This window comes from Anarhichas minor, unplaced genomic scaffold (assembly GCF_050575085.1).
Source record: "Anarhichas minor isolate MPS153535 unplaced genomic scaffold, ASM5057508v1 ptg000003l, whole genome shotgun sequence".
In the NCBI taxonomy this organism is placed as follows: domain Eukaryota; kingdom Metazoa; phylum Chordata; class Actinopteri; order Perciformes; family Anarhichadidae; genus Anarhichas; species Anarhichas minor.
The window spans coordinates 11,210,634-11,435,984 of NW_027466449.1; the positions used below are offsets into that span (position 1 = coordinate 11,210,634).

The following is a 225,351-nucleotide window of genomic DNA, read 5'->3' on the forward strand; positions in this document are numbered from 1 at the left end:
ATCTAGGTGTGCGTGAAAGCGTAATACTCCACACTAATGGGAAAAGTCTCTCATTGACTCCGAGGCGGTCCCAGCCAGACTGAAACAGTAGTGAACCAACAACAAAGTGTCCTAATTAGCCCACTTCAGCATGTTAGTCTGCCCCAGCTGCTCCTATTTATGTTAGTGATGAAATGCTGAATGGCCTTCCCACCCCCCCCCCCCCCCCCCTGTTACATTTTCTCAAGGGAAGCAAATTGTCGATTTTATCATTTTTCTCTTTCCTGTTATTGCCGTTTTTGCTGGAGTATGATTATATGTTTTGCCTCTGCTGATGCAGTTTATAGGGAACAGCAGCAGCAGGGCTGTTTTGTTTGGCTAAAAGGGGGACTGCCAAGTACCCTACCCCGTGTTTTGCCCCCATCTCCCCCAACTAAGAAATGACAGAATGTGGTGATCAGAGGAAATACTCAGGCTGCCCGCTGCCGTGTTTATGCTGACTCTTCATCCCATCCTCTGCCGCGGCATACTTATCATCGAGAGGCTTCGGTTACATCTCTCAATTGGATGGAGAGGGGGCTGGCTTGCTTACCCAAGCCTCATTTTACTGCTTCACTAAACCCGTGGCCCAGTATGATCGCTTTTAAAGCAGTCAAGCCACAGCGTCTCTGCCTCAGCTTCATCATCTACGTGTGCGGTCTGAGGAAAAAGTTAATGTGAGGTAAAAGCTGCCACTGAGGAATTCCGATCGCCTGGGTTTGGCATTGGTCATATACTGACCAAGCATGGGAATGCTCTTTTCAGTTATTATTGCTCTGTCTGTTCATGTTCTTTATTGCTCTCTCTTGATATTGCGCTTCCCCTCCCTCTGCTCTTTATTGCTCTTCTCTCTTTTTGGCTGTCGGGTCTCTCTTTTGCACTGTGGGATCTGGTCCCAGCTTGCCTCACTTCCTTAACAATAAAGTAGATGCTAATTTAAATCATCTTACTACCAGAGATTAGTCTTTGATCAAACTTAATGCTCAGAAAACAACTGCTGCATTCAGCTTTACAGGGAGAGAGAGAGAGAGAGAGAGAGAGAGAGAGGCTGTGCTTGTAAATGTGATCTGGTGACTAAGGCACTACTCCACTTGACTGCTGTTACACTTAAGCCGTTTATACATGCATTTCTCTTGCCCAACATTTTACATGATGTGCAGTCAAAGCATTGTAAGAATTTACACACTAGAGCTGGATTCAAACTATTGCTGCTATGAATGTCAATGCCCCCCTCTAGACCTACTTATGCGCATGCAAGTGTGTGTGATTACATCAATGACATGCTTTCCAGAGAGCCTCTCCGCTGGGCGCCTATATCAAGATGCAGTACGAGAAGAATACTGACGGACAGTTGTATGAGGCTCCGTGGCCACATATACTGTAATGGATGCTCTCCAGTGTCTGTCTGAAGAATATGGATGGCCGGACTATCTCTGTCTTAGATCTACAGCAGAGCAGGGGACAGATTCAGGAGCCCCTGGCCTGTGAAAATGAGTGTGAAGCACTTATTCCCGGGTTCACCGATGTAGTGGACGAGCTGCAGTAGCTCTTCATACAGCTCTGACAGACTCGGAGACAGCCGGGAATCTTGTACACTATAAGCATCCTACACGTGTGCTTCTCCGCGATTGCCTGCGTCGAACTCTCTGTCATATCAGGCTGCTTGACTTTTCTTGGTTCACAAAGAAGGAAGCTTAAGGGAGCTGGGTGCAGAAAATAAATAAAATAAAAAGAGCACCGGGCAAATAATGTTCTGCGGCGTTAAAGGTTTTTCTGTATTGCCACGGCTGTTTAAGGCCACTAAATATAATCCCAAGAAGTCTTTAAGGCCATTTCTCTTTTCCCTCCTCTCCCTGTGACTTTGAACATAATGAGCGTCGGACCTCTTTCCCTTCAGCTGCTTTGCTGTTCTCTGTGCTTCACCACAGCGGTGGACGATAACGCTCATATAAAAACGCTGCTTCTGCCTCTTGCCGAGTACACGGTACAATACTCAACCTTCACAGCAGTGGTGAATAAAACCATTGCATTGCTATTACTCCATCAATGCGCTATTTTTAATGATCTTCTCGGTCACCACAACATTCCTTCCTTCTACCTCCCACTTCCCCACTGCTCACCTATCCTACTATAAGCAGGTGGGGAGCACGTTTGTAGTGAATGTGCTTTTTCTTGCACGTCTGTACGCCAGAGCACATGCTATATGTCACTGCTGTGAACCGTAACTCTTGTATCGTGATACGTGCCGGCAGTCTTCCTAAAACTTCCCACGAATGTGTTGATTAAAAAAAAGCGCTTGCTGTGGTGAAATGCCTACTCAACTTTCAGAACACTGGCTCACAGGAAACCGGCCAGTGCTGATTTTCCGTCATATCCCAGCCTGCACTGCATCCTACGCGGGGTTCACACGGAACAGGCCGGAAGGTATGCATGTACGCTTCAGCATTGATCCAGCAAGTCACTCAGTCAGTCAGCCAGCCAGCTTGCTCTCTTGCTCTCTGTCCCATCCTATCCTGGCGTGTCCTGGCATGGCCTGGCAGCAGCTGCCGCACTCTCGAGTGAGCACTGAGCTAATGCTTACTGCAGAGCTCGCTATACTGTTTTATTATTCATATTCATTGCAAGACCTAGTTGGACTTGCATACAAATGTAGTGTAAGCTTTTCTCTGCGCTGTGGTCTGTGGCCACAGTTTTGTAACTTTGCTTCCATATTTGCTAGACTTTAAACCATTTCCAGATTTAAAAAAATAATAAATTCAGATATCATTTCAAAGCAGGAAGTTGTTGAGGTTAAACACATGTTCACCCTATATTGCCCTAAAGCTCATGAATTACTCTGTTGGAGAACATGTAACCAATTATCTTCTTGTCAATTATTTCAAATATTTATTTAAATGTCAGGATTGCTATTAATCATTAAGTTGTAGACTGCTTACAATTGTATTAAACTGTGGCACATATTGGGCTCTATTCAACCTTTTTGCTGCCTGTTTAAAATAATCATGAAGTCTGCTGTACAGAGAGAGATGAGTACCATTGTTCTGTTCTGTAGTCTTCACAGAAAACAGTGCATTCTGCTTGCAAGGCATGTATCCGTCTGTGTGAGTAAGCACCCAATTTCCTCACCACATGCTGTTATTGCCTCTCATCCAGAGCAGATTGGGCTAAATAGACTAGACTAGAGTAGCCGCAGACTTTATTTGTGGTGTTTTATCACCTCTGATTAAATTAGAGGGCCATCTACCAGGCTGAGGTAGAGAGGGAAACAGACTGAAAGAGCAGGAGAGAGGCTGAGCCCTTCGCCGCTCTGTGACAATGCCTCTGTTATGTGTGCCTGAGCAGAAAGAGCTTGACAATAGGCATTACTGGTCCACATACAGTGGTGTGTATTTGCGGGGCGGCCATTACTATGCTCAGGGTCACGGCAGGTCTTGGAACACAATGAGAGAAGTTTTCCTTCTTCCTGTAAAAGTTAACAATAATAACACAACACCACCATTAACATTAACTGGAATTCCCTGTGTTACTTTGCAGAAATGTCAATATTATTTACCAGATGACATGACATGTTTTTAGCGCTAATGTTCAGGCCAAGTCTTGTTACCATCGCTACCGCGAACTGACTTCACGAGCACTCAGCTCTTTCCTCACTTTTCCACATGAAGCCTTATCTGTGTTATTATTTCACAGAGGTAGTCCGGCTTTGGTTAAACCCTAATGTTTGGCCTTTTTTGACCCTTAATCGAGTTTGGCGAAAAAGACAGAGCAACAGGAGGTGTGATGTTTATACTCTCGCGCTTCGTCTGGAGGGAAGAATAGCGGGTCGTCGGGGTCAGGCGGTTTAACTCCCTCACAAGTGCTTCCACTGCAATAAGTCATGAGAGTGAGATAAGCGTGTGTCTGGCGCTACTGCTGGCCCTGAGCAGACTGGGCTTGTGAGTGGACTACGACTTGCGCCGGAGCTCGGACTGGAAGACCCGGTGACAGACATATTTCCAAACCTCCTATGTGACAGCGGGAAACGAGCGTTTATTTATACAGTCTTGCTGTGTTTGTCAAAATGTCCGTGAAGGAGCGTGGCTAGCTGTAAACATCATTAACCCAGCGGAGAGAGTCCCAGAGGAAACTCTCAGCTGTCCTGGATGAACGCGAGGAATAAAATCAACATGTACGCTGACACAGACAGAGACGGCGACTTGTGTAGACACACACACACACACACACACACACTAACACCCCAAAAAGAAAACCATCAAACAAACGCATGACAGCTGAGATGAACAAACAACCATCTCCTGCTTTATCATTTGACTGAAAACTGGGCTTTAACTCTCATAAGGTTCATGGAGGAACAGAGGGTGTTTTATGAGTCTTTGTCTTGTGTGTATAGTTTTTTTTCTTTCTGTGTCAATGCCGTGCACGCTGCCAGCTGGGGATTAGAGATCACACATACTCTACTGTCATGCTAATTGCATCGACAGATAATTGATTTTAGTATGGAAACAGCTGCCCCAGCAACCGTTCATGGTCACATGTCTGTATTACATCATAATTGCCATTTTAACTGCTCATTGTTGGATCACAGCCCTGGTCCATGGCTATTGTATGTCATCATACACACCATATACCTCACCTGTCGGGCATATGCCTTTTAAGCCATGTAGCAATTCACAGTGATCTCTGGTACAATGTTTTGGAGCCGAGTAGATGAGTGTGTTTCCTGCTGCGCTTCCAGTGCCAACCCAGAGTAGCCTCATCCTCTCAGCCGGCGTGTGATTACAGAGCTAGACCAGGCTATATCATACAGTCCAAACAGTGGCAGGATAAATTGAAGGGATTACTTTGACTGACAGGATTCCCATCATCCTCCCTGCCTCCTTCAGAAACGCTTACATAACCGTTGAGGATTGTGTCTCGTGTCTGTTGTGTGAAATAACAGGTCTCATTGTCTAATGAGTAAATATAGTGTACATTTAGTTACCAATACCGATATTGGAAATACCTCCTCTACAGCCTAAAATGCTGGTATTGGCGAGTAAGTGAGTCTATGAGCAATACGATATCATGCTATCATAAGATTTATAGCAATCATATCACAGCCATACAGTAATGGTAGTATACAGCTGTTAAAAAAAAAAAAAAAACCGAGTTCGGGAAAAAAAATAGCTGTGTAGATTTTTGTTCACCTCCTTTTCTCAAAATGTCTCTGCTTCTTCTCACTCCTCTTGCTCTCTGACCAGTCCCACCCCCTCCCCTCTCGACTGTGCCAGCCGGGCTGTGTAAATTTGCTCCAGATAATAGTGCACGTACAGTGCCAGCTTCTGGAGTTGTGGCTGCCACTGCGGCCGTAACGGCTTGTTACCCAGCTGGAGCTGGCTCCATGGCTCCCTCTCCTTCTCTCCTTCCCCTTTTCTTTCTTTCTGCTCTCCCTGTTTTTCTTTCATTTTTCCATCTCTCTCTCTCGCACACTCAAACTGGGGGCCACTGTTTTGTCCTTTTTCGCTCACTGTCACAGGTCATCATTCACAGTTTCTGTCTCAATTCCTCTCTTGCAGTATTGTATTGCTCGCCTTCCCCTTCTTTCTCTCTTCTCTCAATCCCTCCAGAGGTAGTCAGCTATGCTCCAGCCCGACTCTGATCCCAATGAGACGAATGATGAAGCAGGAGGGTGAGGATGTATAAGGCTAAAATGGAAGCCAATTTTTTCACACAACCTTCTTCCGTAGTCTGCCTGAACCAGCAATGTTTCACACACACACACACACACTCCATGGAACGAGCCTTAATCTTACGCAATTCAGCTAACTGGCAGCGCGGTTTGTTGGTTCTTTAACTGCTGATTTGGCATGATTATTGGAAAGAAGGCTGGGTCCATCGGTGTCTCATTCTGATTGGACAACTGCACACCAAAGTTCAGAGTCCACGCTTTGTTTAGCACAGTGCAGATGCAGGCAGATAACACCTCTGCAGGGAGAGACTGTTGATAAAGAAAGCAAATACATCAACACAAACGAGAGCACATAGACTGCGCGCAATGTGCTAAAGCTGGTGCACGCACAAACACATACACAGGTCATGCTGTGGTCTGCCCTTGTTTGGGTTAATGTCATCTGTATCTTCCTGACTTGGCTGCCCCTCACCAAAGCTGGTCTTAAACTGTTCACATAAGTGAGTTATGTAATCCGAATGCAGCAAAGCCAGACGAACTGAGCTTCTCATTTATTTCATTCCAGTCTACTGCACACAGGATGCACAATTGCCTGCTCATTCAGACCAATGCCCCTATGGCTGTCCTTTGCACCTGCTACCTGGTTTCACCAGCCAAGTCCATTTGTCTGCTTCAACAACTCATAAATGCCGTGGTTACGCTCTTCACTTTTGTCATTCGATCGTGCCGGGAGGACGCATCCAAGACGCTCCAAGAATCGGATCTTGTTCGCATTGGGATTCGATCAGCCGGACCACGTGCCGCGGTGGCCTGGCTCTCATTGAGTTCAGATCTTAGTGAGGTGTGGACGGCACGTGGCCACAACATAATTGTGAATAATTTATAGTAAATGAAATTAGCAGAGCTTTGTTAGCTGCTTTTCTTTGATAAAACAATCTCTTAATACTGTAGGGAGGACACGTAAGAAATAACGGATTTATAGGAAATAAAATGTTTTTCCACCGTTTTACAGCCACAGCTTTTTTTTTACCATGAAATATATCCGTAAATAACAGTGTAGTGCTGTCTGATAAAAAGAGATCACAGCCTCTTAGGCCTCTCTGATCAAATAACATAGAATATTATACAATTTCCTTTGGATTACAGGAGATCGGATTGTGCAGGTCCCATGTGCCTGTCTTTAATAATTCATATGGACATGATTCATTTTCAAATTCAGCAACCACAAAACACCACAGGTACTTCACCTTTTAATGTTGTACAATTCCATCCTTCCGCGTCCCACTTTCATTAAACCACTACATTGACTCTCAAAGTGACAGGATTGTACAGCGTCGACAACACGCTTCAGGGATAGTTAAGGCCCTCCGATTTGATCAAATGTGTGTGGTGTCAATCAAAGAGCCCGATTCAGTATGTTAGCTGAGTGAAGCTATCTGATCCTGTGGCCTCCGCTGACATCCCGCTCTATTTATTTTCTTTCGCCCGCCGAGAATTCACTCTCTTCTCGCTGAGGCTCTTTACAATTTAGATTTATGGAAATACGTCGTAATAGAAAGCTGCTTTCACAGGATGACAGACAGCGATGATGAGGCGTGCAGCGCGTAGCTACTGGTAGTGGCACTGAGATCACGCCTCAGGATTCAACCTCCAATTTAATAAGAGAAGTACACGGAGGCTGTTTGTTGTGTCAGCGGAAACAAGGATTGGAGGGGGGGATAATTTATGAATGTCTATGTGTGCCCGTGTCTATATGTGCACATGCCTTTGATTGTGGGTGTGGATACGTGCATGTCTGAGCTTGTAAAAGAGCGTGAGAGTGAATGTGTGTGTGTGTGTGTGTGTGTGTGTGTGTGTGTTTTGGAGGAGGCTGTGGGAGGGGAAACAAAAATCATTAGAATAACAATGACTTTGTAATCTCTCTCAGTGGATTTCATAGGTTTTGATAGCAGTGTGTGTGTTTGTTCAAACAGAGTTTGAAGTGTGTGAAGCGAGGGTGGGGGGTGCTCAGCAGAGACGGGGTTAAAGGGAAAGATTATATGCACGCGCCCTTGTTTGCATTCAGGGATAAGCAGCTATGCAGAGACTCGATTATTCTCGTGTCATGATGGACTTTTTAATTTTTTTGTGGAACATTTCACAATTTTTTTATTTGGGGTGTGTTTAAATGCACTTTCATATGAGTTAACTCTGAGAGGTTGATGCGTAATGAAGTACTGTGACTGCTTTCAATGGGTGCAATTCAGTGAAAGACAACCGAAGGCCTCGCTGCTGGCCTCTGAACTCAGAAGTCATGAGCAAGTGCACTGATATGGGTCACTAACAAAGATGGTGCTACTAACAATGGATGAAAAGTGTTCTGTTGCAGTGCCTTTAGAGCTGATGCTTAATTGTGTACAAGTGCATGTTATTAACCATGTTAATTAACCATGCACTACTGGATTACAGCTCGTTTAGCAATAGCTCTAGCACACATCATGCATTAAGATGGACAAAAACAAAACAGTTTAAAATGATTATGAGTAAGAATTAGCTACAGCAGTGAGTGCACTACTCTGATTCCATGTCTCTGTGACTATTTCCTCCTTTTAATGTTGTTTGATTTAAAATTCTGTCCCGGAAAGGAAATATTAGGCATAATAAACCACCTCCAACAGGACAGCACAGGGAACCAGACAGTGAAATGATGGCAGTTACTGGAGGGATTTTGGTTTCTTATGGGTGTTACCCCCTACTTTGCTACTGTGCCATTTCCTTGTGGTGGCTGGAAGGATGGATGGATGCAGAATAGATGTGTTGAGTTTTCTTGGAGGCTGTCGGATAGAGCTGGCACTGGAGCAGAGAAATCCTTTTCCTATTGAGACAAAAGAATGTATAAATATAACTCCAGCTCAACAACTCAAGATGCCAGCGAGTCCTCTCATTATCTCTGCTCTTGATAGCAGCAAAGCGAGAAGACTAATGGACTAACCTCTGCAGTTAATCGCTTTTTTATAGGCTCCTATATAAGAAGATTTCCCTTTAGGGGAGATTAAACTTTTTATTTTTACTGTGCAAATGGCCACGGCAAAATGTTTTAAAACCTTTTCTTGACTAGCTGGTTTGTTGATTTGTGTTCCAAGCTGTCTCTTTAATTTGTAGTGTATCACTTTTACTTAAGCATTAGGATTTCACGCTTTACATTAATGATTCAGGGAATAACACATTAATCCAAGGCATGAAATTACAATCTCCTATTTCAGTTTCCTATCCAACAACAATGGATTTCGCACCGTGAACGGATTTTGGTTTATGTTCTTTATCTTTCGCAATACAATTGCTGTAAATATGAATTTAGGAGATCAAGCAAATTTGGCTGCGTTGTTAAGAAGCTTAGGATATAGGGACAAAAAAAGGAGAAGACCTGCTGCCTATTCCAGGGTGACAAAGGTTTAGAGCTGCTCCTGCTCCGGAGGCCACATCCTGAAGCCTGTTCTTCTCTGATTCAGTTTGCTGGCTGCTGCACTGCCCTCGGGCTGTTGTCTTCACAATCCTCAGTGATGGTTTGCATAGCTTATCATTTCACATTCATTTCATTCCTGGCCTCGCCTATTCCGTCCGCTGCTTCTCTGCATCTCTTCGTGAGATAAGCAGACACAATGCAGCTCCCTTTAACCGCAGTTGGCACGGCCGCTGTATCTTGCCCAGTGGCTGGGGGAAATCGCCAGCATCCTGGCACAGGGACCCACACAACCAGAAACAGTGGGACCAGTTTGTTTAACAAGCGCTCAGAAGCAGCTGAGGGTGCGAAAGCAGTGTTTTGTGAGCCTGACTATTCATTACGAATGGGAAGTTTTGCGGGGGGGGGGGGAACCTGGCTTTTCTCCGAGCCATGATCACAGCTTGCGTGTGTGCCAGAATGCAAGAGCTTTTGGTCTCTCTTGACTCGAGGCTCTTCTTGAGCAAGTGTTGAACAATAATTAAATACATCGTTGTTTTTTCCGGAGCTGATGATAGAAGTAGCTCAGAAGTGAACCATCTTTTTTTCCCCTCTCATCTCTGGCGAGAGTTGCACATGCGCAGTACCGATCAGGTGCCAGAAAGTAACTGCAGGTAAAAATAAAAGCTTATGAGCTCAAGCACAAGTGGAATTTAAATTACCTAAGAAACAGGAGTTAAGTTGGGTGGCGGCAGAGGAGGTGGGCGAAACTCCAGATAAATTTACTTAAATAAAGATTAAACATGACACCTCTAACTCTGAACCCTGGTGTTAGAATGGAAATCTACTAACCATGACCTTGATATTTTAGTTTATTTTTGCCATTTTATACACTTTATCTATCTATATATATATATATATATATATATATATATATATAAAAGCGGTTGACGTCATGTCAGACCATCTTCCTTCCTGCGTCAGAACCAGCAATTGTTTGTGTTGTCAGAGATAGACAACTGTTCATTTTGTGTTCGAATATTGCTGATATTGCAATTAGTCAGTTGCTGTTAGATCCTTAGCACCATTGGCAAAGATGTTTCTCACATAACAGGAGCTAAATTTACAAAGCTGATGAGAGAAATTTGCAATTAAAAGCCAAAAATGCTGCCTTCGTTCTACCTTACCGGTAATTATATTCTCTGCTAACTTAGTCATGCCCTCTTCTTTTTTCTAGGTCAGCAGGTAACTAAGTTTTCAATGAATCATTCCTGGTTGCATTTATATGTTAATTTTCTTCTATAAGGGTGATTCTGACTTCTCATAAACAACAGAAAGACATGGCTTTGAACTACAGAGCGCTAGTGGTGATCTGGTGTTGTTCTTATTCTTTTCAAGTTTACTCCTCAGCTGCACAGTACAGAGAAGTCTCTGTCAAGTGCAACAAAGAGGTGGTCATGCAATCAACTTAAACAAAGGCTCTTCATTCCCTCTGTTACTGACAGCAATATGAATGGATAACCTTTTGTTGAGTCTTTTATTTACACCATTCAGTCACTTTCTTCCTCCGCAGCTGTTGCCACAACATGAGGGAGCGATGCATACATTTCTTCCAACAACTGTGGAAGAGGAGAGAAATAAAAAAGACAAGGAAGAAAAGATGGATGGGAGTAAATGTTTTATACACACATGCGATTAAGGGGCGGGGGTGTAGCGAGAACTCTAAAGGGCAAAAGGCTGCGGGGCTTGAGGAAAAAGCTGGCTCAGCAGGAGGCTGATTATACCACCAAAGGGATCCACTTTGCACATCCAGCATGTACAAACCTAAACAAAGGAGCATGGCAGCGTGCAGGCAGCTGAAAGTGAAGGTGGGGGTCTGACCCTTGCTGTTTTTTCAGAAGCAATGGCACTTTTATGACCATGCTAATAAAGTGCTTCTGGGACAGAGCACCTCCCACACCTCCGTCTGCTCACACGCTGAGAACAGCTTGACTGGGCCTTAGGACCTGTGTTTATGGACACATGGATCAATACACTCCCTAAGGGTCTATATTTAAGTCTGAGCTGAGTAGCGGGGGGGGGGGGGGGGACCCCAAGATGGCCATTACCAAATCTGGAACGAGGTTTATGAAAGGACAGACACGGTTCAGAGGGAGTCCCAAATCGGCTCTGCAAATCAAACCTGCCTCTAACACAGTCGCTGTAGTGGCCTGTAGTGGCCTGGGTGCGTAGGATCTCTATGTAATGCTCCTTATATAATGCTTCGGTTGCTTGTTAATTCAAGGCGCAGTCGCTGATTATTCCAGCCACATCCTTCACCGTTGATTCCCTGCGCCCTCACTGCTGGAAATGCAAATTTGGAGCGTGACAAACGATGTAGGGCCATCTCTGACACGTTCGAGCCCCCTGGCGCCCCCGTGTCGCTCCCCAGCTTACCTCCTCCAGCTCCGCAGTAATTACCCTTGTTGAATTGCTACGCCTAATCATACTTGATTTTGGGATGCACTGCCATTGTCTCCACTTGTTAGCCCCTCACAGTGCTCGGTTCTGATAGAGTACACTGATAATACTATGAGAACGAGGCACACACACATACACATCCTGTATATTATACTGTTGGCTGGTGTTTTTATGAGGGAACTGTGTAATACGGTGATTCATTTAAAGATGATTGCAGTGCCGCCAGTGATTAATCCCTCTACAATCTGATCATGGCAGCAGAAGATGAATAGCATCAAATGATAAAAAAACAACAACAACAACAGCAACGTTTTGAAGAATAATAATGAATAGGTTCAGATTCTGTAAAAGCCTTATAAAGAGCAGAGAGCAAGGGGAGGGATGTGTGGAAGTGGCTCCCAATTTGTTCTCACTTTGTTCCAGTAATAAGATCCAGGCCTTCCTTTCCAATGGACGAGATAATTAACTCCCGGGGACAGACAGCACAGAGCTCGGTCTCGTAGTTTATGGCAGAGAGATCTCTGCAGCACAGGCTGAGCATGGTTGCATAAATTGCACACTTTGCCTGATGTATGTTTTCACAGATGGATATGGAAAGGGAACAAATGCTGGGGGCGTTGGTTGATCGGTTGTAGTCAGCGTAAGAAACGTGAGGGAGGGGGTAGAAATTAATTGAAGACGAAACGAGCACAGGAGTTTCCGCTGTGTGCTTATGTTTGTGTTATTGTTTGAAAGTGTTATTGTTGTCATTTTTATCAAAACTTAATTCATGTTTTCTGGTATGGTCACAAATATTACTGTCATAATGTTTTTGGAGCTTAGAATCATTGTAACAACATGCAAAATGATTATTATTTCCAATTTACTTTAAGTCTGCTGAGTCATTGCCAAGTGTCCAAGGCTTTGTGTGAGTCTGATGCAGTTTTGTTCTTAGAAACCGCTTGCTCAGTGTGTGTCAGCGTGAGAGGTAGTATGAGTCAGGTCAGGCTCATTTCCGTTGGTGTAACCAGCCTCTCTTTCCTGCATTGTCCTGCCCCGTTCAGCAACTCCTTTGGAATGTGCACCATGGATGGTTTCCGCTCATTGTGTCTTTAAACCTCCACTTCTCTTCTCCGCAGCTCATCGCCTCACTGACGAAGAACTTTGACCTTTTCAAACAGTGAAAGCTCTTTTATTATTAATAAGAGGCTTTTCCATTTCGTCAGACGTGTTTCCTTTTGTAGGATGTGTAAGGCATAATGTCATATCTAAAATCGTTTTATTTCTTGTTTTCTTTTCCAGAAACATGTGAAGACCCTTGCAGAGATTTGACCTGCAAGTTAGCCTTCAACAACAGAAAGGCGAAGGTCCCTTCCATTCTTCGCCTCGTTCGTTCTCTCTGCTTCCTTTGCCGTTTCCTTGCAGGCCCATCAAACATGGCGGGCCGGCGGGCTACACGCAGGACTTTATCGCCTGACCCTAAAGTAGGAGCTATGGCTACTCTGCTAGGCTTTTGGCTCTTAGCGGTCCCTGCCTTGTGCAGTGGGCAGACATTCACTAGTTTCCACCCCGAACGCCGGGACTGGGCGTTCAACCACCTGACGGTTCACCAGACCACGGGGGCATTGTATATCGGAGCAGTCAACCGTGTGTACAAGCTCTCAGGCAACCTGACCCTCCTCGTTTCCCATGATACAGGCCCAGAGGATGACAACAAGGCCTGCTACCCCCCTCTGATTGTCCAGCCCTGTTCTGAGCCCCTTGTCTCGACCAACAATGTCAACAAGCTTCTCCTCATTGATTATTCCCAAAATCGGTTGCTGGCCTGTGGCAGCCTCTACCAGGGTGTCTGCAAACTCCTCAGATTGGATGACCTCTTTATCTTAGTGGAGCCCTCCCACAAGAAGGAGCACTACCTCTCCAGTGTCAACCAGACTGGGACTATGTACGGGGTCATTGTGCCTTCACAGGGCCAGGATGGCACACTATTTATTGGCACAGCAGTAGACGGAAAACAGGACTACTTTCCCACCATCTCCAGTCGAAAGCTGCCCCGTGATCCAGAGTCTTCTGCGATGCTAGACTATGAATTGCACACTGACTTTGTGTCCTCCCTCATCAAGATACCATCAGACACACTGGCACTGGTCTCCCACTTTGACATCTATTATGTTTACGGCTTTGCCAGTGGCAGCTTTGTTTACTTCCTGACTGTGCAGCCCGAGACGCCAGAGAACAGCATGTCATCAAGCGGATCCACCAATGACCTCTTCTACACTTCTCGCATTGTCCGCCTCTGCAAAGACGATCGCAAGTTTCACTCCTATGTCTCTCTGCCTATTGGCTGTGTGAAGAACGGCGTTGAGTACCGGCTGCTGCAGGCCGCCTACCTCGGCAAGCCAGGCCGCATTCTCGCTGTCTCGCTCAACATCAGCGCCCAAGATGACGTGCTCTTCACCATCTTCTCCAAGGGCCAGAAGCAGTTCCATCGCCCACCGGATGACTCGGCGCTCTGCGTCTTCACCATCCGAGACATCAACGCACGTATCAAGGAGCGCCTGCAGTCCTGCTACCAGGGAGAAGGAAACCTGGAGCTCAACTGGCTGCTTGGGAAGGATGTGCAGTGCACCAAAGCGGTGAGTTACATGTTCATACATGCACACATATACAGATGTACTCTACACACAGAATGCACCTCTTACATATTCACAATATGGAAATGATAATGACTGAAATATGCGTCTTCCATGTGGTGACAATAGGGACATTTCTATTATAGTACACATTATCAACGCTCCAAGGCTGCTCTTAGAGGGAAATGTAAATTCTTATTTACATAGGTCATTTTCAGTTCATTCATTTTTGGCAGGGTGGCTTAAAGAGACATGCGCTAAAATAGAGCGTTTCAAACAGAGGGCGAATACATATTATATATATTCAGACAGACAAAAAAAAACCTGTATTTTCTGAACATTAAAGCATATACATGTTCTAGTAGAGACCGAAACTACAAGCATGAACCTGAAAATGAAGGTCAAGCTTTAAGGTGAAGCAGAATCTGATAAGCAGTAGAGGATAATACATGCAATTGTCCAACAACATCTGCATCTTGTTTCCTTCCTTAAAATAAGATGGTGAACATTTAGGGAATGCCCGACACTTCTCAATGAGTCTAGAGAGCACAGCGTTCAAAGTTTTGAGGGCGTATGCTGTTGTGAAAATAAACACAGCAATCATGAGGAAATGCTATTGACTGCCTTGCACAGCATACCCTCTGTTATCAAATGATTCTCACACTACATGTAATTATGCCAAATTGTTTTGCAGCTCCGATATCAGAGAACATGCACTTTCAAGTATATTTCAATGAGAGATATTCATGAACGAGGGCCGATTTAGTTTTCTTGACAACCATCAAAGTGATAATCTCCTCGAGCACAATACAAATAAACACACTTCCACCCGGGGGGTGGGGGGGGGGGGATCACACACCAGCCTATTTCTTCGGAAACCCCCAATTATCTTGTACTACATGTATCTGCTGCATGTTGTCAAGCAGAATTACGTTTCTTGATTTTCCTTCATTCCCAGGAGGATACAGTCCTCTGTGCTTTCATTCTGTAATTGCTATTAGGAATTTAAGATGATTCAGACTTAATGACGACTGTAGCTCAGTGTAAGTAAGTAAGTGTAACTAGTCCGTTACTGTGTGTGGATGTGTTTGGGGAGGGGGGCTTTAGCGTAGGTCTTAATGTATTTTTAAGGTTTAATGATGTCCCTAACCTCACTATGATGAGAGCCACTGATCAGCTTCCTTTGATGCTTATCCCCCCAGGTCACTCAATTGACCACTCTTATTAAAATCAGTACATTCCCTATTAGCACAATGTCAGAGGTGATTGTAAAGAGGAGGGGGACATTATCTCGAACAGGAGCTGTTGAGTTTTATTAGCTCGACTGAGAAGGCCGTAGAAGAGGTGGGAAGACGGCGAGTAGGAGGAAGAAGGAGAGATGGTGTATAGTGATGACAATGCTGAGGTTGGGAGGCTTTCTATCTGTGGGAGCTCAAATTTGAACCTTTTTTCAGTTTCCCAGAAGAGTCCCTGATCATCTTAGTGTGCTCTAAAGGGTGCCAGCCGTTACCTTGAAAACAGAGAAATAGATCAGGAGTGTTGGTGATTTGACTAGTACATTGATGTTATAGTGACGGCACACGTAGTGGGACCGAAAAGTGCGCAGCTCGACGGGAAGAGAGCCGGCGCAGCTCCGGAGACAGGTGGCTGGCTAATTGGCTCGATAGCTTTTCCTTCTCCAGCATGGTGGGGAGTGAGACAGTTAGTCCCATTGCTGCTGCTGGCCACCAGCCCGCTGTTCAGCTCATTGTGTAGCATTGTAACCAGTGTAGCAATAAAGCGTCACAGAATTAGCAAGCTAAATCCACCATACTTTAATGCTACACTGGTTACCGAAACGAGCCGAACAAAGTCACTCATCTGGCCGATAGAAATGTGCTTCCCTACACTGTAACAAGAGTGTGCGGATTAAGCTGTAAGCATTAACTCCACTGCTAGTTTGAGTCGTTACTGCAAAACCTCACCTCAGTGAGGCCGTATGTCGGTTTAGTTTATATTGTAGCTAGCCTGGTCATAATGGCAACTGCTCACATTAAAATGGCCGCCATGCTTACCATCCTGCGACATTCATTTGAATGGAATTGTCTCTATACTTCTGTTCTTTTCCTATGCCTGCAAGGCTGCACCTCCCACTCCATTATTTAGGCACGCACTGCCAATAGCTTTCTGCACTCCTTTCACACTATACACCACAAGCTTTGCGAGAGGAAGATCTGAAAGGCAGTCTTTAAGACCATGTCCTCTTGCTCAATGAGCAGCCAATAAATCCATAGTATAATATGGATAATGTAGATAGATGTCAATTGATGAGGAACTCTTGAAGCCTATGCAAATTATATTTAACAACCGGATATGTCAGCCATGCAAACATGTTTAGTCTGCTTTCTGTTAAAAGCCCCCAACTCACTGTGGCTGCTTTAAAGTGCATGTTTCACATCTTGTATTTCTTAAATAATCATGTTCCCGATGCTCACTGTGCGGTATTTTTAGAGCGCCTGTGTCTCGGGCGCATCAAACTATGAGGTGAATCAAGGTTAGACCAACTCGAGAGATTTTATTTATTGTTTTTGTTAGTTTGTTCTATACCTCGCTTGGTTTCTGACACACATGCCGTCCCGGTGCCTTTCCTCTGGTCCATTGCTTACAGCAGGTATAGCCAGTGAGCTGAAAGCAGAGAACCTTAATTACATCCCCAGCTCTCATTCCCGTCTTGCGGACATTTCACTGTGTGCACGCTTACATGCAGGCCGAGGCTGGGGCTGGGAATGGAACTGAGGCTGAGCCAGGGGATTCAGACATAGCAGCCAATCAAAGATTTATCACTCAGCCGTCCAGCCTTCTGCCATCTGGAGGCTCACACCATCTCTGTAGTCACTCCCAAGGAGGACAGCTATGATAGGATTCTTTCAGTATCAAGCTGTGTGTGTGTGTGTGTGTGTGTGTGTGTGTGTGTGTGTGTGTGTGTCTCTTTGACTAACACTATCATCCTGTCCTGCTTTTGCTCATGCCCCACCAACGTATTAACCTCTCATGAGAGCAAAGGGGAGGGAACCTCTGAGAGCAGATATCCCGTCACATGTAATTCATCCTTCATTCAGATTCCACCAAATGAAACGCCTTGTGTCATTGTTTACAAGATTATGCAGTCAAATGTTGAAGCAGACCAAACTGTTTTCTCAGCATAGATTAAATATTATACTGTATTGCGAGTTGTTCGATAAGGATTAATCACACAGGGCTACAGTCTATTTTGGTCTCACCACAGCTCTGCTAAAGATAACCAACGTAATCTGTATGAAACAGTCTGAGACGTGGCAAATCTACATTTCTTCACTGCTTGTGAGATTTGTGATAAGGCAGAGGGAAACAGAAAAAGAATCAGCAGGAAGGTGTACAAGAAAACTCAACCACGTGCAATCCATGGGGATCAGGCTTGGCAGCCAAGTCTGCTAAGCGTACATCATCTAAACAATCTAGATATAATCAGAACCAAATGGTCTTGTTCCCAAAAGACCATATGTGGAATAGCTGCATGCATTTGAGGCGGCAGCTATTGATAAGCCGAAGTCTGGAACTCACAGCTGTTTCACAAGATAGATGCTTGCTTTCCCATCTGATTCTTTCTGTGTCCATGTCTAATCGGTATATGTTTAAAACAAGCTTTAAACAATTATATACAGCACATTTTACTTTAGAACTATAACAGAAAAAAAATTAGGTAAGCTTAGATTTTTTCTCCAATTTGAATACTGCAGTGGTGTACCCCCTAGCACTCTGTGCTATTTTGAGCAAAGGAAATACAAGGAAATGCCATACAGTTTGGGGGGGCGTGACAACAGACCGGAGGCGATTGTTCCCTGTCAGCATTATTGCCTTTGCTCCACTCATGAAAATCTGCGTAGTAGGTTTTACAGCCATGGTGTGTAGTGAGAGGCTGAGCTGCCTCCCATAGTGGGAAATGTCACTCAACATAGTCTGCTTATACCACTGTGACAGGGACGAAGACGAGATGGAGACATACAGTAGTGGCAGATAGAGAATTAATGAGTTGGGGTTGAAGGGAGGGATATATATATATATATATATATATATATATATATATATATATATATATACACAGTATATGTATATATTCTAAGGGAGAATGAGATGGAATTTGTGTGCAAGCTACTATAGGATGTATACATGGGAGGCGTGCTGGGCCTGAACCCGCCTGGCCATCTCCCTTTACTCCACATGGCACTTTGAGGGCACTGCCACTCAGACTTTCTCAGCTGACCTGATTCAACACCAGAACGACCGCTGTCTTGCTCCTCGTTCACCACCTCCTCATATCTTCAGGGTGGAGTCAAGTCGTTGCTCTACACAATTCGTGTAAGATATACAGTACAGTCACGCCCAGAACTTAATGAGACTTCATGGCAGTGATTCTCTTCTAATGAATGGGTAAATACAGTTTATTGCAGCCGCTTAGATGCCTATCTCATGGTTGCACAGTCATCACGTAGTGTGTTTGCCGGTGCGCATAGTTATCATGCAGCATGTGTTTTCCTGCAGAGGTGTGATGATAGGCCAGGGTAATGAGCCACGGTGAGAGCAAGGTGGAGTTCAGTCAGGCGGAGCTGAGGCATGTCTGCCAAGTGGAACAGAAAGGCAAGCGTTTGTCTGGCTGGGAGACTTAGCTGCACACCTCCACCTCGCTCTGACCTCCCTCCCGCTTTCTCTCATGCTCACCCCTCTCACCTTCCTCATTTCCGTCTCAGACACTCTCTGACACTGCTACTATTTTCACAACTTAGACCATCACTCTCTCTCTCTCTGTCTCACTCTGTCACCTTCATCTTTCCTCCTTACCGAGCTGTCTTCTTTTATAATGCTCTGCATCTCAGCCTATCCCCTCTCCTAATGTCTTCTTCTCCGAGTCTGCCTTTCCTCTGAGGTATTTTTGTCGCTCCCCCTCATACAGTACATTTCATGTCAAGGGTTTCTATGTGACACATTTGTCTCCTAGTCATGATCTCTTTTTTCTTCTAATGCTTCATATCTTCCAGTTTATCTCTTGTCCTTCATTCATATTTCTGTAACTTTTTTTTGTCTTATCTCTGTCTGCAGCCGGTGCCCATTGACGACTCTTTCTGTGGTCTGGACATCAACCAGCCGCTTGGTGGTTCTCAGCTGGTGACCGGTCACACTCTCTACACCGAGACTCGGGACCGAATGACTTCTGTCACCTCCTATGTCTACAATGGTTACTGTGTAGCCTTCGTGGGCACCAAGAGTGGACGCCTAAAGAAGGTAAGCACCAGCTCCTTTCCTTCTCTCACCCAGCAGTTAAAGGCCTGTTGTTCGGCACCTTTCATCACTGTGATACATAAAGACTCCGGCTGTCCAGTGGTCCATGGGGTACAGACACTGTGAAGTGGTCCTATTTCCGTGCAGATGGATCATGGTCAAAGGGAAACATATCTACTTAATGTTTAATGCTTGCTGTCAAAGTGTTGGAAAAGGAATAATGGCGATGGCTAGCTCACTGTAGTGGTCAGTTCCTTGTTAAGTGAGCTCCAGTGTCCCAGTGTTGAATAACCTGTACTGACCCATTTAATTTTAATAAGCACCTTTCTGCCTGCGGCTCACTGAGAGGCAAAAGAGAGTGCAGGTCCATGCATTAAACCTCCTAGTTTTGGTTAGAGAATACATATACACCACAGAGGGTAAAGGGCTGCTCGCCAGTTAATGATAGATTTCACGCACCAGTCACAGGAAACAAGGTATTAGAGGAGATTGCCCACTGACAGGATTGAATGGCGAGGGAAATGAGTGCTATGCTCTCGGTTTAGGATGATATGAAGAGTGAGATTTTTAATCCAAAATATCTAAATTTTGCTGATTCATTTGGAACAGCTGTTGCCGTTGCTCGGCACTGATGCTTCGACTGTTTGTCGAATGTTAAAATGTTGATGACGTGTTTTAGAATCCATTACGTGTTTTTGTGTGGCTGCATTGTGTCACCATTGTTGTTTGTCTTGCATACTGCTGGTGCTTTGTAGACTACGCCTATCATGATAATCGTATTATCGACAAATTATAAAACATGGACATGACCTATTCATAATTAAATCAATACACCAACCAGGCAGTGGTGGAGAGAAGATTCATTTCATGTAATCCCTTGCTTGAGCTTTTAAATAATTTAGCACCTTTTTTGACTTGGTTAAATTAAATGAGACAGAAAAGAGTGTTTTCCCCACTGTGTAGCCATTGCTTGCATATTGTTCTATCGCCCCCCTTCCTTCCATACTCTAGCTGTCACTTCCTTCCATACTATTATCTGCCCCCTGTTTGAGAATCCATGCAAACTAGCCTTGTGTACTCCTCAAAGGGGCATGACTGTAACCACACAAACATGGGGGGAGCAATTTATTTCAATATGACAACGGCACCTAGCATTCCAGTGGCCAGAGCAGAAAAACCTTGTGGAGACTGGATCCACAAGACAACACAATAAGGTATACCACGTGTACTAGCAGAACTTCCTAGTAGTACTCTGCTGCAAAAGATGCCATGGACACTAGCTCTCAACATGTTGTATTTTGAAGGAAACACAAAACGTAGGCGGCTGGTGACAATTCAAATATAATGGAATGCAATGAAGGCTCTCAGGCATTCCGCTTAGACCTTTTGGTCTGAGCCCCCGATGGGTTGCATCGGAAAACAATATTTTTTTATTTATTATTTATCAATCCAGCATTATCGTATTACATTTTTATTATAATATTTAGAATTCTGAGAATTTGACTAGTTGAGTATTCTGTGAAACCCCTAACAAGCTCATGATTTAACAAGCTCTGACTGTCCACCGAATGGGCATGAAAAAGAGAGTGACCACAATTAGCCTGCCCACAGTGTAAGTTTCCTCTGTCGCGTGGAAAAAGAAAATATTACTTTTTTAATAGGGAATGAATAATAATTAACGCTGCATGATAGCAGTGCAAGAAAGTGGACTGCTCTGCCCACTGTCATTGTTAGGTGCGTGGATCTGTTTCAGCGTGTCTGAAATATGCATGTGTTTACATTAAGAGTGTTATCCATTCACTCCCTCAGGTGCCACAGGGAGGCCAGAGGGATAGGGTGACCCGATGAGGTGACCCCTGGCTGCAGCTCCTCTGCAGAAGGCTGATAAGCTCCTACAGAGTTGCGTTAGATGTGTAGACTGGGTAGGAGGCTGCAGGCTTCCTTCAGATCTGAGCATGACACAGCTATAGGGTGACAAGATTGGATGCTTTGCTGGTGATACAGTTCTATACCGTTACCTCTTTCATGCAACCGAGACAGACAGACAGACAGACAGATCGGGAGAGGGAGGGTGTGTGAGGATGCATGGTTAGGGGGTGTGAGTGTGTGCCATGATGAGGAAAAAATAGGAAAAAGAGTAGCAGGAAGAGGCAGAGATAGGAGAAGGAGGAAGGTACTGGGGGAGGGAGGAAGAGACTGTTGAAATGTGAATTTAGTGCCGCCAAAGAAACCAGGGCTGCAACGCTGCCTGTAATTGGATTGGCTCCCTTCCCAAAGAATTCCCCCCCCCCCCCCTCTCCTGCCCTCCAACTCCCACTTCCCCATTCAATCCCGCTCCTCCCCCCCACCCTCTCCTTCTCCCTGCAGACCGGCTCCTGTGTATGCTGCTGTTTCCTGAGCTTAGCTGGAGCATGGCAAAGCAGGAGGGATAGTGTTGGCGGATATACCGCTGCCTGTGGACGGCTTTTGCAGGGGATTGATTTAGGAAGAGGGGTTAAGAGGATGGAGGTGCATATATATTGGAAACAATAACACCTCAGTTGTGAGCCTCATCCAGTATATTAGCACTCACATTCTGTGATCATGTGTACAGGGTGTGAAGTGCTTACATTTCACTGCGTGATGTAGATTCAAACAAACAAATCTTTATTTTCTGAAGGTTGGAGTACTTTCATTCCCGACCAAGAGTGAAACCGAGTACTATCATACAACAGTAAAGCTCTGTCGTCTGAGTGTCATCAGGATTTCAAAAACTGGTTGTGAACTTCTGGGTGGCACCCTGGAGGCGATGATTGATTGTGGAGGGCAGTAGATGTTCACCTCAGCAGAAAGCTGCTAGGGGGAAATCAATATTCCAGGCCTTTGTGCACGTTTTCTTGCAAAAGAGAAACCAGTTCCAATCAGGACCAAAACTAGACCTTTAATCCACTGTAAGCTAACACCAGAAGCTGTTCCTGCAACGCATTCTCAATCCCAACTCGTCAAAGGCCGCTACTTGGTCAGTGATCCTCAGCCTATGATACCGACGCATCGAGGTACTCTTTAGCGTTTGTATGAGACGCACCGGACTCACAACTAACACTAATATAAACCTATCTGCATCATTATTAGACACTTAGAGCAAAATAAGTAGTAAAAATGAGAAAGTCTGTATAGGTCGGGCAGGAATGGAGGTTGGTTGTTCAATCGAACTGTGGAGAACTGTGTACAGAACACAGGACTTTCACAGAGGACACCACTGTTCATGTCCTGTGTGAAAACAAGTCAATGTTGACTTATTTCACCACAGTTTCCTTATATAGCTCATGTGCTTAAGTAAAGCCAGTTACATAATAAACTGACTTATTTCATGGAACAAAAATACTTATTTTCCTAAGCTTAACCTAGTACTTTTATTGCCTAAACCAAACCAAGTAGTTGTTGCCTAAGTAAGCCTAAAACCTAGAACACGTACGTTTATTTTTAAATAAACGTATGAGGATAGTGTATATTTCCTGTGAACACAAAAGTCTATTTTGAAAAGACAATATACATGTAAAGAGCAAAAACTGACCATCTCTGATAAGTCCATTGACGCTAGAGGGACACCTAGAGCCTCATAGTTTGAACCAATGGGCCACTGACCAAACGTTGGTATTTGAGTGAGAATGCATTGGTTCTAGTTTGTAGTCCTGTCCATGAGTTAATGTCCTATTTAAATTCTAGATCTAGGTTTACATTGACGCTCACCAGGCTCCATCATCTCCATTATAACTCCTATGTACCCAAAGACCAAAAGACTGCTACAGGGCTCTGCAAGTCAGATTATAGAGATAGGCGATCTGCTCTGCATTTTCTTCTGAATACACATTACCCAATACTTGCATCATCTAAATTGGAATTGGCCGTGTGTGGTTCACTCTGTGCTGAAGCACAGATCTATCCCACTTGGGGACTGCGATTGGTGGGAAGCAACAACGGCATTAAGGAGGAGAGGAGCTGCGGGGAGCACTGCCTTTGATATAGATGGAGATGGAGGGCACGGCTGCACATGTAAAATTGGATATTGAAAGACATCCCAGCATCAGATGAATGGGGGAGGTTAAAGCAAGCTCGTCTGAGGCACATTCAGGATTCCCCTGTTAATCCGACGCAATTTGCAGACAGTGAAATTGAACGTCCTCCATCCCAGTTCTCTCAGACAGAGCAGCAGGAGTTAAAAGCTGTTGAACCTGAGACAGCAGGGCTATATTCCCAGATGGCCTCCTCTCCTGCGTTCTACATTTAGTTATATTCATTAAAGGTTCTCTATTCAATATTCAGAGCATTCATTTCACAACTATTTGTTAAAGAAATAGAGGAGAGACCTGAGCAGAGAATGACGCACGTGTTGTTATCTGCTTCTCTGTGTTTTGTTTACATAGCCTTTAGTGCATGTGAGCGTGCCCCGCTGGCTAGCTCATGACAGCTTCTCTGCACTGCACTCATACGGTGTTTACAGCTGATATCATCGTCACGGAAGCGTATCGCTCACCCTCCAATTCTTCCCCATGCTAATGCTCTGAGCTCTGTCAGCGCTGTTTTCAGCAACGTTTTTTGTACTGTTAGCGCTGTTAGCTGTGAGCCGCCGGCTCAGCCGTCACCATGTTCAGAGACTGTTGAGAGGCAATAGATGTGCTCTGAATTTAGCTTTTTAAAATTATAATATTTGAACACAACATGAAAATATATGCATTTTAAAAAGTAACCATTCTGTCAGCAGTTTTAGGGTAGCATTTCCTCAGGACATGCCTTGTTGTCTTTATTCAAACACCCCAACGTATCGTTGTGGAAGTGATTGTTGAATTGAATTCAGCAGTTGATTAGTGCTTGTATCAGCAGTAAACCATGCATGAAAAAAATGTCTTCCGGTTCTGTGTCCTTCAACCATGATGTGCTGCTTTCGGCCTAATTAATTATTCTCATCATGCCCTGATGGGTAATCAGGAATTGGTTTGGATGATGCCTCTGGCAGCTGAAGGGGGCAACTTGAAAGGGTGGTTCAGGTGTTTAGGTGGACAAGTCCTGTTGAACTGGTTAACGTAGCAGACGGTGCATGTCTGACTCACCTGGCTCCCACACTGGCCCGAATAGCAGGAAGGATGTGTGCGTTGTGCAGACAGTGTGTGTCGCTGAGGGTAACAGCTGATCATAGGGCATAAAGTGTCGGGAACTTGAAAGGCTCGTAAATGCAGGCAGCTGCTCCTACAGGGCCCTAGTGGACAAGTGGTAACCTCCCCCCCCCCCCCCCAACTCCTCTCTCACCATGTTGTGCTGTGTTCACCCCCAATCAGCCTTAGAGAGTTCGTCCTTGGATTCGTGGCCCTCAGAGGAAATGTGATCAGAGAGTTTTGCCAGTCTGTTGCTTGTCGACCCAGAGGCTGCTCACCTGCTTCACTTGTCCGGGCCCTGCTTTGGTCGGGCCTGGCATAGCCTGGCCTAGATTTTTATTTGGAAGCGAGGGATCAGCTCAGCAGATTTTTGTCACTCTGCTCTCCAAGCCTTGGGCTCCCTATTTGCTGTAGCCTACCTGGATTGTCAACCTGGTAAATGGAGGAGGGAATTGGGATAGAGGAGAAGCGGGAAGAGAAAAGAAGAGGTGCACAGGTGGGAAAAGCACAGAGATGGAGAGACAAAATGATTGACATATGTGTAGACAGACCAGAAAGAGAAAGGCTCTAACTAGCATTAAGGATGACGTAGCAACAACTGATTTGGAAGCCTATTATGATGTACAAAGTATGATATGAACACAAACCCTGTTCATTTCACTTTAATAACTACTTTCAGTTGTTGTTTCCAGTTGGTCATTAGTGCTTTCACGTGGGATTGCAAATAGGCAAGCACAAAGAATGAATCATTTTAATAGCTTTATTAAACATATCTTTTGTCACTGCATGGCTTGCATTAACCTCGAGCCAACATGAAAAGAAATACAATTACAAATGAAAAGCGTCATCAAAATTGCCACAAGGTAGAATATGTTTCCAATCATCATACTCACAAATTGTTATTTCTTACTGAATGCCTACTATAATAGACATTGCATTACCTTGTTTCAGATTGAACGGGGAGGTTCAATTAATCCCACACAGAGCACATAATTGCATCCCTTTGTTAAACCTTTGTTTTGTTTGAAATTCAATGAAAACCACCTTTCTTAATACACCTGTTTATGAAGCATGCAACTAACATTTCGAACTGAGCAAAATGACAAATTGACAAGTTGCATGGAGACATAAGGAGCATTTTAGCTGGAATGACAGCTGCTAATATGTAACTATTAACAGCCACCTTCAGAACTCTCCCTGCTAGATTGCCTGCAACCGTTTTAATGATGTTGAACTAAACAGTGAACAATACAGCCCCATTTCGCCCACTGGCAACAGCTGGGAGCCAAGCATAGCCTGCAGTTGTTTTGCTACTAAAATAACATTTATCCTCCCAACACAACTTGCAGCACTTTCTCAAAGAGGCTGAATCATATGTCCTACAGTAAAATCAGCACTATTTAGGACCTCAGGGTGTCTTCTGGATGCCAGCTCACAGAGAGACTGTCAACCATCCTTCTAGCCTCTACAGCAAAACAGGATGACCAATAAATATCGTCTTACATGAAGGCCTTCTTTGTGCTTTGTGGGGAATGCCCTCTGACACGAATGGTGTCTGAATCAAGCAGCAACCTCTTTAAGTGTCAAAAACCGCAGATCCTCATATGGCCACATGAGGCTGGCTCCAATCCCTATAGACTCCCATGTTCAAATGTCCAACTTTACAGCAGCCTGGTATTAGCAAAGATTTTTGTCTCTATTGCTAATTTTCAGAACTTTGCTGAACATCAATGAGGAAGTTCAGTAGAGATTGATAAGTCTTCCTATTTATCCGTTAAAGCAATTTTTACAATAAATGTTACGATTAATTTACATCAATGCAATTCACATGTGTCTGTGGCATTCTAAAGGCCTGTACACACACGGGGGCGTGACCGGGCTGAAATACTAGCCTGAGAATATTTTGCATTAACACTATTCATACCTGCAGCGATGCAAATTTGGCAGCTTCTGGCAGTGTGTCTGAGATAAACGGATATATAGCCTAGGCAACCGTAAGCTATTCTATTGAGTTTCCTTTAAGCAAAATGCTCTGAGTAGATTGAGTTCCCTCTGGTAAACAGTAACGCAGTATACTGTATATGTCTAATGCTTTTATCGTGAAAGGTAAGAATGAAAGGAGTCGATCTGGTATACGCTGCCTTTGTCAAGGTTGAAAGGAGTAATAAAGTTTGCTGTCTTAGTTCAGAATAAAGAGCCTCTGTGTTGTGTATGCTTTGAATGCTTTGGAGAACGTGATTGGTTGATGCCTTTTATTTGCGGTGCAAAAGCTCAGAAAAATCTATAATATATTGCCGATAAATTGATGTGCGCAATTAATCGCAAGACAAAAACATCCCCAGTGTGAAGAGGCCTTAAGACTGGAAGAATGACTGTTTTGTGCTTATTTGAGTCAGTATGTTCGCGTGTGTTTGTGGTTGCCATAGGTGTTTAATTGCCATAACCATCTATAGTCTAGCTAATGACTAGCCTGTTCATTGAGTTGGTAGGATGTCTGTGTGACCTTTCAGAACCTGGCCTCCACTTGACCCCCTCCTGCTCAGTTCTTAACCCTGTGCCAGATAAAGAGGCGGCCGGCGGCCACCCCGGGCTGCAGCGGCAGCAGCAGGCTGTGTCTTTAGAGTACAAGCTCTCTGTCTTCAAGCCCTGGTCCAGGCTTCTCTAAACACTTCACCGTTAAAAGGCTAAGGGAAGACTGAGAGCCCCTGCCGCTCTATTCATCCAAGCCTTATATCTGCATCACCTTCTTAGTCTCTCTCTCCCTGTCTCATTCCCTCTTTCTTGTCATAGCAGTGAGTTAAATGTAGCCTGGTCAGTCAACTGGCTGTCCCCTCTCATTTTCTTTCTCTTTTCTTATTCCCTTCGTATTCCTCTCTTCCTTCCTGTCCCTTTCTCTGTTTCAGTCCCTCACTCTTTCTCTCAGTCTTTTTCTCCTTCTCTCTCTCGTGCTCAGACTATTACAATGACACAGCCTAGCCTGCAGTGATCTCATTAATCACATTCAAACAGCTCTCTGTTGCTTTCTCGCCTTCTATCTGTGTCCCTCTCCGTTCTCTGTCTCTAATTGCTTGCTCTTTTCTCTGCCAGTGTCTCCAAGGAAGCTTTTTTCAATATCCAACAACAGGAGACCTATACTCGCGCAGTACATACATTTTACTACCGATTGATTTTATTCACGTCGGCTTAATTTAGCCACTTTACTTCAGCCGGTATGCAGCATCATGCATCCATGCCAGCATAGTCAAATCCCCAAAGAAACAAAGACAGAATCACATATGTGCATAAATATGTTGAGCGCTACTTATTCATTAATGCATTACCCCGATCCCAGTTTTATTTTCCTGAGCAGAGAAGAGAACTTGATTTTATTTATTCGATTTTTTAATTGGCATTCACTTCCCTTTTTTTAGGCAACAATTTACCCTGAGTGCTTCCCATAATTGGACTTAACTTCATGAGTGAGATTAATCAACCCACTATTGTTGGAGCCACTTTTTAACTCGAGACCATGTGTAGAATGAGCATTGCTGTAATCAAGTTTTTCAACATATTCTCTTGTTGATCGGGCTATGAATTTAGTTAATGGCAGCATTATTTACCTAGCCCATGAACATTTTCTCATGTTTAGAAGTACTTGGGGGCCTAAAAGGGAAAATAAGATGTCGATCTTGGCTCTGCTGTCACTCTCGCATACAGAGCCTGGGAGTCATACTAATAAGCCTGTGGCGGTGGATTGTGTGTTGTTTTTTTTACCAATGCTGGGAGCAGCAGCGTCATTAGGATAGAGAAGCCACATCAAACGCCGCCGACTACCCAGATCCATGTCTTGCTGGTTAGGCAGAAAGATTAAACAAGTGAAAATAAGGCTGGATATTCCCAAATGTTTCTCTTAGTCTCCATACTTATGAATATGGTATTTCTAGCCCACGCATCCGGGCAATCGAATATTTTATGTGCAATTGAAACACAAGGAAAATGTGTCCAAGACATTATGCAAGGGCTCCGTGTTGGGAGGCAGGGCCTCTCAGCCTATCAAAATTCCTGTTTAGTCTGCAGCCAATGTTGGCACTACAGGGAGAACATTTGAAATTCATAGAAATTCTTATCAGTTGTTGCGTTCGCTGTTATTGATCTGTTACTGTGGAAGCAGCATGGTATCGGTGTCGGCCGTGTTATTTTTTTTCTTGCCCGAGGTGTACGTCTGAGAGCTCCAATGACTTCCAAAAAGTTCTACCAATCAAAGAGAAAAGGTCTCTCTCTGTCAAATGAACTTTAAATACTCACTGCTTGACTTTTGTCCTCTGAGTTGCCAGCTGGCACGGATTATGAGTTTTTTTTTTCTTCTTCAATTTCCCCGTTGACCTTGCTGAAGCACACGGAGAGAAAAGGGGACAGACAGAGAAAGAGTAAACATCTTTAGGACAGAAAAAAACAAACAGAAATAGATTAGCAAGCAACGTTTGTCAAAGTGGATGGCTGGCTCAGTGCCAAGCTTTATTGATTTGCTTTACAAAGCACTTGAATAGGCCAGAGAACTCTGATTAGCCAATTCATTACTGCTGGCTCTTAGAGTGGTCCAAAATTAGATAAAAGGGGGGGGATAGGAAGGACAAGCTATTACTTTGTAAACTTGCACGGAACCTCTAACAGTGGTTCACAACAGAGGGAATCTTTTTGAAGTTCTTGATGAATTTTTCCTACTTTACATGCGTTGTAATGATCAACCTCATTAGAGGCAGTTACGAATAGAAGAAAAGAGGAAAAGACAGCGTTGTTTATGTTTTTGATAGCGTGCATAATGGTTCTAGATTACTCAAGCTACTAAAACAGCCTTCCTCTCATCTGCTCTGCAAATGTGTTTCCATTTCAAGTGTCTCTTCAAGTTGTACTGCGCCAATAGATCTCAGAAATGGGAATTGTTTTTGTCTTTGATGATATACTAAACTGTTGTCTGTGCGAAGGCAAACTGAGTGTGACAGCGACTAATGTTTCTGTCTGATAGTGAGACAGCTTTACTGCTCCTCGGTCTCCTACTTCATACAAGACAGCAGCAGTTATCAGGGCCCCGAGAGTTAAGCTCGTCTGGGTGACAGCATTGTTTAATGCATTTCTGTGATCGCACGGTGTTTACATGAAGCTTTTATGGGCTCAACACAAATCACTTCTTTGATATGTGCTTTTTGACATCGAACAGTCATCTGGTTTATCTTGTACTACGCATGTTATGACAATAAGAATTAGAAATTGCAGTATCACACGCCATGTTCCTTCTTAGTGCGACGTTAAATAACACATCCCAACCTGGATGTTGAAATCTCTGACAGAGAGTGAGGGATCAGAGCAAGCAGGCCTTTATCATTTTCACAGATTTTCCTCTCGTTCCACTTTCTTTCTGCATTTGTTCCGCGCAACACTCCATCTCCTCATTTCCCTCTCACTCTCTTCATCTCTCGCGCTCTTACCGCAGGGCTGTCAAGTAACTCCAGCTAGCCATCAGCCTAATGAACAGTGATACAGTGCTAATAGCATGTGATAATATTTCAAGCCACTGGTAATCTCCAGGCTCACTCAGCCATTACCTGCTCTTCACTTTTGCACCTTTTAATACACACACACACATGGGGCATCTCTTTCTCTTGACAGCTTCATGTCAGGTCTTGGCCTCATGCTGTCATGAAACAGAGCTGTCAGTCTAGACTCCCTCTTAATAGTCCAGCCGTCCAGGTTACAGTCTTAATGGGATTGGACAGTTCCTTCTGCAGAGCTTGTAACACAGTATACAGTGTGTTGTGTTTACTGGCGACGACATCCACTCAAACCTCATGGTCACTTTTTCCTTTAAATGGTATTTTAACGGTATATCTGACCACTAGACTGTATATAAATTGTATATGTGGCCACCATGACATCAGCTATTGGTTCGTGGACTACCGTTTTGAAGCCTTGGGTTTGGCATTTCGGCCACCGCCATCTTGGCGTTTTTTTTGGAACAAGAAGCTGCCATTTTTAAATGAGAGGGTGGAGCAGCGGAACAGCGAGGCCTGGCAGGACCTGATACCGTTAGCACGGGGCATCCGTTATTCCCACTAACTGTGTTATTAATTGGGATGCTAAATTTGGCTAGTGAAAAAAGGCTTGTATGTAATATACTTAAATTAACAGCGTTTTTTAGTAAAACCGAAGGCTTAACAATGCCATCACCGTAGCAGCGACTTGTCAATCACAGCCCAAAAGCATACCCTGCTTTATCGTCTACTTTACTCTAAACGGGACCATCATTTACTACCATGTAACACTGCAAACTGATAGATAGAGGAAGACGGAGTATTAGAGGCCACAGACACCAGATATGTGTTAAATGGAGATAGAGAAAAGGGAACGAAATATAGTCCATGTGATGTATCAGAATATGTGGGTGGATAGGTTGCCTGACAGACTCTGTGTAATAGGAAATAGTGCAAGTTGCACTAACTAAGGGAGAAGGGTAAAATAGCAAGGACATGTGTGCGATTGTGAAAAGCACCTGCACCACCAGAAAGCCAATGCCAGGCCACGGAGGGGCATCAGCGAGGTCATGGTATCAAAGAGCAGAGCCGGAGCCAGAGGCCTCTTTGAGCCACAGGTCAGCTCAGCCACCGCTGTTATTCATTAAACCCTAATAGTTAGCGGTTGGGAAAACATTATCTGGGCCTCCGGTAACTTGACTAAAGGTAAGGGGTCAGGGCCAAAGCCAGCAGGGAGACATCCCCATGCTCAGTGACATGGGCACGCTGTGTCAGATTGGATTAGCAGTCAACACAGAGGTGATGATTTGATGGAATCACAACACAGCGGCGAACCATCATCAACATTCCTCCTGTTTACTCCGCTTACAGGGGCAGTTAAACATTTCTGTGGGGAATACCGTGTTACCGTCAGTCATAGTTAAGTGTTTTGGTGTATTTGGCAGCCACAGTTTGGTGCCGCTTGAAGCAGCTGTTGGCTCTGTAGGGGTGTACGCGTAGAGGAGGTGTGTCTTGTCTGCGTGGACGTTTGGCCTATATTAGCTGACTGTGATAATGAATTAGCAGAAAAACAGCCAAACCAGTTTCAGGTTAGTCCCGTGTCGGTTCAACTTGGGGATTAGAGGGCAAAGATCTTATCTACATCATTTGCATGTTGCTTCCCCGAGGTATTGTGCCTTTAGTGTGTAATGAATCTCTTTAACTTTGACATGTGTGCACACCAAAATATGCATCTGGAGGTTTGTGTACTGTGGGTTTTATCGCATGTACACATGGGCAGAACATTCTCTGGTGCGGTGCACATACAAATTGCACTCACTTATTTGTGTGGCGGGGGGGGAGGGGTTGCGAAAAAAAACCTTGATCATACATTCAAAAGACACTGCGTGTTTCACTCAATTTCAAGAGTGTTTCATCACGCATGTATGCACACACATTCACATATACACACACCGGGGAGGAGGGGGCTTTTGCCTTCCAACTGATTAGGAAACGAGCAAGACGTGTCATGAGTTTTCACCCTAATAAGCCCAGATACTTGCGGTCGGGTGCACATTTGGGTGCAGGTATGCCGTGTTTAGGCTGTGAGCTGGAGTGGCGGGAAGGTGTGGGGGATCAGATGACTGTGTAGGCTCCCCAGGATCCCTGGCTGAAAGGGGATAGGACGGTGTTTGGGTTACACCATGCTGAGGTTCCTGTCCTCTTTAAATGAGACACACTTGAACAAAGTGCAGCTGATCAGATTAGCGTGGCTGATCGGGTTTCTCAGCAGGTTGTTGGCTCCCACTGTCTGAACATCTTGACTAGAAAACGCTGTTAGTGCTATACACACTGCAGATCAAAGAGAGGAGAATGAAGGGATGTACCAACATAGTTATTGTTGTTTGGTCGGAAAATATATGATGATGGAAAATAGATTTTTACTGAATTCGTCTGTGATCAGCACAGCCGTCGCTGTTAACGGGGTAAACATTCCTCCTTTTGTTCATTGAGTCTTGCTTTTCTGCATCTAGAGTCTTTCTCAAGGGCAAAGTTATTCTTTCTGGCAGCAGAGAAAAATCCTACAACAAAGTGGACCTATGGGACTCAGTCTGAAACAATGGTAGCGGGATGAATTGTACCAATCCAGTTGTGCTGTGTTCTATTGTTACGTTTGCTATTGTGTGACGAGGAGGAAATTGTTTCTGTTCTCGTGGCCCTGATGAATCCACCCTTCAAAAACCAGGGATCATCGAAACCACATCAGTGGAGGAGAAAAACAAGAACATCATCAGAAAACAGTGTCTTTGTTTGATCCGCCATCTCTACCCTCTTTCTTCCTTCCTCTCACACTCTGTTGCTGAATACAACTGTCCTCTATCTTGTATCCCCTCTTCTGGCATATCCACTTTTCAGCATCTTTGTCTTGTGCTATTTTTCTCAAATACCCATTCCCTGCTCCTGCCTCTGCCCACTCTCTCTCTCTCTCTCTCTCTCTCTCTCTTTCTCTCTCTCTCTCTCTCTCTCTCTCTTTCTCTTTCTCTCTCTCTCTATTTCTCTCCCCCTCTCTTTTTCATTCTCCATGGCTTCTCACCCGTGATCCATCCAGGCCAAGCCACAATCCCTTATAAGGCCAGTAGAAGCCCCCATCTGGCCTCTTATTTCCATATCAGATCTGCAGTAACAGACAGGGTTTATACAGGATCAAGCGTGGAATGTGTGCCTGCCTGCCTGTCTCCATCGGCTGTGCCACAAACCTCTCTGCTCCTGGGCACAAACCTGGTCACATCTCCTCCTCTCTCCCTCCTCCTGCTCGTCTTCCAGCTTTGTCTCCTCTCACCTCTATTTCCTCACATATCTCCCCAACACATCTTCTCATCTCTCTCCTTTATCCTTCCTCTTCCCCGTTTATTTCTTGCCTCCTTGCTCCTTCTTCTCTGCCGGCATTCTCTATTTCTAACCACCTCAACGCTAAACACACAATCACATTTGCACATCTCTCGACTTTTTGGCAGCGCCTTACTAGAGCACACATTTAGGTTTGGGGACAGAGATGCGGCATGCTCAGATGGTTGCTTGCTCTAAGTTCATAGCTTAAACAACGATGCAGTCACAGACAGCTAAACAAAAGACTAAGCCACATCTGAGAGCAATACATAAAGAGGAATGCAGTAAAGCCTTACAGTACAACTCCACAACAAACGCCGTTGAAACAGGCTCAAAGGACAACTGCGGTTTGGGCTTACATTATTTTAAAAGCCCTCTTTCCTCCATCATTATTACATCTCTTTGTCTTCCTGTGTCTTCCATTATATTCCTTATGCACTCTCTGAGCCTGTTTCTCATTACATGTTGATGTTTCCACAGGCTTTTTCCCTCCCTGCCGAGCTTTAATATGTAAAGTGTCGACTTCCCTGTGTGTGCGTGTGTGTGTGTGGTTTGGTTTGTTGTCGTAGAGAATCTGTTTCTGATTAGGCCGGCTCTAGCTAAGCTTTCCCTTTACTGCCACATTTGGGCCTTGCTTGGCATTGGAGCCTTTTAGAGTGAATCTCATCCAAACCTTAATTGTTTTAAAAAGCGGGCAGACCTGGCTTTTCTTTCTGGCTCGCTTTGTTGTGTCGTTCTATCCTTTCCCTCTCTCTGTTCTCTCCCAGTCTCTCTCCCACATCTACTTCCATTCCACCACATTCTCCTTTGTTCCTCCTTTCTCTCCCAGGGTCTGACACAAATGGAGGGATGAGAGGGTATCTCATATAGCCTATAATGCTTATCTCCTCTGGGGCCTGCATAGCTCATTAACCTACGTTACTCTCCACATGCCTCCATTAAAGAGAGACACCTGGCTCCCGAGGGCCCAACGGGGAAATGACAAGTCCAGTCTCCTTTCCCTTCATCAGCATCCTACACGCAGACAGGAAAAGGGCTCATTACTCCGAGAGACTGCTTATAGCCTTTGTAGCGGCTCTTGAGGTCCTTATTGTGGCTACGGCGTTTATTGATGCTGATGTGTTGATTTCCCCGTCATGTCAGCTGTGCTGTAATGTGACATGTATATGCTACACATTGAAATAATGACGTCCACATTATGTACAAGTGGTTTCCCATGAATAACAAGTAGCCCTGCTTCTTGCTCTAAAGGAAATCAGAGGAGCAGAGTATCGGGTGTAAACAACAGAAAGGAAACGGACTGTAAGCTGCTGGTACAGTGGCAAGTCTCAGATTAGCCGAAGTCCCTTTCAGAGCCAGGGCAGCCTCTGCTGCATTCGGGGGTTAGGCATTGAAATGTATACTGAGAGTAATTGCCAGTGAAAAGCCTAAATCTTGTTTGGGGCGATGCATCCCAAATCTGCGTTCTGGTCCCTTGGCCGGCTCTGGTTAATCTGCTTGGTGGGTGCTTATAGCTTTTCTAATGTGCCTCCCGTCCACTGTGCAACACAGAGGAATGCAGAGATCAGCAGCATGTCCCTGTACTGTGCCACCTGGCCACAAAACAAATAAATGCTATCAACTGCTTTTTTATCATATTTGGAGATGAAAAGATATGCAGATGGCCGGACTATCTTTCTTTAATTTAACTTCCTGCTCTCCTTTTTCCCTGTTTTCTCTCTTCCCTTCCGTCCTTCCTAGTCTCTGCTCTCTCATTTGTCTCCCTGTGCGTGTAGATCTACCATCCGAGCATTTCGGACACTAAAGTTGAACTGCATCACTTTAATGTCAGACTCCATGTTTTCCACAACACTGACCTCTTTGTCTTCTGCTGCCTGCAGTTTCTCTATCCGCTGCTCTCCGCTTTTCTTTATTCTCAAGTGCTCCCTCTCACCCAGTGTGTGTGTGTGTGTGTGTGTGTGTGTGTGTGTGTGTGTGTGTGTGTGTGGCAGACAACTGGATGTTAGGGAGTTGCAGCGATCTGGAACAGTCTGTAGATTTCACATTTTGCTCTCAACCTCCTCTTCTCAGTGTATTTCTCCTCTATTGCGTCTAGCTGCTGGTGCTCTTTCTTCAGTCCGTCTCCAGTGCAAGAAATATTAACATATCATTGCCGTAAGGATCTTCAGACTTCACAATTAATGGGTTTTTAATGGTTCCCCGGGCCTCACCATTATGTTGCCGGGGTCTTTGGCTGATCCAGTGGGGACCATATGGGCAGCAGCCCGACTCCATACGCTGGACCCAGAGGTGTATTGAAAGCAGTGGGGAAGCAGAGCCAGAATGTATTTAAATCCAAAGGAGCTCAAGGCTCTATTTGAAACCAAAGAAAGTTTATTTGTTTGAGGCCCTCAGAGATTGGCGCGAGTGCAGGAGGGCTCTTCTTCTTTTACAAGAGCTGGATTAATTGTCCACTTTGGTTGAAGGTGTGAAAGTGTGCAAAAATGTGTGTATGTGGATTTGTGCATGGACATCGCTTTTTCTGCGACTTAGAGTTCTGGCCAACATGCGCATAAAACAAGCAACTAGTGGTAGCAGAGTGAAATTGACATTACACTTTACACACAGTCAGTGTTGGTATATTTAAAGGGACTGTGTGTGGATTTATCGGCATGTAGCGTTCTGGTTGCAGATTGCAACCAACTTAATACCCATCCGCTCACTCCTTCCTAAAGAAAACACAGAGATTCTGACTTTCAGATGATTATACACTAATGAAATAATTGTTATATTATATACCATATCTGCAAACAGATCCCCCGAAATGCGACGCACTGTACCTTTAGTATTTGTTGGTACATTCACAAACATTGTTTTTCAGCTGAACTTGGAAAGGAAGGTGTCTGTGTTGTATGTGCATGTGCTGCCGTCTGTTTGTATAAATGTGCCTCTGAGTAAATTCAGAACTAGATAGAGTTAACTCACTCACACTGTCCTTTGTATCCCTGGAGTTAGACCATGGTCGTCTTTGCCTACAGGCAGATAACTAGTCAAATTCAAACGACTTTCCATGCAAAGCTTCTGAATGTGTGTATGTCTGTATTTAAAGGACACTGACTTCATTTTTAAATAAAGCGAATTAATGAAATAATTAAGTTTGCATGATTCAGCAAATCCAAACATAAATTTGCTCCGCCATCCGTTGCCCACTCACGACAACATTTTCAATGCCTTCCGACTTTGTCCTTGTTCACTCTTCAGTAAACTCACAGTGATCCAATTTGGAAATGCAATCCTTCTCGACGGACTTGAGAATGAATTACTAAAGGTCGAAGGAACTGGCCAAGCAGCTAACAAGCCAGCAGAACACCTGAGTGGAAAGCAGCCAGAAAAGCTCTTTACTCATTACGTTTCCTGTCAATGGAAAGAAGATTAAAAACGAGTAAAGACTGTGTCTCCTCAGCTCACGCACTTCTTCCTCAACGTGATCCACTTAGACTTTTAATGTAATGCATGTTGTATAGAGGGGCTGTGGTGTTACAGGATGTGTACAGTTACCTCTTTCTCTTTCTGTGTGTATGCATGAATGCTGGACTGTACAGTACAGCGACTGCTGACGCAAGCTATGTGCGTCCATGTCCAGGTAATGGCCTGTAGCTGTACCGCTGCCTGGGGCCTGCCAGAGGAGGAATGACATTTACTGCCACCTTAACTAGCTCATTAGCCTGCTTCTCAGTCTTTCTCTCTCTTCACTCCACAGAGGGTAATTAGAATAGCGCTGTCTTACTTTTCCAGTTGTCATTCTACTCGTGCCTATCAAGGCTATCAAGTTGGAACACTCGCATTGTTTTGTGAAATGGATCCCTTTTCTCTTGCTCTCTGCGCCGTTTTAACACGAGTGTTCAGCCAGTCTGTCTTTGAAGCAGCGAGTGATAAGAGCGTCGAATTTTTCAATGACTGCTATTCATTGTACCCTTGGTGAGATATCACAGATACGTACTCGCCTACAGTGAGCTCATCTTTTAATCAGGGCTGATCCAGGAGACTGATTGGCCCTATTGTTACAGTGTAACGGCGGTTTAAGTCTGCCTTTCGTTCCTTCTAAAAAGACAAACATGCATTTGTGTTGACACACACACACACACACACACACACACAGGGCAGAGACACACACCTGTGTGCACTGCTCCACAAACTAACGTCTTCATTATGCCACGTCTTCGGTTGATTGGACGGTTGTTGTGTGATGTTGATGCGGGACAGACTCAACACAATCCTTCCTCTTCTCTCTAGCTGCCTGACATTTCTCTGTTCTTCATTAGGGACGGAGGGATCGAAGTGAGTGAGGCACAAACGTAATGGCAGCGAAATGACATGCAAATAGCAAAGATGCAATTAAAATATCAACTCACAAGCCGGGCCTCCCATACTGTGGCAGCTGCATCCAGCTCTCTCTGTCTGCTGCTGTTGACTGACATAAGCACCCGCAATATGAGATGTGTTTGTTTAGTAGGCGTGTGAGCGCAGTGGCTATACAGTGTCACACACTCACACACACACACACACACATACACATGCCTCAGGCCCAGACACATCCCAAGGTCTTTGTTCTGGCCATGTTTTCTAATTGATAAGGCCTGTAAGAACTTACATTACAGACTACTTGAATTGACCAGCAATTATGAAGTATTATGATACTTCACCTTATAAGTTATAATAAATATATATATATAATGTGATTATTTTTATGAAGCATTATGAATATGTATGCATGTTTATAGCTGTACAGTGCTATAAGCAGTTTATAATGCATTATTAGTATTTTTATAATGCATTACAGACACGGGCGTTATAGAAAGTGTTAACATTTCATTGCATGGCCATGTACAGTCAAGTTTGTCTTCCTCCCTTCCCGTTCATGGAAGCTTGCGTCAGCTTGGTGCAGTCAGTTATCTAGTGGCTCCAGTGTAAAAACAGCCCAGGGCCTGTTCTTACTGTCTGATCCCCCCTTGTCTTCCTTTCACTAATTGACTCCTGCGTGTAAGTGCTTGTGTGTGCGTGTGTGTGTGTGAGCTGATTCACCTCAACCACCATATCCTGTGTTTACAATGTTAATGTAGCGGGTTAGACGGTAGGCTGTCTGTGACTCATAACTCATGAGCTATCGTACCGTTCATTTGGAGACATGACCTCGGGCAAAGCGAAGAGGCCTCAGCGTGTCTGCACTCTTAACAGGTATCAGACAGCATTACAGGGTCCCACAACAAGTGGATTAGACAGTACTCAAGTGTGCTCTGGTTCAGACTTTGTTGAGGTTCACTGGGAACTCTCTGGATGTCTGTGCCTTTAAAGCCTCATGTGCTGTCGGTTTTGTTTAAGACGCGTTTCAGTCCATACTGTTCTTTTGACCCTGCTGCGTGGTACAGCACAGTCGGAGAAATTAATCATTGTTGGCCATCCTGTTCTCAATATTTACTCTAAGAAAGTAATGAAGCGACACTAAAACCCTGCTAAGGGACCAGTCGAATGAAGATGTTTCGGCTTCCCTTTTACTTCTGGCACAAGATTATGTTGAAATAGAGTGGGTTTTGGTGCCAAATGAGGTGCCCATTTGGCCAGCACCTCATACTCTACTCCATTCTCTACAAAACCCACAACAGAGGAAGTGTCCTCACCAACCAAATATGCCAGCTGTGACCAATCGCAGAGCTTCCCCCTTCTACTCTACATTCACAGCTACTTAATTCTGCTTTAACTGGTCTGGATCTCTGGATCAGTGCTGACCAGAATGGTCCTTTTTATGAGCTTTCAAGTCAAAACAAAAAACAAAGTGACTGCACCGCTGTGTCTTTTATCTCGCACAGTCTTAGCTCATGTCCTTCACATCATGAAATCAACTGCTTATTTCAGACAGCTTAACTAAGCTGTGCTCCTTTTCCCCCCCAACTGCTTTGTTAGCTCTGTGTCTGCTTGTATTTTCAGCCGACAGTCTGCTTGCTTAATGACAGCCTTGCTTTGGCTTTCACTTGTGTAAGTGATTGCTAGCTATAGCGTGCATGCCTGTGTTTGCAATTTTTTGTGGCGTTATGTGACAAAGAGGTCTGTTTTGGCTCTGTCAGGCTTGTTTTGGGGCTCACATGGAGGTTTGGGGCCCTTGTCGAACCGTACCAGGCTGTCTTAAGGCAGCTCAGCATGGGACTATCCAAGTGTAGTTAACATGTATGAGGGTGGATTAACATGAAGGCCCCACTCCTCAGGCACACTCTGTCACAGATCTGTCAGGCCTCTCGGAGACCCCTCACAGCACAGCTCTCATCTGTCAACAGGCAGAGCCCTACTGACACACATGGGAATGCACATACACACACACACACACACACACACACACACACACCTACATGCAGATGTATGGCTGTGGATGCAAACATACTGCACATGCACACATGCAGTGACACACAGAAAGTATATAAAGACACGTACACCAGTTGTGGCCTCAGAGACTGCATCTCCGTATTTGTTTCATCACATGAATTTTGAAATATGTTGGTGATTTAAAATGATGTCTGCCTTTCCTTAGACGACCAGCTAAGAGTAAACCGCAGCCTGTCAGAGGCAAATACCAAAGTTCTTGTTTAATTCATGAAAGACAGCTGTCCGGGGTTGTAGAATGATGCTAACAAATCACTTGTGACACTTAATGAAATCATTTAGTATGCTTTATGCACATGTCGGTTCAACAAACTAAACAGACAGACATTGTTCCTCTTTTGTAGTGGTAGTCTCCACCCCGCTCTACCCCTTAAATATACTACGTCACCATAAGGTCTTATCGCCAAATACGCTTCAGATTCCACTTTATTGTGCATCATGTAATGATTTATTGTCTCCTGATTGAAATACTGAATAGTAATACATTTTCCAGTTACACTGTATGTCTTGGCACACACACACACACACACACACACCGTGCATGAATCATATAAATTAGCTGCCTCTGAAAGATCACAGACGTAACACAGATGGTAAAGTCCCATGCTTTAATTAACTTTAATTAGTACATTCTTATACCTTAGTTACTGTTTGTTGTTGGCTGTATTGCATCTCTAGGTCTTATGAAGGCATCCGAGCCAATTTGGTCTGATCTAAGCCACTTACTGTATTGTTTGTGCCGTCATTGTTGAGGTGCCCAGACACTGGTTGACCAAGCAACCAAATGGATAGTGAGACAATACAGCGCATCACATGCAGCAGCAACTCTGCTCGTCTCAAAGCACGTATAAGCCAAGATAAGCTCTTAATGAAGTAATCATCATGCCGAAAGTGACAGAAAGAGAGACTAAACTCACACACATGCCCACATCGTACATTTAGGCACTGATGCAGTCAGCTGCAAAAACACATTTTGTGACCTTGTGATATAATCATTATAAATAAGTGGTATCTTCTTTCCACAGTGAGTTCATCATTTTAGGTGAAGTATAGGACTATAAGAGGGAGGGGTCATGGATGTGTGGAACATGACCGTCATTAAAAATAATGTTATGGATTCCAGAGGTCAATTGGCGCCACGCTGCATTAAAGGACAGGTGATTGATTCAACCAAAACATGATCGATAGGTGACCCCTATGGAGACGCGCTTCTCTATACCCCAGCGTGTGTGTGTTTGTGTGTGTGTGTGTGTGATTTATTTTGTGTTTCTATGTGGTGGGTTGCAGGCCAAGCTAGCGGTCATAGCCGCTCAGTCATCCGGGGAACCATAGGAGGCAGCTGCAGATCTGTCTCCTGCTCAGAAGGGGGACGGACCGGGGTGAGGTGGATCGACAGGAGGGAGGGTGGCTAGGTTAGAGAGGAGGGAGGGAGGGATATAGACAGGATCTCTGGCTGCCTGGCTTCTGGCTGCAGGCGGCATGTCAGCTGGGCCTTTTCCCCAGACCCCCCACCGCACTTCCCCCATTTCGCCATCCCGGCCCCTCTCTCCAATCAGTGATGGACGGATGGTTTAGGGAAGGAGGAGGCACACGGCCAGTTAGTTCCGCCCCACAGCGGCCTGCTTTATTGGGCCTTCATTGGGGATTATTGTTATTGAATTATGGAGGGCCTCCCTTCAGACGATCTCTGGCAGGAAGTAGGGACGGCAGGCCTTCACGCAACTGCTGATGTGTGACGCTCTTTTCTCACCCTCCTCACCCTCTACCCCCCCATCTGCTCCAGACTCCTAGCATCAGCCAGCATCAGTAAGCATGCATGCCATTCAGATCCCTTACATGAGCACACATACAGACACAAGTGCAGACATGTGCAGGTACACACACTCAGGCACACACATTCAGATGGCAAAGGAATGCACCATTTATAGTCATTTGCCTTTTGGCTGGCATTAGCCAAGCATTAAGAGAAGCGAAGAATAAATAAATGGAAAGTGTGAGGCAGACAGATGAGGTGTGTGAAGGGGGTCATATGGGGAGAGCTCTGAGGGGGGGTTTCCTGTCTTTCTATATCGCTGCCTGTCTGTTCACCCCAGTTCATCTCAGTTATTGCCCTCAGGACTCTGCATTCCTCACACCCATCCATAAACCCCCCTAACGCTGGCTGGCCTCAACACCCCCTAGCCCCGAACCCTGACACACGTGTTCAGTAGAGGGGCACAGACCAAGAGACACCCACGAGACTGAAAACCATTTATGCATGTATGAACATTTACACGCACACACACACACACACACACACACACTCGTCATCTGCTCTGCACAGGCTCCATGCCTTTGTAAGGAATTGAGATTATGACTCCCTATTGTGCTGCACCCAGAGGATTACAGTAGGTGATCCTGGCTTTGCTGATGTCTGGAACCTACGTATATACTGTAGATTAGACTCTGTAATTTATAGAGAATCACAGGATTGGTTGATGTCATGAAACTATTATGGCTAGACACCAAACTGATTTCTTTGCAGTGATGTTTAGCCGATTATAGTGAGGTAATCTGGTTAAAGACACACTGTTAGCTAAATCTGAGGGATTAACTTCATATCCACCAGGAAATAGTTCATGATACGATGGCCGCCCCATTAATGTTTCCTCTTGACCCTCCTGCACACTCCATTTCCTTCTCACATGAGATAGCTTATGGAGGGATTTAGTGACCTTTGACCTCAAGCGACTCCCCCCCAACCCTAGTAGCTTTACACCTACATGAAAGAACATATGACATCTGCGGCTCTGCATCAACGCCCATGACCAATAGGATTGGTGTCCCAAACTCTTAGAAACCTCTTGGAAACAAATGGGTTCTTCCTGAAGTGCTGAGGTTCTAAGAACCATTTGCTTCTGAGGAACTGTTTTTGAAGAAAGGGTTTTTCAAAGGTTCTTTGTTAGACAAAGGGCTTCATTAAGAACCGTTTTCATCCGAAGAACCTTTTTTGGAAGAAATATTTCTTCAAGGATTGTTAAAAGCGCGTGGGTGTTAAACAATCTTTCCAACCCAAACACCCCCAAAAAACTGTGATTGTGAACCATGATTGTTGTGGGTTGGCTGCACCACATTAGCCCCGGCCCTTTAGGTTTCTATATAAAAACCTTGAAATATGAAAGTGTTCTCAGTAGAACCTCCTCGGTGGGTTCAAGAGAGTTAAAATATTGGAATATAAAATATTCTTGGTAGACTCCTCTGGATGGGTTCTTGCTAGCACCCTTGGAAGGGTTCTGGATAGAACCTCCAGGAAGGATTCTGGGTGGAACCTATCACATATGTGTCACGGGAGTTCACGGATAGGACCCAAACGCAAGACCACAGGAGACAGAGTATGGTGAAACAGACTTTATTTAGCCAGAGTAGAGAGGACAGAAAGGTGTGTGAAGGTGTGGAGCCCGTGGTCCGACACCAGAGAGCAGATCGACGGTGTGAGTCCCGTGGCTCGACACCGGAGGGCTGGCAGCTTGACGGCGTGATGTCCCGTGGCTCGCCACCGGAGGGGAGGCAGATCGACGGTGTGAGTCCCGTGGCTCGACACTGGAGAGCTGGCAGCTTGACGGCGTGTGTAGTCCGCTAACACAACGGAGGGCAGAGCGGCGGTGAGTAGTCCGTTAACACAGAGGGCACGGGGGATTCCCGGACCGACGGACACCGGAGGCATGCGCTCGAGGGAGTAGATGCAACAGGGTAGAAGCGGGTGAAAGACGGTACGACCTGACAACCCCAGACTGCAGGACCAGAGTTTATATATTGCCAGGGGAATCGTTAGTGGGACCTGAGTCTGGTGTGTCAGGCTGCAGGAGGGAATTGGCTGGAGTGGCTGCAGCTGTGTGGCAATGGGAGGTGTCTGGTCTGACAGGGATTCTGACAATATGGTTCTAGGTATAATCCTTTACATTGGGTTCTAGTGGAACCTTTGTAATAAGGTACTACCAGCAACCAAAAATAGATCTCATATGATGACAAGCCCAACAACCTATATGGTTTTGGTTCTAAGAGTGAACAAAGCTTTAACCTTTTTTTCTGTTCATCATGTAAAATAACCAAACTAAAATGACTGGTGCTTCTGTTTGCATGTTGAACTCTCAACCTAACATAGTTTATGTACACGGTGCCAAAACGTTCTGCTGTTCAGACAGCACAGATCCCAGATTGTTTTTCTTACCACTCTCAGGTACAGCCGTAAATTCTGTACCCAGTCGAAACTGATCCTAACACGTTTTTCTTCTGGCCTGTATATTTTACCACAACGGTGTGTGATGAGTACACTGTTCCTCTTTCCATCTGCAGTTTTCTGTCTCTCTCTACACTCGCACTCCACGCTATAGGTGAGATAGTGAATCATGTGCATAACTGTTGTCCTCGTGGCTCATTTTAAATGCACTTTGACCTCTCCTTTTCAACAATCCCTTCAGGGAGGGTTTGTGTCTGTGTGTGTCTCAAGGGGGTATCCGCTGTCTGCCCTCTCTAAGACGGAGAAAATACCTCCCCTGGTCTGCCAAAAAACCAACCAAACAGCCCATTTCTCCTCCTCCCTCCTCTTGGTTTTCCTCGTCATCACTCCCCACATATGGACACAGTTATTTTGCCTCTTGTCGTAGGGGAACAAAGAGAGTGTAAGCAGCGGTCAGGGGGGGAGAAGGCATTATATCACCGTGCCATGAATCCTTCCCACAAGGCCTCCACTTTTCCCATACCCCTCCCCTGTCCTGTGAAGATGGAAAAACCAGCCTCTAGGTTTGTGTTGACCCAAACATTAATGTGGTTTTTACAGTAAGAAGAACAAGGAGGGGAGACGGGGAGAAAAAGGGAGAAGAAAAGAGATGTGTTTTTCCAGAAAGAGACCAAAAGCCCAGTTGTGGGATAACAGGAAGCCAGAGAGAGTTATGGGGGGATTTGAACCCGAGGTACCAAAACATGGAGCCGTCTGGCCGGAGTCTGTGGTCAGCTCATGAAAAAGAGAAAATGTAGAAAGCAAGTATTCTCTAATGTGGGTCTTACAGATTTTGTTTATTTAGCTGTTTAAAGCCCAAAAAGGACACTGCACCTAATCTGCATGGTTAGTTCATATTTGAATGCTACATTCAAATCAAGGGACCAATTACATTCAACATTGAAATTTTTGAATTTCAAAGCATTCATGTGTGAAAGTAGATGAACATTTCCTCTAAGGAGAATGACATCATCCTAAATCTAGCGGAGTCGTAATAGAGTAAGCGAAAATGACAGTATGTAACAGGCCTCCTTTTTGGATTTCACGCTAGTCTTGTATGCTTTCTGGCACCAGATCTTTAGAGTAACAAAACCCCCTCCATGGCTGCTAATGCTAGACATTACCTCACAAAAGTGGATTAATGCAGAGGAAACGGCAAAATCCCGCAGGTAATACGGGCATGAATCAGTCAGGCCAGACAGCAGGAAAGATCATGCTTGCTCCCTTTCTCAGTTCCAGACACAACAGCGATAGCCCCTCAGTGGTGTAGCTGCACTGTACATGTGGAGGAGAGGCAGAGCTGTCACAGCCCTTTATACTTTCACTCAATGTAGCTCAAGGCTAGAGCGTAGAGTGTGTGTGGAAGTAGGAAAAGAATAATGGGTGGGGGGTTGTTGGATTAATTCCTTGCGGTTATGTGCCTTGCCGGATAACGAATAGACACCCATTTATACACACATGGGTGTACAGCCTAAGCACGTGCAGACAAACTCACAATCCACGTTAAAGTATTGCACATATACATGCTAATACACCCCAAGCTGCAGTAACTGATAAGTTAGGGGGCACCTTGCTGCTTTCTGTCTAATTTTCAAATCCTTCGAATATGCACCAATCAAGCACAGCATCAGATTGCGTTTGCTCCTTCAGGGTGTTATTGTACATCCCCGATTTCTTCACTGCACACACTACGCACACTAACACACACAAACTGGCTAGCTGCTGACCGGCACTAATGCCCTAATGGCGCTGTCCTACATACTTGGTACGCTAGTGTCTGTTGGCAACCTCACTCACCCACCCTGAGCTGGAGGCAGTTGGGGAGGAGAGGGGAACAAGATGGGAGGAGAGGGCTGTCTTCAGGCTGCCACCTCAACTCATTTCCCCGTGCTCTGCTCCAACTGTATTTCGCCACCGGAGCAGCTTTAAGGCTAGGCCATCCTGTTTGGAGAAATACGATTTCATTGTTTTACTTTGATCCTGAAAGTCTTCAAATAGGAAGGAAGGAAACAGAGTCTTTGTATTTAAGTTGTTCACACCAGTTGTCAAGCAAAGTTTTGTTGTGCTGCATGTCCATTGTTAAAATTAGAAACAAGTACAGTTGCACTAGAGTGCCTGTTGTCCCTTTATGTTGCTTATTTCTTCCGTTCATCAGACTTTGCATTCGCTGTGTTCTCTGTGAGCAGCAGATTATAGGATAATGGCTCATAGAATTTCCCTGCATCACCCAAGAGTGTCTCCAGTATGTCGCTTTAAAAGGATAGGTTTTGATTTTTTTTCAAGTGTATTTTAATGCAACACTCACATCCCATTTACGTCGAATCTAAGTTGGGCTTTTTTTTTTTCTGCTCATGAATTCAATTCTTAACTTTTTTTTTTCATATTCACTATAGGTAAAGATACACCTCACAAACATGACAATATGATGACGTGGCAATATTACCTCAAAAATACAGCTCACAAAAATAAAGAAATATTTAGACAAAAGGACATTTTTTTTAAATAAATCACAATGGGTTGATTGATACATTTAGAGAATAAAAATACATATGACAGGTGGGGTGTTTTTAGTGTTGTCTATAGTCTCACTCTTCACTAGAGCACTATTTCATAGTAATGGTTTGTGGCGATTATTTTTTCCAAAAGAAATTGGCATCTCAATGCATTTATTAGGAAGCCTGGATTCAGATTAGTTCTTGATTGAATATAAATATATTAACCAACAGAATAATTGTATTATTTGGGGAGAATTAATATCTCAATTTGTATGTGAATGAATGGATTGCTTTTCATTTAGAAATGTGCTGCATAGGCTTTAAAATGAATTATATTTTTATTAGCACTGCTTCAAAAAGTGCTGGTGTGCCTAAACTTGATGTTTCCCCTGCTGTTTACCCATTTCCCAAATGTGACTTGCAGACAAATTGGAGGGCATGTATCCATTTCTGCACTTCCTCGGTCCCTACCTGATTACCACACGGCACTGTGTGTCTGCCAGCGTAAGTGTCATAGACAGAGATGGTCTCACAGAGCAGGCTGGTCATCAATGTATGCACCATGAGCAGGCCAAGTGCCACTGTCTGGGCTCCTATTTATGCACCCATCCACTAAACCCTCCACTGCTCCCCGCCCCCTTTGCATACGGACGAGGGAAGCAAAAGCTTTGCAGTGTGATGGAGGTGTGTATTGACCCAGCGAGGCGATGAGGATGGAATACTAATAGGGTTAATAGAATTAATGGTGCTGTCACCATTGGTTGGGGAGGAGTGCTGGGCTTCTTGCTGGCGGTTTGCAAGCTGATTGCTTTCTGCTTGCTGTAGCTATACTCTGGCTCTAATTTGAACTGTATCATTTTGACTTGTGTTCTTATCTTCTGTCTCTCAACACCTGTGTCTGTCTAGTTCTTGTCTTTCTCTCGCCCGCACTTTAAATCTTTCTATTCCTCTCTCGTTGTCCTTTCAAATAGATTAAAATAGCAATATACAACAATTAGTGCGTTAATATAGACGCAAACAACTATTATCTATGTAAAGATGTTGTGGAGAAATGTGTACCTGAGCAGAGAATGAAGATGCTCTACCTCTGTGTGTGTTGTTATCCAAGCCGACCGTGCGTACTTTAGGTCATGTCCATGCATGTGAGAGTGCCCCACTGGCTAGCTCATGACCGCCGCTGTGCACCGTCCTCGACCAACAGCATCGTCTGTGAAGCGTGGCACCCATCCTCTGGTGCTCCCTCAGGTAAACACTGCAAGCTCTGTCAGCACGTTTGCACTGTTAGCGCTGTTAGCGCCATTACCTACAAGCTGCCGGCTCAGACGGCGCCATGTTGAGAGCAGTTGAGAGGCAATCGAAATGCTCCCAATCTTGCATTATGTACCATAAAAGCTGCTGTAATAATGCACCTTCTTTTGCAAATGCCCTTTTTTCATTTAGCTATTGATTTTTATAAAGTGGTTGTGATCTATAAGTCTTCATATCCCTTGTGCCCTTGCAAGGGCCTGATTTGTGAACGTGTGTGTGTGTGCAAATGTGCTGTGTGTCTGTATGTGTGTGTTTATGATTCGGCGCTGGTCCTGAGGCAGGCGGAGTGTGTGTAATAATGGAAGGTTGACATTTAAAGCAGTGTATTTAGTGCCACTGAATTAGCATACTCTAACTGGCTGGTCTATTCCTTCTGGAGAAAAGCGGGCATTAAATCCTGACGCAAGATTGGTCGGCAATTTTAGAGCTTTAGTGAAGATTCATAGACTGCAAAATGTGCCGGCATCGCACACAAAGGCACGTACACACACACACACACACACACACACACACACACACACACACACACAATTCTCTCTACCTTCTTTGTCTCCATCCTTCTTTTTCAACTTACTCTGACCCGGGTGTATGCCGCTCGTCTATTCTGCATACACAGCATTTTCCTCTCCTGCCTCTTCAGAGCATGTGTATGAGTTATGAGGGGATGAGAGGATGGGTGAATGTGTGTGTGTGTGTGTGTGTGTGTGTGTGTCTGAGTGTGTGTGGGTGTGTTTGTGGGATAAAGGAAGATACTCTGTCACCAACACATGTCTCCACTGATGAGTATCTCTGATCCCCCGGTCGACATGAAGACGCAGGCAAGTTGCTGTTTTGCATGTATAATGTGCGAATAGGGAAACACAGCTGCAGTGTACAAAGTCAATAGAGGCCCTTGTGTGTGATTTTGTGTTTGTTTTGCTCGTAGTAAAAGTCAGAAATGTGCATAAAATTGTTGCAGGTTGCAGTATTAAGGAGGCTATTTCATCACCTTGTAGTTTTTTACTGATGTTACACATCTTTAACAGGTAGGGAACATCTGAGAAAGTATGTCATTTCAAAAGTTACAAGTGTAATTAGTATAATTAAAGATGTGGAATATGCAAGCATGATGCCACTACGTATTTATTTTTAATCGTTAATTTCACATGTTATATTTGTATTTGTGTACGGCTCCTAGTTGATCGGTTTCCCCCGGAAGTGTAGCTTGCAAGAACCTCTCATGGCTTGTTGATTCCAGGGAAGTGAAGAAGCCTTTGGTTGTAACTTTAGTATATTCAGCTTCCGGCAGCGAAAGTGAACTGCAATGCAATCAATGAGCTGTGGCCCGTAAAGGCGTGCTGCGGACGACATGTTTAATATTGAATGTGTCTTGTGTGTTCGAAATTGCACCAACTTCAACACTGCACATCCTTGGGAGTGGGAACCCTACAAATACACCCACCAAGTGTGAAGATCAGATGAACTTTTCTCAACATATGCGAAGAAGGAAACACACACAGTCAGAAATAGAGATTCCGAGATTTATAGTTCGATGATTCTGCTACTGCGCCACCTATTGGCCAAATGGCACCAAATTTGTCATGGTCACTCAGACATCAGATCGACACATGTCTACCAAATGTGGTTGCAATGACATTCAGGAGATACACTTGTATCTATAATAAAAGCCCTGCCAACAGCATAAGAGGCCCAGCTGTTGCAAAACTGTATGCAACATCACAAATTCAAAATAAAACTTTTCCCGGCTTGGTCCAGTGATGTTCTGTACCAAATTCGGTGATGATTGCTCAAAATGTGTAGGAGTAGCAGTGAACAAAACGATTTGGACACAATTCAAAATGGTAGAAGATGGATCTAGTGCAGCTGGGCACAGCTTATGTGGCTAGAGACTTATTGTTCAAAAGTTACAGTCTGTTTGAGGTAGTGCTGCTAGCTACTTCTTTGGAAAAGAGTTGGCAACACCGGGCTGGGTTTTCTCAGTGGGATGATTTTTTTGAATCTTTCTCAATATTACCAACCCTACTAGTTTAGCCTAAATCAGGTTTAACTAGAATCATGACCCAACATATCCTGTTTGTATCCTGAGAGAGAGTGTTTTGTGCTGGAATGCTGTTGTTTCCTGGCAAGCTGATGTTACCGCATGTTCTCACTGGGGGGGGGGGGGGGTCCTTTGAAGGACAAAGACAAAAAATGATCAGCACACTCTCGTTCTGAGCTAAAGAACAATAGGAATGACATAACAGGGTATTTTTATATCCACACACACACACGCGCACATACAGTTTATTCACACAGACACAAACTTTCAGTTGATTCCCTGCTGATCTCGTGCCCAAAGAGAGGGGTTACCATGGCAACCCTTGTCCAGCGCAGGGGTTTTGGCCTGCTTTTCTTGTGAACATGTTGAATGGGGTCAGACAATTCACCCCCACCCCCAACTCATCAGTTGTTGCATCACTGTCTTCTGCAAAGGACTGATTGGATAACCCCTGTCCCTCATAGTTCCCCCCCCCCACACACTCTTACTATGTGTCTGGTGACCAACAGAGGTTAAAGGTCCACAGTTTGGTGTCCATCTTAGCCTTGTCTCTTTGTGGCAGCCTACAAGAGGAGCTCTAACTATCCAATAGCTGCTGGGGACTTTGTAGGTTAGAGGTAAGAGGAGGTGAAAGGTTTTCTGTCTCCATGGTGCTATATGTGGTATGATGTTGATGTTATGGTGTTGGTCGAATACCATTTAAAGAAGAAATGTTGCCTCCTCACGTAACCACTTCGGCATCTCTGCACTGGCTTCTTACATCAGCATCACTCTGTTAAACTAATTTGACGTGTTCATTGATAAATGATAATTTCAGTGATCATTATTCTGATTGATTGATAAACTCCTGGGCAGACGTAGGTTTTTATATGTGGAAAAACATCGACCAAAGTGCTTTACAAAGACAATAAATAAGTTTGCAACAAATGTAAGCTTTTACGGTAACTGAATTTTATTGAAGATTTAAAGCAATTTAGATAAAAATCAAGGAAAAATAACTCACAGTAAGCTGTGCACAATACAAAACAAGCTGCAATGATTTACTGACTAATCAAGGGTGGCGCTAAAAGCAAACAAAAATATGGATCTTGCACGTCACACTTCAATATAATCTTGTATAATCTTTCTCTTGACTTCTACGTATCCATCTTTCTATTGTTATATATGCTTGCAACTCAATTCCCCTTCATTCTACCTTAACATTTCTCCACTTCTCTTTGAGTCCTTTGCTTCTCCTCACGCTCATGTCTCATTACATGCCACATGCGTATCAGTAATATGTCTAAAACATGTCAAAGAGGGCCCACTTTTATGTGTAGCCTCATAGCGATATAATACATTCCTCATCAACCCCAGCATGAAACATGTATAGGGAGGTTATTCAAACTCGCACACATCACAGGTGTAAAAGGTGGGTTGATTGAAGTGCTTTTATTCTCATTTGCTGCGCGGATCCCGCTGGCGGTAATTTCCTAGTATCTCACTTCTACCTGCCAATCTTGTCCCACATTTAAATCTCACAAATCCAGTGGGAGAAATTGAAACAATTTCAGCTAATTCGCCCCTCACCCTCACCTTTTCTTAGCTACTTTTTTTTGATTTGCATATCTTTGTGATCTACTTTGAAGTATGCCGAGGGAGAAAACAGGAGGTGGGATATTTTGTTTCTGGTTCAGACTGTTTGACATCGCTATAATAGCTTTTGTCTAACCATCAGTGCATCAGCCCTGTGTGCTGCTTGTAATAGTTGTGTTATTGCTTTTTTCCTTGCTTATTTACTCACATAAAATAAGTACAGCTTCTCCTTTGAAAGATCATTTTGAAGAGAATGTTCCTTTATTAGAAGTCAGGCTTTTGTTACGTGATGTTTTTTGCAATATGATTGCCTCATAGTAATACCCACATACCACTGCTACAAAGTAACAAAGTTAGCTGCTAAAACATTTCGTGGATGAAGCCGCCCGTGTCCATCTCCAGAAAAAAGTCCACCTACTAAACGACATGCAACTCTACTTAAAGAGGAGGTTCCACAATCTTGCCAGAATATGCATGCAAGCAGGAACACAGCAAACATATACTATCTACTGCCTCTACATCACCATGGTTCAGAAAATCTGACGCAGGTTTTGACACAAGAGTGTGAAACCCTCTCTCCAGAGCTATTGGCAACCAGAACTCCGGGACCAGAGGAAGTGGAGCAACAACCTCGACACGTTAATAAGCAACTCACCTCCGACCCACAAATAAAGGCAAGCCTGGTGCGAGCAGTTATCAAAGCTACCTTACTGATGCTGGACAGTTGTTCCGTCAGTCCACAATAAATACCAACAAACAAATTATGTAAATAAATAGCCAAATAATGAAATCAACGTGACGCTAGGCTGAGGAATATGCTAGCTGTTAGTTCACGTTCCATAGCAACCGCCTCGGTATGTGCAGGCAGGCAGCCCAGGAGACACTGTTTTATTACTTTTCAATAAAAAAACTATTTAAATATGAATGTGTCTCAAACTTTCTTATTGCCGTACTTGATGACCGTTTTAAAATTATAATGACCCCATCAAATCAAATTATTATTTAGTATAACCGTGAGAGCACGTGTGTAAGTGGGCTTCTTAATGCACGTGTTTTGACTTGATATCATGTATTGTGAAGGTGTCTGTACATTAACACTGAGCCAGGGCTAAGTCGTCGTCATCACGGTTGAAGTGTGAGTGCTGCTGTTTCTCTGTTGGGAGTAGCCACAGTGCTGAGTCCTTCTCCTCACCTCCCCTTTATACTGCCACTTTTCATTCCTCCAAACATCCTTTTCTTTTCATTCTCTATGTGTTTAATCCACCTCATCTCTCTCGCCGGTAGCTCCCTCTGCGCTATCCGTCTCTTTCTTCTGTTGCGTCAGCTAATAAAGGAAAAGTTATTGTGGTGTCAGCTATTTAGTTTGAGTATGCAAACCATTATTCTCTCAATGTTTTGAGTGCCAGTCGAGTAGAAAGAGTTGCTTTCTCCGTTCTGGCGAACCTCATTTTTTTGAGGGCTAAGCAGAAAATCCCTCCGCTTTTGCTCTCTCTGAACCTTCTTGGCCTGCATCCATCACCGGCGCGCTGGCCCCTGTTCAGTGTTTAAATGCGGAGCTAAATATAGGCCTTGCATTGTGCCGCTGTGCTTAATATGTGTGTTTGGGTTGATTAGAGTTGAGGCCTGATCTCATCCTACTACAGACCCCAAATGCATGTGGTGGTTTCTGGTTTCTATTTGGACACGGGGTACGGGGCGGGGGGGAATATAATCATGTTTAGGGTTGTGAGTTATGTGACCGAGAGAAATAGCAACAATACAGAGCTAAAATGGAATTGAACGGTTGTTGGATGGAGCTATTATAGAGACGGCTGTTGTAAGATTGGTTGTTAAGACTCGCTGGGATTCTGTTTAGTAGGATGTTTGCATTCGATATTCACAATCAGTGATGATAAAAAAAAAAAGAATTGACAATTTGAATGCTCATCATGTGTGATTTGTTGGTCACTTGCATTTCTGTCCAGTCAAATGAGGAAAGATGTTGTACAGGAGAGGGTTAACTGCTTTGCACATAGAGCGCAGAGGCAAATCAATAGGCTTTATGGTGCCTGGCCAAAAATATGAAGTAATTGCCCTTGTATTGACTGAGGGCTCAGGCCATTTTAGAAGGTATTATGCCGCCGTATGATCAGGTTAAGGAGAGAATTACACTTGCGTGAAGAGTGGAGTCTTTGTCTTGATCCCTGTGTCTGTTTCTTTCATTTGCCCCTCTCCTGCCTCCCTATCCCTCTGTAGTTTCTCCTTTTTCTCCATTACATTTCCTCCAATCTCTGCATCTGTCCATTTTGTTTCCCTCTCCCTTCTTCGCTCTGTCTCCGTCTTTCCTCGCGGCCCTCTCCTCCATCACCACAGAGAGGCCTCTCTGACCTCAGTCTGTCCGATGGGAAGTGACACGTGAAGCATATTGGCAAGCAGGCTAACATAAGCCTTATGGGAGCTTATATTGTACAACAAGAACAGGAACAAAAGAGACGGCGTGCTTGGGCTGTTGAGAGCCATCACGAATGCGCACAGCACATTTCTGCATGGCGCTCGCTACTGACACCAGAATTCTTCAGCCTGACACTGGTGATGGATTAGATGCGTTATCGAGGCGGAGAGCGGCTCCATGTTTTTTCCCGGTGCGCGGGGAAAGAAGGAGAGAGAGAGGGAGACACACACACACACACACACACAGGCAGCTGAATAGACATCCCACCTGAAGTAAAGAAATACAGTAGCACTCTGCGAAATTTCATGCTGAGTTTCCAGGACAGACACACGAATAGATAAAGATAGTGAGCCTGGTCGGTACACCGTGTTCTGCCAACTGTCAAATACAACCAGTTGATTTATATTTATGTTCGTGTGTGTGTGTATGTGTGTGTAAAAGAGAATGCCCATTTATGTTCCGTCATGAGCTGGGCACTTTTGTGTATTGTAGAGCTGCATGATATATCGTTTCAGCATCTACATTGCGATGTGCGCATGCGCAATAGTCGCATCACATCTCCTGTGAGCAAATAAACTCAAACATCAGGCTACTAGTTGTTTGCTGCTTGATAACCAAAGGAAAGCAGTTCTCATTTTCTCATTTTCCACGACTAGTCCAGTGTTTCCCATTAGTTACCTACAGGTAAGCCCGCCACAGTTTTATAATGAACCATATCTGTACTTACACTTCTCAACGGGTGGGGTCCGCGTCCTCCCCGGAGGATACAACTTGGTGGGTCAGAGACGGCAGGTTGTTGTGGGAGGATCCTCTCATGTGCTGGCTGTGCTTGCAGTGTCACCACCATTCATATCAATACAACCAATATGTTTAGGATTTTTCTAATATCATGCAGCCCTATAGTGTATAGTCAGGCATTCATGTGCCTCTATTCTCTTGTTAAACACAGGAAATAAGAAGGAATTTGTGTGCCTGGCTGGTGTCTGACTTCTGGTGTGTTGGTGATGTATTCCCCCCCCCCCCCTCCCCCTCCCCAGGGTGACTCATACTTCCAGTCCACTCACCCTGATGCAGCTCCAACTCATGCCCCAAAGGGACTGACTTCATCGTAGGCTGGCCATTATACATCCATCTCCAAAGGGGACTGATAATGAATCTGTCAGTGCACCTCATACCCTAGTGCCACCCATCTTTTATGGCGCCATGTAACATGCAGTAACCACACTCGCATACTATATGTGCAGATATACTGTGACACAGTGGTGGATGTTCACTTTGGAGCAAATGACAAATTTCAATAAGTATGTACAGCAAAATGTCTGTTTTTCCTCCTCAAAGTTGTGCTTGCAATGCAAAACGGATGTGGTGAGAGTGCCCTGCTGTCACAAAAGCTTTTCAAATCACAGATGCCTCCTGACAAGCTTCACTGGCTCTTAAAATACTGTCAGCAATCTGTCACCTGTCATCTGGCCCAAGGTACTGACCGATCTCAACATCCAATTCAAGACCATTTACTGAGGCTAAGATTGGTCCTATCAGACATATTGGATTTGATTGGATACGGTGTTATCATTCTCATTGTCAGATCCCTCTGGCTTGTGTCTTTTTCAATCAGCGTGACCCCACTTCACTACAAAGCTCCCATTTCCTCAGTGGAGTTGCCTCGGTGGTGAAGGGTTGTTGTATTTAGACAGAGTGACAAAGTGTGATGGTGGTGGTGTACTTTTGCAGAATCTAATCCAGTGTGTGGGATCAACCAGAAACTTCAACATCTAAAACTGTTGAACTGGATTAGCGTAGATGCAGGAGATAGCTGCCGAGTAGCCAAATGGGAGTTCAACTTTCACCCTCCACTCTCTCCCTCTTTCTTTCTTTGGGTACAATGTGTTACTGAGCTTTAGCCATGAAAGCATAATCTTCTTTAAATCAACCCCCAGTATACTATTTTGGTACGTGGTGTAGGTGGAGGACCTACAATTTGACTTAATCCTATCCTGGTACAAGGTGTTGGAGTGTGTTGCACACTGTGGCTTGGTGAAGGTACCCATGCGTGGGTTACAGTCTGCTCTGCCAGCTGAAAGTGTAGTAAAATAATATACACCCTCAGATGTGTCTGTGTGTGTGTGTGTGTGTGTGTGTGTGTGTGTCCTGTTTCAGAAACACTAACCTCCCTAAGGCTAAGGTAAGAAAATAGCATGTTTTGCCAAACTGAAAAGAAAGCAGCTCTCAGGTAATTGTCAGCAGCTGTGGCCATTAAGGGAGAAACATTCTTCAAAAATCGAGTGGCTAATGCTAAATAAACGCTTGGAGACAAGCTGTAAAACAGAGACCAAATCAGTATATCAGTTAATCACCCCCCACAGTTTTGCTTCTACAGTTGAATTCAAAGACTTATTTTTATATCTCAGTTGCTTCTCATACAGTAGGATTATACAGTTTGGAAAGGGATCATTTTGGTATTTTTCATATGTAGCATAACAGTGTCAATAGGGAGTTTGAGCTTTTTCCCTTTCCCTCTGTCTCTGAGCAGCAGCATCCACAATGCACTGCAAATACACATTTGATGCACTTTTACCGTGGATTTATTCAGCACTTTTCACTAAGCAAATTGCTTCACACAGACTCACACGGTCGGGAATCCTGTGTCTGGCACAGTGTTCAAAACCAGTGAGACCAAGGGAGAAAGGGAGAGCGAGAGAAAGAGGGAGAAGGGCAATTTGAATTGGAGTTTGGTCAATCTTCAAACGTTTTTGCAGGGTGCTTACATGGTCTGATCAAAAGCACCCCACTGGCACAGGCCCTCGTAGCCACAAGGGGAGGCCTCTGATGCCGCTGCCATGGCTTCCCTGCTGGCCAAAGCTTCCACCCGCTAATGCCTGACTAGGTGCTGCAACATTAAGTTTGTACATAGTAATACAAAAGTTCCTTTTTTCAAACCTGTTTTTTTTTTTGCAGGATGTGGCATCTTTGGAAAGCTGCCCCCTGTCTTGAGTTGGAAAATATTGGTATTTTATACATAATTTACTGTCACGAATATAACAGAAAGGTCTTAGAAATTTAGATTTCAACACCAAAATATTCAGTTTTCAGTTAGTTTCAATCTGCAACCACTACTAGATTCCACCAAATCCTATACACTGTTCCTACAATACTTGTCTGAGTTTTGAGTTATTATAACTGTAACAAAATATAATGCTATACACAAAAACAAACCCATTATAGCTTGTGCTTGCAATGCTACAGAATAAAGGTGGAACTTTGGCTAAACCAAAAGAAAAAGAGAAATGTGAAAGGTGATTTATTCCTTACATTTGTACTACAGCTAAGACAATGAAGTCCACAGTTATGTGAAAGTGGTTTGGATTTTGAAAAACTAAATATGGCAACTCTGCGTATGCTCCAGGATTTAAAGGAAGTCCTCCTACTCAGTGATGCCTAGGGACATTTATTTCTGTCCTCAGCTCTCCAGGCCTCTTTCATAATGGCTCTGTGCGTGTCTGTCTGGTTTTGTTTTTGTAAAGGATATCATAACCCACTTGTGAATATTGTGGATATCTCACATTCAGGACGGTACATTTTTTTTCTTTTCACAAATATTAACTACACAGGCCACGGTGCCCCTGGGGTACATGTAGAATGTTTTTCAACACTCTCATTCATCTTCACCTTTTCCCCCCTTTCCTCACTTTACTCAGTTGCAGCTCCCCGCCACTGGTGATAGAGACAGACCAGCTAATGGCTGTTGTGTTGAAATGGGGGACCGAGGATGGGTCTCTGGGGCACCCAGGATTTCTTTCAGTGGATGGATTCTCCTAAAATAGAGGCGCAGTGATATTGTCAGAAGGCCTTGAGGGTATGAATCCAACCTGTTAGCAGCCTCCTCACCCAGCCTGATAAATAATGCAGGGTGAAATGGGACAGACAGGGCACAGGTTTAAGTACCTGAGAGAGCGGACTAAAGACTGAAGTAAAGTGACGCTGAGGAAATGGATGTGTTGGGCCTGAGAGCTCAGGTGGTAGATTCTGTAGGCGAGTGGAATGGTAGCGTGGGAGTGAGTGAGGGAGCGTGGTAAAGAGATGGAGACAGAATTATTTTGGATTTTCCATTTACTTGCCCAAGGTTTTAATTTTCCTCTCTCTTTTTTTTTTGTGGTTGTCTCATTCGCCCACCCAGAGGTGAGCCTGCCCCTCAAGGTCCCTCATATCCAACCCACACACACATTTCTTCACTTCCTTACAATGCTGTGGGTGTGTGTTTGCATCTGCATATGTGTGTGTGAATGTAACAGAGTTTGCTAGATGTGTTGCTCCCATAGAAAAAAACAGCTTCTTAACGTAAAAAAGCAACTGGATGTGTGTTTGTGTGTACGCGATGGGAGAGTGTGAGGGCTTCTGGAGTGCTTGAGTATCGGTTCTGTTGATTCCATTTTCTCTGGTGGAACTACAAGCAGTTCAAGAAAATAAAAAAAAGATCCTGATAAAATGCATTTGCGGTTAAGTGATAACGACTAAGTTGAAATTCCACGAAGACCCACCCTACACTGCCTCTAATTGGCTCGTACTCATTGCCTTCTTTGCAAGACTTTCTTAAGGTTATTACTATTGAAGATGATGTGTGATGGGTGGTTGGTAGGGTTAAATAATTCAACTCAGATGAGGGTTGCAGCCTTCTTATAACGTGCTCTCATATATAACTACAATGTCCTGATTATGGCAGAAAAATGTTTTTTAAAAATGTTGCTATGCATGTTGCCTACATGGATGGAATGAAATCACAGATCCGTTGGAGATTAACAATTTGATGAGGCATCATTATTCAACTTAATGTTAACCTTAATGTTGATATGGCACGCTGATTAACAAGAACATTTTAAAATGGCACTTCATATATCAAAAAGGTTGCCGACCCCTGCTCTAGAAACAGCTGTGTGTGCGTGTGTGTGTGTGTGTGTGTGTGTGTGAGAGTGTGTGTGTTTCTGGCCAAATGTGAATTTAGAGGTCCCTGGACCGTTGTGAGAGACTGTGTGATAGCAATCTGATTCAGATGAACTGCAGGCGTGCAGGGGGAAGGTCTGGTTATCTTGTGATCCCTAGTGGCGGCCTGCTTGGACACATATCATAGCATTACACACTGCTCCTACGGGTGCACACATATAAATGCACGACACCCACACAGAAACAACAGTGAACAGAGCAGCGCAGGTCTGGCCGTGTGCCGTCGACATGCTTTATGGATGAACATATTTGCTGAGGTCTCCCTTCACACTGCAGTGTCAGTAACCAGATGAAGACTTGCAAGGCCCCCACATCCTGCCTTTCTCCTCCTACATATGGTTTTCCCATATGTCTTCTTTTCCATGTTTGGTTTAGCCTGCCAAGGTCAGACGCAGGTCAGCCGTGGAAGGCTCAACCACTTTTGAGCTCTGCCCCTCAAATGTGCCGCCTGCTGTCGTGTACTGAGATAACCCTCAAGCTTTGAAGGCAAAGCTCCAGGGGCTTTGTGTGAACTTACATCACGTTTCTCCTACTTTACCATGGAGCAGTTTGACACACATACATGCACAAAGGCCTGTGCATGTGTATGTGTGTGCGTGCACATTTGCTCACGTACCCTCCCGCCCTCCCAGTTGATCTTCTTTTGACAGACATATGACCTTGACTTTCCCCTCTGTGATGTTTTATAGAGTGTCTAGCTGCTATTTGGTGCTGTCAGTATCTGAATAGATAGATGAATGTTTGGGTGGAGGGTAGCAGGCGGGGATGGACAGATGATAAAGCCATCAGCTTTCTCGAGTGGAGGCGGCCCTAGTGACATGTGACATCACAGAGACATATCTCACGCCCATCATCACGAAACCCACGCTGCCCCTCAAGATTTACTGGCCTGGTTATATATTTGTCCAACAAGCATCTGGTGAATAAAGAAGAAACAGGGCCCGTTTAGGTCAGGAGGGTCATGCTCCTCCAAAAAGCCATTAGAAAGCTTTTCCACTGTTTTTGAAGTTAGGTGGTCTTCGCCTCTTCAAGGCTTTACTGAGGGAATACATCACTCATCGGGAGAAAGGGGAAAGGAAAACAGAGCTCAGGTTTCACAAAGGTCTAAAAATATTAGCTCATAATTCCTAACAGTTGTTGTAACCCCATCCTATATGGAATCTCAAGGGGCTGACATTTACCTCATACCATGAAATACAAAGTTAAAAAGAAAGTATTTGAATGTCAGTTAATTATATCTCTGCCATTTTTAATTATTCACTCTTTCACTATCCAAACAGCCCTCATGGAGTATTTCCACCTACTCCAATCTCCAACTCGCTAAATGATAATAATAGATTGTTTTGCAAATATTATTTGACCCAACGTCTGACATCCATTTCAATCATTCTTCTTCTGTTTTCCCGCTCCTGCTGTCATGCTGGTATAAATAGCAATCATGGACCTGTTTCCGTTCTGTTTTTCTCAGATTCGTGTCGACGGGCCGCCTCACGGTGGTGTCCAGTATGAGACGATATCGGTCATCAAGGACGGCAGCCTTGTCCTGCGAGATATGGCTTTCTCCCTCGACCGCAACTACCTCTACGTCATGTCTGAGAGACAGGTAGGTGTTGGAAAAGACGCATGCATGCAAACCTCTGTTCGCTAAGTGCCCTCTTGCAGGAGAATGGAGGGTTTATGTGTGTCTCTCTGTGTGTATATGTGTGTATATATAGATATGTTTAAATGTCAGGAAAAGTGTGTGAATGTGTGTGTGCTTCAGCAGGGCCCTAAGATGGCCCACCTCTCAGCATCATGAACATCACCACCCTCTGTTAGCTATAAATAACCTGGGTGGCACAGCGGGGGACATTATGACAGCGTTTGATAATGAAGGGGAACAATGAGGGCAGGGAGAAAGAAAGAAACAAAAAGACAAGGTAGAGAGAGAGAGAGAGAGAGAGAGATGAAGGGCACTTGCCGGCTGGCTCGCTGAGGCAGAGTATGAAAGGAAGAGTGATGAGGGAAAGCGGGACAGCTGGAGTAGTGTATGACTTAGAGTAAAGAGAGACACTAAGCAAAAAAAAGAGACAGAGTGCAAGGTCATCCTATCACACTTCTAATGAAGTGACACAGCATTGCGGGGCGGGTGGGAAGCAGCCGATAGCCATCAATGCAGCTGACATACTAAGTAGGCAAAAGGCGAGGGCAGGCGAGGATGGAGGGGGACACAAGGACAGAGTAGGGGCGAGGAAGGGAAGAAAAAAGGTGAACAGAGGAGGAGAAGTGATGGGAGGAGAGGAGAGGAGGAGCAGCTGCAGGGGAGCGTGGCAGCGCAGCAGCCCAAGAGACAGACGACGTGCGAGGCTGTCAGTGTGAGGTGATAGATTGCAGTCCTCTCTCCTTATCTCTGCTTTTAACACACTCAACAACTAGCTGGCTCGAGTTTACAGGTTAGGATCCGCGGTGGTCGGATGTGGTGTGAAGGAGTTATTTAGGCAATGGTGTCGATTGCTAAGAGAGGAGCAAACAGGTTCATGATAATCAACAGTTTTTTCCCCCTTAGTATCTGTGACTAACACATAGCTGTGCTGTGTGTGATTTTTATATATTTTTTTCAAACAATTTGCAAGATTTAGTCAGAAACTTTCCTGCTGTGAGAATAAAAATATAACAATGTCAAATGCAATCACATCACCAGTAATAGCTCCATACTTCAACAGGCTATCAGGCTCCGGCTGAGATCATTAGTAGGACGGATATCTGAACAAGTGGTGGTCCAAATTATTTAAAATATTAAATCTCTTGTTTCTTAACATTTATACAGTCGTCAAATCCGCTACGTCCACGCACAAACACAATACATGCGCAAGTATCTTACAGCGAGATGATGACTCTGCAGCCAGGCGTGACAGATTCCACAAATAAAGACGAGTTTGTATCGAGTCTAAAGTCGGTTTCCCATATTTACTAAATCCTTTATTCCCACTTATTCCGCAGATGAAACAAGCTTTTGATGTTGAGCTCATAACTGCTAGTCATCTGACTGAGAAGCGATGTTGGCAAATATTATTAGTATTCAGCACATAGACTCCTCTGTCTTGCTCTCCGGGGGTTGGGGAGGATCGAAGCGGACAGACACACACACACACACACACACACACACACACACACACACACACACACTGAAATGCTCTCAACTACTTTGGGGATGTTGCCTTGCATGTTCAAGGATACAACTCGATAGTCATTCGGATTGGGATTTTGTGTGGCCACACTTTTTTTCAGAAATTGGGCAAATTCAACAGAACTATATATTTTTTGATATATACGTATATATATATTTGTCTAGATGTAACCGCACATAATGCATAATATTATGTGTATTCAGTCTGACATAACCTCTTTCTACTCTGGGGTGAATTAAGAATATATAGTATTGGAACCAGATTGTATTTTTCAAGAAAGCAAAATCTACTTTAAAAGAAAACACACACAGAAGCCACCTTCAAACCAACCCCTTTGCACTAGCTGTCAGTGACCTTTATCTCATGGTTAGCCTAAATGTCCCCTCGAGCTACACTTGAAGTCAGACGCACATGACATCACGAGATCCGTCTCGTCTGAGCTCCGCTTGTTCCCATGTGCCTGGTTGATGCCGTCTGAGGCCGAGCGCATGGTGATGGGAGACGGTAAGAACAAAGGGAGGGATGATATCAAACAGAAAGCGGGGCAGATTTGGCTCCGGTTGCATTTCCGACTCTGAATAACAAAGAGGCCCTCTGTGTTTGGCACAGTGGGAAAGAGAGGATACAGAGAGACCAAGAGAGAGACAGACATTGAATAAGAGTGAGGGGGAGAGAGAGAGAGAGAGAGAGAGAGAGGGAGAAATTGGGAGAGCGAGAGTAATATTTGCTCAGCGAGGCCATGCTCCACAATCTGGGCTCGCGCTCTCTCCAGTCCTCACACCTGTCTGTGTGTGTTGTGGCGAAGCTGGGAGTCGTGGGATGTGCGAGGCCTTTTGTAAACACAAACATGCAGACAGGCACCCACAGGGACACACACACACAAAGCACATGCTCCCTCTGATTTCATTTGCATATGGCCCGACACAATGCACTGGCTCTTGCAATCACATGTACACGCGCACAAAAAAGAAAACTATAATTACAGACACATGCGAGCACCAGTCTCCCATTCAGTATTCAAATGGAATCTCCGTTAGGCTTTCGGAGGCTTTTCATCTCGCCTTATTCTCTCACCCGCAATATATATATATATATATATATATATATATATATATGTTACACCTACTGCATATATATAGATATTCTTTCACGCTCTTACACATTCCCTGCTTACTCTTTCAGTGCTCTCTCTCTCGCTCATTCTCATTTGTTTCTTTCTCACACGCCCACACCAGACAGCGATCATTCACTCCTCCCTAACATATTTAATAGCTCCCTGTTTCACATTCGGTCCATGGTTGCTGCCATGTTACACTGTGCTTTTGTTTTGTAGATATAATGACAATAGCATCAACCATATTAATGATGTGGTGAGATTGACCCAATGTGAGGCAGCGCAGTGGAACTGATGAAAAGACCTGGCTCACTGACTTTCTCTTCTACCGGAGCAGTATGAATGTTTGTGTGTGTGTGTGTGTTTGTGTGTGTGTGTGTGTGCGCGCCTTCCTGTAGGTCGCTGTATTATTACTCACAGTCCTGAAATGCGTTCAGTCCTCAGTCCTGAAAAACATGCTCGTCACCTTCATAGGACTCACACTTAGGGCTCTGTGTCTTCCAGCTCTCCTTGTGCATCCTGTGATTCTGCACATCCATTGTATGGATTTCTGCCAGACCACATGTTTGAGTCATGTTGCCTGTGTCTGTGTGTGACTGCTTCTATATTTAGACCAATAACCCAGCGATTTTGGTGCTTTGCTGGCAAGCGACGCCGGCGGCAAACGCAGTGATGGAGAGAAAAAGGTCGTAGCTGTTTTGGGAGATTCAGCTGAGCTGCCTCCTCGACTTTTTCCCCCGCTCCTCTTCTACTGTCTTTTCCTCTTTTGTCTGCGTCAAATGAAATGCCTCCTGAAATGTCTTACATTCTTGAAACCACCTCTCTGCAGTTAATATTGCATCAAAAGCTGTGGATTTCAAAATGAATACCACACCTTCCACTGCTGTACCAAAGCATGCATGGCTACGTGCTACATATGTTTTACGTGGTAAAGCACAGGGGGCTTTAACCTTTATCTGTAAGCCCTACTTTACATACAACCAGAGACACCGTGCCTACAGCAATACTCCAAAGCCATAACAATTCCAGTAGAGGCTCTAATCAAACAGGTAGAAAGAGTATCCATGTGTGAATGGCAGCTGGAGCAGAGCTAAACCACTGGTGCTTTTGCCAGCTCATGCAAATTCAGTGAGTGTTTGGCCTGCCTTCGTCCCCACCAACTGGAGAGCCCGTGTCTTTCTCTTTGTCTCTCATTCATTAACCACCACTCCTTTTTTTTCCCTCTCTTTCTCATGTTTCTTTTAAGATGTGTATCCCTGAGAATGCAAAGGCCTCACCTGTTTCTTTTACCTCCGTGATCAGTCCCGTATTTGTGTGTGTCTGTGTGTGCTGTACTGCATTTTGGGAGCCCTTGTACAGATATACAGTACAAGCATGCCGGACACTGTGGCCCGCATGAGGCCTTTAGCAGCATTTACTCTCTTTGTTGTCGGTTTATCGACACAATGCAGCGCACTGGGGTAAATGACGACAACTACCCCAGTTCTGAAGGAGGTCTTTTGGGGACTGGATTATCAACATTTTTTATGAGGCCTTTTCATCCCCTTTGTGGGTGTATTGTGCTGTTATGGCCGCTGGCACCCAGCAGTAGGGAGAGCACTCATCACACACGGTTGAGAATCAGTGACTGCATTATGTCGGTTGCTTTGGTCAGCAGCCAGTACGCAGAGCCCAGGCTATAATGTATTATTCATGGTAAACAATCAAGATTTAACATCTGAAAGGGTTTTGAAGTGATACCTGTGGCGTGGCCTTAGTGCTGCCTGAAAAGGTTTTTGAAAACACCTTAATAAAGAAAAGGAAAAAAACACACAAAAAAACACACACACACAAATGTGATGGTTACGTTTTCATCATGTCTTAATTCAAACTAAAGAAAAGAGGCAGGTGTTGACTTTGTAATTGAGCTGAATGGTTTCCGTAGTGTTTTATGGCTGTGGCACACAAGAGTAGATAATAGACCTTAAACACACTGGATAGTGTTCCCTGTGAAATAGCGGCCGTCTAATTGCCAGCTCTTTATAAGGATAAGTGTGAAATTCTTGCTAGCATGACCAACTGAGGGATACTGAGCTGGCTTGTAAAACAGACTCGTCTTTCATGGACAGACACACAGTCCTCCCCCTATAGAGGCGTTCAGCCATGTGCTGCTGTCACTCTCCAATACACCCTTGGCTCTTTAGCAAACATTAAACCCCCTCAGCTTCCAATCCTCGTACGCCATCCTTCCTCCCTTACCCAGCTCCATGTATGGAACGGCAACATTACAGCTCACAGATTATCAGAGAAGAAAAGAAGTCTTCTTTTTTTCAAGCCTGGCAATTTCTTCCAGGTGCTCAGCTGTGAAATTTGAAATCCATGCATGGATTCTTTCTTACTTTTTAACCATTTTTTTTTGTATGAGGCCTCTCTTCCACCTGTTCTTCCTCCAAGAACCCCCTACCTCCTTTCCCCGAGAGTTTGTGTGGTTCTACTCCCTCCTTATCCCCCAGAACCTTTGTTTGGATGCTGTGGTTAGATTAGGAGGAAATGGGTTCAGTGGTTATCAAGACGGGAGGAAATGGGATTCATTCACACCTCATCCAGGCTTGGATTAGCTGACATTCTACTGGCTCATCATTATGCAGGACTTTGGTGTGTATGACATGCTGATTTTATGTGTTAATGGCCATGGAACGCATGATGGCTTGCAGCCAGGCCTTCCGCTGTGCACTGTAGGTGCCGCAGCTTGTGCAGACTTTTAAAAAAGCGACTAGCAGCAGTGTTGGTGTAGAGCCTTTTGTTTCCCGGGTTTACTGTTTACACTGTCCGCAACAAGCAGATTGGACTGGCTCATCTCCAGACCACTCATTCAGAGACCGAAGAATGTGTGCATGTTGTGTGTTTTTCCTAAAAGCCCAATTCTTATTTTAACCAGAGCTTAGTAGAAGACGCTTACTTTCTTATCTCAAAGAAGAGGAACAATAATATGTTGGGGAGGGAAGCATCCTGGCAAAGGTTCAGGTCGAAATAATGGACACAACAGTAGGGCAAACAAAGTCAAAATGGCACGGGGACAAAAGATTAGCGCTTTGTGTCTACTTCTTCTGAGCCCCTCCTTCCTTTGCACTGCTCAGTTAGTTTGCAGTCAGGGCTGAGTAGCGCAGGGGTTTCCGGCGACGACCACAACCTCAACAAGTGTTGCCTTGCTGTCCCTTGACCCTGTGTCGGCCTCGGGGCAGGCTGTTTAGCTTGCAGCTGCCAGAGAGTGAACAAGACGAGGGGTTTGACCGTTGACCTTTACCTCTGCGTTTCCTACCAATCTGTCCTTCAGTGACAAAGAGTCCCAATAACTCGACAACCCACCATTACAGGGCAGAAGACAATCAAGAGGCAGCTTTCAAGATGTAGGAGCATTGTGCAGAATTCAGTTTGCACTCTCTTCTCAATCCTTCCCACAATCCCATTGAGGTCCAAAAACTGGAATGCGACATTACTTTCTCTCTTACCCCTGAATGTGAAATGCTTTTCTGCATTTCACAGGGTTTAAGAGATGTCTTTAATCTTGTAAGTTCCCTGAATTTTCCCAAATTCCCCTGTTGAATCGGTGGTTGGGTTTTAAACCACATATATTGGAGTTAAGAAAGATATATTGTACCCTACACAGGCCTTTATTCAGGCCTTCAATTGAGGTCAAATGAGGTGTTATATGGTACAACATACATGGTTACCTGGCATATATGACACTGCCATATATGCCAGGTAACCATAAAGTCTACACCAGTGTTTATATGAGAGGAGTGACTTGAACAAAGGTTCTCCGTCATGCATGAGGAAACTGTGATGTGCCGACATATGGACCACACATCTGCATCCCATTCCTCCCTCATCAAGGCTGATCAAGAGAGAGGAACCGTGGCCACAGCTTACTAGCATCTGTTTTTCGACAGACCTCAACAACAGACAAACATCGCCAGGACAGCCCGCTATCAGTCAGACAGCAGACACTGGCCTTGATAGATTGGCTGTCATGTTTTATCTGGGATGTAAGCACGACGGCTGGGTCAGTTTGGCAACAGTATGGGGTGAGGGCCAGCAAATCAATCGCATGGCCGCTTCCTTACCCAGGTGTTCAGCAGTTGGAGGGGGGGGGGGGGGGGGGGGGGGTGGAGGAGCTGCAGCTAGGAACCTTGGGCTTAGATTCTTCGCTGCTTCCCTGACAGCTTCACTTGATATTGACACTTGGACAAATTAGGATAAATTCTCCTGTCAATACACACATCCAATGTTATTGATGATGCCGTTTAGCTTTTCATTCTGAAGAAACCACTTTCATCGCTGACCCACTTGTCAAGCTCCCTTTATCTTGAGCTTATGTGCGTGTGTGCACATATTTGTATAGTTAGAGTTTGCGTCTTGTGCAGTTTAAAGTGAATATACTAGTCCGACCGCACATTGCTATTACTTTGTGGTAGCTTACTTTGAGTATATGTTTTTAGTGCTGTTAGTTTTGTTCTCTCACTCCCAGAGCGTCAAGTTGTGTTCATTCTATATTTCATGTCATTCTATATTTTTGGAAATTTAAGGATTGTATTCTCCCTCTGTGTCCATTCTCCCTCTACAATCATTTTAATGTCTGCCTATAAGTGGTTTGTTTTTCAGTCATGTGAATTTGTATCATGTGACTTTGCAGCTGTTGAATGAAAGATTCCCTTCTCAAATGATATGGTCTCTTTATGGGAGTTGAATTACGTGCATCTTGCATGTGCCTCATTTCCTGCCTCAACCAGACGTGTTGGAAGGTTTATGTGGATGCATGTTGACATACACGCTCCATGTGTTTGGTTTATTGTTTGGACATTTTATCTGTTAATGTGCGGTCTCTCAGCATTTTGAGGTCAGGGGTTGTGGGAAGTTCAAGGGTTCACTGACTCTGTTCACTAAACCTAAAAGGTCAGTTAGAGAAGCCCCTTCATTAAATCATGTTTTAATGGCTTCCATCTGCAGGACCACTGTTAGTAAGCTTTTTCTTTCTCATGATGACCAATATATGAGTATCCTTACCCCTTTCGGCTACGTTCTAGCCATGTTTTACATGTCTGAATGTTGAGCCCTCTTTTCTTCCTCTGTGCTTGCCCACCTAACAAAGGCACCTCATTTGCATGAGTCTCTGAGCAGGCATTGTTAATTGACTTAAGCCAGGATTAGTGTTAATCAGGTTTTGTACCCTGGAACCATTGGCCAATCCTAACCTCATTATTTGATAGCAACACACGTCCTGTCAGCCCCCATCAAGCTGTTAATTAATAGAAGCCTGGGCACCCAGGTCCCAGCGTGAACGCCCTCTTACCTCCCATTTCCCTATCCGTCCATCCATCCATCCCCCCTCTCCCCCTCTCCCACCTTCACACCTAAGTCCCCTGCTATATCAGCAAAGGTCAACACAAGCTAACGCACTGTACAAGCTGTGAATTTGTGTAGCCGCGTGGAGCTCGACATCAACAAATAGACTCCATAGTGTCAAGTCGAGTATGAATGGATTTGAAGACCCACATGAGGGTTTGTTTGTGTCTGGATTTGCCTCCATGTGTGTGTCTGCAAACCCCTCAATACCACCTTAAAACTCCCGGCTGTCTCCTCTCACCCCAACCCTCCCCTCCATCTCTCCCACAGGAGTCTCTCACTGGCCCCCTGACATAATATGAGATAATGAGGAAAAGGATACATGATCCTTAGACTCTCTGACACCTCTGCTTCTGTATGTCTGCAGTCTCCCAGAGTTTGCCATTATCCAGCTGACCCACAAACGTAGCCCCTGGAAAAAAAGATCTCATTTTTACATGCAGTCTGCACTTTTGCTACATGGTGGAACCATGCAGAATTCATGCGAGATTCTGCACAGAATAAATAAAACTAATTGCACATTTTTAGAAATGAGCTGACATAGACAGATAGACAGACGGACAGATGTGGTCACTGTTAGGCAGACAATCATCCCTCTAAGCACCTTGAGAAGCAAACCTGTCCGCAAATTTGTCCGCTTCATATTGCGTTGCTGTGTTTAAATACTGAATTCAAAGCAACTTCCCTATTACTTTTCTTTCCTTGCTTCATATTATGGGAATAAAATCAACATTGAGAAGGATTAGTGATGATGATTGATTAGTTGTTCCGTCTTATCTTCTATTGCTCCGAAATAAAGCAAAAGTATTTTCTTATCCCATTAATCAAAGGTTAATCAAGTAAAATACTTGATTACTAAAATAATCCAAAGCTGCAGCCCTAGTTCACATCTGTGTGTCGTACATGTGTTTGCGTCCTCACTTTGCCACTTTGTGAATGTGAGCCAAAGTAGCAGTCCAGGAGCCATCCTGCCAGAATAATCAGCTCTGTAATTAAGAGCTGTGAGTATGTCAACTGCTGTCATATACCCCCTTCTCTCTTTCTGTCTCTTTCACTCTCACTGTCTGTCTGCCTCTATAATGACACTGCATTTGTCTCTTTCCTCCCTGTGCCTATGCAGAATGCTCATGACATTTATTGTGAAACTAATGGCGGTGCTTCAGTCCTCCTAATTGTAGGCTTTAATTGCAATAATTATTTACAAGCCTAATTAGAGCCTAGAGAGTGTCAGGGAGAAACACGAGTGCTGGTTGAAGGAATCACGATGGGTTTGTCAGGAGCCGGGAGAACGGTACGAAGTGAATGGAGTGGCAATGTTTGGTCTATAATTGGGGGAGGCCACGTCTTCAAGACTCCCTGCCTCTGTCACTCCTGCTTTCGCTGTCTCTTTTAGCTTCTGTCGGTCGCCTTCCTCCTTAGCGCTGAGATGGGGCTGCAATCACCGAGTGAAGTGCGGTGTAGTCGGTTTTGAAGCTGAGCCCAGACACCAGCCGAAAGCAGCAGGCTCGGTCCCCGGCACTGTGGTAAAGGTGTTTATGTATGAGGTCTCAGGCTGACTCTGTAGACTGATCTTTCCTGTTTGAGAGGGGCTGACAGCTCACTTCACTTCACCACCAGCTGCCTTCTAAACGGGTGAATATGTGTTTGTGTATGTGCACACGCGTACATCTTACGTGCATTTGTCCCCGGGTACATTTGTTGCTGTGTGTGTCATAACCTGGGCCTTGGTTCATTTGCTGCGGTTTGGCAGACCCTCAGGAGGTCTTTTCTGCCTGTATGTTTGTGTGTTTTGTCGTGTGATGCGGTCATGCTGCCAAGCCTGCAATATGCTCTTTGTCTGTCCCTAGTCTTAGCAAACAGGCCACAGCAGGAGAGCTGCTGGTTTTGATGGGCTTCACATGGCTGCTCAACCTCTTTGTCTTCTTCTTCTTCTTCTTTCTCTCTCTCTCTCTCTGTTTGCTGGGGTTTGTGCAACACATTCCCTGATTTTCATCACTTCTTTCCCCCCCCCTTTCGTTTCTCTTCTATCCCCTTTCTTCTCTCATGTCAGAGCAACGTCCGATGGGAGGACTCAATCCCACAATGCCATTCTCCTCTCCCCTGCGGCTCACTTTGACAAAGCTGTCAGCCTGAGCCCTAGTGATGGATGTAGTATTGTACAGTGCGTGTGTCTGTGTGTTAGTTACTGCATATTTGAATGTGTTATTTGATGTCGAGTCTGGTATCTTATTTTTGAATCTTGCTGGGCAGAAGAATGATCTTGTTGATGTTTTACATCACAGTTTGTACATTGCAGACATTATATGGGCCCGCGTCTGTGTTTTTGGTAAGAAGTAAAGGATTTGGTAAAGAGTACTGTACATGACACATATTACAGAAAGTCCTTGCTGCCACTTTAAGATGGTGGGCAAAGCTGTACTCACACTCACAGGCAAACATTTAACTATGTCTGCTTGTACAGATTCAGACACACATTCAGCTAAAGGAAGAAGATGAATGTGCAAGGATGCAATATATGAGGAAAAATATTAGAAAGAGCACAGGCTAGATAAGGCCAGTGATTTAAACAGTGCATCTGCCGACAGCCTGTTGAAATATTACCCTTCTTGCCAACTTGTAAATCGGATATTTGGAGCCAGAAGGATCACATGGCAGTAATAGATAGGGCCACAGAGTGACGGATGGGGCTGTGCGAGGGATTTTGGATGGAGAAAACTATAGACAACAGATTTGTGGTGGACAAATACCGTTACCTACACTCTGAATGGAGGCAGCATCCAGAGCTGTTTAAAGTTCACATGTGGAACGGAAAAAAAAAAAAACCCACTGTGTGTCTCAGAGGCAAAACGCTTATTTATTTCACACCAAAAAGCAAGTGGGGAGCGGTTAATTTGGCTGCACAGAAGCAGCTGTCGGAGAGTCATGGGATGAGAGGGAGAAAGAGACAGAGGGTGGAGGGAGAGGAGAGACGACGAAGAGAGTGAGACACAAAGGCAGTTTGGGCTCATTATGTTGATTTTTTTTTTTCCTCTTCTGCCAAACAAAAACACCCAGACACTCTTACACACACCACCGGAGATCAGTCACTGCTTTCTCTCTCCTTCTCACCCCGCAGAGTTTCTTTAAAGGCAAATCTAATAATTTTCTCTCCACTGCAGGAGCGTGTTTCTTCATAACCTCTGTCTCTATATATTACTTATGGAATCAAATTGGATTAAATCATATAGGCTGTATTATAGGATCTGAGGAGGTCCTTCAGCCTCAGTACTTGTAGACTCTCATTAACGTATCACGACTGAAGTCCAGGTGAGGAGTATTTCACGCAAGATACAAACCTGCACACGGCACAGATGTGCATATATGCATGCATGCATTCTTGCAAGCATGCTCTCTCACACACACACACACACACGTATTGTACAAATACACAACCAGTTTGGGATTAGATGAAGTGTCCCTCACCACCTGAGCCTAGTTATCAATGCCCATCCCCCCTATCTGCCTCTCTTTCATTCATCCAGGCAAAAACACACACCAACACACACGCTTATGCAAAAGAAACAGTCCTTAGAGCAGCAGGGTGTAACCAAACCCTTCATTTGTATGTACATCATGTACACTGGCAGAGACGCTGAGACAAAGAGAACAAACATCCTCACATGCATGCACACACACACACACACACACACACACTGTTGCATGCACACACAAAAAAAACGTCCATGCTCCCGACATGCACTGTGGAGTCCCTCTGTGGATCAGAATTCATTTCTTTCTGCCTTCCCCTCTAAATCAATACCCCCGTTGGTCAACAGACATCCATAAGTGTGCCAGGGAGGCTTCCTAGCCTTCACACCCTCCCCAAACACACACACACACACACACACACACACACGCTCACGCTCATGCCTGTTGATGTGTGATGGCCTCTGCTGCTTCCTTATTAACTCCTCACATGCTGACTGAAGCGTACACCTCATTACTGGCTGCATTGACAGTCTGGGATCCCGCTGAGAGACACACAGACATGTTGGACTATAAGACAGACAGGCTAGAGATACATAGAGAGACAAAGAGGTACAGTGAAGTGACAGACAACAATAATGTCACGTAGACAGGTGGGTAGAGAAATGGGTTCAGACAGGTAGATTGACAGCCAAGAAAATCAGTCAAAAAAGGCGAAATTGAATGCACACAGAAAAGCAAAGACACAAGTAAACATAATAATGAGTGAGACAGGTATATAGACAGACATTGTGACTTTGACTACTATAGGTATGGACTGGCCTTGAGATATGGAGTGACAGCTACGGCAGGCGTTAAGTGTAAGAGTAACTAAAAGTAACAGCTTGTTAATGTAGTCTCTAAGTATCACTCATAGAAACAAACTCACTTATGTGAAGTTCGCTACATATGCATTTATTTCCCTCAACTGAAGGTTAAGCACACTTGAACTCCATTCTGTCACTAGATTTTCCAACTCACTGCTTATGTTAATGAGTCATATTAGGCCTTGAAGTGGCTACCTTTCTGAGACCCTATACTAAAGCTGTGTATAGAGTGATGCAGGGATAATGTGTTGTTTTTTTGGCCAACCCCAGAAATTAGCTTCGGACTGGTTCCCTTGCTGGGCTTTTCCATTGGATTTTGGATTATTGCAGTAAATAAACTCTGTGGCAAACACAGGCTTATGATACTTGCACGTTTTGTTCAGCCAGATAATCTTCACAAATGAACACCGCTTCTATGATTTTTGAAGCTTCAAACACCTACACAACGGAATGAAAGTACGGAATTACAGTTTTAAGAAGAGCAGCATCAGTTGAGTTGACTTAAGATATTAAAAAAAAAAAGGTTCAATCTATTTCAAGCATAATAAACCAGACTGTGTCATCACGGTATTTTAGTGTGTCAATTTTGTATAGCTGTCTTCGCATACTGTATGAGTGCACACACTCACACGTACACATCTACAAACACTTTCACAGCTCCCTGTTTCCATCTCTTAAATGTCAGTGTGGGCCTTTAAACCGGTTGCCAGTGAGCAAGCAGGGTAGAAGGGGGCTGAGAGCTCAAAGTGGTCAGGCAGCATGGATGTAATTCCCTCCCTTTAGCCTCCTGACTGTATTACTGAGCAAAGAGGCCACCTCGACCGGAAACCTGCAAAGGGGAGCAAACACACGGGAGCACAGAAGATTGGGTTCGGGGGGGGGGGGGGGGGGGGAGATGAGAAAAAGCCAGAGAAAGATCCATAGACTTTCGCATCCCATCACCAGTATCCATCTTAACATCTTTTACAACAGGGTGGAAAGGAAAAGAGTTAAGTCTGTGGAGGTATAATTAGCTTTGCTTGACTTTATGCTATTATGTGAAGCTGTTAAATTATGCATAAGCAAATTAATGTCTTTTTACTGTGCAAGTGTTTTTCTACAGTGAGGTTAATAGTTGTCACATGCATATTAATGTTGGTTATTAGGAGTGAGAAATGACAAAGAAAAAGACACATCGCTGAAATTCAGATGTCTCACCACCCTAGCTGTTTTATGAACGTTGTTTTTGATGTAACTATGCTCCAGTTGGGAGCATTTTAAAGCTGTTGGTTTCAAGGTCTTCAGTGGTTTGCTATATATATATATATATATATATATATATATATATATATATATATATATATATATATATATATATATATATGAAGCACATACACACACAATCAAATCACACACAAACACCCCCACTTTTCAGGCTAACCTCCTCCTCTGCTCTCCTTTGCCCAAAAAGAGGATTGAAACCATACATAATTGATACACTCCTAGCTGTATCGACTGGTTGGACTTTTCCTCCTCCTCACTGGTCGATTCCCTCACTCCATTATTTCTATGCTCTCGCTCCCTCCACTGCCTCACATCCCCCTGTGACTCCTCCCTCTAGTCTGTAATAGCTAAACCACACACACACACACAAACAGAGATTAGAAGTCAGACAGCCCCATCTCCCTCCTCCATCTTCCTTATTGCCCGTTGTGCCACTCTGTCTTTAATCCATACAGTTGGCCATCAGTCCAGGGGACACATGCTGAAATCCAATGCCATGTTTGTGCAAGTGTGTCCAAATGAGAGAAGGGACTTTTATGTGTTTCTGCACAGCTGTACTGTTTAGGGGGGGAATGGGCACTTAAAGCTGAGAGAAGGTCAATAGTTTGTTTAAAAATCTTTTGGCGGTCCTTAAATCTACATTGATATTTATTTAAAACAAACACGATTTTTTAAAATTCTGATGCCCTTACTGCTGTGCTATTTAAACTAAACAGAGTAGCACTGGTTGGCCAACTAGTGTGATGGTGTGTGCAACATAAAACGTGTTATATCCTACAGCTGATCAATAAATGAATGTGTAAAAAGATGAATATTTCAGTCTTCATAGACAGATATGCGGGATGGATGTAATAGTGGAGGTGTGGGGCAAAACAAACACATTCAATTTAGCTACTCTTTGTTACAAAGTAGTAATTCAGCTGGACATTTACTGACAGACCAGTGCCGTATATGTTCTGGCAAGATAGTGCCGTGCCAGTAGAAGAGCTTGGATTTTAGCCAGAGCAACAAAAAAACAACCAGGACTGAGCAGACAAACACATGAGCGACACCTACAGAAATCGCTAATGTCTTAGCCACACGAATTCCACCACAGACACCGCGACAATGACTGCTCATCACAAGCAATGTCATGATGAAAACATTGAACCGTATTATCAGTTATGCAGTTAGCGTTGACACACGATGTCCAGTTCAGCTTCAGAGTTCAAACTGCGGTCAGAAGGCACACGCCTGACCTGTTCTTCGCCTTCTCTTCCTGCTTGGCAGTTTGTCTCCTACCAGTCTGTTACTTCTGATGAGCTGCCAGGGACCAGGTCTGTCCGGGTCTGACGGGGTACAGGGGGGGGGTGACGCCCTAATAAGAGGCAGAGGGGGCCGTGTTGTCGTGCTACCGATGCTCATTGGCACGGGGATTTGGAAACGGCAGTTCTGCTTGATTAAACTGTGATAGCTGGATATCCACCATAGTCTAACAATTCAGAGATAGTTAGTGTACCCCCCCCCCCTTCTTTCATTCTGACTCTAAACCCAGCCGGTGTGGTGCTGTTGCTGTTTTCAATTGACCCAAATCTACGAGCTCAGGCCAAATCCAATAAAGAAAATGAATGTGTGCGTGTGTGTGTGCCTCTGTGTCTTCTCTTTGTGTGGGTGAATAGACAGAGAACTAAGGAAAAGATGGGCTGAGAGAGCTGGCTGTGACAATAAAGGTTAAAAGCTCCCATTTTCACACCAAATCATTTGTGGAGTATGCGAGATGGCTGTTTGTAGATGAGGCGAGCTGTATCATTTCATTTTGCCTCTGCTTTTTCTCCCTCTAAGGTTTAGCCTCTTTAAAATCAATGAATAATATTTACTCTGAACGCAATCTCCTGTGCTTTAAAATCAGTTATTCTGAAAAAGCACCCCAGTAAAAGAGGTTATGACCTTCAAAGAACACCCAATGGTAGTGTATATCCCATTGAATTATCCTAACTCCCATTTATCCAGAACCTATCCCGCATTCGTGCTGTAGACAGTTCTGTAATAAAAGTTATACAGTGGAGGAAAATCAATATTGTGTATTTCTACACAAAACTTGTCAGGGAGGCCTCTGACATCTGTAACAAGAACAACAACAAAGACAAGTATTCTAAAAGCAATATGCCTTAAAGCCGGAACAGAGCTGTAGATTTCAACAGCACGTCTCCCGGGAATGAAGGTCGTAGTTTTTTAGTTTTTTGTATGATGAGGAGGATGTTTATGTGCAGCCATTATGTGCACATGTGGTTGTAATGAATTACTTTTACACATTTGCTCTTGGAAATGTGGATTTTAAGCTGTCATCAAAGCTCCCAGCTGTTGTGGTTTCTTTGCGCAGTCCACTCAAGGCCTCCGAGGGATCAGCACCCGAGCACCCACAACAACCACACGCATGCCCCCGCTCGGTCCTTAATCAAGCTAGGTATAATTGGTGCGAGTCTCCCGGCCCGGTTATCCTTGGACCAGCCATAACACTTCAACAGAACCCCTCACCTCTCTGCTCAGGGCCAGCCAGGCTTAGGATGAATATTGATGAGTGAGTTGAACCACTCACTGACCTCTAAGTCTAAGACAGCAACAAAAAAAAAAGAAAAGTAATTTGTTCTCATTTTCTTTCCTTTAAAACAGGTTGAACAAAGTCAGAGGGGTATGATAGTGATAGTGATGATATGAGTTTTTGTTTCTGCTACTCCTTGTGGGCGGATGTCAACAGGCTGGATGAGATGGCTCTGCCACATAACTACAGAGCGGATTTGTTTGGATCTCGGAGAGTATATAGTGGGAGGATGTTGTGCATTGAGGAATAGACGACCAGAAAGACGAGGAGAGAGCGAGAACGAGACGAGGGCGAGATGTTGGCTGCTCCTTAGGAAGAGCCTCAGTGGGTTTACTAGAGCAGATTAACGAGTGGCCGTCCTTGTGGAGCTAGTCTGGACACAGGAAACGCTGGCGGCCGGGTCACTGTGGGACTAACGGACTCGGGGACGTGTAGATTCCATTGCTTTTCATTCATTCAGCAGCAAGTATTTGCTCTGCTTTTGTCCCTTTGTCATTAAGCCCGCTCAAACAGGCACATACACCCCTCCCATGCCCCCCCCCCCCCCCCCCCCCCCGCCCGCCCCTCTCTCTGCTGGAATGGGTATTGTGTTCATGATCGATGTGCCTCATTCCAGTGACGTGGTAGCCTGGCTAACTCTCATTAAAAATGGATAGGGTGTAGGGGAGCCGCCAGTGTGTGTGTGTGTGTCTATACATGTTTAAAAAGAGGTGTAGGTGGCAGGAAGTCCCAGAGGTGCCAGCTGTTTACCGTGCACTGCTGACGGTTTCGAAGGTTGGAGGGAGAGGTGGTGGTGGTGGATGTGGGGGTGTTCCTGAGGTCAGAGCCAGACCTGTTGCCAAGGCAACCACTTGCAAAATAGCTTCCTCTGAATTAGTGGTGACGGTGGGATTTTTCTCTCTCTCTCGCTCAGCATGGCGAGGCACATCTGGCACCGCAGAGACCATGGGTCTCATCAGAACACAAAACAATGGGCCGCTTCCACTCTGCTCTGTCCTCCTTTTATCCCTTTTTTTCACTCAGTCTTTCTTTTTCTCTCCCCCCCCCGGTCTTCTTTTGCTATCCTGCCCCCTGTGCCCCCATCCGTCACAGAGATGCAGTAAGCATGGCTGGGTCTCAGGAGCAGGACTGAGGAGCTGAAATGGAGCCTCCAAGGTGGCCAAAAATAGCATTGGAAATTATTTGCAGTTAAAATCTTATCATCTGGTATATTTATCTTCTTAATATGCCTCGAAGGCAGTAGCATGTTTATTATGCAATACCCACCCATGGCTCTCTGTGTCAACACTATCACCTCCCTGAATGTTGTTGAAAGTTGTTCTTGAACCACAACTGGAACAAGAATAAGCTAAAAGTTACACAATTACATTTCTCATGTTGGTAGTCTCAAATGGCTTTCAAGAGGTTGGATTTAAAAGCCTTCTTAATGTCCCAGTGAAACGGAGGTTAGAGTGTCTTTAGCTTCTGTACTGTGACATATTCCCCAGTGAAACTGAATATTTGAGCGGTGTACAGTCACAAGAGAGATTTAATACAAATCCTTCACATTTGATTGGACCGCTTAAAAGTGCTTAGAGCGCGATACGGAGCTACAGAACCGTTTGCTCCACACACATACCTTCCTCACCTGTTGTTCGATTATGAGGAGGATGAAGGAGAGATGAAAGGGCCACCGTTTTTAACCGGCTCTGTGTCACTGGGCAGTACATGCAGATGAACGGCTGTACTACCCGCGTTGCAGTAGTTGAAAACCAGTCGTTTTCTCCCTCTCACAGCCACGTTGTTTTTGGAAATGAAAGCAACATTTTTGCCCACTTTTCCCTCAACACACATCTCTTATTACTCCATGTTGCTCTGTTAGCTACCGAGATCCAACAGGGAAGTGCAATTTTACATAACCGAGTCGCACAAAGTGTCACCTGATTTGATGATTTTTTTTAATAATGCCTCTGAGTGCAAGATGAATCATCAAAGATTTGAAACCGTTTCACAGAGAGAAAAAAAAAAAAAGGGATTTGATTGACTGATATATTTTTTTTCATATTTGGCATTTAACAAGAGATGAATGAACAATTAACACAGGGGTGGTGGATTAAAACTGGGAAAGTGTATTTTCCATTTCACCAGGACTTTAATTACGCAAAAATCATGTTCGGTTAAATATTAAGCATAAAAACCCTGCGTTAGGACAGCGCTTTAATACTAGAGCCCAAATCCCTAAAGGTTTCAGTAACAGAGAAGAGACCCGCTGGTTTAGAGGAGGCTTGGCAATAATAATGGAAGCTGAAGCCTATTCAGCGTTGGCCTTTGAAAGAGAGGAAGCTGTTGTTTTAACCCGCGGCTGTCAGTCAGTCACCCAGGTTGCTCCAGTATGCGACTCCACTGTAGCCTCTCTGGTTGACTAACCCCCCCGCTGAGGCCATCTTAAGCAGGAATTTTATTAGCATTGATTTACCAGAGCACAGTACTTCTCACCGGCAATGCTTTCTAACTCAGGTCAGCTGCGGATGGATGTGTGCAGACGGCAGAGAAAGTGGGAGGCAATATCAGATTGTGCGCTGCGCTTCTTTGTCTACCTTGAAAACACAGGAACAACAATCTGCACATCCGTTATGGCGCTGCGCATGTGTGCCTACAAACACACACACACACACACACACAGTGGGAGAAGGGGCTTCATTGTGCAGCCCTGCTGTGTTGAGTGACTGTAGCGTGTGCTGGGCAACAGCTGCTGTGATCCCCCCCCCCCACCCCCAACCCTCACCTCCACTACTGGCCCATGCTGGTCTAAACATCAATGCACTCTCTCTTACACACACACACACACACACAGTATATAAAGCACAGCAATGTACACACTCTATGTCATATTCTGTCCTTTTTCAGTCCTCATGTGTTTGTTTTCCTGTTTACCTCGCTCTCCTCCTGTATTACCCCCGTACCTTTTTGTGTGTTACAGTCTGTGTCAGCTGACAGCGGGCTGTGTCTGTCTGTCTGTCTTTAGACACCGCTCCATAAGGGACACCCCCAGCTCCCCCCACTACTCCCTGACTTTCCCCCCTGCTGACAGCTGTCTCCACACTGTAACCCTTTCATGGCTGCATCCGTGAAAGTTATACTACAAAGTTTCGTCAGCCTATGACACGTTTTGGGAAGGATCTGAAATTTGTTTTTGGGTTAAGAGGGCTTCACTTTGAGATATACACACAGGATGTTTCCCCGACCGCGTTCCTGGTGGGCTTGTTTGTCATCAGTTGCAGCTTCTGCTGCTGATGTGACCCCTTCTGCAGCTCATTACAGCATGCCACCTGTTTGTCCTGAAGCTAGGCAAGACACACACACACACACACACACACACACACAAATAGAGTTTGTTGAGGTGGCAGGGGGTTAATCTAACAGGAGTGTCCATGGCGTAGCTGCCACACAGAGCAGGGACTGTTGAAGTCCCACCGTGTCAATGGCTTTCTTTGTCCCCTGGGCGCGTCTTTCTGTTGCCGCAGGGTTTAGGACCAGCAGGCAGACAGGTGGAGGGTTATTGAGCTTTTGAGGAGCAAAGACAAAACAAAGAAAAAATAATATAGGCTGGAGCACATGTAGAGTGCTGCAGAGTTGACGGATTTCTGTAGACCAACCCTGAAGTTAGCGTGGCGCTGGTTCCCTCAACGAAAAGCCAATGTGATTTTTACATTGGATTTAGGATTATTGCAGTAAAATAAGATCTGAGGCAAACCAACGTTTACTATACTTTCACGTTTTGTTCAACAAGATGTTCTTCACAAATGAACACCGCTTTTTTTTTATGATTTTTGAAGCGTAATTGCAATTGCTAGGGGCAAAAAGCTAACGTTAGGATATAAATAAACTACACTACGGTCGCGTGACTTCACATCACCACCATGAAGATAAAGGCGGACGAGTCAGCGTGACGATGCTTAGTAGTCGAATTTAGCCTTTTTTTAAGGCACGTAAAAGCTTCAAAACTCAAGAAAGGGACATTTACTGACATATTTTAAGCTTGTGCTAACTGCAGACCTCATTTCAGGCATCGAACCAAAAATCCATTCAAAAAACCCATTGACATTGAGACGAGGGAACCAAAAGTGCAAAAATACGAACTCGTATCGGGGTTTTGGGACTCAATCCTGCAGCACTCCGTTGCTCAGAGTTTTCACAGCAAACCTTGACAGGCCATGCAATAATAGGTGCATGTTACAAATTTTGCTGTCAGCTGTTTCTTTTAATTTGATACGTCGTAATAAAGAAAAGCCTTTGATGGACACCCAGCTGTTATCTATTCCTATAGCTGACAGTAATTATTATCACCCAGTTGTGGGCGATTTGCATGGGCTTCAAGAAACACTTAAAATGTGTTATTTGCACCCTTCATTCACTCCCCCACATTTTGCACAGGAGCATTGAGGTTCAAGCTGAAAAGGGCACACACTGCCAGAGTGTGCTGTCATTATCCAACAAGGCGATTGCCAGGAATTTGAAAGACAGACAGGACTGAAAATGTATCTGTATCAGACTCTTACTCTTCTCTTGCATCTGGTCAATATGCTGTGCAGTGTTAGTGTTTGTGTGGCAGTGTGTACTGTGTGTGTTCACTCCTGCTGACACAGTGAGATGCCCGGACACTTAAAAAGACACACACACACACACACACTGACCTCCAGATCGCACAGACCTCTACTCAGACAGACTGAGTGCCATGTGGCTGAGCAGAACCTTGTCTGGCAGAGAGACCGACACACAGCTAGATTCACATACACACACACACACACACACACACACACACACACACACTCATTATATATAACTGACAGACGGATGAGAGCATGTTATGTAGCAGCTGAAAACGGGCCCAGCCTGTGGATCACACAACAACTCAGCTGACACGCATCTCAGTAGTTGGCCAGCTGAGATGTGTGATTTGATTCTGAGTGCTTCTCTACTCGGTTGTCTCCACATAATATAAATGATCAACCCTGCATTTGTGTAAATTTATTTTGTCAATCGCATAAGCACATAAACGCATGGATGTTTGTTCTTCATTCAAATGATTGTAGTCCAACAGCCCTGTGGGGATTAGCGTGGATTCGTGGGTGTGGAGTGTTTGCTTTGTGCTGAAAGTGCTTATTCAAATACTTTGCTGTTGACACTTTCAACATGTTTAGCTTTGAATTATCTGCTCCATCAATTTATAAAAAAAAAAAAAGAAGAACAACTTGCAGTACAACGTGAGTAATTACTTTTCAGTTTTAAAACTATTCTGCAATCTATTTGTTTAATGAAGTGGATCTTTACACAAACTTGGGGGAAAAAAGTTACACCTATAGTGTTTATAATACGTTGTTTGTTTATACTTTTCTAAAAAGTATTAACCTTACACTAGCTGGTTAAAAAAAACGCCCTGTCATTCTGATTTCAAATGTATGTAATCAAGTCAGACTTGAGAAAAGCGTCTGTCACTACTTGTGCTACTGTCCACGTGTAAGTGTTTTTGCACAGGCTCTACCCATGTGGACAGATGCCTCTGTGAAGACAAGAGCCTATTGATGGCAGAGCAACAGCTTTCTCTGGCCAACTGATCCCACCTGCTCACTACTGTTTCTCTGGCTTATGATAAAGGCAACAGTTGCCTGTGCAGTTGACGTCTCACACATTGACACACAGGGGCACCCAAACATTTAGGGCACATCATCGCCATACATAATCAGTCAACATAAAACATCATATATGACTTATCATAAGATGGAAATATCGCATTCAAATGCTGCCAGTGAATGCAGATGTTTGTTTGTTCAATCATCTGTTGGTGTGTGCTTGAATAGGTATTCCTTTAGTGCACACACACACACACACACACACACACACATACCCAGAGGCTTCTTTGTGTGCGTCTTGTGATGTGTGTTGCGCTGCCTGCACTCTGACCTTTCATGTGCTTTCAGGTTATCCAGGTTCCCATCGAGTCATGTGAGCAGTACGGGACCTGTGGAGAGTGTTTGAGCTCCGGGGACCCACACTGCGGCTGGTGTGTCCTGCATAATATGTGAGTATCCCTCAATCGTCATTCGGTCAGTTTGAAGACACTTTACACACACATTTTTGTTCGACATTCTCCAAAATGGCCTACAAATTTCCTCACACAAAGGCAGATAGGTTTATATTTTCCTAATGTGTATCTATATCAAATCAAGTGTTAGGAAAGAAGACTGTCTGGGAATGGTTGTGTAGTAATGACTTGATATTAGCAGGAAATGACAGCACTCAGTTGGTGTATGATTTACGAGAATTTGAAAAGACACAAGAAATTACCAAAAAGGAATATCATGTAGGCATTTTGCTGTGCCTGAACGCATGTTTACTGGTGAAGCCTATATTTGTTGAGCCTGTTCCAGAGCAAGATAGGGGATATTTACTGTACATCCCGCTGTTGCCTTAAGAATAAGCATAGAAGCCATGAGTGACACCTGCTGGAACTGAAGCGTTACTGCAACAAGTCAAACTTCTAGAAAGCCAGACTTAGGAAAAAAGATGTATATTTATTGTCGTTTGGATTGTTCATTGTGATACACATCTGTAAATTGAGCTGACTGTAGTTAGACGATGTGATGGAGAGAGTATATTGGGGACACGAGATGAATGCAAGTCATTACTAAAGAAGCCAGAAGACATTCTGCTCTTTCTCAATCTCTCCCCCTTTGTTTCATAAGCACACACACACACACTCTCATCAGTCCGAGCTTCTTCTTAGCTGATGTGTGTTGAATTCCCCACTTACAGTCCCTCCTGAATGCAGCCCCTCTCTCTAAAGGTATAGCTGAATATTTGTGTGTGTCAGAGCCCCGCCGCAATCATCATTATCGTGATGGCGGCCCCTGCAAAGTGCACTTAAAGTAATTTACATCACTCCAAAGCTGGGACAGGACAAATAATTGCCTAGTGACAAGGTAATTCCGCGTGTGCCTGCAGAGGTACGGGAGGGGCTGGCTAAAGCTTTATATTCTTTGCAGTCTGCGTGCCTTCACACAGGGATCATTTACCACAACATTAGCCGTTGTGCTTCGCTGTTAATCACATGCTTTTTTTGTAGGTGTGGTGGGGAAATGGAGTCATCTTAGTTAGTAGGGATTCAAATCCACAGCGCGTCAGGGGTGGTGGTGCTAAAAGGTGATTCGTTTTTTTTAGCTGTTATGGTGAAAGCAGCTGTGAGGACGGAACAGCTGTTTAGTCTGCAAAATGCCGTACTGGAGTATGTCGTGTGTGTGGGCTCGTGTGTGAACGTCTGTGCGTGCACGTGGGTACGATTTTTTTGAGAACATGCACAAACGCATGTGTGGACTGCTGTACTGTACCGTGGGGGAGAAAAGGTCAGCACCACAATTCACATCAGATCAGCCATCTGTTCTTTCAACACAGTGGACCTTCGTGCCACCTGTCTCTGGTCCTAATACCCCTTTCTCTGGCCTGACCCTGCAATGAGTGTGGCGGGACCCGTGTCAGCTCTGGCGGAGTTGCTGCAAAGAGGAAAAGAAGTTAACGGGAGAATAGTTGCCGATAAAACCATTTCAGGGTACACATGGATCAGAAAAGACTATGCCATTCATTAAAAATAAAAAAAACGTCTCATCGTGCCATCTTGCATGAGAAGCCGCAATGAAATGTTCATGATGTCTCAGAGTTGTAGGTGCTCAATTAATTATGTAATCTTATCAATCCTCTCTGACTGCTTGCAAGATAGTTGATAGAAACAGGCACTTATTTATCTGACAGTTCAGGGTTTTAAACATGACTAATGGCGGAGTAAAGGTAGGGGTTTGCTTCATGGGATTAGTTAGCATGAAGACTGCACACATTTCATTATTGTTAGCAGTGGTTGATAGATTTGAACGCAAACCTAGTGAGTTTGTGTCCAGTGAGAAATTGGGAAGGTCTGTGTTTGACCAAATATTAATTATGCACATGCTCTCAAACCTTCAGGTAAAGTCTCCAATTCATTTTTTAAATGTTCATTCAATGTCTATTTTCCTTTATTGTAAAGCACTGTGTGAAAGGTGCTATACAAACAAATGTTATTATCATTAGTAGTAGTCCTAAGTATCTGTCGAATGCAGCTGGAGAAAAGCAGCTGCACCCTTCTGGTGAAGAGCTCCCCTCTTCCCACTCGCCCGGAATTCAATTTCTTGCCAGCCGTGGTGCCATCCACAGCTGTGATGCTACCGCTTCCTTCTGCCCCCTTCTCCCTGAAACCATTGTTGACTTTTTTTTAAATTGTCTTTCCCCCTCTCCCATGTTTGTGTGCACCTCCTTCAGCTAGCATCTAAGGTATGCCACTCATCTCCTCTCAGCTCAGCACAGCTCACTACTGCGTCGTCTCCCTCTTCCCTCTGGAATAAGCTCTTCCACACTCCAGGGAGGGTTGGCTTGCCACACACAAACACCCCTCGCTTTGATCACCCCCCCCCCCCCCCCCCCGCCCCTCCTTCTACAGCTGCCATCCGCGATATCCATCCTTCTTCTCCTCTAAACATTGTGTCCCCTCCATCTTTTCTTTATGTCTGTGCGTGTACGCTCATTGAAGTGCAGCATTCTAAGGTGGCTAATTAGGAACATAGGAGGACATTAGGTTGGTTTGCGATGATGATGAGGAGGAGAGAATGCCAAGGAGGCGGTGAGCTGGTCAGGAGTGGCGTCTCTGTCTTCCCTGTCTTCCTCCTCGCTTTCTTCTTCCTCTGATTCAGTGTGGTGTGAGCCTCTAAAGTGCTTTAATTACCAGCAGCTGCTAGGCATCCACTGAATGCACGAAGAATGAGAGGGGGGAAAAAAGAGAGGGGATAAGAATGAGAGAAGGGGAGAGTGTTTGATGCTGCACACTCATCGGCCCACAAGACCGAGCAGCATTTTGATTGCAGCTGAAAGGGGAGCTCATCATCTCCAGGGCTCTTCAGTCAAAGTCCCCGTGAATGGGTAGTTCAGCCTCCGTCTGACCACAATCCAAAAACATGGGGCTGTGGCGATGCTTTCTCTCCGTTGCTCCCTCCCTCCCTCCGCCTGCTCCTCATCACTGTTAGATTAGCTGTCTAATCATGCCCAAAAGAGGCTTTTCCATCTCAAAATGTCCCACGTCACTCTGTTGTACCTCCATCCTATCGGCTCGCTCCCACATTCCAGGAGGAGACGGGAGGTTTTTGTTGAGATTTGTCAGGATTAGTCTGGACTTGTGTCCAGGGGCTTATATAGTGATCTAGTGCCAAGGTCAGCAGTTGACCAGTATAGCATGTTTCAGTACTATTATTTGTATTATAAGAATTTACTCAAGTAGTAAACTGTAGAACGATACAGTATGTGGAAATCAGCGCGAGTTTGTTGTGTGGATGACAGCTTAGGGCTATTGGTGTAGTAGGCCCCAGCAGAGAGTGAGTCAGCATTTGAGGGCTGCTCTGAGCAGAGTAACATATCACCACTACACTGTGATACTGTATTGCACTGTACTGTCAATCTGCATGTGGCTGAACTGCTCTGATTTGTTTCAACCCACACAGCAGCACCCTGAATGGCACAGCTGTCCGCTTGTCAGAAATCGGTGTTACGAGCTTAAATGCTGCCAAGCGATTTGTTTGGCAGCCTGGTTTGGAGCCCATTATACGGGTGCACTTTGTCAACTGCAAGACTCTGGGTTTGAGGAATAGCTGTTTATGTTGTGTTTGTGTCAACTTAAAACTATACACCGCAGCCCTATTTTTCTAAGTACAACATTCCCCCATGAGCAAGCACTGGCAAAAAAACTCCCCTTTAATGGGTAGTACTATACTATACTATACTATACTATATTATACGAATAATAGTAGCCGTGGATATAATAGAATGATAATAGCAGTAATAGTAGCAGTAATAATAGAATTTGACTGATAATGATCGGTGTAAACATGATCCATTTATACCTGCGAGACGAAAAAGCACAAAGACTCTGGGGAAGGAGCCAGGTTAGTAACATGCATTAATGGGACATGAATGCATAAAGAGGGAGAGATGAGCTCAATGTATCATAGGAAGTCCCCCAGCAGTCTATGCCTATAGCCGAGTAACTAGGGGCTGGTCCAAGGCAAGCCTGAGCCAGCCCTTACTATCAGGGTTATCAACAAGCAATGCCTTAAGCCTACTCTTAAATCTGCCTCCCAGACTAAAACTGTGATGGTTCCACCAGGAGAGGAGCCTAATGCGGCATGTTCATCATTATGCTACGAATGATGTCAAACACCGACCATAAAACTCCTCTAATTTACCAATGGCAACAGCAATTAGGGCCGCAATGCAAATGGCTGCTTCAGCCCATTGTGGATGTCAGACTGTGTGTCTAATGGCAGACTCATCAGCTACAGACACCGTTAGCAGTCGGAGGGGAGCTGCATCCATCTTCCCAAATGTGCCTAATGAGATATCGATCACGGACGTGCAGGTCGATCAATATTTCCATAGATTCCTAGCACATAGAGCTAGTACACGTTGGCTCCATGGTTTTTGAAATACTGTATTTTTGTATGTTTTTGTATGTGTATAAGTGGGCAGACTACATATAATAAATTTAATGATCCTAAAAACCCCAGTGTGTTTGTACCTTGCTCGCTCACTCGTTTTCTTTTTGAGATGCTTCCATCCCCGCACTGCTCTTTCTCTCTGCTCAGCCCACGCAAGTAAAGCTATAGCTGCTGCAGAGCAGTGAGCAATAGTCTCTTCATAAATCTTTATCCTCCCTCTCTTTGTCCTTTCCTTTACCCTCACCCAGTACCTTTAACAGAGACTGACTTGATTTGCATAAACCTATATGTGTGTACACATGTGCCTCTGAGCGTGTTTGACTCAGTTTACACCACAATAGCTTCCCAGATCTATGAGCAGACGAAGTGAATGGGCTGTGGCCATACTATGCTCTGTGTCCTCTGGGCGCTGTCCCGCAGTGACATTATCAGTCGCCACAGGAGACAGACCATGAGTTGCATCTGTTGGTTTGACCCCTGACATGAACTGTACACGACTTTGGGTTTCAAACTGTGCCCTCATGTATAAACCCAAGCCCACACAGCAACATGAGCTGGTGGAGTTTACCATCTCTGTGGTGGTTTGAAATAGAAAACCCTGCTTTTTTTTTTTTATCATCCCTCCTTCACTTCCCTCCGTACCTCCTGTGGTATGCGTTGAAATGGATGTTCTCACACTTTAGGGATGCAACAGTTAGAAACAAATGCCCTGAATCACTCAGAATGAGGATAACACACTAAAGGAAGTGTGTGTGTGTGTGTGTGTGTGTGTGTGTGTGTGTGTGTGTGTGTGTGTGTGTGTGTGTGTGTGTGTGTGTGTGTGTGTGTGTGTGTGTGTGTGTGTGTGTGTGTGTGTGTGTGTGTGTGTGTGTGTGTGTGTGTGTGTGTGTGTGTGTGTGTGTGTGTCATAATACATCACTGCTCACCTAATCATTCCTCTTTTCCTGTTTGAGAGCCAAAGCCCCGGTGCAGTCAAGCTTCATACATGTTCATGTTAACATGTGTTTCTGTTGAAATGTGCGGACCAGGGTTCCATTTAACGAAATCAAATCACGCCAGTGATTCTCTAACATAATGGGTTGCCACTTAAGCCTATTAAAGCTTTGTTAAGCACCATCAAATATTCAATATATACATAGTTATTCCTCACTGTACCTACATCATGCCATACTACTTCTCTTCACACCCCACTCTGCCTCCAAACCATCTGTTCTATGCTGTCATTTTGTGGTGTTTGTGGTCCGGCCCTATCAAGAGAAGGAAGGTGATTTTAAAATGGCTCCCCCTCTGTTCTCTCTTTTTTTTTTAACACGGTACTCACAACGAGAGCTGCAATCAGACAGTCCTTCACACTTCCATTGAAGTCCTTAGATGTGGTAAGGGAAGGGGAGGAGGGAGAGAAGAACATGCGTGTGTGCATAAATGTATGAAGGATTTAGTGTGAGGGACTGCATTGTTTTATGGTTGTGTACGTTTATGTGGGTGCATGTTTGAGTGTATACATTATTTGTCTGTGGCTATGTGTCTGTTTGTTGTCATGTTTATGTGAATGGGTGTGTGTATTCATAAGTCTGGCTGTCCGTCAAAGCTTGGCACAGCAGAGACGACAGTGTAATTGCCTGTCCAGGGCAACAGAATAAGAAGCAGGCGCTGGTGGAACAGACCCTGAGGTTTGGCCTCTGCTAACCTCACCCTTCCACTCTGTAAAGTGTTATTTTCCTCCCACAAAACACCACAAATTACTCTGCACATTAGATACAGCTTAGTGACTTGGATCACAGTGCAAACGTGTGTAGCGGCTTCATTTGCACCAGGGCAGCCCACAGAAAACGCACAGGAGACAACAATATGCTGTCCTTTGTTTGTTTTTTATTTGTATTTATCTCACTTGCCTTACATGTCTGCATGAAATGTGACTGCCACTTACAGCTCATACCCTGCAGTGGGGTTGTAGATTCCAGAGAGGAGTAATAATAGAAGTGCAAGCACTTACTTCAGCACCATGGACAGGGCTCAACACTCAGGCTGCTTCCAGCAAAAAGCTCCTTATTACAGGAGAGCGGCGTGCATTTGTACTGCCAATCTGCATGTACGTGGAATTGTATTGTACGTATGCAAGTGTTAATGTTTGTCTGTGTGTTTCTTTCTCTTTTGAAAGAAATTCGATGTGCGTACCACCTTTTCACACCTTATTTTGTCCGTGAGAGCCCCCCCCTCAGGAATGTAAGTGATGGAACACAAAGCATCGGCGAAGCTACTGAGTGACAGGCCAGGGCCAGACAGGAGGATAAGGGGGGGGGGGGGGGGGGGGGGTGTACAGGAGAGAGGGGGTCAGGAGGGGGAATATGAGGAAGGCAGGATTCTAGTCAACACTCAGTGGCATGCACTTCAGCTAATGAGAGAGGCAAGGGGTCAGTTTCTAACTACACAGAGATAATGGCCATCTCCTGAAACCATGGCAACAGCAGCCATCCTGCACCCCCCCCCCCCCCCCCCCCCCCACTCCCCCATCACCCCCGCTGCCACGTCCCCCTCGCCGCGCTCTCATCTTACTTTACCCCACCAAAATGATTTTTTTTCTTTTTAAATCACAGTGAGGAAAATCAATGCAGGGCTTTTTGTCAGTTAATGACCACCCAGGTTTTTGCATCTGTACCCATGCGGCTTGGAGACATGCATAAAACATTGTGCCGCGGTCCACACCTGAAAGCAAATTAAGTATCATTTGCTGCTGCCATTGTGAATGTAAAAAAAAGCGCCAAATTGCCGACACCTTGCCTAAGAAAGGTGTACTAATTTCAACTTGTGAGAAAGTGAGGCAAAAAAGGGAGACACATGGAGAGAGAGTGTGACAGAGATGTGGCAAAAGCATGAAGTCAAATGTGTAAAATGAAGAGGCAAGGTCATTTATATCTGGAGTAACAATGAAAATGTCACATTTAAAATGTAGAAATAGCGTTTCAAAAGTGGTGAAGGGGACACCCAGGTAATAATTCGGAAAATGTAAAAAGAAATCTTGCCAGAGTGGCCCTCCTTTGCCAGTGAGAGATTCACACTACTACACTAATTCTACACTTTCCTGCTCTCTAAAATCCCTAGGGAGGTGTGTGTGTGTGTGTGTGTGTGTGTGTGTGTGTGTGTGTGTGTGTGTGTGTGTGTGTGTGTGTGTGTGTGTGTGTGTGTGTGTGTGTGTGTGTGTGTGTGTGTGTGTGTGTGTGTGTGTGTGTGTGTGTGTGTGTGTGTGTATGCTTGTGCCTGTTCATGCGAGTCTGCTGGATATGGCTTGAACTTCTGACAACATAATTACAGACAGAAGCTGTGGATGAAGATGTAGCTTAGAGTCAGTATGTGTAAGAGTATGTGGTTAAGAAGCATGATATGGGCTCTGATACACACACACACACACACAAATACGGAGTCAGCAGCCAGGGGAGAATGGACAGGGTTTGTAGTGGTACATCAGCACCACGGACAGCGACTGACCCAGACAGCCAGTTAACCAGCCTGGGTTGGATGAGGAGAGAGAGCCTTTGGTGTAATGGGATGGAAGGAACACACCGTTTTAATAAGAGGGAGGAGGTGGCTGAGTTTTTTTAACGAGGGATGTGGCGGTTTGTGGGGGTGTCGCGTGGTACTTGGTATACTATCTGGCCACTAAGATCTCTTATGAGTGAGCACCGTGTAATTTGCACCAGTTGCATCACCAAAGTTGTCCAGCGATTGAAGAATATAATTCGGCTGTGTAGTGCTTAGTGCTGTGGCTTCGTAGTTTATGTTAGTATGGTGTATTAAATTACCCACTGGAGGCAGAGGCTCCACTGCTGGTGCCACCACTTGTTTGTGTGGTTTGTTGGGAAGCTTCCTGGAGGCCATGAACGCCTACTATTTTATAAAACGTTTAGAGCTACATGTCCTAGAAGCCAGCTGCTATTTTTTACTAGGAGTGTCATGAAATACACATTTTTACAACAGTGAGCTTTTTTTCCAGTAAAATCGTTTCCTATTATGGCTTCAATATGCCGTGTGTTTTGCAAAACAAGAAAACAAAAAAAAAACCTGTCTCATAAAGAACAGCATAACTCAGCCAGAATCAAGAGCATGTCAAATTGACGGCCTTTTATCATCAACACAAAACAAACACATCTACATGAGTGAAACAGACGGCATGAAAAAAAGAAGAGAAAAGATGCCCGGAGCATCTGGTGTAGTTCTCCAGTGATCAGTGCAGGTGTCTTGAGACTGAGGTGGTGGATCAAAATGCACTTCTACAATGTGTCCATCTAATGTCCAGGAGAAGTAGGGGTGATTAATCATGCTTTACAGCATTAGTTCTTCCTCAAAGCACTGCTAGTATTTAAAAAAATAATTCTTTTTACAACATAGCTTGATGCTTGTTTTTCTAAACAATGTTTACTGCTAGCGTTTTTGATAGTTTGAATCCCCATCTTTCCATCCCATTCCCTGTCACAAAACTGGCAATTTGTCTTTTTCAGACCCCAACTTAAACTGTCACATAGTATTTTCATTGCTGCACTTATTGTAACATGAGTATTTATTTCTATCACAATTGTTTTTTTTTTACCCCTTTCTTTACTTTTCATTGTGAGTGTTTTCTTTCCTATTATAACTTTGCCAGCACGCTATTTCCTGTAATATATTCATTGATCGGGTTACTAATGTTTTGGTTTTTTGTAACAATATAATCTAATTGATTTTTTTGTGAACTGTACTAGTTCTGGTAGCCTCTCTTTTTCTTTTTTATTCATGTTCCTGCTGAAAAACAAATATCAGTAAAACCATACTTTCTTGTTCCTCCCTCTCCTTTCTGTTCAGCTGCTCTCAGAGGACCCGGTGTGAGCGTGCAGATGAGCCTTACCGTTTCGCCGCCTCTCTCAACCAGTGTGTGAAGGCCACTGTGTACCCAGACAGCATTGCGGTGTCAGAGCCCAGCGTACCTGTAAGTTCACACAAGCACATTCCTACATCCAGTACGCACACAAAATGCCAAACACCTGCAATCTTAACCTCTACTTGCTCGCATTACAATGATAAATAAGCTACCATTTACATATTCCCCACCCACGTACAGAGGCAGAACATTTTAAATGATCCCACATAGCAGTTTGCCTAGTTTTGATTGCAGTTGATGCATAAACATTAGATGAGAAGGTTCATAAGAGCTTGATGTGGGCGTTTCAGTGTGCATATGCTCACTTGGTACAAAGCAATATGTGTGCCAAGACATGTTTGTGTGGGTGGGTGTGTAGGTGTTAAAGTTGTCCGAGTGCAGCTGAGTACAGTGCAGTATGTCCACATGGACCGAGCGAAAGCAGGCAGATAGAGCATCAGTGAAAAAGGCTCTGCCTGTCCAAGTTCTGCTGAACTTTGCTGAACATATGTGGACACATGTTAGGTCTTGAAATACCCGCGCTGGGTCAGTTAATCCGGAACACAAAAGATTCATCTCCTCAGGTTTGGATTTATCTGAATAACGGTGGTGCTCAGCAGCATTTGGTTTTTACCATATTACACCAGGTGAAACTGCTCACAACAAGGTCTCAGATGTAATATTTGTACAATTTGGTCAAACAAAACAAGTGCAACTAAGCTCTATGATAGCAGACATAACTACAGCGGACTTCTCCAGACCTCTTTAAATTGCACATAATATCCTGGTTTGAGAGTCTGCACGGGCACATTTTCCTTGTATTTTGCTTAAGATGGCGGTTGGTAAGAGTTACTAGAGGCCAACATAAAGGGTTATACCGAGTGGCGAAGTGGTCATTTGTTGAGGTGGGTGTACTACTAGCTAGATGAGTTGGTTACGAGAATGAAGTGAGTATGCTCTCCTATGTATTCCAAAACGATTTGGCTAATAGGTGGGTACACAGTAAGCCCACAGTATACCCGGTAAACCTCAAATAACCTTCACTTCACCACATTTTATACCGAAGAATCATCTGTGAAAGGTTCCACCCAGAATCCCCTATGAGACGCTCTACAGATAACCCTTCTATGGTGTAATGGTTTCACCCAGAAACCTCTCCGGGATTCAATCCAGAATCTTTTCACCCTCAAAAGGTCCTAACAAGAACCCACTCTCTATTGAGATCTCTTTTATAGCCCAAGGGTTTCATCTAGAACCCACCTAGGGTACCTCATGACGCTCTTAAAGGGCCAGGGCTGGTGTGGTGCAGCGCAACACACAACAATCATGGTTCACAATCACAGTTTTTGGGGGTATGACGGCTGGGAAGATATTTGAACACCCATGCTTTCAACAATCCTTGAAGAACTCTTTCTTCCAAAAAGGGTTCTTAAAGGAATACTATTTCAAAACCCTTTCTTTGAAAAACAGAAGCAAATGGTTCTGGTTAGATCCTCAGTCCTTTAGAAAGAAGCCTTTTGGAAACCTTACCTTTCAGAGTGCAGCCCTCCGTATACTTGGCCCCGGTTGTCCACTTTACAACAGCAGTTTATCCGAAAACATGTTGTTCCCATGTCACGCTGTACCAGCAACAGGGTCATCTCACCAAACCCTCCACAAAAACCCCTCACAAATTCTCACAGTTCACAAATTCCACAGCAGCAGACATCTCCATGACAACACAGCCTCTTCATGTGGGCAATACAAGAGATAGAAACACAGCGAAAAACAATCAAATTACCTTTATTAAAACTCTGCCACCAATTAGGCTGGTTGTTGCTGCCAAGCCGCAAAAACACCCACCACCATCATCATAAGGGAGGACGGGAGATCAAAAAGAGCAAAGGCTTAACACTCTGAGACAAGCTCACTTTCTGTTGCAGCCTTGCTGCCTCTGTGTGTGTATGTGTGTGTGTGTGTGTGTGTGCATGAAAACAATTTGAGTGTTGATCTGTATATGTGTGTCTTGACAAAATGATGAGAGCTAATTAATGTGAGAGGTTCCTCGGGGAATTCGACATTGAACAAAAGACATTGATTGCTGTAATCAAGGATCTCTCTAACACACCTCAGAGCGAAGTAACACAAACACGGTGAAAGTACAACAGGGTGGAAGACAAGAGGTCCTCAGCAGAAAGAAAAAAATAAATAAATCATCCATCCTCTCAACGGGTACCAGAGTAAGCTAGCTAACGAGGGAGGCAGTGTAGTCAGACAGTCAGCATCTCTTGAAAGACCTACAGTTAAGCTGCTCAGCTGCCTTCCCTGTCCCAGTAGCCCCGCGGTGTTTAGTGAGCGGCAGATAAAACAAAGAGAAACTTCAAACGGCATGGCCCAAAAATAACAGCTAATGGAACAAGGCTGTGAAATGCCATGATGATAATTATCCAGGCTGCCTCTCTTGGCTAGAGAGCAAGATCACACACCCTGTGCGCAAGAATACATTTATTTATAGGCAGAGCAGCTGAATGCTCCAGCCCCGGTGTCACCGCTCTCCAGAGGATGACTTCAAACACTTCTATGTGCATCTGCATGCGTGTGGTATTGCACATGTTCTGCCCATTCTGTGCAAGTTTGCATAGGTTTGCATGTCTTTCATGTATCTCTGTGTCCGTATGAACTGGAGAAAAAAGAAACAGAAATAAAAGTTGCCGAGTGACCATTGTTTCCCACTTTCCTTTATGCAGTTCAGTATTGACCATTGACTGAACCACAATGTCTGCCTCTACCTCTGGAATTATATCCTCTACATTCAAATGATCTAAATACAGCCTTATTTTCTTTATTATGGTGTTGATAACATTTTGAAGACACTGTAGCATTTCTTGGCAAAGTCGATCGACAGTATTGCCAGCAGCGTTGGCAATACTTTTCATTCTATTTGGAGCTTATTACACTTCTGCATTCAAACCATCATGCCCGGTTTGGTTCATATTCAAACAATTGTGCGTAACAAACGTTGTCACATCATGTTAACATGGTTGTCATTTGCCCCACCCCTTGTGCAGCTGCTGGTGAAGGTGAGCCACGTTCCAGACCTTTCTGCGGGCATCACTTGCTCCTTCGGCAACCTGACGGAGGTGGAGGGGCAGGTCAATGGCAACCAGATACTGTGTGTGTCTCCTACTGCCAAGGACGTCCCCGTCATTCCCCCCGACCAAGGTAGATACAACAAACAGACACGCACATACGACTATCCAGTGAACGTAAACTGATGAGTGGTTTGCTCACACTTTCTATGATGCCCGTGTCTAAAATACATTATAAACATACGTATAATGCGTTATAATCTGCTTACAGCACTGCATAATTATAGTTATAAAATCGAATAGATATTCAAAATGCCTGATAACAATAATCATAACACGATATAAAGCATTTCATAATGACTTCCAAGTCTTAATTATTTAGTGTGTATTATAATTCTGATGACAGAACAACTGTTGAACAATAATTCTGATGGATACATACAGTACATTGTAATCACTGTTATAATGCATTATAATGTTTATATATATATATATGTATAATTGTTTGCTATAATTGTTTGCTTAAAGTAAAGTGAAAAAAATACTATAATCAAATTGTTATGCATTGTAAAAAAATATTATAATGTATGATTCTTGCAAAAATGAAATGTCAGTGAGTGACCAGCAAACACAGGTATTATTATACCTTGTCTTATAAGTCATTATATAATGCTTCATATTGTGTTATGTTTATTTTGGCATTATGGATATTTATGAGTGCTTACAACTATAATTATACAGTGCTATAAGCAGATTGTAACTATTATAAATGTTTATAATGCATCTTAGACATGGGTCTCATAGAAATTGTTTCCAAAATATTTTACAATGTAGTCCACACAAACTCTGGTCCGATCATGGCGATTTAGATGTGAACCTTAACACGTCTAAACGCAGCCTAGGACTCCCATACGTCCCTCTCTTTCTACTACTTATGCTGCACTGAGCTAACCGTTCAACTGCCCGCACTCTGAAACATCTTTATTGATTCAGCCCCCGTAATTTAAGCAGGCACCGTCTACATAACAAGCTCCCACAGATCCAGAATCAGTCTCCTGGCTGTGATGTGTGCTACACACAAGGCCAGGCCACATTAGAGCTGACGGGGGGTCAGACTGAGATCCCCTGGCCTGTGGCTGAGCTGCAGCTCACCACATTACTGCCCTCAGACTGGGATAATTGGCAATGGTCTAACAAGCAGGTCCAATCAGCCTGGGGACGGTTTAGTTGAGGGGACAATGAGGACGTTGATGTGGTGGATTAGTATCTTACCATAGCCAAGGCATAGGGAGCTGATCTGCTGTTTGCTTTGAAGAAGAGTGGGACTTGATATAGACACACAGAACAAAACATATACTAAATAATAATTGTAATTCGTTATAGTAAGGAATTATATTTTAGCAGGTAAAAATGTCCAATCAGCCATTTTTAGCTCATTTCACAAAATCTAGAAACTTAAATTATTCATAGTTGAGTAGAACATATCTAAACATTGCCGAGACAACGTTTAGGTCCAGGAATAAATAAATGCTAATCACTTCTAATATACTATTCATAAAAATCTCGTGACCTTTCAAGCATTTCTCCAGCATATTTTCATAAATATACCATCGTGGCTCTGGGGTCCATTTATTTGCAAACATATATATCATTATAATACTAACACCTGCTATTTGACAATAATAACCTGTTGTTTGCCAGCCAAGATGGCTGCAGGGTGACAAAACCAAACACCCTGAATAATATATTATGTGCATATTATGTGCAGCGTGCAGTGGAAATCACTGTGTGTTTTGGGGGTGTGGTAATCCTCCTCCCTGTGAGTAAATGACAGCCCTGTTTGCCCAGAGCTCCCACGGGGACTGGTGCATCAGGTACTAATATGAATGTTCTCCCCTAGGTAAATGTCAGCCAATCCCCCTGGTAAGCCCTTCCTCCATCCATCTAGCTTTCCATCCATCCTACCGTTCCTCTCTTTGACCAACTTCCACTGTTCCTCCCTCCTCTTTTGTCGCCTCTCCTAGCGGTTTATACCAAATTTTTTTTCACTCCACATCCATTCCCCTGAGGCCACTTCCTCCTGACCTCCCCACTATCCCCCTCCATCTCCTGTCCCCAAGCACGCATTTCTATCTGTTGCACATCAACATCGATCCTGCAGTGGCAATGACCTGAGGAGAGGGGAGAAGAAAGGAGAGGAAAGGAGAGGAAAAGAGAGGAGAAATTGAGATAAGATATTGAAGTTGGAGAAGAAGGAAAAATAAAGGAGAAATTAACACAAGAGCAAAGGAGTGAAAGGAGAGGTTAGAATACAACTGAGGATAGTAGACTGAGCTTGACATGAAAGAAAATAGCTGGCACTTTTCTTCACAAAGGAAAAAAAATGAAATCCTAGAGGAGGTTTTGTGTGGACAGGAACTCTGTACCACTTTGTTTGCCTGATCCTGTGAGACGAATGCGAAATGGTAGAAGTCAGCCATGAGCCTAGCCTGCACGCTACACAGACTTGTGTGAAACAGAGCCTGATTCCCAACAGGTGCTGTGGAGAGAATGGGGCACGGAGGGTCGTTCAAGCCTCCTACTCACTGAATGTCATCTGAAATACACGCACACACACACACACACACACATATATATGGAGTCTGTATTATTGTGGGGAGAGATAAGAGGCTGCTTTTACAGAGAACAGAAGCATGGCCATAACTCAACAACAAAATTTGATCAGATGAAAAGGCTCTGTATGTAACTGAAATTTGCTCTTATTTGGCTTGCATATATGCAATACCAGCGATACCACACAAGAAGTCCTACCTTTCTAGATATCTTGTATACTTACCTTGTAACTGATTAGCATACGATTCAATGATGTCTGCTCTTCACATCCTAAGCAAAAAATAATCCACCCATCCATTATCCTCTGCTTATCTGGGGCCGGTCGCGGGGGCAGTGGGCTTAGCGACATATTCCAGCCATCCCTCTCCCCAGTAACGTGTTCCAGCCCTTCCTGCGGTACCCCGAGGCGTTCCCAGGCCAGACCAGATATATAATCTCCCCAGTCGTCTACTCCGGGGTCTCTTACCTCTTGGATGTGCCCGGAAAACCAGTCCAGGAGGCATCCTGATCAGATGCCCGAACCACCTCAGCTGGCCCCTTTCGACTCGAAAGGGCAGCGGCTGTACTTCGAGCTCACTCCAGATGCCTGAGCTCCTCACCTCAAAGGCTAAACCCAGACACCTTACAAAGGAAGCTCATTTTGCCGCTTGTATCGGCAATCTCATTCTTTCACCACCCAAAGCTCATGACCACAGAGGGTTTGAACGTAGATGGACTGGTAAATCGAGAGCTTTGCCTTCAGGCTCACCTCCCTCTTCAACAACGGTCCGGTACAACACCTGAATCACTGATGACGCCACACCGAACTGCCTGTCCATCGTTTGCAAAAAAATAATGCAGAGATAAATAATGCATGAGTATACAATACAAGTTCATCTTTTGTCTCCTCTCTTTCAGATTGGTCAGGCGTTGAGCTGAGGCTCAACTCTAAGGAGACTGGTCAGATGCTTATCAGCACAGAGGTCAAGTTTTACAACTGCAGCGTCCACCAACTGTGAGTATCTCTTTCAGAGCCCATTCATTCTCTTTTACAAAAACAAAACCCCAGACCTGCTGCCCAAAGCCACTGGATCAATGCTCTGGGAATTAGTTACAATTTGTCCTCAACCTTAGCCGGCCCCGGTCCCCCTAAAAATATCCCCTGTAAAGACTAATGTAATCTGATAGCTGACTGCTCCCTGAGCACAGTCACGGGAAGTTTATTTGCTGTTGCACTAATGAAGCCTTCTTCTCAGACACGCCACGGTACAAAACACAAAGCTTTCTGCCTAACAGGCCTTCAGGAGGGATTTCACGCCCCGTTTTCATGCTATGTCCGTCCCCGATTCAGTGATGTTGAATCCAGGTCCCTGTATTGGAGATCTCAGGGACGGCAGTGCCTTTGCAATTGCTCGCTTCATTCCCGTGTACAGCAGATTCTGTTTGTGCTAGATCCAAAGTCCTTGCTGACTTGGGAGTATCAGTGAATGGAGAGCAAGAGAGTCAGGATATCACTGCAGTGACGCTAGCAGGAGTAGCATGTCATATTACCCTTTTATTATCCACCTCGACATTAAAGCAAAATGTTGTAGCCACTGTCTCCTTTGTTGTTGTGCATCTCTCGCTCTCACACCGCCCTACAACTTCATATGGTTGTCTGCTTACTGAGAACCCTGTCTGAGTAGCACAGAAAGCAATTACCAGCTCTCACATCAGCTCAGTTAATGGCCGATGACAAACACACACACACACACACACACACACGCACGCGCGCGCACTCAAACACACAAAGAAAGATACATACACTTGAAAAAGCCATACGCTCTCCCTTGCACGCTCACGATGTAAACTCTGGCTCTCTCTTTCTCTCCCTCTTACACACATGCTGTACACTCTATCTGCCAGAAGGTGAATCAGCCCTATTCTTCTGAATTAGTGTGCTTGCCAGAGATCCCTCCCATGCTTTTGCATCGATGAATATTTAACAATAAGCAAGTATGCATAACTCAACCGTATTTCAGAGAAAGAAAGGGAGAGGGAGAGCCAAGTGTGATTACAATACGCTCTCCGAACAACTGTGAATACATGGCGTAGTAAATTCAAAATCAATTGAAAGTCTTTGCCATGGCAACATGGAGAGAGAATCAAGTATGGTAGCCTCAGGCTTGCCCATGCTTGTATTTGCTCATCTCTCCATCCATTCATCCATCTAGTAACCAGTACACAGGGTTGCTAACTGTCCCGTATTAGCCGGGCCGTCCCCTATATGGGGCTAAATTGGTTTGTCCCATACAGACCCTTCCCCTTGTCTTGTATATTGACCGCTACTCTACTCTGATCACCAGACAGCACTTTTACAGATCCTATCTGATACTACAGCAGTAGACGTTCATGTGCTGATCACTGAATAAGAGATCCAGATATAACATATTTTGCACAGAATAAGTATTACAAAAATACATATTATAGATAAATATATCAGTATTGCACAGAGGCAGTTATTGTACGGTATAAATAGTGTACTTTTACTGCAGAGTTCAGTGTGGCGATGGGTAGAATCTGTTCGTTGGTCTTAAGGATCTGATTACTTCTTCCACCGCCGCTTGCAGTACAGTATGTACCCCATAGTGACACATACACACACACGCTTACATATGGTAAATGCAAAAATGCTCACAAGCACACACCTAACAGCTGGTAATAACAGCGACACTCCAACAATGCAGGGCTAATGGTAATTGCAGGATCACGCTGCGCCAATGTCTTATTTGCCCTCATTACTCAACGTTCCTGCACTCTCTCGTCTCTCTTTCTCCATGTGATTCAGGCCATGAGGGCTAATATGCAGCCCAACATCCATACATGATACGCAGTATTAATATATGGCTTTATAAAATATGTGCAGGGGAGAACTTTGGCCAGCAGCTACAGTATTAAGGTGCCGTGCCAACCACAAGGGCACAACAACAGCAGGTGCCCACTTGGGATCTGAACAAATTTCCTCCGTGGTACTTACCTCCTTAACTGCACGTTTTTTTTCCTGACTCTCTTCTTCTGTGTGTGTGTGTGTGTGTGTCCATGCAGGTGTCTGTCTTGTGTGAACAGTGCCTTCCGCTGCCACTGGTGCAAGTACCGCAACTTGTGTACCCATGACCCCTCCAGCTGTTCTTTCCAGGAGGGACGAGTCAACGCCTCTGAGGTTGGTGGAACACAAATGTGCACAAGCGCCCACACATGCATATAAGCAAGCTTTCTAGCACAACTTTCTCTCTCACTCTCTCTCTCTCTTCCTCTTCCCTCTCTCCTGCACCTTCCCCCATCCTGGTCTGTGTCAGCCTTAGGGCATATCTTCAGAAAAAAAGCCATCTAAGCTCTTCTATTTCCGAATTGGCATTTCTCATTCAGAGCTCTTGTTCTTTGTAGTGGCAATTAACACTCTATTATCTCTGGAGTTATTGAGCTTAGCGTGTCTTAACAATGACACAGGATCACTCTGACCCAGTCAGTCATGTGCGGTAGATACAAAGTGCTTGAAGTATGCCTGTGTGTATGGTGTCCGTGCGTCTCTGGCTATGCACATAGACAGTACTTGAGTATTTGCTGGGGGCTGTTATACGTGTTTTTTTTCTTTTACTTCTTTAAACTCATTTACCTGCACTAAAGGAGAAAAAGTGTGTTAATTGCTTCTTTTGGTGGTAAATTACAGGACATACAGCCAGTGGGCATCACTCCTGCAGTCTTTCATCTCTTTATGAATAAAGGCCGGCCTCCCTCTCTACGTCTATATGCATTAAGCACCAATAGCATAAAGCAAAAGTGTTGTTATGGGATCAATACATGATTTCATATCTATGATCTAAGAGGACTCAAGATGTATGAATGTGAATAGCTAAAGGCCACAGAGACCAAAGGTTCAGTGTGTGATGCTGCTGTGATAGTTTTCAAATGTTGCTTTCAACATCATACCGCAAACAGAGTTGACCTCGGAATCGCTGCCTTGCACTGTAAACCACTGAGTACTAATTTAATCATTCTCTTCACCAATTTAGCCGTTTCAAAACTCCACTCTTGATAATGGGTTGTTCATCAGCTCAGAGCTCTCCAAGGTCACAGGAGTCACTTTTAAACTCTAACTTCGTACTCACCTTAAAACACCAAAAAAAGGAAAACATGTTCTTCTTCTGTTTTGTTTGTGCAACTGATTACTGAACACTCACAGTTCATATTGCTGTTTTGAGTCATGGATCGGATCAGCAGGAACAAAAGGGGGCAAATATACCTCTTAGAGATAGAGCAGATAGCTATTTCCGATCGTCGGTGAGCATATCAGATACAGATACAGATCGTTTTTTGTGTTATTTTTTTTTTTGTTATAGATGCAAGGCTCCACCATCTCGAAAAATAATTTCCTACCTTTGCCTGATGCTCATTTTTACTGAAGGAACTTGATCACATCACTATGGAACTCAATGGAACTTTCGTACGTTAGCTCCAGTACTGCAAAACTTTATTTCATACTATGATGGTTAAACTACGTAATTAATCCGCGGATCAACAACGGTCCGTTACACCACTAGTCGGCGCTCACGTGTGCTCCCTTCTCTGTGCTTGTTCCACCTCCAGGACTGTCCCCAACTGGTGCGCTCTGGGGAGATTCTCATCCCAGTGGGGGAGGTGAAGCCTATCACCCTGAGGGCAAGGAACCTGCCCCAGCCCCAGTCCGGTCAGCGAGGCTACGAGTGCGTCCTCCACATCCAGGGGGTCAGCCACCGAGTCACCGCCCTCCGCTTCAACAGCTCCAGCGTGCAGTGCCAGAACAGCTCGGTAGGTTTGGTGACGCTTGCCCAGATTGTGGCAGATCGGTCATAAGTGGCGATGCATGGTTTTCTATTTGTGTACACATTGCACATTCAGTAAAGAGAGGAATATACTGCACATGTTGATTACATAGGTTATTTCGCTCACTGTTTAAAAACATGTGCCGTAAGCTACCACATCGCGTGTGTGTCTGTATTTGTGTACATGTGCCTGTCATTTCAGAGCAGACACACTAGACGCAGCCGTGGTAGTAATTACACTGGAGAGGACTGCAGCAGGGCTCTGCCCTCCAGTCAAGCACGCACAGACTCCTGCAATATATTCCCAGAGGAACTACGGACATACACATTAGGAACCACAGACAGACACATTTTCTCCCCCCCCCTCTGTCTCTCTCTCTACACACTCTACACACCCATGCACAATGAAAGTCAGGCTAGAATTAAGGGCACAGGAGGCAGTTAAGGACAGCGTCTCCAAACGCCAGGAGGGAAGCTCAAGCCTCTGCTCAGCTGTCCAGTTCCTTGTGGCTTCTCACTTTGTCAGCTCTCTGATGATGAAACTTCGGGGTAACATCTACAAGGGCTCATGGGAATTCAAATTCCTCCTCTATTTTTTTTTTTGTCTCTGTTCCACCTTCACCTCATATCTCTGTCTTTTTCTCCCCTCCATGCTTTGGGCCTCTAGTATCTGTACGAGGGAATGAAAATCAGTGAGCTGCCTGTGGATTTCTCGGTGGTGTGGAACGGCAACTTCATCATCGATAACCCGGAGAGTATCCAAGGTAAGAACAAAAGACGCTGCTGTCAACATGTGCAAAATTTATGTAAATATTTATATGGTAAGCACATGGTGTATATTAAGATATGAGTTATTGGAGATAAAAGAAAGAAGGCATAACCTGTGGGGATATTTCACTCATAGCAGACCGACTATATGCTTCCTTCAAATATAGAAAGTCTCTCATAAGACTTGTATAGGTTTCTCAGTTGTTGTGTGTTCACTGTTCATCCATTCTGCCTCCGATATCCCACAGTGCACCTGTACAAGTGTGCAGCCCAGCGAGACAGCTGCGGCACGTGCCTGAAGGCGGAGAGGAAGTTCCAGTGCGGCTGGTGCAGTGGGGAGGGAAGGTGTACTCTGCGGCACCACTGCCCTCCCATCAATCCTTACACCACCCGCTGGCTCAACCTGTCCAGTAAGAATGTCAAGTGCACCAACCCACGCATCGCTGAGGTCAGTACCCATAATCCTCTGTCTGTCCTTCCTGGCTGCCCACACACATTCAGCTCCAATCGATGTGCAATAATCAGCTGCCACTTTCTCCTTCTTAGAGGAGCACGAGGCTGAAGGCCTTTACACACTGTGTGTACGTGTTATTAATTAGAACGTCAAAACCTTTATTTTTAATTGTTGTTTTTGTCAGGAATACTTTGTCACAGAACGCGAATTATGCGGCTAAAAAGCGACATACTGTTTTTTTCTGAGGCATCAACCAATAACGTTTTGCGTAACAGGTTAAGTTGCGCCTGTACCTTCGAAGCAACAACACAGAGGCTCCGTAGTCTGAACCAAGACAGCACATTTTCTCACTCCTTCCAACCTTGACAAAGGCAGCACAGACCAGATCCACTCCCACTGTTCTTACCTTTCACAATTAAAGCCCTCGAGATATAATATTAGCAGGCAAGCATTTCTCATTTTCGTGTCATTTATTCGTCACGCCCCTGGTCTGTTAAGGCCTTGATACTTTAGGACTATATTTAAAATGAGAAAGCTTGTAACAGCTTGATAAGACACAGCGGCGATGCTATTCCATAGCTAGACTTGCTCAGTATCTTTTTGAGCACATCACTAACGTGCAGTAAACTCAGATTGCGCTTGATCCTAGTTTGCTTTGAGACAGTTTGAAACAGATTGTGTTCTGAAGAGACGGCAGGACTCTCAACAATGAACTGTCTGAATTGCATTGAGAGGTATTCAATGAGAAGCAGCTATGCCACTCTGCTCTGTTTTCCTGTAGACCCAGGATGAATGAGAATAAGCCTTGAAGAAGCTCCCCAGGGTGCTGGGCCCGCCTAATGCTTGCAGATTTGTCGTTGTTCGGTGTCTTTGTGACTCGTCTTTTCTATCTCTTTCTCTAATTGAGAGCATCTGTTGTTTGTTGTCCACCGTGTTTATGAGTATGATGTGTGCAGGGCTGTGCGATTATGGCCAAAAATGACAATCAGAATAGCTTTTTTATCAATGTTGAGATCACGATTAGTTATCACGATTATTCGTTGATTTTAGGGCCAAAATATTTTCATTGCACTTTTAAACAGAGCACTCCTTTCGCTTGTTTGTCGTGCTGCGTTCAAATCTTTGCATCAAAATAAGACTGAAAATAAGGTTCTTCTTCACATGAATTCAGTGCATTTTAGTTTTGCCCATCTGGTAATACGGTATATTACTTCTCTACGCTGGACTGCAGCAACGACGCGACAGCTCCCCAAAAGTGAAGCCATCTCGATCGCCCTCTAGTGGCTTGCTGTTAGTTTAGGAAGCGCTTGAGTTGATATGCAGCAGAGTTTCTATAAGCGGAGCACGCATTTGAAAGGTCAATATCACAGTCGATCATGTTCATTTAATTGTAGGAAGACAAAATTGTGATTGCGATTAATACTTGATTGATATGCAACCCTAGTATGTGTTGTGCTCTCAGGTGTACATTCATGTGGGAGTTCTTCTCACCTTCAGGGTTTATCCAAGGGCAAGGGCCCTGACATACACACATTCAGACACACACACACACAGGGCCAGATATATTCCGTTTTATAGGCCTGTCTCCTTGACATCTGCCTTCTCTTTGTGCAGTATGCACAGATGCCTGCTCATAGATTTTATCGTCTTTTGTCTTCTCACAAGGTTATTTCAGACCTTTGAAAGTAACTTTTAGCACCAAAGTCAAAAAAGGAACCAGATGATACAACCACATGCACAATCAAACGAAAAAAAACTCTTTATAGCTAGATAACAGTTATAGGTCTCTTTAATATCTTGCTAGTCACAAAGACAACAGGGAGATGTATGATTCTCCTTTTCTTCCTCCGTGCACTCTCTGAGCGTTCTCAGACATTGCAACCGACCAAGCCAATGGTTGGATGTCCTCCACCTCAGCAACCCCATGGTCATGACCTGGAAGTGCTTATTTGTTTCCCCATAAGTAGGCCTTTGCTTCCTCAGGCCACGTTCTCATCCCGCCTGGTGGGTTTGCTGTCACAGAGGGAGTCAAACCAGGACGACATACTATTTAATTAGGCTTGGTAACGCACCAGTGCATTGTGGTTAACCTCACCAGACCCCTCTACCTCCACATTGATTCATTTGGCCTCTCATTCCTCCAGCGCACACTCCCATCTAACTCCAGCCAATTAAAAAAGTGAAGTTAACGACTTGGTTAATTGATTTGCTATACTGTATGCAGATTAAGACAGAAAAAGAAGAAAGACATTTTTAAACTCTGCCTCCCCATCTGTTTCTTTCTTCTTCCCTCCCCTGTATGTGTGTGTATCACTATCTCTCACTCATTACACTATGCTCTCATTTAACTCCATTGTTCTTTCAGTTTGTCATTGTATGGCACATACTCATTGCCATCCAGAGCGATATACATCATTCCCCTCAGTGTTTTTATTAGTGTTATGATCACAATATATGATTACCACTTGCCCACTTTACAAGCATTAAGGGGGGAAAATAGTAGATTTACTGATATACAGCTAAAGCTTTACATTTTAACAATGCGAGGAGAGTATGTGACGGTGTTTTTTTCTTTATTTGAGGACACGGAAATGCCCAATTTAAATAACTCGCAGAGTTTGTAAAATGATCATCTATGAGGCAGGTGCATCACATATTGCGGCACAAAGCAGAAGTATGAAATGAGCAATACAAAGAAAAGTACACTTAAACATTAAGCAGCTTTAGGTGCAGTATACCTTTGATTATTGGATCCATTTCTTGTCCAATGATGCATCGATCATTACTCCTGACCTGTTTCAGCTGACAAGACATCACCGCAAGGTATTTCAAATGTATACAGAGAACATCAAGTTCATGTGTCAGTTTGTCAGAATCACAGTAAGGGCTTATGGACTCGCTCATGGTCAACAGTCAGGCAGAAATCCATCATATATCGAAGGCAACAATGCACCATTTCTCCACCTCCAGCAGCTGCAAGGCGTTCTGTTTGGAGCCAGAGATTTCAGCTTGTGCGGGGAAACAAAATCTTACTGTCGAAGCTCTTTCCAACTACACGCAGTGTGTAAGACGAAGATCGATGCAACAAGTTTAATGTTGCAGGGGAGCTGTCGAAAGGCATACAGAGAAAAGAGGGTATTCAACAAAAGAAGTTATTTACACAGAAATATAGCAAAACAACTCCTGACTCATGAGTCAGGAGTTGGCTCCTGACTCATGAGTCAGGAGTCGGCAGTGTTGCCGAGATTAATCTTTCCTTTAAGTCCTGGGCATGGGTAATGTTAAAACTGTGAGAGCAAGGAGAGTAGGGTTTGATTGGGGCTAAGTGAGGCAACAGAGAGAACAAAGGACAGAGCAGGGGAACTGAACCAAGAAACGCTGGGAAGAACCAAGGGAAGTGTTGGGAGATGGAGCCCCCTGTGGGCTATCTAAACTTGTGTCTGTTTACAACTGTGGGTGCCAAAACCAACTCTGCATTAATTTAGACGATTCACATGAGCACGTACTTCAGACACACACAAATAAACCTCCTGTTCTCTGGCTGTGAAGTCGGCATTCATTTGTGATCTGCGCCCTACCCCCCTTCGTCTCTCAGTGATTACACTTTCTTTAAGAAGCAGACATCTCCCTGGTGAGCGGAATTTATTAATAAATTTGGTTTTGATTGTATGCACCAAAGCCCCCATCATGAGCTGATGTGTATACATACTAGCGCATTAGTATATGTGCCTACCACAAGATAGGCCTTTTGAATAATTAATGTTTCTATTAAGTGCCATGGTGCCTCCCACCATGGGCCATTAATATTGAAGAGATGTAAGCCCCTGCTAACAGCAGAGGGAACGACATCAAATGAAGCTGGGAGTTGGATGGGCATATGAAAGGCATCTTCTCAATAGGCTTTGGCCGTGGCTTCTGTATGAGTTTACAGTATAGTAAAGAGGCTTCCCTGCCTCCCAGTGACAGTGAATATAAACATTTAGCTGTTGCCTTGGGATAGAACAAAGGTAGGATTCCCACACGGTGTATGCAAGCCTGTTGTTGATATTTTGCACACCACAGGGATGGTGGGCCCGTCAGTCAGTATCATCGTAGAACTGAACTCTCCTCTCTGCTGTAACCCTGAGAGAGCAGCAGTACTGTATGTGTGCTACCCCTCATTAAACCAGCCAATAGAAGGAAGAACATGTTGCACAGTAAAGTAAGTCTTTAGTCAGACAACATGTGCAGTAAAATGCCAACACATGTCTACGTCTTGCAAGAAGATAAAGTGGTTTGTTTAAACGCGGCGCAAGTGTTCACACGGAGGAAAGCTCAGTCATCCACAAACAGACCCGTTACCCCATCATTCTGTCTGTTTTCTCCTCTATACACACTAAAAAACTCCTGTTCATCACGCCCCGTATCTCTTGGCTGACTACAAGACATTTAAGACCCCATAAAGTATTTAGGATGTAGTTTGTTAGGGAACAAGTGATCAGTGGGGTTTTTATCAAGCCTATTAAATGCTACTCACAATTAAATGTGACATGCTCGAATTAGTCTGAGAGTCCAAAAGACAAAGAGATTAGCTGCAAGCTCCTAAATTGTATCCAGTGCTATTTCATTTCAGAAGCAAAATATCCAGCTGTGGAATCTACAACTCAGAGCTTCAACGATCCTGTTGTAAATAATGTGTATACTAAACAGGGTTCCCGCAGATCCTTAAAGTCTTAAAAAGCATTGAATTCATTGGTATAAAAATTCTGCCCTAAATGGTATTGAAATGTCTCAAATCAATCGTTCAAAAGTCTTAAAAATGCTTAGAATTTTTTTTGACATTGCAATTTTGCAATCTTAAAATGTAACCTCGCCAGATCAGGATAGAGCGACTAACAACACGGCCAGAATGCTCAGAGTAGACTCACTGTCTGCTAGGTAGCGTCGACATGGGGAAGTGCAAATTCAATGAAAATTGGTTATTCAACCAAGATTTCATGACATGCCTGAAACCTGTACAGGGCAATGTACTGTGTATGAGGCACAGTGTATTTTGAGCAGAGAGTGTCTCAAACTCGGCACGATGGGAGTCAAGGCAGTGGAATCCAGCACGCAGAGCGAGAAACATGAAACTGCCAAGCCAACCCGCCATCGTGTAAATTTTTTCCCAGTTCTGTTCCGCCGTTCCCATCTCCGATACCAGCGCCATCACAAGCAGATACAGATCTCTGGACAACAATCGGGTGTATCTCTAAAATTGTCCCTAACACAGTAATTGATGTCGCTTTCTTTCTTCGATTTTGGTTATTGTAGAGTGGCATTAAAAGAATCTAAAAAACTCTTAAATCTAACTTGTAAACTGTAAGAAAGGTTGCTAATACAGAATGTTGCAGTAAGAATGCTGAAATAGTATATTTTCACAGTAGGTGGGGTGATGAAACATTATTAGCTGTGAATTGTCTCGGAGAGTGCCATTCAGCTCGGTCAGCTGCTGCAGTTACAGGGACATGCTAGGCTTGCATAGCCCGAAGGCAGCAGTATTGCTCTCTGCTGTATGTATTGAGTTTAGCCTTGGCTGCATCAGCACAACTTTCCCCACCATTACTTCAGCTGAATAAGTCAACACCGCACTGGCAGATACCCCCAGGCGGTTCACGTTGACGGCCATTTCGCTGCGTCTCCATAGGTTTTCTTTTGCTCAAACTAGCAGATTATCTTCGCAAAGGAGCCACGTTATATTGCCTCTCTTCTCAATTTAGGTCATCTCATCCCTCTTAAGTCTTTCTGTGGTTGGTGCCAAATCCTGCAGAATGGTTAAAGGAAGTAGTGGTGGTGAAGTGGCCAATACTTTGATCCCCTGAGCTGCAGAAAAAAGATCATGCTACAGAAAGCACAAGAGTGGGAGCGGGGAGTGCGATGTGCAGGCTGCCTGGCTGTTTGTTGGGAATTATCCTCTATTGACAGTGTGACAATGCCAGGCGGGCAGCAGCACTGCTCTTAAAAGGATTACACAGAGAGCGTGGCATGGCAGCACTGGGTGGGAATGGGGGAGCAGGAAGGGTGTGCGATGCATGTCCAATGAGGCTTCATCTTCCGCTTCCCTCTGAAAGTCTGTATGTTAAGACAAACAAGCACGCCGGTGCTTAGAGGACGAGGATGTGTCACCCAGCCCAGGGGGAGACGAGGTGATGAAAGACAGAAAGCAAAAGAGTGAAAAGAAGCCGCTGTTGCAGTGAAACATAGAGACAAACTCTACCCTTCTCAAGATTATCATCACATGACTGGAGTGAGTTCCCTCTGGTCTGCAAAGGTCATCAGAATCTGGTTTACAGGCAATCAAATCACAGTCCCCTGTAACAAGGAGGTTGCTTTATAGATTTAGTGCCTGTCTTTTGCGTAAGAAATACAGACACAGAGACAAAGAGCAGCACGTCTCTCCCAGCCTGGAGACATCAGTGGCGTGAGTCTTTGAAGTGGTTCTTTTTCTACGATCCGCTGATGAATCAAGGCTCTATCTGCCAATGGGGAGCTCAGTCAAATGGGTTTCATGCATGGATTAAAGCCTTCCTGTGCTTGGTCCACCGTGGGAAGAGCTCCATTTCAGCCTCAAAAGTAGGAGGAGGAGGTCTCCCAAGCTTTTAGCATGCCCATCTGTGATACAGCACTGCCGCCCTGTCACCATACCTGCCTCACCTGTCATCCATCATGGCTGATAGGACTGAACAGAGTGGCATCCACGTTCCCTCTGTTGCTCATCCCATTTTCTCTGCCCCATTCTTTCTTTCTGTCCCTTTCTGTTTTCTTCACTCTCTACTTTTCCACTCCCCTCTTTCTCTCTCTCTCCTATCTCCCCTCTTCTCTCTCTCTTGTTCTCTCTCAGGCCCTTGCATTGCTTATGTAACCATCACTAAGTCTACTCGAATAGCTGCTGCCATCGTCTGACATGGATATATTTAGCCATTATGTTTTTCCCCCCCTCTATACCCTGCATGCCCAAGCAGTGCTAAAAGATTCATGTATTCAGACCCCTCAGGCAGTGCAGTGACACACTTACTTTACATCCAGAGCAATTAATGTCCACTGAATCTAGATTACAATGCCAGCGTCCCACAGGGAAGCCGCAATGCCCTGGTGGGTGTCGGGGGTTGGGAGGGGAGGGTGTACAGCACCACTCCAAGGGTCGGCCTCACGTGGCACTTTGCGGCTCAGTAAGCGGGCACAGCTCTGACTGACTGTTGTTTTTCTTCCCCTTCTGCTTGCATGGGCAGTAATAGCGTATTGATTGTTTACACAGCAGCTCCACACAGCAAAGGGACCGTCGCCTCCTCCCTGCTGCCCTCCTCTTTCTTAGCCCCCTCTCTCTCTCTCTCTCCTTTACTTCCCTGTCCACCGAACCTTATTGTCTACTCTCTTGTTCTTTCTTTATCTCCTTCCTCCTTTTTCCTCCTCCTCCGCTTCTCCTCTCTTGTTTAAAGGGCTGGATGATGGCCAGGTCGGAGCCTCAATGGGGCCTCTGCAGCACAGAAGGCAGTGTGGCACCCTGTGCCAAGGTCATGCTGGGTAGCCATATTGTATTTTATGAAAAGGTGATCTGCACTAAGCATTAATATGGCACCATGTTAGATTTATCATCTAAGGCAACAGCAGTAGTTTATGAGCACGGACCGATCCAGAATGTTAAATTAAATGTTAAAGTTGTGATTTAAAATGTATTGGACTTACTATCGTATAGTCTAAAGGAAGGAGTTGTTGCAGAAGTTTTAAAAGTTGTGTGTGTGTGTATGGATGCCATATTTAGACCAGTGCCATTAGCTAGTGTTGTGATTAGAGCATGCTCCTGGCACAATGACTCATGGCATGTTGTTCTGTGGATGCAGGCGTGGGGAGTGCTCTTAATTGCTTTTACAGCCACCTGGACCGTATGAGCGTATTCACCCTTGAGCATCCATGGAAACCTGTTCCCATTTATAATGTCAAGACAGTTCCATGACTGAAAAGAAAACACCATTTCATTTCACTTTTCAGTCACCAAAAGCGTTTACAAAATTTCTCCCCGACTCATTTTTTTACTGTGTGTTCTGTAGGTGACCCCAGTGGCTGGACCGCCAGAGGGAGGCACACGGGTGACCATCCATGGCACGAACCTTGGTCTGGCCTTCTCGGACATGGTGGGCAACGTGGAGGTGGCTGGGGTGAGGTGCACCCCTGTAGAGAATGGCTACATCATCGCTGAACAGTAAGCACGAGTATTATTATTTAAAAAAATATTGTTATTAGTTATATGCTGATTGTAAATCGGATGTGTAGAAATACCTTTGCTTGCCATTTCTCCTGATAGGCAATACAGAGCTATGAGATAATAAACAGTCATTTTTACTCACGTTAAACTGTAGTTTTAATATAGTGTACGGGGTGTAGCAGCTAACAAACTCCGATCGATGCTGCTCTACCCAACATCTCTGCCTTAATGAAGCGTGGAGCAGGTCCAGACAATCTGCCCCTGACATTGCTGTTCTCCCCCTGCAGCACACTAGCTCGGTTCTCTCTCTGTAGCTCATCTAGTCAGCAAGCAATCCCACAACAGCTGTGTGTGTTTACCTCCCTAATTGTCCCACGCTGTGCATGCATCACGCTAGAGCCTGTCCCGCTCACCCTGAACTAATGAAACGTTGCCCATGCTTCACAACTTGCCCATCTCCCAGAGATTGAGAAACCCAGTGCCTTATGGTTGTTCAACCTCCCCAGGAGATGCAGACCTCGCAAGGGAAAGGCAAGGATATCACCCACATACTGCTAACTAAGATGCTTTACCCTAAATCTATACATTTTGGGATTTGGTTTCATTAGTGAGGGAAATGCAGTGCTTAATAAAAAAATAAGAGAACATGGCCACTGTGAACTTTTATTCTCATAGAAATATTGTGGTGTGTTTTTTCACGGATGATAAATGCTCAGATGACAAATGCTCAAAAATAATCACACTATTAAATTTCCGTTAGTGTGAAATTCTCCATTGACTTTGAGTCAGTGAGAGAATTGAGTAAAGTTTTTAGCTGCACACTGAGGCACAACTGAAACGCATACTCGTACGCACTCATGTAAACTCACACACACGCTATCACAGTCACGGCTCTCAGAGGAGACTTTAAGCCTGGTTCTTTCTTTGGCCTACTTCTGCCCTCAGAAAGAGAACAGCGCAGCGCTGCACCAATGCTGTAACACACGTACTGTCAGCCTTATAGTGCTGTTACAATACATATGTCACACGCATACCAATCTCTATAAACAGATTCTGCATTCTTATGCAGAATGTGAAGGCAACAGGACAAGATGTAGGTATCTGAAGCGTTCCGGTTACCGTTTGTGTAGTGTGTGGTATTATCCAATCACGTTTGAGCAGGCTTTGGTTAAATGCAGGTGAACAGTCCACCTGGAGAGCAAAACCGGTGGAGCCGAAATGGAACCCACCGAGGATTTTCTGACAATGATTTCGCTTTTTATTGGTTTAAAATTAGCTTGTAAACTGGCTACTTTTGAAACAATCCGGTGGTACACGTCATCTCTCAACTCCAACTCCGGGGTTCCAAGATTTCACACATACATGCACAATTGCTATTGATTAACTATTTATTTTTGATAATTACATTTTCCCCTTTTGGTGGTATTTGAAAGATGTTAGAATGAATAGTGTGGATGACACACAGTATGTCTTTGTGGTTCCTAGCTCTTCAATGGGCAGTTGTAATTAAAACTCACTATGTGCCACTTGGCTGTAGGGGACAATTTGTCAGCAGTGCACTGATCTGACACCACTTTAATCCAATTAGGGACAAGCCAGGGAATTCATTTATATGGTATATTAAAAAAAAAAAAATGTACTGTGCAAAATTAAAAAACTAACCTCTGACCCCTTTAGTCTAACTTCGAAGGAGGTGGAGGCCTCATGATGATGTTTCAAGCTGCACTTTTATTCAGAGCATTTTTGGGTCATATTGGCTGTATAGGTTCAATATGTGCTAGGGATGCACCGATCCCACTTTTTCAGTCCTGATACAAATACCTGGACATCGGGTACCGGCTGATACTGAGTGCTGCTATTTATAAGAATAATGGTTTCAGATACCAATTTGGCACATTGTCACTGATACTCGATCCAGCTATTTCAGTCGGTATCGGACCGATATCAGATATCGATACCGATATCGGTGCATCTCTATTATGTGCATGTCCTTATCTGACTGTTGCTGTTACTGTCGTTTGTTTTGAGTCTTTATTCAGTCACCAGGATGGACTGGACTGGATCGGACAAAAAAAAGTGTCCCTTATGGTACCACTTCAGAAAAGTGTGTGAAATCCACTCTGGCTTTGAAGAAAAAGTCTCAACTTTTGTGTTATTCAGCAGCCAGAAAGTAATTTATTTTCCTGAGCACTGATACTACTCGGCAGCATTTTTTTTTTATGGTGGCCAAATTGTGTCCTCATTAGAATTTGGTTTAAATTGGTGTAAAGTAACCCTCGGGTTTTACGGACAGAGCAGGTCTCTTGATGGACACAGAGAGGACACAATTGAATTTTCCATTTTGAAAACCTATTCCCATAAATATGCCACTTCACAAAGGACCAGTATAGTTGGCCTTGAGGTGGGGAAAGCAAGTGAGTGTCTGTATCTCTGAGGCCATGTTAGAAAAAAATATCAGTTCTGTCAGTGAGTAAATCCTCCTTTAGCCACTGTCTTCCACATATTTCATCCAACAAAGCTCTCAGTCATTTGGGTAACACTTTATAATAACCGTCACTATTCAATGGTCAATTTATAGTTAATTAAATTTAAGTTGATTGTTTTTTACTGTTAACAAACTATAAAAATGATTATTAATAATAATTAGTATTACAAACTATATTATGAATTACTTTATATTGTATTATAGCTGAAAAAACACTAACAATAATATTCTGATTACATGAGTAAACTATTAACAGTTTATTGTTGCACACACTATAACATTTTATAAAACTCCATTAAGTATTTGTTAATTATTACCAAAATATTTGCAAACCTTTAAGAAATCATTTGTAAAGCATCTATAAATATGACGTAGATAGATGGACCAGAAAGCAATTATAAACCATTGACATAGTATTACCTCTCTATCTAAATAATGTTCATAGATGTTGTTTTCTTTGTGTTTTTTACAAATAATTTCGTCATCATTAAAAATACTTAATATAACATCTCATAATGTGTGCAACAAGAAACTGTTACATAAATGATAGCGGTGTTGATAATTAGTTAACATTTTTAATCACGGATGATGGTTATTATAAAGCGTCACCATCGCGGGTTGTAATTCAGATGATCAGTGCTGCAGAAACAATATTCCTACTCCGATTCTGCCCCTGCCATGTGCCTCGTCACCACGTATCCCATCTCTCTCCATCCTGTGATTGTGTCTTGTACTTTACTACTGCCTGGCACCACTGATCTATAGACGTCCTCGTTTTATTATATCATTTGATCTAGTCACCTGCAGCGCTTTGGTCTCACCTGATCACATGGCACAATAAAGCTGTATTGATCCCGCTGCGTGATTTACGTTAGATGTACCGCGCTGGCACAGCACCAGAGCAGTCGGGGGGGGGGGGGGGGGGGGGGGGGGGCGCCTTGTTGTTGGTGGTGGGAAATTTACTTCACCCAGGTTGGGTGTGCTGTAGTGCCAAGGGAGGAGGAGCACCGGTCTCATTTAAAGACTGTCATCGAGGGGGTCCTGGTCGATGCCTGGATGTGTCCCGTAATGAAATGAGTGAGACAACAAAAGAAGATTGCGTTGCGAGTGGAAGATGAATCGATATCAAGCAGAGAAGTGTTTTGATTACTTTCTCGCAACTTCTCTCAAGCGTTTAAACCTACAGGCAAGTTCTGCGCTTTAAGTTATTTTTTAAGAAAGATTGAGTTCTCTCCAGTCCAGCTGACATTTTACAAATAGCTAGTGTTTTCTTTTCTTCTTTCATCTTTATTATGTGCAGTGATTTTGATGAATTATTTTGTGTCTTTTTATAGGATTGTATGTGAGATGGATGCCGCTCCTGCAGAGAGTCGCCCTGGTCCAGTTCAGCTGTGCGTTGGAGAGTGCAGACCAGAGCTCATGGCTCGCTCCTCGCAACTTTACTCCTTTGTGGTATGACTGCAATAACTCTGTAAAACATAAGTAAAATGTGCTCTACTCAGTGTGAGACAAACTAAGTGTTACAAAACATGCAGTTAGTTCAATTACCTTGAAAAGTAATTGTTTATGCGCCACAGGCCAATAACGATGTGTGAGTTGTCATGCTTACCGGCAGCGTAATTAAGCTGCTCTTATGCTTGCTTCTTATTTGGGAAATAACATTCTTCCATAAACAGCACAACGTTTCCAGTAATGATCTCTGCAGCTCTCTGGTGGTGGATGCTCTTTGCTTTTATTGAGATAGGATCATGAAGCAAAATTAATATTGCATCGTATACAAAACGGTTTTGCAAATCAATATATTCTTTACAACTCACTTGCTGCATAAAGTTCAGCATTGCTTAATGGATGGGGGAAAAAAAGAATAACAATAATCTTGCGGCGCTTTAGGTAAGTTCCTTAGGCAATAGCTCGTAGATGAAGTGTGATTGAATGGTTGTGCGTGGTCATAAGAGAGAGAAAGACAATCAACTTGCTGAAATGGAAAGCAACGCTCCCCTCAGCAGCTAAACATTATCTACTCCCCATTCTCACAAGTTCGCGCACACATTTCCCCGTCTCTGTCATTTGCTCTGTCATTTTCTGCGCAGCCTGCAGCTAACAGATAATCTTCGTTTTGCCATTTGCGCTCACTCACACCTTCACAATTAGCACTCCCTGAACAATTAACAGCAGCCAGTAATTACCCCTGTTGCTTTCAGGTTACCTGCTTTTGCGTGCATCCTTGGAAGTCACACTTAGCTGACAGTTTTGATTGATGCTCTCGGCTCTGCAGTAAATGCTATAAAACAAATGTTCTCACCAATGTTACAGCTGCTACTCTGGGAAGCAGTGGAACTATCAAGAGAATAGTTTGCGGAGTCTAGAATTGGCACCACTTGCAATTCCGTTGTATTGCAGGCCACCTAAAAGTAAAAACGACACCATCACAGAAGCGTTCTTCAATTTTCCCCGACAAGACACACTCCCTATGTGACTGTCTTTTCCAGCCTGCAACACTTATGCGTGTGTGCTTGTGTACATGTGTGTTTTGCGATATGACGGGCTCTCTGCTTGGATATTTCTCCATCTGTCTGTGTGACGGCGGGCTAGCTGCCTGCAGCTGTAAACACTGGTTATCTTCAGACTGTTTTTAAAAAGCTTCACTCAAACACACACAGGAGGAGGATCTCTCAGGGACTCTAAGAGCTCCCGGTTTGATCCTCTTTTCTCCCACCAGCGCTGCACTCTACTGCCATCGGCCTGGCAATATGAATAACTGTAATTTGCTTGGGATCTGTGATAATACGTGAAGGTATCAAGAGGTACCGCAGGAATGCTGCCCTTTTTGCCACTAGAAAATATCCCGTCTTTTAGTCTGCTTTGTTCTTTCATTCTGCTCCTTCCCTCTTCCTTTAATGTGCTCTCTTACCCTGCATCTCTCTGTTTTGTAGATTCCCACAGTCACAGGTCTGTCCCCTAGCAGAGGTCCAGAGTCCGGGGGCACGAAAGTAACCATAATGGGAGAAAACCTTGGCGCCGGCAGCAGTGTCAACGTTCAGTTTGGAAACCAGACATGCGAGTTCTTTGGGTGAGACTTTCCTCTTGTGTTCGTGCTTTTAGAGGCCCATAAAGGTTCATTTGCTTTAACAGCCAGCCTGCGTGATCGTGCTTTTGCTTAAAACGGACTATTCATGGCTATTTTTATCGCACTTTAAGGTGAGGGGGAAATGAATTCACTGAAGGGCAAATGAAAGACACACATTTGGAATTTCACAGTTTACAGTACCATCATTACAGTGTAATATGGATATAAGGAAGTGAAACAGATCCACTCACTGTGAATGTTGAATTGTCCCTTACATTAAGTTAAAAAATGAAAATCAACAGCGACATTTCATGGTTTGTTCGTCTTTGTTTTCTGTTTTCCTACAGCACCTACAGTATTTATGCCTCATACAACAAAAAATATTTACAGCTATTATCACAATTCTTTTGACTCAGTGTCTCTTTCACTTTTTTGAGCTGCTACATACATCACTGTCAGACAACGTTAGATATATGGCATGCTGTGAGCAAATGAAAAAAGGACGAAGAAAAACAAGAGCTCTTGTTGCCTAGATGACGGTGTGTACTACCGTTAAAGAAGCTGCTATATTTCACGGCTTTCTGGTATTTCTTCCCCCTTGATATTACTCAGAAATCCCCGAGGGGAAAGCCTCTCTCGCTCTCTCGCACTCTCCCTCTCTCAGAAACTTATGTAAATCTTAATAAGGTTTTGATGACCTACTGCATTAAACTCTGTAATAATAGCTTTCAGAAAACCTGGAGCTCCTATGGATCTTTCTTATTTTCTATCCAACCCCCTCCTTCACATTCTATATTTCTATCAATTTGTTCATCTGGTCACACTCCCCTGTTTTTCTTTATTCTCTTGTCTCTCACGCTCACAGTTTTCTTCCATCTCACTCCACCCGTGCCTCCTTCCCTCTCTTAGTTGCTCTCACACGTCCTCCTTCTACTTTCCTCTGCTGTAGGCATCTATTTTAAGCCCCGCCACAGTAGTCTGACTGTAATGTTGTAAGGTTGAGGAGTCAAGCCAGCTTTAATGAGATATGGGGCTAATTACTGGTTTGTGTTTCTCCACTGTATTCTTGGCATGGGAAGGGAGAGGAGGTTGGGGGGTCGTTCTAGTACAAGCTCTCTGCTAATGAATTAGGAGAAATTCAGGGGGGGGACCTTGGAGAGGGAGGGGAAAGCATTCTTATATAATAAATTAATAAATTGTGCTGAATAAAGTGTTTTCTTTAGTTCTACTTTTCAAAACATGTAGATACTTTCTGCACTCATGTATAGCTTTTCATACACAGATGTCCATTTCTCTATATACATTTTGAAATAATTCCTATTGTGCTTCACTTGTAGACGGACCATGACGGAGATAGTGTGCTACTCCGCCCCTTCCCTGTCTGGGGTCGGCCAAGTGCAGATCAGCGTGAGCGTGGACCGCGCCCAAATCAGGGAGAGCCTCACCTTCGAGTACATAGAGGACCCAACCGTCCAGCGCATCGAACCAGACTGGAGCATTGCAAGGTAAAGTCACGACACTTGTCTCGTAGGATTGCATCATAAAGACTTCACAGAATGTACTTGTGGGATGCCATTTTATATCCACATCCTTGCCAACCAACCCTGCGCTTCTGTCACCCAGACTAAGGATTTCCTCCCACCACCAGTCCAGGCCAGTGGCAATAAGCAGACTCGAGTCAATATTGCACTTTCAATTACTGTTTGGTTCTCTTCCAATTAGTGTGGATCTGATAGAACTGCCACAGCTCACAGATTGGGGAGGATAGTTACTGTTGAGGCTGAGATTCTCCTATCGAATTCAATGTTGATCCATGTGTTGAAGGACTTTGGCAGATAGACACATACACTACTAATTAAAAGGAAGAGAGGGATAAAGATGAAATAGCGGCTTAGTAGAACAATGTGCTATCAGAGGTGTGAGTCTACAGCAGATGGCTTGGGCTTAGAGACAGAGTGTAGGCAACGCTGCAGCAGAAGTGTGATGGCACAGAGGGAGAAGAGAGGGGAAATGAAGGAAGGATCATCATATTGGTCATCTCTCTTTGCTTTGTAGATGGATGGATAGATAGATAGACAGATGGATAGACAGACAGACAGATGGAGAGATACTTTATTTCGACAAAGAGAGAGCAGAGGTCAGTGTGTGAGTATAGCATATGTAATTTATAAGCCTATAGATAGCACAAGGTCCATCTATGGTAACTCACTATACACAGTTTTAAAGTGAACCCATAACAGCCTAATAACACAGACCCATCTGACATTTATTATTGCAACAGCTCTTGTCTGGTACCATCTTTATTCTGCACGCCACATTGACAGGCGCAACAACACAAACAACAAACATCACCAACAACTCAAACAGCTGCAGGGAGAGATGCACACCCAGCAGTTTCCCCTCCTGCTTTGTTTGCGTGCTTTGTTCGTGCTGCTGTGTTGTGAAGCGCAGGACTACCACTGCATCCTTATATGCTTGAGCTGCCTTGGTATTTCAAACACAAATGTGCACCAGTTGATTGTAGCCGGCGAAGTCAGATAAAAAGCATCTCTAATCATCCGCCATTCCAAAGGCTATTATCTCCTTAAAGAAACTGAGGATGAAAGGCGGTTTGATGCGCTCATTTTTGACTGATGGCGAATATTCAGACGAAAGATATACGTCTGGGTTAGTAAGTTTAGTCTAGAATGGCCTTTGAATTACTTTGTTTCTTTATGTTTTTATTTTTTTCTTACTTTATTTTTCTTTTCGTTTCGCTGACTCCCTTTCAGTCTTTCTGTCTTTCTGTCCTCTTGGATTTTTGAGACAGAGAAATGAGACGTCTTTTGACAAAGATGTTTATTTAAACCCTCGGAGTAAATTGGGTCCTCTTGTGTTTTTCCTCAGCGGCCACACCCCCCTGATGGTGTCGGGGACCAATTTGGACGTGGTTCAGGAGCCCAGGATCCGTGTCAAATACGCCGGCAGAGAGTCTGTCAATGTAAGAACCACTACACTGTCTTAACCATAGAGCAAGTACAGAAAGTACTCCTTGAATACACCTACTACATGCTGGAAAATGTGTGCTAACAAGGTCCTGCTTGACTCACCCAAATACTGCTATACAAGCAAGCTAAGTGATGTTTAGCTAGGATTAAAAAAAAGTACTATCTCTGCTAACAGCCCCTCCAGCTTTCTACGCTTCCCTAACTTTCACTTAAACCCAGTTGTCTCAAGCACTCCAACGATCATCTGAATAATGCAGCTGACAGTGAGAGTGGTCTGTATGCAGTATTTAATTAAGAGTTTATCCAAATTGTCTTCAGGCTAAATCACAGCTCCACAGCTCCAGCTCCCCACCTGTCCTGTTGTGCTTTAGTGTCACACTAGTCATCCTGAACAACGTTTGTACTTGTTTAAAGGGAGGCACTACAAGCAAAAACATATTTTCTTATGCTCTGATAAATTTTGAGATTTGGGGCTAATTTGCGACATACCTGTTTCAGACTAGTGGAGAGAGAAAACAAAATACACATTTCGCTGTTTATTTTACTACACTTTTTACTGTTTGCATCTGTAGAACTCTCCTTAATGCACCAAACATTAGCATTAGATAATGCCTTGTTTGCACATTTAAACATAACATTTCTGGAAACTTGTAATACAGAAAATAGTTGTTTTGGTTTTACCCTATTTGCCTGTAGTGTCTTGCAAAATGTATGGAATTTTACCAAAAATCTCTTGAAAGGCAATTTTCTCAAAATTAGTTTTTTTTTTCAAACCTGTGACTTTAATATATTTCTTGAATTATATGCAAATTAGGACATGCATAAGATACTGCCTAATTTGCATATTTAAACATAATATTTCAGAAAACTTCTCATACAAAAATGAATTGCCTTAATATAATTAATCAGCTGGGGAAGTTTCATTGCGATATCTATTAGTTGTAATTTTCACCCTATTCATCTCCCCGTTCAGGAAAAATAAGAGTCAAGGACAGCAGAGTTTGAGGAAAAGGGGTGTGGGTGGGTCATTGTTGGAAGTGTGGATGATCGGGGCCAAGGAGACTCCTAATGGGTTTCAATGGGAGATTAACTGCTTTCAGAAGTCTTTGGTCAGCATAAAGAGCTCTTGTATAATCAAAGTCTTGGCTGTGGGAAATCGTTACAAATTGCATTTGAGCCCTTGTCCTGGGGCTCCTTGCTTAATTAAGAGGATGGGATTTTCTTTCCGTGGTCTGGGGAAAGGTGGCGAGGGCAGACGAATGGACTTAAGTTGAGTATAAAGGATAAAGAGTGAGAGGAGGGCAGAAGGGGAGGATAGGTAAAAGAAAAGAGCTCAATACTCAGTACTGTTCTCCATATCAACACACTGTACTAACACGGCACAAACACTGTAATACAGTAGTTCCCAACCTTTTTTGGTGAGTTTTCAGCAGCTTAACTGAAGATGTATTTTGTATAAATTCTTTTTTTGAATAATTGGTAACACTTTAGCCCCCCTCTTAGCAATTTATAAATGTTAAATAGTTGTTTATTACACACTCCAATGTAGTTGTAAACCTTTATTAATGTCCTTATAAAAGGTGGTAATTGTGAATTTCAGAGCATTTCTATTGCCTCTCAACAGCTATCATAATGGCGACAGTGGTGACAGAGCTAGCAGTGTTTACCTGGGGAGGAACAGGAGGGGAGGCGCTACCCTTCTGTGACGACGCTGTCGGTTGGGGCAGCAGCGTTATTAGCTGAAGCTGCCGTTTGAGCGCAGTGCAAAGCGTTGGCTATAAGCTAGCCAGTGGAGCAGGCTCACATGCACTAACTTGCACACGTGGCCGGCCCGGCTATGTCAAAAAAGCACAGAGAAGGTCTGATAACAAGAAAGACTTCATTCTCTGCTCAGGTAGACATCACTCCACTATATCTTTACACAGCAAATAGTTGTTTGCTGCTATATTAATGCTCTGAATAACGAATGGAGAACTTTTAATGTACAGCATTTGTCAATAATTCAACTTCTCTAATAAGCACATATTTTATATAAATACAACTGGGTTATGTCATATTGTAATTCAGTATCAGCAGAATTTAGATTTTCTTATTTTCTCTATTTTGCAAAGATCCGTCAGAAAACTTGACAAAATATACACTGCACACAGACATTCATTCACAATCTACACTCACGCGTTTACTGTAGTGTAAATAATTGGGAAACATGCAAGTTGGCACATACTTAAACCAGTCTCACACATTACACTCTTGTATATAGCCTCCTAAATCCCATGCCTCATTTATAGAATGTCAGGAGAGTTTAGTACACATGCATGCATAACCAAAAACCTCCTCAATGCCACGTCTCGTTTGTAGAATCCCACACAGATTTGTCCCAACGTGCCTCTTCCCTCTCTGCAATTCCAACCTCCCATCCCTGACAACAGTATTCTAAAATTGGCCTTAAGTGTCTGACTTGCTCAGTGAATGTTGCTTTACTAAAAATGTAAACTGTGCCTTGGGCTTTTTCTGCTACAATATTACCTCTTATAAGGACACAGTTTCCCCAAAACACCTTTTGTGAGTTACAAAACAGTAGTGATTACAAGTAAGAGATAGATCTGGGCTGTATTATGTTTAGAAAAGAGAAGACTTGATGAGAGGGAGAGACTCCCAGAGACCTGGTCGAAATGGGATTTGACTCACGTGTGCGCTGTGCTGTCTGGTTTGTCAGTTTCTGAGGCTTTGAAAGAGAGTTCTTCATCTCTGCCCTGGCTCGTTTCTTCCAACTCCCCCACCTAGGAGCTTGCAAAAGAAGCCTGTGTCAATGTCTTCATTGACCCCACAGCCACAGAGAATGAATTTCTATGAAATGCTAAGGTTACAATTACCCCCACCCTCCCCGTCTACCCGTTTCCCCTTTTGTCACTGGAGGAAGGCAAACAGCAGAGCAGCCTATAGCAATAAGAGCTTCTGTCTGTCAGCCAGCCTTCAAATGATCGCCTGTCTCCCACTAAATTGCCTCTCTTCTCTCCCTCCCTTGTGTCACCTGCACAGATTTACAAAGAGACCGGGAGAGGGGGGGGGGGGGGGAGACAATTCTCTTTGTGAAATGCTCTGTATCTGTCACAGGTTTCACAATTGAAACATTTATCATAATCTTGATTAAAGCTAAAAGGGTTATTTTCCAGCTCCAGAACATTTCCCTGTCCCAGAAAGATTCCATCTACCCGCATTCGCCACACTTAAGGACTGAGTGTCTGCTCTGCTGCTGATCAGAGAAAGTGTTCAGCATGGGTGTGCCAGGCTCCTATCACGTCTCGGCCAATCAGGCTGATCGTCTGACTGATACACTGAGCACTGGAGGCGCCGATTATACTGCAGGCAACGATAATCGACACTTAGAACATATATATACGACATTCATAGCATTGATATAGCAGCAAACAACCATTTGCTATGTAAAGATATAGTGGAGTGATGTCTTCCTGTGCAGAGAATGAAGTCACTCCCCCTCTGTGTGTGTTGTTATTCGAGCTTCTCCCCGTTCTTTGTCGGCCCGGCCATGCCTGCATGTTAGTGCGCGTGAGCGTGCCTCACTGGCATCATGGCAGCATAACACCGTTATAAACACTAAACGCTGTTAGCTCTGTCGGCATGTTTGCCGTAGTTTTTGCTGTTAGGTGTGTTAGCACTGGTAGCTACGAGCCAACGGCTTAATTAAGCACCGCCATGTTGAGAGGCAATTTAATTTGTGTAGTGCAGCTTCTTGACTTGACTTTTAATGAAGAGCCACTTGTTGATGCACAACGCAGTGCTTACGGAGGACATTAGTCACAACTTTATCACAAGACATCCAGCAGATGATTTCTTTCACTTTCATCCTGAGAGGAAAATGTAAGCTACTGATTCTCTCTTTGCACGAGCTTAAATACCACACGGGTTCTTTATGGACAGATCGGAGCCGGAGTTAGAATTAATGCCAGTATAATCAGTTGGTTGGAATAGCATGGCAGACAGGAAGATAGACAGTGTAGGAGTAACAAAGTACAGGATGGAACAGCCAGTGACTAGCTATCGAACGTTAGCCTCCAGATGACCTTTGACTGTGTGACCCCCCTCACATTTCTCCTACGCACATCTACACAGCCAGTCCATCTTATTCCTTCCTCCTCTCTCCCTCTGTCTCTCTCACTGCTACCCTGGCCAGAGACCTTTGAATGGTTGAGTGGGCTGTAGCAGCACAGTAGATCATGGTAATGTATTCAGCCAGAGGGGTTGGAGTGTTACTGCCTTAAAACACCCGGGCTCCATCCACCACTCGAGAAAGAAGACAGATGAGGCCAAGATTCCAATTATTTTCTCTATCTGTTGACCTCAATTCACTTTATCAATGCTGAACAATGTGTAGCTTCTTTCTGCACATGGCCTAAAGGACTGGATGTACAATTGTATACTTGTATTTTTTTTTTATTGAGATAGAAAGCGCAAATACATGTTGTTTGGAGTCGGAGCAGTGACATGACTTTATATTGTAGCGTTCTGCTATGAAGTAAATCCAATTGTAAAAATGAATCGAGTATATAGAAATCCAGTAATCCTTCTAAATCCTTTGTAGAGTATACAGAATGCACTAAACATTAGTATAAAAAACTACTTAAAATCCATCTATTGAAAGGCAGAAGTCATGCTTAGGTGCTGTGATGTTCTGAAATACAGTCATTTATTGCCCCACCCACCTCATTTTCTTCATCAAATCCCACAATGGCCCATATACCCATCGCTATTTACTTGCTCATCCATTGGATTTACAAACGTCACACTCACTGCCACACTGCCTGAAAAAACACCCCACTATGAAAGCAGCAGTCTTCAACCCTGACAGGATTTATTTAAGTAAAATGGAGAGAGAAAGTGAGGACAGTGTAGGAAAAAAAAAAACCACAGTATCCATCTCTGGCAGAGCAGATGGTAGTCAAAGCTGTAGTTGACTTGCAAATGCCTCGCTGTTCCAACGTGACAGTCACGAGGATGCTGCCGGAGCATCTGGGCCTGTCTATATAACATGTCACCATGCAAACAGTAAGAATATATCAAACTTTACGTGAACCCCTTTGTCCGTTAAACCTTTTAATTCCTACAAACTGATACTGAACACACTTTATGAGAGGGTAAAAAAAAAATTCACACGATCTTTCCCAATGCCGTATATAAAAAAAACATCATTCATCCATGAATGAAAGGTTAGATTATTGAAAACAATACGGATGATTATTAGTTGCAGCCTAAAGTCATACACATGTGATGTATGTGCACACAGTGTACCCAAGTTCAACAGGGTGTCCGCGGCCCCTAGGGGGTCCGCAGAGGTACTGCAGGGGGTCCGTGAACTTTTTGGTTAATTAGACAATTTAAAAATAAAAATAAAAATTTTAATTTTATTTTTCTCTAAACATGAATCTGTCCATTATTTTAATAGTTCAGTTTTGTATGAAAGATAACAGGTATGTTTATGCATGGCAGTGGCACTAATAGGCCATCACTCATTTTTCGTTTCCACATTTATGTTTAAAATGAAAATATCAGTTTGAATAGCTTGTGTGCATGATTATCATGCAATTAACAGACAATGTTGATGTTGGCATTGGTATCAGCTGACGAGGTATGTTTCTAAATGGCAGTGGCACGGCCTCCCTACTCACTGTACCTTGCACATGTTTAAAATAAAAACATGAATATATGAACCTGTGTATTATTTGAATAGCTTAGTATTGAATGCACAATAAAGAGGTATACACGGTACTAGGCCCATTTAATATAAAACACAATTTTATACAATATATATAGTCGGGGGTCCCTGCTCCATCTCTCTATCAGTTTGGGGGTCCTTGGCCTGAAAAACGTTGAAGACACCTGCTAAAGTCTATATCCAAGAGCAAAGTAAGTAAGGAGACCAGTCCCTCCTTTCACACCAACACTCCCACTCCCTCAACTGGCCTTGCGCCGTGCTGGCAAAATACAATCAGGTGTAGCCCACACAGCATCCGTTTGCATTGATCTCCCTGGATTGCTCCGTAGCAGCAGACAACAGGTAGGAGGCGTGGTACTCTCTAGTATTCACCAGCTTTGATGATATTTACCTCTAATTAAGTTTCTTCCCCAGAGAGAGAGAGAGGAGAGAGAGAGAGAGCTGGGAGGGAGTGAAAGAAGATAAAAAAAACCTCTCTGAACAGAGTGTTGTGCAGCAATCAATCCTCTCTCCCCTTCCCTCTAGAGCTGAGCTGGGGAGGATGGATGGAAGACAGGTCTCTCATCTGGGAAAACTGGAGAGAAGTAATAAAAGAGCCATACCTCAACCTCTACCCGAGGAGACAAAGGAGCAATGCCTCCATCCTTTGCGCTTGTTGTCCTCCAGTGTTTTTCAGTGAAGCAGTAACAGCAGTTTATTTCCGATTTTACGGAGACTTCCTCTCCAGTAAAGATGGATTTAATTTAACAGACAATACATCTTTTTGGGGATTTTATATGCCAATTATTAGGTTGCTGAGCTCCCTGCAGGGTTCGTGCTGGTACCAATGTGTTTCAGTTAAGATCAGGTTAAAACAAACAGAAGGCTTTACAACGGATCAGCTCAAATCTTGGTGTTTTTTTTATTTCGTAGCCAGAGAAAAAGAAAATCAAACATCTTTGGCTGCACCAAACTGTCTAAATTTACCGTGGATGACTGATTCTCATTTCTTGTTTCATTTCAGGGTGTTCAGGCTATCTTAGCATGTGTTTGAGTGCTACATATGCCCAGTACCATCTCAAAAAGTGAATTTTTTCCCTCTCTTTATTCATTCTCCCTAGGTGTGTAAAGTATTGAACACCACCAGTATGAGCTGCTTCGCTCCCTCCCTGATGGCAGAGTACATTCCTGGTTTGGACACAGTAAAGCACGCAGACGAGTTTGGGTTCATCTTCAACAACGTCCAGGCGCTACTGGTCTACAACAACACCAACCTCCTCTACTACCCAAACCCTTACTTTGAGCCTCTCAGCACCAATGGAGTCCTGGAGCAAAAACCAGGCTCACCCATCATTCTCAAGGTACAGGAACCCCTGATTAGTATTTAAATCTACAGATCATTTACTGGCTCAACCCACGCGGCAACCTCTGGTGGTGAAAAGGGAAGCCAATGCCTTAAACGTGCATGCTTTCTACTGGCTATCAAGGTCAACTATGACCCTACTTCTCACTGAATTTATTTATTACCTCAGTAAACATTGTAAACATGATTTTATGGTCTCAATCGCTAGTTTCAAGTCTTCTTCAATACAGAATGACGTTAATTTCGTAGATTATGTCCACAATGACAGTGTTTCTGGGCAAAACACCGACACCTCTTCTTGCTCAATCTTTGTTACTTTCTCTGAATGTCGGCTAAATATATGCAATTTATGTGATTGTTTTTCTTTTCATGAAGGTTGTAAGAAGCCTTGTACCTGACTCTGAATTGATTGAGGAATATACTTTATTTTTTTCATGATTGCCAGCTGTCCCCACTTGCCGCCATTGTGAAATATATCACCTTGTTTGATCTCAGTATGGAGTCAAATTTGGCCGCAGCTGTGCCCAAACCAAGGGATGTTATTTACAGTGTTTTAAAGGGATATATTGGCTTTGTGGGTTTTTTAAATTGTCTTCATTCCCAACATGTGTTTGTGTGTTCCTCTCCCAATTTCACACCCCTCTGGCCATCTCCGTGTGCCCACAGGGCAGAAACCTGGTCCCCCCAGCATCAGGAGGGGTGAAGCTTAACTACACTGTGCTGATCGGAGAGACTCCCTGCTCTGTCACTGTGTCTGAGAGCCAGCTGCTCTGTGAGCCGCCCAACCTCACCGGCCAGTACAAAGTCATGGTCAGTATGGAAAATGGGCTGTGTGTTTGTTAGTGTCTGTTTCATAACTTCCTCTTCCACTCTATTTCCGTCAATCCCCGAATTTGCGGTTTCTTCCCCATAATAGCTGGCCTCTAAACTTCATTATTCGTGCTCTCATCATTGTTCATTCAACTGAAGAAAAGAGGTCAAAGGGAGACCAGCATGAGTGTGCTCTAGCTGTCAAAAGGTTCTGCCAGAATCCATGGCAATTCTTTTTAGTTGTCTATTCGCTTATTGAGTGCAAGCCCCAGACTATTTCCCTCTCAACGTCAGCATGTAGGTGGCCACATGTGTTTGCACTCGCTATCAATTTCAGCTGCCAATATTTACTTATGTTTTTGCAGGATTTCTGAGACTTGGCTCATGCATTGCTGTGTATCAGTTATGTAGATTTTAAGACCAGTGATCAGATCATTTTTAACACGATGCGTCTTCCTCTGTGGTTTTGTTTAAAGGATCTTCTAAACTACACTCGCCATGTGCATGTCCATTATGTATTTGTGTTTCTCTTCGCAGGTTCAGGTAGGTGGTCTCCACGTCTCTCCTGGTTCAGTCCACATCATGTCTGACAGCCTGCTGACCCTTCCGGCCATTGTCAGCATTGCCGCCGGCGGAGGCCTCCTCCTCATCATCGTCATCCTCGTCCTCATCGCCTACAAGCGAAAGTCGCGCGAAAATGACCTCACCCTGAAGCGCTTGCAGATGCAAATGGACAACCTGGAGTCACGAGTTGCCCTAGAGTGCAAAGAAGGTAATTATTTAGAATAGTATAAGAGTCAGCCGTCAGACCAAGTGCAGCACTGTGTAACGACCTACTGTTAGGCTGTAGATTGAAGAGGGCGATTATGGCTCTGCTTTGCTCCATTTGCAGCCAGTAATTTTAGAGGCTGCTCCATCACTCGTTTAGCTGAATGGGGCTGATGAATGCATTTTACTTGTGCAGACTGTAATCACATAACTGGCATAATTTGTGCCTATAGTACAGAAAGTAAATTACCGGTGGTCTGTGTGTTAAATAATGCAGTGGAAATTTCTCCAAATCTGGGTCAGTGAATCATCCTGGTTATATATCACAACACTTATTTTAAGTGAGTTAACCCTGCAGGCGACCCGTCTCGTCTTGTTGTGAGTCCTTCCAGCTCTTACTTCTTTCTAGTTGTCATGCTGGATACAGATTCGCACACAAACTGACACATGAATGGAGTGTTTCTCATTAGAGTTACCCCAACCACCACCCAGCGAGAGCCACATCAGGCTTAACCGGAGGGGGTAATTCTACATTTATCTTTGTATGCAATGTGTGTGTCTTTATACCTGTGTGTTGTTGTGTATGTGTTTGTATGCGCGTGTTTTGGTCCCCTAAAGTATGAACAATGAATGTCGTTAAGCGACAATGACATTGCGACGGTTTTGAACACGCAGGTGCTTTGATACACCTTGGCTCAGGGTAAAGAGAGGGCACAGTTGTCCATCTGACCTTTGACTTTTCAAGTCACTGCACTGGGTGGAACCCGGATAACTTCAGGTTGACCCCGAGCCATCACTCCAAGTAGCAGTTCACAAAGAGCGCTCTATATGTTGCAGCGTTCAGTTTTATATGAATGCTTTCAAATAAACACTGACTCGCATTGAGTTCGGACCTCAGTGAGGTGTGCACAGCATGTGTGCACAATCCTTGCAATGTGACAATCTACTGTTTTAAAGCCAATCCTTTGACCAGGTCAAAGTGTGGCCACGCATATGCGACAGCTGAGTTTTGATCTGACGCATCCGATCACAAAAAGTCGCATTGAAAAGACGAGTGCATCCACGGCCTGAGATGACAAAGCTGAGGTGTGTGAATTGTTCTGTTTGAGAGTGTTTAGGGGATTTCATCAGCCAGACATTATATATCCCCTCCAGCCACCCCTGACCAGCTCTCCCAATGTTATTATGCAGTGAAAAAAAGAAACATCCTATTGCAGCAAACTTCAAGGATGGTCCAGACTGATAGACAGACAGGCAAACAGGGGGAATCAGTCACACACTGGCAGCCTTGGGAAAGGAAAGATTAATGGTTTAACCATTAGCAGTGACCAGGAGTGTAATGCCCCTGCAGGGTGGATTTAGATGGGTACCTGGGTTCCTCCTTATGAGTATACCCACTCCATGTGTGCCTGTAAGCACATGTGTTGGTGTGTAAACCCAGGAGCCGCAGGGGGCCAGGGGCCAGGAGGTAAGGGCTAAGACTGGTTGGAGATGGCGGCGTAGGGGACTGCTGCTGCTCCTGTGATAGGCTGCAGACAGGGAGCCTCCCCAAGGGCGGCGAAGCAGAGCAACAGAGCCGTGGGCCTGAACAGGAGTCAGTCAGGATGGAGCCAATTAACTAGTGCTCACCTGCAGCCTCACACTGAGATGACACACACTCTTTGGGGCCTTAGCTACAGCCAATTTACTGGCTGGTAGATAAAATCGAGTGAGAAAGGGAAGCGTGTGTTTGAGAGAGAGAGTGAGAGTGAGGTCTGTGCTTTTTAAGGGAGAGATGTGAAATATTGAGTTTCTCTGACATGAAGACTATCTTGGGCTTTAACTGTCAGCTTCGTGATAACGGCAGTAAACACTTTGAATATGAGAAGGATTCACATATTTCTTCCCTGGGGATTAAAGAACGGTTTTATTCTCGTGCTGGATGCCTCAAGTATTTCCTCCAACTCGTCTCTCTTTCTTGTCTCCCTTCTCTCCCAGCCTTTGCAGAGCTGCAGACAGACATCAATGAGCTGACCAGTGACCTGGACAGAGCTGGTATCCCCCATCTGGACTACAGGACATACGCCATGAGGGTCCTCTTCCCCGGCATAGAGGATCATCCTGTCCTCAGAGAACTGGAGGTAACGGGAGAAAGACGGAGGGCAAGAAAGAGAGATATTAGAAAGAAGATGACTGAGACAACTAGGCAGCAAATGCATGAAGAAAGGGCAAGAGAAAGTCAAACTGAGGTGAAAAGAGAGATATGGAGAGAGGAGTAGATTGTGCCTGCCCTCACCGCTCTCTCTGCAGGGTAAGCTCCATAAGCGGGAACAGTGCTTGAGGGGAAAAGGATACCAGTGTGCCACTTATCCTTTCAACCCTCTAGTCTCACAAACGTACACACATATAGCCAACTATGCTGGGCAGCACACACATATATATACATCTTACATGCAAGCTCCCTCATGGAAAACAGGGTCCCAGCACATGGCTATTTCATCCACCAGTGGCTGCAATGTGAGGGGTAATGAACTGAATAATTCCCTATCCTCAAGCAGGACTGTGGGGTTCTCCATTGGGAGGAAAAACTGGCTGGTTAACACTTTTTCGCTCCTCTTCATGGGGCCAGAGGGGTGCTGGGAAATGAGTTCATTTTATGTGGAACACAGTCCAGAGGATAAAAAGATTCATTCTGATAGAGGTTTACCATTTGATTTGTTGATTGTGTGTGAGATGCAGCATGGTATTGGTTTACCGGGAAGACGTTGCATGGTTAGGTAGAGGGATGGTGGTTCAGATCCGACTAGCCCTGTGGGGTACAGGTCATAGTGTCACTTCTTACTACAGTGAGGTTCAGTGAGCAGCATAGGCTTGTGACAAGTTTCTTTTTATTTATTTCGATTCTCAAACCTTTTGAAAAGCAGTAACGTTCACTCAAACAAAGAAAGTGAGTTTTGTCACTTCGGGTTGGTGTTACTCAGGCAAGTTATTTGACATTTGACTTGAAAGTGAAATGGCAGCGAACTCGGTGTACAATGCGGGTCAATAATTGATTAAGATCTTCTCAGTTACTCACCATGAGTGGGAACTTCTGTCTGCCTCGAGTGAAACATGAGTGAGAGTTTTGGTGCCTTTGAAAAAGAATCTTTATTTTCTGTGAGACAAGGTCAAGATGAAAGTTGAAGAGCAACAATCCTTTTCAAAACACATTCAGCTCATTGCTGTTCAAGTTATTACTGGACATTTATTAATCAAATGAATGCTGGAATCTTATTAGCACGAACGAGCATTATTCTCCCTCCCTCTTCTGTCCAGGTGTCGGGGAACGGCCAGCTGAATGTGGAGAAGGCCCTGAAGCTGTTCGGACAGCTCATCAACAACAAGGTGTTCCTGCTCACCTTCATCCGAACACTAGAAATGCAGCGCTCGTTCTCCATGAGGGACCGGGGCAACGTGGCCTCACTTATCATGACGGCCCTGCAGGGGCGACTGGAGTACGCCACCGACGTCCTTAAACACCTGCTGTCGGACCTCATCGACCGCAACCTGGAGAGCAAGAACCACCCCAAACTGCTGCTGCGCAGGTAACGCAGCACACGATAATGTCCTGTCGCGTAGGGATCACACAACGCACGGTTTCGGAGTGCATGTTGGTGAGTGACTGATTAGATTGGCGGAGTCCCGCCAATATCGAATTGATGATATTTGATGAGCGAAAATAAGCTGATACAGGTTGTTTCTGTTGTTTTGTTGTTCTAGCGGTTGGTATAGAAGGCTCTAGGCCTTTTTTTTTTCCACAGCTTTCCCTAAAAAAGTGTCCCACCACCCCAAGGGCAGTGTAAACCATCAACAATTCAAAATGTTATCAATCAAAAAGCTTTTTACTGCAGTTGACAAAGAAAACTTTGTTTTTTAGTAACGAGTTTGATTGACATTAATGTTCCTATTTTGACTGTTGATGATTAAAAAGTAGAAAGAGAAGAGAATTAACATAAATGAATTCAAACAAACAACATTATCATATTCCGAGGAATCCCATAATCCTCAATAACACCGTATGCTCTTCCAGTTGTTTGATTTGATTAACTCCAGCCAGGAAGAATGAGAACATATTGTATCGCTGAATATCGGTAAATATGTGATCGTGTTCTCAGAGGATAGTTTTGCAGTCCTAATTCCAGAAACATGTAAAGAAGTGCAAGGCTGTAGGAGGATGTTGATGCATACAGACAGATGGATGGGGATTCATTTGGAGCTGTATGTTCTTCCCTCTTTTTCTTGTGGGTGGATGCATTCTGATTTTCCCCTGTGTTACTCTGTCGACGCTTCACAGAATAAGGCTCGTAATGAGTGCTAACAGTACATCTACAGTATACTGAGATAAACGGCAAGCACTCTTCGCATCATGAGAAACATCTCGATTCTCTGCATAATTCCGTATTCTCTCCCGCGCTCTGTCCCTCCCCTGCTCTCTCTCAATGCCAATGTCAGTCTCCCTTATCCTCCAGGCTCGGGGTCCTTATAAAACATTCAGAAACGGCTCGACTTTCTTCTTTTATTTTCCTCTCCGTGTCTCCAGTGTACATTGTTTTCCGGGGGATTTAGGGTGATGTGCTAAAACTTTAAACACCTGCCAAGTCCTTGTCCAAGTGTCCTCAGCTGCTTTGGTGGCTCTGTAGGCATAGAACGGGTTAAAGGACTGACAATAGTCGGCTCTAAAGGTACAGAATGTTTTAGGCACAGTTCTGTGAATAGTCTCTCTGAAAGCTTGACTGCTCTGGACATGATTTTGATTATGTTTGCATGACTAATAAGCGGAGACAAAGAGAGCAGGCAGCCGCTGTACTTTCAAACAACACCTTCGTTCTCATGTTAATGTTCCCTTAGTGTCTCTATTTGAAAAACCCCCCATTAGTAGTCAGAGTAAATAATCGCTCGGCAGGAAAGACCACGCACAGAAGCAAACAGAGAATGAGGTTGAAAAGACAGAGAAGTGGACTAAAGCGAGGCAGCATCAAATGGACCTGGATTAAGCTGTGCTTTTCACATGACAGCAGGGCCCCACATCACTTTTAAGTTGTCACTCTCCTCTCTCATTAGGAACACAGTGGTACGTAATCCTCGCCTCCTGCCGTTGCAGCCTGGAGGCTAAACGTCCCGTCGTTTTCACATTTCACTCCCCATTTTTTCTGAAGAATTTAAGGGATTATCGATTTGACATGGCTCTTTGCTGTTGTTGTCTTCCTCATTGGCTTTTTTAGAGAAAAGCCGACAGTCAAGCCAGCGTGCTGATTGTACACACATGTTCACACACACACACACACACGGGTGTCTGCGATCGCAGTCAAATTAAGCAGGTGTCGAAGCAGTAATTGTGTTTGCACAGGTCATGGAGAGAGGCTGTTGGCCTCTGATTTGTTGCAATTTTGCGTTTATCTTTTCCGTCAGCCCTTTTCCTCTTTCAGTTGTTCCCGTTATGGGTCGCCACAGCGGATCTTCTATTTCTCTGAAGTCGGTAATCCGGTTTGGAAATCAGATTTTTATGCCGGATGCCCTTCCAGACCTGTTAGTTAAAGTAGGGGTCACTCTGAATGTTTAAATTAATTATTAGTAAGCTTACAGTCCCTGCTGGGCCGAGTTCACATTGCTATAGCAGAGTGCCAACATACAGGAAGAACCTTGAGGTCACCCAACCCTCTTCCTGTTCTCATTTATATTACAGTGGGTTGAGTCGTGTCAAAGAAGCTTTTTTTTGCTGCTCAGCTGTCAGTGAATGCTTGTCTCTAGAGGGGACATGTCTACAAGCTAGCATGTCAGACCTTTTAAGAGAAAACCATAATATCACAAGTATTACAGACGAAGATGCAAAAATAGTTCCATCTGTCATGGTGTGTTAGCATGTTACATGATCCCTCAGTGACCTGCAATAGTATATAGTTTAATGTGTAGTTTGGATGCAAAAGGTTGTTTATTGAAATATTGAAAAGATAAAACTTGCAATATTCTATATGTCTGTGGCCCCAAACACATTTGTTCTTTCTAAAGATGTAAATATTTAAAAACAGCTCATGAACAAATAATTTCATTAAAAAAAATAGACTAAATAACTTCCTAAAACAGCAGGGCGCTGTACTTTTTAGCAACCGTTACTCAAACGAGAGCAAATTTATTCTTTTAGCCGCAGATTTGATTTTCTTGTGACTATTTACAGCAGCAGGGAGGTGAGTGTGGGTGTTGACTCTAAATAAACTCTGCCCATGTTAGTGTCGGTTATTTGTGTGATTTGGGGTCAACTATAGATTTCTATTGAACAAGCAACTGAATATTAGGTTTTGGCTACACGGGCAATACATGTTAGTAAGATTAATTAATTGTTGTTTTTGGCTTTTTTCTGGTACTTTATGGGAATAGATGTCTAGAATATTACCAGACTTTTTCCTGAAAGACACAATCGCTTCTTTATCTTTTGTGTACATTTAGGTTGCAATGGGATTCAAACATGCTGTCATTCTCAAATTAATTGACAGGTATTTTGATACAAGGGCTGACCGCATTCTGGTAACAGTGTATCTTGAAAGCTCTGCAGTACGTATAGGGTTTTGAGTATACGTGCTGTATAATGTATATATGTGTAGAAGAGAATGTAGGTCCCGTATGTGCACACGGTGCGGAGAGAAGCTATGGCAGAGCAGCAGCGTGGTGCAATGTGGGTTCTCCAGCGAAGCAAGGCGCCCCTTAATTATTTAGCTCCGTTCAGTGCGGTGAGAAGATGGAGTAGGATGCCATCACTGGCCACAGCACAAAGGGAAAGCCGAGGACAAGAGGGAAGACGAGAGGAAAACATGAGGGGAAGAGTTGAGAATGTAGAAGAGCTAGAGAAGAGGAGTATTAGAACCGATGACAGAATTACAGTTCAACAACTAATGAACATATAATTCAGCAAATTAAATGGGGGTTCTGAATGCTTTCCACAGAGTGTTTTTCCAAGTTTCTTGGCCAGCACGTTGAAGATGCTGCATGTAAACTTGTCCTCTGATTAGCATTAACACTGCGCCTCTGCCTGCCTCTCACCATCTCTGTATGCCTCCAACATGCCCCTTATCTTCTTCCGGGGCTTCTCCCGGGGCAGGTTATCTCCTGACGATATTGTTTTAATATATTAGTGTTTACAGTTGGAAGATGTACTGATTGTACTAACTACACTTTATTGGGAACGGCGATATATTGCAGGGCTAAAGGTAGATTGAATAAAGTGGCTGGTAAAAATAACATCCCTCTTCTTCACTTATCTTAAGTGTCTGTCAAGATCAGATACATTTTCTGACAGTAGATTTGACTTAGTAGCACCTAATGTGCTTACAGTATGTCATAAATATATATATATATATATATATATATATATATATATATATATATATATTGTATATGCGTTTCACAGGCTTTATGAAAGAAGTTGAATGGGCTGAAGTGTTCCTCCCTCTCCATCCCCCAGTAGCAGACAGAGTGCAGGGGCAGAGGGGTTGTTTAGTCGAACATTTTAGTCCAGTCTGACTCATTGATCATTTATCTGACTGAGATTTGTGCAAGTTAGTATCTTTGGCGGAAATATTAGCAGCCTCCACGGGGCGCAGCTGCGCCGCTCTCCCTCTGCAACGTGGCCGCCAGAGCTGAATGAAACGGACCGGGTCTGTCCCCCTTTTTGAGAAATCAACAAATCGCCAACCGTATATAATAGAACGAAAATTAATGCGTGTGAAAAGCCTCTTGGCATATTTAGCAGGATGGAAGTATTTAACCGCATGATAGTTACTGAGACTACAACAAATGCAGCAGGCCTTGGCTGATGTCATTGGCTGAGTATAACGGTCGGCTTGATGTTTAGTAATGCCAGAGAGGAGTCTGTAATATGTTATGTTGAAGTTGGTCTGTGCCACATACTCATTTTCCTATTATGCTCATCCTTAAGTGCCAGATCCCATTTCACCATCCATCCTTCCAGCCCAGTGAAAACAAATTCTGGCATGTACAGTATCTTGCCTTTTTGCAGCGGAGATATAATATCCCCAGTCAGTTAAGTTCGTTTGAAGGGTGCACTCTTGCTCTTCTGAGGCGTGTTTCTCTTCTCTTTGGTATTTAACAGTTTGCGATGCCTCTTCCTCTTTCTTTGTCTTGATAGGGATACGTTTTTAGCTCGCAGACACTCACGTTCTCCTAAAAGCTTTTTGAAAGCAACATCTAAGCTTTGACAATGTGTTTGATTTTCTCAATCTCCGGAGTGCTAAGTGGAACTGATGCTGCGCCTCATGGTGTTGGATTGTATTCCGCTACATTGGTGAAATATGTTCTTGCGCTCGTTTTCTCTCGGTGCCCTATACCTCTCCATTGCTCATTCCAACCTTCCTCGTGTCTGTTGTCATTTCACAGTCTCTCTTTCATCCCGTCCATTGTTACTGAAACTGTTCTGGTGCATGATGACCCCCACCAGACCAGAACATTCTTTAATAGCAAGCCACTTCTCTTTCAAGCTCTATTCTCTATTCTCTCCATCTTCTTCCTCCATCTTCCAACATTCAAGTTTTGCCAAAGCCACTCTCTTTACCCAGTTTCCTTCTCTTCTTTGTAATGTTCTTTTAATGGAATCACAGAACATTGCCTCTATCACCTTGAGACTTTTCAATCTTGTATTATTTTTCTCCTCAGCATTTTTGTAATGAGATTTCCGCCCATGCAGAGCAATAGAGTACAGAGTTATTAAGAGTGGGAGTATTGTGTTTGGCATTAGTTTCATTGAAAGACATTCCACATCCTGCTAATAAAGCCCCCCCTCCCTCCTCCACCCGAGCTGCCATTAGGAGACCAGAAATGGGAGGGGGGATGTGAGGCCCCTCTTAAACACTATGTGAGATAATGAAATCCTGATGTTCATTAATGAAACTCAATTAATAGATAGAAGGAAGTGGAGGCAGATGAGGAGGAGGACAAGAAGGAAAGGAGGAGGAGGAGAACAAAGTGCCTCTCCCCCGTCCGACATTGAAAAGGAGAGATATTAAGGGGGAGTCAGCACAGCCCCCACAAAAAAAAGCCTTTATTTGACTTCCTTCTTCGGGACTTGCTTAGCTTATTAAAATGCTTAATAGGTTCCATTAACTTCTAACACACTCAAGTCTCATACAAGCTGGGAGGGGCGCATGGTGAGCATGGGGAAGAGAGGTGAATTCTCGTAAAAGAAGGAGGGCAATTACAGAGGGATTTGGGGTATTGTCCAAAAAAAGAAAAAGAAAAAGATCCACAGTATAGTTAGGTTTATTCAGCGTGAAAACACATCCTCAGGCACTTGTAGTGGCCCCTTGTGTTTTCGAATGACTGAATTTTTTTTGTTGCGCTGCATTGACAAGGTTCAGTTTGTGAATTCTGTATGTGTAAATCTTTATCTATCCATGTATACTCCCACCTGTGTGTTTGTATATGTCAGAATGACAAAGAGGGGAAAAGCACAGACCTTGTGTTTGTGACACCAAAGAGGATGCCGACCCGTCACACACACACACACACACTCACACACGCACAAGAGCATGCGCTTCTTCTGCAACTCCTCAGCAATGTTTACTCTCTCATCCTGAAGCTGAAACTGAGGGAACTAATATCTACATCTTTCTCCCCCCCCCCCCCCCCTCCCCGCTGGCACATCGCATTTCAAATAGGCTGTCACCCAGCTCTCCATCCTCTCGACGAGCTGCCAGTAGACCGTCCGCTCGTCACATTCTCAGAGGAATAGCCTCCTGGCATGGGAGACAATATCACAACTCTTGCCGCACGTCATTCAAAACAAAATGTAACCTCTGCTCCACTGTCCTGCTACTGTAGGAGACTTCTGTATTTTAAAGAGAGAGAGAGAGAGAGAGAGAGAGAGAGAGAGAGAGAGAGAGAGAGAGAGAGAGAGAGAGAGAGAGAGAGAGAGAGAGAGAGAGAGAGAGAGAGAGAGAGAGAGAGAGAGAGAGAGAGAGAGAGAGAGAGAGAGGAAGTCTCACTCTGTCTCAATTTAATGAGACAGGAAGAATGCCTGACACTTTCTCTTGTCTCAGTGACTCATATCTTAGCTGTTGTAACCTCCCCTGACTCAGACAATCCTTCAGGGACTGTTTCGGTTTGAGATTCTTGCTTGTAGCCCTTGAACACGACTTCACGCAATTATCTCCATAATAGTCATAATTTCTCTTTCGGTCCATTCAGAGCCTGAATAGGTATAATCATCCCTGGCACTATTTTTTCTCTGAGGAGATGAAAGCCTTCCAGCCTGCCTTAATACCTGGCTGCTTCGATTCCTGCTAATCCCCAGTTCAGCACATTGCGCTGTAAGGCCCTTCATCATATACACCAGAGTAATCACATTGATTTCCTGTTACATTAAGGTCATTTTTTATTTATTTTTTTCATACATTGCCATTTGAATTGGTAACACATGTACAACTGGAGGGATATTTGCAGCCAGGTGACAATCAAATGCTGTCACACTCAGTCATTTATGTGGCACTTTAACATGGCATCTTAACTTGTGATTAGTGTGTGTAGACATTGGCGTGGGAAGTGGGGTGCTAAGCCTGTTTTTTCTGTCGGCTTATATTTGACCTGCATGGGATATATATATATATATATATATATATACCACACGCATATATATATATATATGGGAACCTCCCCTGGGTGAATGTGCATCGGTAGATCCTCTCTCGTCCCCTGTATGAAATGTATCCTCACTGTCCAGCATTATAAATAATAGTAACCTGCTTATGGTCATCCATACACCACCACACTCCCTCTTTCTCCCCTTGCAGTTCTCGTGCATTAGCTCCTTGTTGTTGACTTTGTTGGAGCTAGCCGCTAGTATTGACAGTGATGATGGTGTGTGGACCAAAAGCGGGCTGGTAAAATTAATTTCCAATCCAAAGCAGTTTGGTTATTGGTGTCAAACGAGGAACGCAGAAGAGCAGGCAGAAGCGTTTTTAAAAGATGAGCTTGTTGTTGCTATTCACCTCAGGTGCTTGTACACACGAGTTGTACAGAAGTAACCCTTTCATCTGTGCTTCATGCTAGTTAACCATTCCCACCTGGCTGTTTGGTGTTCTGCCTTATTTTATTTTTTTTATTTTTAAATTCAACCTCTGTTTCTCTAGTGTTACATGATGGTGCTAATGAGGCAGAGGAGGGTGGGGGGTAATTGTCTGGCATTCAGATAAAAAAGATATGAGCAGGAATCAAAAACGAGGTACACAACACACACACACACACACACACACACAGTCCTCTCATGTGCTCTGCGGTAGAAACAGTCGAGAGGTCATTGCACACTTGTGTGTTTTCATGCCCAATCAAGCCCGGCAGCAAGCTGTAGCTCCGTGTGTGATTGACTGGGAAGGGAATGCGAGGTAGGGGAGGTGGAAGAGAGGGACATGAGAGGGGAAGAGAGGAGATCGTTTTGGCTGTGATCAGGCGTTACCTGGCTGTGACAGCACTCGTCTCTCTCAACAGCTGAGGCTTGTCGCAGCTGCTGATGTCCCGCTGTGTTCAACCACACGTGAATACACACGCACACTCACACACACACACACACACACATCTCACGCTCACATCCAGACATACTCAATCACACACTCTTTTTAACATGTCCAAGCACACACAGATGCCCTCTCTCTGCTCGCCTCTGTTCTGCTCACTCACTGTGACCACAGAGTTGCACAAACACAACCAAACGCCAGGATGCACCCACCCAGGATGCCAAGCTAACCTCCCTGAAGTCTTGCACATAACCTCATGAATTATGCAACTCAAGTATTATCTAAAGGTTTTGGAATATCAAGAGAAAGAATGGAGTTCAATTTTGCTTTTCTCCTTTCAAAAAAAAAAATATATATATATATATTTGTGATTTCAGAACGGAGTCGGTTGCAGAGAAGATGCTTACAAACTGGTTCGCCTTCCTCCTCCACAAATTCCTCAAGGTCGGTACACCAAGCAGCAACACATGTAGTGTGTGTTTGTATGTGATGACACGTACAAATATAAAGCTATTCTGGGTATCTTATTCATTTTCTAAATTAAAAGTGTGATTGCGCGTGATCAGATATTTACGTGTTTTCGTGTTAGGTGTTTTCTAAGTTTTTTTGTGTGTTTATGCTGTGATGTTCTCTCATGTGTGAATCTGTGGGTTGTGTCTGTCGGTGTGTGTGTGTGTGTTCACAGGAGTGTGCTGGGGAGCCTCTGTTCATGCTGTACTGCGCCATCAAGCAGCAGATGGAAAAGGGGCCCATCGACGCCATCACTGGAGAGGCCCGCTACTCCCTTAGTGAAGACAAGCTCATCCGCCAGCAGATCGAGTACAAAACCTTGGTACGTCACACTACGCGAGGCTCACAGATATGCACAAACACACAGGCAGAGCCATACGACTACCACTACTACTGTACAGTACAGGCAGCTCTCGACTGTGTGAAATACACTCACGTACACAAAAGCACAAACTTTCTTGCTCTAATAACATACAGTTCTTCTTCTTTACTTTTTCACCACAAATCATTTTCAAGATAGCATAGCTGTTTCTGCTGTGTTAAAATGAACTAATGATCCCACAGGCTCAAGTGTTGGGCCAACATCAGGGTAGCTGGCTGTGGAGATTGGAACACACCAAACAGCCTCCTCTACACACACATGCACACACACACAAATAAAACTCACGCAGCCAGCATGTGACATGACAATGCTCTGATTGCTCTGACTGGGAATTTAGCTCATTACGTGCTAATACCCTGGCAGAGCTGGAAATTGGTATCCCGCCGAAGGTGTGAAATTAGGTTTTGAGATGCCAGTGAGGGCGGAAATGATTTCTCAAAGCTCCTGCCATGCTCCAAGGAGGCTCTAATGAGGGCGAAGCCTCAAGCTGGACCCAAGTCCGGCCGGAGCAGGACACCTCTTCCTGTGCTCACTCATTTCCTTCTGTGATTGTTCTGTCTTATTCTCGCTCCCCTTCTCCCCATTTGTACAATCCAGACCCTGAACTGTGTGAACCCAGACAATGAGAACAGTCCAGAGATTCCGGTTAAGACGCTCAACTGTGACACCATCACCCAAGTGAAGGAGAAGATACTGGACGCGGTTTACAAGAACATGCCCTATTCTCAGCGTCCACGTGCCGTCGACATGGACCTCGGTATGAAACACGCACACTTGCAACCACCTGCACACACACACACACACACACACACACACAACAATTCAGATGCTCACAGATGCAGTTGGCAGGTTTAAATTCCTTCACACCCACAGATTAATGTATCAGTGGGAGAAAACCTAGCCATGTGTACAGATTATCAGTGCATTAGTGTGATAAAAGCTGTGTTCCAGCAGCCCAGCCAGCCAGCCTCAGTTAGCTGCTGCCAGGTCTTCTATCAAGCTGACTGACAGTGTGCGCTGCAGCCCTCCGTCTGGCTGCTTCTGATGCCTGGTAGTGCCAATAAGACACAGTAGATCGAGATAGAGAAGTGTGCATGTCTGTATGTTTGTGTGCTGTTGCGTCTGTGACGTGGCTGTCCGACCAGGTAAGAGCTGACAGACGGGCTCGCCAGCCTCACGCCGGGCTCCACCACCTACGCAGTCTGCCACTTCCATCCTCGCCTGTCCGTACCTTGCCTCTCATTTCCCTGTCCCTCTCATTTTCTCTCACTTCACATGGGTGGAGAGAACAAAAGGACCCCTCCCGCTTTCTGGCAAATCAGCACGCCGGCCATCACTCCACAATATTGCTCTCCATCCATCCACTGTCCTCTCTCTTGTTCTCCTCTATCCATTTCTTACCCTTTCACTGATGCCCTGAAAATGATTTGCTCTGTACATATTTATTTACTGAATTAATCTATTATTAAAATAATAAATTGTACACCAGCAATTTTGTGAAAAAAAATTAATTTCAATTTAAGTGTAAACCTTTTTATGCAGCAACCAATTGGTCAAAACTTAAACAGGAATTTAAATTATATAATGTATATAGTATGTAAACATAGAATTGAATAGATCGGCCCCATTGTCACAGATATCCGATCCAGCTGTTTGAGCCAGTCTCGGTCTCATATCGGTATTGGTGCCTCCCTAGTAAGACAGTTTCGAGAGGATGTTGTGCCAGGCAGAGATATCATGTGGTCACCTGGCAGAGGCGCAAAGTAATACAACCCAGTCAACAGTGGAGAAAATCAATGATCACTCCCAGCATGAGAGCCACAATGGCTGTCCACTTCCACGTCAACACCCTAATTATCATTTCAATCAGGAGAGACGTCATTAGAATGAACAATAATTTATTACACATGCATAAGAAATGAATAGTGCAAAGTCTTTGGCGATTGGGCTCCATCCTGAAGTAGTATAATAGAGGAGTAGTGATGCTGAGGTCAGATAAGGCATAATCTGGAGTCCAGGTGATGAAGGGAGTTGCTGCAATCCGATGATGAATGAGGAGCATGACTGTGATGCCGGGTTGGAGACGGGTTGCATCTGATTGTGTTGCAATGACAACTGACAGCAGCAGAGAGTAGAACACTTTTTTAAAGTTTGACAGCAACGATGTGATTGGCTTCAGGAAACTGTGCAGAATCTGGTTAGTTTTCTGAAGGCGAATGCCCAAAATCAGCTGATCGAGTATAATCACAGGGAGAGAGAGACGGAGATATTATGAATAAAAAGGGAGTGTAAAGAGAGTCTTCCTGTCTGAACTTCCGCGAAGCTTCATATCATTAACCCGCAACGAGGCGTCAGCCACTGCCCTCCACCAGTGCTGCTTATAGCCTCCACCTGTTTCCCCCCTGCTTCCAATTTTCTCCTTTTCAAAGGAGCTGATTTTTTCATTGACAGCATTTTCATCCTCTCTTCTCTGCTCCACTCTTCTCTTCTTTCTGACCCTGACGGGCCGACTGTGGCGTATGCTAATAGCGCGCCGTTTCCACGACACAAGTACCAATTAAGGCGTGCAGGCTGCCTGCATATACATCTTGAAATTGTTTTTGTGTAATGTTTAATTAAGATGCGTGTCAATCCAAGTCTATGAGAGGAAAGCGCTTGCCGGGAGCCGTACAAGAACGCCGGCTGCGGGTATCGACTCATCTGGGTAATGTGTGAAGAGAGCTCTCTTTGGGACTCATGTAGTCTGACGTTCCACCGACTGAAAGGTGAATGAGGTTTGAAAGAGAAGTGTTTAAAGAGTTTGTTTTGTGTGATGTGAGAACGTAGGTTTATTTTAGCACACTTCACAATTGCCTTGCAAGGTAACCGGTCCTGAAGGCGTTGAATGGAGCCCACACACCACAGTATTACCCGCATGTTCATTCAAAGCAGATGTGCGTCTTGAACACATGGTGTTTTCAAGTTGTACATGTTTAAAACGTGACACCAAACCTCTCCACAGGAAAACCAAGACAAACAACATTCTTTGTGGCAAAGTTTGCAAAGGCAGCTGTGTATAATTAAGAATGTGTCTGTGTCCTCAGAGTGGCGCCAGGGGCGAATGGCTCGTGTGGTGTTGCAGGACGAAGACATCACCACCAAGATAGAAAATGACTGGAAGAGGCTCAACACTCTGATGCACTATCAGGTAAATATACACAAAGGCTTTAGTATGATATTTACCTTAATCAACTCTCAAACTTCACTTTTCTTTTTTCAAGAAAAAGCTTATTTCAGTTCAATTTCTGCTGTTGCTTTTATTATGGAAATTATACCACATACCTTGCCAAACTTTGATGTTTTCCCGCTCTTGACTTTTAGGCTGCCAATTTTCAGCTCCTCATTTGCATGCCCTTGCCTGGTGTAATCCCAGTGACAGAATAGAGGACAATTACTGTACAGGTGGCAGGAGAGATGAACTCTCAGCATCTCAGCTGACACTTCTCCCTCCTCCCTGGAGAGAGGAAGCTGCTCCAGTCAGGAGGACAGCATCTCTCTCTCTCTCTCTCTCTCTCTCTCTCTCTCTCTCTCTGCCCCATTGACTCCTACGCTGGCAACAATTAGACCTGTTGTGACTGCCTGCTTCTGTCTCTTCACATGTAGAACCTCGATTCACACCGTGCAATTGTAGGGCCCATGGGCTTACCTGCTTCCCTCTGTTTAACGGAGAGGAAAGTGAAAGGCTAAAGAGGAGGAAAACTGAGAACAAGTTCAGTTCTGCATTTTTCAGGGAAATTTATGGCTGTTAAGGTTCTAAATGAAAAAAAGGGAGAGCAGCAGGGAGTTAGAGGAAGCCAGTGTGAGATAATAAAGAAAATAATAAAAAGGAATAAAAAAGGAACGGGCAAGGCAGAATGAGAAGGCAGCCTTCTCAGCAGGTCATGAATCTTTCGCAGCACATGCTCAGCCAGCTCTCATTAGTCAACCAAGGGGGACCATCTGCTTAAAGACTGCATGAGGCTCGGTTCTGGGCTACCTGGTCAAGAGCAGAGGCCGGGGCTGAGATGCAGCTGTGGCTGGGAGTGCTGGGGTTGGATACTTGGGTCGTGGGGCCAAGGGATGCAGCTCCATATAGGAGGTATGGTGAGGCTCAAGCCCTCATGCTGGGGGTCATTCTGAACTACTGCCCCAGCAGAGTATGCAGAATAATTTAACAGATGTAGGAGTCATTAGAAGAAGGGACACGTCATAGTGTCCTTCACCAAGGACTTGGCACCATGCGGCTTCTCTCCTCTTTGTCTTTCCTCCCTTGTCGCTCTCCTTTCTGTCCTCAACTTCGTTGTCTCCACTTTCTCAGATTTAGTTTGTTTACATTTTTTCTTACCCACTTAACATTTTTTCCTTGCCGCCCACTGACGTGCAATTCTTTTTGCCTTCATTTCCTACTCTCTCCCTCTCTTGGTCTGAGCACCTCTTCTCTGGTCTCAGCAGTGCTTTAGTGCTTGATGAAGCCGTGCAGTATGTTCCACCTCCACACCATAATGGGCTTCTCTGTTGTTGCTGTTGTTTTTTTTGCAACCCTTTGCGTCGCAGTTTGTCTGCCATCGTTAGCCAAGGGAGATGCTACGGGGAACACGGTAACGTGCGTCTCGCTGCTTCACTTATTCGTTCGCTCAATAGCAGATCTAAAGATTCCTATTGATCACGCATCTGAGGTTCCCTGCGCAGAACATAAGGCCCGACACTGTGCAACTTCAGAGGAGATGCCGGCGGGGCACCGTGGGAAAGAGAAAAGAAGGGAGGGAGCACTGAGGAATAGGACAGTTGGTGGTGGGAGAGATGAGAGTCGGATGGGACAACAGAGACACTAGGGCATCGTTACTGTTTTGATGAGCTGGCAATGGCCAGCAATGTGTGAGCTGGTGTGCTTGCGTCACACACAAGCATTGGCAGTGGCGACAGCACATCTGGCTGCCTATCACAACAAGAGAGCACAGCTCATTAAGCCCCAGAGTGAGGGAAAAGCTTCAAGGAATGGGAAGAGGTAAAGAGGTAAAGAGGACGTATTGAAAGGGCCTCTGAAATATGCAGAGTGAGACCGAGCATCACCTTGCTAATTCTCCCATAGAAGAGACACAGGGACCAGACAGAGGCATTACAATTCATAGGAATCACAGCCTCCCAAGAAACCCCATCGGGTATTTACCCTGCCACATGGGAAATAATGGTTTACATAACCTGAATATGGAAATGCGCACCTTCCTAGCTCCCTGTTACACCAACATTAAAAATATGAATGCACACATTTAAAATGAGTTCAGAGTCTTTATTCAATCTTTATTCAACTGCTTGGCGTTCACAGTCAGGGAACTCAATTCTCATCCTCCCACTCTCTCTGTTTCTGTATTTTTTACAGTCTTTGTGCATAGATCAAGATAGGGGAAGATAGCAGCACACTCAGATATGTGTTAGGTTCAAGGAACCTCTAGACTGTGGGGAAACCTCATGTAATCCATCCGCTTACCCAAAGAGAACCGGTTTCAATTATAAACAAAGCATTTAATACATCTCATGCTTTACAGTTACACCAAATATGACCTGCTCACCCCAAATAACGTTACCACCCACCCAGTGGTACAGGAGCAAGAGGCCGGAATTTCTTTATCCCCCGCCTTACATAGTTCAAAAAACCTCCCATAATGTCCGTAGTTCCTATTGGCTAAATCCAGTTGGCTCCTCCTCCTCGCAGGACCCTCGCACGGGTATGACCTGTAATTGCCTGTCTAGAAATCTATCTGTCCCTTACTCCCAACATACTATTCTTTACAGTTTAAAACATTCAATGACTGTCTTTTATGGCTTAACACTTCTATGGTAAACATTCTATATAAAGATAAAGATTTGCAACTTTTGGCAAAAACCTTCACAAGTTTCACAAGCATAGAGCTAAAGGTGCTACAAATTCTACTAAGATACACTTCTAACTACAAATCACTTGTAACTACAAATTCTAAAACACTTCTACAATTATGAATCTTCTAATTATGTATTCCAAGACACTTCTAATTATGATTTCTTATTTATGAATCATTAAACACTTCTATTATAATTTCCTAAAACATAGTTCTAAACCCAAATTTCCTACATATGCACACAGTGCCTGTGCACACACATGCAGCACATACCCGCATTGCACATGCTTATACACAGACAAACACGGGAGTTGAGATGAAAGATTTTTGAGATTGGAGAGTTTTTTGGCTGATTGCTGATTTGGATCTTTTTGTTGTTCAATCTTCCACCCCCGTCAAAGGAAAGTGTTTCATCACACCTTCTTTCTTCTCCACCTCCCCCGTCTCTGTCATCTTGAGACACGTTAGTGCAAACCTTGCTCTTGCCGGACAGCATCCGGGCAGTAAGCAGGGGTGCCACAGCCACATAAGTCACTTTGGAGAGAGGGCAGCATTAACAATCCCCATGAACAGGACGTTATAATGAAGTGAAGTTGACAGACTGTTTAGGTTATTTATGATGATTCAAATTGCAAGCAGGCCTGCATCATATTCAAAGGCAGTGCGAGAGTAATTACATTGATAATGTTTGACAAAGTGCTGATTTATGGCGGGTAGATTGTGGCTTTACCAGCATATTAATATTAGTTTGCCACATCCATTTGCAGGGACACTTGGGCAGTGTGTGTTTTGTCTGGAATATTGTTCCTAATGTGCAAATAAGTGACAGGGCAGACTGCTCCCTCTTTCACTTAGGCTGAGACTGCGTCAAAAAAAAAGTCAGTTTGGAAACTTCCATCCCCTGCTGCCTGGTGACCTCTGTCTGTCCTCTTCTCTGCGGTGAAGGAACAGGGAGAGCAGACACTGATGACCACACCAGAAGAGCCTGCCAGCTAGATCCTGTTACCAACCTTGCAGACATCACTTGGGGCATTTTTGGGCTATTTTCAAACAGCCCCAGACACAACGGATACTACTACATCGCTATCTGTTCATGAATCCAATGCTCTGTCTGTCTTTGCCCACTGGTCCCCAATGTAAATCTGAATACAGATCTCTGCCAGGTGGTAATACAGTGCTGCAAGGATGACGTATTCCTGAGGCGCTAGGCTATAAACAAACTACACCACGACCGCACGGTTTCACGTAACCACCACGAAGCCAAAGGCGGACCAGTGGTCTCATTTAGCCACCTGTTAGCAACCGCCTTTTTAAAGACGCATAAAAGCTTCAAATTTCTTGAGAGGGGTATTTCATATGGTACAAAATGTTAAATTTCTTAAGCTTGGGTTAACCACAGAACTTATTTCAGGCATCTAACCAAAAACCCATTAAAAAAAACATTGACTTTGAGACGAGGGAATTGGAAGTGCAAAAAATATTCACTAGTTTCCGTGTTTTGGGTCTTATTCCTGCGGGACTCGATGTGAAGGTTTTTAGCAGGATGATTATTGAGTAAATATTTGAGGAATAGTGTTTCCCCAATGAAAAGGAAGAGACATATTTGATTAATCCTGCGCCGCTGCAGCTGCACCCTTAATCATATCTCCAATAGCAACAACCGTAGTATTTTGTAAAAACTTTAATGACACATTTTATTGATCAAAACCCGACTTGAATTCCATTAAATTGCCAGCAGATTGGCATTTAACTTTTAGAGAGATTCACCAATGCAAGAGTTAAATTCCGTCATTACTGACGAGATGGGCACATATGTGCAGGTTGTGTGTTTCCAAGCTACTGGGCAGAGTGGACAGGTGTGATGGGCAGAGTGGACAGGTGTGATAAGCATCATGATCTCGGGGCACGAGTACAGCTGAGATGGGACACGGAGGGGGAACAGGCTGGGACCAGGGCTGTGGTTTGTGTGGAGAGGGCTGAGAAAAGAAAGATAGGGGCTGACCACACTCTGCTGTCTGGTTCGGCTCTGCACCGTCTAATGGAAGGTCTTATCACAGGCAGGGCCCACAGTCCTTATCACACCTGCCCACTATCAGCCCCACACTGGATTATCCCTGAAGGGCGAATCTGCACGCCTTCAATCATTTACTCTATCACAAGGACCCATCTCTGCTGTATATCCTCTCTGTCAGCCTTGAAAAAATAAAAAGCAGAGAGAAAGAGATGGAGGGAGGCATAAAGGGAAGGGTGGCAGAGAAGCTATTTCATGCTCCCCAGAGAAAATGTATCACATGAATAGCAGGTGAAACGTCACGGAAGTCTACACTGTTGGTGTATCAGAGTTGGTCCGTGCATCATCAGTCTAGAGGAGCCTATAGTATGGAGATGCCTTAGAAATTAGGTTTAGGAAAGCAGAGACAGATGAGAAGGAGGTGAGGTGAGAGATAGAAGGGTCAAAGATGGTGGTCGTGGATAGGGGGAGGGGGTTAGGAAGACAGAGTTGCATCTTTTAAGAGGATTCCTTCAGATTCCATTTCCAGTTTCAAGTGTCTCTCCTGCGAGGACAGTAGAGGCCAGATGGCAACTCCAACTAATAGTGCAGGCAAGAGTGGGGGAAGAAAAGGGTGAGGACCAGACTGAGGGAGGATGAGAGGCGGTTGGGTTTAGAGAGCAAACAGAGGGACTCTGTAAATGCTCATCCCGACATCCACTAGCTTATTCTCCAACAAGGGATGGGAAGGAGCCAATTTCCTCTTAAGCAAATGAAAAGAATACATTTCTGTTCTTATGTAGATTATTTGAGGTATTTTTCCTGGCATTTGCCTTTTGTTTATATCTTCACTGGAGATTCGTCAGTTTTCTTTCTTCGGTAGGTCTGAAGCAGAAATCCTTCCTTGGGGTGGGCTGTAAATGCCAGCCAACAAGCTGTTTGTTGTTTTGGCTTTCAGAAAAAAAACACAAGTTGTGTTTGCTATGTTTTCATTTTTTGTAAAACAGGGTTGTGCTGGCGTACAAACAGTGGTTTATTTAATTAGATATCTTTTGCATCGTGGCTTTGAGTGTGCGACTATCTTTCCTTCACATTTGAATCTCCACCGTGGTCAGCACTGGTGTGAGTTCCCCCTCTTTCTCATAGTACAAACAGTGGTATGGTTTTAAAAATGTATTATAGTTAAACTGCCATCTCGTGAATAATTAAATACACTGTTAGACTGATGAAGGATCTCTGTTAAGAAGTGTCTTAAAAACTGTTCTTTTTATTGTCGTTTTTCTCAGTTTTTCTCAGCTTATCTAAAGTGACATCACACAGGGCCAAGAGCCCTTTGTAAATACAAACCACAGGGGGGGGATGAACCCCAGTGTCTGTCTATTGTTCATGACACCCAATCTTTTACACAGATGCTTCACATCGTCTTTCTCTTTGACTCTGACTCCGTGCTGCTCTAATGCTATTATTATACCTGCGCACCCCATTTTCTTTAAGGGTGAGAAGTGTACACGAGATGTGACATTCAGCATTTCAGTCTTTGTCTCTCTCTTTCTGACAGTCTCTCTTTCCCTTTTCCGCCTGCTCTCACTCTCCCTTTCACTCCCTCTTAGCGTCTTATCCCTGTTCCAAAGCTTACATCATGTCTCTGATGTTTGTGAAGGGGATGACAATGACAGTCATGTTGAGTACAGCCATCATGCAGCCACAGCACTCTGCTCTGCTGAAAGAAAGCCACGGGGCTGTGGTAGAGAACAGCAGGGAACACAGATATGACAGGAAGGGATGGGTTGCGCAGGGGTTTTGGGATGTGTTTTGTTTACGGGATTATTGACTAAGGGCCTTACATTCCTTCATGTAATCTACCCCTTTACTATGACATTTTTCATAGAAAACTCTTCAGAATTAACACCCATACTCCGTTCTAATTTAAAATGTTAAAAATGAGCATTATGATACCAGCAGATTCATGTTATATGTGTCTCTTCTCACAGGTGTCAGACCGCTGCATTGTGGCTTTGGTGCCCAAACAGACCTCATCATACAACATCCCTTCCTCAGCCAGCATATCCCGCAGCTCCATCAGCAGATATGGTGAGTCAGTAGACCAGATTGCTCTTTTCGTACCCTTGTTGTGACATTGACGACATTAATTGCAAAATGCTAAATGTAATCAACAGTTAATTCCATGCAAATGTAATCTTGTTGTTCTCGTTGCCTCAACTTTTTTATAGTAGTTGTTTCAGATATGAACAAAGCCAAATCCACTTTCCCCGAAGCCATGGTCAGCTCTGTTTGGAGCAGCTTTTCTTTTTGCTGCAGAGGGGCTTGTTTGTTTTTTTGCAGCCTTTTTCTCTCTCCAACTGTGTGTGCTGCAGTTTCCTTTGCAGTTCGGGGCCAGTCTCTGTTGGATGGTCCAGTAATGAAGAGACTAGAGAGAGAAAGAGTAGAAGCGGAGGAGAGAGGGAGCGATAAAGCTGTTGTTTGATTTTAAAGCCGTGATATTATTATAATGTAGATGCATTCTATGCAGGACACAGTGGGCTACTACAGTAGCTGCCTGCACACTTGCACCCGCTTGTAGTTTTGTGCTGATGAGTGCAAAATGTGGTCCCATGCCAGACACTCACAGCAGCACGAGGCAACGTGTGATTGCTAATTATTCTGTGTGAATGATACTTCACAGAAACATGAAAAAAGAAAAGTGAGCATGGCCAATTATCAGGATTGGAGATAGAAAATGAACACTGCCTTTAAACTGCCTAACACAGAAACAGAGCTAATCCTTCCAAGCAATTACAAGTCTTATTTAGGATTGTATACCTGTGGATACTTTGTGTATCCTTCAGTGTATGTGTTTTTAAAATAATATGGAATGACAATTATCTATGATGACCTTAGGTCCAACATTACAGTGCGTTACTCTCTTTTAAACAGATGATAGAGGACCAAAGTGTAAACAAGTATACCTACACCATTGTAACAAAAGGGAGGAACCCTTATCTGCATCATGTTGTTATTTTAATATCATATCTTTATTGGCCCGCTGCTTCTGGAGTTCTGCACCTACATCATTACTCTCAAATATCTCAGGCCGTGGTTAACACGAGCCATCTTTTCATCCCATCATGCCAGGATGCATAATTTCCCACACGGGAGTTCCCCACCTCTGGAGCAGGAGCTTTTGCTGACTAAATTAGAGGTGTTTATGTGTTTATCACCAAATTAGCAAAGCTTTTTTTAGCAGCTATTCTTCAATAAAACACTACTGATACAGCAAGAAAGGAAGATTAAGCTGTAGAAGTAATGGGGGGGCTTTTATTGTGAAGACTTTATAGGAAATTAAGTGTATTTATCACCAAATAAGCGGAGCTTTGTCAGCGGCTATTCTCGAATAAAATCAAGTCTACTCTTACTGAAGGGAGGAAGAGTAAGCAGCAATAATGAAGGGGGACTTTTGTTGTGAAGACTTTATAGGAAATGTAATGGGTTTATCTGATCACTATCCGGTCGGGCAGGTCGTATGGAGGTGTAAGTGTGGACACACAAATGCAGACACAGCTGAGTTCCAATCTGACGCATCCGGTCACAAAAGTCGTATTGAAAAGACAAGTGTAGCCGCGTCCTTATCCACAAGGGATATTCTAATCCGTCATGAAATTGCAATGAGCTGCTGCGGCTGGTGGCTGCTGAGAGGCTGTGCTCTCTTGCATTCTTTTCTTAATTTTGACTTTGTGTGTGCGAGTGCTCCATCACCGGAGTTGGACGTGCATGGCATAGGAAGCAGAGGCTCTGCTGGCGCCTGCCCGTCCCTCATCAATCATGGGTTGGCACAGCAGGCACAGCTGCACCTCGACACCTGCTGATGGATTCATACCAATTTCAGGTTCAACACTTAGCATCTTGACTCAATTTTAAAGCCCCCGTCCCACCGACCCCTCCTCGAGCCTTAAAATCTGCCAGAACACATTCCCCTACTGTCCAGGAGCTGAGGGCTGCAGCAGAAGTGAGCTGCTCGTCCCAGCTTAGTGTTAGGAGAGTTGGGAGAGAAGGCTGAGGGTGCCGGAAGGATGGAGGGGATGAGGAAAAACCAGAGCGGTAAAAACCAGTGACTGGATTAAGATGAGATTTGGGACCTCAATCCACCCTGCACACAAGCACATATATTCAGCCCTCCTAACTCAGGCCCTGGTCCCTAGTGGCCACTGCAGAGGCGCAGGTTAGTGTTATATGAAAGGTGTAAGTGGCTGTATCGGCAGCAAAAAGCTTTGTTGTTCAGCTTGGCCTTTGAAGCCGGGTCAGATTCTCATTGAGATCCTCAGATCCTGAATCTCTAGAGAGCCCGCTGTCGGGAGTAGATGCCGGCTAATTAGGGGAACTGAAACCAGCATCATTCAGACGGAGTGAATAGCTAGGAGGCAGGAACAGAGGAGCAGAGACGAGGACGATGTACTGTATGGATGAAGGAGAGTGGCTTCGCTGCTTAACGAATTAGAGATCTTTTGATGCATTGATTAGAGTGTGATAGGGACATTTTTCGACATGCCGTTGGTACAATGTGGCAGCGAAGAGCCAATTATGAGTGCCTTTAAGAAGAGCCAGACACAACCTTGTCTCAGTCAGTGAGGCAGGGATTATATAAAGAGGGAAATGAAGAGAAAAATGAGTTTACAACTTCCCCTCTCATTTATTACTTGCTGTTGAAATTATCCACCACAGCAATTTCCTTTACAGCACAGCTTAAGTCCTTTTCACACCAGGGGTGTTTTTGTCATGCAAATAATCTGCACGTCAGCAAATTTGACAAAGTACTAGATTCACTCTGTCCGTTCCTACCTTTCACAATAAAAGCCTTAGACATACAGTATACAGAACACTGGTTACCAGAGGGAACTCTAATTCACTCAGAGCATTTGGCTTGAATTAAATTCAATAAAATAGCTTACAGTAGCTTAAGTTATACAAGAATTTACCTCAGACCGACTGCCAGACTCTGCTCTGGGTCAATAGGATCCTGGTAGTTTGTCCTCTGCCTGTGCAAATCTATTAAAACTTTTTGTTGAAAAGGTGTTGCAACTGTTGCATATTTGCATCGCTGCCAGTATGTATAGTTTTGATGCAAAAAAATTCGCAGCCATGTATTCCACATTTTTGTGTTGTTTATTCATCCCGCCCCCGGTGTGTAAAGGCCTTTAGAGCAGAGGTGGAACATGGAAGATTCAGCTTTGTAATGCGTTACAAAGGAGTGATGGAAATGAGAGAGAGGCTGTGTCATTTAGGATTACTGACAATTCTGTATCTGTTTTTTTTTGTCCCTGGACAGACTCTTCATTCCGCTACACGGGCAGTCCCGACAGCCTCCGCTCACGTGCCCCCATGATAACCCCTGATCTAGAAAGTGGTGTGAAGGTGTGGCACTTGGTGAAGAACCACGAACACGGAGACCAGAAGGAAGGAGACCGCGGTAGCAAGATGGTCTCTGAGATTTATCTGACCAGGCTGCTAGCTACCAAGGTAAGATATTCTCCCATACATCAGCGTGAGCACACGTTCAGTTATCTTTTCATGACATTACTGCATTCTGGCTGCTTTAGTGTTGTCTCCCGTTGCCCACAAATTGCTCATCTCTGTGTACTCTCCTTTTCCCAGGGTACTTTACAAAAATTTGTCGACGATCTGTTTGAGACGTTGTTCAGCACAGTTCACCGAGGGAGCACTCTTCCCCTCGCCATCAAATACATGTTTGACTTCCTGGATGAGCAGGCGGACAAACATGACATTCATGACACAGATGTACGTCACACGTGGAAAAGCAACTGGTAAGGGCCTTTTTTCATCAAAAGTAATTTCACATGCAGGAGATCCTCACGCCATGGCATACGGTGAAGCAATCCGTTGTCTTGTGAGATCACTCTTCTCTTACTTATTCTTTTTGTCTCCATCTTTCCAGCCTTCCATTGCGTTTCTGGGTGAACGTGATCAAGAACCCGCAGTTCGTGTTTGACATCCATAAGAGCAGCATCACGGACGCCTGCCTGTCTGTAGTAGCTCAGACTTTTATGGATTCTTGCTCCACTTCGGAGCACCGCCTGGGCAAAGACTCTCCATCCAATAAGCTACTCTACGCTAAAGATATCCCCAATTACAAGAGCTGGGTAGAGAGGTACGAGCGTTATACGCCCATCTGTCACATCTTTTTTTGTATCCTCTTACAATAAAATCTGGGATACTTGGGGCAATTGATTCATAATTCTCTTTCTTCATGCCTACACTTCTGAATCAGATTATGTAAAAGCCTTTTGTCAGCGTCTATTACCAGAGATTCATTGTTCGTAAAAGTGATATTATGGCAAGAAAATGTGACTATATAAAGAATTTATGAGTGAGTGCCTGCGAGTGATGCCAAGTGTTGCCCCTTGTCTCAGGTACTACGCTGACATCAACCGGCTGCCAGCCATCAGTGACCAGGACATGAATGCCTATTTGGCAGAACAGGCCAGACTCCACTCCACAGAGTTTAACATGATCAGCGCTCTCAATGAGATCTACTCTTACATCAGCAAGTACAGTGAGGAGGTAAGTGATGCTTACATAAACGCATGGACACGCACATGCACGCCTAACATAAGCACAATTCTTTTTTTTTTTATGCATTCTGGAAGAATCACTACGGTTCGTGCTATTTACGATGGGGATGCATCGATCCAACTTTTTCCGTCCCGATAGCGTTACCTGGACTTCGGGTGCCGGCCGACACAGAGTACCGAGCCAATACAAGGGTTTAATTAATAAGTTGTACACCTCACTGTGTGGAAGTGACTGGGATCATTCCTTTATGTGTAAGGCCACATCATGCATGACTCATTAACTAGAATTACAATTCAAAATGCAGCCAAAAAACTGGTCAAAAACAAATAGAAATGAATATTCTGGTATATAATGTATCTATCTATAATGTATCTAATCAGCTATGTGAGTCAGTATCGTCCCAGTATCGGTATTGGTGCCTCCCTAATTTATTAGGTCCAGTTTTGTACAAAATATCCTGAGCACGATTGGCATAGGAGTGTTTAAAATAACTATTTTACAGCACCAAAGAAAGAGAGGATGGGAAATATGTTTTCCTAATTAAATTTGATATGACATTTAGCTCTGTATTCTATTGAAACGTCATCCGTATCAGCACCATCTCCATCCTCCATCTGCTCTGCGTTAAGCTTCTGCTGCGCTGTTCTGTAATCTCTGTTTCTCTATTTTCTCCCTCCCGCTCTCGCCTTTTTCATAAATAGTATAAATTCCTACAAGTATATTATAATAAATGTATACAAAAGAATGTTTTTGCATAATTATTTCTGCGCAGCATCATTTCTTTTCTGAGCTTGGTGATCTCAGATAAATCCCTCCTCTCTGAACTACATACTGAGCACCTTCACTTGAAGATTTCACCTGGAGGGCTGTCCCAGGTCTGATTGCGTAATGAGCTGCTGCCTTAGAAAATCAGCTGCTAATTACAGGCAGATTGCCAGCGCAAATTGAACAAAAGACGTGCAGCAAATTTGCCCCCACACTTAAAATATACGTTTATCTTGCCCTTGGTGTTCCCAGACTATTCATAACTGGCAAAGGTTAGTGAGGTCAGCTCAGAGTCTTCAGTAGACTTCCCCAAAGCCTAGAGGTCTAGAGAGACCTGCGCTTAACAAGGCAGTGTGTCTGATCTGCAGAGCAGACAGTAAATGTCTACAAGCTCTCAGCATGCTGCTCCGTCCTTTCGTCTGTGCTGAGTTAGAGTGGACTATCTGTTATATATGGCTCTCATGAGCGGAATCGTAGGCAACACACACACACACACACACACACAGGCACTGTCAGATCACAGGAAGCATAAAAAAGGAGGGAGGACGATGGGGAAGGAGGAGAAAGAGATTGCATTTATGGAGACATTCTGCTTCTAATGTCAGCTCCTCCTCTGGGAAGCATTAGCCCGACCTTTATGTTGGACCACAGTATCTCTCTCTCTCTCTCGCTCTTATTTTCTCTGTCCCTCCTTCCTGTACTTCCTTTTCTCTTTACCTATTATCCAGTCAGCTTCCCCTTTGCTCTCCATGAATCTCATCCACCCACTTTTGCTGCCTCTGCAGTTGTAGCTGTCTGATGCCCACATGCGTCGAGACATATGCACACTCACACTCATTTTGCACACATGCGCTCTACACACATGTACCCCATCAATCCTGCAGTATCTGCCGTCTCCCCGAGTGCAGTGTGTAAAAACCTCAGCTAGCATTAACGGTTCTTCATTCTAACTCAGCCCTTCACAAAGGGCTGACCAGGCCAGAGCTGCATGGATTTTGGGAGATGGCAGTGGAAGCTGCACCTGCATACAGTGCTACAGATTAATAATAGATTGCTATCGGCGCCCAATGAGGAGGAGGAACCACTCTGCCTGTAGCTGCCAAGCCTTTAAGAGCACTTAAGCAGATGAGCGGAAGACGGTAGGCGTTCTGACGGATACTGTGTTCTGCAATACGGCAGCCAGCAAGCAAAGGTTTGACATGCTATGCAAAAAAAACGGAAAAAATCATGTCGGCAACAACAATGTTGCTGAAATTTTTTCCAGACAACAAGCAGTCAGTCAACTTTTACTGCAAGGGGGTGGAGCTACCGACCCACCAAAAACAAACCTCTGAAAACTGAAAGTGTGGTTCTCATTGACTGAAGGACACCTAAATGACATTGAGCTCACTTGACACTACATGCTTTGTAAAATCTTTCAAAGCACATAAATAGACACAGCACTGTTTTCTTTAGGTTGGCAAAATGCTCGTCCAAACCAGATATTTTATCAGTAAGAATGATATATCATTATGATATATGCCCGTGCCTTTGCTGAGCACCTGAGTGACCCTAAGTATAAATAAATGAGTAAAGGCAAAAAGAAATTCGGTGATTAATTAAAGTGTGTTCAACATGAATAGATGGTGCATTGTGGGCGACAGTTTTTCTCCCACATTCATTTATTATTTATCTCTTTACCTCAGAATATTTGAAATGACTTTGCATAAGAGGGGTCAATTAATTATATTTGTTTAAATCATGAATTATTGAGTGAAACACTGCAAAACAGTCTAATGTAGTTTAATGTGAAATGGATCTACAGTTGCAAACTAGAAACCTTATATTGAAAGAAAAGCTCCGGCCCTTGGACACAGACATCCATATCAAACGTGATGACGACATGGCCCATATTGTAGTATTTTTTGCTGTTTTATATTCATATTAAAGGCCTTTGCCATGTGTGTTGCTGCCACTCTGACATGGATTCATCCTGACAAGGCAGACACTAGATGAGAGAACGAAGAGGTGGAGAGCCTGTCTGAATTCCTTTTGAACCCGACTTGACAAATGCCAAATTTACAAGAAATGGGCTCAGAAGATAAAACGGGAAAGGCTAATACACAAATATTCTCCATGTCGTCAAAGTCAAAGTTAGTGATGTAATTCCTTTCTTCTCTTTCATGTGACTTGCCTATGCAAACCTAAAAGACCAAGCGCTACTCTGTGGGGAAACACACAGTTTTCTAATAAACGTTATCAGCTCTCATAACCAACAATCTATTTTTATGTGTCCGCTCTGCGACAGCAGTGGCTGGAGGCATTATGTTTTCAGGCGATCCATCTCTCTGTCAGTGTCGCCGGCGAGGACGCATTATCTTTTGGGGTTGTCTGTCCATCCCATTCTCGTGATATCTCAGGAACACCTTGAGCAAAGTTCTTCAAATTTGGCACAAACGTCCACTTGGACTCAGGTTTTTGGCCATGATTCAATAACTCATATGCTAATGTCACACAACTGTCTAATGGGATAAAATCATGAAGTGATGACATTTTGGACAAATGTGGATGTAAACTGCAACTTGACTGGTTGGTCGAGGCAAACAACAGCCAGACGGTAATTCTAGTTTGTTGACCGTAGTCTTTTCTTCTCTTCAGATCACAGCAGCCCTGGAGCAGGATGAACAGGCGAGGAAGCAGAAGTTGGCCTACAAGGTGGAGCAGCTCATCTCTGCCATGTCGCTCGAGAGCTGAGAGTGACCGCCACTCAAAGAGAGAGAGAGAGAGAGGACGAGAGAGACAGGACCACAGTCTCCACAGAGCCTCCCAAAACGGTCCCGAATTACTTACCTCTCATCGTGGGAGCTACAACCACGAACCAGACCTGGGACCTCTCTGCATCCAAAGCCGGACCGACATACAGCTGCTTTAGTTTGTAATTCTCTCACCTCCTTGCTCCTTCAATGATGGCACCAGCTAAGGGCCCACAGACTAAGATAGAGGCCCTGCAGCTGGAGCTAATAATGGCATCTGCAGAGAAGGCAACAACATGGCTTGTATTTATTTTTTTTATTTTTTTTTGTCTCCGTTTCTCTCAGTTTGACAGGAAATTGTATGTTTTGTGTGTGTGTGTGTGTGTGTGCGTGTGTATGTGTGCGTGCATGAGCGTGTGTTTGTGTCGTGCTGAGGAAGACTCCTGCAAGACGGTGAGAGCAAATGGAGGAACAAATTTATTCCCCACCCAGACAGAAAGTCACATTTGAGTGTGAAACGGAGACAAAAAAAAAAAGGCGAGAAGCAGAGGAGCAGATCTCATGTTGGACAGCTGAGTTTGCATTCAGATTTTCTCAGATTTTATTTTTGTACTTGTACATTTGAATATTATCAGTTGCAGTTGAAAAGAATCCACCCAGGATCCCATACGTGTTGTTGTATAAAGACATTAAGAGTGCAACACTCCATCAGCGTAGTGCGGTAGTGAAACGGGCCGTGGCCCATGTCTTCTCTCACTCCTTCCCTTCTTGGACTGATGCTTCACGTGACTCGGACAAAACCCTCTGCTTTTTATCCAATCAGAAGTGTACAGGAAAACATGAAACTTGTGCTCATCATCGGGAGAGTCAACGGAACTCCGCTCGTGGTGGTCACAGTTCAGCCGGCATGCTTGCACCTAAACTGAGGGTGACGGAGATGACCTTAAATCAGCATCAATCTGGTGTCCAAGGCTTTTTTTTTCAGCAGTTAGGTCATCTGTGTATGTACCGGCTGATACTGGCCAATCAGTGTATGTGAATGTACAAATGTTTTTAGTTTGTTTGTTTGTATGTCTATTTGAGTTTTGCAAACAGAAAGGGGCTCGGTGGAAGCGAGCTCCATAGATATTTGCAGTAGCTCATCAAGTGAACAACTCCATTTGTCCGTCCTGGCCCCAGCCCATCCAGCTGCTTCCCAAACTTTATTTACCCCAAATCACTTTTCTGCTAGAGGAGAGTGTGTATCGTCTGCATTGTGGCCGTCGCTGCTGTGACTCCGCTGCTCATACGCCACAGTGTGTGCAGCTTGCAGTTAGTAGGAACCAGACAAGAGCAATTGGTCTCTGTAGGCTGAAACTCTCATTTATATAACCACAGTGTGTATCTCTTTGGGAACTTGATCAACTTTATGTGTACTTGTCATGCATGCTATCACACATCAGAAGTGTTCTAAGGGTCCATCTTTGATTTTATCAAGTGCCAATGAGTCCTGCCAGCTCTAGTTGGCCCGTTGAGGTGTTAGCTGATGGGAGTTTTTTTTACCCGACCACCACCCGTGTCCTCACACAGACAATAAGACGTCTAGCTCCGTGGGTTTAGTTTGAACAAGTGCCAAAAGATCCTGTTGTTTCAAATTGTTCACTAACGTGTCAAAAATCGGTTCATGCTTTACAGAGGGAGCAAAGCTCTCGAAGCTCTCACGTTGGAGTGTAGAGCCGGTCAAAGCTGAGGCTCTTATAACTGGAATGGTGAGTTTTGTGAAAGGTACGGAACATAAGCAGCAGAAAAGGGATCTGGGAATGAGGAAAAAAAACATGAAAGACATAAAAAACGAGTATGTTTCGTGTTGTGTGGGTGCGTCTCCTGACTTAAACCAAAACGTCTCAAGTTAAAAGGTTGATGTAACCTTTCAACCTTCTAGCTGGATGACAACAAACTGTAGATTGCATCCTCTGGATACGTCATTTAATTTTGTTTCTGGGATATATGTTTGCTTGTTGTTTACATCAAGTACTTGAAAATAGGTAGTATTATAGGTTTGCACAGTATACTGCAATTGTGTGTGTTGAGAGCATGATAAACACCAGTAGTGGGTGAAAGGTGCTTCTTTTCTCTGTGGCCTTAGATACCCACCTGCTTAGTGTTCCTGATCTTATTAGTCCTCGACTCGAGCACAGTCCTTTCAGTGCTTTGGGAGCCACATGGTTTTTCAGTGATACCCAGCACTGGCACTCTGCTGAGAACTGTCTTAGCGAGATAAAGTAAAAGTAAAGGTGAAGAGGCTACAGCCTGGCTCAGGCAGACACTGCCTCGCTCAGCACTCGGCTCGCCTGAGCCGTTTGAAGAGAAGTGTTGAGAAATGAGGAGAGAGGGAGAGGTCGAAAGAGAGAGAGAGAGAGAGAGAGAGAGAACCCCTTTAGCTCTAGTTTCCTGCTCCGGCTTTGAAGCTGCTCTTTGATCTGAGTCAGTTGTGTGCACAGTGTGATCAGAAGATGGAAAGAAGAAAAAAACATCAAACTAACATGCAAGGAGAAATGTTGGATGAGGTGATGATTGACATGTTATTCCTGTGTTCGGCCAGTGGGGGCAGAGTAGTATTTTGGTCCGTAATCTGAAAAAGCACCTTCTCGCTCCCTAACTTCCTAATACACATCAATAGGTACACAGTGGCGCAAATATACAGTACATACACAAAACATAAAGCTTCTTCCTATTGATTAAGGTGTCTTCCCAATTTCAGCATATAGAATTGTATCCTCCTCATACCTCACATTGCTTGTATGGAGTAATGCTTTTTATCATTTTAACAGGACCTAAATGCCTTTTCCTTTTTGCAAGGGATGAAACAATGTATGTTCATTAGAGTATTTCCAACCCTTACACGAGCTCCCCTGTATTCAGAATTGTGACTAACGTAATCAGAGGCACACAAATTGGTTGAAAGTGGCTTTGATTTTTCTCTCAGAGATCATTCATATCAGGATGTTTCCTTTTGTCTTGTGTGAGATTTGTGCATGCATTTTAATTCATGCTTTAGTTCTGCTCGGTATTCCATATCGATCCACGCCATCGTTAGTCGAACTGCAATTCTTCCCGAAAGCCCATCTGTGCACATCTTGCATCACAGCTGAATGCACCTTTTTTTTTCTTTTGTGAAAGAGATTTTTTTGTCACCAGATATAGCTTGTCTCCATGCTGTACACTCATTTCTGAGTTTTAAATTCAGTTTGACTTGAGAAGAGAAAAATTTGTTTACTCTTTCTGCAGCGCAGAATCCCAATTGACTGCCAGTTGTGTGAGATATAGATAGATTGTCTTAAACACAACCTCTTTTCAGCTCAAGCTAATTGCTAATTGAAGATGCTTTGTGCACTTTTTTTTTTTTTTTTGCTCTCGGTGTCATGTGTTGCCGAAGAGATGGTGTTGTGGTTTTTAGACTGGCACGTGTCATTCCTTATACAAAACAAAGCATTTAATCAGCATTTTGTTTGCTTCTTGGCATTAGACAGAGTAATTGAAATCCTGACCAATGTATTACTCTCAAGTCGAAATATCACAAAATATAAAATGAGTATCCTTCCATTTTAAACACATTGTAAACAAACCCTTTGTAGACACTGGAGTTCTGTAAAATAGTAATTACTGGCGATGACGATGACGATGATAATAATAATGGCTGTCTGTTCTTCTTGTTTTATAAAAGTGTTGTGAAAATTGTAAGAAACTTAAAGTATTTAAAAAAGGTTGTTCTCTTGTTTTTTTATTTGCTTTGATTTTGTTATGATAATATATTATTGTGTACCTATTGTAAATATGAAGCACACCTATTTTGCAAGCCAAGGATTCACTTTGTACTGTTGTTATATATAAATAAACTTTGCTGGTTAAAAATTGCATAGAGCCGAAATCTGTATTCGTGTCTTTTTGTGGAGCAACCACCCAAATTGGATAAATAGAGACGACAGAATCATAACCAGTTCCCACAATGCTTTGGGGAATGTAAACAGGAAGTGTAATGTTTACAAAGATTCAGCATGAAACACGTGCTACAACTTCAGCACCGCATTTTTGGACGACACTTTGTAATCGTGTGCCGAATTAACTAAGTATTTACATTGCGCCCATGGATTTATGCCTACAGACAAACATTACTGGATTAGTTTGATACTGAAGAAAGGTTCAAATGTGATCATTCTCGAGCAAGATGGAGAGTTTTTGTTTACGTCTGTGTGTGTTGACATTTGGCTGAGTGATGACTCAGAGGAGATCATGCATGGCCTGGTCTCAAATAGCCTGCTGTTACTCATGATCGTATTGATCAGCAGGGCCAAACCACAATAACTAAATTCCCGTTGTTTTTTTGGAACACACCCGTCCCTTTCATCTCTCGCAGTATATTATTTGCCTCACGCCTCTCCCTCCCCGGGCCTCACAGTTTGAAATCCTCTCTCCGAAGGTGATGCCAATTTCGGCCTCTGTCAGACACATCCCCAGACCCCCCGCAGCGTTCAGGCGCCAGGAGACACAGGCCATCTCTCTTCCCCATCGCCTGGCTTCATCCTGCATTTCCCACTCACTTCCTTCCTGGCCAACGGCTAACAGAATAGCCCGTGGCTATAACACGCTGAAATGCGGCCGTTTTGTCCGTAGTGCAAGTCTGTTAGCGCACACTGGCGCTCGGCTTCTTTGCGCCTCCACAGGGGCTGCAATCACATTAGGTTGCTCGTGGAAGTGTTGGGGCCAGCGTGTTTAGCTGGAATGAAATGGCGCTGCGAGGTCATTGATTCCTCAAGAGGATGATTGTGGATGACCACTGAGGCACAGGCTCAAATGTTTGTCATCTTTTCCTGGTGCATTTGTATTTTTTCAGAGAGGAAAGAAAACAGAAAACAATGTGAGTGGGCAGACTATGGAGAAGGAGGTACAGGTGCCCATGAAGTCCTTCACTGCGTCTACCACCTTATTCTGTAATAATAATCACGTTGTGATTTCTGGCTGTTTTCAGCATCCACACTGTGAGAAAATACATTCTGGCAACCATGCAACCACTTTGCACCACAAGAATAATGGTGTCATACCTGTGTCAAAAGATTGAACTGATCGTATAGACAGAGAGACGAGTGGTCCTTCATACATGACATTAATACAAACAAACAAAAAAAGTGTAGTTAGACTCAGTTTACAGAAGAATGGAGTCGTGGTAAACAATGCTTCTCCGCTTCCTGTTGCAGCCTGTTATCAAGCAATATGTATTCTTTATCTTGAGTCTCTTGGCCACCCCTGCTCCTATATTTCCTCTGGGGAAGGTCTAATCCCCGCTGCTCCTAATCCTGTACTGCTGAGACCAATTCAAATCCACGCGGGATTTAACGCCCTGTAATGCCTTTACAAGTAGTTGCATAAAGCTGACATCCCATTCGTTCTGGGTAGGATTCTCAGCCTGGATTACGAGGCAAATTCTAAAATAATTACGGTAATGTGAGTTTGCAAGACGATGCCGGCGATGATTTCTGCTCCGTTTTGAGGAATATTCGGGTGTTCATTTCACAATGAAACAAACCCTGACACTGTGTTGGACCCCAGTGCTTCTCATTCGGATACCGATGGTTGGTAAATGTCTTTGTTTTCCCATTGCCACTGGTCGAGATCTTCTTTGGGGCAAAGTGAGGAGAACCGCTGCACTGGGGATTTGTAGCTCACATCTGCCACTTTGTAGCCATGTGGTTGATAAGGAAGAAATGTGCCGTATTATTCTGTATTGTGGTGTTGGCAGAGTTCTGCTTTTGTAGCCGAAAAGCACTCATTCTGTAGGTTAGATTTATGGGAGACAACTCTAAGCGTCCTTGAACAAACACCCCGAGCTGCCTCTGATGAGTGCATGGAACAATTTGGGGCATTGTAAGGGGCTTCCCACCACGCTGTATACCTGCACACCATCTATCATTTAGATCTATGCATGCAGGTCATAGGCAGTAACGCAAAGGTTCTGTTCAGAATCAGCTTTCTAAGGATAAATCTGGCGATAGTCTGGGGTGTAAGAACATTTTGAAACACTGCAGAATCGCAATATTATGTTTTGTGGTATTGTATTTTTCTATATAATGATTTTAGAATGATAGTTTACATGCAAAGATTTGTGGCAGAGTCAGAGGCTCAGATTTCACAAAAGAAGTGCTGTGATGTTGGATGTTACAGGGACTTTGATAAATGCAAATGCAAATCCCGTTGTTCTGATTGAGTTACAAAATTAAACTTGTTTTACTCAGATTTAATGCACATGGTGGTGTTTTTTATATTATGACAGTTCTCCTTAAAAACTTGCAATATATCACCCTGTTGTATCACAATATAGCGCAATCTTTTTAATCGTAATCCCTGTACGGCGATCGTATCGGCAGATTCTAGTCAATACAAAGCCCAAGTGTTGTTGTCAAAAAACCAATGAAAAGGCCCAAACCAACAGTGCATCAGTCTCTCAATACTTAGGAAGAGACATCCCAAAACACATGACCATCTGAGCAGGAGAAAGTTAATAGAAAGAGAGATGCAAAAAAAAAAAAAAAAACTTTTGACAGAGAGAGAAGACATTAGAGGCAGCACGGAGGCCGAGAAGAACACAAGAAAGAGATGTGGGTGGTGTGGAAGTTGGTCGGAGGGAAATTGCGAACGAATGTGAATCCAGGTGTCATAAACTCTCAGCACAGGCTCTATTTATAGGCTGGCTTCCCGTTGTTGGGGCTGTCATTCTCAGTCTGCTCCGCAGCCCGTCTTGCCTGCCGCCCGCTAGCCTCTCTCTCATTAGAACTCCACAGCACAACACGCGCCGGCCACGTCAGTGGGCGCTCTGCATAATTCACAGGTCAGAGACTCGTATAGCAGCGTGTGTCTCACACACACACACACACACACACACACACACACACACACACACAGGAAATAGTATGAATTTAGAAAACAACACACACATAACGATACAGGTGCATCACGAGACACTGGACTCATGCAAACATGCATGTTCAAATGAAAAGGGCAACAGCTATTAATTAACTGCTTCACTCATGTGTATAGAAAGTCTCCCTCTGCCATTTGCTGACAACAAGTTTTCCCACTTTTCTGAGCACTGTGAGTGTCCCTATCAGCAGGCCAGGCTGACGATCAGTGCCTTTCTCTGGACGCGACTTGTCCCTGCTCCCTGAGATGGTAATGAGCCTCTCCCAGCAGGCCCGCTGACAGCCTCCTGTTGTGTGGCCTCCTCTCTTTTAGCACGGCACAGCAAAAAACAAAGAGGTGGGAGAATGGCGTCCATTCGACCCAGTGCCCCCACCGGTCCACCCAAACCAGCTGTGCTTCTAAAACAAAGTGCAGGCGTAAGTATTTTTCAGCTATGCAAATGCACAGGAACATTAAAATACACAAGTGCACCCTACATACATAATTTGATTTTGTGTGTGTGTGTGTGCGCGCCTGCACTATCTACCCCCCCCCCCCCCCCCCCCCCCCCCACACACACACACACACACACACTCACACATACACACGGTGACACAAACTCAACTACCCTGCTGCTTTCAGGCACAGGGTGCAGGTGAGAAACGCCTGCCAAATTTCCCTAGCTGGAGCACTCGTTTGCATATGCAGATGTTAATTACCACTGGAGCTTGTATGGGCCAATCAGCATGTTGCTGGAACAGCTTGTGCATCTCCCCCCCCCCCCCCCCCCCCCCACAGGTCGCCGTTTCCACAGTTACTCCCCTGGCTGATAATAAAGATAATCACCTCCGATTTCCTTCATGGCTCATTTTCTCCGGCTCGCATCTGAAAGGCCAGAGCGCCGCTGTCTGATTTTCCACGCTGAGCTCTTATCAGCGCGCCAGGGCCGAGGACTGGGGCGGGGGCCAAGTCGACACACCACCTGCCACACACTCACCAGAGGGGACAGATTCGTTCAGTCAGGGTCTCCGATATGGAGGGGTAATGAGTGCGAGATCATCCATCCGGTATGGTGTAATTGTGGTTGGAATAAAGTCCTGGATGAGAGCAGGGTCAGATCAGATGAGATCAGGTGCTGGTTGTTATCACACAGACTAACAGGGGGGTGGGCTCAGTTAGCATGAAAGTAGGTTTTCAAAAAACCTTGAAAATTGAGACGTGGTCCACCAAATCAACAGATAATATCCATCAGATATTTTCCGAGTGGTTTATCCTAAGCCCATCATGGAAGTCAAAACGCGATGGATCAGGATATTCAGCATTGTCCTCCGTGATCTTTATTTGCCATTACAAAGCAACATGTGTCAAATGTTACATCGCTTTAAATCTCCTTTAACGTAATCTGTTCTCACTGAACATGTCGCACACTGTATATTCAGGTGATAACCCTTTACCGCAACCCATCTGCTCTGAGTAGATCCAATCCACTGTCTGCCCCCCCCCCCCCCCCCCCTTTCTGTCTCTCTCCTCGTGCACCCCCCCCCCCCCCCTTTGAATCCATTGTCCAGATAGAACGTGCCCGGGATTGCAAGGGCTCGCTTTCGGCACACTTCTTTGAGAATTATTTAAGGCTTAGGAGTTTCTGTGAAATGAATATTTGATGTGGAGGACCTAAGCGTCTCCCGGCAAGCCCAAAGCAACACTTCAGAAGGTGTATAGCTACCTGCTTCAAAACACACACACGCACCACCTCATCCACTCATCACCATATCCAAAAAAAACTCTCCAGACGGGTTATGCCGGGTTATTGGATGAAACGGTCTGCCTCATACAGTCTGGAGGCGAACTGATCTGATTGTGGGTGCGTGCTGTCTGAGACTGTTCTTTTGTTTGCCATCTTCACTTACACATTGGTTTAGTTCAGCTTTTGGTTCACAATTTTCCTCTGGCTCTCATCTTCACCTCCATTTATGACATGCTGACAGTTTGGTGGCATGGCATTAGTCAACTCCATATGTTTTCTATGGCAAGAATTGGGGAAATGCAACAAAAATGGATTTGTTTCGTTTTTCTTGTTGCCACAAGAGTGCAGAGTTGAGTCATTCAGAAATCTATCTTCCCTTTGTGACAGACGTGGGATGCTTTTAAAAGCCTGATCCTGTAGTGCCATCTCATGGTTTGCTGGGTGAAATAGCTTTGTGGTCAAATGTCCTCGTAAAACCAAGCACACCACTCGGAAAAACAGAAATAAAAACATCAAATTAGGAGCTTGCAACTGTTGATTTCATATTAACACCTGCATTTAACAGTTCAGTAAGAGTCATTTAAAAAATACGTATAGTCATTCATATCCTGGTAAAACTAATTAATAATAACAATGTATCACATCTGTTTCAGCAAAGCTGTATTTGAACTTTATGTTGGTTTTTAATAGGGCCCCTGGAGACCATAATATCAGTCAATATAACTGGCTAGAATTACCACGTTTCTTTTACTGATGGACCGCTGTTACTGCCGACAGTTTGACTTATGAGAAAGTGCTCCAGAGATGAATTGAACAGATACATGTAATGAGAGCCATCTGGGCAGCCGGCACTCTAATGAATTAATCCCGCAGACCTTATCTGGCCACGTGCGGCCAGAACACACACACACAGTTTATTATGTACTTACAGGATGCCAACGCTATGGTGGGGGTGCTCTCGTCTGGTGTCGCGCAAGTGGCAGCAATTTATTTTCTGCAGTTCCTCTTAGTTGTGATGGATGAAGCAACAGTCGGGGAAGTTAGGCATTTCAAAAACAGTCCAAACAAGGAGCTGTTTTTGAAACATGTTAATGGATTTAAAAGTCTTTAATTTCTTGTTCTTGTTTTTCTCCCTCTTGATCTTTTGTGGCAAATTAATATCAGATTAGTCCTATAACTTGGGTATTAAGGGCCAATAAATGATTGCTCAATTTAATTGCAAAAAGTGGAATTGCACACAAAAACATCTGGAGCCATGAAATATGAGTTTTGAAATGCCTTTTTGCAGTACCTAATGCTTTGCTCTCGTTCTCTGCAAGTGCATCAATATGCATAGACCCTTAATAGATACACTCCAAAGGAAATCTGGATTGGGGATTTAAAGCTCCTGGGGTTATGACTGAGAATCTCTGAGACCCAAAGCACTCCCAACCTTCACAACCCTCTCAACCTTGAGCATAAATCACTTCAAGATGTCTATGGAGCCACCCAATCACAGGCAATTAGGGCTCGTTACAGGCCTGTGGAGTTTGCCCTTTTCAAAAAAACTAGGGAAAGGACAAAAGGAAGCTGGGGGACGAAGAGGAGACTCAAAGAGAGGTTGTCGGGGGACAGAAAGTGAGACAGAGAGAGGAAGAGTCTATGTTTGTGAGTTTATTGAGACGCTCTCGTCTGAGCTGGGATTTCCCAGAAGTGTTCCAGTTGTTATGTTGACTTTCCATGCTGTGTTGTGTTTCTCATCATGCGTGTCTAAGACTGAGTATGCATGATTGTCTGCTCGTGAAACTGAACGTGCGTGCTGTGTGTGTGTTGGGCGGGGTCGGCCGGGACCGTGGAATTGATTTTTTATGAACAATAGGTTGTGGGCTCCCTCCAGAGGGCAGTGCTAAAGAAGAACATCTGTATGGGATCAAGGCAGTGGGAGAGTTAAAGGTGGGGGGGGGGGGGGGGGGGGGGGGGGGAGAGGGAGGAGTTTTGGCAGTGGGCTCTGTGTTTTGGAAAGTGCAACAACGCAGATCAATAAAGCAATAAGGTCGTGCATATCGTAAGTAAACAAGTAAGAACGTTTCTCCAGCTCCACACAAGATTATCGAGAGTGTGTATCGAATATTCGGTTTGTAGGTCCTGCAGGACATATTCAACAGTGTTGTGTGTGTGAATTGTGTTTATACACAGAAACATTCTTTGGGTTTCCCAGAACATGATGTAATAACAACAGAGGTTGAGGAGGCCTCTGTTATATTAACTGTTTGCTTCTGTCTCTTCTGGCAGTCTCTTTTCCTCAATACGACTTGTGAGTGGTGTCGAGATAATGTTATGATGACATCATGTCCCGAAAGCTAGGTATAGTGGGATGAAATGTGATCAAATCTAACTATAAAGCAAGGAATCTCTGTCTGTCTGTCTGTCCGCACTTCTATGGGTGTGTCCTTTGTATATCTTGAGCACCGATCTACTTTACACTTGGCGGATGTATTGCTAGGGAACCCAAAGACGAGAGAAGAATTTCCATAAATGCTCCAGCTGATCCCAACACGATTCGATTTCCTCGTAACACAGTATATCTTCATTGTTCGCACATTTGGGCTACCCCAGACCTGAGGCAGACGGCTATGCTCTACACATCCATCAACTCCAGAGTGATCTGCAAAGGTTTAGCTGTGTTACACAATGTGGTTTTCCACCCAGCTCCCTTTGTGAGAAACTGGACTCTGGTGCTGCCCCTCCATTATAATGCGGAAACACTTGGCCAGGTCTGTCCCGTTTCACACGGTCTTATGTAACAGACATGGAAGGCAGGGCATCAAGATAACACAAGCTGCAGGGTTATGGGTGAATATAAATACATTTCCATGTTTCTCTTTCACTGGTCTGGGGTCATCGCTGGGTCTGTCTGCTCACTTCTAGACCTGCACAGGGAAGGGTGAATTCTTGGCTACTAGGAAACATCACGCACAAGGAGAATGGCAGGAAACAGAGGAGGAATTTAGATGCGGGAGTGGCGACAGATGGATAGGTCAGCAGGATGTTGAGGGAGGAGAGGAGCCCATCGGACACCGGCAGTGTCATTTCATAGAGAGGGAGGATTTTTCATTGTTTCCTCCACTCCATTGGTCAAAGCATTAGTGATATCCGTGCCTGGGAAGTCTTTCTGCATTCACCCTCCTAATCCACACTAATGAAAAGGAAAGCAGGAAGGCCTCTCAACTTCCAGGAATGTTTGTTTTTAAAACAAATTGATTTAGCTATTGTGGCATAGTCTTAAAGTGTCTCAAATGACCTGAAATTGAGCTCTTTTAATGGCATAATGTCATTACATCAGCTTCACAATTGCCCATTGTTCATTTAGGTTTAACAACATTTAAACAAAAGCAGAATGACACTACATTAACAAAGGGAAAGGGGGACAAAACTCCATTCAATTATTTTTCAGATTTTACAGCTGTCGACGGCAAAAACAAATATTCTAGTATGAAGGATGTTTAGACATGCCACAGTAGAAGAAACATACCGGATAAAGAAAAACAAAAAAACACCCTGGGCAGAGAGACAGATGAGGGTAAATAAGGCCACAACCATGACTAATATTTGGAACAGTAACTTAGCCTCCGGATGTCTTGCAGTGTTCTCAAATTCATGCATTTTAACAAAATGTGAGCTTTTAATATAATCAAGATTACCCACGTATTCATGCCTGTACTGTCACCACTGTCACATGTCAGGCATGCTCTTATGATGGTTTGCATCCAACTGGATTCCAGCTCACTCACAAAACACCAAATCCTCCAAACAAAAACAAAGCTAAACAGGTCCCTGAGGGTCAGATTCCCTGCTACCATGTGCCGATCCTCGTGATGTCCTGATAATGTCCCCCCCCCCCCCACTCACACACACACACACACACACACACACACACACACACACTCTCTCTCTCTCTACAGAGACTCTTTGTGCAAATAAACCAAAATAAGTCAAATGTTAAGATAGGGAGAGTGACTAAACGGAGGGAAGGAAGGGAGATATTAGTTAAATCTGCCAGAAACACTCCCCTGCCAGGCTTAGCTAATCAGGATTCTTGAGCTGTAGACGGACACACGCCTCACATTCAAATAAGTATTAACCGAACTGTGCAAAGATAATCCTCCACAAACAAATATCATACCACTGTAGAAATCATAAGATGGATGTGAAAACATGCACATATATCCACATATTTGTATTACCCTGTCAAGATTCCTAGCGTATTGAGCTCCATTATGTTCATTTATTTCTATTTTGGCATATTAAGTGTAGTGATCCACTGTGATACACCCCTTCATAACGCTTTTCTAATATTGTAATAACTTTAATTACTGCACACTGGCAGTCATTTTTGTTCATGTTTGTTTCAAGATCAGGATAGAGATACTTCTTTAAAATAGATGTAAAAAGTATTTTTTACACACAGCTCTTTATGAAATTGTCTTTTAAAGGTGATATACAATAGATTGGGAGCATTTTTAGAATGTAGCTAATGTATATCATAATGAAACTTCTCCAGTATACTTACATTCTCGTATAACAAGTTTTCAGAAATTTTAAGTTCCATTATGCAAATTAGGCATTTCCTTATCAAATACATGTGAAAATGTGCTGACATTTCCCAAACAGAAATATTGGATAATGCCGGGCGAGTCAAAGGTATTTACAGAGGGAATTTGGGGTATCTCTTTTTATCACTCCATAAATCTGAAAATACTGCCAACAGACATAAAAAACAACATTTGCCATGTTTTTAGGAATAAAATAGCATATAAATCATGTTGTGAATGAATGAAAATTGTTCTGTAAAAACCTTCAGAAATAGATAAGAATAAAACTGGAGAGTTTGGTTTATGTAAGTGCTACTAAACTGGAGATTTGAGAAACAAATTTTTCTGAAACTCCAAACATTTTGGAAGACGCTAAGGTAATTAAGATATAAAAATGACTAATAGATATCTCCCTGGAACTTTTCCTTACATTAATACAATTGTTTTTTGTTTTTCAAGTTATATAGATTTAATGTTTAATCATGCAAATAAGGTATTATCTAACGCTAACTGTTTGTGGAGTTAATACACAGAGTCAACCTCTCGTCCCACATGAGTCCTGCTCTCTGTCCTGCTGTCCGCCCGCCAGGTGCAACGTGATCCGGGATGAACGATGGAGCAAGGTCTCTGTGAGGATGTGGGCTCAACAGTCACTGACCTGCATTCAGCCATCTTATTTTTCTGCGACCCGGCATCAGACAGCCAGCAGTAGGCTGGGTAGTGGAGTAGCCTTAGGTCCTAGCTAGTTTAGCTTAGCTTCCATCTCGGCTCTCCTCCCTCTCCTCCCTCTCCTCCCTCTCCTCCTTCTCCTCCCTGGGGCAGTTTGGTGGCGTTTGGTCCGGCTGGACTGGCTGGTTGGTCGGTCGTGGGCGGTGATCGTCTCAAAGTCTGCTGCACTTAATCCAATCCTCACGCTTCCCTTTTAAGATGTTGATGAATGTATTCTGTCACATGCCATTAGTGATGAACACAAAACCATTAAAGACAAAAACAATTGCGAAATTCATGGGCGCTACCGGCCGCAGCATGTACATGCACCGCTGTTGCTAATATTGCAAAAATACAAGTGCAAACACACTGTACGTACAAAGCAGTTATTACAGAAATTCAAATTTTAGATTTGCTTCCGTTTAATGAATTTTGAATGTGATTTCAAGGCCCCCTTAACAAACTTTAACAAGTATCTGGTGTGAAACATACAGGGTGACCAGCAGGAGTGCCTGTTTGCCAGACAGCAGCCTGATCTTGGCTTGATTCAGCCCCCGTATGGTTGCATTGTTTGACAAGCGCGTCTCCAGGCAGTCCTCAAAATCCCAGTGCAGTGCTTCCAGATGTGGCCTGCCTGACTTCACTGGAACAGCCCATCTCTGTGTGAACATGAACGGTGAACACCCGACATCACGCCCCTACAGCACACCTCACCTCACAACAGTTCGTCACTTTTCTGCTGACGTGGTGTAATTAATGATGTAATGATGTCAGTGTGCGTGTGTGTTACAGCATTCTTAAAAAGCATGTGCACTGTACGTGAAAGTGTGCATGTATGTGTGTGCTTGTGCGGTTCAGTGGATGACTCACTGTAAGCTGTTAGTCATTTGTCCAGGGACGCACAAAAACCAGGGGCCAAGTGTTCTGTGTGACGCCATGTGCTTTTACAGGCCTCTCAGCAATGTACACAGCACGTAGGCGGCAGGAGGAGTGCTTCCTGTTTACCAGGTGCATCTTCAAAAAATCGAGAATAAGGACACGCTCAGCTTCTTTAAAGCCTTTTTTTTACAAATCCTGTCTAAGTCAAGCTAAAGCCTGTTGTAGATATTTCAAATGTGTGTTCACATAGGGGTGCTTAATCCCCAAGTGTTGAGCCAGTGTACTTTCTTTTCATAGACCAACCAGTGGAAACAGCCTGTGTTTGTACCATGTCTACTAAAGCATCACCTGAAGCTTTCCTGAACTCCAACCACAGCCCCCACATTGCAAGAAAAACCGTTACACCACTAGCATGCATTTACCCAACATTTTTCCCCAGGAAACAAAACTGCAGTAAAGATAAAGATCAACAGGATGTCACCCACTAACATCTGGTTCTGGTGCTTGCTGTACATGTGCACACATACACACACACACACACACACACACACACACGCGCACACAGGGACAAGGGAGGACGTAGGGACGGTTGCATTGGGGGAAATGGGTTAGCAGAAGGCAGTTAGAAAAAGGGGTGTGGAAAGAGCAGAAAGAGAGAGCGACAGAGAGAGAGGGAGAGAGAGGCGAAAGGAGTGGGGCCATATATAGAGCAACAGAACACAAGCCAGGCTTTATCCTGCCTGACTGTCCCGCTCACTTAGACCTCACAGGAAACTCCCGACTCCCCCGGCCCTCACACACTCACCCATTATCAATCACCGCACTTTTTACTCTCACACAGTCCCACCGGCCGCACTGAGTCTGACCAGAGAGGATGGCTGCGTCCATGTGGAGAATGAGTGGCCCCTGGAGAAGGATGGCTGGAGTTCTGGTGCTCTGCGCTCTAATGCTCAGCAGTGAGTACTCTTATAATTGTTGATTATAGCGTGTTCTTTTGCAGCTCTAATATTACCTCTCTTCTTCGAAAGTTATCTATCCACACAGAGTCTTATGCTATTTGTGGATATCAACTTTTTGCTGTTCCTTTTGTGAGTCTCCAACATTATAGTGGGTCAAATTCTTGTTTCACGTCATGCAGTTTGTGTGCATCAACAGTGTGTTTTTACACGCTAGTTGGGGAGGGGGGGGGGGGTTTGCTTTGATGTGTTCTGCCATGAGGTTGCACGCAGATGCAAAGAGGCATGGTTAGCGACGGGGTGGCTGCAGACACAAAGGGTCTGCTCAGGAGTGGAAAGTTGCAGTTGAGAATAATTATGCTTCACATCCTGCAGTGCATCTGGGTGGAGCTGTTTAAATGTGTGTAAAGGGATTAAAACCAGCATTAAAAACAATTATTTTCAATGTTTAAAAACGGTATCAGTTTGGTCTCATCTGTTGCACATGCCTGACTGCGACTCCAGTGAGTGAAAAAGATATTTAATGTGAGTGTGTGAACTGCAGTGTGCTACGAATAACAAAGTGACCACATGAGACCTGGATTCACAGACAGCAATGAAATAGTTCCCTTACTTGTGTTCCCTGCAGATCCACAAACTCTAAGTGTGTGTGTGTGTGTGTGTGTGTGTGTGTCTTTGCGTGCAATCATGTGTGGACGCACTGGGCAGCCCACTCCAAATCAGACTGAGGCCAGACGCTAATTGCAGGGTGATGTATGGCTTGGATGGTGTTGCTGCCCTGCTGGTTGTAATGCAGGACTAGTTCTAGTTCAGCCCAGTGTTCTGCAGAGCCATGAGGACCCATCTATGGACACGGGGGCGGGGTGTGTTTGGGGTGGCCTTGGGTAGAGGAGTGTTCCAGACTGATAAAAACAGTTAAGTGTTTACTTTAACGGGGAATAGATCATGACATGGCGGAACATGCTTGTAGTTTGCACAATAAAAGGGAACACCACATACCGCCTGCATCAGCAGCTTAACAGATGGTAATTAGATTTACATGGAAATCTAATTATTCTGGGCGCACCCTGCCGAGAAATTAAAGCTACGATACAGGGACAATGTCTTCAGACACAACTAATAATCAAGCATGGATTTTGTTGTTAATTGGAAAAAAAAACCTGCTATTCTGCTATCTTATTATCTGTATGATTAGGATTTTGTTTTTGTTTTTAGTGATTGGGATTAACTTGAAATAGGATCTTACATCGGCCCAAACGTCTTGCCTCTGCTTTAGGTTTTAGCAGACAGCTTCTGATTTCCACTTTAAGAATGTCATAGAGGTGTTGCCTCAAGTCTGCTGACCCATCCTCGATTCTTTACCACATCCAACAGCAGTCCACCGATCACACAGAGTTGCTACATTGTTGACACTTCTGTCCAACTGGCAATGCGGTGCGAGTTTTCAGAGGCATGGTCACATAGGGCTCGGAAAAGAAAGGAAAAACCTCTCACTTAAATATATGCAATGGTGTATTGCTACTATTATTACTATGATCTACATCCTGCCAGTTCTGTCGTTGCGTCGATCGTCTGCATACTTGCGTGGCGAAGTCACAAGAGGCAATCTGTCTCCTCAGTGACTCTTCTCACAGTATAGCCCTATGTGGCTCCTGGTATATGCGTCATTATTCATTCAAAGACACAAAGCCATTTTAATGCTTCTTGCTCCATTATGGCTGTCCTGATGTGCACAAAGAAGACTCTTTGTCAAGTCACTCTATCCTGACACATGAGGCGCTCCACTGCACAGCTCCCGTGTTGTTTTGTCTTGTTCTCAGTGTGGAATTGTCTTGTATCGGGAGGTTTAATCTATGCCACTTCAGATTTGGTGGCGGTGATTTCATTAGCCCCAGAAGGGGGGAAATGGGTGTGGCAGCTGATCTGAGGTCAGTCTTAAGCTTTCTAGCATTTCTGCAAAACAGAGAAGAGCTTGACTGTTAACTTTTCTCTCTTTGTCTCACATTTGGAAACCAGCGAACTCATTTCACAAAAACCTTGGACTTACCACTCATCGTACGACATCTTCATGGACTCAGGGGGGGGAAGTACATTTTCAAAGACTTTTGAAGGGATTTGAAGGTTCGAAAAACAGATTCAGGCAAAAGAGTATGAGTGGAAGGAGGATGGGGTGCAAGAGAGACAGGATGAGAGCCTTTGATGCACTTGATAAGTGAGTGTGTTTGACTTTGTTAATCAGAGCAAACATCCTTGTCTTGTATGAGCAGGCCAATCATCCAGAATCTCCGGCAAACAGCTTTAGTTTATGCCCCCACTTCCCATGGCTGTCATTCAGTAGTTGTGCAGGCGTGCAAATATGTAGCGCTGAAATGGGCATGGACTGCAATGTTGGATGATGTCATTCATGGCCTCCTGGAGTATGTTTGAAGCTGTCGCTCTCTCAAGATTTCGGGGGAAAACCCAAGCTTTAAATCTGCTGTGGAGAAGGGGAAAAACGTAGCATCTTGCTCATTTCAAGTTGTCATCTGATGACTGTTTCTGTTGCTACGTCAGTGCCGCAGGCCAAGCTGAGTTCCTCTGTGTGTGTTTGTCTGTGCTCAAGCCACCAATGCTCAGTAGATATACTTTGTGCAACACACACTTAAGTGGCCTTCACTGAGACAAGTTTATTCGAGATGGCATGAACTGAAATGATTGAATACAAAGGAAGAAGAGACACAATAACTCACAGATTGCTGGTTTCTGGGAAAATGTATAAGAAAAACAATGTCCTGATTAAAACCTTGAAAAAGAGAACACATGCTTCACAGAGAGTCGAAATCAGCGCTCATAGTCTGCACAGAAACGCACAAGACTTTGTTTCTCAGACAGCAGCTTCCGCCCTGCCAGCGTAAACATGGGCAGAATATTGCCACTCTCTTTCTCATGGCTCTCGGCTATTGACCGGCATTCTTTCAGTCCCAAGTTGCGATGGCGAAGTTTAATTCACGTCATATGCTGGTGGGTGTGGGTCGTTTTATATAAGCCTTGGCAGATAGCGGTCTTATGTCAGGCTAGGGTGTGTGTCCACTTGGGCCCAGAGTTATGGCTTAGCAGCCACGTGAGCTTGCAGAGTAATTAAACCTGGAGCCTGTGTTCTGTCAAACTGCCAATTTGCTTCAGTGATTTCTACATGTGAGAGAGCCAGGTCAGGCTACAGCTGAAACCATTAAAATATTCGAACAAACACATGCCTGTCGCCAGTGTCCGCTCTGTTACCTCGTCTGCTAGCTCTCGTCAGACAATCACCGTAACAAGGGGAGGGGAGGGCATTTTACGATGTATTTTCTCTCTCTGAATTATCTTCATTTAAAGCTAAGTCTTGTCCAAAGAAAACATATTAATGATAAGAAAACAAAGCCACTGTCGCCGCTAACAAATGATCATCCAGACAAAAAGGAGTTGACTTGGAGAAGTAGATCATCCTGCAACAATATTTACGCAGTGAAACAATTTAAATGAAAAGCAGATGCTGTGTTAGCATTCAAATCTTCCTATTCCAATTACTGCTGTTTTTCTGGTGAAGTTATTGTTCCTTGTTCCCCTGGCACCCTGCTGCAATTTTACAGCTGTTGGTTTTTACCAGCAGAAAGGCGGGAGGGGGGGGGGGGGAAGGGGGCTCTCCCCGTCTCCTCCTTTAGCGGGACAAGGTTCCAGATATCACTGATCACAAAGAAAATCGCCCATATGTGCAGCTAATGAGCAAGCCCAAAGAGTATTGTGTGAAATCCAACACGAGAAACACGTGAGCACTCTCTGCTTCTTGTGCCATCCCTGCCTTGTGCAGGCTTTCACATGTTATTTTTTAAGCGGTTATCAAATCACAACAAAGACCAAAGTTAATTGTCATGTTTAATGTTTATTTAAGAGAATTAATCTGCTTCAGTTTATAAACTTTGTCTTAACCACTGCTCGATCGGTACTGCGTGCGATATTCCAAATCCTACTATAGCAAAGACATGACCTGCCTTACTCTGCTTCTGATTGGCTTACCCCGATATGCTCAAACCAACCAGTCTCACTTAATGAGTACTTGCAAATCATTGACAGAGTAGGGCAGGTCATGCCTTTGCCAAAGCAGGATTCATAATTTAGCGTACTGTGCATGTGAAGCTCTCAACAGAGATGAGAAGGAAGCAAGATTCCTTAGCTACTTCCATCATCAAAAAAACTATGTTTTTAATAATTTTTTATCGGTCAAATGAGGTTCTGGATTTCCTAACCCGAAGTGGCATTTTACTTGCCCCGGGCAAGCGGGTACTCCTTATTGTTCCCGGAGCCCTGTAGGGTATGTTGGCTGTATTCATGGAGGGGTATACTGTTAACCTCTGAGAATAAAAGCATTTAATGAGCCTTGGCTGAGGCCTTTTGATTGCCGGAATAATTGCTCCTGATAATTAATGTTCGGTAAAAGTTATGCCGTTGAAGCCATTAGCTTATACTTGCTGATTGAAAACACCAGACCGTGCTCTTTTGCTGAAGGTCCTGAGTTTGGCCCTGATTCATCTGTCCTGTATGTGTATAAACAGTGTGTTTCTGTGCACTTAAAACAAAACTGCAGAGTTTAGCTATATCTGTAAGGCGATCACATTTCGTGCTATTATTTCTCAATCTTCCTCTCCCACTTTGGCTCCTTAGCTTCAATCATATCGAAGCCAGCTTGTTCAGGGCCATAGGTTTCAATATCTTTTTACAACCCCTCCCACACACGGTCTCATGTAAAAGCAGCAGCTGGAATCGGTCCATGGACATCTGCTGTTGCAGCCCCAGTGCTGGTTCTGACACAGCGTCGAGAGCAGCTGGTGTTTCCAGTTTCTAATCCGCTAACAAAAATGGATGGACTGTTTTGGAAACAGGTTTTAAGTTTCCCTGCACTGCTGAAACTATTTTAATGAGTAAATTAGAGGTTGAATCAAAACAACGGTCAGGCGCTGCAATCAATCATAATGTTGCCTTTTCATTCTTTGCTTTCATCCCTCCTTAGGGGTTCCTCAGCCTTTGGTTTTACAAACCCTGAAAAAGTGCACATGAAGGAAAGACAAATGTTGAAGTTAGAGTAACATTTTCAGTAAATTATCACATCAAGCCACAATAATGCAGAGGACAACCGCCGCGCTGCACCCCCCCATGATAACAGTTAGTGTGTGTGTGTGTGTGTGTGTGTGTGTGTAATCCCACTCCAGGAGTGTGTTTCTGTATTCCAGAGTATTCCCAGCATGTTCACCTCTGCAGTTCGAAGAGGTCACTGCACGCTATGTGCTGTGACAGCCACATCCTGTCCTCGGATGTGCATAGATAACATTCCAAACCTGTTGTTAATTCCTTTTCATTTTTTCCCCCCAAAACGATCTTGTATTTTGTTTAAAAACACCAGGGGGCGTCGGCAGGGTGGAAAAGTCAACTTTTGCCACCCGTCTGTGCAGAAACAAAAATAGTACTCACGCTCGGGGCCACGAACCGTGTATTCCTGCGTTACTTTGTTACTTTGTTACTTTGTCTTTTGGATTGTTAATGTAGAAAGTAGTGGTAGTAGGAGTTTGAAAATGTGTTATTTGTGGTGTGCTGTGAGACAACATTATTACCTGAAGGATAGCGTTACTATGATTGCAGGAACTGTTATTGTAGCCAGTAAGCCGACAAAGCATCGTGGCTCATCTATTGCTGAAATGTGAGGATTTGCTCTTTCTTCGTCTTTACTGTTATTTCAAAGGGCCAGAGTGTAGCATTTCGGAGGATCTATTCGCTGAAATGGAATATAATATTCATTACTATGTTTTAATTGACAGTCTTGGAAAGGGAGGAGTCAGCTGAATGAGTCCTAAAACCTGGCCAGATGCCGCCAAATCCGACACACTTTTACAGAGGTTTCTGGGTATTTTATTTACTAAACAATTAATTGAAAATCAACCGATAATACAAATAATTAGTCTAAGGCTCGTTACTGCATCTTGGTTGCCTTCTCTTAGCATTTCTTAGTCCCTGAATTTCCTTGAGTGTCTGTGAGACTGAAAGAATTCCCAAGTTAAGCTGAAGTGACATTTCTCCTCGTAGGGAATGAAAAGAAAGGAGTGAGGTGAGATTTCAGGGTCCTTTGTGGACATCTGGATGCAGCGGTCAATGGGAGGTAAAGGAAGGAAGGGTGTGGCACATAGTGATAGCCAAGGTGTTGTCTCTGTGGTCTGGGTGGAGGTCAAATGCAAGATTTAGAGCTGAAGCTTTCCCCCTATGATGTCAGACACTTGACAGCTCTCTGACAGTACAGCACATATGCAGGGAGGGAAGGAGCTCCCTAAGGAGACCTACTCCAGCTGCTGTCCCCTGCTCATACACTGTGATTATACACCCGTTTAATCAGGAGTGACTATGTTTGTTTCTGCTGCTATTCCCTCACTCTTCCCCACCCTAAATCTGGGGCCCGGAATGGCAGGAAGAGTAAAGAAAAATGGCAGTCACAATGGCAGCTGCGCATCAGGGAGAAAGTGGAAAAGGCTGTGACAAATGAGAGATTCAGAGACATGGGGACTGACTGCGTATATGGGACCAGATAGCACTATTCAAAATATACTTTCCCTATATCCAAAGTGCACAAAATCCAATGGAAAAATCCTATTGGCTTTTTTTCAAGGGAACTATTGCGATGCTAACTTCAGGGGCCGACCTACAAAAATACATCATCCCTGCACCGCTCGATAGAATCTTTCCCCACGAGCGCCTGACCTGTTGGTGTTCTAACCAAACAATGGCAACATTGTTTCAATAATATATAGAACTTTTTTCACAGCTATGGTAGCTTTTTTTGAGGGCCTTTCTCACAATAGAGTGGTGCAGGGATGACTTGTTGTTGACCAAACCCAGAAGTTATCGTGTCACTGGTTCCCTTGACAAAAATCCAATGGGATTTTTCAATTGGATTTTGGATTATTGCAAAAAATCAACTCTGTGGCAAACAAACGTTTCTGATACGTTTTGTTCAGCAAAATACTCTTATCTACACCATGTTCATGATTTTTATTTTTAAGAAGCAACAATCCAACACTAGGCTATCAACGAACTAAACCTCGGTCACATAAGCGTGAGTATACATGATGAGGCTGTAAAGGCGAACTGGGCGTAATGACATTTAAGAGTCTCATTTTGCCTTTTTAAAGACACTAAAAAGCTTCAAAATTCACTGACATATTCAATACCACAGAACAAAACGTTAATAACATAGCAAATAGGAGTTCAAAACGTATAATGTTCACAAGAATTTATTAGGTGATAACATATGGATTATTATGGATTTATACTCAGCTATAATAGGGCAGTCATTTTGGAACTCAAAACACAAAGTTGTAAACACAAAACAAACATAACAGGAGGGTCACCATCCTAATATCAGCATTTTAGACTGATGTCTACACTCCCTCTACATAATGCTGTGCACTATGTACTTCCTCCAGCTGTGTGATTGCAGATGTGTGTTCATGAATTTATGTGGGTGTGTCTGTAAGTGTCTAAGGGGAAGTTGGAGGGCTTTTTCCCCAGTGAGGAGGAGGGTTGGAAGGAGGTTGTCTGGCAGGAAACAGAACCGAATGTAAAAAACGTAGCTTTCAAAACAACTTCATTATATAAAGTGATGATGAGACACACTCTCCCCCTCCACCTTATATTTCTCTTCCCTGCTCTCCCCTGAGTCCTCGCTAGTCATGACTGCCGTGGAAATATATGGTCCACCACCTGACACAGAGCTAAACCCTGGAACACTCCCGTCTGCACTTATCTCATCACTGTCCTTCGTGTATGCATCGGTCCAACCACAGCTTCGAGTGCTACAGAATGTGTTTATGTGTTTGTTTCTGTCTCAGCCTTGTAGATGCGATTTATTTATGGAGTGGACTATGTCCTGGAATTCAAGCTGTACATGATAATGTTCAAATACAGGTTTGTTAAATAAGTGATCAACAGAGTGCAAATTATTTAATGACGATGTAGTCAAAGTCTCCGGGAGCATCTCTCGCCCCCCTTTGGAATTTTTTTTCAATGGTGCCATTTATGCATAATGTAAAGTTCCATAAATACTAATGTATGCATGATGAAAAGTATTTAATAAAACATCTTACCTTCATTCCCATTTCTCTCCTTACTGAACAAAAATCTTGCTTGCTTAACGTAAAATTCACGAGACCCTCCTGGTAATGACATAATATTCCATTTCTCCATACATAATCTATGACAGTCATTTGTGAAATTCTTGACAATCTTCCAGGGGATTAGGCTTGCTTTATTTATGCACCTGATCTATAATATGTATAGAATGTAACTAAGTTTAAGAGCTGCTTTTGTCCCCTTGAAGTATGAAGTACATTGGGTCAGTTTACAGACCAGCAACTCATCAGCACATTCCAGCAGCATGTCAACAACAACTTTCGTGGTCTTGTAAACCTTCATAGATGGAGCCAAAAACTTGCCTGGGGCTTCGTGTGCTAAATATGTCAGCAGGCCTGTTGCTGTAAGGCACTTGAAGCATCCACCATATTACATTTGTTAGTGATATATCTGCCTTTGTGCTGCCTTATAATCGCAGTTGATTTGTCCAACCACAGGCAAAAAAACATATGCTGCATTTGAACTGCCACTCAGCATCATTCTCTCTTTAACCTATGATTTAGTTCTTTGCATCTGGCATGGCTACACACCACACACCACACATCACACACCACGTCAAAGACCGGAACACCCAGACTGAAAGCTTCAAGGAGGAGAAAATCCACTTGATGTAGCCCAGTAGTCAAGATCAGAACTGAGCCCAGAGGTTACATAGTCTGCAGCCTTGGCCTTGTGCTCTCTGAGCCATTTAAAAACACTCTGGAGAGACGCACCAAGGTTGTGTTTGTGGAGTAGGAGTGTTATGTATGTTTCCCTGTGTTTGTGTTGAGACTGGAGGTCCTAAGGCTTCATGTTGATGCTGCGGGGCCTTGCTGAAAACACAGCGAGATTTCTCACACAGCTGTCTGGTGCGTTTCTGTCCACAATGGTGGAGAGTTACTGAACATAGTGCAGAGTTTCAGCATATGACAGTTGATTGGTGCGTATGTGTGTGTCTTTCCATGTGCATCATCAGCATGTATGTGCATCTTGTGTGCAGAATCGGTTCATGTGATGTGTGTTTAACCTTTTAAACCCTAGCCCTACAAGAAAACCATTTAATACAATTATGTATTCAGAAACTGAAGGGGAAACTTACAACATAAAACAGAAATATGCATTCCTACTGCAGCCGACTCTTAATACTTAACTGTTGGACAGTGAATGGCTTTAAAAACATTCCATAGATGCTATTTGTCTGAATACGATAAAATGCACTGCAGGAGGGAACCGTATATTACACAGCCCGGCCCAGACACAGTGCTGTAAATATACGATCATGGTGGCCAAATCATGCAACACTACCTTTTGTTGGGGGTGCAAATATTCCCACAAGGAGCTTGGAACTAATTCCAGAGTGTGTCAAAGACAGTCATGTTTATTGGATTGCAAACACACAAAACATAAATTCACCTCATATATATATATATATATATATATATATATATATATATATATATATATATAATTGGTAATGAACTAAATAATGGTAGTTGTGCACCAAATACATTTTTCCTGTGATTGCATAATAGTTTTTGGTTGGATGTTAGACTATTAACATGTTACATTGGTTTCCTTCCATGCGGAGGGGAGTGTTTAGAAATGATGTGTCAGATGAAATGGATTGCATTGCTGTAGTCCTGGTTAGCCTCGGATTTATACCAGAAATCAGTTATCTCTTTTTGATTGAAAGTGTTTAAGTTGCTGTCTCTCTCTCAGTGTGTCTCTTGCTCTCCCTTCCTTTCAGATGAGGTGATGTGTCAAGTTGACCCAGCAACATATGCACCTGTTTCACCCGGAGACGCTGGAGACGCTGCTGGTAGGCTGATAAACCTGCAACGATACTTGAAATTTCAATGGGATTTTTGAGAATTTATTCCAGAGTTCAGGTTTTTGTCAAGTTATGTTGCTTGACATCACGTGTCCTTGACACATCCAGTATGAGCCTGTGTATAACAGCATTGTCCTTGGATTCTGTTCTTTAGTGACAAATGTCACTGCTGCCCAAGATGTAGGTGCTACTCCAACCGCTGCTGTCGGTGGAGAACCTGCTGCTACCGCTGCTCCTCAAAATACTACATTGCCAGCAAAGACTGTAAACCTCACACTTGATAACATCCAGGATGGACACGCCTCAGGCACCACAGGCACCACAGGCACCACTGCTGCCCCCATTGTCGAAGCCAACATGATCCCAGAAGTCTCCAACTTTGTTAGAACAGTGGTGGTGAGTACCTGCCTGTACCATGTTCAGATGGTGCTTCTCCACTTTTTGACTTGTCAACATCTAGAGATAGTATAGGCATAAGTGCAAAAGCACACAACTCAAATAAAGACCTTATATTTGTATGCTGTTTATATTTCTTTTGGAGGAAGATGTGATTACAATGGATGACTGGTGTTGTGGTTGCGATCATATGTGCGAAGTGTGCCGTCTCCTCCTGACCTTATATGCCTCTCTGACCTGGCTCACTCTCTCCACAGCCCGACGTGATGTGTGTTGGAAAGGAGGACATTCCAGAAAGTAATGCTGTCAAGGCTGTGTTGTCAACAGATGATTGTGTGAGTATGGGTTTACCTCTTTTATTTTGAACAATGTGACTGTAATAGTAGAATATTCCCACCACCACCAGAGCGACATCCTACCACCACCTTTATGCCATTTAACTTTGCAACAAAGAGCCCTCCAGAATCAAACTACCAACAGCTGAGATTTTGGAATGCGACATTTAAGACCACAGTGAAACGAGAGGAGAGAGCTGAGCGTGTTTATCTTCAAGTGACACGTGCCTCTTACCAAAACCTTATCTGACCCCCTTCACAATGGCTCCAGAAGAAGTAGCTTACTCCACTTAGACTAGAGGAAGACGATGGATGTGTTTTAAAGAGTTACAGTTGAAAATATGGCCCTGACAAAGGCAGATCTTTTCGCAGACATTCCTCAGGTGTTGTAAATCTTGAGACTGTATTCCTGGCGGGAGACAAATAAAGAGGGAGGCTAATGTTTCCTCTCTTGCTCTGGGGTCCTTAAGAAGAAAGGGGGAATAGCAAGGGTGTGGCTTTCAGTTTTTCATAATACTGAAAGCCTACACAAAGAGGGGCTTTTTTTTTTTTTTTTTTACATCAGGAATGAGGGAGGCATCTATTGTCTTGCCCGTACAAAATACTCCAAACTTTAGCAAATATTTGGAGTTATATTACTATATAATTATAGTGTTACCTTTTACTGTTAACTGCGATTAATTCACACGTCAATGTATTTTTTTTTTGACTGTTGTTTTGGTCATGAGTACTTTCACACAGAACGCGAATATTAAGTGGGGAAACCAGGTTTTTTTACGGAACAAGGAAGATTTCTTTGAACTTTCGAAGCTCAATTAAAGGCATCAACCCCTCAAGTTTGCGGAACAGTCGTCACATCAAAACGTACACTTCACCTCTCTATGGTAGTGTAGCCCAAGGTTGTGAGCAAACCATAGACTATAAGAAGTGGATGTAGTCATTGTGACAGCACCTTTTGGTTTGTTAACTGCTGTTATGAAGCTTCGAGTTAGACGATTTGGCTGTCAACATCTTGGATTATGGGCGTCGCCATCTTGACTTTTTGCAACCGGTAAACAGAAGTTACCATATTTGGAATGCGGAAGAGTGACGTAGAGACCTGTCAATCACAGTAAGCGCGCCCTAAAGCATAGTCTGCTTTACGGTCTATTTTACTCTAAATAGGATCCATAATTTACTAAATGAACATCATGCTGTTTTGAAGAAGACTTGAAACTATAGCGATTGAGACCATAAACTCATGTTTACAATGTTTACTGGCGTAATAAATCTAGTGAGAAGTAGGGTCATTATCTCATAGACTTCCATACGATCGGACTTCTTTTTGCAATCGGAGGAGTCGCCCCCTGCTGGCCAGTAGAGAGAATGCAACTTTTAAGACACTTCCGCATTGGCTTCACTCGGCAGAACGGGAGATTGCCGCCTTGAGCCAACCAGAGACACTACTTCCTTTCTTACCTTTCACAATAAAAGTCCTAGACATATACACAGAAAAACTTTTTACCATAGGCAACTAAAATTTACCCAGAGCATTTTGCTAAAAGGAAGCTCAATGAAATACAGAATGATGTGAAATAAATATTTTATTTTTGAAGAATGAGTTGGTGCGAATCTATTTATTTGAAGTTTTGAACTGTTGCCAAATTGCATCGGCGCTGGTAGGAATAGTTTGGATGCGAAAGATTCGATTTTGCATTTTCCTTTATTTGTTGCGCCCTAGGTGTGTAAAGGCATTCATAATTATGTGCACAGTTGTTAGATAATTCCTCAAAGTACATTAAACACATGATGTTCAAATACAAGTCATTGTTGCATTGTACAGTATGTCAGTCCAGGTGCACAGAGCCGAAGCAGCTGGTTAGATCCCAGTCCGCATACTTTACATTGCCTCTATTGGGTTCATTACTGTGTCATCCACAGAGCCAGGGCCATCTGTAGAAGTCATCTGTCCAACTCAACCTGAAACTAAACATGGACTGCAGTGCCAGAAGCCTTAGCCAGCTGATAATTAGTTCAAAATGCACGTAGGCAGAAAACCAAGGTTATTCTCCTCAGGCAGGGATGGGTAAATGGCATGATAAAGGAACAGCATGTATTAGTTGAACAAATGTAATAAAGCAGCAACGCTCTGAAGTAGTGGAAAATGAGAGAGGTCTTTTTTAAACCTTTGTAAATCCCAAATTCCTGACTCGTGTGTTTAATACGACAAATAAAAAACATTTTTCTCCTTCTAAACATTATTTTAGTTTCAAATTAAATCTTTGGTTTTATTCAAATCAATTCTAACTGGAGGAAGCCACGTAAGGTCAAGCGAAGCAGGGTATGAGACAATGTAGGATTCCTAAGAGCAACATGTGATGAGTCACAAGTGACAAACACAGATGGAGAAGAGAGTAGCTTTCATTCCATGATACTGACATGCAGCCCTCCGGAGTTTCTTCCTCCCTGCATCAAAGATTTGGGTGTTTCAACAGAGTCCAGCTGTGGGCCCACTCCCAACTATCTGAGGATTCAGGGTTTGCTCACAGTGTTCTTCTGGGAGCACTGAGAGCTGTCTGGATCACGTTACAGAAAATGAAGAGTGTTCCCAAGTCGCAGAGCCTAAAGTTGTGCAATAAGATGATATCATAGTTTGGGGTTAAGGTGGGAAAAAGAAGGTGTGGTCAGTTTTCCATCCAACTGAATTTTGTCTCCATTACTCACACAAAGGCCTATGTGTGCTGATGGTCAATGGGGAAATTCAGGAACACACACTGGATTGTTGGCCCCAATGATCACCCAAAAGAGATCAAATCTCTGTACTCTTCATAAACTGAGTTCATGCTCAATTTGCCCCAATCAGAGAAATCTTGTTTTTCAAAATATACATGAGAAAAATGAACTGTTTCATTATTATTTATTACTATGTGATGCACTTGAAGAAACATGATTTCACAAAACGCGCTGCAAAAAATATGTTCAGGTTAAGTTTAGACTTAGCACAAGTATGTATAGTACATTTCCCTTTAACATATATAAATATTCTCTTATAGGAAGCAACTAAACACATTATTCAGGAGAACCCTGCAGGCTGGTGCCACAAGGAAAACTGTAATCTAAAAATCTTCCAAGACGGCAACACGGCGCTGGTGGCCAGTGATGATGGTGGGTATTGATGGCATCTATTAATGCACACACATGCACAGTTTATTTAATGTGACATTTATGTTGTGTTGCAGAAAATACTACATAGACCTGATTAATTAAGTACTGATATATTTCTAATGTCCACTGCCCCTGCAGCTAACTTGGCTACTTTGGCTGAAGCACTCAAGAGCAAAGATCTGAAAGACAAGGTAAGAGAGCATTAGATGCTACCTGCTTGAATATGATGGTGTGGAGATGAAATAACCATGAAACCCACAAGTCCTTCACTACAAGTCCTGCAACTGAAATGACCTCTTCTCCCATGTCTGAAATCCATACTACAGCACATTCTAAGTTTAAACAGTATGTACAAAATACTATTTGTCATAGTATACAGTTTTTTGCCTTTTGTATGCAAAAAAATTTTTTTTATACAAACAGGAAGTGATCAATAACGTTGGACATCTACTGCTTTTGACCACAACATTATGTCTTCAACTTGTTTGCAGCTGGGCGTGACAAAGACTGAAACCCCGACTTCATCAGGTTCCTCTGTCTTTGTGGGAATACTTGTCACTGGTCTGCTTGCTGCACTTGCAATCACTCTAGGTTACCTCAAATGCCAACGCAGGACTGACACCAAGGGAGTGAGGCTGGTGAGCACATTTTCTGTTAAGAATGGATCTACAATATCCTGCACTGTACTATATGTTGCCACTGTGGACCTGATTTACCTACTTCCATTAATTAAAAAGACGTTGCCTTTTCCACTGCAGACCATGCATAATGCTTGTTTGATTATGTTTGCAATTAATCAAATTTGTTAACCTGAAAATTTGTATTCTAAAATTTTTAACACTGATCTGAGGGACCTTAAATATTGATCTGATGGGTGTTTTATCAGATGTATGTACTTTTTTTCCACCATGTGTTTTGCCGGTTTCTGCAATCACACCCCTCATTATAGATCCAGTATTTCTCAGGCAAGGTTCATGTTTTACTACATCTAAAATCAAAACAGCACTCTTTCTTTCCTTTGGAATCAATTGCTGCCAAAGTTTTAATTAGGGGATGTTGCTGGCCAGTTATCACAGAGAACACGCGGAGAAAGAGTGTGCGTTATCCAAAGACCCACGCCCTGTTCTCTGCTGCCTTATTCATCTGCAGAGCTCACTGTTTCATCTACTAGCCAGACACAGCTGTTTCTCTGTGCTACTCGCAATATCACATGATCGAGACCACATCAGAGGATGTGTTTGTGTGCGTTTATAAGTAATAGTGGAAGGGTGTGGGGGTTATTGGATGCATCCGTGTACATGTGTGTCTTTAAGCGCCTGACAGAACTGTGTCATCAAATCAAATGCTTCAATTTTAAACCCATAACAGTATTTGATCCAAGGACCTATACAACACGTTACAAAGGGAAGCTGTTGTTCCTTTTAATACACTGAAACAATGCATGGGCAAAAGGGGAATCTCCAGCATGGCTGCTATGTTAGTGATGAAGACTTCAATGCGCATGTTTAATGTACACATTTATAAAAAAAGAGGGGGACAGCTGCTTCACAGCTAGTTCAGTTTATCTGTGAGCAATACGTATCCTGACTCCCATGTGTTGTTGACATTCTCTATCTATCCTTTCCACGATGAGTTCATTTGTGCTGTATTTGCAGGCAGAGGAGGCCTATCCAGCAGATCAGGAGAACCAGGGGAACACTCTTGTATCTGTGGCCCCCCTAAACCCCCCCCTGGAAACCCCAGAGAAACCCAGCGTAAATGGAGAGACCCCAGAGGCAGACAAGACCCAGCCTCCTCCTCCCACCAACGGCCACTCCACCACCAAGACAGCGGACACCGAGCTGTGAAATAGTCTACAAATAATTGTAGCCCAGGAATGACCCCCAAAAACACACCTATTCACACACAGACACACACACACATGCCTATGCAAACTCGCCCCCCTTTCTGAATCCTCTCTTGCCCAACCACAGTAAGCCCACTTCAAAGTGGACATCAGGGACTAGAACAATTTACTACATCAACGCTCCTCTTGTTGTGGTCCCCTTTCCTCCCTCTCTTTTGGCTCGGTGCCTCAATAAACATCAGGAAAAACTAGTCTGACGATGATGGCGGTGATGAATGAGGTTGATGATGACGAAGGCTCAGTCCCTGGGTTGTTGACGGCAGTCAGGCTGGAGATGAGAGACAGGAGATGGGCAGTTCAGGGTGGGAAGAGAGTGTATTTGAGCATTAGTCAGCACTGGTTCCCATGATGCCTGCAGCTTCTGGAGTCCCAGCCATGTGCTGTCAACACAAAGCAGGGTCTCTGCATGAGCGAGTTATATAATAATGAATGAGAAGCTGAGGTCAAAACAATAAATGGAAACAGAAAAAACTGAGTAAATGCTGGCAAACGGTGCTTTTTTTAATTGGCATGCATTTTCTCTTCAACCGCAGTGTTTCATTGTTAGTGTAAAATGGACCATGACATGACAACTTTTGTAGCGGTAGCTTACAGTGGGAGTGATTAGCCTTGTTAGAGACTCCACTTTATATTACTAGTAAATTGGACTTAGATATATTGTGTGATTAACAGATAAGAGTCATTGGCGAGATCCTTGTCTGCCAAACCAGATCATCAATGAAAATGTCCTGAAATAAGTGTGGGAACCCTGTGCTTGTATGAATGTGTTGTTGATGAAAAAAGTATGCGAGTGAATGATGAGTCTGAATGTGACATTAGCCATGAAAAGTGTACAATTTTGTAAAAGTGATGGCTCACCGAGATTACCGTGGTGAGAAGAAAGAAGTATTGAAGTTTGAATCACATTATTTTCTTGAAGAGGGTCAGCCACAAGGAATTCTCTCATCTATCACTGCAAACTGTGGTGAAATCAATCACAAAGCCAACAAGCCTCTTGATCATGAGACTGACCAACAGACTCCGATGCGGAGCCTCTTACTGTCAACTCTGCCCATCCATTTGTCAGTGTTATTCTCTCTTCAATATACTGTGTATGCTCTTTCTACTATCAGTATTCTATTGAGCAGTGTGTATAGTATGATGACTTTTTTGTCTTGTTTTTATTTTGTGAACACATGTTATGTTTCTTCTGTGTGCCAAAGAACTGCATTTCATATCTTATGTTGTGCTAAAGTATGTACTTCTGTTTCACCTTTATAACATTTGATCCAGGACATATAACTCAAAGAAATATGTCCAAGGGCTGTTATAAAAGGAAACATCTAGCGGTATGTCAATAAAAACTGCATTTACAGGACAAATAAACCGATTTTGGCCGTCTCGCATTGATTTCTCCTTTCAATTCATTTTGTATCTTTTCTTTGCTAACATTCCAATGTGACTGTTTCATTTTACTAGCAGCCTGCCGTTTAAATTTGATTAAAACATGAAGAAAATAAAAAGTGAAAGGTGAATAACTTTTTAAGAATTGTTCAGCCTCATTTTATTTAAAAAGAGTGAGTGGAAAAAGCGATGTTTTTTTTAAACTACAGAAACATGTGCACATGTACTGAGACACACATGCACCCACATCTGTCCTCAAACTCAGTGTTTCGCAAACTGTTTATTCTGGGACCCACTTTTTAAAAAAATGACAAACCACGTGAGCCAATTCACAACAGGCCTTATCTTTAAATTGTGAGAAGAACAAATTTGTACATAAATAAACATTCTTGATCATTTTGACTGCCATTATTAGAAGATGGGGAAGCATTGAATATATTAAACGTAAATATTAAATATATGTTTGATAAATCACAACTTTGTTTTATGCATGTGTTTTTGAAAACATATAGACATGTTTAATACTTAATAATTGATACCAAATAGAAGCATTTAGGCAAAGTAAGCAGACTGATGTTTTTGTCCTCTCAGTAAAACAAAAACATGATAGCCTTCAATATTAGATTCAATGTTATAGGCTACAATTATCAGAACAACACAAACATTCAGGCTCCCTCATGTGGCTCAAAGGTGTACAGCAGATATAAATATTAAATAAAAGACAGGAAGAAATTCTGCTTATTTATTTGGTGACCCGAAAAAAAACTTGTGCGACCTTCCTGTGGGTCCCGACCCAGTCTTTTGGGAATGATTGCTCTGACTAGCACACGCTGAATTTAAATCCCGTACAGCCCATAAGTTCACACAGCTGGTTTGCATAAGCAGTAGTAATGACATCACTCCACACTGTTTTGTCTTTCACAGTTTGGGTGGGGCAGTGAAAACATCCACCAGCTGTCTTCTCTAAAATGCACAGGACATGTTCATGAGCACCACATCGGTCCAGAGTCTACACACCATCCATCATCGTGTTCATATACGTATTTCCAATACATTTTCTGTCACCATCCAAAGCATGTGACAGCGTGACTAGTTTATTTTCCATCCACTCACGCCCTTCTTTCATCACAAGATCAAGCCCCATGTGAGTTGCTACCCTGCCCTGTCCCCTCCCACACCCTATAAGTAAAATATTTCCTATAGGCCATTGAGCAATGCTGCAGAACAGTCCTGTTGTCACAATATGCCACAACCGCAGAGCCATAATAAAAGGCCCCTACTAAAGACATAAATAAATTGGATTCAATGCGGTCATCTAAAATATGAGACATGGCCAACTGCTGCATGGTACAAATATAAAAGGTGTAAATCCCAGTGGACGTGAATGTTGCTGTATGTACACAGACACAGACATCTCTGTTATTTTCAACCTGTGTGACCATGGACTCTGACAGGTGAAAAACAAGATCATCAGTGTCTAGATTAAAGAAAACAGACTTCTCCCATTTGAAAATAGTGAGTCTCTTTTGTCTGGTCCACATTCACTAATTCCTCCCGCTCTCCCGCCTGTCACTCTTAAATTGGTTGGTTCACTCAAATTACACACACAAAAAACTACATTTTCTCATTTATCCCTAATAGTGTCTTGCCATGCAGATAGTTTTATTTGCCCTGGTATTTAAGTTATACATCTCTGGGTTTTCCGCCAATGCCTCAATACAATGGAGATTAATAGAATTAACTTTGAGCTGGAAAAAGCAACATCTCTTTCTTTGTTTGCAACAAAGGATTTATGGAGAGACCTTGTTGTGGACATTTTACTTACTATGAAAACACCATTAAGCGTATTAGTGGGGATTGTGGCAGAACATTAAAAACATAAAAGCAATGCTATTTAACTGTCCAGATACCAGAAGTAAGTGAATAAACATAATTTGGATGAACTGACCCTTAATATTTTCCACCCATTGGCCCCTGTACGCCTACAGTATATCACTCTAAATCTTCTCTTCCACAGCTTTTCTTCAATGTCACACAAGCCCCCCCAGCTCCAGCCGGCTCTCCTCCCATCCTTCACCTCATCCAGCTCTTTAGTTTCTCCACCCCTCTATTCCTCCATCGAGCCAAGAGTAGTGTATGTGCAGTGGAATCTGGGATTATGAGCAAAATTCAGCTGGTTGTTTTTATTGTGGGGTGGCTTCCTCCTCAGTGTACTTACAGCTGCCAAGTACGTCATGTTTTCCCTCTCCGTGCCAAAGCACGCCCTTCTAAACTCAATTGATGGTAAGATAATATTGGGTGGAATGGATGGGTGGGAGGTAAAGGGGAGCACACAAGATACAGAGCTATGGGACTCGGAGGTCAGGAGGTGTGGTCCGCAGGGTGAGCCGATGATGAAAATTAAAAGCTGATCAACTTTCAGGTTCATGAAAAGGTTACAGGAATGCAAGGAGGCAGAATTAGCAAAAGGAGTCCATTGAGTCTTTTATTGTGCATGATAAAGGATTTGGTCTCTGTTTACATGTTTTCCCATTATAAATATGCATTATATCCAGGGATTATTATGGGCATACTGTATTATTTCCAAAGCAATTAAGCACAAGATAAAAAAGGGGAAAAGAGCCTCTATCAGGTTAAGCAGATGGAAGTAGAAATCTTCATTTTTATCATAGGCTACATCGAAACAAAAGAGGCTTATTAAACTTGCAATAGCTGATTTTAGCCACTTGGGAGCAGAAGAAACAAGCTATGATCAAATCACTGAAATATAGCGATCTTATTAGCAAACAGTTGCCTTTAGACATTTAAAAAATTAACAGCATAAACATTCTAAATTGGCACTTTTGTATTCCCTGCTGCAAGTGTTTGTTAATACAGTAGCTAAATTAAATGTAACCAAAGGTGTTGCCCAAACAAAAGAAAGGCAATGCAATGGTTAACTGTTAACCATTAACACATCATTCAGATATGGTGCAAACTAACTTTTATTCGGAGTCACGAGTCTGTCTAGCTGAGTGTATGATGTAAGACCATTTCAACGGAATTGCAATAATGTCATTCACATGCACTGCAAAAGGAAAACAAACTGCGACACACTGCGAAATGGTTTATTTCCACAATTCCTAAAGATAGAAAACAATAATAGGCCCACAGAATGACGGAAATCGTTTCAACCCATTACCCAATTTGCGCCACTGATTGCCAATCAAAACAAAGATGGCAGCCAGCCGGCGGGATAGGTGGCTGAGTCACGCAACTTGAGGAACATGAAACGTTTTTTTTTTCCAGTCCTGCAAGCGGACGGAATATGTTTCCATCCCGGTGGTTAGAAAAGTCTTTGATGATTTAGGAAAATGCCCTCACAACTGCGGTAAGTACTGTCCAGCAGCTTTTTGGGGTTTTTCAAACATTGCATGGACCGGAACTGGAGCTAGCTGCTAACTGCTCCACTGTGATCATCAGCTAGCTAGCTAGCTAACTGACTAGCTAACTGGGTGAGGGTGAACCAACAGTTTCAGGTTTACAAACCAAAACAACCAGCTGAAAGACTTTAAAACACTCAGTAGAGGTAACTGCAGTTCGATTATGTTACTTTATGGGGCAACCCCTTTCACATACTAGTTAAATATGATGCATAATTAGGCTACATTAAATATAGCTACATGTAAGAAGTAGCTAATTTAAAGGCCATGTTAGAGTGCTAGCTTACTCTACTCAGAGTATATATGGGTGCTAATATAATAAAGCTGTTATTGTGATTGGAGAACTGGTTGCTGAGATTTGGTCCTGGAAAGGAAGTTGCCACACAATTCAGTAAATGTGCTGTTACTGTGGAGGAGAGTAGACAAAACAGTTGTCAGAATGAATTGCTATGGACAGTTTAATCTCACTTAGATTTTTGTGGATCAGCTAATTAAATTCCCTTGCGTCACTGTATCAAAGCAGGAGGGTCAGATAGGGATAACTCTGAATCTGTACACTACCAGTGCAAGATCTGTGGTCAAAATAGTTAACATGGTGACCAAGGTACAGTTGATCTGAACCTGGAATCCATTTACACAACTCTGGCTGGTTCATCTGTTTTTAGGTTCTTAAGAATAAATCAATTAACGAACCAATCAGTGAAAGAGGAAGTTTCAGTAATGCGCTCCACCTGACCGTGACGAAATGATTCTCGTTGTTGGCAGCAGTGAAAGGTATTTTTTCAACATGAACACAGCAGTATGCATCCACCCACACTCACAAAGATGTTCTATCAAAATCCAAAGTGCCTGACAAGAGAAACATGATATACTTCCACATACTTTGAACAAAAGAAAAACATGCATCGAGGGAAATGTACTATGCAGTTTCAAAGCTGGGCTCCAGATTAAGGGAGGGACCCTCTGTAACACAAATATGGGGCCCCTCTGACTAATGTGCACGCATGAGGGAGTGACCAGACACATCCTTGTAACTGTCCCATCAGGCAGCTGTGTCAGGCCAGTAAGGTGTTATCCAATGCTTTTGTAATGACACGTTTAGCCTGGAAAAAGTTACTACGAAATGTGTTTATTGTTAATAGACTACAGGTTCTTCTCATGTGGTATGAAGCTTTCAGACTTTATTTTGTCTTCTTTTTTTTTTCTCGTCTGAGTAGTCTTTTGCAATATAGTATCTTTTCGGGAATTTGTAGAATGAATAGAATCACTGTTAAAATGAAAGAACTGCACTGCTTTATCAAAGAAATGAATATACTAATGATGGAACTTAAAAAGCTCATGTATAATATTTTGTTTCCATAGACACCTAAATGGAAAACAACAATGGAAACTTCAATTGATATCCCGTCTGTTTCCTGTCCATTTCTCTGTGCTGTCGTTGTCTATTCCCAACATCTGCTTAGGGGAAACAATCTGGAAGTGATTGTCTCTTTTTTCCAGTGATGCAACTGTCCAAAGAAGGCACATCACACCCTGTAGTGAACTATAGAACGCGCAGTTAATTGCATACTAATGCTAACTTACTAAAGCTCATTTAAGTAGTGCAGACAGATCGCACAATACCACTGCATACTATTAATCTAATTTATCAGTCTTTATAAAAAGGTGTGACCTGAGGCTTTAGATACTAAAATGATAGATGCTCATTTAAAATGTACACACTTTGAAACAGGCACATACTGTACATTCTGCAAGTGATTTACATCAGCCCATGTTGAAAGAATCCAAACTATAGATGGAGTAAAGCATACAGAGGAGAGTGAAGTCTGAGTGTGATTGTTGGGTTAGGATGCCCCCTGCTGCGGCCCTGGGGCCAAACCACAAACTCTAAAGTGAAATGAATCAAATAAAAAGCAAACTTTTCCGTTTCTATAATTGTAGAAATATGATTTATGTGGCCCAATTAAAGTTTTATGTTCAGCCATGTTTTTTCATAGACATAATGTGAACTACACATCTGAAAAGTACAAATAATGCAACTCTTAAAATGTATTTCAACATTGAATATTAACATATCTGCAGGTCTCTAGAATCTCATTAGTAATCTTAACAAGCTTCACATTTTTTCCAGCTCACAGAAGCTACAAGTCTACAAGCAAAGGACACCATGAATCAAGCTTTGAGTTGTTAGATATGTTCTTAACCGAATACTGGGGCCAAAAGCTTAACTTAATTGATCTGCACTCAAACGTAATTGTCACTGCAACAAAAGGAAGTACAAGGACCGATCCAAAGTAAATTTAATAACCTTAACAAACTAAAATACCATACACATTATGAGCATCTACTACGTACAAGATGATGTATGTATGTTCTCCATAAATAGCAACTGCAAAATGTATCAATAAATAATTTTAGGTTAGGAAATTGCAGTCAATAATTTGAACAAAAATTGCACTTGAGGTCATGAAATCGGATGGTGTGTAAATAAAAATAAAATAAAAAAACCTGGAGTGAGCAGATTTCAGCAGGAAAAGTTGTTTGTCACATGTTTCCGTGCAGTTTAGCTACATTTTGGCAAAAATGTGATGACCGTTGTAGGATTGTTTGCTTACCTTACCAGCACCAATTAGACTCATGATGATTCTTAAAGATTTAAATTAAGGTGCCTATTGGATGCAAATGTTCCATTAATACTGTTGTAATTTATCCTCTACAAATATAATATATTTTTCTAATATCTTTGTGACTCATTAGGGGACATATTTGTTGTACTCTGAAAGAATGTCCAAGCTATAATTGAACCTTTCTGAAGCTCCTTTTAGTTAATTTTATATTGTTTAATTCATAAGTCTATATATATATCGTGCTATATTTAGCAACATTCTAATATCTGGAAGTGGTTGGGAAGTGTCTGTATAAAGAATGGGAATCAATTACTGAGAGCAGACCTCCCAATGTGTCTCACATTGTCCAAATTCACAAGTGAAAACACTTGTAAGGGCTTAAAATAATTATCATCATATGAATGTTGTCTGAATGTGTTCTCCTCCTTATACAACCTGTTAGCCACGCCGTTGCGCTCTCTCTCTCTCTCTCCCTGTACTCTGCACAATGGGACGTTTAAAGAGAACGCTCCGTACTCGCTCTCTGCGCGTGTTTGTAAACTTGCGTCAAAAGCATGTGATCCCGCTGACGCCTTGCGGAGCGACGTCCAATCAGGACACGGGGGTGTGCGTGTGGTGGGCGTGGCTTGTTTGTGTCGCTGTGAACATGTCGATGGACAGGGTTTGTCATTAAAGGGACCACTCTGGATTTCATAATAACTGGGAGCTTGATGGGAGGTAATGGCAGCGGTGACGGAGTAGTAAAGGGACCGGACGTGTTACGAAAGAGGCGGTAAGCCATCGTACCTTCCAAGAGATACTGCTTATACACTTTCATATACTGTACCGTCATTTATATGGATTTAGTTTACAGTGCTTCTATTGTTTTAGTGATTTGGCTGTTTAATTATGATTTGTTTCAACCTATTATACGGTTGTTGTTGTTTTTCTATTAAAGGAGATCATTTTTCGCATGATTGTGACTTTATAATCGCGATCTAGGCTAGTGCGCAATTTCCAGCGTTGTTTCTAACGTTACCCGGAAATAAGCAGGGTGTTTGAACACAGCTGTTTCCTTATGAAACATGTCTGGGGTGGATTTGTGCCAGATTTTTCTTCAGAGCCAGCGAGAGGGCAGGAGAGCAGGGTGGGATGGAGAGGTGTGCTGGAGGCTTGCTGCAGGAGGGTGTTGCGCACTTCAATTTACCTCCAGCAGTGAGTGCGTCTTTGCAGCCATGCGGTACTGCGTAATGATTTAATTTATGTAGTAGATGTTGTTATTGTCTGTCTATGCTATTGGTTAGTAGTAGTTTAGACTTGAATATGGTTGATTTAAACTTGTTATATCTTTGAATGTTAATGTTCTAAGTTTATTTTAAAGTTACAGAGGAGGGGAATTACTTTTAACTAGTTGTCATTTACAAAAAAAACATCATTCATAAGGAAAATAATATTTTGGCTACCTTTTCAAGAATGTTAAATTATACACTTTGAAATGCGTCACTATTGCATCCTGCTGTATGTAGTTAATACTATTTGCAGCTGAGCATACTGCATTTAAATTGTAACATAAGTAAAGAAATGTAGAATAAGTTGCCACTTCATTCAACAGCATTTTGTTGAATATAGACCTAAAGTTAAAATGTTATAAGATTGCTTTTCCCATTGTGCATTTGCAGAAATAGATGTCCTTCCAATAGTTAAAGAAAAGCCACTGTATTATTGATTCTTTCTAAAGATGCTTTTATGGTTTGTCAACATTAAGTGCGTGCGCCTCCTGTGCCAATACCTTGACTCGGCTCCATCCATCCAGAGGTTTCTATGTCATACGCACTTTTTATTCCTGATGTAAACAAACCCTCCAAAAGCAATACCCTTACTTAACACAGGGTGGCATATTTGTGCAGGCTTAGATCTTTTACAGCGCATGAAGTTATTCAGATAAAGTCTTCTTGGAATGAGTCAGATATTATAAGCATTAATGCAGCACTACTGAGTGATGGCAAAACAGCAGTTTGAACTACATCAGAGCAAGTGAATGTATGTTTCTGTTCATTTTGTGCCCTGTAACTTTGTTGACAGGAGAACGTGACGCATCCATCGGTCTCCTGACGTCAAAACCCCAATCCGACTGCAGTCGATTGACCGATGTGATTTGCTGACTGCTTCAGAGGCACAGTAAGAGAACATGTTGTTCAATGGTTCAGTTGACCTGTTTCATAGTATTCAAGTGCGAGGTGGAGCTAGTGGTAAATGGTCATTTTCAACATCAAAGTGTCACATTATACCTCTACAACGGTCACTTTTCTCTGACTTTGTCCAACACTCTGATGCCAGAAACAACTGAGCTAAAGGCTAAGTGGAGACATTTTAGTTCACTGCGTAGTACGTTTGACACGTCTCAAAATAACGGCTGGGATTTCCTCAGGACCTGACGAGGATGACGCTCTTCTTTTCCGTCATGCAGTGCGTGATGCTGGAGCGCGTGCTGACATCTCCAGAGAGAGCCTGTTCGCATTCTTCTGAGTGTTTACTGGAAACCAGGTAATACAAAGATTACTTTCAATAAAACACTGTAAGAACATTATACCTTTTTCTTGTATTTAGGAGATGTGTCCATTGTTCCCAATACAGTCAAAAGCAATGTCAATGGAGTCGACTAGGCTATTTTCCAAGGGAGAGATTAGGGTTTAGGAAGTAGAACAGGCATGGCTGATGGATGACATGGCTAAAATTAACTGCCCACTGGATGAGGAGCATAAATAGCAGAGAGGAAGAACCGGTACTTCAATGTGTCTTTAAAGCTGCAGCGTGTCTCTGTCAGCATAAACACAAACCACCAGCACAGTCAAGCTTCCTGTTCTCTTTATAGGCTGCATGATGTTGGGAAAAGCAATAATAACAAAGTTATTAACAACACTTGAATGGATATAGTAGGACTGCTACGGGCAAATGACCACATTCAATATGAGAGCCCATTAAGTGCATCAGTTATTATATATATATTGTGCAAAGTAATGCATCACTATTATCTATCTATCAATCAATCAAACTTTACAAGTGTGGATCATGAAAACAGTTGAAAAGACAAAAACATTCAGCAATTTGAAAATTTGAGACAAATGCACGTGAGAATAAATCTCTCTCTTAGAATTTAAAGCTAAAATAACAGTCATAGTAATAAAACAATGTCAAATAAAGACTATATTATTAAAATATAAATATGATCAAATAAAATTATACAACTTAAATACAATCAAATGATTTATTAATACAATAAGAATAAAATAGAATAACATTTTACAACTGAAGCTCAATAGAATAATGTAAAACCATGTCTAGACCATTCTTGATCACAGGCCTGGCTGACTAGGTCGGCTCTCAGAGCTCACACAGTCTTCTAAGGAGAACATGGAGCACCAAACCAAGTGCTCAACTTGCGTTCATATTCCCTCGTGTTGTTGTAGTTACCTTGCATAGGATGCATAAACAGACCTCTTCATCCGAGAAGAGAAGATAGACCTCGATCCTCAGATCGATACCCTCGGCATCTACCAGTCTGCTCGGAGCAAACGTGCCTTGATCCCTCACATTGCTCATACAGCTCTCGGGTGAAAGCTGATTCTTTTGCCGATGCTCAACCTTTTTCTCAGTCCTGTAAGGTGAAGCTGTGGGCTCCATATTCTCTGGCTCCAGTGGGGAATTAGGGCCTCACAAGCTTCAAGTACTTGAGGGAAGAAAATGTCCAGCCATATGAAAAGCCAGACCTGTAACTGGAGGATAATGGAAAAGACCGGACATTACACTCGGGGGGGGGGGGGGGGGATGGTTTGTGTGAACAATGTTTAGGTGGTCAGTGAGTCTGCACTTTTTTAAATTCCCACTCTAAAAAAGTGTTTTCCTCCTTTTTATCTACCCACAGCCCCTTCAGTCTGATTTACATAACACATGATGAATCATCTGATCGCGGTATGTGAACAATCCGACACAGAATGCAAAGACTCGAGTTCTTAAAATAAACTCTGCTAATGTTTGACTGAACCAAAGCAGACTATTTATAAGACGGGAACACAGTCCTTTTTAAAGGAACAGCTACATTCCTAGTTAACATTCAATACAATGCACTTGCATATATATATATATATATATATATATATATATATATATATATATATATATATTATACTAGTTAACAGGAATGTCTTTTTGTAATCTTCCTGGTATTCTACAAGATTCATTATTAGTTTAACTGGATAACAGTATCATTTAGAATGGAAACAGGATGGAGCAGATTCCTTTTGGGCAGAGCTGTAGAAGGAAGCACCAAGAACTGAAAGAGGAAGTACATGTGTGGTAGGCCTATTCATGGTGTCGGCGTTAAAGCCGCACTGAATAAGAAAACGGCATGTTTTCCCACATCAGAAATCACTGTAGGAACCAACATGTGGGTATTACCAAAGGATCATATTACAACATAAACGGACTATATAAATATTCCCTTTGCTGCAGACTGAGAGATAAGTGTTATTCCTCGTTAAGACTGTATTTAAAAAGCCAAAAGACCATCCGAGTGCTTATGCAACTGATACACAAGCTGGTGATGTGCCTTTAAAAGCAGTGGGTTGTCAGGTGATCGAGGAGGCTCAGTCAGCTCAGCCTCGCAGGCAGAGGAGCCAGTGCGTCTCTAGCCGAGAGCAGAGAGGAGTTCGCCTGAGAGAGAGAGAGAGAGAGAGACCCAAATGCAAGGGGACATGGGGGGAAAATGGGGACACTGCAACGTCACACTGTTGGGGAACGTGGAGCCACGGTGGTAGGGTCCCTTTAACTGCAGTCTGCTCATGCTACCTTGTCTTGTGTGGCAGCTAGCTAGTGTGTTTCTGCCTCAGCTAGATCAAGAAGTTGCATTGTGTAGTTACAACTGTGGTGTAAAAGCACCGAGAATTAAGTGCTGCGTCACAGTCGGGAAGAGGAATAGCGTGATCTTGCGTGTGTGTGTGTATGCGTGTGCATGCGTGTGCATGCGCATGTACATATGCATTTGTGTGGGCTCTGCTCTGTATATGTGTTAGCTCGAAGTAGCAGACTAATAGCAGTTCTGCTGTTGCAACGAGATGAAAATAAAGAGTGCGTGTGTTTGAGAGGATAGCAGAAAGGAAGCGAGAGGGAGATACCAGGAGGGAGGGAGAGAGAGCAAGTCAGAGAGTGAGACACACACACACACACAGAGAGAGATTTTGGATTAGTTGCTACGTCACTTTTTCATGTCAGGAGAAACAGAAGCTGAGATAACAGAAGCCCAGAGTCATCGAGTTTTTTTCACCCGAAGTCGCCACAATGGTTTCGGACAATCTCGCCTTTCTCCTCCTCTTCCTCCTTGGTAGTTTTGTTCTGCTCTGCCCGTGTGTGTGTCTGTGTGTGCTTTGTTGGTCCTGTGAGCTGGTATCGGGAGTTTCAACATGGATGCTGAAGATGTGACACAGTTTCTCTAGGTCTTGTTGTGATAACATGGTAAGGTGTGTGTGTGTGGTTTGGGTGGGCAGAGGTGCGACAAAGGGGTTAACAAAAGAATATTCTGGAGGGTTCTTAATATCACAACGAAGCTCGGTCAGGAATGTTTTGCCGAGAATTATCAACGTATTCAAACATGCTTTTTTTTGCCACCATCACCTTAAGGAGTGCGGATGATTACATTGGTGAAGATCGGTGAATACAATCATGCATGGTGCCGTCTGACCCATTATGAAACAGTATTAGACATTTAATACACCATTTTATGGGGAGTGTGCGCAGATGCAGCCAGGTGGACATTACAGCAGCCTTTTTAAAAAGACGACAGGATAAGTTCGTTGTTGAATTTTAGTCAAAGAGGGTAACCATTTAAGTCAAGACATGTGTACACTTGTGTGTCTGTGTTCGAACTGTTGCCTACTTGTGGTTAACTCTTGATGGAGTTAAAGGAAAGAGTGAGCATGGAGAAGCAGGCATGTGTGAAGGCAGAGACTGGTTGGCATCCAGCTGAATGCTGGATCAGACAACCGATCAGCTCGGTATCTGTGGCTAGTGGCACTTGTGTCATGTGATTTGTTTTCACCCCCCCTCCCCAGGGCCGCTGGGATTTTTCAAAAACCCTTCCCAAGACATTTGTTTCTGCGTAGTTAGGAGAGACAAAGATGGTGACGCAGTCATTTTTGGGGCTGGACTTCTCTTCAACCAGTCCACAGCTTGTATCGAGCGACAGAAGGGGCTAAATGTCATGGCTCAGGATCAGAGAGAGAGTGAGAGACGGGAAAGGAGGAGAGAGAAACTGAGACCGAGAAAGAGAGAGAACTTGTTTACTTTGCTCTCTTGGTGGCTCCGCGTTGGCTTCTCTGCAGTTCACATGCACTGGACTTCCTAAAGCTGCTGCATCACAGGCCATCGTGCCAGAGCTGGATTCTCATCGGGTGGGAGGAGCTCCTCATGCTGCACAGCAGCGCTTTATTGGCTTATTGCAAAGCAGGCAGCTGGAGTTCAACATCTGATTGGTTAAGGAGCACTGTTCTCTTCTGCAAAGGCTTTGCAGTTGCTGAAACACTTTTCCATGGATACATGGGTCTCATGTGTGTGTTTATATGGGTTGAGCTGTTAATATATTAACAGTCAAATAAAAGGTTAACCAGTAAAAGTTAGTTTCCTCGGTGGGTTTAGAAAGCTAGTAAGAGATGAATCGGACATTAGTTTTCAATAGAAGAGTCTAAATGAGTGATTTCATCAAAGTTAGTTCAGAGATACAGACGTTTTGGGGAATTTTAATATTTTATAAGTGCCTTAAGATGAGAAGGTTTTTTTTTTGTTTTTTTTATGAATTTGGTGTAATCTAAAGTTCTGTCAATATTTGGCTCAATAACATAATCATGATCCCAGAGGCATCCAGAAAACCGCTGCTCTAGCCGATGCTGACCTTTCTATCCAGGCCTGCCTCTCGTGATGCAGTGGGCCAACCTCGTGTCACAGGTACCGTCATTTCCCAATCATTTCCAGCTTCCTAAAAAGGGCAATGGAGCAGGTGTTGATTTCCAGATGAGTTTCCTTGAAATAACTGCTAAAAGATGAATTACTGAAGAAACTGGCAGTGATCCATTTAAATCAGATTAAATATGTTTATGTGATGGCAGAATTTAAATTTTTTTACTCCATATTCTTGCCTGTAGACCAATTTCAAATATTTGCATGTAACCTTCTGCGCACTGACTCAAGGCTGCACGAGCAGTTAATCGGAATTAATTCATTGGAAATGTAGCAATAGACACTGTCCCAATTCATACCAAACTACATTGTTCCTTCCTACAAATGTGCAGTGAGATATCGGCTCCTTTTTCTATGGAATTATGGGATGCTATGGTGTCTGTAAAATAATGCGTTACCCAGGCTGCCCTGTTCACTGGGAACTGTCAGTAAAAGAGAGCTGGTCTGCGTTGTGTGCATGCCTGACACTCTCTGATATCTGTGATGATGAGCAAGGATTTAAATCCCGAGACAAGAGAGGTCCTCTCGTTTTCCTCACTAGCAGTCCAACACCCGAAAGATGGCACACTTCTACGATGATGCAAGAGCGTGTGTGTGAGGCTGCCCGTGGTCTGCATTGCAGCTCCAGCCTCTCCAGTCAGCGTCTTTCTCTCCCTTTTCTCTCCCGCTCCCTCTCCTCTAAATGTGCTGATGGTATAACATACTGTACTATCACTGCCTTTTGGTTTTTGGTTGGTTAACACTGCGGTTCGTTAGTCTACCGGGCTAAATATATGACACACAGTCGCAGATAGAACTATTTGTGTATTTTAACGAGTATATTATTTTGTAGATGTGTTGAGAAGTGCAGCTGTACAAATTAAGTATTGTTCATGTTTCACTTCAGCTTACTCGCATCGCAATTTCCCGTAGGTTTTATATTGTTATTTCTCTGTAATTAAAGACCGGCTGTGGAGACGTTCGCCCCTTTGGGTTTCCCCGGGGTGCTGCACAGTTCAATTCTCATTCTGTTGGTGGCCGCTCTCTGAAGGCTTCCTGTCCCTTTAAATCTGGTATAAGCATTACACAACAGGTCCAGTGGCGCACAAGCAACAAACAACCCTGAAAAAAGAAAAATGACAGACAGTTGAGCCAGTCAGGCAAAGGAACCAGACACCTACGGACAGACCTCTGATCAGAGCCGTCACTGTGGCTACAGTGCAAACACACACACACACACACACACACACACACAAACAGCCCTCACGAAATGGCTTGGCCCGGTCCATCTGAACCCTGATAAGGACTTTTAAGGTCCGTGGGGATTTTCTCCTTCCTCTTATTGTGAAAATCAAAGTAAATAGTATGTTTTGGGCTGGGGCTAACCATTAGTATTTGTCATTGTAAACATGAAGAAATGAAGGCAGACACTGTGTGGGTGTGTGTTCTGGAGGGACACGCGGGGTTTGAAGCAAGACAATGAATTGTTAGCGGTCCTTTCTCCTGCACGCAAAGTGTAAAAACAGCAGGAGGGGAGGGCAAAAAAATAGGATGTTAGAAACGTTTGGGTAGATTTGTACTTTGTTGAAAGACTTGGCAACAAGTCAGTGAACTGGCCACTACCTGTCCTTGCCCCACCCTGTCGGTGCTTTTGTAGCTGCGCGCCTGCGTCATGGCTCTCATTGCCAGCGATTCACTGCCACTTCCTTGCTTTTTCCCGCTTTTGTAGTGGCCGGAGAGCAACACACTATCATCCTCACTGTTGTACCGAGCAGCAGAGAGAAGAGGACTCATCGATATCTGTATGCATAGAGCTGCAGGTGAGCTTGAAAGAAAGTTGCAGTGTTTTGTGTGTCTGTTCTTGTTTTGGCCGTTCACACATCCGCGAAGCTCGGATCAAGTATCGGATCAGTCGCGTAGGTGTGTTAGAGACAAATAGGTTGTGAGAGAGAGAGAGAGAGAGAGAGAGAGAGGTGTGTTCTGGTGCCTTCTCGGTGGTTTTCTATTTCATCTCTCTCTCTCGCTTACTCTCCCTTCATCTGCTTCCCTCCTCTCTGCTTTCTGTCCTGAACCAGAGCGGTGAATCAAGCTTCTTCCTGGGCGAGAGCATCAACCGAAACCATCCCAGCGTGCATTACATTTGAAGTCTATGACAGTCTCCCAGGATGCTGATGGGCTTCCGTCAAAATCAAGGTAGAGACAGACAACATTGAAACGCCTATCACTAATTCATCAGCGTAATGGAAACCAATGTTTAAAAAACGAATTGTTCAACTTGCAAACGGTAAGGCCTCCAGGTGAACCAAGACTTAACACGGCAGCGTTCACCTCTTCAGGTTCCTCTTTCAGGTACTTTGAAGTAGTTTCTGGTCTACCGCTGCCTTGATCGGTTAGTTTGCGCCATTGTGGGACTTTGGTTAGTTTGGATTCAGCAAAGTCACACAAACCACAAACAAACTAACCTATTGACCCATGTACTGTAGGTTATACACTGACCATCCATAAGTACCTCGTAACCCTCCTCGAAACACCCAACTATCCCTTAAAGTCAACTTTCCCAACTAAAAGAACAACGGTCTGTTGTGTTGTATTATGGGTGTTTGTTTAATGCATAATTCACATCTGCAAACAGAACCTGCGATGGGTATTTTCTACATTTCATACGATTATGTATAATCGACTGTTCCATAAAAGATGCATTTCACTTTCTGGATGCTACTGAGTACCACTCCTGTGTGATAACATGCAAGTACCTGATGAGAAATAGAAGTCTAACTCTTAATAATTAACAGTAATTAATATGTAGACTACGGAGATCCAAGTTTTTTTTCAATTCCCGCTTCCATAACCCATTTTTTCCCTCTTGAAAATATAATGAATACATTCCAAACAAAACGGTTGTTTGTGTCGCAGACACCTAAGTCTAGGTTTTCTCTCGGGCTACTGCAGTAGCTGTTTCACATCTACAGTAGGCTCTATTTATTTACAGTACATGCCGATATCAAGCTCCGTGCGTGTGTCTGCTGCTGCATCTGAACCACTCCTTTCTTCTCTCAAACAAACATCTTCTTGTTTCAATCAGTCTGACGCTTCTGAGAACCCCCTCTCTATTTTAATGGAGGATGACTTGCTTCTCGGGTCAAGCTAACAGCGAATCAAACTAATTGTTTCCCACAATTTTCTGCTCTTATATTTCCATTACTTTTTTTAGATTTGAGGGCGCTTTACGCCACAGGATGATGCTTTTTAGTCAGAAGTGCCCTCCTTGGAAGCTGGTTTCAGATGGTGGCTTAGAGTGTTGTTATCTATCTAGCACCATTTGAAATCAGTGTTCTTGGGGTGGGAAGTATTTCACTGGCCAGCAACAGGAAGTGTCGCATGAGGTGTCCGGAGCTAAAGGAATCACTTCCTGAAGCGCTACAAACCACCACTGATGACCAGTGATGTTCTGACAGCTCAGGCTCTTAGTCCTTTCTCCAAGGTTGACCGATTACTTTTGGTGTTCAGAGTCTGCTTGTTTCTAGCACCATTTGAAATCGGTTACAGTGAAGGACAGATCTCATCTTACCCTGTGGAGGATTTAGCAAGTAAGCTGTAGTACAAATTACTGTTTAATTACAAATTAAACACAATGACTCACCCTGGATCTTACATTGATATCTGGACTGATGTTTGCAGTGGAGGAGGAAGTATTCAGATCCTTTTACTTAAAGTTAAAGTCACAATACCAAACTGTAAATATACTCGTGAGTATAGGTCCTGCACTTTACTGAAGTGAAAGTACATAAGTATTTTTTGCTTCATGTATTGTTTTGTATGTAAAACATCGATCTGCAAAGTAACAACGGTCCAATAAATGTAGTCGTGTAAAAAGTACAATATTTCCATTGAAATGTATTGATGTAATTAAAAAGAAGTGTTCCATGAAAACAGGTGAGTTCAAGTACCTTGCAAATGTACTTAAGTTCATGTACTTGTTACATTCCACCTCTGGATGTCAACTTGATCAAGGGATCATTTGAAGAATTGTCTAGTCAAATCCACAAGGTGGCACTGTAGTATAAAATATTAGAGGAATTATGTGCCAACCATCATCAGGTCAATCACAGGGAGACAAACAATCATTCACACAGCAACAGTGCTAACCGCTGCATCGCTGCGCCGCCCGGTAAACCATGTTTGATTTTCCAGCATTTATAGACTTGAAAGTGAATTTTTCTATTGCTCATATTTAGCAGTTTACTGCCCTATATTATACAGTGGCTTATTCAACAATAATAATATTAACTTGATTTATATAGCACCTTTAAAAACAGTTTGTAAAGTGCTTTGACAGATAAAGCAAAAGCTGAATACATGGCGATATAACAGAGAGCCTTATCGCCACCTTTAGTTTGAGACCTCCACTTTGTTACAGCCAGAAGGTCCCCACCTGAAGATCTACGGCTATTCAAGGTTAGCCACACCTCTGTAATATTTAGTCATAAGCAGAGCTTCTATACATTAAGAGTATACTGTGAACGCATCATTGTGTGGCTCGTGGGATCAGGTTAACCACTGATTGCAGGGTTGGAGGTTCAATCCCTGGCTCCTCCTGTCTTTGTCGAGGTGTGTTCCAATTAGATATGCAGTCCATATACACCATTACATTATCGTTTCATTACATTTTAATTGTTTGTATTGATTACAAAAGGTAGTGCCAATATGAAAGTCTGCCTCAATATAATACAAAAGTCTTGAGATGTTCTGTTACAAATGTTAGTTTAGTAACTACAGATTTAAGAGGCCAGTGTGCTATATTCAGTGATCAGTCTACGCCAAAACAATGCTAAACATGGATAATTATTCAGCATAAGCAATCTAAGGTAGACCCACAATGAAACCTTCATTAACAAACTTACAACTGTTATTTTCCATTCTTTTTTTAGGTGTGAGGGCGCTTTACGCCACAGAAGGATGCTTTTTAGTCAGAAGTGCCCTCCTTGGAAGCTGGTTTCAGATGGTGGCTTAGAGTGTTGTTATCTATCTAGCACCATTTGAAATCGGTGTTCTTGGGGTGGGAAGTATTTCACTGGCCAGCAACAGGAAGTGTCGCATGAAGCACCACTCGGCTGGGCTACAAACCACCACTGATGTTCTGACAGCACAGGCTCTTAGTCCTTTCTCCAAGGTTGACCGATTACTTTTGGTGTTCAGAGTCTGCTTATGTTTCTAGCACCATTTGAAATCGGTTACAGTGAAGGACAGATCTCATCTTACCCTGTGGAGGATTTAGCAAGTAAGCTGTGCTCTTTATCAGTATGATTTTTTTTTTTCATTGCTTACCATACTTTGACTTTTCTTCATGCCTTTTTTTATTGCATATTTGACGACACCTCCCCTCAAGTTCATTCAAGTCAAAATGCTTTAGTCGTCCTTCAAGGGGCAATTCAAGGCAAGGTCTTGTGCAAACAGAAATATATACAGAGTATGTTTTTAATGACATACTATAGAATGACTTTTATGACTTTTTGGTGATTGACTTAAAAAAAAACTTTTACTTTTGACATGTTACACTATGCCTTTTTAGTGACTCTATACTGTGACTTTTTATGAAATACTTTACATGACTGACATTTTATACATACTATGCCTTTATGTCTCGACATACTATACTTTTTAGGGCTATTTTTGACACTGTTCTGACTATTTGACTTTCTAAACTGTTTTATTTTTCGTGACATATGATGTACTATGTCTGTTTTATGAAATACTATACTACAACTTTTGACTGATCCAATTCTGTTTTATAAACCATACTGTCTTTTTAAATGATATACCATGTTGTGAACACTATTGTGTGGGTGGTTGTGGTTCTGGATGTCTCAGGTCTGAAATGGTTCCCAATGGTCGGCCACATCCAGCCTGTGGTGTATGAGTCGATGGGAGAATTGGAGGAGAAAAGTGTTAATAAAGGCAGTACACTTGCATTGTTTGTCACTGTTTTATTTCATTTACAAAAGCTAGCGCCAACATAAAAACCTGCCACTAAATAATCTTGCCGAGATGTTCTGAAAAACATTTTTGTTCAATAAATACAAATGATCTGTCACCACAGAAACCACACCTGTGTCCCAATACTTTTAAAGTATGCTTCTTCGTGTGTGTGTGTGTGGGGGGGGGGGGTCAAACAATATTAAACTGACACTCTAGAAGAGAGATGTCTACAAAGCCAGTACTTTGAGGGTGGGCGGAAGTTTTAACTAATAATTCTTTGTTTAAATACATTTGGTGAAGTTATAGTGCTACACAGAAAACTGTGCCAAACATGGCATTTAACATGGCTAATTATTTAGCATAAACATTAAGCTAAGGTAGGCCCACAATTAAGCCTCCATTAAAACAAACATACAACTGACAAGCTAAAACACTTGGCTTTTTTGCATTAAGGCATATGAACGGGCCATATATTTAGGCAATGCTAGGTTCTGTTTCACAGATTCTTGGATTATCTCTAGGAAGGTGGGAGTTTAATCTACAAGCCTCAGCAGGTCTCTTTTACACAAATGTCTTTTCTAATGAATTCATTATTTCCATTTCAGCTACACAAATGGTGTAATTGCTAATAAAAGTAAATAATCCACCGTGTTCCTCAGTAAAACTCAGGTCTCTGCCATTTTGAATGTTTCAGAGTTTAACACAAATCAATTTTAATCATAACAGCAGTATTCAAAAAAGGTCAAGCATGGAAACATTCTTTACCGATTTTGCTTGTTTTATGTCCCCGTCGAGCTAAATTGACCAAAGCTATGCCCTGAGCAGTGCAAACGTTTTCAAACCAACACGGAGTTAGAAGTTAGAGCCTCTCTAGCAAACATGAAATCTCACTCCTTCATAATTATAGCATTGAAACAGTGCCGCGATGTGAAGGAAAGGGAAGTCATCCCAAACATCACTGAATTAAATTAAGTGCAATAGAAAGAGTGGTTATGAATTATTGTCAACAAACTAGAAGAGTAGTGGCTCATAAGCGTGAGTTACTGTAAGTATTCAGCTCCATTTGCTGAGCTTTCTGAATCTCAAGACTTTTCAGTGGCTTTCACGAGACTGTGTGCCGTCCACGTGCACATGGACGACGGAGGTACATTCAAAGACTCGTCTAGTGGCACCATCTCCTCAACCGGCCGCTCTTAGAGCAAGCAGTGCGGCACCAACAGGATGCTTACTGCAGAGAAGCAGAGGAAAGGAATCTAAATTAGACATTTTTAGACAAATTGTAAAAAAATAAATAAACTAGAGCCCTGTGAAAGAGGAACAAATTAACTGAAGAGTCGAGCAGGTCAGTTAGCAGCCCATGGAAGGAAGAAAATATTAGTAATACATGATGGATATACAGTATGAAATATTAAAGCTGCTGCCAACATTATCACATCATTAACTGTTCCTTTGGCATAACTGGCCCGTCTTCTTACCGAGAGCGCTACCTCCTCTCCATCTTTTGGAACGGCATTGTCAGGATAGCTTCTCCCAGAGCTGTAATCCAATAATGACTGATCAGCGTTACTGCTTATGAACAACCAGGCACACAAGAAGCGAGAGAGTTTCAGGAAGCCCAGAGAAACACCTTCCCCCCCCCACAAGACTACAGACCGCCCATCTCCTAAGACAACCTCAAACACACACACACACACACCACATCTTGTCTGCTGCTTTCCATCTGTGCCCTATAGCCCAAAACATCAAAATACTACCCATTAATTTCTAAGAGCCAAAATCAACAAGTCACCACAACATCAAAGACACAATAGTTCAAATAATAAGATTACTGCATTAAAGAAACTAATAAATGGGAAAAATGTGAACACCTCTTCTGCAGAAAGTAAAACGACTATAATACCAACAAATGCTCTGTTGTCATAATGTTATTATATGGCCTCCATCTTTTCATTGAGGGGCCGAGTTGCGAAACTTCAATGCAAGTTTCCAAACTATATACGCAGTGATGCGACGGGGTTTATTACGTCTTTAGCTTTGAAGACGTTCCTAAACAGCGATTAGGCGTTGCATACAAATAACCCCACCCCAACAGGAAACAAAAACAGTTTCCTCAGAAACCAGACGTACCAGCAGTCACTACTTCCTATTTTGCAGAGATAAAATCGGCCAACGTTTAAAAACACAGAAAGGCAATTTCAAGCAGAAACTACAAATCATACTTCAACCGAACAGAGTTTCTGCTGATTCTACAATCAGACATAATGTGCCTTCTGCTTACTCAGCGTCAAGTATGCAAATTACACTCGCATTGATGACAGAAGTGCCATGCGACCAGTAGCTTTCCTTAAGTTGTGATTCTTAACTGGACAGACCCTCGTTAAAAATGTATCATCTATGCTGCACTTTATTAAAACAACTATAAAAGGCATTTGGGGCAGAGCTCTGTGTAGGAGAGTGTTTTGAGGGCTTATTACAGCACTCCTTTATGACAACATTGACACTGTGTGGTAGAGAACATACCTTTGTTAAAAAGCCTATCAAATGCACCCAACTTCGACATGCAACACTTGACAGACAGCGAGCTTTGACAGTAAGAAAATGCTGACCAAACACAAAGCACTGGGACAGAAAAGGTTGGAAAAGCGTAGACAGAGATCTACCAACATTTTACCGTCGTTTGTTGATTGCCCGAAGTCTCCAGATAACCAATCCAACGATAACGAGGGCAATAACAATGACTATTTTGATGAGAAAAAAAAAAAAAAAAAAAGATGTTTGAAGATGGTGAGCCATGAGGCCGACGGATGAAGAGCCATTTAAAATGCCAGACATGGAAAGGGTTAGATTGGCAATCCCAAAAAAACTTTATTTTTTTAATGAAATGAATGCTTTTGCTCTTTGTTAGAATACACATTTAAAAATGAAAACCTGATATGCACACTCCATAGAAACACGGACATCAAGTACCGAACACAAACTACAGTAAAATGACACATCCGGACATCACTACACGAGTATGCTCCAATGGCTGAATGTGTCACCTTGTTATTTGTTGTCTCAAATAAGAACACGATGCCCGCTCTACTGTAATACAACCATGCTGCTCTGAGACCATCGTGATCTTATTTGGGTCAACATTACCTCTTTACAGTCTTGAGCTACTGTTAAATTAGCAAGTGGAAACTTACCAGCAAAAACAATACCCAACACTTTCACCAGGTTTCCATTGTTGTCTGTAAAAAAATAAAAAACAACAATGAATAAGGACATAATTGTGTCAAACAGTGGTTTGGGTTAAACTACAATGCTGATCTGTAACTGTTTAAAACACTAATTAATTGAATTAATAAGAGATTACTTTGAGGACTTACGAGGTTTTTCATCCGGGCCAGTAGTACCTGAAGTAGAGATGCACAAACAAAAGATTAAAAAAAACATCCAGTCCATCTCCTGTATCTCACACAGACGTATCAACGAGGGCTCAGCAAGGTCTCGAGGAAGGTGTTAACGTGAAAGACATGATAGTGAAATAAATGGCGAGTGTGTTTTGACTGCTGCGACTTAAAAAGTGTGTGTGTGTGTGACTTGATGACTGCTCTACACATTCTGTCATTAACCACGTCATAAGCAAACAAACAAATCTTACCTTTTCTAAACTGATATAATCCATGAATTTGTCAAATACTGTACATAAAAAGTTAGCGTGCCACGAGTTAGCGAGCAAGCAAGTCAACGAATAAGGAAATGTACTTTTGAATACAACAGACTGATTTATGGATGGATGTCACAATACGTAAGCACACGTCATATCTAGAGTTACAGGAGGAAAAGATTGTTGCATTTTGACATAAAAATACAAAGACATGTTTTTATCGTTAAACAGGTACACACGGATGTGATCTGAAATGTTTAAAAGGCATTTTTCATTTAACCTCGACTTTAACACAAACACAATGATAGTTTGATCCAAGATAAAATACTGTAAAATAGTTTGACCCTTTGTTTTTTTTTTGGCACAAACAAATTGCAACATTTTATCAGGAGACACTGTTGAGCTTTAGATGGTTCTTAAGCATTAACGTGGACTTTACCTATTGTTGTCTGGGTGGTAGAAGGACGTGTGGTGGTTGATAATACTGCAAAAACAGTATTCAGAACAGTGTTAACATCAATTTCGTCATATTTTTTAATTCAATTCCAATGTTTTCTTCTTGTAAAAAAAAAAATATATATATATGAACTGTAATTGCGTAAGCTAGTACCAACCAATTGGAACCAAATATATCATGAAACAGCAACACCACAGGCCAAGCTTCTGAACAGGGCACTGAACTAGTCTTAGCAAAGAGAGGATGTCGCAAGTAATGTCAGGGATTCATCCGGATGTTTTTAATTCAGCATTTTTCATGCAGTAATTTCATAACATAAATAAAAGGTGCATTTGAGCGAGAGCATAAACAATTGCGGAAACCATCTTTTAGGTGCCGTGTTTTCCCTCTGCTCTATCTCTCCTCAGTCTCCATTCAGGTGCCACCCTGTTCCCTGGCTAGCAGCTGCAGCGTGTGAGCGTACGTGGCCGGGCTCAATCGTCGATTACTGCCGTGGTGGTTAAGAGGCTGGGAGATTCAGACGGACAACCCCCAGTGGGCCAAGTGGCAGTTCAAGCTGTGTGCGTGTGTGTGTGTGTGTTGATGTCCTCTGCTCAAGCCGTGTGTGCTAGTGTTGATAGCCTGACCCATTAGCCAGTTTCTTATTGTGGTGTTTTGAGTATTGCTGCTGTTAATTAGTGTCGCTTTTCTATTTCAATGAAGTAGTTTTCGGTTGTTGCCTTGTGAGCATTTCACTTTATCGTTAATAAATCACTATTTTGTTTATTCATTCGTTGCCCATGACTCATTTTTAATTCCGCATTTTTCATGCAGTAATTTTATAACATAAATAAAAGGTGCATTTGAGTGACTAAACAAAGCAGTACTTTTCATTTATGACTTACGTTCACATGTTGGAAGTCCAGGTGACCACTGACTGTCTATTCCACATGTTTGGGTGCGCTCTCCTTTCATAGCATACCCAGATACGCACCTATAAGTCACCTTAGACATGTGTTTGTGAGGAGGCCGAGAACCTCCATCCCAGACAGCATTTTTTATATCGGGATCTTTGCATTCAACCACTGCAGGCAAAGAACATTTTAAATAGAAATTAATACAACTGCCCAAAACAACCTTCTCCACAGTATGCGAGTTTCTGTCACAGCTGAATTTACACTGTGGAAAATGTTGAGAAAGGGTTGGGGGGGAATGTTTTAACACCTCATAGATACACTTATTCATTCTCAAGTCAAGAAGGAATTAAAAAAGCCTTTTAACCCTTTTAGATCACATCCCGGTCATATTGTGCACGCACGCACGCACGTACCTACCTACCTACCTACCTACCTACCTACCTACATACATACATATATATATATATATTTTTTTTTTTTTATATTAAAATTGAATAATCTGTTCTTGAAAAACAAAATATGAAATGTAATTACATAAATAGTACCAACCAATAATATCACAACATACACACTAAGACCACCACATACTCATAATAAAACACATCTGATCACGTCTTTGTGGTAGGCTATTTGTCCCTCCCCTCTTCCACTGTGATTGGACGGCTGGGTAAAAAGTGACAGTGACAGGTGCCCAGGGAGCCTACCTTGCGTAACGCTTAAGTCGGGCCCTGGTGCTCTATTCTCATGAACCAGTGTATTTCACCAGTGTTTGGTAAGTCACGACTCGGGTGTGTGACACAACTATTGCTCAGGACCAAAGAGCTACAGTGTTGAGAGTGAAGTTGTTTGTTTGAGCGGTTCTCGAGAAACACCACAGGCCAAGAGAGGATGTGTGGTAATGGACTTGCAAGTAATGTTATAGATTCATCCTGACATTTTTAATTCCGCATTTTTCATGCAGTAATTTTATAACATAAATAAAAGGTGCATTTGAGTGACTAAACAAAGCAGTACTTTTCATTTATGACTTACGTTCACATGTTGGAAGTCCAGGTGACCACTGACTGTCTATTCCACATGTTTGGGTGCGCTCTCCTTTCATAGCATACCCAGATACGCACCTATAAGTCACCGTAGACATGTGTTTGTGAGGAGGCCGAGAACCCCCATCCCAGACAGCATTTTTTATATCGGGATCTTTGCATTCAACCACTGCAGGCAAAGAACATTTTAAATAGAAATTAATACAACTGCCCAAAACAACCTTCTCCACAGTATGCGAGTTTCTGTCACAGCTGCATTTACACTGTGGAAAATGTTGAGAAAGGGTTGGGGTGGAAAAAGTAAAAAAAAAATAAAATAAAATAAAAATAAAAAAATAAAAAAATAAAAAATAAAAATAAACACTTACTGACACATGTTGGAGGAGCAGGCTGAAATGTTCCATCCTCTGAACAGGATAATGATTTTGATCCATTGCGTGTATAATCGTTGTGACAACTGAACTGTACAACTTGTTGGAATTGATAAGACTCCTGTATTGGACTGAAAGTGCCAGCCACTACTGATTTTAGTGGACCACAAGTCACCACTGCAAAATAAAAATGACATCTATTAGAATGGAACTAGAAACGGAGTTTATATTTAGTCATGTGCCCTGTATTAACACAGAGATTACCAACCTTCACATTCAGGCAACCTGCCATGCCACCCTTCAGCTCCACAAATGATGTTGATACTTCTGCCAACCAATCTGTAACTAATTAGGGAATTTAAAAAATAAAAAATAAAAAATAAAAAAAAGATAGTTTGACTTCGGACAACAAATGTCAAGAAGGATCAGTGTTAGCCCTTTCATTTAGCATGACAACACTGACTGATAAGCCCTACTGAACACCCACATTGATCAGAATAACTTTTTATTTTGAAAACATAATGGGTGCTGACATTTTAGAGTTAGTTAGATTTCACAATTAGATTAAAAAAACAAATTTTCTGAACATGAGCCATCAGAGTAATCAGATTATTACTAACCCAGGTTTGCAGGTCACCTCTAGTTTAGCACCAAAGTCACTCCCTTCAGGGTAATTAATATGTCCATTATCCACTTCTCCAGCATTGCCACAGCTCCTTACTGAAAAAAGAAAAAACGTTGCATCCGAATGACTCAATCTATTCATCCAGAATGCATTTGTTGGTTGAACAATATTTACCAGAAAAACAAACAATAATAATGCCAGTTTAAACTTGTTAAATATTGTTATTATGAATTTGAATGTAAAAATAAAGTGCTGATATTCACTCTCGCATTTCAGGTTCACACGACTCCAACTGCCATTAGTACAAGTAATGACTGAAGACCCTCCTTTGGTTATGTAGCCAATATCACAGGCAAAAGAAACTTTGAGCCCATTTGGGAACGTTTGCAAAAGAATGTCATTGCCCTTCAATCCCATGTTGTCTCCTCCTACTGGTACGGAGCAGTCTTGAGCTATAAAGAAAGAGAGCGAGAGATTAACACCAGACGCGAGGACAAGATAACGTAATACTAAACACCAGCTTGTGTATAATCACACAGTATGTTATAAGGTTATCCGCTCTACTCACCTTGAGCGTTAATGGCAAGGGCAAGACTGCTCAGTAGTAAGAAGTAAGCGACACTCATGGCGGGATCTGGAAAGTCTGACTGAAGTCAATGAGCTTTGTGGCAAAGACAAATAATAACTTGGTTAACATGGCTCATGCTGGCGCTGATTCCACTCAAGCCAATCACACACACCTGTAAGTTATCAATAACAGCGAGTTGCTTATTCTGTGTCGCCCATTTAAGAAAACGTAACGTCTAACTGCATTACAAATATTTCAATTTTAACCAATTAGCGTGACACAGCTTATATACCTAACCTTACAGAGATAACTCACAACTTGTCTGTAGCTACAGTTTCGACTGGCAAATTCGGCATACGTTTAAAAATGAAAATGACAAAGACGCCACTGTAACAGCCCGTGAAACTACATCATGCACGTCGTTTCCTCCTTCTTCCTTCAGCACCGCACCCTGTGGGCGGCACCGCGTCACGGCTAAACTAACGGTGTAAAAGACGAACTCTAACTTCCGTTTATGTATGATCTACGCCGAATCACCAGAGGATGGGAAACGTTAAATCGCGTTCAATTGAGTTTTTTTAATTCGCTCACTATCAACACATTCTCAAATTCAGTGGAATCGCAACGGTTCCCGTCAACACAGACTGGGTTAAGCTAACGTTAGCTAGCTATCGTAACATCAACAAACGTCAACGATACATCGTTTTAGTCGCGTTTGAGCGGTGTCCCCGTTCCGTTTCCAGTTGGGTTTGTAGCACAGCTTGTTATAAACAGCGGATAATCGGATTTGACTTACCCGAGTACATGTGAAGAATCACAGTGGCAGCAGCTCAACGACAATGGTGAATTTGGTTTCCGTCCTCACGGCTGCCTGATTTGACTCCTTGTCGGAAATAGGCGTGGCCTTTTAATCAGTGACGCATCACCATATCCTCAATTCCACAACCATACAGTCTATCTCTCGATGCAGTTAGCGCATGGAACTTGAATATTGACGAGACAAAGTTATGGATCACGATGTAGGATGAGTTCATGAAAACTCCCAACAATACAAACGCACTTTTATTAATGCCATCCATTACTGGATTATAATTATTGATACATTGATGTGTAGTCTAAATTAATGTTTTAGGTCGAGCTGATTCCCACTACTTTACAGAGTATCTTAACCGGTAATAAAGCTTTTGCCCTAGCAACATATTTTGTCAAATAATATGTAAAGATGTCAAAATACTTTGACCTCTCCTGTAAGCCCGATGGGGTCATGTTACTGCTCATGGCCAGTCACAATCCGCCATAATTTCAATGGTAACAAGGCATTCATAGAGCATGATGTAATGGACCCAACCCTGGCAGGGTCAATATGAGGAAGTGATGTACTTCCCACTGAGCTTAAGTTGTTGGCCTTTTTATGAAATGTCCCTCTTTCACTATTATTCTCACAAAGCCCATTTCCCTTTTAAGTCACTTCGAAACTCTAAAAAATAAGACAGGACTTATGTAAGGAAGTTTTGAAAATTGAAAGTTGTATTTTTAATTATTTTGACAATGTTCCAATGTCAGTACTGACTTAGGGACCTGCAGCTTCTAGCACTGAGAATAGATGTTTCCAGACGCCAGGCCACCGCCCAGTCATATATATCTCCGCCAACCCTTGGAATTTTGATCAAACCAACTAAGACAATACATTTCTGTGCCATAAAACACCTCACCGCTGAATCATTGTTTGTGCAAGAGATTAGTTTAAAATATGTGGAAAGAGGTATTTGCATTTCTTTAGATTCTGAAAAACTATCCATGTGTACATAAGGCTGCATCACTCATAGACTCTAGATGGAACCTGTAACTGGTTTACATTAACTGAAACAGAATCTGCAACAACAACAAGCTTTATTTACATTTTTAATTACACACACACTTTCATTGGATTGTCTCTCAAATCACTCTCATATATCAACATAAAGCTAACGTACTAGAAGTCAGTGCTACTGCATGGACTTCATTAGTTTTGATCATTGTGGAGATGAGAGCCGTGCTGTTTTTGGTCAGGATATGTGGGTTTGGCTTTCTGTTGTAAAAAGTACAGGGCCTGACACACGCCCTCTGTTTCCTAACGTTCTATTGTATGACAGGTTTACATGGAAGAATGGAATGGAAATAAACACTCAAACTAACTGCATTTGCTTTACTGGCCTCCTTACTCATCAAGAGTCATGGTCATCTTTCCCAGCTGGCATTGAAAAAGTTGTTTGCCTTTATTTAAACTATTCCATTCTAATATTATGTAACAAATACAATATTATCATAGTGACCTAGTAATTGAGCATGAACATGTGGTCAAAGATCATTCCTCTTTTTTCACCTCTTGGTAAGGCAAGCAAGGGCCTCAGATGACTTGTAAAATTTATTATTTGTGATAAACATCATCGTTATGACCCAGACTCTTTACAAATCCTCACGTGTTATAAAAGAACCATGGTAAAAATAATAACACCACAAACCAATGTCACATGAGCTGATATGACTTAATAACAACTGCTGTAAAAATGAGGTCAATGAGCCAACTGGGGCATTGGCCTGGTACAAACTCTTCTCTTCCTTTTGGCACGTTTGTGTCTTGCTTTGGTACCTTTGAGTACTGCGCACAAAAATATCAATATGGACACAAAAGAACCCCAACGCAGCAATGTATACCAAAACGGCACTCCTGTCCATGCCCTGTGAAAACAAAGATTTGATTGGTGATTGATTTTCACTTTGTGGATCCATTCAAAGATATATTAAAGGTGCTAAAGACACAATTCAGAGCATATTTATTGCCTCTCAGCGGCTCTCAACATAGCGTCGGCTGAGTTGGCGGCTTGCAGCTAACGATGCTAAAAGTGCAAAGAGTGCAAACAACAGCTACAGCGAACAGTGTTTATCTGAGGGGGATCTGGCTATATTTTTCTATAGCAAATAGTTGTTTGCTGCTATATGCTCTGAATATCGAATAGAGAACCTTTAATGAATTCATCTAAAACATATAGTGTAGTGTTGTAGTCTAACCTGCTGAAAAACGGATCTTGACCAGTTTGATTGATTGGTAAAGACCTGTTTCTTGTGTTTCTTGTGTCAGAGTGGATTTTCATGGTAGCTTGCCAGGTAGTCAGAGGTGGCGTTGTGGCAGTGGTGGTGCTCATTCTGTCGTCACAGTCATAAAGGGGTTGGCCTGATGAGCAAAAATAACATTACAATGGAATTCTTTCATGAGCTTGTGCTTTGTGCAATAAGGATTTCACAACAGTTTTAACAAATCAGATCCTGTCAGTCCATTCTGTAAAGCCTATATAATGTATTACATTCATATCGAAAGCCCCTTTTTGTATGATTTTGTATTATCATTTTTGATACAGAACAATCCCATTATAAACTGGTGCAGTGTACTGTATGTGTCATGCATGTGTCATGGGTCAGATGGGAGGTTGATTAGGGGAAGGGTTGGTATGCACTCTGTTTGCTACAGTGTCTTTTTAAATACGGCCACTAAGGATCACCAAAGTCAAACCCAGCACACTAGGGCTTTAATTCATTATTTAAACAATATACAGTATAGCTAACAATAAACATTTTTAAATAATCAAAAAACTAAAAAAATGTTTTACAAACATAGGCTTCACAGTAACTGTTACTAATTCTTGCTTTGGCGAGAATACAGCATCACATCTGTGCTTACCCTGCATAGTAACGACATAGACACAGCTGCGGTCTGCAGGCATCAGCACCTGCACAGAGAGGACGTCACTCTCCTGACTGTTGATGTTATTACTGGCAACGCAGTAATAATCGCTGTCCTTCTGTACTGTGCCACATTCTAGGTGCAAGTCTGACGAGCGGTTGAGCAAATACTCGTGGTGTGTGCGTTGGTACCAGACGTAACCAACACCTGTGCCCTTCGTGCAACCACAGCGCACAGTCACTGGCTTCCCCCAGCACGTTAGCCTGTCCGCCAGAGAGCTCAAGGGCTGAAGCCTCGGTTTAGATACTGGAACTGGGAAAAAAAAGTAGACCGCAATATATTTTAATTCAGCTTTACATTATATAGAAATACATTTCCTGTGTTCCATGTTTCCATGTTTCTAATTATCTGGTCTCAATTTTAACTCGTCAAATATCGACGATTGGTCAGTGCCAGTAGGCATCTAATATCAACGCATTATTAATTTCCACGCTCTTTTCCTAAAACTTTTTTTGTTTTGCCTAACCTTAACTTCCCGTGGAGACAAACGTTTATTATGAAAAGAGGCTAAGCATACAACGAGTGGAAGACGACGTGTTGTTGTTGACATGTCCAAACTGACGTCAGAGGAGTACCTCACAGTTGTATCTTAGGGCCACTGACCAAGCATCGGTATTCGAGGAGTTGGGGCGTGAGAATGTGTTTCTGATATTGTGATTCTGATTTATTCTTACCTTCAGTGATGACCACATTAACTGATGTCATGATGTCAGCATATACTTTGTCGATCCCAACCCAGTACACTCCAGTGTCGTCAAATTGGAGATCCGTGACTTTCACAATCAGCCCTCTTCTTCTTGCATCTATTATGTGAGACCTGCGTGTGTTTTTAGTGTTACTTTCTGAATCTACCAAAATCTCACAGGTTTTTCTCGAGTTCCCTCGACACCAGTACTTTTTACTGTACAGGAATCGGGTTGTGTCGTAATTGCAGATTAGATTGAGTTCACCTCCAATATGTGCTGTGATGTAGCTTTTATCGCACTGGAGCTGAAGACTTGCTGTAAGACAAGAGTCCAATCAGAATGAAACTGCTCACAGCCACAGCAATCAGATACATAACTTGTTCCAGGCTGTTCCACAATAAAATCAACTTTCAATTTAAGGAATTTCATTGTTATTTTTTTACCCACATTTTAATATTAACCTTGTAAGCTTTGCAAAACATGTAAAACAACAATGGGCCACCTAATGTAAATTCAAAGTGCATGTGGGTTGGCATCACATATTGGTTTTCAGCTACTTTAAATGAAACTGAAAATTTCCCATGTGAAATAACATTTGCACATGTAAATACTTTTTTAAGAATGACTGCATGTTGTAAGACTATAACATGATAGAATGCATATCCCAAATTCATACATATATGTATGTAAATATGGCACAGTAGTTACTCCAGTGTGACTGCTGAATATAACATGCGCTTACATAAGTGTGAAGTCTTTAATCTACTTTTCAAGTTACTAATCAAGTTTGAATTATTAATAAAATTACCGGTACCGTTACATGTTGTTAAACAGATATCTGCACAAAAAACTGCCCCCTTAAATGGAGATTATAACCTATTTCTCATTTTCCAAAAGTCATAAATAAATGAGTTTCTCTTTTAGAACTTTTAGAATAAATAAAAGGAGTATTAGTATTATTAATACAAGTTGTAAATCATAGTCCACTCACCATGAAAAAGCAAAATCAGACACAGTGTCCTCATTTTGATGTCTTAAAGTAGGAGAGTGAGATCTTAACACTCAGGAAGCTGTAGAGGTGGACTAAAATGAAATAGCTTCCTGTAGGTACATTGCAGGACATATACTTTTGCACGCTGTTATGCCCCGAACACACATGTGACATATTGGCCACATTTACCTCAGAGTGTCATTAAAAAACCCCCTTGAAACGCTGGTTTCAAAAGTACATTTCTCAGAAATTGAGAAAACTGCACTTTCAATATGGCAACACACATTATAGTTTGACTTGTTCTTCCACATTTGAGATAGCCATTTAACTCAGTCACTTGTATTTAGACTGGGTTTCTACTATGTCACAAGCTGGCCGAAGGTCAGTGACAAAAACAGCAAAATAAACTTTAATCAAATGAAGTTAATTGTAAACTTAAGGTAAAATATCAATAATCATGTTTATCAGGTCAGTAATGAATACACCATATGAAGGAGTGTAGTTTGTGATGGGTGCAAACACAACATAAAATCTTCACCAAACCATGTTGGTGGGAGGAAGAGAGAGGAGAGACATCCGAGAAGAATCCAAATA

At 43.3% G+C, this 225,351-nt stretch overlaps 3 protein-coding genes and 1 long non-coding RNA gene across 13 annotated transcripts; 2 read left to right on the forward strand and 2 right to left on the reverse strand.

The window, feature by feature from the left end:
* Positions 1-12,964: 12,964 nt before the first annotated feature.
* plxna2 (plexin A2) lies at positions 12,965-160,669 on the forward strand. The gene is made up of 31 exons (XM_076097667.1): positions 12,965-14,179; positions 19,289-19,471; positions 60,441-60,575; positions 82,765-82,865; positions 92,185-92,308; positions 95,287-95,440; positions 98,818-98,914; positions 100,984-101,098; positions 102,523-102,723; positions 103,405-103,501; positions 103,754-103,953; positions 112,023-112,174; positions 115,997-116,114; positions 117,596-117,732; positions 119,067-119,234; positions 120,616-120,709; positions 127,548-127,787; positions 128,456-128,599; positions 129,137-129,371; positions 131,345-131,487; positions 132,662-132,930; positions 141,276-141,342; positions 141,584-141,730; positions 142,388-142,547; positions 144,874-144,977; positions 151,663-151,762; positions 154,992-155,182; positions 155,318-155,487; positions 155,619-155,831; positions 156,094-156,244; positions 159,659-160,669. The coding sequence occupies exons 1-31, from the start codon at positions 12,980-12,982 to the stop codon at positions 159,752-159,754; spliced, it is 5,706 nt and encodes a 1,901-aa protein (XP_075953782.1). The 5' UTR covers positions 12,965-12,979; the 3' UTR covers positions 159,755-160,669.
* A 38,737-nt stretch (positions 160,670-199,406) lies between these two features.
* Positions 199,407-201,950, forward strand: LOC142949742 (uncharacterized). 2 transcript variants are annotated; one of them, XR_012954072.1, is made up of 3 exons: positions 199,407-199,523; positions 200,813-200,908; positions 201,159-201,950. It is a non-coding gene; the product is annotated as an uncharacterized LOC142949742 (long non-coding RNA). The 2 variants fall into 2 exon arrangements; XR_012954073.1 differs by having other exon boundaries at positions 201,198-201,950.
* A 9,733-nt stretch (positions 201,951-211,683) lies between these two features.
* On the reverse strand, positions 211,684-220,230 carry LOC142956260 (C4b-binding protein alpha chain-like). Of its 9 annotated transcripts, XM_076097748.1 has the most exons (14): positions 220,099-220,230; positions 219,303-219,395; positions 218,998-219,186; positions 218,730-218,829; positions 218,378-218,454; positions 218,107-218,286; positions 217,728-217,907; positions 216,684-216,863; positions 215,782-215,826; positions 215,062-215,088; positions 214,879-214,923; positions 214,362-214,428; positions 213,166-213,226; positions 211,684-212,918 (listed from the first exon to the last, which is right to left on the reverse strand). In XM_076097748.1, exons 2-14 carry the CDS (start codon positions 219,358-219,360, stop codon positions 212,916-212,918), a joined length of 1,212 nt encoding a protein of 403 aa, XP_075953863.1. In that variant the 5' UTR covers positions 219,361-219,395; positions 220,099-220,230; the 3' UTR covers positions 211,684-212,915. The 9 variants fall into 9 exon arrangements, with proteins under 9 accessions (XP_075953863.1, XP_075953918.1, XP_075953882.1 ...); XM_076097803.1 differs by lacking the exon at positions 217,728-217,907; XM_076097767.1 differs by lacking the exon at positions 215,782-215,826.
* Positions 220,231-221,175: 945 nt separating this feature from the next.
* LOC142960634 (uncharacterized) lies at positions 221,176-224,100 on the reverse strand (the record flags this gene model as incomplete). The annotated part of the gene is made up of 4 exons (XM_076102565.1): positions 221,176-222,020; positions 222,351-222,513; positions 223,018-223,332; positions 223,755-224,100. Coding segments are annotated over 4 exons (990 nt in total), but the record flags the coding sequence as incomplete, so codon positions are not given.
* Positions 224,101-225,351: the final 1,251 nt, after the last annotated feature.

Excerpts from the sequence above, each read along its gene's own strand:
- plxna2 (XM_076097667.1), top strand. The coding sequence starts at position 12,980 with ATGGCGGGCCGGCGGGCTACACGCAGGACTTTATCGCCTGACCCTAAA. Across the intron at positions 19,472-60,440 it reads AGAGTGGACGCCTAAAGAAG|ATTCGTGTCGACGGGCCGCC; the intron begins GTAAGCACCAGC and ends TGTTTTTCTCAG. Across the intron at positions 141,343-141,583 it reads TCCTCCACAAATTCCTCAAG|GAGTGTGCTGGGGAGCCTCT; the intron begins GTCGGTACACCA and ends GTGTGTTCACAG.
- LOC142956260 (XM_076097748.1), bottom strand. The coding sequence starts at position 219,360 with ATGAGTGTCGCTTACTTCTTACTACTGAGCAGTCTTGCCCTTGCCATT. Across the intron at positions 218,455-218,729 it reads GAGGTGACCTGCAAACCTGG|TTACAGATTGGTTGGCAGAA; the intron begins GTTAGTAATAAT and ends TTCCCTAATTAG. Across the intron at positions 215,827-216,683 it reads TGGACTTCCAACATGTGAAC|TATTATCAACCACCACACGT; the intron begins GTAAGTCATAAA and ends CTGTTTTTGCAG.